General features: G+C 35.9%; 4 protein-coding genes across 5 annotated transcripts in view; 2 read left to right on the forward strand and 2 right to left on the reverse strand.

The window, feature by feature from the left end:
• The window catches only part of LOC142344075 (uncharacterized), a 31,732-nt gene extending 12,629 nt beyond the window's left edge, over window positions 1-19,103 (forward strand). The window contains exon 3 of the mRNA XM_075395557.1: window positions 18,791-19,103. Coding sequence (XP_075251672.1) covers window positions 18,791-18,861 — 71 coding nt within the window. The 3' untranslated portion in view covers window positions 18,862-19,103. The remainder of the gene's footprint in view (window positions 1-18,790) is intronic.
• A 24,608-nt stretch (window positions 19,104-43,711) lies between these two features.
• On the forward strand, window positions 43,712-46,604 carry LOC142344679 (uncharacterized). Its single transcript, XM_075396517.1, has one exon. It carries the CDS (start codon window positions 43,982-43,984, stop codon window positions 46,493-46,495), a length of 2,514 nt encoding a protein of 837 aa, XP_075252632.1. The 5' UTR covers window positions 43,712-43,981; the 3' UTR covers window positions 46,496-46,604.
• A 21,221-nt stretch (window positions 46,605-67,825) lies between these two features.
• LOC142344680 (ATP-dependent translocase ABCB1-like) lies at window positions 67,826-190,662 on the reverse strand. Of its 2 annotated transcripts, XM_075396518.1 has the most exons (13): window positions 190,533-190,662; window positions 178,957-179,117; window positions 175,750-175,914; window positions 175,402-175,540; window positions 174,864-175,126; window positions 80,119-80,676; window positions 79,552-79,686; window positions 78,667-78,783; window positions 78,393-78,592; window positions 77,674-77,867; window positions 72,099-72,230; window positions 68,583-68,713; window positions 67,826-68,396 (listed from the first exon to the last, which is right to left on the reverse strand). In XM_075396518.1, exons 1-13 carry the CDS (start codon window positions 190,646-190,648, stop codon window positions 67,939-67,941), a joined length of 2,769 nt encoding a protein of 922 aa, XP_075252633.1. In that variant the 5' UTR covers window positions 190,649-190,662; the 3' UTR covers window positions 67,826-67,938. The 2 variants fall into 2 exon arrangements, with proteins under 2 accessions (XP_075252633.1, XP_075252634.1); XM_075396519.1 differs by lacking the exon at window positions 79,552-79,686.
• Window positions 190,663-195,157: 4,495 nt separating this feature from the next.
• On the reverse strand, window positions 195,158-201,222 carry LOC142345015 (ATP-dependent translocase ABCB1-like). The gene is made up of 5 exons (XM_075397099.1): window positions 201,090-201,222; window positions 200,648-200,791; window positions 199,563-199,715; window positions 198,942-199,074; window positions 195,158-195,161 (listed from the first exon to the last, which is right to left on the reverse strand). The coding sequence occupies exons 1-5, from the start codon at window positions 201,202-201,204 to the stop codon at window positions 195,158-195,160; spliced, it is 549 nt and encodes a 182-aa protein (XP_075253214.1). The 5' UTR covers window positions 201,205-201,222.
• Window positions 201,223-223,973: the final 22,751 nt, after the last annotated feature.

Genomic DNA, 223,973 nt, shown 5'->3' on the forward strand with positions numbered 1-223,973 from the left:
CTGTTTTGGTCGATTCTGTTTCTTGGTTGTTGTCGGGCTTTTATTCTTTTGTTGTTGTTTACGCTGATTTTGGCTTGCTACTCGACGAACTTTAGCTGGGCTCCAGTTGGTTGGTTCTGCTCTTTGACGTGTGTTCCTGGGCTTTGTTTGTTGTATTCTGTGTTCGCCAGTTGGTGGGGTCATCTTTGTTACTTTCTGTTGTTTTGCTTCTTCTAAACAAAACTTCTTAATTTTTTCTTGGTTTCTTTTGTATTCACCAACTGTCTTACATGCTACCATATGTATTAGTCTTGGTTTTTGTTGTTCTTGTATTGTTTCTCTGATAGGTTTTTGTTCGTTTACTATAGCAAGATGATTTTTTCTTATTACAGTGTTTTTTCTAAGTGGTGTGTCTATGGTTATTGTGTGTGGTGAGTAATTAGTGATGGTGCCGTCCTCTATTATGTTCCATTGTGGTGCCAGTGTATTACGAGGTTCTTTTGTTTTTCTTGCCAGTGATTTTCGTGCGACGTTTTTTCGTGTTTTTATGTATTTTGTAGTTTTATCACCTATCGTGAAGTGGATTTCAGATGGATATATCTTACATGGTGACTTTGTTGTTCTGGAGGTTGATGCTAATGGTACATTTTCTGAGTCGTCGCTTGAAGTTACTTCTACCAGTTGGTGACTGCCTGTTGGTGTTAGGTTTGTGGGTGTAGGCGGTTGAGTCTCTTCGTTGTCATTGTCACTTTTGTATCTGATGTCGAGTTCTTGTTCCGAATCACCATCTCGTCGCCAGATCTCCTCCATGGTGAGGGCATTCTGCTTTAGCACTTTCTTGTCTAAACAGTAGTTTGTTAGATTTTTGTAAGAGAGGTTTTTGTGTGATGCTTTTGTTGTGATGTTCGATATTTCAGTGTTTGGTTTTCTTCCGAAGTGTGCTTCAAACGGTGATAGTTTTTTTGTAGTGTTGGGTATTAATCTGATGTTTTCTATGATATTCGCTAACCTGTTGGTTAGTGTTGTGTTAGACCAGTTTGGGTCTATATCTAATACCGCTAATCTTCTTTTTATTGTTTGGATTAGTCTTTCTACCATACCTGTGCCCCTATGGTCACCAGCTGGAGCTAATATAAGTTTTATGTTTTTATTTTTGCAAAATATGTCGAATTCTTTTGCTTTAAATGCTTGTGCTTGGTCGCATCTAATTGAACGTGGAATTCCGTGCACTTTACAGTAGCTTTCGAGATATTCTATGGCTGTGTTTGTGTCACAATTGTTGAATATTTCTGCATGAGGGTATCTCGATATTCTATCTACTGTTACTAAAATATAGTTATTTTGTGTGTTATTCTTAAATGGAATTGGACCTGCAAATTCCATTTGTATTTCTTCATTGGGTTCTACTAGTGTTGGTAGTGAGCCTAGATTGGTTCTTGCAATTATTGGTTTTAAATTTTTACCTTTTTCAATGCAATGTTTGCAGCTTTGTGCCTGTGCGACGATCTCACTATGAATGTGTGCATACCATATTAATTTCGCAAGGGCCAACATGCCCGCTTGTCCTGGGTGTTTGCTGTGAACTGTTTGCAGGACCATCGGTCGTAACTTGGCTGGAATAACTAAACGGTTGTCATATAAAAGGCAACCCGATGGTGTAACTGAAAGGTCGCGGTGAATTTTGTAAAATATGGGATTTGTTTTCTTCAGTGAAAACCAATCTTGTTTTTCTACGAGGTCGATAATTGGACCTAGGTCCTTTTTTGAGTTTTCTGCTATAAATTCCTCGTTAAATACTTTCATGAGGTTAAATCTATAATCGGGTGTTGGTTTGTCATCTATAGCTTTAAATAATTCTTCGTGTTTATCAGGGATGAGGGGAAGTAGGCCTTTGCCTTTATTAGAATCGATATCGGTTTGTGTGCTGTTGTCACGCACATTTTTGTTAGGAATTTGTATCTCCATTGGAGTTTTAATTTTGTTTGGGCCACGGAATCGTTTGTTTATTGGAATTTCGAATGTGTTTAATTTTGGACGAGCGCGAGTTGTAATTGCGATTAATTTTGGTTTGATTCTTGTTAACAGAGAGTGAGAAAGAAGCGACTTACTTTTGAATTTACTATGGCGAAAAGCGTTTTCTTTTGTGTGTGTGTTTTCTTTAGCATGGTTGACGTCATTTCGTTCATTTTGAATTAAGCTCTCTGATTGGTTTGAATTACCAGTTGGTTTATTTGAACCAATTGAATTTATGCTTTGTTTTAAAATTGCATGCTTCATTTCCTCTATTAGGTTTATTACAAACTTTTCGTCGTCCTCGTTAGTTGATGATGGTGCGCCTGATGGATTTCTACTTAAGTAATCTGCGAAGCCCATATTTTTTCCCGGTATATGTTCTATTGTAAAATTAAACGGAAGTAGTCTGTCTACCCATCTTGATAATCTGCTTTGGTATGTCTTGTTACCTCGATTATTTTTGAGTGCTGACAATAGTGCTTGATGGTCCGTTTGGAGGGTGAATTTATTTCCATATAGGTAGTATTTAAAATGCTCTAATGCCCAAACTATTGCTAACAGTTCGAGTTCATTTGTGCTATATCTTTCTTCTAATCTGTTCAGGAACCTGCTGGCGTATGCAACTGGTTTCCAAATTTGGCCGTGTCTTTGTTCCAGGCATGCGCCTAGGCCTTTTTTGCTTGCGTCGCTTTTTATTCTTGTGTCTTTGGTTATATCAAAGTGTTTATTTTCTGTAATGTTTATTATTTGTTTTTTGATGTTTTCGAATGCTTCTGTGTGTTCATACTTCCAGTCTAGTTTGTTTTGTGCTTTTGTATTGTTCTTTGATAACAGTGGTCTTAAAGGTTCAGATAATTCTGCTAGTCTTGGTGTGAATTTTATTAGGTGATGTATGCATCCCATGAATGATCTGAGTTGTTTTAATGTTTTTGGTGTTTCCAATTGGTTGATTGATTCGCATTTCTTTTTTGTAGGCGTTATACCAGTTGGTGTTATTTCATAGCCTAACCAAGTTATTTGTTTCTGTGCAAATTCACATTTTTGTAATTTTATTGCTAGGTTTTCTTTGTCCAATTGGTGTAATATTTTGTCAAGTTCTTTCTCGTGATCTGTCAATTGTCCTTTTGTTATTACTAGTATGTCATCTAGGAAGGCAAATTTATTATGACAATTTTTAAGTGTTACGTCAATGGTTTTTTGGAATGTTGCTGGCATATCTGTTAATCCGTAGAATCCATTTAGGAATCTGTATGTGCCTGTTGCTTTTCCTCCTAATATGTTGAAATTGCAGTGTTTTTGTAGTTGTGGATCTAATGGTATTTGGCTGTAGGCATATTTCAAATCTATTTTCGAAAAGTAAAATGTTCCTTGTTCTGTGCTTCGTTCAGAGATGTAGCTTGCAACTGCGTCTATTAAGTGATCGATGCTTTGCCTTTGGTATTTGTTTTTGTGTATTGTGTCGTTTAATTCCTTAGAATCGAGTGCAATTTTGACGCTTTTGTCCTTTTTAACAGTGATTACTACGGGGCTTATAAAGTATTCATCTGAGCATTTTTCCAATCTCTTGATTTGTTTATCTTCAATTAGTTTTTCTAGTTCTTGTTCTACCCTTTCTAATAAGTGAATTGGTACTCTTCTACCTTTGTGTTGTGTTGGTATAAAATTTTCTTTGAAATTTGATTTTGCCACATGGTTTTTTGAACGTCCTAGTCTTGTGCATAGATGTGGGTACTTTTTGAATATCCATTTTATTATATTTTGTTCTGTCGCTGTGTCTGATACTAAGTTAATTATCTTACCAGTTGGTTTTGTGGCCGTGAGGACTATTCCCAGTTGTTGTAGAATATCTCTCCCCATAACTGGTTGTGGTAGATGTTTGACCAACAATATTCTACAGTTATTAGCTGTCCATGCCCCCGATTTAAGTGTGATGTGCAGTACTCCTAGGATCTTTATATCCTGGTTGTTGAAACATTTGTATCTTGATTTCTCGTCGAACATTGTTATTTTGCTTTCTTTGTTTCGTTTTGTGATTTCTTTTGCTTTTGTGTATTCCAAAAATGAGCGGGGTGAACCAGTATCTGCTAGCCAATCCACTTCCGTGTTTTTCCCCTTTGTTTTGACCCAGCATTCACCTCCAGTTGTTTTGTTAACTGATATGGTGTTTATTTTCTTCACTTCCACAGGTCTTATTGTGTTGACTGATGACCAGTCTTCCATTAGTTCCTTTATGTATAAAGCAGCTTCTGGATCGACAGTTTCTTCTTCTGTTTCTTGTTCTTCCTCGCAAATGTCTTGTTCTTTCACGTGTCTCACTCTTCTCGTTTGTGGTGTTGATTGTTGTTGTTGTGTATTTTTCCTGAAGTCCTGTCTGAACGTTGTGTTTCTTCGTTCTGGCATTGGGGCTTTGCACATTGTTGTAAAGTGACCGATCTTCTTACAAATTTTGCAAGTGAAATTTTGGGCTTTGCACATGTTTAAGTGATTTTTTATAAATGGATGACCACATTTGTAGCAGGGTTCAATTTTACCAGTTGGTGGGGTTGGTAATATTGGTTGTTGTGGTGGGCGTTGAGTGAAGGATGTTCTTGGTCTATTTCTAATGTAAGATACTTGTGACCAGTTGGTGCTGCTGGAGTGTGCTCGCAAAATTTCCTGCTGGTTTGCCTGACCTCTTTCTCTATTGATTGCAAAGTTGAGTACTTGTTGTGGTGTTCTTACTTCTGATAACAAGTCCATTTGTATTGACGTGTTGTTCATGTTTGAAATAAAGAGGTCCTTTACTAGGTCTTCCTCTAAATCTTTAAATTTGCATAGTGCTCCTGCTTCCCTTATTCTGCTATGGAATGTCTCGAGTGATTCATGTGATTGTTGCATGGATTTGACGAATTTAAATCTGTCAAATGTGGTGTTTCTTGGGATAGTGAATGTGATGTTGAGTTCATGTGCGAGTTCATTTGTGGTGCATTTTTCTATTTGTGTGTGTGGATTTTTCTGGTGGTATGTTCTTCTCGCTTCCGCTCCAAGTGATAGATATATCAGACTTTTTACTTTCGTGTCTGCTTCATCCCACGGTATTCTGTCGACCATTGCTCCTTTTCTCTCTATTGTCTTGCATTCATTTTCAAAATCAACTCCCTTTCTTTCGTTCCTCTGTTCTCTATTTCTTGCCTCATCTTCTGTCTCTCCTTCAAATTCTTCTTCGTATGTTGGTAGTGTGGGGTAGAATAAGTCTGTGGGTTGTGGTTTCAATTTGAGTAACTTATCTACTTCAATACTGTCGCGTGCCAGTATCGCCATTTTTAGTGTTGAGAACCATTGTCTCCATTCTATTGGTGGTGTTGCGCCGGATTCCCAGAATGGGTTTAGTCCTAAAGGAGTTTTGGCTGACTGCGCCATGTCAAGAAGGATGTTTGAGAATGCGAGTTGTCTAGAGATTTGTGGGTTTAGTGTGTTCCTAACTGGGTTCGACCAAACCAGTTGGTTATCTATTTCTGATGTATTGTGTAAAGGTGAAGATGTGGATGATCTGTCTAGTTCCTGACTCATAGGAATAATCTGTTCTTAATGTAATAAAACACTGTAGTGCAATAATACTCAATTGGCCACGATGCCACTGTTTTCTATCGCTATAGTTTATCGTCTGCACTTTCTTAATGTGTGATTAACACGTTTCTATGTTTAACGGAACAGGTTGCTGCAAAAGAGCAACTAACACCAATTGGTATATATTTACAAAGACAGTAATTAAATAACATATGCATAGAGTGTTTATAGGTAAATAATTTAGTACTTGGTTACAAAGTTTCTAGATACTGTAAGCTCCAGTATCACAATAATAATAACAATAATAATAATAATAATAATAATAATAATAATAATAATAATATTAATAATAATAATAATAATAATAATAATAATAATAACAATAATAATAATAATAATAATAACAATAATAGTAATAATAATAATAATAATAATAATAATAATAATAATAATAATATCAATAATAATAATAAAAATAATAATAATAATAAGAGTAATAATAATAATAATAATAATGATAATAACATTCAAAATAATAATAATAATAATAATAATAATAATAATTATAATAATAATAATAATAACAATAATATTAATAATAATAATAATAGTAATAATAATAAGAAAATTAGTAATGATAATAATAATAATATTATTAATAATGATTATAATAATAATAATAATAATAATAATAATAAAAATAATAATAATAATAATAATAATAATAATAATAATAATAATAATAATAATTATAATAATAATAATAATAATAATAATTGTGGTAACCTGTGGTATCCACTAACCACCTAAGCTATCAATAGTGCAGTAAATTCATATTCAGTGAAGTGCAGTACATTTGTAGCCTTCTGTTCTATGCACCTCTCAATCGTACCACGATTGATTATCTCAGTGACTGGTAGTTGTAACCTTGAGCTCAACTATCACGTTGGCAGCGAATTGCCTAATCGCAGTCTGCCTTAACTTTAGTAATTAACAGTTGTCACTTAACGTCTTTTTGGATTACCTTATTCAACATACTAGGCCTATCGAATAGCGCAACACTTTCCGAGCACAAAATGGCGCAGTCAGACAAAATAGGACGCACGGCGCTAGGACTTGAAATCTTCTGGGACAAACCTAGCAGTAGCAGTAACCCACTAATATCATGGTGGAAATGGAGGAGTCATTTCAGAATGGCCCTCGTCGCTAAGACCGAACTAGACGAACTAAACGAACTACTCCAAGAGAGACCGACGACAGTCATTTACCCCCCCCCCCCCCCCCCGAACCGGTAGAGGAACAACCCGTACATAATCCAACACAAACAATGGAAGGAGAACAAATGACGAGGTACCACCAGACAATAGCCAAATGGAAAAACGAATATAATCAAATCGATCGAATAGGGGTCCTATGCAGCGACAAACCATGGGACATGGCAGATCGAAAAGCCAAATCTCTGATCTACCTTAGCCTCGGAATCGGAGGACGAAAGATGCACGCAAGAAAGTTCCCCTACAAAAACGTGGAATCAAAATCAACAATGGAACTATGGGACGAATTAGAGCAAACCTTCATCCGCCCAAGAAATGTAACGTTCGATAGATACCTTCTGTTGACACGCAAACAATACCGAGGGGAAACAATGAAACAATTCCATTCGGCACTCAGATCGCTAGCGGAACATTGTCAACTTGTCGATTTAGAAGATGAATTACTAAGGGATATATTCACCGCAAACATGATAGATCAAGAGATACAAAATTGATAAAAACAACCCTCACCCCAGAAAAGGCCCTCGAACTAGCATCGAGCATCGAATTAGGCATCAGAAGCCAATTAGCCACACAGGCAAGACAACCATTGGATGCTTCGGCAACCCCATTTATTGGACGAGAGGAACCAGTCCTGGAAATCTCAAGCTCACGCTTCCGGGGATCTAGCAGACCACCAACACCGCGAGGTATGGGTAGAGTAAACGGCAGAGGCATGGACAATAACAACAGAGCATCCACTCACAACTGCAGGAACTGTGGACAACCCTGGGATGGCAACCATCGAGCAAGGTGCCAAGCAATCGGCCAAACGTGCCGTCGATGCAACAAACAGAACCACTATGCGAAGGTTTGCAGATCCAACCTAAACAGACCCCAATCCGGAAGATCTGTGAACGAAATTGACAACCAGGGATTGGACCAACAAACACAAGGCATAAACATGATCTCACTAAACCCGGACACCCAATCGATATACAATGACTCAGCAGGCGAATACTCAGTTAACATGATGGAAACACCGGACGACCCCACAACACCATCAAAACCACATATCCAATATGGTCACAGTAAATTCTGAGTAATGGTCGAAGTTCCAATAGCATTGTCAAAGAACAAATGGCGAAAGATATAGAGGCCAGAGATAGCAACACGTGGTTGAGCAGAAAAACAAATCCAGTGGAACTAAAGAATTACACGAACACCCTCATAAAAACCTGGGAACCCTCTACTGCCACATTGAGTGCAACGGTGGAAGGCATGACGCGCGGACACCATAGTGGTCCCAAACAAACACCGAGCGATTGTGGGAAGGGACCTGTTCAAACCACTAGGAATACAACTAAAACAACACGACTCCCCAAGGTCCTAAGGTAAGAATGTCAACTCAATAGACACCCCTCAAACCCCCTCAGTCAAAGAAGAAGTAGCAATTAAATACAAAAACCTAACAACCAGAACAGGACGATACATACATCATATGCTAAAATCACAATTTAAGCCAAAATACACCCCTGTCCATCAAAAAGGAAGACGCGTACCACTACACCTCGAAACAAAAGTAGAAGAAGAACTAAAAAATTTACAGAACAACGGACATATAACCAAAGTAGAAAAATGTAGCGACGAGTTTTTCATATCACCTATCGTAATTACAGTGAAGAAAGACAAATCAATAAAACTATCAATGGACTCGAAAACAATCAACAAATCAATTCACAAAAGCAAATATCAGATGCACAGCGTCGACTGCCTAGTGGACAGCATCGCACAAACCATCACTCAATCGTCCGACGAAGGAGAAGTCAACAATAGACCTACGCTACGCATACAGCCAATTACCACTCGATGACGACACAGCAAAACAATGCAATTTCAACATAATAGGCGGTCGAGCTACAGGAACATATCGATTCAACACCGGATTCTACGGACTAACAGATATGGCGGCAGAAATCCAAAAAGCCATAGACAAAACTTTATACAACCTATCGAATACATTCAGTTTCCTGGACGATATCATTATCGTCACGGGGGTTGGTTTGAGAAATCATAAAGAAAAATTATTCAAATGCCTAGACAGAATAAATGAAGAAAACCTGGCAGTAAACTTTAATAAATGCCACTTCGCAAAATATAAGATAACGTGGCTAGGCTATGAAATAGTCCAAAAAAGTATTAAACATATCGTCTCTAAGACACAGGCAATACTTAATCTGAAGCCACCCTCATCCCATAAACAACTCAAATCATTCTTAGGAAGCGTCCATTTATAATAATAATGGATATAACAATAATAATAATAATAATAATAATAATAATAATAATAATAATAATAATAATAATAATAATAATTATATTAATAATAACATTTATAATAATAGTAATAATAATAATAATTGTTGTACGTGTATCTTGATCGCTAGATGAAACGCTTCAATAAAGATCTTAGCTTTATGTAAAAGAGATTCAGTGACAAACCGTTTATTACTCTTCTTAAGGCAGACTGCGATTAGGCAGTTCACTGCCAGTGTATTGTCCAAGCTCAAGGTTGCTAGGACCTGTCACTGATGTACTCAATCGTGGTACGATTGAATGGAGTATGAACAAAAGGTTATATATATATATATATACTGCGATTGACTGAGTATTAATTCACTGCGCTAATGGTGTTACTAGTGGTGGATGGATACCACAGGGTACCAAATTTCCTCCTCTAGAAAATTTTAGTTTATAACTAAATTTAACATAAATGGAGCGGCATGACGCTTAGAGAAGTTTGGTACTATATATGAAGCAACGATTGATAAATGGATGAAAGGTGATTACTTTAACATGATGGATGAGTAATATAGATGAACACATGTACTATAATATAGCGAGATTGTAAGTAAGTTACGATAAGTGATAACAATGATGAAGTATTATACTGAGTTTTGAACTTTACGCTTACTGTGCGTTGAGTTTTTGAAAGTTTATAGTGAACTTGACTAAAGTTCATGAGGCTGGAGTTGGCATTCGGGCATGTCTTGATCGTAGATTGTCAGTACATCACCGTGTGATGCGTCCTCTTCTTGGGCTTGTGGTGGGTCCTCGATGTTTTCGGCCATTTGGTTTTGGTAGGGGGTGATCGTCGGGATTATGCTGTGTGGCGGTGATACTGTTGTTCCCGTGTTGGGTTGTCTTGGAGGCGAGTATGATGCGATGCTTGTGCCGGCGCGTCGTTTCTTGGGTTGTTTCAAGTCCGGTGATTCGTCCGATGAAGACAATTCTGTCAGATCGCCGTATCGTTTGGGCTTTTTCTTGTCCCGTACACTACGTCTAGTGGATGCTTGCGTTGGATCAATTGGATAGGTGCTTCCGTGATGTTTGGTGGCGGCTTTACTTTCGGGGTTAGAGTCGGTGTCGAGGGGCTCGTTGTCCTGTTCTTCATCAGATGCTTGAGAGGACTCCGTTGAGAGCTTTCTCTTTTTCGGGGACCCTTTCTTGGGTGACGGTTGATAGCATTTTTTGTGAGGGATTTTGATTCTGTTGACTTTGGAGAGATTGGCTTTTGCCTTTTTTGACGTTGTGGTTTCTCTTTTTCGTATGGCTCGTTGGCCGATTAATTTGCTTTTGATGTCTTGTGCATGTGACTCTATACTACTGATGAACTTTGCGTGGTGGTTGCGCACGGTCTTTCTGGCGGCAAAGTTGATCAGGGGAATGTGGCGTTGCTCCGGCGTGCCAAATTTTGCTACGTCGGATTTGTTTAATACCGTATCTTGTTGGCCGGGGACTTTAATGGTCACGGTGCTATCTGTTGTTTTTACTAACGCAGCCCCCTCTGGAATCGCTTCATACAAGCCTTGGAGTTGTTTCTTGTTTCGAGAGGCGGCGAGGGTTTTGCGGGCTAGTTGGAGACGCGGGCTGTTTCTGGCGAGGGGCTGTTCAAAGTTAGCAGATTGAAGTTTTATGATACGCGGTACTTCGCCTTTATCATCTTTGGCTTCCTGCAGTTTACGTTCTTTGGTTGCTCTCACTTCGTTGTCGCTGTCCAAGTCCTCGTCGTACCATTTCTCCTGGCTGATCAATTCCTCCTCTCCTATGAAGTTGTCATCTAAATAATATTTTAAATTATTTGACCAGTTTAGATTTTTTATGTTAGGTTTTGATGTTATATTTGTTATTGTGGTATTTGCTTTTCATCCGTAATGGGCTTCGAACGGGGAGAGTTTAGAATTTTTCTTTCGGCACGTGCGTAGTTCGAAAGATAGGTTTTGGAGGGCACTTTTGATATTGAACGGTTTTTGATTAGGGTCCAGTTTAATGCACCCCAATCTTTGTCCCAATTCTGTCATGCCCCATGCTCCAGGGTGTGTTGAGTGGAGTACGTCGATTACGGAATCTTTTAGGATGTTTGGTTTTGCTAGTTTGTTGTCGATCAGTATGCAGCCGTTGTTGACACTTAAGCTGTTCCATTTTGCGTGTATCTGTCTGCTGAGTTGTTTGCATCGCGTTTGATTGTTGTTGAGAATGCAGTCTCTTATTTCACGTAGTACCGTATCCCTGTTGATCATGGCTGCTATTAGTTGTTTGTTGAAGATGATGTCAAGTTCTTTAGGGAGTTGGTCGTCCGATGAGCTGGTGGGGTGTAGTTCGTCCTTATTTGGGGTGGGGCTCAGATAGTTCCTCATTGAAAATGGTGTTTTCTGTGTTGGTGATTTGATGGTGGCGCTATTTGGTTTGTTTGTTGTGTGTTCCATTTCGTTTGTTTGTTTAAAGTTAGGCTGTTTAAGTATAGCTGTGTTAATTGGCAAATGCGTTTCTGTAATCGTTCGCTGTGTGTCTTGTGTGTTGTTAATGACGTCATTATTCGACATGTTTGTTTGTGGTTGGAATGTCTTGTGACTGCTGCGTAGGTTGTAATTCAAGTTTGTTTGTATTTTGTTAGTATTCGTGCGGCGTTTGTCGGTGTTGTCTCTAAATTGTGTGGATTCGTTCGACGATTCCGCTTTTGTTTTTCTGGGCCGTCCTCTTTGGCGTTTTGTTTGGTAGTTCATAGATTGGTTGGAATCGTGGGGCGATTGCAAGGTATGTGTTTTAATAGCGTTGGAATCGCTGGGTGTTGTTTTAGAATTGGGTTGTGTATTAGTAATGCTTTGTTTCTTTGGTCTTCCTCTTTTGCGTATTATATGAAATGTTTCTTTGATTATGTCTATTTGCGCTATTATAAAATTTTCGTCGTATGTGCTGGGGATTTTGCCGGTTCGGATGGATTGCGCGACATATAATCTGCTAGTCCCATTTTTGTTCCTGGTATGTGTTCTATATTAAAGTTGAATGGGATTAGCCTGTCATACCATCTCGTTAAACGGCTTTGATGAATTTTGCTGGAGCGTTCTTTGAGGATTGATAGTAGTGCCCTATGATCTGTTTGTACTGTAAAATGATGGCCTAATAAATAATGTTTAAAGTGTTCTAATGCCCATACTACGCCTAATAACTCTAGTTCGTTTATGCTGTATTTTTCTTCCGCTTTATTTAAAAATCTTGAAGCGTATGATATTGTCTCCCATCCGTTGCATGTTTCTTGTTCTAGGACTGCTCCTAGGCCTGATCTTGATGCGTCTGTTTTAACTCTGGTTTTTCTTTTTGTGTCGTAGTATGTATTTTCTGTTAAGTTGCGTATGCAATTCTTTATATTTTCAAATTTTGTTTGGTGATGTTTTGTCCAAACATATTTCGTTTCTTTTCGTAATAGATTTCGAAATTCACGGCATAGGGGTGCGAGGTTCGGTATAAATTTCGTTAGGTGATGTACGCTGCCTAAGAATGATTTTAGTTGTTTGTGGGACGTGGGTGGTTTTAGATTTAGTATAGCTTGTGTCTTGGAGACGATTGGTTTGATACCTTTTTTTGTCTATTTCGTAGCCTAGCCACGTTATCTTATCTTTTGCGAAATGACATTTGTTGAGGTTGATTGCTAGGTTTTCTTCGTTTAATCTGTCTAAACATTTGAATAGTTTTTCTTTATGGTTTTGTATGCCGCCTCCACTAACTATGATGATGTCGTCTAGAAAACTGAATGTGTTTGTTAGGTTGTATAGAGTTTTGTCTATTGCTTTTTGGAATTCTGCTGGCATGTCCGTGAGTCCGTAAAATCCATTATTGAATCGATATGCTCCTGTGGTTTTGCCGCCTATGATATTGAAATTGCATTGTTCTGCTGTATCTTCATCTAGTGGTAACTGGCTGTATGCGTATCGTAAGTCTATTGATGAGAATAGGACTTCTCCTTCGTCGGACGATTGAGTGATTGTTTGTGCTATGCTGTCCATAAGACAGTCGATGTTATGCATTTGGTATTTGTTTTTGTGAATTGCTTTGTTGATTGTTTTTGAGTCCATCGCTAATTTTATTGATTTATCCTTCTTCACTGTGATGACTATTGGTGATATAAAAAATTCATCGCTGCATTTGTCTAGTTTTGTTATGTGTCCGTTGTTTTGTAAGTTTTTTAGTTCTTCTTCGACTTGTTTCTCGAGGTGTAGTGGTACGCGTCTTCCCTTCTGGTGGACCGGTGTAAAGTTTGGCTTAAATTGTGATTTTACCTTATGGTGTAGGGAGCGTCCTATCCTTGATGTTAACTTTTTGTATTTTATTGCTATTTCGGCTATGATTGTAGGGGTTTGGGGTGTGTCTATTGAGTTGATGTTCTTACCTGTAGATGTTGGTGATTCGTGTTGTGTTAGTTGGATCCCAAGGGGTTTGAACATGTCCCTTCCTATGATTGCTCGATGTTTGTTTGGTACAACTATGATGTCCGCACGTCCTGCTTTCCATCCGTTGCACTCGATGTCACAGTAAAGTGTCCCTAGATTCTTTATGGGGGTGTCCGTGTAGCTCTTCAATTGTACTGGGTTTGTTGTTCTGCTCCACCATGTGTTGCTGTCTCTGGCCTCTATGTCTTTCGCCATCTGTTCAGTTACGATACTAGTGGAGCTCCCTGAGTCGACCATTACCCAGAATTTGCTGTGCCCGTACTGTATGTGTAGCTTGGATGGTGTCGTGGAATCGTCGGGTGTTTCCATCATGTTTACTGTATATTCATCTGCGGAGTCTTCGTATGTTGATTGGGTGTCCGGGATGTGTGTAATCATATGTATGCCTTGTGATGGTTGGTCTAGGTTTTGGTTGTCTATCTCGTTCACCGATCTACTAGTTTGTTGTCTGTTCAGGTTTGATCTACACACCTTCGCAAAGTGATTTTGCTTATTGCATCGGCGGCATGTTTGGCCTATTGCTTGGCATTTTATTCGATGGTTCGCGTCCCATGGTTGTCCGCAATTTCTGCAGTTGTGTGTTGGTGCTCTGTTGTTGTTGTTGTTGCTCGACACTCTGCCGATCCCTCTGGTTATTCCTCTAGTTGTGCCTCTAAATGTTGACAGGGGTCTATTAGATCCGCGGTAGCGTGAGCTGGAGATTTCCATGACTTGTTCTTCTCGTCCAATGAAGGTGTTTGTCGGTGTATCCGATGGCTGTCTTGCCTGAATGGCTAATTGGCTTCATATGCCTAATTCGATGCTTACTGCTAATTCTAAGGCTTTTTCGGGAGTTAAGGTTGTTTTCAAGAGTTCCTTTTGGATTTCTTGGTCTATCATATTTGCGGTAAATATGTCCCTTAGTAGTTCGTCTTCTAGTTCCCCTAGTTGACAGTGTTCGGCTAGTGATTTGAGTGCAGAGTGAAATTGTTCCATCGTTTCACCTCTTTGTTGTTTACGTGTCAGGAGTAAGTATCTATCAAAGGTCACGTTTCTTGGACGGATGAAAGTTTGTTCCAATTCTTCCCATAGCTCCATTGCGGTCTTTGATTCTACGTTTGTGTGGGGGAATTTTCTTGCGTGCATTTTTCGTCCTTCAATTCCGAGGCTGAGGTAGATTAGTGATTTGGCTTTTCTGTCTGCCATGTCCCATGGCTTATCGCCGCATAAGACTCCTATTCGATCGATGTGGTTGCATTCGTTCTTCCATTTGGCTATCGCCTGGTTGTACTTTGTTAGTCGTTCTCGTTCCATTGTCTGTGTCGGGTTTTGGACGGGTTGTTCCTCCACTGGTTCTGGGGGGTATATGACTGTAGTCGGTCTCTCTTGGAGTAGTTCGTCCAGTTCTATGTTAGTTTTGGCAACGAGGGCCATTTTGAGCTGGCTCCTCCATTTCTCCCATGAGATTGGTGGATTACTACTGGGTTTGTCCCAGAAAGGTTCGAGGCCGAGCGCCGTGCGTCCTATTTCATCTGACTGCGCCATGTTGTACGTGTATCTTGATCGCTAGATGAAACGCTTCAATAAAGGTCTTAGCTTTATGTAAAAGAGATTCAGTGACAAACCGTTTATTACTCTTCTTAAGGCAGACTGCGATTAGGCAGTTCACTGCCAGTGTATTGTCCAAGCTCAAGGTTGCTAGGACCTGTCACTGAGGTACTCAATCGTGGTACGATTGAATGGAGTATGAACAAAAGGTTATATATATATATACTGCGATTGACTGAGTATTAATTCACTGCGCTAATGGTGTTACTAGTGGTGGATGGATACCACAGGGTACCACAATAATAATAATAATAATAATAATAATAATAAAAATAATAATAATAAAAATAATAATAATGATAATAATAATAATAATAATAATAATAATAATAATAATAATAATAATATTAATAATAATAGTGATAATAATAATAATAATGATAATAATAATAATAATAATAATAATAATAATAATAATAATGAATTTAACTAAGCTTGATTTCACCAAGCTTAGTAAGTCCCTAACGGGGCTTGAATTTGATTTCCCTCAAACACTGTCCATCCATATGGGTACGATTTGTAATTAAATTTCTTCTCAGCTAAATCACAGAGATTTTCTTTGACTTCTCTTTTGAATTTGGGAGGACTTGAATATGGATTATAATAGGAAAATCACACGCCAGTGACATCGAGTTGTTGAACTTGGTAACTCGATAGAAAAAAATAGATCGGCAACGCTGGCGATTACATTCTTTTGAGATTGAAAATATTTTCTCGTTTGATCGTGTTTTCGGATGTCCATTCCGACTTGCCGCAATCAGTAGCATAATTGTCAGCAGCACCCAATCAAAGTCTTCTTCGAACTACCACCTCTTGACGAGATTCTTGAGTTTTTCATGCAAAGTTATTGTTTCGGAGTTTCTGAAATTGAGACGCGAATGAGAGACTGTCGGTATTATTAGATAATCATCTGATTTTATATCATGAATCTCGAGATTTGAGCGGATATCATGATCAAAAAGGAGACAGAATACTGTCATTATACGCCGATAAATTTTCTAAACCTGGAAAATTTCATTATCTTATGTGGACCTGTGACCGGCCATCATCTTCATCTCACTAGTGCAATATAGCTTGAACTTAAATGAAGCAGAGATAATTGGCATATTCCGCCGAATTTAAGATCAGGTGATACCAATATATATATATATATATATATATATATATATATATATATATATATGTATGTATGTATATATATATATATATATATATATATATATATAATATATACATATATATATATATATATATATATATATATATATATATATGCATATATATATATATATATATATATATATATATATATATACAAATATAAATAACCTAAGAAACGTAAATTACTTAGTTTATTGCTGACATGGTTCTAATTCCAATCAACAGTCTACTAATTGAGCTTACCACCCCCTCCTGTTCTTTAATTTCTTCGATTGCTTCCGTTTTTTCGTTTATTCGGGCAATTTGTTCAGCTCCCCTCTCATTGGGTGAGTCGAGAGGAGTCAATTAATAAAGTAAGTCCCCTCCCACTTGGTGACACATTAGTCCAACCTCAAAATTGAAGCAAATATTCTGCGATATTATCACTCGATCAGGGAATTGTCGTAGACAAACAAACAGTATGGATACTACGGCCAAAAAGTAGACACCTTGACAACCAGGTCGCTTGTGTTGGCTTCTGAAACTTTTAGAGGGTTCGCGCAGACAGTTTGCAAGACTTTCGAGTGAGTTGTCGTTTTAGACAGCAACAAAAGTTTCCGAAATGATTTTACACAGCTTCCATTTGACTGTCTCAATCATTCTCAGTTATGGCAATTCGCGCCTTATCAATCAAGTTGATACACAAAACGCAAGCGTGTATTTATAAATAATAGCACCTCATAATTGCTCAACAAACTGGGAAGTATTAACTATCCTGTACAACTTGGTGGTCTTTGATTTCCTGGAGGACAAATTATAAAGCATGAAAAATGAGTTTGTATCTCGGAGATCCCGAGTTGCTGGTCAATTGTTATACTGTTTCTGATTTAAACGGAAACTGCAAATACAACTAAATTTTTACACAGTTTTTCGTTTTTTTTTAATTCTGTACACTGTGAAAACGGCGCACAAGTCACATTATGGCAAGGACAGTAAGCTCGCAAAATTGTGATTAGAGTTTAAAATCTGAATTTCTTTTTGTTAGGAGACCCTGATCGAGCTTCTTTATGTGTTTAATATCCAAAGATATCGATCTAAAAATCACTTGGTTCTCATCACAATTCGTATTCTGTGGAGCGCTTTCTGGTCACAAGTCAGTGTTGTTGGGAGCCTACAGTCCGGTCACAAGCTTTACTTTGGTAGTTGGACTGGTAAAATACAGTAAATGTCTAGCATCGCCTGCACAGAGGAAAATGCTCAAAAACGCAGCCCCCTTGTGTCCCCTTATGGCTGCTGGTTTATTAACTCAATGATGTAGATTTTAATCGAAGGGTTTACGTTACGGACTGTTGCTACGGACTGTTGACATTGACACAATTATGGGCAAGGGATTTTACTAAACTGATTTCTGATGAACTAATTGCCTTAATCTGCAATCGGGCGGATTGTTCATTCAGAGTACGTGCAAACATCTTCCTCATTCCTTTGCATGGTTATATTTACACAAAAAAGGCAAAAATACAAGTACGAGAGCTTCGTTTTGAAATAATCTTGCTCATGTGTTAGGACTAGGTACGGATTGCACTTACTAGTTGGAGCAAATCTACTTGAGTCTGTTACTTTGTGGATTACAATTTATTCGGATGAACGCACAAAAGGAATCTTTTCCGTTTGTGCCCCAATACGTTCTTAGCCCACCAGCTCTGAGCTCATACCATTGCATACTAAAAAGCGCTAGTTAAAATGGCGGGCGGACCAAAATATAGAAAGTTTTTGACATGTGAAATTGTAACAATGATTGTTTTATTGCTCAATAATGCACTCCATAAAAAAAAACGTTGCTCTAAGGTTTGATGAAGATATAAACAAAAAAGAAAAAAATATTCCGTTGGAATAAACTGGAAATCATGGTTGTCATAAATTCGTATGAAGTTCCATGGCTCGCTGAGGCATTCCAGTTTGAGGTGCCAGACAGAAGTGACCTCTCATCAGATCAAACTCAGACCATTGTCCAGACTTTTGTGCGCTCCAACTAATTTCCAGACGCTGTAATTTTGGTCTCCAAACACACCGAGTGCGTCCCACTTGGGTCTGATCAGAGGTCACTTCCGTCTCGTACCTCAGCTTGGAATGGTTATGGCCCGCGAGGCATGGCCAAACACGGTAGATTTTGTTATTTAGAATTAGATTCAGTTAAATGTAGGATAACTGAACACAAAAATTTAGTGGTTCAAATTTCGAGGCGATCAAATTTGCTGAATCTAAAGTTTCTATATTTTGGTACTTCTATTTGTTGAGATGTCACCGTAAATGTATTGTGTGAGGCCATTGGGGGTGCAAATAATGTCCGCCTTCGCCCACTGAGCCCGAGGGCAAAAACGAAAAGATTCTAAAAAATTGAATCCTCTCAATCTGTTGAAAAAATGTTAGCGCAAAACTCAATTGTATTGTTTTGTTTGAAAGCCAGATGATACTGTTTCATTTCAGACGCCGACAAGTGTACCCCAGCATTGGCTATTCTTTTGACTACAGCAATTGGGATGGTGTTGATGAACTGAACATAAAAACTGCCAAGTGTCAAAGGGAACTTGAAACAATGCGTAGATATATTATACGTTAATTGACTAAAGTTAAAACGTTAGCGTTATTTTTCAACAAGACATTAACTAAATCTGCTGTTTAAAATTTGTACATTTGAGGAAATACCTCCATACTATGTCACAGCTGTTACTATTGCTTGCTTGTAAAAAATAGTATTATTTGTAGAAACTTGGACGAATTGATGATTTTCAATTGAAAATTTCATTTGAGATGAAAGGGAACTTAAATCCTCAAGGAATTTTTTTATAAACTCACCCATTACTTTCAACCTAAATTGTTGTCTTCTAGAATTCGATGAAGAGTATTACTTATTTCTTTTTGCGGCAGGATTTTTTTCGGCAGGAAACTTTGATCTTTTCGAACACTTCGAAGTTTTAAAATTGTTGGGTCCAATGTAAAATTTTTGTGCTGACCAAAAGTCGTGCATTACATTTGGGTCGGGTTTACGTCAAGGTTCATAAATTGAGTCGAGATAAACTCCATCAGCAAAATAGTGGTTCACACTGAAGTACAGATGACCACTAGAGGCGACGTAAAGTCTTTTTTTAATCTACTATTTGAGCCGAGCAATGACTTTTCACACACTTTTTTGCCCGAGCACGGTCATGTTGGTGTACGGAATTGTTAAAGAACTTTGAGAATTGCTAGGGAACACTAAGTGTTTTAACATCACTCTTAGTCCTCTTGAATCATTGCACCAAAATAAAGGCCCTTTTACTCCTAAGTGCTGCAAAAAACATTCAAGAGGACTGCGGATTTCCTTTTAAGTTACTTAGAGGACATCAGGGGGACAAAAGGAGAGTTTTAATACCCCTCCTAAAAAGTTGTGCGTTTTCACGGGTTTTTGTGTGAGCGAGAAAAAACGCAAAATTACGTAAGAATAACAGTGAAGTTATCACTTTGTAGTTATTGAAGAATTTTGTTCTTTGGTTAGGCTGACAAGCTGGCGACAGACTAACACCAAAAACTCCAAATAAATTGAAAGGTGGTTTGATGACGCTCAGACGTCAATTGGAAGGCGCTGGTGTCCTCACTACTCTCGGCGGCTGTTGGAACTTCAAGTCAAAATATTGAACTGATTCAAGAAATCAAATAGGATCATATGAGTAAGCAAGAAAAACGTAAATGATAGCTGAGAGAAAACAGAATTCGATAAGAGTTTTTTATTATAAAAGATGGTTCAAGTTTTTATATTGGTAACCAAATTCACTCATATGGTTGATACTGTTCTCTATCACAACAAAATCTCTCTACCAAATCTATGAATTCAGCCGCTTGACTAATCGCGGTTCTCAGGTGTCTAATTCTTGCTCGTCAAGTCGGTTCAACTATCTCAAGTCGGTTCAGTTCTTCAAGTCGGTTCAACTATCTCAAAAACGTTTTTCGTTTCACAACTTCAGTGCTGGTTGAAACTTTAGCCATGGATTTGTTGCTACGGCTATGGTGTTGTTGTGGTAATGCAATAATTCTACTCCTTTCTAACTTATCAATCATTAATTCATTAATACACACTAACGGATAAAAACAATAGAATTTGTCAACGTCGCAACTAGCGACGGCTTTATTTAAGCTTTTCTTACAATTTTCTTGACTCTAAATGAACATTCAATTGTCCTGGACGCCTGTCTTAGACCTTGATGATTTCTATTAGGGCTATTAAAATAAAATAAAAGCAAAATCAGACCTCTGACACTACGTTTAATCAATCGGTCAACTTCGGAGCTTGAGCTGTTTCAATCCATTCAGACTATATTAATGAAATAGCTTCTCTGCAGCCTTCACCAAAATTGACATTATCTTAATGAAACTGAGCAGACTGTATCTATATTCAACTCCAAAGAACTTGACTAAAATTGAGAAAATGAATTTTCCACTTTGTCAAGTCTCAGTGGTACAATTACAACTCTAAAAATTGAAAATTAGATTTTCAAAATTCCACGCTCGTCGCTTATAAACTATTATTCACTCGAATAATGACTAAAGAACTGTTCATCTTCCGTTCATTACTACTACTCTAGTCCAATGGTACTTCGCTTGTCTCGTTATCATACAATTGCGACACAAGCACTTTATCACTCTCCAATAAGTCCTCAACAGAATATAATGCGCTGTTTCCTCTAACAATTGGCTCTTTAGACCTTTTTGTGGCACACCGCTAAATACAAATCAAACAACAAACAGCACACTTATCAATTTACAGCAATCAAAAACATATAAAAAAAAACTAAGCACTACATCCAAAACGATTACTCTAAAGATAAATGTGTCCAAGAGGTTTTGGTTTGAAAGGACAAACACACACATAGACAGAGATAACTCAACGCTGCTTCAGGTACCTCGCAACAACAGCAGATTGGTTAGTAATTCAACAAACATTCACTTTGACCACCCCATCAGAAATTTAACTGAAACAACATTTCGATAACTATAAACTCAATTCATTTGGTTCAGCTTACTTTTTCGAGGGTATTTCGAAGACAGTATATGCAAAAGGTTGTCACTATCTTGTTCTGCGCAGCACATGTATAATTACAAAACAAATCCTAGTATATAAGTACTGGCACTCTTTCATATCCACAAGAGCGTCTTTTGAGTCAGATAACAACAATTTTTCGATAAAAATTGTCTACATTAACACCAGCAAGACAAAACATTTCATAAAAATAACTTTATTACTCTATGTGCCAGTGGTTTTAATTAGGAACATGTATAAAACAATTAAAAAAGGCGATACTAGACTGGTTAAAAGAGATGATTAATAACACCGTGAAATCAGCTCGAATCTTAAACCCCCGACGTCTTTTGTCCTCCGTTGCTTGAAAACGTGACCTCCAATATACTGATTGAACTGCTACCGTACATATGGTGGTCCTCTCCTCCAACACTTTCTCATCGTCACATTAAGCTTAACCCATCTCTCCTTCCGACTCGTTCCAAATCACGCTGTGCTAAGCCATAGAATCTCTTCAGAAAAATCGACGCTGTCGTTCGTCAGATAAGTACACTGATGAGTGACTTCATCCTCTTTTCTGCTGCTCATCCTACCCCTAAGTCAACTAGTTAGCACCACATATCCTGATATGAATGTACTTCCTCCCTTCTCTTATCAAAGATGATCCAGGAGTCAAAGCAAAATGCGTCACATCTGGTTCTTGAATGTTGACTCTGATTGGCAAAGTGATATGCCTCGTCCAGGTGAAACCTCGCATCATCTAGGTCCCCTTCCTCTATCCGTACATTGTTGCCGCTGACACCACCCTCGTTGACTCCTCGAAATTTCTCTGACTCAAGAGCCACATCAATCAAGTGAGTGTTTTATTGTCTGTCGTCATCTTTCTCCCCAATTTTGTCATAAAATGATACTGAGTCCTACAAGAAATTCAAAGTTTCACACTCAGAGTCTGATAGAAGTTCCAAATCTTGGGATATGAAGACACAGAACTCATTAGTTATCAAGTCTTGTGATCCTTTTACTTCCCCGAGATCAAACGATTCGTCAAAACTGAACATTTTTGTCTTTTCAGCTAGCTCAGGTTTGACTAATTTCCCCCTGTTCTCTAAGTTTCTGAGCTTCTACAATTACCTGTTTGTATACTCCCCCAAAACTCCCACTTCGCCGTTTAAAAAACTCGGAACATCTTTTTCTTGATGACAAATTTCGCAAAGGACCTTTCTTCGCAATATTACACAATTTCTCCCCTGCTGCAAAGCCAATATCGAGAGAAACCAAGCCACTGAAAACTTCCTGCCAATCGATTTGATTGTTTGAACTCACATTTAAATCTTAGAAACCTTTCAATCCGTAGAAAATCTAGTGTCCCAATCTCTTTCTCCTGGTCATACAGAAAATTTATAGGGTTAGAAACGTAATATTTAACCCTTGGAAATTTCTGCCTCAAACCGGGCTCTTGTTTCAACTGATTTCGTTCTACCAATGAACATCCCGAGTTCTGATCTTGCTTTAGACCGCTTATTTGCTTTTATTGCTACGTTCTGATACTCTGACTTTTTCCATCTTCTGAGAACTCTTCAAGATGCCCTTTATCAGAACTATAAAAATCACTATTTCAAAATTTTTTCGACACAAATCACAGCACCAAACAAGGCGACGGTTGAACGTTGAAAACGGGCTTAGTTCGCATACCGTTACACTCTATACTCCCAAATTCTATACAATAAAATTGACTAGCACTCTTTGCTATCTCATTGTACCTATGAGAGGTGTCTGTGATCGAAAAGTATTGGCGTGTGAACCGACGCCAATATTTTTCTGAAATTTAGGAAATACAAATGTAGCCTCCCAAACCACAGAAGCACCCCAAGCTCTGCCTAACCTTTGGAATTTTTCCCTTGAATCAACCGCCACAAATCTGTTTCAAGCCCTTGTATTATCTTCACTTGTCACAACTGCTGTAACTTGTTCAACACTTGAACTTTCCGTACCCCCGTTAAGGATTCCTCTAACACGTCTTGAAAGAATTTAATTCTAGCTTTTGGTCGCTTTTTTTTATTTTTTTTTGTTTCAAAGCCTCACTTCAACCCTGGACATGCAGTCATTGGAATTGCCTATCCAACGAACACTTTGTATAATTGATTTGGGTCTTTCGAACACTTCAGCCGTGTTCCAAAATACAACCTTTCAAAACTTGTTATAAACACAATGACCGGCTATCGCTCGCTATCAAGATGAAGTCTGGAAGATGAGCTTCTGAATTTCTCGCTTGTTATAGGTTTTAGGGCCCTGTTTTTTTCTTTCTTCTAACAAAAGTTATGTGCCATCTGACGCTCCTGCAATTCAACAGAACAGAGAATAGATCTATCGTGATCCGTGACATCGTGCTCGCTATTCAACTGAACGTGTCAAACAGGTTTACTATTCCAAACGATTTGCGATTCTACAATCCCCGTAGGTTTTGAGCTGATAACTTCAAGGCCAATACAACCCTAAGCTGCTTCAGCCGTTTTGCCTTGTACTTCCAAAGGAATTTCTCCGACCCTATTAGCAATTTTCGTTCTGAACAACATATGGAAATCGTCTTCAATGAAAACGTTCAACCCCTATTCTAGTTTTCAAAATGTGGCTTCTAGGTGGCACTCCCAAAAAGACTATAGGCGTACTTAATCTCTGTTCTATAGGTTTGACAACGCACTAGAGATAGAAAACCAGGATCCCAAAGTTTTAGGTCCTCGCTTTTTGTCTCCTGAGAACACTCAACCAACACACCGTGCCCCGAGGGAAAATCGACAACCTCGCCATTGTCCTCGGAACCTTCATATTTAAAACCACTCATGAAGCAGGAGTCATATTCTTCATCTGCCGCTGATGAGCACTTTTTTTGTCTAAAAGCTTTTTTCTTGCTCATAGTTACTCAAATTCCCATCCATTGTGAAGAAATCAGTCGGGAGTAAGCACTTCCCTCTCTGCTTTATCACCAAACCTGTACTTTTTGCCTATCTTTTTTTCTCCAATTCTCCCTTCTAACATACTTGACATCTGCTTTCTTATTCTTAAGTCCTCTGCTTTCTTATTATTAAATTTTAGTTAGTGTTCAATTTGCTTCAACATCGGCATTTGTGCATCCAGAGTACAACAACTTGCGTTCATTATCTCCACTTCAACAACAATGGTCTCAAAACTCCCGCTTGAGTTTTCATATCCACATTCTCTTATCTTCTCACCTATTCTTTTCTGATGTCTATCAGATGGTTCAACTAAGCCACTTTTGCGCCTCCTACTGTTCTGCTCTCCATAACAGTCCGTTTCGACTACTGAAGATAACCGTTAATCGAAAAAAATAAGGTATGGCTCCATAGCCATTGACGCAGAGCCCGATGCTGATCTCCAGAAACCAGATGGCAAGTCACATGCTATTTCTAACGCCCAACCTCTCAATTAGCGCAGCATCGACCTCATCGCCTGTTCCTCATTCACTTGCAAAATATCTAAATCTCAAGGTATTACTTTTTCCATTCCTCTCAATGGACAGAAAGTGCTCTACGAGTGGCGAAGAACTCCAATCCATACTCCGTAAGTTCATCTAACACTAACTTCAATTCTTCGTGTGTTTCCATTACCCTCACCTACTGCGATTACTCGCCTTTTACGCCTGAGATTTCTCAATGTTTTTTGCTTCTGCTTTGTGTCGCTACTCTTCTTCTTTCAACAACCACTGGCCGTTGAAAATTGCTCCGCCTTTCATGTGAAAACTATCTGTTTGCTGCTATTAAACAATTACTTGCACCATGTGGTGTTGTCTTCTTTTTCCTTCCTGCTTCCTTGCTCAGAGTGAAACCCTCTACCATGTGCGTCTGCAGCTTGAAAGAAAAACAAAACCTGACAAAATTTTTCACTCTCATACACTCTAACGTTTGTTCTCCCTGCCCTTCTTGTCTTACACTCAAACTTACCACTTAACAAGTATCAGCTTACCAACTTTTTTCTTAGCTCTCAATACTCTGAACTGTCATTCCTCCTTCAAAAAAGCATTCCTCTTTCCTTTTCTGACATGCTCTTAGTCAGCTTTTCCATCTAGTTTACCTACCTCTAACTCTCACTTCTCAGTACTCTCTATCTTGCTTCACAATACTTTTGGTCTCCGCCAAGGTACCGGAGCTAATTTTTCTCATCCAGAAAGCTAAGGCACTACACTAACTCTCTATCCTAATTCATCCTCACCTAACAATCCCTCTTGGATAAGTCTTTCCTCGTTCTATATTCTACACTAAGGGCAAGATAAATGACAACAATACCGTCAAACCCCAACTCAACTCGTAATCCTCTTAGCAGACAATCACACTCAGGCACTCTCTCTCTCTCTCACTCTCTCTCTCTCTCTCTCTCTCTCTCTCTCTCTCGACGGAGTCTAAATCGGTCAAACTCGATTTTGAGTCCGTCCTATGATTTTTTCCTTTTTTCTTGTGGTCACACATGCTGAATCGTCGCCTCTTACTTCGTCACTTCTCCTGCAAAATCCAGTGCTCAACAGCAACCACCACAGTCATCGAAAAACTGGTCTTTTGAGCCCACCAGGGATCGCCACTGTAGATTTTTTGGCATAGGCTGACTACCTGGGGACAGAGTTGCCTCCAAATTTCTAACAAATTGAAACTTGGTTTGATGACTCTTAAACTTTTATTGGAGGCCTCTGGTGTCGCTACACACAACTCTGTATTTTATTATCAACTGGTGCAGGTTCCTCCTTTTGCGCGGATTGTGAAACAATGAAATGTTTGCAGTTTTTTTTTCTTTTATCTGTATTCAGAATTTCCGTTCATCTTTGAGTTGGCGTTTTATTCAAAATTCTTGTCAAAAACGCCTGATTTAACAAACAATGGTCTGCTTGTAGTGTCCTGAAATTGTTGGGCCTTTTTTAATCGATACAAAGTGACAGCCTTTTTGAGTAGTCAGGGGTATATTTGGCTACATTGATTTGTTTGTATTTATGAACAAGTTACTCGCTTTAGTTTTACAACTGCCCATCTGCCTTGTTAAAAAATTGTGTACGGATGGTTCACTTAGTGTCCATTTCCAATAAAAATTAACTGATATTCAATTTTAATTTCGCACTCAATTTTTGACTGCTTTGATCTGCAATTTCATTAATCTTATGCTATTGATAAATATGTCGGTGTTCGTTTTTTCGTATGGCAGAGGTATGCCAGTATGATGTGTTTTATAATTTTTGAAATGAAACAAGCCCATTTCACCACCAAAACTCCAAGGTAACATATTGTTGTTACACATTAGTGGAGAAGAACAATAAACTCACATCGGTTTTTTGATCGGTGTATATATATATATATATATATACATATATATATATATATATATATATATATATATATATATATATATATATATATATATCGTAAAGATTTGTGTGGTATCATTAGGAAGCTTGTCAAGCGTAGAATTTCAATTAAAAACTTTTTTTTATATTCCTTGGAGCTACGGAAGTTTAAGGATTCGTAAATTTTAGCTTAACTTCCGTGATTATAAACACAATTTTCGTAATTTTTGTTGAAATTTTGATAAGTTACAGGCCCACAAAAAAATCCTTAAAAACAGCGCTTTGTTTTTGGCTGTTTTTGTCAAAACTCAGTCTTTACCGTTTCATAAAATTTTGCTTCAGAAACGCTTATTTGACCCACTATATCCAATTTAACCGTAATTGCAGACAAAAAACAGCTAACAAAATCTTCGCTTGTTCAAATAATGGCTATTTTCACATTCGGTTCCTGACAAAGTGTTCTGGAACTAAAACTTTAACGATGTTTCGCCCATTAAAATTGATATTTACATTTAAAATGCAATTTCTTGAGATTTTAAAATTTCTGCATGCCAAAAAGCAATTAGGCAATTATACGAATTATCTAAGTTTTTCAACAGCTCAGCACAGATAGCCGGGCCAGTTTTGGTCTAATATTTTGCTTTAATTTTTTTGAAATCAACTACATGCATGTTCGTTTTCTTAAGGGCTTATATAAAAAACAGGTCTACTTCATGTTCAAATGAGGTCCAATGAACAAATATTTTCTGAATGAAGCTCATGGTTTTAATCAAATCAGTTTCTTGCAATTCTATAAAATATCAGGTTTTCGTCAGTATTTGAAAATCTTTTTGCAGTCTTATGAATGAGTCGAATGTCTAAATTGGTATTTATGAACCTAAGTCGACGCTGAATCAATGGCAAGTCACATAGGCTTGCAAATGAAGGCCAATAAGTTGTACATGAATTCTGAATTTTGAGTTCTACTTGTATTTTGATTTCTACTTATATTCGTTGTTGCTTTTGAGTCCAGCTGTAACCTCCTCTGCCGGGTGATTGTGATTAATGTAACTAATTTTGGTTAAAATAACATAGTGACGTGTCAGCATATTCGGTTCTTCATTATATTGCTCAGAACTGTAGTCTTGCAAAGTTGCAAACCATCGCATCAGGCAAGCCAAGAACGTCTTGCCCTTCGTGCTTCTGCAATTCAATTGTAAGCGATTTCGTACATTCAGCGACACGTCATCATCTGAATTTGAACTTCGTGTTCGAATTTTTTATCTTAAATACTCGAGTTTAAGCGCGCACTCTTGATCTTCGATGCATCGGTTTTCAGAAGTGCGATTCTGTAATCTTTCTCCATTAGAGCTCATAAACACGCTGTCCTAGTTCACATTTCTTTATCAACTGGTGTAGGTTCCTCCCTTTGCACGGATTGTGAAACGATGAAATGTTTGCAGTGGTTCTTCTTTTATCTGTATTCAGAATTTCCGTTAATCTTTGAGTTGGGGTTTTATTCAAAATTCTTGTCAAAAACGCCTGATTTAACAAACAATGGTCTGCTTGTAGTGCCCTGAAATTGTTGGGCCTTTTTTAATCGATACAAAGTTACAGCCTTTTTGAGTAGCTCAGGGGTATATTTGGCAACATTGATTTGTTTGAATTTATGAACAAGTTACTCGCTTTTGTTTTACAACTGCCCATCTGCCTTGTTAAAAAATTGTGTACGGATGGTTCACTTAGTGTCCATTTCCAATAAAATTTAACAGAATTCAATTTGAATTTCGCCCTCAATTTTTGACTGCCTTGATCTGCAATTTCATTAATCTTATGCTATTGATAAATATGTCGGTGTTCGTTTTTCCGTATGGCAGAGGTATGCCAGTATGATGTGTTTTATAATTTTTGAAATGAAACAAGCCCATTTCACCACCAAAACTCCAAGGTGACATATTGTTGTTACACATTAGTGGAGAAGAACAATGCACTCAAATCGGTTTTTTGATCGGTATAAATATATATCGTAAAGATTTGTGTGGTATCATTTGGAAGCTTGTCAAGCGTAGAATTTCAAATAAAAACTTTTTTTTAAAATTCCCTGGAGCTACGGAGGTTTAAAGATTCGTAAATTTTAGCTTAACTTCCGTGATTATAAACACAATTTTCGTAATTTTTGTTGAAATTTTGATAAGTTACAGGCCCTCAAAAAACTCATTAAAAACAGCGCTTTGTTTTTGGCTGTTTTTGTCAAAATTCAGCCTTTACCGTTTCATAGAAATTTGCTTCAGATACGCTTATTTGACCCACTATATCCAATTTAACCGTAATTGCAGACAAAAAACAGCTAACAAATTCTTCGCTTGTTCAAATAATGGCTATTTTCACATTCGGTTCCTGACAAAGTGTTCTGGAACCAAAACTTTAACGATGTTTCGCTCATTAAAATTGATATTTACATTTAAAATGCAATTTCTTGAGATTTTAAAAATTCTGCATGCCAAAAAGCAATTAGGCAATTATATGAATTATTTAAGTTTTTCAACAGCTCAGCACAGATAGCAGGGCCAGTTTTGGTCTAATATTTTGATTTAATTTTTTTGAAATCAACTACATGCATGTTCGTTTTCTGAAGGGCTTATATAAAAAACAGGTCTACTTCATGTTCAAATGAGCCCAATAAACAAATATTTTCTGAATGAAGCTCATGGTTTTAATCAAATCAGTTTCTTGCAATTCTATAAAATATCAGGTTTTCGCCAGTATTTGAAAATCTTTTTGCAGTCTTATGAATGAGTCGAATGTCTAAATCGGTATTTATGAACCTAAGTCGACGCTGAATCAATGGCAAGTCACATAGGCTTGCAAATGAAGGCCAATAAGTTGTACATGTATTCTGAATTTTGAGTTCTACTTGTATTTTGATTTCTACTTATATTCGTTGTTGCTTTTGAGTTCTGCCTGTATTCAATTTCTGCATGTATTTGTAGATGATTTGTAGTCTTCCGACCTAGTCTCACTAGTGACATCCCCACACGGCTTGTAAGCATTGAAAAATTACTTTGTTTAATAAATTTTAGTCGAGAGCTTATAGTTTTATGACTTTAAAAAATAGCGTTTTAAATAACGTTTTAAAAAATTATGATCTTTTTAGGTTTGCCGTTTTTAATCAAATTTCCTCCACCTTTTGTTGTAGTCTCAGCAAAGATAGACGTTTCATTATTATTCCAGTGAACTATAATGCAGCTCATATTGCTGTTTTACCATTTTATTAATGGTCTTTTTGCTGTGATACTACTAGCTTTTATGATTGTTTTGGACATTTCCCAGTTTTTGAGGCTTTCTATTGCTATTTTGTCCATTTATCTCATTAAGGGAAAATAATTAACCAAAAATATAACACAATAATTTCATTCAAAGAAGGCGCAGTTATATTTAGTTTCATTATAGGCTCAGTTATATTTAGTTGATTATATTTAGTTTCAGTGAATGATTATGAATTTGGACACCTTTCTTCCCAAAAATTAAGACTTATTGACACATGATTGACGTATTTAATTGACGTAATTTTGCCTGTACTTGTTTTTTTGGTAGTCGTATTACATTCTGGATATCGACAAGCCTCAACGGCATTAGTTGATAGCGAATGGTTTTCATGACTGAAATTTTTTTCAAAATGTACAAACGTGTATTTTTAACTTTGCACCTTTTTGTTGTCTTCATGTTGGTTATTATCAATAAAGACAGGTCTCATATGTTTTTTGGTAAATGCAGGTCAATTGGTTTAGTTTAGGTTTTATCTGAGGAAATTTAATTTTTTTATTTTAAGTTTTGTAAAAGACAGACGTTGATTTTTGGTCGTAGGCAATGTTTTTTTCCTTTGATTTTGTTGTTTGTCTTTTCTCTTACTCTCCTTAATTTCAGGTAAAATAGGCCCTCTAAAGAGTTGTTGTTTAATTTGTATAGTGGTTTGAGCTTAAACCATTTTAAGACGGACGCATCAATTATTTTCGAACAAAAAATGAACTTTTGATGGTTTCCTATCTCGTTCTGATTCGATAGGCAATTAATTGAAAATGGTGGATGAGCGAGGACGGAACATTGTGTGCCATTAGCGAGCCTTCTTGTTGTCATTTATTGGTTCCTTAAGTAATTGCTTTATATGATTTACAAACTGATTAGTTTCAAAGACACAGTTTCTATCTATGACACCAACATTCATTTTGTGTTTTTTTCTATCAAAAACAACAAAGTGACAAGTACTTCTTGTAGACGTATTCTGCACCAAAACAGTCTCAAAATCTCCCTGTCGAAGAGATCTGATAATGAAGTTTGGTTAGGTGAAGTAATAAAACTTGCAAAATTGTTGCCAATACTCGTTAAAGTTTGTACTCAAACAACTCAAACTTGAAGCAGGATACGGATCCTATTCAGAGATCAGAAAATAATTTCAAAACATTTAAACAGCCTGAGATACTGATATACGGAACAAACAGGACAACCATAGATTAATCTGAGGTTCAGTAGATCTTTACTTGATCTTTCTGCCTGACAACTTTCTGTTATTCATGTGTGAATAATATGTCACAATACTCCAATTTTTTGCCCCGAAATTAAATTTACAACTGATGGAGTATGTAAATGTAAGACTGATCAGATTGGTAGCAAAACTAGCTAGAGTTTGTTCAGTTTGTTAGGGTAATTTTTAACTTGGAGCAATCCAAATACTTTTCTGGGACTCGAACTTTATCTCTGTGATACCGATATCGTTATCTTTCAGAAAAAAAATTTCAGATACACCGATTAGTTTTTTTAAAAATCTCATTTAATAAGTTAAATTAAGTCAAATCAAGTTAATTTAATTCTACGATGAACTACAATTTAATGAAACACAACATTTCAGAACGTAAAAAAAAACTATCAGAAAGTGGATAACGAGCAACCTAGAAAACACTCAAAAAGTAGTTTTTAAACAACTGCAAGATTTTGAATACCGATAGTTTATTCACTGTTAAGCTCGACTGCTGTTTGTAAGCTCGAGAAAAATGATTTTAAGCAATGGAGCTTTATATAATTATAACGAATATCAAATTTGTTATACGTAGATAAACAAAAAGGTTTCTGGCCTTCCTCTTGCAAAAGCAAATAAGCAGCTTCATAGTGGCAAATGATCTTTAGAGACCTGATCGATAGCTACCTTGATATAGTAATAACATGCCTTGCGTCGCACATAACAAAGCTGATAAATGAGCTTTTAGCTGGGGACAGATTTTAAAAAAAAAATTCCACTATTTCGTAGTTTATGGTGAAGTTCTTTCAATGTTTAACTAGAACGTAATTTATAACTGGCACTTGTCAAATTGCGCACTTGTTTTGCGTTTTAAATCCAGAAGCGGTCAACATTTTCGACAAAAACAGTTTTTATAAATACCAGGTTTGATTGAGCACGTGTCATAGTTTGATTAGCACATAGTTTTCTGAAGTTGCTGTCTTACATTGTGCAATAACATATATAATTGACGAAAAAATTCTGGAAATTTTGATATCTGTTCAAGAAAAAAACTTTTGGACAAATATAGTTCTCGAATATCTGAGCGTTCACTCCCCCAATAAAAACTAATTCGCAATATTCACTTTATCGCAAGAAACTATAAAATTTTAAACTGCAACTTATTTCAAAGCAAAGAATTAACTTTGTTTTATTTTACTTTTTTTCCAACAAAATATTGAAAACAATGTAAGACAAACCCTGAAGCCTGGTTAACAGTTTATGATCTAACCATAGTCTGATGAAAAAAGCCAAAAATGGCAACAACAAATTTTAAAAAAAGATTTGTAATTTTCCGCTCTTTAATTGTTGCAGTTTTTTTGCAAACATCCCATGCGTCTTCCCGATTTTAGTCCCCCCAGCTTAATGGTCGGACAACTTGTAGCCCTCCAATCGTGGTAATTATGCCATATTGGAGGGGCTAAATTTTCATGGGAGACTACAATGGGAAAGATCCCATCCCATAATCCAACGCCAGGTTGACAAAAATTTTAATTATTAATGTAAAAATTATACTCCTGAAACAGAAAAGAATTGGAGCTCACCAGTTTTCTAAAACAATTGAATTTGAAGCGATCTTCAAGATTGAACTATATACACTATTCAGTTTATTGTGGATACTCCAGGCGGAAGATATCAAAATTTCAAATATTTCTGCCAATTTTGTGAAAAAATTTTTGATGAGTTCTCCAATTAAAAAATCGTTTTCTTTTTTTGTCAACCCACTCTTGGGTATCGTTCAGATTGTTTTTCAACAATCGTTTATCACCGTTACCAAGCAGAAAAAAGGACTGTAACAAAACGGAAAACGTTATTCAGAAATTTTTCAAAAGTTTTTTAAGGGATTCATCTAATGGCAAACAGAGAAGCTTCCCCGTGACAGCATCCAAAACTATTTTAGAGCTTAAATGTCTCGAAATATAAACAGTTTTGCCGCGGACAAACCTTCCGTTGCTATTTCTGAGTATATCTAGCTGTTTTAGTTGCTGCTTCTACGCATTAGAATTTTGTATCTGGATTTTTTCCGTTTGTGCCCCCAGCTTAGTGGGCGCATATTATTTGCATCCCCCCGACGCAAGTGCCATTTTTTATGATGATTTTGTTACAGAGTAAAGCGAGTATTATATCAAAATGCGTCATTTTAATTAGCCAATCAGAATCGAGTATTTAAACACTCATAGAAATCGTTCCAATTTACGTACAAAGCTCAGAAAAAGTGCAAATAACATAATTCTAAGTAAATCTAATCATAAGACCTATCAAATAAGACATGATTCGGCTATATAATTTTCGGTTTTTTGGATTCATCGGCGCTAAATGTTGACCAGCATTGTACCGATCCATGATCAGACAAAATAGCGGCCAAATGTGCATCAAAAAAACCTTGCCGTCTAAAACCAATTGTTGGCTTGAGCGTAAAAAGGCTTATACGTTGCCTTATGATAGCAACACGTTGATGCATACGTATATTGTTTCAATTGACGTTCAAAAGAGTCTTTTACGCCTTTATATTGGTGCCGCTCACTTTATATATTTTACTCAATTGTCGATTTGCAAACTGGGATCGTCCCTTGTTTGGATTTAAAGAATGGTGTGTCTAACTTCGGGAGACAATTTGAATGGAGAAATGTTGATTCAGTATCGTCTGCACGACTAAAAAGCAACTAGCTTTAATTCTTATTCATCTCCAGCGGGGATTGATGTCTCAGTGGTGGACTGCACAAGTACATGTCAGAATTTATCAAGCAAATGTGAATTTTCAGTAGTCAGAGCAGAACAACACAAACTGCCACCAAATTCTTCAAAGCAAGAGAAGAATGTTTGGAAGCAACGGACAGGGCACATATAAGAAGTGGTATATTGGTTCAAGGTAATCACAATTTTGACTCCAAGGTCCAGAGTTTGTTTAAAGGACTTCCCAAACGAGGAAAATTGCCAAACTGAGAGGGACACTGATGAAAGAAAGTAATGACAGAAAAAGTTTCTACATGGGGTACCTACTTGAGTGATTCTATGCAACTGGCATACAAGAAACTGTAAGACAGAACTTTTCGAAAATTCCGTACAGCGATATAATGGTATTTCAATTAGACGGCAAGCGAACCATCCCCAACTGAAATTAGATTTTGGAAAAAATTCAAGTTTAGAGAAAATTATTTGTTTTTTTTTTGTTAACATCGGTCACCATTAATCTCCCACAAATATTTTTTTTGGGGGAAAAAATTAAATTTTTATTTGGGGGACAAAATTAATTGTTCGATTTTGAAACTTTTTGATGCAATTCATAAAACATAGAAAATCAATATCGCATATTGATAAACCGAACTTACAAGCATAAATCCGTCCAATTTACTGGATTACCGTTCCGTATTCAAGAGTTTGCAAAAAAATTGACCAAAAATAGAAAAAATGGACAAAAGTATAAACTTTTAACAAATTTGTCAAAAAACCAGTTCTCCCGACTTGAACTTTCGTCAATTGAGTGAAGCTCAATACAGAAAAGCTGTTAAAATTTTCCCAACCACCGGCCTACAAAAAATTGCATTGCTATATTTTTCTCGTTCACGACTCGATATTGTACCATCCGCGTATTTTTCGTTCTTTGACATTTCAATTATCCGCGTTCCGTTTATTTTTCAGTAACGTCGCTGTCCCAAATTTCTATTTTATTTTCGTATCGGATTGTTCTAAACAAATTGCATTCAACGTAATTCTCCGCTTCATTTGTTCCTTCTATGTAGTATGTTGTCTTATGTGATGAAGTATGTTTCTTTTTTTTTGTTGCAGTATGTTGATTATGATAGTATGCTGGTCTGTTGTTTTGGTCTTGTAGCTGTCTGGGGTCTGACTCAATTGATTCACGAGTTACGGCTCGAGTGTCTTTTGACTTTTTCAACATTACTAATTTACTAGCTCCCCTGTTGTATTATATTAATTTTTGCTGCTGTATGTTCCTGTGTATCTGTTTGATTTTTAATTTGTTTGGTCTTGTTGCATTCTAGGGTCCTATTGTTCCTTGACTTTTCCAGCTATCGTAGTCTACAAGTACACTATTGTAGTTTATATCACACTTGCTGTAGTTTGTTGAATTTTTATTAGTATGCTGATTAATTCTTAAGGTTTGGGTATTGCTAGGGTGTGACTGAAAATTATTCTGGAGTTACGGCTGGTAAATTTCTTGCTCTTTTCATCCACTTAGTATACCACTGCTTTACCTTAAATTAGTTTGCTATTTGTATATATTAAACCCCATAGTGACCTCAGCTAATTTGTCTTGCAGAAGCATCTCTCCTCCTTCCTAGGGTGTGACTAAAGTTTGTTCTTGACGTACGGCTAGTTTGTTTGGTTGCGTTTGTTACTGTGGCCTGCTAGCATAGTACTTGCCGACCTCCCCGCTTGTTGCTTAATTGTATCAAGCCCGTTCCTTCTCGTCTTTCCGTTTCGTTGCGCGCTACTCGGTGAACGTTTCCGTTCTAACCCTCCGCCTTTCCGCAGCGCCGTAAGCCCGTCGCCCTAAATTTCCGTTCTATCCGTCTAATTACCCGTTTCTTCGTGCGTCGCTCGTTCAACGTTTCCGTCCCGTCCGTTGCGTTGGCCGTTTTCTACCCGCGTTTTCGCCAGCTTCGTTCCGTTTTCTGTTTTGTTGAGCGCTGTTCGCCCGTCCTTTCAACCCCGTCCGTTTCGTTTCCCGTTTTGTCGTGCTCCGTGCAACCGGTCTTTTTTTGCCGGTTGCCTGTCTTCCTGTTTAGTCTCGCGTTGCCTAAAAGCACGCTAGACGCCCTCTCCACTTTGTTACTCATTTTCGCCGATCAATTCGTTGGGTAACTTCTCTCCTGCTCTTCGACGTCTTGATTATCAATTCGTTGACATTTGGGTTCGGTATAACCCTCGTTCCACGCGTTTGGTTCCAAATGTTTCTCTAAAATGATAAATTAGCCATTTCAATAACATGGCCGAACAGCAAGAGAAATTGAAAAAGCTCTTTAATGCAAGATCCAACCTAGAATCTGAGTTACGTAACATCCAAAAGGACATCACAGATGCCATTGATAGTCATGACACGAGGTTTAAAGTTGAACGCTTGGTTCCTAAGTTGAAGCATGTTTTCAGTAAACTGGTGAAGAAGATTGAAGAACTATTTGACTTGGCTAGTAAAGCGGAGAACCCACATTCAGTTTACCCTGTCCTTAAGCAATGGTTGGATGATGTAACTAAGAACAATGATAAATTGTTGCTTGCGGCTAGAAGCTATATTGACTCCGTTGCTGACCAAGAAACCGTATGCGAGGGCGTTAATCCTCAAATGCTGTCTACGATAAGCTCACGCCGAACAGCATCATCAAGGTCTAGGCAGCGTAAACATGACTCTCATAGCAAAACTAAAACGTGAAGAAGCTGAAAAACAAGAACACACTGCCACCCGCCTTGCTAAGCAGAAACACAAAATTGCTATAATAGAAACGGAGCTTGAAGTACAAATGGAACAGATGGCATTTCAAGAATTGGAGGAAGATCACCTCCAGCGTGTTGCAGCAGCTAAATTAGATGAGGCCGAATTAATGGATAACCGTTGTTTGTTTAGTCACCCTTCAAGTGAACTGAATTTGCTTAAAGATAGGATCAGATAGAAGTCAGAAACTTGTTCAGCATTGGGTTAATTCGTTTCCACCTGGTAATTCATTGAGTGCTACAAGTGAGTTAAACTTTTCTCGTCCTGTTTCATTAACCGCTGACCATCCCGTTCAAGATACTTCCCTTATTAATCGTCCAGAAAACTCGAGTTATGTTGCCATTTTCTTAAATCACCTGGAAATGTTATCTCAGTACACACGGCCAGGAGTTGCCATTTCTGTTGCTCAGCAAGAAGCGCTGTATCGGGAAAACCTCCAAGCTCAACTGCAGCCAGCTCTCAGTGATCGAAGGTTGGAGCAGGCACATAGTCCTTCAGGTAGTGTTGTGGTGAACCCGGCGAACCAAATACCAGTCAACGTACAAAATGTCGCAAGCCCGACACTTCCTCCACCTATGCAACCTCCCCGGCAAACGACACTTGTAATGGCATCATCAAACTCCAACATTTTCGTACTTGATTTTCAAGCAAACCCAAAGGCAAATCAAAACATCGATCAGCCTGCTGTACACGTGGGACCAAAAAGGTGCTGGTGTGCCTGGTCAGTTGCATCTGCCTAACCCTCCTTTTGCACAACAAGAGATTCTAACACACGAGATTTAAAATTCCACAAGAAACTTAGCTCTCCATTACTCATCAAATGCATAATGCCCTCCACCTCCGAACCCACGCGTGAGCCCGCCACCCATTTTTCCACCTCACCATTTAGTTCATCCTCAACTCCCCGTGGTTCCGTCCTCTATCCCACCGAGCACAGCAACAAACCTTCCCGTCACCTATAATGCACAGCAAAACACTGTCTATTCATCCCAAGCCCGCCTGGTACCGTGTCCTGTCGCGCCTAAACCTCCCCTGAACTGTAACCTTTCCAAAATTGCGGCGTTTTTCTCAAAATAACCCCCCAAAAGTAAATCAGCTAACAAATAATGCAGCAGTTTTAAACAATTTTCAACCAAACCTACCCCCGAACACTGTTTACTTCGCCATTAGTCATCCAATCCCGCAATTGGTTGCACCGCAAAACGTTAACAGCAACCACGTAGCAACCTGTAGCATCCCTGTTATCCCCTTTAGTACAAGTACTAACATCTCGCCACCTTTTGTCACGCCCGTTATACATCCAACATACGGGCATATCGCTGCGATACCATTGTGCTGGGGTGGCCCACAGCATCCCACGCCTCCAGCGCCTGCAGCCAAAAATGCTAATTTTATTAAATCATTGGCTGACGACATAACTAGCAAGAGGAATGACCCGCTGGCCAAATGGAAGTTGTCCCAATGCAATGGGGATCCCCTACAGTGGCAAGAATGGTATGGTCAATTTAAAAGCACAATTGCTCTCTCAGTCTCTAACTGATGACGTAAAATTGACATACCTTAAGACCCTCGTAACTGGTAAAACTTAAACAGCTATAACTGAGTTCGCCTACTCCGGCGCAATGTACAAAGACGCACTGAGTACCTTAGATCGTAAATTTGACCAAACACAGGCGGTCGTAAGTGCACATTTGGACAAACTCAACAACTTTCCACCATTGAAGATGTACAATAGCGATAACATCCTTAACTATCAAGGGTGCATTTCAAGTCTTGTCGGGATGTTTAAATCGCTCTCATATGATTCAGACTTAAACGAGTGCTGCGCTTCTCAACACTGCCGTACAGAAGCTACTACCTAATATGAAAGAGTCTTGGTTACTCTTTACGGTCAAAAGGCATTGGGTGAAACCTACTCTTCCACATTTCAACGACTGGTTAAAGGAGAAGGCCGAAGAGCACGATTTAATGAAGAATACTGCAATTAAAACATAAATTGAGGTAATCATCAACCCAGTAACCTAGTCAAAAATTGCATCAAATGAATTTGCTGCAAATATGCAACAAAATGTTTTGAAAAACCGCAACAGAGCGCTTCATAAACATCTATCCCACGCTGCATCGTATACAAGGGCAGTCATCGGCTACGGGAGTGTCGTGTATTTCAGGAAAAGACTCCGACGCAGCTAGCTAAAGTTGTGGCTGAAGCAAAGCTCTGCTTCGCTTGTTTGGGTGATAAACACATGTTTAGGCAATGCCCAAGTCCGTAAGTGTAGGAAAGATGGCTGCAACAGTTCCCATAACACCTTACTTCACGGAGCTGTTAGAGTTTTTCCAGCTAAATCCTCAAGACACAACATCAAAATTTCCAAGTCGAATACAGGTACTAGTAGGCCAACTACCGGTTAACAGCAACCAAGCAAAACGGCCACTTTGACTTCTGTCACTGATGTCGAATGACTCCTGCAGGTGACGGAACTGAAACTCACTAATTCTTCTGGTACTAGTACTACGGCGTTGGTTTTATGTGATACCGCTTGCAGTAAATCTTGGGTGTCTGTTAGTTTCGCAACTGGACTCGGTTTGCAAGGTACCGTATTAAAACTTACCGTCAAGGGTATAAACACAGAAGAAATCATCGACACAAAGATGGTTTAATTGACCCTGACATATAGAGATCAAGACTTCGAAGCATTTACTGTACGTCCCTATGTGAGGGTAACATTAAACGTAGGTTCCGACATCATTTGACTTTAAGTCCATGCAAGAAACTTACCCACATCTGGCAGTTATAGATCTATTAAGATATAGCTATGAAGACATTGAGACGACACTTGGACAGGATTTCTACCATGTCATCCGCCTATTAGAGTACATTTCAGCCGACAAAAAGTGCTCACCGTTTGCTGTTCGCCTGCCCATAGATTGGGTTCTAAGTGGCCCACTCCCGCAAAGTTCAAATTTAGGCTCGACGTGTTTCAAAGCCAATTTTGGACAGGATTATAAACTGGCTTGTCAAGTTAAGTCATGGTACGATATGAAATCGTATTGCGCGTACAAGCAGGTTGACCCACGATCCGCAGGACATACTTGAAACAACGAATTTTCATAACAACCAAATATACGATATTGGTATGTTATGGGCTGATGACAACATCCAGCTCCCAAATAACTAATTTCCATCACTGGTGCAACTTAAATCTCTCGGGAAGCGGCTCTCGAGAGACACAACGTTGAAAGAAAATTTCGCTAAGACTATCAGTGAAGACCTGGAAAAAGGTTACTTAATTCAAATCCCTGATGCTCACATGGTTGAACAGCGGTCGGAAAAAGAATGGTACCAACCACATCAGCCCGTAATCAAACCGGCCCAAGACAATGTTAGTCAGTACTCGGAAGCAACCAAAGCCGTCCTAGAAACCTTCTACATGGACGATACTTGGATTCGAAGGAAGCGCCGGAGAGGGTTCTCAATAGATTGAAGGAGCTGGTGCATTTTCTCCATTTAGGTGGGTTCAAGCTTACTAAGTTTTTAAGCAATGTACCAAATCTGGCTGATCAAATTGATGGGTCACCTCAGTCCACTGAACCAAAAGTAATCGCCACATCTAAGGAGGATTCATCGCATGTTTGGCTTGAAATGGGATCACAACAATGATACTCTAGTTGTGAGTCGGGGTACCTCCAGTACAGTACCTAAGTCTTTAACACAACGCTTGGTATTGAGCCTAGTGTCTAAGTTATTTGATCCCATCGGCCTAGTGTCATCATTTACCGTTGGTGCTCGATTATTACTAAAGGACATCTGGCGGCGTGTCAGCGGGTCAGACTGAGATGACGAATTTTCGAAAAACAATGTTTAAAGGTTCCTCGAATGGAGTGTAGAACTACCCAAGCTTGCCGAAATCACTATACCAAGCATCTACTTTTCCGGAAACTTTGAACACCTGGAGCTACACAATTTTGGCGATAGTTTGTAAGAAGTTTTCAGTGCCTCTGCACTTCTCCGAGCTCGAGTAACTACTTCACGTGGGCCAAAAGAGCTTGCATTTGTTTTGGGTAAAAGTCACGTAGCACCTATGAAAGTAATGACAATTCCACACCTAGAGCTGCAAGCTGCCCTAATGGCCGCTCGGTAGAAACGAAAAATAAAACATCTGTCGAGCCCTTACTGTGCATGTAAACAAAGTTTTTATGTGGAACGATCGCACTACTGTCTTGCAGTGGCTTAACTCCACAAGCAAGCAGCCAATTTTTATTGCAAACCGTGTAGAACACACTTGCGTTGACGAATGGAACCACGTTGCCTCAAGCCTGTACTCGTGGTATGTCCGCTGAGGCTTTGCAATCAAGTAGCTGGGCGAGGGCTCCAGATTTCTTAAGAACCAAGGACTTCCCGTTCGGTCCAAGCACCGAAGTAGTTAAAAAAATCTAACTTGGTATAGTAACTAAGGAAACTAATAAAACCAATACACCATTGACCGCATCCGTAACCAAGTCTAAGGAGCCGGCCAATCATGCATTTAGTTCCCTTTGATAAGTACAGTTCTTACCAAAAGTTGCTATGGATAACAGCGTACGCAATCCGCCTGTTACCTTCTCACGAACGTTACCGTAATGCCGATGGTAGCATCGTAGACCCCACTGAGCTTGACGAAGCCGAGCGTCATGTCCAGTACCTTCGTCAAGGAGAGTCATTCAATGGGGAGAGAAAAGATCTCCTCGAAAGCAAATCCAATAAACGGAGTTGCCTTTTTGCTCCATTTTCTCCCTTTATTGGATCAAGTCGTCTACTCCGATCGGCCGGCCCTATCAAACGGTTGGGCAAAACTGACTTTGATGTAAAACATTCTATCCTTCTTGACGCATGCCGTGCACTAGTAGAGCTGTTCCTTGGGCACACCCACGTTAAATATCATCATGAAGGTATTGACTACCTGCGGGCTAAAGTACAAGAACGTTATGACATAATGACATGCTTAAATTGCGTTCCTCACTACGTTCCATCAAATATAACTGCGTTAACTGCCGAATGTTCCGGGCTGCTACTATTCAACCCATCATGGCTGACCTCCCGGTTGAAAGACTCGCATACCAGTCTCCTCCCATTAAGAATACCGGGGTCGACTACTTCGGCCGGTTTTACGTTACTGTATGTAGAACTACCGAGAAGAGGTGGGGTTTCCTCTTCACATGCCTAACTACTCGTGCCGTTCATTTTGAAATTGTTCCGTTCATGAAAGCCAGTTCATGTGTAAAGGGAGTGGACCGCTTCTTCTCCCGTTGGGGTACATCTGCCAATATTTGGTCATCAATGGCACTAACTTTGTTGGCGCGGAAAAAGAACGCGAGAATATCGAAAATTGGAACACCATCATCATCGCCGTCGAACTTGCCCACAAAGGCATTAAGTGGAGATTCAATCCGCCCAGCGCGCCACACCAAGGTGGCATCGGCATCTGGGGGAGGCTGGTACGTAATTTTAAGGGAATACTTTACCCCATCCTCGGTACTCGTCGCCTCACATGACAAAGTTTTGAACACTTCTTCTTGTCTCATCGAATACGCACTTAACTCATGCCCGTTGACGCCCGTAAGCGCCGACCTCTCTGATCTAGGTGCAATAACACCTAATTATTTCCTGATCGGTAACCAAACAACAGCAATTCCGTCAATCGTTGGCGTAGACGAGTTCGATCATTGTAAACGGTACGCCCGCGCACAGTCGTATGCTAACACTATTTGGTCAACTTGGATAAAAGAGTACATACTGGCGCTGAATCGAAATTCCAAGTGGCAGACGGCGGCCGAGCAACAGCTTAAGACCGGTGATTTGGTTTGGGTAGTTGAAGAGACCAACCCAAGATGTTACTACCCCACTGCTTGGATCACTGAACTCCATTACTGTTCCGACAGCGTCGCGCACTCCGCCGTCCTGTGCACGTCTACCGGATCGCTCCTACGCCCGCTTGTGAAATTAATACCGATTCTCCCAACATCTTCTTCGGGGCCGGAGGATGTTACTGAGTAAAAAGATTAATATTTCAAAATGCGTTATTTTTATTATCCAATCAGAATCGAGTATTTAAATACGCATAGAAATTGTTCCAATTTACGTACAAAGCTCTGAAAAAGTGCAAATAACATAATTTTAAGTAAATCTGATCATAAGACCTATCAAATAAGACATGATTCGGCTATATAATTTTCGGTTTTTTGGATTCATCGGCGCTAAATGGTGACCGTCATCGAACTTATCCATGATCAGACAAAATACTTGCCAAATTAGCATCAAAAAAACCTTGCCGTCTAAAACCAATTGTTGGCTGGAGCGTAAAAAGGCCTAATCGTTGCTTTATGATAATAACACTTTGATGCATTTGTATATTGTTTCAATTGACGCTCGAAAGAGTGTTTTACACCTTTATATTGTGGTGCCGCGACCCGTATTTTTACATAATGATTTACTATGTAATGGCACGTGCTCTGTAACGGGGGCACAAACGGAAAAAAATCCTTTAATCTTTTGTTGTTACACATCATTATGCCCAAATTACGTGCGACTTTCAAATAGAAAGTATTGGCCATAAAGTAACAGCAAGTCATACATACCTTTGTATGATACATGTCATTTATTACATGTCTTTGCATATCTAAATTGTTCTTGGAGTTGGAATATGCAGTGGATATAATCTTGTCCCTTCTCCCCCTGTTTTATGTTTGTGTTCTTATCTAGAACTTTAGGGACAGCCGCGCGTTACCATGCAAAAAAGGCACATGCAATGGAGGGGGGGGGGAGTAAGTTACATGCCCACTATGCTGGGTGACAGAATAGGGGTCTTTCATATTGTACCCCCCTTATGGTATGTTTTCCGTGATGGGGCGGGGGGGGGGGTATACGTTACATGATCTCTATGCCGGGGGGAAAGATCGCCCATGGAACAATGAAGCTGGGAGAGGGGGTCACAAATGGATAAGATCACAAAATGATACCTCTCACTTCCGTTTTCATTTGTTCTTTTGTCAACCTTTTCAGAGCATAATAAATGCTGATTATTTTTGCACTGAGTTTTCTGTGTGATCAATCAAAATACAAATTAATCAAATTCGTTCACGTGCGTTTTTAAAGCAATTCAGATTTATCAATGCAGTATACTATGCATACAATTAAAATATGCATTAGCAATTCAATGCACGCGCATGCAGCTAAACCATTTCAAGTACAGCAAAAACCACTTAATTTTAAAAACAAGACAATCTTTATTCGTTATATCCGAACTTATTAACCACGCGTCAAGCAGTTATCAAAAATGAGTAACAACAACAACCGTGTATTACCTACTTTTGACACCAGCACCAAATCCGCATCCATGATGCTCAAAAATCAAAACAAATCCCTGAAAGAAACCCGTAAACAAACAAATAAATTAGAACAGGAGAGCAAAAACATGGAAGAACGACTGAACGACTTGAAAGTTCTGCTTAGTCGTGACAGAATGGAACGAAGCAGCAATGCATCTTCAGCTAGTAGCGCCAACATTTGGGGAAGTAGTGGTGGAGGAACATCATCGAATTCAGCCACCTCCCGGAACCCGCATCCCGGAAGCTCGTCAACATCTGGCACCTCGGGTGTTTCAACAATGAGTTCTGCTCCTGTTTCTAAAAGTAAACAAAATCAGCAGAAAGAAAATCAGTTTCCAAAACGGATTAAAGTTCTCAAAGATATTCCAATAGACGAACCACCGAAAGGTCCAGACCAGATAATGGCTTACGCTAAAATGATGGATCGGAAACCATTAACTGGAACTTACGTCCCTAGACAAATAGAAAGCAACCCTTTATGCCCTAGCTGTTCTAAAAAACGCGTCACCGTTATTTGTCCGGATTGCCAAGATTACTTTTGCAGTATGTGTTTCGCCAAAACGCATCTAAAAGGAGAAGCCAAAAAGCACAAGTCCATTCCTTATGATCCTGATAAAGTTCCAGAAACCGTCAGACAGTCCTTAGACGCATATGGCGACGTTTCAAATTTCACCAAAGACGGGATCAAGTTTAGGAACGTCGAGAAATCAGAGCCCAAGGCTGCCGTGATCCCAAATAATGGAATAGCTACTGAAATATACGACGAGGCGGCTTCGGCAGCATCATTTCAAGAAGCTTTGATGGAGTGGCGAAACTCTGGATCAGCCAATCAGAAAGCACCAAGTGTAACCGCATTTTCAACCAATCAAAAATCGGCAGCGACAACCAACACTCAAAGTGTGAAGAAAAGTGTTCCAAAGCAGAGCAAAGCGATTGGAGCGGACAACACTCTCGAAATGAAAACCTCAGATGACGTAATAGCCGAATTCAAATTCAAAGAAGATTCGTCCTTAAGTTACGCTGAAAAACTATTACTCAAGAAGTCGTACAGTGAAAGCAGTCGACCTGCAAGTTATCAGGTCTCCCGTGCAACCAGTAGGAAAGACGATGGTGCGGACATAATTGACGCGGCAACTCCTAGAAATGAGGAAGTGACGATTGAAATGACCGAAGTTCGGGAGAACATAAACCGGTTTTTTTCACCCAAAAATTCCGATCGCCAATTGAGTTTAAAAGGTGAAATTGAGATAACCGAACTGTCTGACAACGAAAGTTTTAGCGATCATAATGAAACTACATTATGCAGCGTTGTAGAACCTGATTTCATTTTCGAGCCACCAGAGGTAAAGAAGGTAGCAACTTTAGACTTAGACAAACCCAAGGAGAATATATCAAATGGAAAATCAGATGATAAGAATAATACCAGTAGTACCAGGACACAAAAGCCTTTTCAGACGAAAAATGCCAATTCAAAACTCAACAATATCCAACCAAAAGTATCTAGTACCCCAATTTCCAGCAAAACACCAGCCAAGAGATCAGACAAGCCTAAAACTCCGAAAACCTCCGCCCGAACATCAACCAGAAAGTCAAAGAATTCGAAACAAGAGATTTTAGGACAATCCGGTTCGAGGCCAATTTCGGCGATGAGCTTAACTCGAGAACCGACAATGAAATTAGCCGAAATAGCCAAGCTGCCGAAAAGTGGAACTGCAGCTCCAAATTCAGACTTAGGTAATTTGTTCACACTAGGAACGGAAAATTCCAACTTTGGTAGAACTGAAGATCACTTCATAAGGGGTAATAGTAGCAACAATATCAGCACATCTAATTTGATCACCATTAAGAAATCAAAAGCTCCTTGGCGTCCAAAATCTAGTTTGCAAGATACCCGAGATTCCCAGCATTTGGATCCCAGCAATGAGAAACACGAATTAGCGAAAACCGAGTTACAGAATCCAGAGGAAGATTTTCTAGAGTTTGAAAATGAAATCCGTCTGCTGGAAAATATGGGTCGCGAATCAACTCGCAATAACACGAAAAGTCATTTAACCTCGCTTTCCAATACTTACCTGGTGACGGAAAAGCCACCAAATTTTGGTGTTGAAACCTCATTAGACTTGAACAAACTTTCAGACAACGAAGACGATAATGACGACGATGCGGCTGATGAAAAGACTTTGGATGACCTTGAATACGAGCTAGCATGCAATACTGGTCGGCTAAATGAAGACGGTAGCCGAATGAACCGCATAACGGAAGACTTACAAGGCATTCTGAACGATATGGAAATGTCTTTTAACGGACAGATGGAAGAAAGTGAACTTGACCGAACACTTATTAACGATAACAACGAGGATGAGGCAAACGAGGAGTTTTCGCTGTCAATAAACGCAGAAATGGAACAAGATTATTTTAGTAATGACGAAGACGATGATTTGGAATCAGTTCGAAATTTATGAAAAATTGATTATATCCTTTTATATCTGTATTGTATTAAGTCTTTTATATCTGTTTATTGTGGTTGCTATGTTAATTATTGCAATTTATCTGAATAAAAAATAACGTGAATTATTTGGTTTTTTTGTAGGTTCATTTGCGAAATACCAAATTTTTGTTCAGAAAAAACAAACTGCAGTTTTAAATTCCAAATATGGAAAACAATCAAAATAAAGGGAAAATCGGGACCGAGGTTGTTTCAAGATCGATTTATAGATAATATTATTTACAAGCTTTATTTTGTGAACAGGAAAACTTTTTCCGTAGATGATTACCTGCACAAAAGTTCAAAGTAAAGAAAGTGTATATATGAACAGACCAGGTAAACTAACGTAAACTTTTTATGAGTATCCCCGTTAAAAGTTGAGGCAAGTATACCTGGTCTGTTCAGGTATACACTTTCTTCACTTGAAGTTTTTCAGATGTATTAACCCGAAAAATTAGTTTCCACTAACTTGTTAAACGACTCCTGTATAATCAGTTGCAACGAAGAGACGGATTTCTTGGTTTAAAAAATGCTGCTAGATATATCAACTTGAATTTTGAACACATGACCACTTGATAGGTTCTAGAGCAGTTGATCAATCAATCAATGTTTAATCTAAAAAAATGGCACGCAAAGTTATACTTGCAGGAGCCAAAGCTCGAAAATCAACCAAATAGAACTGCAAAACAAAAATATCAAAAAATTTGTATTCTGTAACAAGCGTTAAGATTGAAAGTCTTTAATGTCTTAACAAAATAGATAGAAACAGGGTACTTATTCGAAGAATTCGAAAAAAAAAATTTGTTTCAATTTGCTCGCAATGATTAATTATTATCACAATTCATTATACAGGAATCTTTTACACAGACTACGAATAATTTCTGTAAGAGACGCCTGTACAATCAGTTGCAACGAAGAGACTTCATGGTAAAAAAAATAATGCGAGATATATCAAACTGAATTTTGAATACATGCTCATTTGATAACTTCCAGTGCAGCTGATCAATCAATCAATGTTTATTTAGAAAATAGCACGTAACGTTAAACTTGAACGAGCCAAAGCTCGCAAATCAGTCAAATAGTACTGCAAAACAAAAATTTGAAAAAAAAATTTGTAGTCTGTAACGAGCATTAAGATTGAAAGTCTTTAATGTCTAAACAATATAGACAAAAACAGATTACATATTCCAAGAATTAGAATATAAAAAACTTGTTTCAATTTGCTCGCAAGGATTGATTATTATTACCATTCATTATACAGGACACTTTTACAGAGATTACGACTAACCTCTGTAAAATACTCCTGTATAATCAGTTGCAACGAACCGACGAATTTCTTGGTTAAAAAATAATGCTAGATATATCAACTTGGGTTTTGAATACATGATCATTTGATAAAGCAGTTGATCAATCAATCAATGTTTATTTTTAAAAAAAATAGCACGCAAAGTTATACTTGTAGGAGCCACAGCTCGAAAATCAATCCAAAAATACTGCAAAACAAAAAAAATAAAGTCTCTAACGAGCGTTAAGATTGAAAGCCTTTAATGTCTTAACAAAATAGACAAAAACAGTACTTATTCCAAGAATTCGAATATAAAAAATTTGTTTCAAGATTCAATTTGCTCGCAATTATTTGATTATTATCACCATTCATTATACAGGACCCTTTACAGAGATTACGAGTAACCTCTGTAAAATACTCCTGTATAATCAGTTGCAATGAAGCGACAAATTTCTTGGTTAAAAAATAATGCTAGATATATCGACTTGAGTTCGGAATATATGATCATTTGATAAAGCAGTTGCTCAATCAATCAAGGTTTATTTTAAAAAAAAAATCACGCGAAGTTATACTTGTAGTAGCCACAGCTCAAAAATCAACCAAAAAGTACTGCAAAACAAAAATATCAAAAAAATAAAGTCTGTAACGAGCGTTAAGATTGAACGTCTTTAATGCCTTAACAGTATAGATAAAAAACAGTACTTATTCCAAGAAATCTAATATAATTTTTTTTTTCAATTTACTCGCAATGACTATTTGTTATCACAATTGTTGTTGCTGCTCAAGAATCTCAGCGGAACTGATATATCATAAACTGGTTCTCGAGTTTTACGCCGGCCCGGTTCGTCACAGGGTTCGATTGAATAAAAATCTCGTCCAAACAATTAGTCGGTCGGACGTATAAAAAGACTGTAACTTTAATTTTGTTGATTGAATTTCAAAAAATCCTCTGTGATAATCTATGTTCAATCTCGTGCTGAAATTTGTAAGGCTTTAACCAGTAGCTAGTACTGTTGCTTACTTCTCGTCAAGTAAACTCAACTAACTTAAAACTCGCAAGATCTTGAAAGATCTAGCAAACTTAGCAAAAAGGACTAAAGTTGTTAAAGAATCAAATTTTAGTCTAATCTGAGAGCCAACTGCTCTTGATAACAGTTTCTAGTGGTTCTGAATACACTATAGTTTCACTATTCAATCATCTCGGCTAATATAAATAATCAGGTAAACAAAATTTATAACATCATCCCTAATTGTTTCTGATTGGTTAATCAAGAAAGTGATTTAGGTCATTGTTTACATACTAAATGTCAAATTACTGCAATTACTTTATTGACAAAAACACGGATGGTTATTACGTAGCTCTAAATACCTAAAATGTACGATATTTGACCTTTAATGGTCACTTAAAGTATCATAAAATAAACAACTTAAGAAATGACAAAATATCGAAGAATGCCTATTTTGCACCATATAAGTGCTAATAGCCATATAGGTGGGACTTATGCAATAAAGGTCGTTGAATCCATGAGTAGCTTAGAGGTTACCCTAACCGTGTGCTATAACCTCGGGTTGCTCAGGTTTTCCCTTCCAAAAATCAGGGGGTCCAGTACAATATTTCGGTCCCAACTTATAAAAATTTTCAGTTTTGACCATTTTTGAGTTGACAAAATCTAGGTTTTTTTCAGTTTCAAACAATATTTCTTGCAGTCTGATGGCTTCTGTAGCTGATTTGAAGTGGCGCCAAAAATGAACCATTATACAGGAGTCTTTTACAGAGATTACCAGTAATCTCTGTTTTCGACTCCTGTATAATCAGTTGCAACGAAGAGACGAAATTCTTGGTTAAAGAACACTGCTAGATAAACCAACTTGAATTGTGAATACTTGACCATTTGATAGCTTCCTGAGCAATTGACCAATCAATCAATGTTTACTCTAAATAAAAGAACGCAAAGTTATACTTGTACGAGCCTGTGGTACGGTTGTACCTTAATTTAGTTCTCATTTATTAAAATGTACTTAATTAATTTATACTTGTCCTTGTAAAATTAAAAGTCAGTATTCACATAACTAAAAATTACCGCCGACTAAAAAGTCATTATTTCATACCGTTCACACCTCCCACTTTTACTCAACTATTCATTCTTTTGAATCTCCTTACTGAATTCAGTTGTTCGCAATCTAATCTATTTTCCACTAGACAAAATCCTAGCGGATTTGAAGGAGAAATCCAACCTGATTTAGTTTGCCTACATTCGCACCGCGATTGTGGCTAATTCTAAAAGTAACAATTCATTTAACTTTGGAAGCTTGGATTCGCACCTCGAATCCATACATCTAAATCTACGTGGATTCACAGCACGATTGTACCCTATAGTCAGGGTTATCACATGGCGCAGTCAGCTACAAAAGAACGCGCAATCTTGGGAATCCAGCCCTTTTGGGAAAAACCGACGTTGGAACCTCCATTGCAATGGGACAGATGGCAGGTCATGCTAAAGTTAGCCATCATGGCTAAAGAAGGAATATCAATCGATACTCTTCTTGACGACCCCCCAGACAAAGTTACCCTACCTCCAGAACCCATCTACGAGGAGGACGTTCAAAACAACACAGCTCAAAGCGAAAGAGACAGACGTACTAGGAATGAACAGCTAAAAAACTCATGGCTCAACCGATGTCAGAAAGCAGAACTTGTTGGCATACTATGTGGGGAAAAGCCTTGGAAATACTGCGATAGTAAAGCAGTATCCCTAACGTATCTCAGCCTGGGAGTTGAAGGGAGACGAATTTTTGGTTCGCAAGAACCAAGTATTCAAATTGACAGAGTGACCACGAAAGTTCTTTGGGAATGCCTTGATAAAGTGTTCACCAAACAAAGGAATAATACATTTGACAGATATACACTCTTAACTCGAAAACAAATGAAAGGAGAACCAGTGGAAAGTTCTACGGGTGCCTTCGAGAACTCTCCCTAAATTGTGATTTAGGAAGCCACGAGGAATCGATAATACGGGATGTGTTTATCGCTAACATGCAAGATGGAGAAATTCAAAGAGAATTGCTAAAAGAAACACGAGAAGCTAAAAAAGCTCTCGAAGTTGCGATCAATATCGAAATGGGCATACAAACGCAACTAAAAATCTCTGGAACCCCAACAACCAATTCAACTAATGAAGTCCATTCGATAAACAGTGTCCAAGGATCGTGGAATAGAAACCGACAATCTACAAATCAGTTCGTAAAACCGACGATCTGTCCAAATTGTGGGTATGGTTGGAATCCCCCTCATAGACAAAATTGTCCCGCCCGTGGGAAATTATGTAAAAATTGTGGAATCTCTAACCATTTCGCTAAGGTTTGTCGAAAACCAAAACAAGCTAGCAAACCTAGATCTCGAGTAAATTATGTAGATGACTCAATATCGGAAGCGGCTACAGTAGGCACCTCGACATCAGTAACCGAACAAGTAAATAATATTAGCAAACTCCTACAACAAAAGAGCATATACGATGCCAATTATGACTCAGACTACGACGATTACGATGATAATTGTGTAGCGGCAATTTCATATAAAACTGACACCCGTGAGGTAGAGCCCGTAAATTTGGACATTCGAGTTGGAAATACAAGCACGAAAGCATTGGTGGATTCAGGAAGTGTTTGTGCGATCGTTAACAAAAGTCATGCGGACAAAGTGGTATCGGAATGTAAAGATAGCTATTGGATACAGTCTCCTGAAATACACGATTTAAAAACTTTCTCCAATGATATAATCAAAATAGTAGGTATAATCAAGACATCAATAAAGTGTAATGACTGGATAGCCACAGACGTTGATGTAACTGTCGTTGAAGATGGTCACCGACCGATCATTGGACGAGACCTTTTCCCAAAGCTAGGTTTCTCAGTAATCCAATCAAAGCAAGTGGCAAACATTGATCAAAATCAATGCCCAATTAAGAGGCAGATCTCTTTTGACTTTCCTGAACTCATCACCCGTGTCGGTAAATCTTTAAAACATTCAGTAAAGTCAACATTTCATAGTGAATTTACACCTACTCATCAAAAAGGAAGACGAGTACCTATTAATTTACAACCACTAGTTAATATAGAACTTAAATTACTTGATGAAAAACACATCATAAAATTAAACACTTGTTCTGACAAAAATTTCATCTCACCCATAGTCATTACAGTTAAAAGAGATAAAACAGTTAAATTAGCTCTAGATTCAAAAATTTTAAATAAGTCTATTCACAAAAACAAATATCAAATGCCAAATATTGATAATTTAATTGACACAATTCAACAAAACTTGAATACATCCGCATCACAAGAAACAGCGTATCATTCCACACTGGATTTGAAGTGCGCATACAGTCAACTTAAATTAGACCCGGAAACGGCCAGACATTGTAACTTTAATATTATTAGCGGTGAGAGAACGGGAACATATCGTTTCATTACAGGTTTCTACGGTTTAACTGATATGCCAGCAGCTTTCCAAAAAGTAATGGACTATACTTTAGTCGGACTAAAAAATACTTACTGTTTTCTAGATGACATTATTGTAGTTAGCCGTGGGTCCAAAGAAGACCACTTAAAACTTGTCTATCAGTGCTTACAGAAACTAGATGAGGATAATCTACGAATCAACTTACCTAAATGTCATTTTGCAAAAACCGAAATAGAATGGTTGGGACATAAATTCAGTCAATCTGGAATAGCTCCACTTGTGTCAAAAACAGCGGCAATCGCATCACTAACAGCACCTAAAAATTTAAAACAACTCCGATCATTTTTAGGTTCTGTACACTACCTTGGAAAATTTATTCCTAACTTATCCCAATTATGTCATCCTCTTCGTCCATTATTAAAAAAGAACACAAAATTCATTTGGAACACTGAACATGACACACATTTCCAAGCAATTAAAAATAGAGTAGCAAACGCCACAGAAAACACACTACAATCCTCACTTGGAAACGCGGATCAAATGCGATGCTTCTAGAGCAGGGTTAGGAGCAGCATTAGAACAACGTTCACCTACAGGTTGGCATACAGTTGCATTTGCATCTCGATTCCTTAACTCTAATGAGGAACGTTATAGCATTAATGAACTTGAATTACTAGGTGTTGAGTGGTCCGTCGAATATTTCAAATATTATTTATTTGGCAAATCATTTACAATCATCACAGATCATCGAGCATTACTTTCAATTATGAAAGAACATAGATCAAATAAATCTTATAATAGTAGATTAACGCGCTGGATTGATCGTCTTTTACCCTTTGACTTTAACATTGAACATATTCCTGGTGCAAAAATGGGGCTGGTAGATTATATTTCTCGCCAACCAAATCAAAAAGCAAAAGTTACAAACAAATATGACGAGGAATTTGCGGTAGCAACAATTACCCGCATGCGTGACGCAATTGCAGCAATTTATGTAAATACCACACCACAAACCTGCCAATCACAACATTTTAACAGCGTCATTAACACACATTCCACACGTGCCTCACATCCTCGCTCAACAAACTATTCCAATTTGCTTTCTGCCATTAATAGAAATACAAATCAGTTGCTTCTTAAATACTCTGCACACGCAGCACAATTGCAAACTCATTCTAATACCAGTACAAATCCAACTCAAATCCAGCCACAATTAAATACTAAATCAAACCAAATTCATATCCACGTAATCGAAAACCACAAAATGAGTAGCTCTCCTTCACACAGCCGAAACCCGCAAACTCCCCCTACTCACAGCCGAGTGACATTTCAATCTACTCCAAATTCAGGAACGACTCGATCCTCAAATGACGGACACCCTTCCCCTAGTGTAGATTTGTCCAAAGAAGAGGTGTTTGAGAACAACTTGACACAGTTGTTCACAAAAGGCTTCCTGGCAGTACTGACAAGCAAAGATGCAGTTCTGAAGGAGGTACGGGATTGCATACTTCAAGATGACCCCCAGAGATGCAAGGAAGTCAACCCGTCTCTATTCTCGTACTGGCGATACTTGCACGTCCGGTCAGGATGCGTCTGTGTAGACGAACGTGTGGCGATTCCCCATGCCATACAAGACGCGGTACTGGAAAGCCTCCATCTAACCCACCCGGGAAGTTGGGGGATGATCACGCTTGGCCAATACGCGTTCTGGCCGTACATGCACCGCGAAATCTTAAATAAAGCGGCCACGTGCAAGCCTTGCACTGATATAGGTAAGAATCTTAAACCTGTTATTCCAGCGTCTAAATGGAAACCTTTATTGCCATGTACAGAACCGAATGAAGAAATACAAATTGACTTTGGAGGTCCCATCACCAATGAAAAAGATCAAGATATCTATTTTCTTGCATGTATTGATCGTTTTTCCAAATATCCTTCTGTAGAAGTATTTGATGAAGCAAATGGACCAAATGTACTAAAGTTTTTAGATGATTACATTCAAATCCACGGTGTTCCCCGAAATATTAGACTAGATCAAGCACGATGTTTAATAGGTTATAAAGTTAAAAACTTTTGCAAACAACATAATATTAACATACTACCTGCCCCTGTAAACGATCATAGAGCCATAGGTTTAGTGGAGCGTTTGATACAAACAATTAAAAGACGCTTAGGCTGCATGAAATTAGACAATAGAAATAAAACATTCACAATTAAAGAAGCAATAAAGTCAATTGTATATCAATTACGTATATGTAAACAAAAGACTACAAGGGTAACACCTTTCCAAGCACATTTAAGAAGAAAGCCAAACACACCACTAAGTAATAAAAGTACAACACCTAAATCATCTAATCTGTCATATGAAAACATTCTTCACCACTATTTAGACGCCGATACTGTCCCTGTTGAGGACTACCTAGACGACAATGGATGGGTGACGAGAGACAGAAGCGACATTCTGATTGAAGAGGCTATGCAAAGAGCCCAAGTTGACGCCGGACGCCGCTACAACGGCGAACACAACAAATCTGTCTCTCGCTTCGTATTACACCCAAAATTAAATAACCCCATCCCCAGATCGGAACAGTCACTGGATTTGAAGCTCGCCCGCAAGGTGACTAAACGGTCAAAAAGAGACCTCCGCGGTCTTTGGGAAACACTGGCTCCAGGAAGTACGGTTGTTCGTACATTGGATACGACAACCGTCATCAAAGAACCAGGAGTACCCGAAGTTAGTGTTCGCAATAGCGATATTGCTAAATTCGGTACTCGCGCCGAACGGAACAGCAATTTATGGCAATACGCGCAACGTCGACCCCTACCATACGAAAAAACAACGGAAGAAAAAATTGCACAGTACACGAAGGATTTAAAGAAAAAGTTTCGCGGGGAGATCAAAATTCGCCACCGCCCGACACAGTCAGATGCAGCATCGGGCGTGTCATCTGCAAATAGCAATATATCGAAAGCAATGTCGGCAAGAAAACCACGAAAGCCCCAAGCCGGAGGAAAACGGTCACGTCACACATCGGTGAGCCTGAATACATCGAATGCATCGTCTGTTGCTGCCCCTTCAGTAACGTCTTCAATCACATCCCCATCAACTACCAGCACCAAACGAAACCGACGAGCCCCAGAGTATTACGGATTTGAAAATTCGGTCAATTCGGTCAGTGACGACTCAACAGCTCCGGTTTCCAAGAAACCGAAACGAACAAATCCGGTGATTGAGACAATTCTTCAGGAAGAAGCTACACAGCCGCCAGTTCCTGATACAGATTATGAATTGACAATTGCAAGCCCCTCTGCACCACCACCAGTGGGAACTTGGTCTCCTGAAGAGTACAATTATGAAGATTACGCTCGGGAAGTTAGCATGAGTGTATTTGATGCGGAGAACCAAATTTAAACTAAATCTGTTTCAAACTTTCATTGTTAAATTATTGAATTGTTTCCAATCTGTAATTGTTAAAATAATTTCGGAATTGCCCTGCTTTTCCATTAATTTTGTGTTTATGTTCAATTTTAATTCTACATGTGTGTTAATTCTACATTCCTTCAATTTGATGTTGCATTTGTAACGATAATTCGCGTATTATAAGGTGGATGGATTCGCATCGCGTTTGTGCATTAATTTATATCGCGTGCATAAAATTTACTGCATATGTTGTCAGTTTCCGTTATGTTAATTTTCTCTTACATTCGAGACTCAATTACATTAATTCTTCGGTACTCATTTGTTGCTACTCACTATGTATACTACCTATAATAACCAGTACATATTTTAATATTATTCCAAATTTTATACTGATACAGTTTAAAATTTTCGCTCAGCGCAGGATATGTGGTACGGTTGTACCTTAATTTAGTTCTCATTTATTAAAATGTGATTAATTAATTTATACTTGTCCTTGTAAAACTAAAAATCAGTATTCACATAACTATAAATTACCGCCGACTAAAAAGTCATTATTTCATACCGTTCACACCTCCCACTTTTACTCAACTATTCATTCTTTTGAATCTCCTTACTGAATTCAGTTGTTCGCAATCTAATCTATTTTCCACTAGACAAAATCCTAGCGGATTTGAAGGAGAAATCCAACCTCATTTAGTTTGCCTACATTCGCACCGCGATTGTGGCTAATTCTAAAAGTAACAATTCATTTAACTTTGGAAGCTTGGATTCGCACCTCGAATCCATACATCTAAATCTACGTGGATTCACAGCACGATTGTACCCTATAGTCAGGGTTATCACAGAGCCGAAGCTCTAACATCAATCAAATAGTACTGCAAAACAAAAATATCAAAAAATTGTTATCTGTAACGAGCGTTAAGATTGAAAGTCTTTGAAGTCTTAACAATATAGATAAAAGCATTATTTATTCAAGGAATTCGAATATAAAAAATTTGTTTCATTTTGCTCGCAATGATTAATTATTATCACCATTTATTATACAGGAGTATTTTACAGAGATTACGAGTGAACTTAATATTACTGGAGCGACAAAGGCCTTTATGATTAGAGAACTTTCCACGCAATTCAGCCTAAAACTAAATGCAGATAAGTTTACAGGCATTATTTGTTAGAAATGGTCTTGAAAAGCAGACGCAAAGATACACGACTAAAAACTCGAATGAGCAAAGCGAAAATAACCGGCGCAAAAAAATTGTTGCACATTTAGAAAAGATCTCTCTCAAAACCCAAACAATTCAAGCTCTATTTCTCACTCTACTCCGCTTTTGTAACACCTCAAAGAAACGCGCTTTTCAATCCACTTTTTGTATTGGAATAATCAAAATTGCATCTCGAAAAAAATTCAAACAAATTTTTAAATAATAAGTCAAGTGGGAAGTGAATCAACATCCAGAGAAGTGAGTTATCTTAAGACCTAGCTATCAAGCTGAGCTTTTTCATGCCTTTAATTCGTGTTATTGCATAGAGCAAAAATAGAGCAAAAAAGATCTCGCTAAGAAAACTGGTTAAATAAACAAAATAAGGAAGTCAAGGTAATCAAACCCAATATCTCTACGTTAATTTAAAGTTTAAACTAGGCGCTTTTTGATAAAGTACACTACTTTCAAGAAGTCCATTGAGCAAGTGAGACAAAAAACATTTAGCGATAAACTACTAAAGCTTTTTGAAATTCATAGCGCAGAAGTTTTTCTTTGGTGACCTTTATTACACATATGAGTTCTTTTGACCTTAAACTAATTCAAATTCAACCTTTAAAAGTTTTAAAGTTCAAATGTCATTTTATTGAGTGAGTTAAGTCACGTATGATCAAAATCTAATCACGCAAATGACCTGAAAGTTTTTGCTAGAGAGAGTGAGAAATGACGTCAGGCGCTCAAATGCCGTTAGTGAGAGGAAGAAGTCATTCAGAAAATTTCACTTTATCATCTTGGCTGTGTGAACAAATGTAAAATAAAAAAAAAGCGGCAGAAAACAAACAAAAACACATAGCAGGACTACACCTGATCTACAATTCAAAGAATTTTCATTGAGTAAACAAAGAACTAGACCTAAAATGGATTATGACTGGAATGGGAAAGCCATTTAGAAAAGTAATTTATTTTAAAAAAATTAAAAAACAGTAAAAATTGAGGGAAAAATGGTGAAATTGAGGCAAAAATGGTGAAATTGAGGCAAAAATGGTGAATGGTGAACAAAAAAATCACTAGCGAGGACGCGAATTTTTATTCAAAAACACCTTTCTCATTCTAGTTAAAAATTAGAATGAAATCTCACGCCGCAAAACCACTGGCTTTTTCGCTCCAGTTCCTGATCCGGCGTGACCAATATCATCGCTTTAATTCGACTTTAAAATTCATGAAAAAGTGTGAACAGATCTTTAAAAAAAGATAGCGCCCCAAAACAATTCAAATTATTTGAAGTGCAAAAAACCAAGACCACCGCAATATAACTCCGCTCAACTTAAAGCTCTGCAGCTACAAACAAAATGATTATATAAACAGTGACATCGAGGTCAAGATAAAATTGTTACTGTATAATAAAAAATTAAGGCGGTTAAGCTTTTCATCTTGACAAAATTATTATCAGTTATTATTGCCAATGAAGGACAAAATAGCAGACAAAAAATGTCAACTTAGATTAAACCAATTACTTTTGCTGGAAACGAATGGTATCGATTTCTTTTTTATCCAAATTAGTTAAATAATTAAATAAGTTATCAGAAGCTCTGAATAATCAGAAGGGACAAAATGAACTCACAACAGATGTGGTCGAACTCAAAATTCAGAAAACTATTTAGCTACATAATAAAATGATCAAAATGATCGAAAAATAAACTAAGAAAGTAGATGAGACAATTCATTATTTAGTCTCAGTTAAAAAACAGCTAAAAACAACATGAACGGGCAACAAAAACAGTCACCACTGTTTTCTGAAAACAACTGACTTGAAGTGGAGAAAACTATTTGACGTCTATTACCACATTGACTTAGAAAGGATAAAAATGCATCTTTAGATTCAATCATGACCTTTTATAGGAGATGCAAAGCCAATCGTGAGAATAAACCAACAGAAATCAAAGCGCAATGCAAATCGTGCTATAAAATATTAATCAACACCTGTTGCGATAATAGCAGTTAAAAAAACTGCCAGTGTAATAAATTTTAATGCCCGATCGACACTGGAGAAACACTTCAGCATTAGACTACGAGTTTAACACACTCTTTTATCGCCATTGTTACTAAGTAAACAGTGGCGATAAAAGAGTGATGATAAACTCGTAGTCTAATGATGGAAACAGTTTGATAAACTTGTAGTCTAAAAAAAACAAATATAATCGCAACAGGTGTTGATTAATGAATATTACCACACGGTTGTTATCGCAACCGAGAAGTTTCCAAACTCCGAGGCGAAGCCGAGGTGTTATGATAACTTCGAGGGCAATAACAACCGTGTGATAATTTTTTTAATCAACACCTGCTACGATCATTTCAAAATTGAACAAAGTTTCATTGGTTTCTCATTTTTATTTTTGTGGACAATTACACTTTCAAAAGTAAGTGATATTTCTTTGGATCTGTTATTCGTTTTGCCCTCATGCACCCCACCCCCCCCCCCCTCCCCTCTCCCACACACATACATACACACACACACACACACACACACACACACAAACACACACAGAGAGACACACAGGCACGCACACACGTACACATGCAATAAAGTACACACACACACACTTATACACACACACACAAACACACACACTTACACACACAGAGACACACGCGCACGTTCACGCACGCACAGACATACATGCACACACACACACACACACACACACTTACACACACACACACAAACACACAGAGAGAGACACACACGCACGTTCACGCACGAACACACGTACACAAACAGACATACACACGCGCACACACACACACACACACACACACACACACACAAACACACACACACACACACGCACGCACGCACACACACACACAATCACGCACACACACACACACACCCAAACACACACACTTACACACCACAGATAACACACCACACACTCACCAGCACACCACACCCACTTACACACTTACACGCACGCATACACACACACACGCACGCACACACACACACACACACACACACAAAAACACACACAGAGAGACACACACGCACGTTCACGCACACACACACACACACACAGACATACACACACACACATAAGCACGCACACACACCCAAACACACACGCACACACACATACACAACACAGATAACACACCACACACTCACCAGCACACAACACTCACACAAACACACCCACTTACACGCACGCATACACACACACACCACAGATAACACACTCACCAGCACACCACACACACACACACACCGCACTCACACAGACCACACAAACACCACACACACAACCACACACACACACCGCACATACGCCACCCACACAACACGCACCACATACACCACACACGTTTTTTTTAGACTACAAGTTTATCAAACTGTTTCCATCATTAGACTACGAGTTTCTCACACTCGTCCCCAAAATAGCTCACAAGTTTAGTGCGCACATATCGCATCTCCCTCGAAAAAAGAATAAATGGGGTAGAGGACCATAATGGATAAGACCCGAAAGATGCTAACATATGAAAACCTTTTCCAAACCTATGCAAATAATAACCAGCTAATTCCACATTGTTGTGGTTAACAACCTTTTGACCTTCATATTGCGAGAGCTTCAAAACTTCAATTCAAGATGACTTCTTCAACAAACGCAACAATAAATTACCACGTGATTTGAACTAAGAAATCATAATTTCATCTGATTTTATCAACAACACTTGTTTCCTTTTGAGCTTGAGTTCTTCTTAAGCATAAAGCATTTAAGTCTTTAAAGCGTTTAAAGCAAGTCTAATCAACAAAAATAAGTGTTGCAACGCAACATTTAATGGTCCGCCGAAAAATAGGTTAAGGATAAAATAGTCGAAGCATTAAGCACCCAAAGCATTCACTCTCTCAAAAATTTGTTGATAACCTTAAAAGGGGAAACTTAAAGGGAAATTGAAAAGCGGACCTCCCACTAGATACCATCATTCCCCCACGTGTTATTCAAGTTGATTAACTTGTATAACTAGGTTGATTAACCTAACCAAGAGACCCGGTAGAGGATATCTAGTGGGGTAACTGTATACTCAAGATTCTGCATATTTTTTTTGAAAAACTTCAGGGGAAGTCAATCTCTCTCTCTCTCTATTTCTCACCGAGAACTCGGTTTTTGTTAGCTTACTTTGCCCCCTGAAGTACTAAGACTAAGTTCGCGCGTAAACATTGGCCGCACTTTTGCGGGGGGATAGATACAACCCTATATTTACAACTTTCACGCTGTTTTAACTTTTTTCCGAGCTTTTAGCCACAAAAGATTTACAACAACAGAAAAAGACAAAGAATACAGCCAAAGAATACAACTAAAGAACAGCATCAAGAACAAAGCAAGGAACAGTAAGACAACAGCATATCAGAAACAAGCCAGAAAATCTAGAACTTCTTCGAAAGTCGCGTGGGGCTCACAGAGGAGTTGCAACGAAACTCTACAATGAAGCAGACGGCATAAAGAACAAACCGTTCACACTTATCAATGAAGACGACCTTATCCGACTGCAGCAGATAGTTGAACTACTGAAGAAGGAGCAAGCCTTCCTATCTGAGCAGAACCAAAAGATTCAGTCTCTTTTTGATGATCCTGACAACTTGGACGATGAAATTGTTGAGACAGAGTAGTATGATGACAAGATATGCCAAAACATCGACTATGTCCATCGGTTTGTTCAGCGAAAGACAAGACACTCGTCACAAGAGAGCTCATTTGCAGCCGGAAGCACCACGATTTCGAGGAATATACAGAATATCAATCTACCAAAGCTCGACTTGCCCAGTTTTTCCGGAAATTACTTGGACTGGATCTCTTTTTATGATCGCTTCAAGGGAGCAGTAATAGATAACGATCAGTTGACAAACAGTTTGAGATTACAGTACCTGAAGTCAGCAGTGAAGGGAGAAGCTTCGAAGATGTTAACTTCAATCACAGTCACCGACGACAACTTCGATGTTGCAATGGAAATTTTGCAGAACCGATACGACAACAGGAGATTGATACTTCGAGCCCACATCCATGGAATTGTCTCATATCGACCAGTTTCACACGAAAACACACGGGAATTACGAAAACTTGTCGACACAATGGAGGAGCACAGACTTTCTCTTCGGAACATGGGACAACCAGTTGAGCATCAGGACCCCTTTTTTGTCTACTTGATTGCAGAAAAACTGCCCACCGAAACACGAAAGTTCTGGGAGCTTTCTTCAAAGGGGAAAGAACTACAGACCTATCAGGAACTAAAGACATTCCTGGAGGAACGTGTTCAAGCGTTGGAGTCAGCAGCACCAAGCAACAGTTCATCAAATACCGAAAAACGATCGCATACGCAACAAAATCAGCCACAGAGACAACTTCACACTCATGTTACGACAACGAATCAGCAATGCGAATGTTGTGAAGAGGAACACAGAATTTTCAAATGTGGTAAGTTCAAAGGTTTAGGTGTCAAGGAGCGAGCCCAGCTGATCAAAGTCAAAGGACTTTGTTTCAATTGTCTAAGACCAGCACACCGAGCAGAGAGTTGCGATGGTTCTTCGTGCCGCCAATGTGGACTAAAGCATCACACGTTGTTGCATCGAGAAGATGCGCATCAAGTAAATCAATTGAAAAACTCGTTTGGAAACAACCGCAAAGCCAACGCAAGAGATCAGGAGAAGGTTTCATCTGGAGCCTCCAGCAGTAATGCAGAACAAATAACTATCGATCAAAAGATAACAGCAGCCCTCACCCATGAAGACAAGACACAGGAAATTTTTCTTCAGACAGCAATTGTTCCTGTTAATGTTCAAGGAGAAATAGTATATCTGCGAGCAATTCTGGACTCTGCATCTCAGAATAATCTTGTAACTGAAGCTGCAGTACAAAGACTTCAGCTAAAGAGAAAGAGGAACAATACTCGTGTTTTTGGACTCGGAGGAAATGAAGTCTCAACTAATCGCGGATTTGTTGACCTCTGCCTTCAACCAAAAAACAAAGCACCAATTATCATTGACGCGTCAGTTTTAACGAAAATGACAAACGATTTACCCTCTCGGTACATCAACACAGACAATTGGGAGACAGTAAAGGAACTACAGTTGGCTGATCCCGACTTTAACAAGCCCGCCCAAGTTGATCTAATCATTGGAGCTGGACACTACGAGGACTTGATGGTTGGGAACAACAGACTGAAAGAACCAAACATCCCCGTTACTTATCGGCTCTCAGTATTCGGTTGGTTAGTAATTGGACGCGAAAACGTGCAAACTTCCAATTCTTCCAGTTTGCAAACCTACTTTGTGTCATCATTTGAAGACAGTTTGCAGCGTTTTTGGGAAATCGAGGAAGTGCCTGCAACTAAACATCTGACCGACGAAGAAAGAAGATGTGAAGAACACTTCAAGTCAACAACACGAAGAAGCCCTGAAGGAAGGTTCATAGTAAAACTGCCGTTTAAGAACGAAATTCGAGAACTGGTGGATTCCCAGCAGCAAGCACAACGAAGACTTAGAAGTCTCCTTCAAAGACTTCAAAAACAGCCTGATCTGTACAGAAGATACAACGAGTTCATCAAAGAGTTCATTAAACTAGGACACATGGAAGAAGTACCAGCAAAGGAGATGCTACTGCCAATAGAGAAAAGCTATTATCTCAGCCATCACTGTGTTCAAGGACTCAAGTACAACTACGAAGCTGCGTGTAGTCTTTGATGGTTCAGCAAAGACTACCAGTGGAATTTCTTTGAACGATAGACTGATGGTGGGACCCAAGATCCAGAAAGATCTATTCAGCATCCTGATCCGTTTCCGTATGTATCCTGTAGCCCTTTCAGCAGGCATTGCAAAAATGTACAGACAAGTGCAACTGGATACCGAAGATAAGGACTATCATCGACTACTTTGGAAGGAACCGAACTCAACAGATATAAAGACATTTAGGATGACACGCGTCACGTACGGAATAGCATCATCAGCGTTCCATTCTATTCGCCCATTACAAGTTTTAGCGGAAGATGTTACGGACAAAAATGTACAGCTAGGAATCACGACAGACATGTACGTCGACGACTTGTTGACAGGAGCACCCGATCTGGAAAGCGCAATGAAACTGCAGGACTCAATCATAGCAGTTCTTTCAAAGGCAGGGTTTGAGATTCGCAAGTGGACTTCAAGTAACCCAGAACTTGTTGAAAGGCTACCTGCAAACTTTCGAGAAACTACCGACGAGATGACGATTAAAAGCGACGACTACAGTATAAAAACTTTAGGCGTCAAGTGGAACCCAAATCCAGACCACTTCAGTTTCATAGCAAAACTAGACGAAAAGACACCATCTACAAAACGCGAAATACTGTCAGAAGTTACACGGCTCTTTGATCCGTTGGGATGGCTTTCACCTACAACAATTCAGTTCAAATCTTTTGTTCAACTGCTTTGGATGGACCGACTTGGATGGGACGAAGCTTTGTCGAAATGCCTTCAGCAACAGTACAGCCGACTCAGAGTTCAACTGAAGGAATTGGAAACTATTACACTGCCCAGAAAGGTAGTTTCAATCTCGCCAGCATCATCGGACATTGAACTTCATGTCTTGTGTGATGCATCAACTACAGCCTACGCCGCAGTTGTGTATATACGACAGTCTTTCGACGGAACAGTTCACACAAGGATGTTGACAGCAAAGACCAGAGTTGCACCAATAAGGAGTTTGTGCGTTCCCCGGTTGGAACTTTGTGCAGCACTTCTTGGAGCAAATTTGGTGGAAGCGATATCATCATCTTTGAACGATCAACGTTTCACGACACCAAAAGTGTACGCTTGGACAGATTCAACGGTAACACTGGCTTGACTGCAAGACTTTCCAAGAAAGTGGAAGACATTCGTTGCCAACCATGTTGCAAAAATTCAGAACCTCATTCCATCCAGCAATTGGAATTTCGTGCCGACGGAGGACAATCCTGCCGATTGCGCATCACGAGGAATCTCAGCCGCAAACCTAGCCAAACACAGCCTTTGGTGGAATGGACCCAGCTGGCTAGAAAAAAGCGAAGATTATTGGCCGAAGTCGGAATCAATTGAAGAACATCAGCATGCAGTGAACAACGAAGTGCAAGGAGAAACACTGAAGCAAACAACAATGGTTGTTACTCAGGAGAACAACTCAATAGTTCAGCCAATTCATCGAACATCCTCGTTTGGAAAACTGGTTCGAATTTTTTGTTATGTCAAGAAATTCATTCAGAAGGCCAAACAACAAAGCCAGAAAACCATTTCCAGCAGAACAGATCCAACAAAATCCGATACCAAATGCTACTCACAGAAGAGGAACCTATCATCAAAAAGATGTCAACAGAAAAAGTCGGAAGCTGCAAGAGCATCTGAATTTCAGTCACTTCAACTCAGCTCTTCAGATCTTTACCTTGGACGGATTGCCATATACAGCCTGATTCAAAAACTTTACTTGCAAGAGTTTGATGCCATTGTTAGTCAATCATCTTCATCAATGACAGAAGGGAAAGGTAACAACATTCCGGAGAATGTGTATTGTCTTAAACCCCTTGTTAAGGTTGAGGTAGGTAAAGTTGGTGAGGTTGAGGTAGGTAAGGTTGAGGTTGGTAAGGTTAGGGTAGGTAAGGTTGGTCAAGGTGAGGTAAGTAAGGTTGCTAAGGTTGAGGTAGGTAAGGCTGGTAGGGTTGAGGTAGACAAGATTGGTAAGGTTCAGGTAGGTAAGCTTTGTACAGCTCAATTAGGTATTTTAGATAAACCAACAAGATTCAACGATTTGGAGCAACATGTAGGTACAAGTGAAGAAGAATTGACCAACATTACCACAAAACGAAGAATAAAGCTTTTGCCAAAAAGAGGACGACTTTTCGAACTTTCTCCTTTCTACGACCCAGACAATAAAGTTGTTCGCGTGGGCGGACGACTAGCAAATTCGCCATACAACATAGACAAGAAGTTTCCTGTCCTTATTCCCAAAGATTCTCCAATCACAGTGCTCCTGATTCGGGAAGCTCATGCAAGGAACTTATATGGAGGCCCACAGTTACCATTGTTTTATCTTCGACAAACAATTTGGATACCCGGAGGACTATCAGCTGTTAAAAAAATTATTTACAACTGTAAGCCCTGCCACGACGCCAGGATTCTTCAGCCTCAAATGGTAGATCTGCCAACAGAACGAGTTGTTTCATCATTTGCTTTCACCCACACTGGTTTGGACTACTGTGGACCTTTCAGCATAAAAGACAGCAGCGGAAAATTGCAGAAAATGTATGTTGCCCTTTTTGTATGTTTCAGCACAAAGGCCGTCCATATGGAAACAGTGACAACGTTGACCAAGGAGGACTGTCTGCACGCCATAAAACGTTTTACAGCACGACGTGGACTGCCCGAAAATATTTATAGTGACAACTCAAGGACTTTCATTGGAACTCGGGGAGAAATTGAGTTTCGTAAATTATTATTGGACAGAGAATTCAAGGAACTGGTAGATGCCTTCACTACAGGACATCAGATAAACTGGTTGACAATTCCTCCACGGACGCCTCATTTTGGAGGTCTCTGGGAAGCCGCAATAAAATCCATGAAGAGACATTTTTACAGGACTGTGGGGACAACAAAGATGTCTTTTGAGAATTTCACAACCCTGATCACTCAAATTGAGGCCATCCTCAATTCTCGCCCACTTACAGCCCTCTAGCGATGCCAATGACCCCTCAGCACTAACACCCGCTCATTTTCTTATTGGACGCCCACTGACAGCTTTGCCGGAGCCATCTCAAGAAGACAACCGGACACTAAACAGAAGGTTCAAAAGCATCAACAACATTGTCAGACAATTTTGGAAAGTGGTCCGTGGACTACTTGACAACACTTCAACATCGACCAAAATGGCAGGATAACAAACAACAGCACGCCGTTAATGACATTGTTATCATCAAGGAAGACAACACGCCTCCAATGCTATGGCCACTGGCAAGGATTACAAAAATATTCGACGGAAATGACAAGATAGTACGAGTAGTCCAAGTTAGAACGCAAACAGGACTCTACATACGACCAGTAAGCAGACTGGTTCCATTGGAGAAGGAGAGACCAGAATCTCAGTTACCCAAATGGAAGACAGCGGATGACTCAATGGATGAGGATTGACAAGTCAGCAGCACAACCCAATTCAATACAACAAGACCGGAAGATAAGCGTTCCTTAGACAATGAGCAATTAATATTCAAGTCAATATCATCAGCATTCAATATTTGCAATATTTTGAAGTCTGTCAAGCTAATTGTAAATCATTCACCTGCATGACATCAACGATAATGACGACAACAATGATGATGACGTTGATAATGACCACGAGCATGATGATGATGACAACGACAAAGACGACAACGATGACGACTACGACGACGAAGATGACAACAAGGCAAACAACAATCAATTTTCAGAAAACAATTTCCTCGTCAAAAATTTTCTGTGAAATGTCTTGTCAAAGGTCTCAAGTGACTTCAAAATTACTTTTCAATTGGACTCGTTCAAGGAGGCCGGGTTATGTTGTGGTTAACAACCTTTTGACCTTCATATTGCGAGAGCTTCAAAACTTCAATTCAAGATGACTTCTTCAACAAACGCAACAATAAATTACCACGTGATTTGAACTAAGAAATCATAATTTCATCTGATTTTATCAACAACACTTGTTTCCTTTTGAGCTTGAGTTCTTCTTAAGCATAAAGCATTTAAGTCTTTAAAGCGTTTAAAGCAAGTCTAATCAACAAAAATAAGTGTTGCAACGCAACACACATCAATGATAGACGGCATCGCGCAAAAGTAGTTATCTATTCATTCGAAATGCGGCGGAATATCGTTTAAAATCTCAAACATTAGCTTTTATCACTACACAAGAAATCGCAGGTTCTAGAAAATTATAAATTAAATGCATCAAAACCAACAAATTAAAATTGTACAATTTTCACAGAAAATTAAAATTCAGTTGTATAATAAAAATTGTGAAAATTCATTGTACATTTATTTCTTGTGCAGGTTCTGTTGTCGACACAAGGTAGCATAGATTCCTCCCTTCGCTAGAAGCTCGCTGTGGGTTCCCAATTCCTGCACTTTTCCATAATCTACAACTGCTATTTTGTCACATTCCTGTATAGTTGACAACCTATGGGCTATAACTAAACATGTCCTGCCTTCCTGTGCTTTATCTAGAGCTTCCTGTACAATCTTTTCACTCTGGGTATCCAGAGCCGAAGTTGCCTCATCCAGAAGTAGAATCTTTGGTTGGCGAATGAGCGCCCTCGCAATTGCAATCCTCTGTTTCTGCCCGCCAGAAAGTTGCACACCCTTCTCGCCAACTTGAGTGTCGTAACCTTCAGGTAAAGAGTCAATGAAACTCGACACGTTGGCTAAATCGGCCGCTTTTTGCACTTGTGAATAGGTCACTGGTTGAGCCAGGTCCAAGCCATACGCAATGTTCTCTAAAAACACATACCAAAGTTTGAACGTGAGAAAAAACTAATTCTCAAAAGCATCCAAGAAATAACTGATTTCCGTTCGAGGATAATTTTATGAACCATTTCAATAGGCCTTCATTGAATAGTTGCAAAGTGTGGGGGACCCAAGATAACTGCAACTAAAAACAAAAGAGGAAAGGGTATAAATACCAAATATGGTTCCCTGGAACAGGACTGGCTCCTGACTGACAATGGCCATATTAGACCTCAAACTGCCTAGGTCAAACTGTCGCACATCCTCTCCGTCCACTGTAACTCTGCCCTCTTCTGGGTCATAGAATCTATTAAGACAAAGAAAGATACAGCATCAAGGTTGAACAAGGCCTCTAATCTTGCCCCTTTTGGTTTGTCAAGTCGGAGGAGTTTTCTCCATAAAGGATGTTCAATTAACATAACATAGCTGGCAGATTGCCAGAAAATAGCCGCAATAGAGTCGTAGATCTGCAGTCTCAAAAAAACAGTAAAAAAAAAACAGACCAAAAAATTTCGTCTTTTCATTGAAGGCTGATATTTTATATTTGTACAAGTTGCTGCTGCCTCTATTAGCTGATCTCAAACAACCTTCATTTAGAGTGACACACACCCATTTGACCTTATCTCTTTGAATTAAAGTAAATAAAAGTCAATTTCAAATTGAGGAAGTCATTTTTGAGAGTGAGGTAAGTCAAGTGTGACCAAAAATTTAATCACGCGCATGAACAAAAAAACTCACTCCACTAAGAGCGAAAAATGACGTCACACATGCACTTCAGTTGAAATTGCATGAACGAATGAACAAAAAGTGGCTGTGACGTCATATGGTCGTAACAAAAATCATGACGACGAAATAAAAAAACATAGCAGGACAAGTCCTGACGTACAATTCAAAGAATTTTCATTGATTAAACAGAAAAACTAGACCTAGAATGGACTATGAGTGAAATGAGAAAACCATTTCAAAAAAAATCAGATCAAAAAATAAGAAAAAAAAACAAAAAAATCAATGTCAAAATGCCGCATGGGAACAAAAAACCACTAGCGAGTAATGAAAATTTAATTCAAACAAAAAACTAGGCCTAAAATGAGCTGTGAATGGATTGGGAAAACCATTTAGAAAAAAATCCTATCCAAAAAATCGAAAAAAAAAACAGTAAAAATCAGAGTGAAATTGCCGCATGTGAACAAAAAACCACTACCGAGAAACCGAATTTTTGTTCAAACACCACTTTCGCACTCTACTTTAAAATTAGAGCGAAAAAAATTCACGCCGCAAAACCACTCGCTTTTTCGCTCCATTTCCTGTTTCGGCGTGACCAAAATCACCACTCCAAATTGACTTCGAAGTTCATGAAAACGTGTGAACAGATCTTAAAAAAAAGACAGCGCCCGAATACAATTCAAATTCTTTGAATTGTAAAAAAAACCAAGAGAAGGCCAATAATAGCCCCAGCTATCGCTGTGCGGCTATTAAACATACCTGGCAGATTGCGACAATAGCAGCGGAACAGATTTTCGTGACGTAGAATATATATATATATATATATATATATATATATATATAATATATTTATATATATATATATATATATATATATATATATATAATATATTTATATATATATATATATATATATAGCAACAGATGGAGGAGTGATCCGATGCTGTTGCCAACGTTTTCAATGACTAAACCGTTTTCATACTAAAAATTTCGGTCCAAAAAATGCAAAATTGTAATTTCATTTTGGCCACAATGCTTTATTATGAAAATTGAGCAATATACAGGAGTCCAACACTGACCTTGAAAGGGATAGCGTATTTGCAAGTGACCTTAATAAAGTTAGAAGTCATTAAGAGAGTGAGGTAAGTTAGTTATGATAAAAAATATCGGGCAGATTGCCGGAAAAGAGCCGCCGTAATTCCGATAAACACGATTGGGATTGAAAGAATAAAAGATTGATTTTGCTAAGAAATAAAAATGTGAACTATTTTGACGTCATTTTGCAGTTAGACATACCCCTGTTTCTTAGTGAGTTGATACAGGGGCTAGTATCAATGCCAATAAGCATAAGAGATACTTACTAAGACTAAAAAGAACAAAATTCAAGAAACGCTCATGTAAAATAAGGCCTTATAGGTTTATCCAATTCCAATTTCTGATTTCTTTTTCTTTAAACTGACTCATTTCACTTTGAATTGCTTTGCTGAGCAATTGGTGTTTAAAATCAATTTGAGCAGAATGATCGAAGAATGACACTAGTCTAAAGAAGCCAAAACAATTTCACGCAAACTGTTGAATTTTTATTTGCCGAAGTGAACAAAACATAGCGAGACATGTCCTGACCTACAATGCATACAATTTTCATTGACTTAACAAAAACGAGACACAGAATGAACTTTGAATGGGTTGGGAAAGCTGATTAGAAAAAAAAACCTGCTAAAAATAAAAAAAAACAGAAAAAATCAAGGTCAAAATTCTGCATGTCAACAAAGAGCAACTAGCGAGAAAGTGAAAGTCCTGACCTACAATGCATACAATTTTCATTGACTTAACAAAAACGAGACACAGAATGAACTTTGAATGGGTTGGGAAAGCTGATTAGAAAAAAAACCTGCTAAAAATAAAAAAAACAGAAAAAATCAAGGTCAAAATTCTGCATGTCAACAAAGAGCAACTAGCGAGAAAGTGAATGTCCTGACCTACAATGCATACAATTTTCATTGACTTAACAAAAACGAGACACAGAATGAACTTTGAATGGGTTGGGAAAGCTGATTAAAAAAAACCTGCTAAAAATAAAAAAACAGAAAAAATCAAGGTCAAAATTCTGCATGTCAACAAAGAGCAACTAGCGAGAAAGTGAATGTCCTGACCTACAATGCATACAATTTTCATTGACTTAACAAAAACGAGACACAGAATGAACTTTGAATGGGTTGGGAAAGCTGATTAGAAAAAAAAAACCTGCTAAAAATAAAAAAAACAGAAAAAATCAAGGTCAAAATTCTGCATGTCAACAAAGAGCAACTAGCGAGAAAGTGAATTTATGGTAAAACATTAGAGCAAAAAAATTTCACGCCGCAAACCAGTCGCTTTTTCACTCCACTTCCTGTTTCGTCGCAACCAAAATTACTACTCCAATTTGACTTCAAAAATCGTCAAAAAATCGACAAAAACAAAGATCACTGCAATATAGCTACGCTCAACTTACAGCTTTGCAGCTATAATAAAAACGCTGCAATGGACACATTATTACCTCCAATTTTGACCTTCTAGTTATATTGTAAGAAATAAAAATTTTGTTAACCGGGCAGAATACATCTCTATGTTTAAGAACATACCTCGATGCGACGGCTGCCAGCTGAATCTTGAAAAATTTCGAGAAATTTTCTTGCGAAATTTTGCTTGCAGAAGACAACCCGATATATAGATGAGCATGTACCAAACGCATAACCCGTTATTGAGCAGCGTAGAAAATGCTTTGTCACTGACAATACCATCTAGATCAGGAACCATGAACATTGCAACTGGAATCACTTCGAAAATAAGGTATTAAGGTTAACTAAGGACGCTTGTATTAATATATGAAGTTGATTTCGATTACAAAATCGATCAAATTTACTCGAAATTGACATGTTTATGGGGTCTGCTCTCGCTGGTAATGAAAAATTGAAGCAAGAGTAGGGCACCTTAGAAGGAGTTGCATAAGTGTGCTCTTTCCACATCCACTGAATCCGACAAGAGCCACTTTGTGTCCACTGGGAATGGTGAGTGACAGTCCATTCAACACCCTCTGTCCCTTTCTCTCGGGATAGGTGAAGCTGAAAACACAGTTGAAAAAATGGGCGTTCAATTAAAGCCTGCTTAAGAGGTATGGTCTATAATCGCAATAAGGGATATAAATGATCTTAGATTTTTTATAGACCAAATCAAAACAAATAATTATAGCCCGCAGAATACCAAAAATAGCCGCGATTAACTATATTGAAACAGGCAAAGACGAGATAAAAAGAAAGGTGGATTGTCTATTATACTAAATATTAAGAAATGCTCTTGTGTGCTATTCCAGTTAATTAAATATGTTGAATGCAACCATTAAAATGCAGTTTATTAAACTTAATAATGACAATTATCAATTGTCTAAGAAAGAGCTTTATCGCTTGATCCGGTTTCTTTTGACTTCGCTGCTTCGGCCTTGAACGTATTCAATACATTGCGTATATGTAGAACTATAGCCGACAGATTGCTGAAGTAGCGGAAAAACAGATCCACGTGCTGCAGAAAATAGACGAGAGAGGCAAAACTGAGATGGTGGAGTTGCTGATACAACATAATTTGCGACCTATTTACAAAATTAAATGGTTTTTAATTTTTTTTTTTGAAAAAAAGCTAACTTAATTTTGGTCACCTTGCTTTATCGTTGAAAATATACAATATAAAAGTCTTTCATTGACCACAAAAAGCTCAAAGTATAATTAAATGATATTGGCAATAAAAATTCATTTAGAGAGTGAGGTAAATCATTTATGATAAAAAACTTTTTAACTCACTGCCAATTATTTGGTGAAAATGGCTTCACACATACTACAGCAGTACAAGGGCATTGAGAAGATGAAAAAGCGACGTGAAGAGGTCCCCAAAATAAATCTTCTCTGAGGTTTGCAGAGCCCATTTTGACTGACAGTGACTTCCTTTGACTGTTAGTACTGAACTACAGCTGATTGATTTCATCTCTTAAATATTTTGAATACGTCACAATCTAGAGAAAGTCAAATCCGTCGAGTGAAAAAATAACGCGTTCCAACTTAAAATTACAACTTAAACTTAAAACACCACCGGAAATAAAACAGTTATCAGAATTTTTATGAGAACTAATTGAACCAATTCATAATGCGCAACTTTTGCAGAAAATCATGTGAACCAAAAAAAAATTACGAAACAGTTATAAAACGGCTGGACAATCTTTGGATATGCATGTCTGCTGTTCTAGATTAGCATAATTTTTTGCGGCCATATATTTTCGTCTATGCTTAAGTCTATGTATTAATTACGGACATAAATGTTTGTCAAAAATGTAACTGTTACTAAAAAAGTTCTTTTGTTTCATAATGTCCAGCACTCGAAAGAGGAGACGCGGAATAAAAAAATAAAGTAATCTATTTTGTCAACGTGTACAAAAACATTTCAGCAGAATGTTCTAAAAAATTTTACAGTACTATCTAAAATCGGTCAGTTATAACAGAAAAGGGAGAAATTTGATTTTAAAAAATATTTTGCAGAATCAGTCATTTTTAGCAGAGGGGGAAAACAATTATAGATATATGTATCACAAGATATACTGCATCATATACTGTATCTATTCTGCGTATAGATATACTGCATCAAAACAGGAATACATAGCCGGCAGATAGCCGAAATAGCTTCGAAATAGACTTGCGTACCGCATAATACAGATAGAAACAAATACAGATATAAGTCGAAAAAAGACGCCACTCAAAAAGCTATGTGAAAACATTCAGCGATAAATTAATAAAGCTTGTTGAAATTAATTCTCTAGAAGCATTTTTATTTTTAATACAGATAGAAACCGACAAAGATATATAAGTTGAAAAAGTTATCAACGCCGCTCAAAAAACTATGTTGAAAAATTCAGCGCTAAACTAATAAGGCTTGTTGAATTTCACTTCGCGAAAACCTCTTTATTAGGAGCCTTTATTGCACATATGAGTTCCTTTGACCTTTAAGTATTTAAAGTACAAAAGTCGTTTTATTGACTGAGATAAGTCACTTATGATCAAAATCTAATCACGCAAACGAGCTTAAAACCTTTGCTAAAGAGAGCGAGAAACGACACGCGCAAACGTATTTAATAAAAAAAAGTCATTTAGAAAACTTGACTTCAACTTTGTTGTCTGAATAATGTAAGGCAAAAAAAGATCGTCAGGCGACGAAACAAAAAACGTAGCAGGACAAGTCCTGACAGAAATCAAAGAACTTTTATTGACTAAACAAAAAATAGACCTGAAATGGACAAGAAATGGATTGGGAAAACAATTTAGAAACAAATCCGTTCAAACAAATTGAGAATAGCGCTAACATAAACAACATAGCTGGCAGATTGCCAGAGAATAGCCGCAATAGCTTTGTAGATCTGCAGTCTCAAAAAAACAGTAAAAAAAAACAGACCAAAAAATTTCGTCTTTTCATTGAAGGCTGATATTTTATATTTGTACAAGTTGCTGCTGCCTCTATCAGCTGCTCTCAAATAACCTTCATTAAAAGTGACACATGCCCATTTGACCTTATCTCTGAGTTAAAGTAAATAAAAGTCAATTTCAAAGTGAGGAAGTCATTTTTGAGAGTGAGGTAAGTCAAGTGACCAAAATTTTAATCACGCAAATGAACAAAACAACTCACTTCACTAAGAGCGAAAAATGACGTCACGCACGCACTTCAGTTGAAATTGCATGAACGAATCAACAAAAAGCAGATTTGAAGTGGTTGTGACGTCATATGTCCGCAACAAAAATCGCCACGACGAAATAAAAAAACCAAGAGCAGGCCAATAATAGCCCCAGCTATCGCTGTGCGGCTATTAAAAAAATCGAGAAGTTGAAATTCTGTAGGAAAGAAACTTTGCTCACTGCGTTTCAAAATAAGATTGAAAAAAAATCACGCCGCAAAACCGCTCGCCTTTTCCCTCCGCTTCATTTTTCGACATGAGCAAAGTTATCACTAAAATCGTCAAAATTTGTAAACAGATCTTAAAAAAACATAGCCGGCAGATTGCCGGAATAGCTGCGAAAGAATAGACCTGCGTGTCATATAATAGAGATAGAAACAGATACAGATCTAAATTGAAAAAAAATCGACGCCGCGCAAAAAACTAAGTAAAAAATCATTCAGCGATAAATTAGTAAATCTTGTTAAAATTCATTCCGCAGAAGCCTCCTATTAAGGAACTTTACTGCACAAATGAGTTCCTTTGACCATAAACAAATTCAGATTAAACTTAAGTTTTAAAGTGCAAAAGTCATTTTATTGAGTGAGGTAAGTCACGTATGATCAAAATCTAATCATGCAAATAACCTAAAAACTTTTGCTAAAGCGAGTGAGAAATGACGTCACGCGCGCAATTGCCGTTAGTGAGAGGAAGAAGTGATTCAGAAAATTTGACTTCTTCAGCTTTGCTGTGTGAACATATGTAAAACGAAAAAAGAGCGTCAGACGACGAAACAAAAAAACATAGTCGGAAAAATTCCGGAAGCGACTCGAAGCATCAAAACTTCACAAAAAACAGTAATTGCAGCTGAAGCCATCACCTTTTGTATTAAACCATTAGCTAGCTACTTCCCCGGGTCTGATCTAAAATTTGATGAAATTGAAACCGCTTTTACCAAGAGAAACAAAACGCCGCAAAATTTTATATTATGGAAAGCGTTTGTTCAAGTTAAAATTCCGAAATAAATTGGATGACCAAAACCTGATAGGCTGAAAAAATGACAGGGCTAATAATTTCCCTCAAAAAAATTCTTGATTCCAATCTCAAAAAAATCGCGAAAGAAAACGGCAGATAATCATCTTAGAAACTGAGTTAAATTTTTCAAAACATAATGCTCAAAATTAAGAACCAGAAAACCACTACAATTAGATTGCTAATCACTTCAATTCAGACAAAACAACAAATAATTCTTCCTTGTTGTATATATTCTATACATGATTTCATACTAATTCAAAAAGAAAATTAATAATAGAGAAGAAATAAGCAACAGAATAAAATTCAAAGGCAAAAAATTGTTTAAAAACAATACCAGGGCCGGAAGAAGATTGCACTAAATAGTAATAAGTTAAAACTGTGAAAAAGGCTATCCAAAAAACTCTCAGTACTGCCTTATATTGAATGAAATCAATTGCAAACCAAAGAAATGACGAAAATCTTGAAAAAAAGTTTAAAAAAATCTTGAGAAAAAGTTGAAATCATTCAATTTTTTATCAACTAAAAAAATCAATATAACGAATATAAACGTGACGGTCAAGACGAAGCTATAATGGTAAACTAGAATGAAAAGAATATGAGCACAATGTAAGCAACATCGTAACAAAAAGATCAATTCTTGATTTTTGAATCTTAAATTACAAATTTAAAAAATCAAGGAACACGAAAACAATTCAGTCTTCAGCATTCGAGACAGAGAAAAGAAAACGAATCATCCGAGACAACGATGCATCCTCCTAAACAGAAAAAAAAGAGATAGCAGAATTCAAACATATGAAATATTGAACCATTTAGCAAAAAATGGTCAAAATGGTCAAAAAATGGACTGCAGTTATGAAAAAAAATTTTCTTTTCAAAAACTTAACGCCGAAAGTGGTTGATTTTTATTGAAACGAAAATAAAGTCCCTCAAGTTGCACAAAAAGACTTTCTAGTAGTTAAAACCAAAATTCGAACAAAAAACTGAGGAAAATTTAAAAAAAAACTACCAAAATCGGATTAGCATATGTACAATTTTATAAAGAAAAGTTACATCGAGGTAGAAAGAGGCGTGGATTATATGAATTAGCAAAAGAAAGTTGCCATATTAACTGATTTGTGACAAAAAGACGGCCGAAAGATACAAACATGAAGAAATTAATAGAAAAAAAAATCCAAAAATCAACTAAAAATCAAGAAATAGCTGCCAATTTTGAATTTCAACCGCATTTTCAGGCTCTGCAAAACAATGTGTTATCAATTTACGAGGTTTACATTTCAATATATCATCGACTAAAAATTATTTCCACAAAAAACCAAATTACAAGCAAAAAAACTTGGCCATTTAGACGAAAAAACGGCTAAAAACGGTTATCTATATGTGCCATTCAGTCAAAAATTACTTTTCAAAGTCAAAAAGTCATTCACTAAACACAGCGCATGATCAAAAAACTTCTCTCGTTCAGAAAAAATGAGTTCACACGGCAATTTTAATCACTTTCGCTTTTAGGTCAAAACATCGTCTGAACGAATAGTACTTCCGGTAAAAAAAAACCTTAAGAAAACCAATACTCCTCTTCGAGTCGTAAAAAACCAAGAGCACCGCAATATAGCTTCGCTCAGCTTACAGCTTCGCAGCTATAAAAAGACAGCGCCCCAATACAATTCAAATTCTTTGAGTTGTAAAAATTCTTTGAATTTTTTTAAAAAAAACACGAACACCGCTTTATAGCTCCACTCAGCTTACAGCTTCGCAGCTATAAAAACTCAGTGGTCTAATCTTTGACTTACTGTATGTCTTCGAATGTGATGGTTCCCTTGATTCCTCTTGCATCTTTAGTACTCCTTGAATCCTCATTGATCGTAGGCTCACACTCCAGCTGTTTCAACACATGATCTGCTGCAACTTGTGCCTTTGCGTAGTCAGGCAGGAACGCAGTGCTCTGTCCAACACCAAATGCCGCGAACATCAACGCAAAAATTACCTGAAATTTATTACACCTCAAATAAGTAAATCTTAAATATCGATAGTACTAACACTAACTATTGCATTCAGATAGCTATCTTAGGTCTATCTTTCGTGAATAGGTTATTAGCTTCGTTCATGTGATGCTTCCTGTTTTTAAAGAAAGCAACATTCATTTTAATAATTATTGAAGTTGTAGGTCTGTTTGTTTGCACTTGGTCAGAATCGTATATCGTCAATGAATTTTTCTGATCAATGCATATTTAGATTATCATTATATATTTTTAGGGACAGTAATTTATAAGATATTATCAATTATTAAATATGTTGTTAAATAAACATTATTATATAGAATATTTATATTATCATTCTGGTCACTGTATCAAATATGTATCCGGTCGGTGTATGCTTCGACTACTTTGGAAAGATGGTGGAAAAAAAGTTCATTTGTAAAGCAACAGAGACAATTAAATGGCAGGTGACCAAAAGTGGACCCTATCTCATTGATGCGATGAATAGATATAACTTTGAAGACATGCCTGACCTTGAAACAGTCTTCTGGATTGTCAATTTTCTGCTCAACAATCAGCTCCGTGGCCAGTCTGAATGCAGCCGCGTATATGTAGAACTGTAAGCTGAAACCAAGTCCATTTGCAAAGCCAAACACGTGAGCAGTCTTTAGATTCTTCCTATGCAGTGGCTCAATGATGGAATTGTAGTCAGTCACAAAACGGTGCTCGAGACCTAAAACAAATTCGAGACGTCATTAACAGCACTTTTACCCCATTACAGCGGCGAGTAAGAGATAGAATACTGACCGAATGCGTGTACAGTCCTGATATTTGATATGGACTCTGAAACTAGCTTGCCTCCCTTCTGAGTGTTGCTGCTGTCCTGCACCTGGTATCCTGTAGCTATCTTAGCCTGGATCCCACCTACAACATACAATCTCACAGTAACTTAGCCATCACAATTTCTAAACTTGCACTTTATTGTGAAAAATTGCTTGCCTGTAAATTTCAGTAACCAGTGCATTTATTCGACAGATAACGCTGACAGAATTGAGTGCCAACTTACTACCCTTAAAGGGTATCAGGACAATTTACCCAATTCAATTCTACCCAATGCCATTATACCCAATGATATTTTACCCAATGCCATTATACCCAATGATATTTTACCCAATGCCATTATACCCAATGACAACTTGGTAAATTGTCATGCAACCCCCTTAAAGCTTTCTGTATTATTGCTATCCTTTTGACTCAAAATTTCTCGAGTTGAAGAGACGCCTTTGTAATAAGAAGTCAAATCAACGTACATAGACCGTCAAAAATTACTATTTGATTTGGGCTTGGTTGATTGAATTTGTTAGCTACATATATATTGGTGGGATACTTAAGTAATACGTTAAGTATCTCAGCAATATCTGAGAAGCAAACAAACCCAAATCACTTTTTAATTAGTTTAACAAATTTGGTAATTTTGAAGATCCATTCAAGATGTGTGGAATCATAACCTTGAAGATATCAAAGAATACATTTTCCAGGACTACGACGGATGCTCGCAGTACCTATCACTACCGGAGACAAGATTTCGCTAAACCGGAGAATCGGGAACGTCATAAAAATCCCTCAAAATTGACAGACATGAATGACAAAACTTCATTGGCAGACATGGTCACAAAAAAACATGAATGAAACCTGAGAATACGATGAGAGGGACAGTAGCTAGAATGAGAAGTGCCAGTTGCCATCCATAGTAGAAAGCGATCACCAGTCCCACAGCCATGCCAGCTATCGCCTCGAACACACTTTTGAAGCGCACACCCGTCGCACCTACACGCAACCAATAAACCTATCCTCACAAAAGAAGAGTTATTCGCCATATGTGATCAATTTCTCCTGCTGTGGCATCTATTTCTATCCGCCTACTGGTAATTTCTCAAGGCTTGCTATAGTTTCGTTTATTGGTAATTTTGTGCAATTTTCAAGTGCGGTGTACGGGAGAAAACTCTAATTTCTTCTAACTTAATTTATTTAATGGTTCTATATTTATAGCCATCTAAAGGGTAGTGCCGAGGAAGCAAAAGGTGATTTACTGCGTGCAGTATTTTTCATTTTCTACATTTATCAACCAATCAAACGCTGCCAGCTCGATACCAGGCCTAATGCGTACACGATAATTACACAATTTTAAACACTCCGAGCGAGTTTGGTAATGCCACAAGAACTGTCTCAATTTTTATACAAATCCAAAAATGTCATTACCCTGAATTAGTGACGCATCTTTTGCCAGTTTTGCCGTCAGTGCTCCAGTTGAATTTGCAGACTTGTCAAAAAATTCAATATCTTGCTTCAAAATTGATTCGAAGCATTGCGTTCTAAGTCTCTCCGTCAAACACTCCCCAGACACCGACAGAAACAGCATTTCCAACATGAAACCAACCCCAATGGTTCCTCCTAGAACCAGGAACATCAAGCTCCAGAACACGGAATCATCCAACATTTGATCTGGCGGCTCCCTCAAAACTCCAATCATCTCACCAAAATAGATGGAGAAGGTCGGAAACGAACCACTGACCATTGTTGCCGCAATGCTGCCTAGCAGAATCCAAAACCATTCTGGGCTGTTCAACTTCAAAAGAGTTCCAAATCCCGGAAGCGTTTCTTCGGTTTTGAGTGCAATTTCATCGTCTTCATCATCGGCAGTTAATGATTCTTCATCTTGCGACATTTTTGCATATTTTTTGTTCTTCTTGGAAGTTTTGTCTGAGTCCTGACTAGCGTTACGTGACATCTTTCGATGCTCATCTCCGTCCAAGGATTCTAAAATATAGAATCATACAACAGCTGCAAATATTTCTGCTTAAGTTACACCATAAGCTGTTAAAGTAATGATCTCGAACATTTAGGATCTACTGTAGGAGATACTACCGCCGGTTGATAATCTATATCTATATTTTAATCGCGTGAACACATAAGGAGGCATGTTTTAGAGGCATCACTGAGCAGCATATTTTAACAGTACTACCGAAGAGCACGGTTAAGCGGTTGCTTAATTGGGGTTAGTGACCGATTAAGTGTGCTTTAAGGTCATTGACCGATTAATGTTTCTAAAAGGTCAATTGCCGAAAAATGTTACAGAAGGTCATTGACCGAAAAGTGTTGTCAATACGTCATTGAACCAAAATGTTGCTAAGAGGTCTTGTCATATACCGAAAAATGATTTGCCAAAAAGCCTGTGTCCAAAATTTCAAAAAAAGAATGATCGGTGTTTCAATAAACAAAAACAATAGTATTAAAAAAATCACTGGCCGATTATTTGTTCAGTAAAGGGTCTGTGAATTCAGAAAACGGTCTTTGCTTTTGATACTGAAAAGGTAATTAATCAAAATAATTTTAATATAATAAATTATTGCATACAAAACATGATAGGTATATAATTTTCCTTCAGTTTTTTCGAGGAGAATTTTGGTTGGTTGCATTAGCCAGCCTTTTAACTCAGTTCTGAGTTTGTTGACGTCTTAAAGGCATTCACAAATGCTTGAAAACGGTTCCTTTTTATCAGCACATTCCTCGTCTTGGGCACATCCATCGTCGTGTTCTCATTTGCTCATTCATCCTTTTTATGAGACCCGGAATTCATTGTCTCACAGTGGATCATTTTTCTCTTCTCTTTTGAACTGTTATATCTCTCCCTCTTTTCAGTGTCATTCTCTATCTTTCTTTCTGTTGTGCGATTTCCTATTTCTGCTCTTCAAGTGTTTTCTCTAACTGTGTGCATTTTGCACTCAAATTTTTGCTTTTGCTTTTTGCACTTGCTCACTATCTCGCTGTTCTTGTACTTTCTTTCTCTCATGATTTCGGCTTCTTTCTTTTTGCTGACCCGTTTTCCTTCATTCTTCGCTTTTGTTTTTTTGCGTTCTTTCCCTCCCTCACCTTCCTTTTTCCTCCTTTCTCTTTTTCCTGATGGTTGTTTTCCTGATTCCTCCATTTTCCGGTTGTTTACTAATTTTTCTTTTTTATCTATTTTTGATTCAATTTTTTGTTATCTATTGTTTTTTTACGGTGGGTTTCTGATGTTCTTGTGGTTTTTGTTGCATTGTTTTCTGTCTGTTCTTTCCTCTCTCATCAATTGCGATTTTTTCTTTTTCTAGTTAATTCCGTTTTTTCACTTTTCGCTCCCGTTGGCTTTCTCCCAGACTCTTGTTTTTTTTGTTTTCCTTCTCTGCTTTCAAGCTTCTTTTGTTCTCTTTCCTTTGTGGTTTTTCTTGCTTTGTTAAGTCTATTTGCTCTCCGACTCATTATTTTTTTGTTATCGATCTCTCTCTCTCCCTCTTTATACCTCATTTTTTGTTTTGAGTTTTTTATGCTCTGTGAGATCGTCTATTAGTCTTAACTCGCATAAAACCTTTGTTTGACATGTTTGTACTCGAAACCAGTTATCACGAATAATTCTTCAATGTGAATATCAATTACTAAAGTTTCAGGCTACGATGCATTCAAATAGCCTTTAGGGACCTGCTAGTATTAATTCAACGTCGACAGAATGACGCTGAACACCATGTTTAAGCGCCTATCTTTGCACGTTTTAACAACTCTTAAACACGGTCTTCGTAGAAAAGAAATGACTGACAACAGTCGGGTTTAAACCTGAGTCTATGGGTTAACAGCCCAAAACATAATGAGCTGGACCATGGCGAAGGATTGTAACGGCAAATCAAGAATCATACCCTACTATTAGATAACTGCTTTGCTTTCTGCTTCTTTTTGATCTTTGCAAATTAAGTACATGTGTTGTGTTCTGTGTGTTCATGCCTTTAATCATTTATGTTGATCTTTTAGACTGTTCTCTATTGGTAATGTATTCTGTGACTTTCTCTTTAAACAGCCTGTGTTAGCTGCATTGCTCATTTGAATTGCCTTTTTCTATTTAAACAGCCTGTGTTAGCTGCATTGCTGATTGGAATTGCCGTTTTCTCTTTGAACAGCCTGTGTTAGCTGCATTGCTCATTTGAATTGCCTTTTAAATGCTCTTTTTTTAATTATGTTTATTGCTCAATTGAACTGCGCTCTATTGACCGAATCTATAGCGTGTCCCATAATTCCATAAACGTGTTAAGAGGTCAAAGTCAATTGTGCTCTTATTGAGTTGTGTTCATTGCTCATTTGAACTGCGTTCTAAATGCCCAATGCGCTCTTTTTGAAACGCTCTTTTTGAATTGCGTATTTTCCATCTATGCATTTAATTGCTTCACACGTGCGTTTAAGCTCTCTCACTATATTTTGTGGCTGATTGCGCAGAATACGAATAGGCAGAAACCGAATTCACCTTTTTATAACGTGGATTCATAATTCAAGATCTGCTCCACCCTTATCCCATTTCACCATGTGGTAAAGTATTCCATAATCCCCCGCCCCAGTACAATTCGAAGCTGGTGCTGGTGCTTTTGTAACCCAATATTGAGGTTCGGGCTCTGTGCACACGTGTTTTGTCTTTCTGATTTATTTGGGGGGGGGTATGTGTTAAGGAGTGTGGGGAAGCGGGGCGGAGGGGGTAGGGCAGGGGAGGGTTTAAAAGAAGGCTTGTAGTCAGTCCCATCAAGTTGCAACGCTATAGAACGTTTCAAACGTTTTCGAACGCACGCCCCGAGCTTTTCAAACGCATGCCTCGAGCTTTTCAAATGCATGCCCTGAGTTTTTCGAACGCATGCCCCGAGCTTTTCGAACGTTCGCTTGCGTTGCAACTGTATGGGACTTACTATAATCTCTGCATGCATTAATCTTGAGCTTTGACCTTTGAAACCTTCCATTGCGTTGCAACTTTATGGGACTGCTCTAGCTACTGCTAAGCTTTTATAGCGTATCCCATAAAGTTGAAATAAGCGAACGTTTCAAAAGCCACAGGTTTGTTCAAAGGTCAAAGTTCATTGATGAATGAAAACTTAATGGATAATGAAAACTTATCAGATTCAGGGAGCTTATGAACGCTCCCCTTCAGTGCATTCGAGCTGTAAATGGGGCAGGTCCGAGATTTGATTTAGACGGGTCAGGAGTTTTCTTCACTTCTGATTCTGTATTGGCCGTTATAAGTTGGCTTTCGTTTTCGAAACAAAATTTCTCGCTCCCTTGGATGTTGCAAAATGTTTCTCTATGTGTTAACGTGATTTCAGATTATAATGTTGAACACAGCCTCAGCAGCCGCAACTATGCAGAACAGCTTTAAGAAGGTATTCGAAAACGCAGAGAAGGAAGTGGATGTTGCTATCAATCATTTTGTTCGCGCAGCAGGAAGTGATGTGAACAATGTGGAAGTTGAGGAGCTTAGAAAGAGGGTTGGTGAGTCCTTTAACGATATCAAGAAGTTGGTTTTGAAGTTTAACGCATCCGCCTTGTTCTTCATTGGACTTAATGTAGACCCGCTCAATCCGAATCTACATAACTTGATAACGGGTTCACGGCTGAAGCGAAAGAAGGGAAGCGGTAATCAGAAAGATGTCGCGCAGCCGCTGGAAACGAAAAAGAGCGTTCCTGAGGGAAAATGTCAGGAAAAACCGATGAATGTTTCAGTGAAAGATTCAGCATGTGTTCAGAAACCAGTGAAAAAGAGGAGTTGCATTAGCGAGGATAAAGCTGTTGTAAGTTTGAATTGAAAGCTCATTTTGGAAGGTCCTTTTGGAGGATCTTCATATTTCATTGCTTTTCTTGATTAGGTGAAAAAGAAAAAGAGTGAGGAGATGCCGCCTAAAAGGCAGCCCAAAAGTAAATTGGAGGTAAAGTACAGCGCCGAAGAAATGAAGGAGATCGTGGCAAATATGTCATCGGATTGTGCGGAGGACTTCTTTTTAACTGGAGCTTCAACTGTGTATAGTCAGCCAGGCGGCCAAAATAATCAGACAAAATCTGTTGAGACTTCGGTGAAAAGTGAGTCAGTTGAAGATGTGAGAATCAATGCCAACAACGAGATTCCACTTTCAACTTTGGAAGATGGTGAGATCTTGGATTGATATAGTGAGAAAGATAGTAATGCTAGCTCAGATATTTTAAAGCTTGCGAGAACCTGTAAAGTTTTTGTTTATATGCTGATGGGTCAAGTATTGAACTGTGAATAACTTATTGATCCCTTATCATAATTGATGTAGAAACCTACCTAATGGGAACACTTTTCGAGAGCATGCTTTCATTCTCAAACCATAGTTTTCAAGCAAGTTTGTTCGATCTTCAACTACGTAATATCTGAAAAGAACTTCACTGAAATTTACCTAATTTTCATTGACCTTTCAAAAACTGATGGTTCTTCAGAAAATTCAACATATGCCTCTCATTGAAGTTGAAAAGTGTTTTATGGATATTCTCTTTTATAGTTTGACTTAGTTACTACTTATTAAAACTTCTGATAACAATTGTGTTAGAGCAAGTGCCCTACCTCCGAAAATAATTAATTCAAGGTTCCACAACTTTGAAAATCTTTTTCGGTTAGAGAAATACAAAGCTTTGTTAGGACAATTGTCCTCATGGAAGTGCTCCAAAGGTCTTCGAAAAGATTTCAGCCTGAACTCGAGTGTTCTCAGGCAAAGTCATCTGAGGAATCATCTCGCGTTCAACAGAGTTCGAACTTTGAAATTAAGAGAATTCTAGCTTACTCTTTATTGCCTTTGGCTGAAAACATTGCGTGACAATTATGATTTGTTGTACAATTTTGTATCTTATTCAACTCTTCCCTGAAATTTAAAGAGCGCAGTTCTTCTTTTAGACAGTACAACTAAGAACTCCGATTGATCAAGTGCTCTCAGGCAGAGCCATCTGAGGACTTTGACAAAAAACTGCTCTATTCAAATTCCATTTTGTCTATTATGGATCTTGACAAATGTGAAAGCCGCTCAATAGAGTTCAAACTTCGAAAATAAAACAATTCCAGCGTACTCTTTACTGCCTTTGGCTGAAAACATTGCGTGTCACTTATGATTTGTTGTACAATTTTGTTTCTTATTCAACTCTTCCCTGAAAATTAAGAGCTCAATTTTAGACAGTACAACTAAGAACTGTGATTGATCAAGTGCTCACAGGCAGAGCCATCTGAGGACTTTGAAAAAAACTGCTCTATTCAATTTCCAATTTGTCTATTATGGATCTTGACAAATGTGCAAGCCGCTCAATAGTTCAAACTTCGAAAATAAAAAGTTCCAGCGTACTCTTTATTGCCTCATGCTGAAAACATTGCGTGACAACTATGATTTGTTGTACAATTTTGTTTCTTATGCAATTCTTCCCTGAAAATTAAGAGCCCCATTTCTCTTTTAGACAGTACAATTAAGAAGTCTTGATTGATAAAGTGCTCTCAGGCAAAGTCATCTGAGGACTTTGAAAAGAATGCTCTATTCAAATTCCAATTTTTCTATTATGGATCTTGACAAATATGAAAGCCGCTCAATAGAGTTCAAACTTCGAAAATAAAAAAATTCCAGCGTACTCTTTACTGCCTTTGGCTGAAAACATTACGTGACAATTATGATTTGTTGTAAAATTTTGTTTCTCATTCAACTCTTCCCTGAAGTTTAAGAGCCCCATTTCTCTTTTAGACAGTACAATTAAGAAGTCTTGATTGATAAAGTGCTCTCAGGCAAAGTCATCTGAGGACTTTCAAAAAAATGCTCTATTCAAATTCCAAATTTTATATTATGGATCTTGACAAATATGAAAGCCGCTCAATAGAGTTCAAACTTCGAAAATAAAAAAATTCCAGCGTACTCTTTATTGCCTTATGCTGAAAACATTGCGTGACAATTATGATTTGTTGTACAATTTTGTTTCTTATTCAACTCTTTCCTGAAAATAAGAGCTCAATTTCTATTTTAGACAGTACAACTAAGAACTCTGATTGATCAAGTGCTCACAGGCAGAGCCATCTGAGGACTTTGAAAAAAAACTGCTCTATTCAAGTTCCAATTTGTCTATTATGGATCTTGACAAATGTGCAAGCCGCTCATTAGTTCAAACTTCGAAAATAAAAAAAATTCCAGCGTACTCTTTATTGCCTTATTCTGAAAACATTGCATGACAACTACGATTTGTTGTACAATTTTGTTTCTTATTCAACTCTTCCCTGAAATTTAAGAGCCCCATTTCTTTTAGACAGTACAATTAAGAAGTCTTGATTGATAAAGTGCTCACAGGCAAAGTCATCTGAGAACTTTGAAAAAAATGCCCTATTCAAATTCCAATTTTTCTATTATGGATCTTGACAAATATGAAAGCCGCTCAATAGAGTTCAAACTTCGAAAATAAAAAAATTCCAGCGTACTCTTTACTGCCTTTGACTGAAAACATTGCGTGACAATTATGATTTGTTGTACAATTTTGTTTCTTATTCAACTCTTCCCTGAAATGTAAGAGCCCCATTTCTCTTTTAGACAGTACAATTAAGAAGTCTTGATTGATAAAGTGCTCTCAAGCAAAGCCATCTGATGACTTTGAAAAAAATGCTCTATTCAAATTCCAATTTTTCTATTATGGATCTTGACAAATATGAAAGCCGCTCAATAGAGTTCAAACTTCGAAAATAAAAAAATTCCAGCGTACTCTTTACTGCCTTTAACTGAAAACATTGCGTGACAATTATGATTTGTTGTACAATTTTGTTTCTTATTCAACTCTTCCCTGAAATTTAAGAGCCCCATTTCTCTTTTAGACAGTACAATTAAGAAGTCTTGATTGATAAAGTGCTCGCAGGCAAAGTCATCTGAGGACTTTGAAGAAAATGCTCTATCCAAATTCCAATTTGTCTATTATGGATCTTGACAAATATAAAAGCCGCTCAATAGAGTTCAAACTTCGAAAATAAAAAAATTCCAGCGTACTCTTTACTGCCTTTGACTGAAAACATTGCGTGACATTTATGATTTGTTGTAATTTTGGTTCTCATTCAACTCTTTCCTGAAAATTAAGAGCTCAATTTCTATTTTAGACAGTACAACTAAGAACTCTGATTGATCAAGTGCTTTCAGGCAGAGCCATCTGTGGACTTTGAAAAAAATTGCTCAATTTAATTTCAAATTTGTCTATTATGGATCTTGACAAATATGAAAGCCGCTCAATAGAGTTCAAACTTCGAAAATAAAAAAAATTCCAGCGTACTCTTTACTGCCTTTGACTGAAAACATTGCGTGACAATTACGATTTGTTTTACAATTTTGTTTCTTATTCAACTCTTTCCTGAAAATTAAGAGCTCAATTTCTATTTTAGACAGTACAACTAAGAACTCTGATTGATCAAGTGCTCTCAGGCAGAGCCATCAGTGGACTTTGAAAAAAATTGCTCAATTTAATTTCCAATTTGTCTATTATGGATCTTGACAAATATGAAAGCCGCTCATTAAAGTTTAAACTTCGAAAATAAAAAAATTCCAGCGTACTCTCTACTGCCTTTGACTGAAAACATTGCGTGACAATTATGATTTGTTGTATATTTAGTTTCTTATTCAACTCTTCCCTGAAATTTAAGAGCTCATTTTTAGACAGTACAACTAAGAACTCTGATTGATCAAGTGCTCTCAGGCAGAGCCATCTGAGGACTTTGAAAAAAAACTGCTCTATTCAAATTCCATTTTGTCTATAATGGATTTTGACAAATATGAAAGCCGCTCAATAGAGTGCAAACTTCGAAAATAAAAAAAATTTCAGCGTACTCTTTATTGCCTTATGCTGAAAACATTGCGTGACAACTATGATTTTTTGTACAATTTTGTTTCTTATTCAACTCTTCTCTGAAATTTAAGAGCCCCATTTCTCTTTTAGACAGTACCATTAAGAAGTCTGATTGATAATGTGCTATCAGGCAAATTCATCTGAGGACTTTAAAAAAATGCTCTATTCAAATTCCAATTTGTCTATTATGAATCTTGACAAATATGAAAGCCGCTCAAAAGAGTTCAAACTTCGAAAATAAAAAAATTCCAGCGTACTCTTTACTGCCTTTAGCTGAAAATATTGCGTGACAATTATGATTTGTTGTACAATTTTGTTTCTGATTCAACTCTTTCCTGAAAATTAAGAGCTCAATTTCTATTTTAGACAGTACAACTAAGAACTCTGATTGATCAAGTGCTCTCAGGCAGAGCCATCTGTGGACTTTGAAAAAAAACTGCTCTATTCAAATTCCATTTTGTCTATTATGGATTTTGACAAATATGAAAGCCGCTCAATAGAGTTCAAACTTCGAAAATAAAAAAATTCCAGCGTACTCTTTACTGCCTTTAGCTGAAAATATTGCGTGACAATTATGATTTGTTGTACAATTTTGTTTCTGATTCAACTCTTTCCTGAAAATTAAGAGCTCAATTTCTATTTTAGACAGTACAACTAAGAACTCTGATTGATCAAGTGCTCTCAGGCAGAGCCATCTGTGGACTTTGAAAAAATTGCTCAATTTAATTTTCAATTTGTCTATTATGGATCTTGACAAATATGAAAGCCGCTCAATAGAGTTCAAACTTCGAAAATAAAAAAATTCCAGCGTACTCTTTACTGCCTTTGACTGCAAACATTGCGTGACAATTACGATTTGTTGTACAATTTTGTTTCTTATTCAACTCTTTCCTGAAAATTAAGAGCTCAATTTCTATTTTAGACAGTACAATTAAGAACTCTGATTGATCAAGTGCTTTCAGGCAGAGCCATCTGAGGACTTTGTAAAAAAAATGCTCTATTCAAATTCCAATTTGTCTATTATGGATCTTGACAAATATGAAAGCCGCTCAATAGAGTCCAAACTTCGAAAATAAAAAAATTCCAGCGTACTCTTTACTGCCTTTGGCTGAAAACATTGCGTGACAATTATGATTTGTTGTATATTTAATTTCTTATTCAACTCTTCCCTGAAATTTAAGAGCTCAATTTTAGACAGTACAACTAAGAACTCTGATTGATCAAGTGCTCTCAGGCAGAGCCATCTGAGAACTTTGAAAAAAAAACTGCTCTATTCAAATCCCAATTTGTCTATTATGGATCTTGACAATTATGAAAGCCGCTCAATAGAGTTCAAACTTCGAAAATAAAAAAATTCCAGCGTACTCTTTATTGCCTTATGCTGAAAACATTGCGTGACAATAATGATTTGTACAATTTTTTTTTCTTATTCAACTCTTTCCTGAAAATTAAGAGCTCAATTTCTATTTTAGACATTACAACTAAGAACTCTGATTGATCAAGTGCTCACAGGCAGAGCCATTTGTGGACTTTGAAAAAAATTGCTCAATTTAATTTCCATTTTGTCTATTATGGATCTTGACAAATATGAAAGCCGCTCAATAGAGTTCAAACTTCGAAAATAAAAAAATTCCAGCGTACTCTTTACTGCTTTTGAGTGAAAACATTGCGTGACAATTATGATTTGTACAATTTTGTTTCTTATTCAACTCTTTCCTGAAAATTAAGAGCTCAATTTCTATTTTAGACTGTACAACTAAGAACTCTGATTGATTAAGTGCATTCAGGCAGAGCCATCTGAGGACTTTGAAAAAAACTGCTCTATTCAAATTCCAATTTGTCTATTATGGATCTTGACAATTATGAAATCCGCTCAATAGAGTCCAAACTTCGAAAATAAAAAAATTCCAGCGTACTCTTTACTGCCTTATGCTGAAAACATTGCGTGACAATTATGATTTGTTGTATATTTAGTTTCTTGTTCAACTCTTCCCTGAAATTTAAGAGCTCAATTTTAGACAGTACAACTAAGAACTCTGATTGATTAAGTGCTTTCAGGCAGAGCCATCTGAGGACTTTGAAAAAAACTGCTCTATTCAAATTCCAATTTGTCTATTATGGATCTTGACAATTATGAAAGCCGCTCAATAGAGTCCAAACTTCGAAAATAAAAAAATTCCAGCGTACTCTTTACTGCCTTTGGCTGAAAACATTGCGTGACAATTATGATTTGTTGTATATTTAGTTTCTTGTTCAACTCTTCCCTGAAATTTAAGAGCTCAATTTTAGACAGTACAACTAAGAACTCTGATTGATTAAGTGCTTTCAGGCAGAGCCATCTGAGGACTTTGAAAAAAACTGCTCTATTCAAATTCCAATTTGTCTATTATGGATCTTGACAAATATGAAAGCCGCTCAATATAGTTCAAACTTCGAAAATAAAAAAATTCCAGCGTACTCTTTACTGCCTTTAGCTGAAAATATTGCGTGACAATTATGATTTGTTGTACAATTTTGTTTCTGATTCAACTCTTTCCTGAAAATCAAGGGCTCAATTTATTTTAGACAGTACAACTAAGAACTCTGATTGATCGAGTGCTCTCAGGCAGAGCCATCTGTGGACTTTGAAAAAATTGCTCTATTTTAATTCCAATTTGTCTATAATGGATCTTGAAAAATATGAAAGCCGCTCAATAGAGTTCAAACTTCGAATATAAAAAAATTCCAGCGTACTCTTTATTGCCTTATGTTGAAAACATTGCGTGACAACTATGATTTGTTGTACAATTTTGTTTCTTATTCAACTCTTCCCTGAAATTTAAGAGCCCCATTTCTCTTTTAGACAGTACAATTGAGAAGTCTGATTGATAAAGTGCTCTCAGGCAAATTCATCTGAGGACTTTAAAAAAATGCTCTATTCAAATTCCAATTTGTCTATTATGGATCTTGACAATTATGAAAGCCGCTCAAAAGAGTTCAAACTTCGAAAATAAAAAAAATTCGGCGTACTCTTTACTGCCTTTAGCCAAAAATATTGCGTGACAATTATGATTTGTTGTACAATTTGGTTTCTTATTCAACTCTTTCCTGAAAATTAAGAGCTCAATTTCTATTTTAGACATTACAACTAAGAACTCTGATTGATCAAGTGCTCACAGGCAGTGCCATCTGTGGACTTTGAAAAAAATTGCTCAATTTAATTTCCAATTTGTCTATTATGGATCTTGACAAATATGAAAGCCGCTCAATAGAGTTCAAACTTCGAAAATAAAAAAATTCCAGCGTACTCTTTATTGCCTTATGCTGAAAACATTGCGTGACAACTATGATTTGTTGTACAATTTTGTTTCTTATTCAACTCTTCCCTGAAATTTAAGAGCCCCATTTCTCTTTTAGACAGTACAATTAAGAAGTCTGATTGATAAAGTGCTCTCAGGCAAATTCATTTGAGGACTTTAAAAAAATGCTCTATTCAAATTCCAATTTGTCTATTATGGATCTTGACAATTATGAAAGCCGCTCAATAGAGTTTAAACTTCAAAAATAAAAAATTCCAGCGTACTCTTTAATGCCTTTAGCTGAAAATATTGCGTGACAATTATGATTTGTTGTACAATTTCGTTTCTTATTCAACTCTTTCCTGAAAATTAAGAGCTCAATTTCTATTTTAGACATTACAACTAAGAACTCTGATTGATCAAGTGCTCACAGGCAGAGCCATCTGTGGACTTTGAAAAAAATAGCTCAATTTAATTTCCAATTTGTCTATTATGGATCTTGACAAATATGAAAGCCGCTCAATAGAGTTCAAACTTCGAAAAAAAAAAATAACAGCGTACTCTTTACTGCCTTTAACTGAAAACATTGCATGACAACTATGATTTGTTGTACAATTTTGTTTCTTATTCAACTCTTCCCTCAAGTTTAAGAGCTCCATTTCTCTTTTAGACAGTACAATTAAGAAGTCTTGATTGATAAAGTGCTCTCAGGCAAAGTCATCTGAGACTTTGAAAAAAATGCTCTATTCAAATTCCAATTTTTCTATTATGGATCTTGACAAATATGAAAGCCGCTCAATAGAGTTCAAACTTCGAAAATAAAAAAATTCCAGCGTACTCTTTATTGCCTTATGCTGAAAACATTGCGTGACAACTATGATTTGTTGTACAATTTTGTTTCTTATTCAACTCTTCCCTGAAATTTAAGAGCCCCATTTCTCTTTTAGACAGTACAATTAAGAAGTCTGATTGATAAAGTGCTCTCAGGCAAATTCATCTGAGGACTTTAAAAAAATGCTCTATTCAAATTCCAATTTGTCTATTATGGATCTTGACAATTATGAAAGCCGCTCAATAGAGTTTAAACTTCAAAAATAAAAAATTCCAGCGTACTCTTTAATGCCTTTAGCTGAAAATATTGCGTGACAATTATGATTTGTTGTACAATTTCGTTTCTTATTCAACTCTTTCCTGAAAATTAAGAGCTCAATTTCTATTTTAGACATTACAACTAAGAACTCTGATTGATCAAGTGCTCACAGGCAGAGCCATCTGTGGACTTTAAAAAAAATAGCTCAATTTAATTTCCAATTTGTCTATTATGGATCTTGACAAATATGAAAGCCGCTCAATAGAGTTCAAACTTCGAAAATAAAAAAATAACAGCGTACTCTTTACTGCCTTTGACTGAAAACATTGCATGACAACTATGATTTGTACAATTTTGTTTCTTATTCAACTCTTCCCTCAAGTTTAAGAGCCCCATTTCTCTTTTAGACAGTACAATTAAGAAGTCTTGATTGATAAAGTGCTCTCAGGCAAAGTCATCTGAGACTTTGAAAAAAATGCTCTATTCAAATTCCAATTTTTCTATTATGGATCTTGACAAATATGAAAGCCGCTCAATCGAGTTCAAACTTCGAAAATAAAAAAATTCCAGCTTACTCTTTATTGCCTTATGCTGAAAACATTGCATGACAACTATGATTTGTTGTACAATTTTGTTTCTTGTTAAACTCTTCCCTGAAATTTCAGAGCCCCATTTCTCTTTTAGACAGTACAATTAAGAAGTCTTGATTGATAAAGTGCTCTCAGGCAAAGTCATCTGAGGACTTTGAAAAAAATGCTCTATTCAAATTCCAATGTTTCTATTATGGATCTTGACAAATATGAAAGCCGCTCAATAGAGTTCAAACTTCAAAAATAAAAAATTCCAGCGTACTCTTTACTGCCTTTAGCTGAAAATATTGCGTGACAATTATGATTTGTTGTAGAATTTCGTTTCTTATTCAACTCTTTCCTGAAAATTAAGAGCTCAATTTCTATTTTAGACATTACAACTAAGAACTCTGATTGATCAAGTGCTCACAGGCAGAGCCATCTGTGGACTTTGAAAAAAATTGCTATTTAATTTCCAATTTGTCTATTATGGATCTTGACAAATATGAAAGCCGCTCAGCTCAATAGAGTTCAAACTTCGAAAATAAAAAAAAAATTACAGCGTACTCTTTACTGCCTTTGACTGAAAACATTGCATGACAACTATGATTTGTTGTACAATTTTGTTTCTTATTCAACTCTTCCCTGAAGTTTAAGAGCCCCATTTCTCTTTTAGACAGTACAATTAAGAAGTCTTGATTGATAAAGTGCTCTCAGGCAAAGTTATCTGAGACTTTGAAAAAAATGCTCTATTCAAATTCCAATTTTTCTATTATGGATCTTGACAAATATGAAAGCCGCTCAATCGAGTTCAAACTTCGAAAATAAAAAAATTCCAGCGTACTCTTTATTGCCTTATGCTGAAAACATTGCATGACAACTATGATTTGTTGTACAATTTTGTTTCTTGTTAAACTCTTCCCTGAAATTTAAGAGCCCCATTTCTCTTTTAGACAGTACAATTAAGAAGTCTTGATTGATAAAGTGCTCTCAGGCAAAGTCATCTGAGGACTTTGAAAAAAATGCTCTATTCAAATTCCAATGTTTCTATTATGGATCTTGACAAATATGAAAGCCGCTCAATAGAGTTCAAACTTCAAAAATAAAAAATTCCAGCGTACTCTTTACTGCCTTTAGCTGAAAATATTGCGTGACAATTATGATTTGTTGTAGAATTTCGTTTCTTATTCAACTCTTTCCTGAAAATTAAGAGCTCAATTTCTATTTTAGACATTACAACTAAGAACTCTGATTGATCAAGTGCTCACAGGCAGAGCCATCTGTGGACTTTGAAAAAAATTGCTATTTAATTTCCAATTTGTCTATTATGGATCTTGACAAATATGAAAGCCGCTCAGCTCAATAGAGTTCAAACTTCGAAAATAAAAAAAAAATTACAGCGTACTCTTTACTGCCTTTGACTGAAAACATTGCATGACAACTATGATTTGTTGTACAATTTTGTTTCTTATTCAACTCTTCCCTGAAGTTTAAGAGCCCCATTTCTCTTTTAGACAGTACAATTAAGAAGTCTTGATTGATAAAGTGCTCTCAGGCAAAGTTATCTGAGACTTTGAAAAAAATGCTCTATTCAAATTCCAATTTTTCTATTATGGATCTTGACAAATATGAAAGCCGCTCAATCGAGTTCAAACTTCGAAAATAAAAAAATTCCAGCGTACTCTTTATTGCCTTATGCTGAAAACATTGCATGACAACTATGATTTGTTGTACAATTTTGTTTCTTATTCAACTCTTCCCTGAAGTTTAAGAGCCCCATTTCTCTTTTAGACAGTACAATTAAGAAGTCTTGATTGATAAAGTGCTCTCAGGCAAAGTTATCTGAGACTTTGAAAAAAATGCTCTATTCAAATTCCAATTTTTCTATTATGGATCTTGACAAATATGAAAGCCGCTCAATCGAGTTCAAACTTCGAAAATAAAAAAATTCCAGCGTACTCTTTATTGCCTTATGCTGAAAACATTGCATGACAACTATGATTTGTTGTACAATTTTGTTTCTTGTTAAACTCTTCCCTGAAATTTAAGAGCCCCATTTCTCTTTTAGACAGTACAATTAAGAAGTCTTGATTGATAAAGTGCTCTCAGGCAAAGTTATCTGAGACTTTGAAAAAAATGCTCTATTCAAATTCCAATTTTTCTATTATGGATCTTGACAAATATGAAAGCCGCTCAATCGAGTTCAAACTTCGAAAATAAAAAAAAAATTACAGCGTACTCTTTACTGCCTTTGACTGAAAACATTGCATGACAACTATGATTTGTTGTACAATTTTGTTTCTTATTCAACTCTTCCCTGAAGTTTAAGAGCCCCATTTCTCTTTTAGACAGTACAATTAAGAAGTCTTGATTGATAAAGTGCTCTCAGGCAAAGTTATCTGAGACTTTGAAAAAAATGCTCTATTCAAATTCCAATTTTTCTATTATGGATCTTGACAAATATGAAAGCCGCTCAATCGAGTTCAAACTTCGAAAATAAAAAAATTCCAGCGTACTCTTTATTGCCTTATGCTGAAAACATTGCATGACAACTATGATTTGTTGTACAATTTTGTTTCTTGTTAAACTCTTCCCTGAAATTTAAGAGCCCCATTTCTCTTTTAGACAGTACAATTAAGAAGTCTTGATTGATAAAGTGCTCTCAGGCAAAGTCATCTGAGGACTTTGAAAAAAATGCTCTATTCAAATTCCAATGTTTCTATTATGGATCTTGACAAATATGAAAGCCGCTCAATAGAGTTCAAACTTCAAAAATAAAAAATTCCAGCGTACTCTTTACTGCCTTTAGCTGAAAATATTGCGTGACAATTATGATTTGTTGTAGAATTTCGTTTCTTATTCAACTCTTTCCTGAAAATTAAGAGCTCAATTTCTATTTTAGACATTACAACTAAGAACTCTGATTGATCAAGTGCTCACAGGCAGAGCCATCTGTGGACTTTGAAAAAAATTGCTATTTAATTTCCAATTTGTCTATTATGGATCTTGACAAATATGAAAGCCGCTCAGCTCAATAGAGTTCAAACTTCGAAAATAAAAAAAAAATTACAGCGTACTCTTTACTGCCTTTGACTGAAAACATTGCATGACAACTATGATTTGTTGTACAATTTTGTTTCTTATTCAACTCTTCCCTGAAGTTTAAGAGCCCCATTTCTCTTTTAGACAGTACAATTAAGAAGTCTTGATTGATAAAGTGCTCTCAGGCAAAGTTATCTGAGACTTTGAAAAAAATGCTCTATTCAAATTCCAATTTTTCTATTATGGATCTTGACAAATATGAAAGCCGCTCAATCGAGTTCAAACTTCGAAAATAAAAAAATTCCAGCGTACTCTTTATTGCCTTATGCTGAAAACATTGCATGACAACTATGATTTGCTGTACAATTTTGTTTCTTGTTCAACTCTTCCCTGAAATTTAAGAGCCCCATTTCTCTTTTAGACAGTACAATTAAGAAGTCTTGATTGATAAAGTGCTCTCAGGCAAAGTCATCTGAGGACTTTGAAAAAAATGCTCTATTCAAATTCCAATTTTTCTATTATGGATCTTGACAAATATGAAAGCCGCTCAATAGAGTTCAAACTTCAAAAATAAAAAAATTCAAGCGTACTCTTTACTGCCTTTGGCTGAAAACATTGCGTGACAATTATGATTTGTTGTACAATTTTGTTTCTTATTCAACTCTTTCCTGAAAATTAAGAGCTCAATTTCTATTTTAGACAGTACAACTAAGAACTCTGTTTGATCAAGTGCTCACAGGCAGAGCCATCTGAGAACTTTGAAAAAAACTGCTCTATTCAAATTCCAATTTGTCTATTATGGATCTTGACAAATGTGCAAGCTGCTCATTAGTTCAAACTTCGAAAATATAAAAAATTCCAGCGGACTCTTGCCTTATGCTGAAAACATTGCATGACAACTATGATTTGTATTACAATTTTGTTTCTTATTCAACTCTTCACTGAAATTTAAGAGCCCCATTTCTCTTTTAGACAGTACAATTAAGAAGTCTTGATTGATAAAGTGCTCTCAGGCAAAGTCATCTGAGGACTTTAAAAAAAATGCTCTATTCAAATTCCAATTTTTCTATTATGGATCTTGACAAATATGAAAGCCGCTTAACAGAGTTCAAACTTCGAAAATAAAATAATTCCAGCGTACTCTTTACTGCCTTTGACTGAAAACATTGCGTGACAATTATGATTTGTTGTACAATTTTGTTTCTTATTCAACTCTTCCCTGAAATTTAAGAGCCCCATTTCTCTTTTAGACAGTACAATTAAGAAGTCTTGATTGATAAAGTGCTCTCAGGCAAAGTTATCTGAGACTTTGAAAAAAATGCTCTATTCAAATTCCAATTTTTCTATTATGGATCTTGACAAATATGAAAGCCGCTCAATCGAGTTCAAACTTCGAAAATAAAAAAATTCCAGCGTACTCTTTATTGCCTTATGCTGAAAACATTGCATGACAACTATGATTTGTTGTACAATTTTGTTTCTTGTTCAACTCTTCCCTGAAATTTAAGAGCCCCATTTCTCTTTTAGACAGTACAATTAAGAAGTCTTGATTGATAAAGTGCTCTCAGGCAAAGTCATCTGAGGACTTTGAAAAAAATGCTCTATTCAAATTCCAATTTTTCTATTATGGATCTTGACAAATATGAAAGCCGCTCAATAGAGTTCAAACTTCAAAAATAAAAAAATTCCAGCGTACTCTTTACTGCCTTTGGCTGAAAACATTGCGTGACAATTATGATTTGTTGTACAATTTTGTTTCTTATTCAACTCTTTCCTGAAAATTAAGAGCTCAATTTCTATTTTAGACAGTACAACTAAGAACTCTGATTGATCAAGTGCTCACAGGCAGAGCCATCTGAGAACTTTGAAAAAAACTGCTCTATTCAAATTCCAATTTGTCTATTATGGATCTTGACAAATGTGCAAGCTGCTCATTAGTTCAAACTTCGAAAATATAAAAAATTCCAGCGGACTCTTGCCTTATGCTGAAAACATTGCATGACAACTATGATTTGTATTACAATTTTGTTTCTTATTCAACTCTTCCCTGAAATTTAAGAGCCCCATTTCTCTTTTAGACAGTACAATTAAGAAGTCTTGATTGATAAAGTGCTCTCAGGCAAAGTCATCTGAGGACTTTAAAAAAAATGCTCTATTCAAATTCCAATTTTTCTATTATGGATCTTGACAAATATGAAAGCCGCTTAATAGAGTTCAAACTTCGAAAATAAAATAATTCCAGCGTACTCTTTACTGCCTTTGACTGAAAACATTGCGTGACAATTATGATTTGTTGTACAATTTTGTTTCTTATTCAACTCTTCCCTGAAATTTAAGAGCCCCATTTCTCTTTTAGACAGTACAATTAAGAAGTCTTGATTGATAAAGTGCTCTCAGGCAAAGTCATTTGAGGACTTTGAAAAAAAATGCTCTATTCAAATTCCAATTTGTCTATTATGGATCTCGACAAATATGAAAGCCGCTCAATAGAGTTCAAACTTCGAAAATAAAAAAAATTCCAGCGTACTCTTTACTGCCTTTGACTGAAAACATTGCGTGACAATTATGATTTGTTGTACAATTTTGTTTCTTATTCAACTCTTCCCTGAAATTTAAGAGCCCCATTTCTCTTTTAGACAGTACAATTAAGAAGTCTTGATTGATAAAGTGCTCTCAGGCAAAGTTATCTGAGACTTTGAAAAAAATGCTCTATTCAAATTCCAATTTTTCTATTATGGATCTTGACAAATATGAAAGCCGCTCAATCGAGTTCAAACTTCGAAAATAAAAAAATTCCAGCGTACTCTTTATTGCCTTATGCTGAAAACATTGCATGACAACTATGATTTGTTGTACAATTTTGTTTCTTGTTCAACTCTTCCCTGAAATTTAAGAGCCCCATTTCTCTTTTAGACAGTACAATTAAGAAGTCTTGATTGATAAAGTGCTCTCAGGCAAAGTCATCTGAGGACTTTGAAAAAAATGCTCTATTCAAATTCCAATTTTTCTATTATGGATCTTGACAAATATGAAAGCCGCTCAATAGAGTTCAAACTTCAAAAATAAAAAAATTCCAGCCTACTCTTTACTGCCTTTGGCTGAAAACATTGCGTGACAATTATGATTTGTTGTACAATTGTTTCTTATTCAACTCTTTCCTGAAAATTAAGAGCTCAATTTCTATTTTAGACAGTACAACTAAGAACTCTGATTGATCAAGTGCTCACAGGCAGAGCCATCTGAGGACTTTGAAAAAAATTGCTCTATTCAAATTCCAATTTGTCTATTATGGATCTTGACAAATGTGCAAGCTGCTCAATAGTTCAAACTTCGAAAATATAAAAAATTCCAGCGGACTCTTGCCTTATGCTGAAAACATTGCATGACAAATATGATTTGTATTACAATTTTGTTTCTTATTCAACTCTTCCCTGAAATTTAAGAGCCCCGTTTCTCTTTTAGACAGTACAATTAAGAAGTCTTGATTGATAAAGTGCTCTCAGGCAAAGTCATCTGAGGACTTTGAAAAAAATGCTTTATTAAAATTCCAATTTTTCTATTATGGATCTTGACAAATATGAAAGCCGCTTAATAGAGTTCAAACTTCGAAAATAAAAAAATTCCAGCGTACTCTTTACTGCCTTTGACTGAAAACATTGCGTGACAATTATGATTTGTTGTACAATTTTGTTTCTTATTCAACTCTTCCCTGAAATTTAAGAGCCCCATTTCTCTTTTAGACAGTACAATTAAGAAGTCTTGATTGATAAAGTGCTCTCAGGCAAAGTCATTTGAGGACTTTGAAAAAAAATGCTCTATTCAAATTCCAATTTGTCTATTATGGATCTTGACAAATATGAAAGCCGCTCAATAGAGTTCAAACTTCGAAAATAAAAAAATTCCAGCGTACTCTTTACTGCCTTTGACTGAAAACATTGCGTGACAATTATGATTTGTTGTACAATTTTGTTGCTTATTCAACTCTTTCCTGAAAATTTAGAGCTCAATTTCTATTTTAGACAGTACAACTAAGAACTCTGATTGATCAAGTGCTCTCAGGCAGAGCCATCTGTGGACTTTGAAAAAATTGCTCAATTTAATTTTAAATTTGTCTATTATGGATCTTGACAAATATGAAAGCCGCTCAATAGAGTTCAAACTTCGAAAAGAAAAAAATTCCAGCGTACTCTTTACTGCCTTTGATTGAAAATATTGCGTGACAATTATGATTTGTTGTACAATTTTGTTTCTTATTCAACTCTTTCCTGAAAATTAAGAGCTCAATTTCTATTTTAGACAGTACAACTAAGAACTCTGATTGATCAAGTGCTTTCAGGCAGAGCCATCTGAGGACTTTGAAAAAAAGTGCTCTATTCAAATTCCAATTTGTCTATTATAGATCTTGACAAATATGAAAGCCGCTCAATAGTGTCCAACCTTCGAAAATAAAAAAATTCCAGCGTACTCTTTACTGCCTTCGGCTGAAAACATTGCGTGACAATTATGATTTGTTGTACATTTAGTTCCTTATTCAACTCTTCCCTGGAATTTAAGAGCTCATTTTTAGACAGTACAACTAAGAACTCTGATTGATCAAGTGCTCTCAGGCAGAGCCATCTGAGGACTTTGAAAAAAAACTGCTCTATTCAAATCCCAATTTGTCTATTATGGATCTTGAAAAATATGCAAGCCGCTCAAACGAGTTCAAACTTCGAAAATAAAAAAACTCCAGCGTACTCTTTATTGCCTTATGCTGAAAACATTGCGTGACAACTATGATTTGTTGTCCAATTTTGTTTCTTATTCAACTCTTCCCTGAAATTTCAGAGCCCCATTTCTCTTTTAGACAGTACAATTAAGAACTCTGATTGATCAAGTGCTTTCAGGCAGAGCCATCTGAGGACTTTGAAAAATAGTGCTCTATTCAAATTCCAATTTGTCTATTATAGATCTTGACAAATATGAAAGCCGCTCAATAGTGTCCAAACTTCGAAAATAAAAAAAATTCCAGCGTACTCTTTACTGCCTTCGGCTGAAAACATTGCGTGACAATTATGATTTGTTGTATATTTAGTTCCTTATTCAACTCTTCCCTGGAATTTAAGAGCTCATTTTTAGACAGTACAACTAAGAACTCTGATTGATCAAGTGCTCTCAGGCAGAGCCATCTGAGGACTTTGAAAAAAACTGCTCTATTCAAATCCCAATTTGTCTATTATGGATCTTGAAAAATATGCAAGCCGCTCAAACGAGTTCAAACTTCGAAAATAAAAAAACTCCAGCGTACTCTTTATTGCCTTATGCTGAAAACATTAAGTGACAACTATGATTTGTTGTCCAATTTTGTTTCTTATTCAACTCTTCCCTGAAATTTCAGAGCCCCATTTCTCTTTTAGACAGTACAATTAAGAACTCTGATTGATCAAGTGCTTTCAGGCAGAGCCATCTGAGGACTTTGAAAAAAAGTGCTCTATTCAAATTCCAATTTGTCTATTATAGATCTTGACAAATATGAAAGCCGCTCAATAGTGTCCAAACTTCGAAAATAAAAAAAATTCCAGCGTACTCTTTACTGCCTTCGGCTGAAAACATTGCGTGACAATTATGATTTGTTGTATATTTAGTTCCTTATTCAACTCTTTCCTGAAAATTAAGAGCTCAATTTCTATTTTAGACAGTACAACTAAGAACTCTGATTGATCAAGTGCTTTCAGGCAGAGCCATCTGAGGACTTTTAAAAAAAGTGCTCTATTCAAATTCCAATTTGTCTATTATGGATCTTGACAAATATGAAAGCCACTCAAAAGAGTTCAAACTTCGAAAATAAAAAAAATTCCAGCGTACTCTTTACTGCCTTCGGCTGAAAACATTGCGTGACAATTATGATTTGTTGTATATTTAGTTCCTTATTCAACTCTTTCCTGAAAATTAAGAGCTCAATTTCTATTTTAGACAGTACAACTAAGAACTCTGATTGATCAAGTGCTTTCAGGCAGAGCCATCTGAGGACTTTTAAAAAAAGTGCTCTATTCAAATTCCAATTTGTCTATTATGGATCTTGACAAATATGAAAGCCGCTCAAAAGAGTTCAAACTTCGAAAATAAAAAAAATCCAGCGTACTCTTTACTGCCTTTAGCTGAAAATATTGCGTGACAATTATGATTTGTTGTACAATTTTGTTTCTTATTCAACTCTTTCCTGAAAATTAAGAGCTCAATTTCTATTTTAGACAGTACAACTAAGAACTCTGATTGATCAAGTGCTTTCAGGCAGAGCCATCTGAGGACTTTGAAAAAAAGTGCTCTATTCAAATTCCAATTTGTCTATTATGGATCTTGACAAATATGAAAGCCGCTCAAAAGAGTTCAAACTTCGAAAATAAAAAAATTCCAGCGTACTCTTTACTGCCTTTAGCTGAAAATATTGCGTGACAATTATGATTTGTTGTACAATTTTGTTTCTTATTCAACTCTTTCCTGAAAATTAAGAGCTCAATTTCTATTTTAGACAGTACAACTAAGAACTCTGATTGATCAAGTGCTTTCAGGCAGAGCCATCTGAGGACTTTGAAAAAAAGTGCTCTATTCAAATTCCAATTTGTCTATTATGGATCTTGACAAATATGAAAGCCGCTCAAAAGAGTTCAAACTTCGAAAATAAAAAAAAATCCAGCGTACTCTTTACTGCCTTTAGCTGAAAATATTGCGTGACAATTATGATTTGTTGTACAATATTGTTTCTTATTCAACTCTTTCCTGAAAATTAAGAGCTCAATTTCTATTTTAGACAGTACAACTAAGAACTCTGATTGATCAAGTGCTTTCAGGCAGAGCCATCTGAGGACTTTGAAAAAAAGTGCTCTATTCAAATTCCAATTTGTCTATTATGGATCTTGACAAATATGAAAGCCGCACAAAAGAGTTCAAACTTCGAAAATAAAAAAATTCCAGCGTACTCTTTACTGCCTTTAGCTGAAAATATTGCGTGACAATTATGATTTGTCGTACAATTTTGTTTCTTATTCAACTCTTTCCTGAAAATTAAGAGCTCAATTTCTATTTTAGACAGTACAACTAAGAACTCTGATTGATCAAGTGCTTTCAGGCAGAGCCATCTGAGGACTTTGAAAAAAAGTGCTCTATTCAAATTCCAATTTGTCTATTATGGATCTTGACAAATATGAAAGCCGCTCAAAAGAGTTCAAACTTTGAAAATAAAAAAATTCCAGCGTACTCTTTACTGCCTTTAGCTGAAAATATTGCGTGAAAATTATGATTTGTTGTACAATTTTGTTTCTTATTCAACTCTTTCCTGAAAATTAAGAGCTCAATTTCTATTTTAGACAGTACAACTAAGAACTCTGATTGATCAAGTGCTCACAGGCAGAGCCATCTGAGGACTTTGAAAAAAAACTGCTCTATTCAAATCCCAGTTTGTCTATTATGGATCTTGACAAATATGCAAGCCGCTCAAACGAGTTCAAACTTCGAAAATATAAAAAATTCCAGCGTACTCTTTATTGCCCTATGCTGAAAACATTGCATGACAACTATGATTTGTTGTACAATTTTGGTTCTTATTCAACTCTTCCCTGAAATTTAAGAGCCCCATTTCTCTTTTAGACAGTACAATTAAGAAGTCTTGATTGATAAAATGCTCTCAGGCAAAGTCATCTGAGGACTTTGAAAAAAATGCTCTATTCAAATTCCAATTTTTCTATTATGGATCTTGACAAATATGAAAGCCGCTCAATAGAGTTCAAACTTCGAAAATAAAAAAATTCCAGCGTACTCTTTACTGCCTTTGACTGAAAACATTGCGTGACAATTATGATTTGTTGTACAATTTTGTTTCCTATTCAACTCTTTCCTGAAAATTAAGAGCTCAATTTCTATTTTAGACAGTACAACTGAGAACTCTGATTGATCAAGTGCTTTCAGGCAGAGCCATCTGAGGACTTTGAAAAAAAGTGCTCTATTCAAATTCCAATTTGTCTATTATGGATCTTGACAAATATGAAAGCCGCTCAAAAGAGTTCAAACTTCGAAAATAAAAAAAAATCCAGCGTACTCTTTACTGCCTTTAGCTGAAAATATTGCGTGACAATTATGATTTGTTGTACAATATTGTTTCTTATTCAACTCTTTCCTGAAAATTAAGAGCTCAATTTCTATTTTAGACAGTACAACTAAGAACTCTGATTGATCAAGTGCTTTCAGGCAGAGCCATCTGAGGACTTTGAAAAAAAGTGCTCTATTCAAATTCCAATTTGTCTATTATGGATCTTGACAAATATGAAAGCCGCACAAAAGAGTTCAAACTTCGAAAATAAAAAAATTCCAGCGTACTCTTTACTGCCTTTAGCTGAAAATATTGCGTGACAATTATGATTTGTTGTACAATTTTGTTTCTTATTCAACTCTTTCCTGAAAATTAAGAGCTCAATTTCTATTTTAGACAGTACAACTAAGAACTCTGATTGATCAAGTGCTTTCAGGCAGAGCCATCTGAGGACTTTGAAAAAAAGTGCTCTATTCAAATTCCAATTTGTCTATTATGGATCTTGACAAATATGAAAGCCGCTCAAAAGAGTTCAAACTTTGAAAATAAAAAAATTCCAGCGTACTCTTTACTGCCTTTAGCTGAAAATATTGCGTGAAAATTATGATTTGTTGTACAATTTTGTTTCTTATTCAACTCTTTCCTGAAAATTAAGAGCTCAATTTCTATTTTAGACAGTACAACTAAGAACTCTGATTGATCAAGTGCTCACAGGCAGAGCCATCTGAGGACTTTGAAAAAAAACTGCTCTATTGAAATCCCAGTTTGTCTATTATGGATCTTGACAAATATGCAAGCCGCTCAAACGAGTTCAAACTTCGAAAATATAAAAAATTCCAGCGTACTCTTTATTGCCCTATGCTGAAAACATTGCATGACAACTATGATTTGTTGTACAATTTTGGTTCTTATTCAACTCTTCCCTGAAATTTAAGAGCCCCATTTCTCTTTTAGACAGTACAATTAAGAAGTCTTGATTGATAAAATGCTCTCAGGCAAAGTCATCTGAGGACTTTGAAAAAAATGCTCTATTCAAATTCCAATTTTTCTATTATGGATCTTGACAAATATGAAAGCCGCTCAATAGAGTTCAAACTTCGAAAATAAAAAAATTCCAGCGTACTCTTTACTGCCTTTGACTGAAAACATTGCGTGACAATTATGATTTGTTGTACAATTTTGTTTCCTATTCAACTCTTTCCTGAAAATTAAGAGCTCAATTTCTATTTTAGACAGTACAACTGAGAACTCTGATTGATCAAGAGCTCTCAGGCAGAGCCATCCGAGGACTTTGAAAAAAAATGCTCTATTCAAATTCCAATTTTTCTATTATGGATCTTGACAAATATGAAAGCCGCTCAATAGAGTTCAAACTTCGAAAATAAAAAAATTCCAGCGTACTCTTTACTGCCTTTGACTGAAAACATTGCGTGACAATTATGATTTGTTGTACAATTTTGTTTCTTATTCAACTCTTTCCTGAAAATTAAGAGCTCAATTTCTATTTTAGACAGTACAACTAAGAACTCTGATTGATCAAGTGCTTTCAGGCAGAGCCATCTGAGGACTTTGAAAAAAAGTGCTCTATTCAAATTCCAATTTGTCTATTATGGATCTTGACAAATATGAAAGCCGCTCAAAAGAGTTCAAACTTCGAAAATAAAAAAATTCCAGCGTACTCTTTACTGCCTTTAGCTGAAAATATTGCGTGACAATTATGATTTGTTGTACAATTTTGTTTCTTATTCAACTCTTTCCTGAAAATTAAGAGCTCAATTTCTATTTTAGACAGTACAACTAAGAACTCTGATTGATCAAGTGCTTTCAGGCAGAGCCATCTGAGGACTTTGAAAAAAAGTGCTCTATTCAAATTCCAATTTGTCTATTATGGATCTTGACAAATATGAAAGCCGCTCAAAAGAGTTCAAACTTCGAAAATAAAAAAAATCCAGCGTACTCTTTACTGCCTTTAGCTGAAAATATTGCGTGACAATTATGATTTGTTGTACAATTTTGTTTCTTATTCAACTCTTTCCTGAAAATTAAGAGCTCAATTTCTATTTTAGACAGTACAACTAAGAACTCTGATTGATCAAGTGCTTTCAGGCAGAGCCATCTGAGGACTTTGAAAAAAAGTGCTCTATTCAAATTCCAATTTGTCTATTATTGATCTTGACAAATATGAAAGCCGCTCAAAAGAGTTCAAACTTCGAAAATAAAAAAAATCCAGCGTACTCTTTACTGCCTTTAGCTGAAAATATTGCGTGACAATTATGATTTGTTGTACAATTTTGTTTCTTATTCAACTCTTTCCTGAAAATTAAGAGCTCAATTTCTATTTTAGACAGTACAACTAAGAACTCTGATTGATCAAGTGCTTTCAGGCAGAGCCATCTGAGGACTTTGAAAAAAAGTGCTCTATTCAAATTCCAATTTGTCTATTATGAATCTTGACAAATATGAAAGCCGCTCAAAAGAGTTCAAACTTTGAAAATAAAAAAATTCCAGCGTACTCTTTACTGCCTTTAGCTGAAAATATTGCGTGAAAATTATGATTTGTTGTACAATTTTGTTTCTTATTCAACTCTTTCCTGAAAATTAAGAGCTCAATTTCTATTTTAGACAGTACAACTAAGAACTCTGATTGATCAAGTGCTCACAGGCAGAGCCATCTGAGGACTTTGAAAAAAAACTGCTCTATTCAAATCCCAATTTGTCTATTATGGATCTTGACAAATATGCAAGCCACTCAAACGAGTTCAAACTTCGAAAATATAAAAAATTCCAGCGTACTCTTTATTGCCCTATGCTGAAAACATTGCATGACAACTATGATTTGTTGTACAATTTTGGTTCTTATTCAACTCTTCCCTGAAATTTAAGAGCCCCATTTCTCTTTTAGACAGTACAATTAAGAAGTCTTGATTGATAAAATGCTCTCAGGCAAAGTCATCTGAGGACTTTGAAAAAAATGCTCTATTCAAATTCCAATTTTTCTATTATGGATCTTGACAAATATGAAAGCCGCTCAATAGAGTTCAAACTTCGAAAATAAAAAAATTCCAGCGTACTCTTTACTGCCTTTGACTGAAAACATTGCGTGACAATTATGATTTGTTGTACAATTTTGTTTCCTATTCAACTCTTTCCTGAAAATTAAGAGCTCAATTTCTATTTTAGACAGTACAACTGAGAACTCTGATTGATCAAGAGCTCTCAGGCAGAGCCATCCGAGGACTTTGAAAAAAATGCTCTATTCAAATTCCAATTTTTCTATTATGGATCTTGACAAATATGAAAGCCGCTCAATAGAGTTCAAACTTCGAAAATAAAAAAATTCCAGCGTACTCTTTACTGCCTTTGACTGAAAACATTGCGTGACAATTATGATTTGTTGTACAATTTTGTTTCTTATTCAACTCTTCCCTGAAATTTAAGAGCCCCATTTCTCTTTTAGACAGTACAATTAAGAAGTCTTGATTGATAAAGTGCTCTCAGGCAAATTCATCTGAGGTCTTTGAAAAAAAAATGCTCTATTCAAATTCCAATTTGTCTATTATGGATCTTGACAAATACGAAAGCCGCTCCATAGAGTTCAAACTTCAAAAATAAAAAAAAATCCAGCGCACTTTTTATTGCCTTTGGCTGATAACCTTGCGTGACAATTATGATTTGTTGTACAATTTTGTTTCTTATTCAGCTCTTCCCTGAAAATTAAGAGCTCCATTTCTCTTTAAAAACGTACAACTAAGAACTCTGATTGATCAAGTGCTCTCAGGCAGAGCAGAGCCATCGAGGACTTTGAAAAACAATTGCTCTATTCAAATTCCAATTTGTCTATTATGGATCTTGACAAATATGAAAGCCGCTCAATAGAGTTCAAACTTCAAAAATAAAAAAAAAATCCAGCGTACTTTTTATTGCCTTTGGCTGAAAACCTTGCGTGACAATTATGATTTGTTGTACAATTTTGTTTCTTATTCAACTCTTCCCTGAAATTTAAGAGCTCAATTTCTATTTTAGGCAGTACAACTATGAACTCTGATTGATCAAGTGCAATCAGGCAGAGCCATCTGAGGGCTTTGAAAAAAACTGCTCTATTCAAATTCCAATTTGTCTATTATGGATCTTGACAAATGTGCAAGCTGCTCATTAGTGCATTAGTTCAAAACTTCGAAAAAAAAATTCCAGCGTACTCTTTATTGCCCTATGCTGAAAACATTGCATGACAACTATGATTTGTTGTACAATTTTGTTTCTTATTCAACTCTTCCCTGAAATTTAAGAGCCCCATTTCTCTTTTAGACAGTACAATTAAGAAGTCTTGATTGATAAAGTGCTCTCAGGCAAAGTCATCTGAGGACTTTGAAAAAAATGCGCTATTCAAATTCCAATTTTTCTATTATGGATCTTGACAAATATGAAAGCCGCTCAATAGAGTTCAAACTTCGAAAATAGAAAAATTACAGCGTACTCTTTACTGCCTTTGACTGAAAACATTGCGTGACAATTATGATTTGTTGTACAATTTTGTTTCTTATTCAACTCTTCCCTGAAATTTAGAGCCCCATTTCTCTTTTAGACAGTACAATTAAGAAGTCTTGATTGATAAAGTGCTCTCAGGCAAAGTCATCTGAAGACTTTGAAAAAAAATGCTCTATTCAAACTCCAATTTGTCTATTATGGATCTTGACAAATATGAAAGCCGCTCAATAGAGTTCAAACTTCGAAAATAAAAAAAATTCCAGCGTACTCTTTACTGCCTTTGACTGAAAACATTGCGTGACAATTATGATTTGTTGTACAATTTTGTTTCTTATTCAACTCTTTCCTGAAAATTAAGAGCTCAATTTCTATTTCAGACAGTACAACTAAGAACTCTGATTGATCAAGTGCTCTCAGGCAGAGCCATCTGTGGACTTTGAAAACAATTGCTCAATTTAATTTCCAATTTGTGTATTATGGATCTTGACAAATATGAAAGCCGCTCAATAGAGTTCATACTTCGAAAATAAAAAAATTCCAGCGTACTCTTTACTGCCTTTGACTGAAAACGTTGCGTGACAATTATGATTTGTTGTACAATTTTGTTTCTTATTCAACTCTTTCCTGAAAGTTAAGAGCTCAGTTTCTATTTTAGACAGTACAACTAAGAACTCTGATTGATCAAGTGCTTTCAGGCAGAGCCATCTGAGTACTTTGAAAAAAAGTGCTGTATTCAAATTCCAATTTGTCTATTATGGATCTTGAGAAATATGAAAGCCGCTCAATAGTGTCCAAACTTCAAAAATAAAAAAAAATCCAGCGTACTCTTTACTGCCCTCGGCTGAAAACATTGCGTGACAATTATGATTTGTTGTATATTTAGTTTCTTATTCAACTCTTCCCTGAAATTTAAGAGCTCATTTTTAGACAGTACAACTAAGAACTCTGATTGATCGAGTGCTCTCAGGCAGAGCCATCTGAGGATTTTAAAAAAAATGCTCTATTCAAATTCCAATTTGTCTATTATGGATCTTGACAAATATGAAAGCCGCTCAAAAGAGTTCAAACTTCGAAAATAAAAAAATTCCAGCGTACTCTTTACTGCCTTTAGCTGAAAATATTGCGTGACAATTATGATTTGTTGTACAATTTTGTTTCTGATTCAACTCTTTCCTGAAAATTAAGAGCTCAATTTCTATTTTAGACAGTACAACTAAGAACTCTGATTGATCAAGTGCTCTCAGGCAGAGCCATCTGTGGACTTTGAAAAAAATTGCTCAATTTAATTTTCAGTTTGTCTATTATGGATCTTGACAAATATGAAAGCCGCTCAATAGAGTTCATACTTCGAAAATAAAAAAATTCCAGCGTACTCTTTACTGCCTTTGACTGAAAACATTGCGTGACAATTATGATTTGTTGTACAATTTTGTTTCTTATTCAACTCTTTCCTGAAAGTTAAGAGCTCAATTTCTATTTTAGACAGTACAACTAAGAACTCTGATTGATCAAGTGCTTTCAGGCAGAGCCATCTGAGTACTTTGAAAAAAAGTGCTGTATTCAAATTCCAATTTGTCTATTATGGATCTTGAGAAATATGAAAGCCGCTCAATAGTGTCCAAACTTCAAAAATAAAAAAAATTCCAGCGTACTCTTTACTGCCCTCGGCTGAAAAAATTGCGTGACAATTATGATTTGTTGTATATTTAGTTTCTTATTCAACTCTTCCCTGAAATTTAAGAGCTCATTTTTAGACAGTACAACTAAGAACTCTGATTGATCGAGTGCTCTCAGGCAGAGCCATCTGAGGATTTTAAAAAAATGCTCTATTCAAATTCCAATTTGTCTATTATGGATCTTGACAAATATGAAAGCCGCTCAAAAGAGTTCAAACTTCGAAAATAAAAAAATTCCAGCGTACTCTTTACTGCCTTTAGCTGAAAATATTGCGTGACAATTATGATTTGTTGTACAATTTTGTTTCTGATTCAACTCTTTCCTGAAAATTAAGAGCTCAATTTCTATTTTAGACAGTACAAATAAGAACTCTGATTGATCAAGTGCTCTCAGGCAGAGCCATCTGTGGACTTTGAAAAAAATTGCTCAATTTAATTTTCAGATTGTCTATTATGGATCTTGACAAATATGAAAGCCGCTCAATAGAGTTCAAACTTCGAAAATAAAAAAATCCCAGCGTACTCCTTACTGCCTTTGACTGAAAACATTGCGTGACAATTATGATTTGTTGAACAATTTTGTTTCTGATTCAACTCTTTCCTGAAAATTAAGAGCTCAATTTCTATTTTAGACAGTACAACTAAGAACTCTGATTGATCAAGTGCTTTCAGGCAGAGCCATCTGAGGACTTTGAAAAAAACTGCTCTATTCAAATTCCAATTTGTCTATTATAGATCTTGAGAAATATGAAAGCCGCTCAAAAGAGTTCAAACTTCGAAAATAAAAAAATTCCAGCGTGCTCTTTACTGCCTTTAGCTGAAAATATTGAGTGACAATGATGATTTGTTGTACAATTTTGTTTCTTATTCAACTCTTTCCTGAAAATTAAGAGCTCAATTTCTATTTTAGACAGTACAACTAAGAACTCTGATTGATCAAGTGCTCTCAGGCAGAGCCATCTGTGGACTTTGAAAAAAATTGCTCAATTTAATTTTCAATTTGTCTATTATGGATCTTGACAAATATGAAAGCCGCTCAATAGAGTTCAAACTTCGAAAATAAAAAAATTCCAGCGTACTCCTTACTGCCTTTGACTGAAAACATTGCGTGACAATTATGATTTGTTGAACAATTTTGTTTCTGATTCAACTCTTTCCTGAAAATTAAGAGCTCAATTTCTATTTTAGACAGTACAACTAAGAACTCTGATTGATCAAGTGCTTTCAGGCAGAGCCATCTGAGGACTTTGAAAAAAAACTGCTCTATTCAAATTCCAATTTGTCTATTATGGATCTTGACAAATATGAAAGCCGCTCAATAGAGTCCAAACTTCGAAAATAAAAAAAAATTCCAACGTACTCTTTACTGCCTTATGCTGAAAACATTGCGTGACAATTATGATTTGTTGTATATTTAGTTTCTTATTCAACTCTTCCCTGAAATTTAAGAGCTCAATTTTAGACAGTACAACTAAGAACTCTGATTGATCAAGTGCTCTCAGGCAGAGCCATCTGAGGACTTTGAAAAAAAACTGCTCTGTTCAAGTCCCAATTTCTCTATTATGGATCTTGACAAATGTGCAAGCCGCTCAATAGAGTTCAAACTTCGAAAATAAAAAACTTCCAGCGTACTCTTTACTGCCTTTAGCTGAAAATATTGCGTGACAATTATGATTTGTTGTACAATTTTGTTTCTTATTCAACTCTTCCCTAAAAATTAAGAGCTCAATTTCTAATTTAGACAGTACAACTATAAAATCTGATTGATCAAGTGCTATCAGGCAGAGCCATCTGAGGACTTTGAAAAAAATTGCTCTATTCAAATTCCCATTTGTCTTTTATGGATCTTGACAAATATGAAAGCCGCTCAATAGAGTTCAAACTTCGAAAATAAAAAAATTCCAGCGTACTCTTTATTGCCTTATGCTGAAAACATTGCGTGACAACTATGATTTGTTGTACAATTTTCTTTCTTATTCAACTCTTTCCTGAAAATTAAGAGCTCAATTTCTATATTAGACATTACAACTAAGAACTCTGATTGATCAAGTGCTCACAGGCAGAGCCATCTGTGGACTTTGAAAAAAAATTGCTCAATTTAATTTCCAATTTGTCTATTATGGATCTTGACAAATATGAAAGCCGCTCAATAGAGTTCAAACGTCGAAAATAAAAAAAATTCCAGCGTACTCTTTACTGCCTTTGACTGAAAACATTGCGTGACAATTATGATTTGTTGTACAATTTTGTTTCTTATTCAATTCTTCCCTGAAATTTAAGAGCCCCATTTCTCTTTTAGACAGTACAATTAAGAAGTCTTGATTGATAAAGTGCTCTCAGGCAAAGTCATCTGAGGTCTTTGAAAAAAAATGCTCTATTCAAATTCCAATTTGTCTATTATAGATCTTGACAAATATGAAAGCCGCTCAAAAGAGTTCAAACTTCGAAAATAAAAAAATTCCAGCGTACTCTTTGCTGCCTTTAGCTGAAAATACTGCGTGACAATTATGATTTGTTGTACAATTTTGTTTCTTATTCAACTCTTTCCTGAAAATTAAGAGCTCAATTTCTATTTTAGACAGTACAACTAAGAACTCTGATTGATCAAGTGCTCTCAGGCAGAGCCATCTGTGGACTCAAAAAACAATTGCTCAATTTAATTTCCAATTTGTGTATTATGGATCTTGACAAATATGAAAGCCGCTCAATAGAGTTCATACTTCGAAAAAAAAAAAATTCCAGCGTACTCTTTACTGCCTTTGACTGAAAACATTGCGTGACAATTATGATTTGTTGTACAATTTTGTTTCTTATTCAACTCTTTCCTGAAAATAAGAGCTCAATTTCTATTTTAGACAGTACAACTAAGAACTCTGATTGATCAAGTGCTTTCAGGCAGAGCCATCTGAGTACTTTGAAAAAAAGTGCTCTATTCAAATTCCAATTTGTCTATTATGGATCTTGACAAATATGAAAGCCGCTCAATAGTGTCCAAACTTCGAAAATAAAAAAAATTCCAGCGTACTCTTTACTGCCCTCGGCTGAAAACATTGCGTGACAATTATGATTTGCTGTATATTTAGCTTCTTATTCAACTCTTCCCTGAAATTTAAGAGCTCATTTTTAGACAGTACAACTAAGAACTCTGATTGATCGAGTGCTCTCAGGCAGAGCCATCTGAAGACTTTAAAAAAAATGCTCTATTCAAATTCCAATTTGTCTATTATGGATCTTGACAAATATGAAAGCCGCTCAAAAGAGTTCAAACTTCGAAAATAAAAAAAAATCCAGCGTACTCTTTACTGCCTTTAGCTGAAAATATTGCGTGACAATTATGATTTGTTGTACAATATTGTTTCTTATTCAACTCTTTCCTGAAAATTTAGAGCTCAATTTCTATTTTAGACAGTACAACTAAGAACTCTGATTGATCAAGTGCTCTCAGGCAGAGCCATCTGTGGACTTTGAAAAAAATTGCTCAATTTAATTTTCAATTTGTCTATTATGGATCTTGACAAATATGAAAGCCGCTCAATAGAGTTCAAATTTCGAAAATAAAAAAATTCCAGCGTACTCCTTACTGCCTTTGACTGAGAACATTGCGTGACAATTATGATTTGTTGAACAATTTTGTTTCTGATTCAACTCTTTCCTGAAAATTTAGAGCTCAATTTCTATTTTAGACAGTACAACTATAAAATCTGATTGATCAAGTGCTATCAGGCAGAGCCATCTGAGGACTTTGAAAAAAATTGCTCTATTCAAATTCCCATTTGTCTTTTATGGATCTTGACAAATATGAAAGCCGCTCAATAGAGTTCAAACTTCGAAAATAAAAAAATTCCAGCGTACTCTTTATTGCCTTATGCTGAAAACATTGCGTGACAACTACGATTTGTTGTACAATTTTCTTTCTTATTCAACTCTTTCCTGAAAATTAAGAGCTCAATTTCTATATTAGACATTACAACTAAGAACTCTGATTGATCAAGTGCTCACAGGCAGAGCCATCTGTGGACTTTGAAAAAAATTGCTCAATTTAATTTCCAATTTGTCTATTATGGATCTTGACAAATATGAAAGCCGCTCAATAGAGTTCAAACGTCGAAAATAAAAAAAAATTCCAGCGTACTCTTTACTGCTTTTGACTGAAAACATTGCGTGACAATTATGATTTGTTGTACAATTTTGTTTCTTATTCAACTCTTTCCTGAAAATTAAGAGCTCGATTTCTATTTTAGACAGTACAACTAAGAACTCTGATTGATCAAGTGCATTCAGGCAGAGCCATCTGAGTACTTAGAAAAAAAGTGCTCTATTCAAATTCCATTTGTCTATTATGCATCTTGACAAATATGAAAGCCGCTCAATAGTGTCCAAACTTCGAAAATAAAAAAAATTCCAGCGTACTCTTTATTGCCTTATGCTGAAAACATTGCGTGACAACTACAATTTGTTGTACAATTTTCTTTCTTATTCAACTCTTTCCTGAAAATTAAGAGCTCAATTTCTATATTAGACATTACAACTAAGAACTCTGATTGATCAAGTGCTCACAGGCAGAGCCATCTGTGGACTTTGAAAAAAATTGCTCAATTTAATTTCCAATTTGTCTATTATGGATCTTGACAAATATGAAAGCCGCTCAATAGAGTTCAAACGTCGAAAATAAAAAAAATTCCAGCGTACTCTTTACTGCCTTTGACTGAAAACATTGCGTGACAATTATGATTTGTTGTACAATTTTGTTTCTTATTCAACTCTTTCCTGAAAATTAAGAGCTCGATTTCTATTTTAGACAGTACAACTAAGAACTCTGATTGATCAAGTGCTTTCAGGCAGAGCCATCTGAGTACTTAGAAAAAAAGTGCTCTATTCAAATTCCAATTTGTCTATTATGCATCTTGACAAATATGAAAGCCGCTCAATAGTGTCCAAACTTCGAAAATAAAAAAAATTCCAGCGTACTCTTTACTGCCCTCGGCTGAAAACATTGCGTGACAATTATGATTTGTTGTATATTTAGCTTCTTATTCAACTCTTCCCTGAAATTTAAGAGCTCATTTTTAGACAGTACAACTAAGAACTCTGATTGATCGAGTCCTCTCAGGCAGAGCCATCTGAGGACTTTGAAAAAAAACTGCTCTGCTCAAGTCCCAATTTCTCTATTATGGATCTTGACAAATGTGCAAGCCGCTCAATAGAGTTCAAACTTCGAAAATAAAAAACTTCCAGCGTACTCTTTACTGCCTTTAGCTGAAAATATTGCGTGACAATTATGATTTGTACAATTTTGTTTCTGATTCAACTCTTTCCTGAAAATTAAGAGCTATATTTCTATTTTAGACAGTACAACTAAGAACTCTGACTGATCAAGTGCTCTCAGGCAAAGCCATCTGTGGACTTTGAAAAAAATTGCACAATTTAATTTTCAATTTGTCTATTATGGATCTTGACAAATATGAAAGCCGCTCGAAAGAGTTCAAACTTCGAAAATAAAAAAATTCCAGCGTACTCTTTACTGCCTTTAGCTGAAAATATTGCGTGACAATTATGATTTGTACAATTTTGCTTCTGATTCAACTCTTTCCTGAAAATTAAGAGCTATATTTCTATTTTAGACAGTACAACTAAGAACTCTGACTGATCAAGTGCTCTCAGGCAAAGCCATCTGTGGACTTTGAAAAAAATTGCTCAATTTAATTTTCAATTTGTCTATTATGGATCTTGACAAATATGAAAGCCGCTCAATAGAGTTCAAACTTCGAAAATAAAAAAATTCCAGCGTACTCCTTACTGCGTTTGACTGAGAACATTGCGTGACAATTATGATTTGTTGAACAATTTTGTTTCTGATTCAACTCTTTCCTGAAAATTAAGAGCTCAATTTCTATTTTAGACAGTACAATTAAGAAGTCTTGATTGATAAAGTGCTCTCAGGCAAAGTCATCTGAGGACTTTGAAAAAAATGCTCTATTCAAATTCCAATTTGTCTATTATGGATCTTGACAAATATGAAAGCCGCTCAAAAGAGTTCAAACTTCGAAAATAAAAAAATTCCAGCGTACTCTTTACTGCCTTTAGCTGAAAATATTGCGTGACAATTATGATTTGTACAATTTTGTTTCTGATTCAACTCTTTCCTGAAAATTAAGAGCTCAATTTCTATTTTAGACAGTACAACTAAGAACTCTGATTGATCAAGTGCTCTCAGGCAGAGCCATCTGTGGACTTTGAAAAAAATTGCTCAATTTAATTTTCAATTTGTCTATTATGGATCTTGACAAATATGAAAGCCGCTCAATAGAGTTCAAACTTCGAAAATAAAAAAATTCCAGCGTACTCCTTACTGCCTTTGACTGAGAACATTGCGTGACAATTATGATTTGTTGAACAATTTTGTTTCTGATTCAACTCTTTCCTGAAAATTAAGAGCTCAATTTCTGTTTTAGACAGTACAACTAAGAACTCTGATTGATCAAGTGCTTTCAGGCAGAGCCATCTGAGGACTTTGAAAAAAACTGCTCTATTTAAATTCCAATTTGTCTATTATAGATCTTGACAAATATGAAAGCCGCTCAAAAGAGTTCAAACTTCGAAAATAAAAAAATTCCAGCGTACTCTTTACTGCCTTTAGCTGAAAATATTGAGTGACAATTATGATTTGTTGTACAATTTTGTTTCTTATTCAACTCTTTCCTGAAAATTAAGAGCTCAATTTCTATTTTAGACAGTACAACTAAGAACTCTGATTGATCAAGTGCTCTCAGGCAGAGCCATCTGTGGACTTTGAAAAAAATTGCTCAATTTAATTTTCAATTTGTCTATTATGGATCTTGACAAATATGAAAGCCGCTCAATAGAGTTCAAACTTCGAAAATAAAAAAATTCCAGCGTACTCTTTACTGCCTTTGACTGAAAACATTGCATGACAATTATGATTTGTTGTACAATTTGGTTTCTTATTCAACTCTTTCCTGAAAATTAAGAGCTCAATTTCTATTTTAGACAGTACAACTAAGAACTGTGATTGATCAAGTGCTCTCAGGCAGAGCCATCTGAGGACTTTGAAAAAAACTGCTCTATTTAATTTTCAATTTGTCTATTATGGATCTTGACAAATATGAAAGCCGCTCAATAGAGTCCAAACTTCGAAAATAAAAAAAATTCCAGCGTACTCTTTACTGCCTTATGCTGAAAACATTGCGTGACAATTATGATTTGTTGTATATTTAGTTTCTTATTCAACTCTTCCCTGAAATTTAAGAGCTCAATTTTAGACAGCACAACTAAGAACTCTGATTGATCAAGTGCTCTCAGGCAGAGCCATCTGAGGACTTTGAAAAAAAACTGCTCTGTTCAAGTCCCAATTTGTCTATTATGGATCTTGACAAATGTGCAAGCCGCTCAATAGAGTTCAAACTTCGAAAATAAAAAAATTCCAGCGTAATCTTTACTGCCTTTAGCTGAAAATATTGCGTGACAATTAGTATTTGTTGTACAATTTTGTTTCTTATTCAACTCTTCCCTGAAAATTAAGAGCTCAATTTCTAATTTAGACAGTACAACTATAAAATCTGATTGATCAAGTGCTATCAGGCAGAGCCATCTGAGGACTTTGAAACAAATTGCTCTATTCAAATTCCCATTTGTCTTTTATGGATCTTAACAAATATGAAAGCCGCTCAATAGAGTTCATACTTCGAAAATAAAAAAATTCCAGCGTACTCTTTATTGCCTTATGCTGAAAACATTGCGTGACAACTATGATTTGTTGTACAATTTTCTTTCTTATTCAACTCTTTCCTGAAAATTAAGAGCTCAATTTCTATATTAGACATTACAACTAAGAACTCTGATTGATCAAGTGCTCACAGGCAGAGCCATCTGTGGACTTTGAAAAAAATTGCTCAATTTAATTTCCAATTTGTCTATTATGGATCTTGACAAATATGAAAGCCGCTCAATAGAGTTCAAACTTCGAAAATAAAAAAAATCCAGCGTACTCTTTACTGCCTTTGACTGAAAACATTGCGTGACAATTATGATTTGTTGTACAATTTTGTTTCTTATTCAACTCTTTCCTGAAAATTAAGAGCTCAATTTCTAATTTAGACAGTACAACTATAAAATCTGATTGATCAAGTGCTATCAGGCAGAGCCATCTGAGGACTTTGATAAAAATTGCTCTATTCAAATTCCCATTTGTCTTTTATGGATCTTGACAAATATGAAAGCCGCTCAATAGAGTTCAAACTTCGAAAATAAAAAAATTCCAGCGTACTCTTTATTGCCTTATGCTGAAAACATTGCGTGACAACTATGATTTGTTGTACAATTTTCTTTCTTATTCAACTCTTTCCTGAAAATTAAGAGCTCAATTTCTATATTAGACATTACAACTAAGAACTCTGATTGATCAAGTGCTCACAGGCAGAGCCATCTGTGGACTTTGAAAAAAATTGCTCAATTTAATTTCCAATTTGTCTATTATGGATCTTGACAAATATGAAAACCGCTCAATAGAGTTCAAACTTCGAAAATAAAAAAATTCCAGCGTACTCTTTACTGCCTTTGACTGAAAACATTGCGTGACAATTATGATTTGTTGTACAATTTTGTTTCTTATTCAACTCTTTCCTGAAAATAAGAGCTCAATTTCTATTTTAGACAGTACAACTAAGAACTCTGATTGATCAAGTGCTTTCAGGCAGAGCCATCTGAGGACTTTGATAAAAATTGCTCTATTCAAATTCCCATTTGTCTTTTATGGATCTTGACAAATATGAAAGCCGCTCAATAGAGTTCAAACTTCGAAAATAAAAAAATTCCAGCGTACTCTTTATTGCCTTATGCTGAAAACATTGCGTGACAACTATGATTTGTTGTACAATTTTCTTTCTTATTCAACTCTTTCCTGAAAATTAAGAGCTCAATTTCTATATTAGACATTACAACTAAGAACTCTGATTGATCAAGTGCTCACAGGCAGAGCCATCTGTGGACTTTGAAAAAAATTGCTCAATTTAATTTCCAATTTGTCTATTATGGATCTTGACAAATATGAAAACCGCTCAATAGAGTTCAAACTTCGAAAATAAAAAAATTCCAGCGTACTCTTTACTGCCTTTGACTGAAAACATTGCGTGACAATTATGATTTGTTGTACAATTTTGTTTCTTATTCAACTCTTTCCTGAAAATAAGAGCTCAATTTCTATTTTAGACAGTACAACTAAGAACTCTGATTGATCAAGTGCTTTCAGGCAGAGCCATCTGAGGACTTTGAAAAAAAGTGCTCTATTCAAATTCCAATTTGTCTATTATGGATCTTGACAAATATGAAAGCCGCTCAATAGTGTCCAAACTTCGAAAATAAAAAAAATTCCAGCGTACTCTTTACTGCCCTCGGCTGAAAACATTGCGTGACAATTATGATTTGTTGTATATTTAGCTTCTTATTCAACTCTTCCCTGAAATTTAAGAGCTCATTTTTAGACAGTACAACTAAGAACTCTGATTGATCGAGTGCTCTCAGGCAGAGCCATCTGTGGACTTTGAAAAAAATTGCTCAATTTAATTTCCAATTTGTCTATTATGGATCTTGACAAATATGAAAGCCGCTCAATAGAGTCCAAACTTCGAAAATAAAAAAAATTCCAGCGTACTCTTTACTGCCTTATGCTGAAAACATTGCGTGACAATTATGATTTGTTGTATATTTAGCTTCTTATTCAACTCTTCCCTGAAATTTAAGAGCTCATTTTTAGACAGTACAACTAAGAACTCTGATTGATCGAGTGCTCTCAGGCAGAGCCATCTGTGGACTTTGAAAAAAATTGCTCAATTTAATTTCCAATTTGTCTATTATGGATCTTGACAAATATGAAAGCCGCTCAATAGAGTTCAAACTTCGAAAATAAAAAAATTCCAGCGTACTCCTTACTGCCTTTGACTGAGAACATTGCGTGACAATTATGATTTGTTGAACAATTTTGTTTCTGATTCAACTCTTTCCTGAAAATTTAGAGCTCAATTTCTATTTTAGACAGTACAACTATAAAATCTGATTGATCAAGTGCTATCAGGCAGAGCCATCTGAGGACTTTGAAAAAAATTGCTCTATTCAAATTCCCATTTGTCTTTTATGGATCTTGACAAATATGAAAGCCGCTCAATAGAGTTCAAACTTCGAAAATAAAAAAATTCCAGCGTACTCTTTATTGCCTTATGCTGAAAACATTGCGTGACAACTACGATTTGTTGTCAATTTTCTTTCTTATTCAACTCTTTCCTGAAAATTAAGAGCTCAATTTCTATATTAGACATTACAACTAAGAACTCTGATTGATCAAGTGCTCACAGGCAGAGCCATCTGTGGACTTTGAAAAAAATTGCTCAATTTAATTTCCAATTTGTCTATTATGGATCTTGACAAATATGAAAGCCGCTCAATAGAGTTCAAACGTCGAAAATAAAAAAAATTCCAGCGTACTCTTTACTGCCTTTGACTGAAAACATTGCGTGACAATTATGATTTGTTGTACAATTTTGTTTCTTATTCAACTCTTTCCTGAAAATTAAGAGCTCGATTTCTATTTTAGACAGTACAACTAAGAACTCTGATTGATCAAGTGCTTTCAGGCAGAGCCATCTGAGTACTTAGAAAAAAAGTGCTCTATTCAAATTCCAATTTGTCTATTATGCATCTTGACAAATATGAAAGCCGCTCAATAGTGTCCAAACTTCGAAAATAAAAAAAATTCCAGCGTACTCTTTATTGCCTTATGCTGAAAACATTGCGTGACAACTACGATTTGTTGTACAATTTTCTTTCTTATTCAACTCTTTCCTGAAAATTAAGAGCTCAATTTCTATATTAGACATTACAACTAAGAACTCTGATTGATCAAGTGCTCACAGGCAGAGCCATCTGTGGACTTTGAAAAAAATTGCTCAATTTAATTTCCAATTTGTCTATTATGGATCTTGACAAATATGAAAGCCGCTCAATAGAGTTCAAACGTCGAAAATAAAAAAAATTCCAGCGTACTCTTTACTGCCTTTGACTGAAAACATTGCGTGACAATTATGATTTGTTGTACAATTTTGTTTCTTATTCAACTCTTTCCTGAAAATTAAGAGCTCGATTTCTATTTTAGACAGTACAACTAAGAACTCTGATTGATCAAGTGCTTTCAGGCAGAGCCATCTGAGTACTTAGAAAAAAAGTGCTCTATTCAAATTCCAATTTGTCTATTATGCATCTTGACAAATATGAAAGCCGCTCAATAGTGTCCAAACTTCGAAAATAAAAAAAATTCCAGCGTACTCTTTACTGCCCTCGGCTGAAAACATTGCGTGACAATTATGATTTGTTGTATATTTAGCTTCTTATTCAACTCTTCCCTGAAATTTAAGAGCTCATTTTTAGACAGTACAACTAAGAACTCTGATTGATCGAGTCCTCTCAGGCAGAGCCATCTGAGGACTTTAAAAAAAATGCTCTATTCAAATTCCAATTTGTCTATTATGGATCTTGACAAATATGAAAGCCGCTCAAAAGAGTTCAAACTTCGAAAATAAAAAAATTCCAGCGTACTCTTTACTGCCTTTAGCTGAAAATATTGCGTGACAATTATGATTTGTACAATTTTGTTTCTGATTCAACTCTTTCCTGAAAATTAAGAGCTCAATTTCTATTTTAGACAGTACAACTAAGAACTCTGACTGATCAAGTGCTCTCAGGCAAAGCCATCTGTGGACTTTGAAAAAAATTGCTCAATTTAATTTCCAATTTGTCTATTATGGATCTTGACAAATATGAAAGCCGCTCAATAGAGTTCAAACGTCGAAAATAAAAAAAATTCCAGCGTACTCTTTACTGCCTTTGACTGAAAACATTGCGTGACAATTATGATTTGTTGTACAATTTTGTTTCTTATTCAACTCTTTCCTGAAAATTAAGAGCTCGATTTCTATTTTAGACAGTACAACTAAGAACTCTGATTGATCAAGTGCTTTCAGGCAGAGCCATCTGAGTACTTAGAAAAAAAGTGCTCTATTCAAATTCCAATTTGTCTATTATGCATCTTGACAAATATGAAAGCCGCTCAATAGTGTCCAAACTTCGAAAATAAAAAAAATTCCAGCGTACTCTTTACTGCCCTCGGCTGAAAACATTGCGTGACAATTATGATTTGTTGTATATTTAGCTTCTTATTCAACTCTTCCCTGAAATTTAAGAGCTCATTTTTAGACAGTACAACTAAGAACTCTGATTGATCGAGTCCTCTCAGGCAGAGCCATCTGAGGACTTTAAAAAATGCTCTATTCAAATTCCAATTTGTCTATTATGGATCTTGACAAATATGAAAGCCGCTCAAAAGAGTTCAAACTTCGAAAATAAAAAAATTCCAGCGTACTCTTTACTGCCTTTAGCTGAAAATATTGCGTGACAATTATGATTTGTACAATTTTGTTTCTGATTCAACTCTTTCCTGAAAATTAAGAGCTCAATTTCTATTTTAGACAGTACAACTAAGAACTCTGACTGATCAAGTGCTCTCAGGCAAAGCCATCTGTGGACTTTGAAAAAAATTGCTCAATTTAATTTTCAATTTGTCTATTATGGATCTTGACAAATATGAAAGCCGCTCAATAGAGTTCAAACTTCGAAAATAAAAAAATTCCAGCGTACTCCTTACTGCGTTTGACTGAGAACATTGCGTGACAATTATGATTTGTTGAACAATTTTGTTTCTGATTCAACTCTTTCCTGAAAATTAAGAGCTCAATTTCTATTTTAGACAGTACAATTAAAAAGTCTTGATTGATAAAGTGCTCTCAGGCAAAGTCATCTGAGGACTTTGAAAAAAATGCTCTATTCAAATTCCAATTTGTCTATTATGGATCTTGACAAATATGAAAGCCGCTCAAAAGAGTTCAAACTTCGAAAATAAAAAAATTCCAGCGTACTCTTTACTGCCTTTAGCTGAAAATATTGCGTGACAATTATGATTTGTACAATTTTGTTTCTGATTCAACTCTTTCCTGAAAATTAAGAGCTCAATTTCTATTTTAGACAGTACAACTAAGAACTCTGATTGATCAAGTGCTCTCAGGCAGAGCCATCTGTGGACTTTGAAAAAAATTGCTCAATTTAATTTTCAATTTGTCTATTATGGATCTTGAAAAATATGAAAGCCGCTCAATAGAGTTCAAACTTCGAAAATAAAAAAATTCCAGCGTACTCCTTACTGCCTTTGACTGAGAACATTGCGTGACAATTATGATTTGTTGAACAATTTTGTTTCTGATTCAACTCTTTCCTGAAAATTAAGAGCTCAATTTCTGTTTTAGACAGTAAAACTAAGAACTCTGATTGATCAAGTGCTTTCAGGCAGAGCCATCTGAGGACTTTGAAAAAAACTGCTCTATTCAAATTCCAAATTGTCTATTATAGATCTTGACAAATATGAAAGCCGCTCAAAAGAGTTCAAACTTCGAAAATAAAAAAATTCCATCGTACTCTTTACTGCCTTTAGCTGAAAATATTGAGTGACAATTATGATTTGTTGTACAATTTTGTTTCTTATTCAACTCTTTCCTGAAAATTAAGAGCTCAATTTCTATTTTAGACAGTACAATTAAGAACTCTGATTGATCAAGTAATCTCAGGCAGAGCCATCTGTGGACTTTGAAAAAAATTGCTCAATTTAATTTTCAATTTGTCTATTATGGATCTTGACAAATATGAAAGCCGCTCAATAGAGTTCAAACTTCGAAAATAAAAAAATTCCAGCGTACTCTTTACTGCCTTTGACTGAAAACATTGCATGACAATTATGATTTGTTGTACAATTTGGTTTCTTATTCAACTCTTTCCTGAAAATTAAGAGCTCAATTTCTATTTTAGACAGTACAACTAAGAACTGTGATTGATCAAGTGCTCTCAGGCAGAGCCATCTGAGGACTTTGAAAAAAACTGCTCTATTCAAATTCCAATTTGTCTATTATGGATCTTGACAAATATGAAAGCCGCTCAATAGAGTCCAAACTTCGAAAATAAAAAAAATTCCAGCGTACTCTTTACTGCCTTATGCTGAAAACATTGCGTGACAATTATGATTTGTTGTATATTTAGTTTCTTATTCAACTCTTCCCTGAAATTTAAGAGCTCAATTTTAGACAGCACAACTAAGAACTCTGATTGATCAAGTGCTCTCAGGCAGAGCCAACTGAGGACTTTGAAAAAAACTGCTCTGTTCAAGTCCCAATTTGTCTATTATGGATCTTGACAAATGTGCAAGCCGCTCAATAGAGTTCAAACTTCGAAAATAAAAAAATTCCAGCGTAATCTTTACTGCCTTTAGCTGAAAATATTGCGTGACAATTAGTATTTGTTGTACAATTTTGTTTCTTATTCAACTCTTCCCTGAAAATTAAGAGCTCAATTTCTAATTTAGACAGTACAACTATAAAATCTGATTGATCAAGTGCTATCAGGCAGAGCCATCTGAGGACTTTGAAAAAAATTGCTCTATTCAAATTCCCATTTGTCTTTTATGGATCTTGACAAATATGAAAGCCGCTCAACAGAGTTCAAACTTCGAAAATAAAAAAATTCCAGCGTACTCTTTATTGCCTTATGGTGAAAACATTGCGTGACAACTATGATTTGTTGTACAATTTTCTTTCTTATTCAACTCTTTCCTGAAAATTAAGAGCTCAATTTCTATATTAGACATTACAACTAAGAACTCTGATTGATCAAGTGCTCACAGGCAGAGCCATCTGTGGACTTTGAAAAAACTTGCTCAATTTAATTTCCAATTTGTCTATTATGGATCTTGACAAATATGAAAGCCGCTCAATAGAGTTCAAACTTCGAAAATAAAAAAAATCCAGCGTACTCTTTACTGCCTTTGACTGAAAACATTGCGTGACAATTATGATTTGTTGTACAATTTTGTTTCTTATTCAACTCTTTCCTGAAAATTAAGAGCTCAATTTCTAATTTAGACAGTGCAACTATAAAATCTGATTGATCAAGTGCTATCAGGCAGAGCCATCTGAGGACTTTGATAAAAATTGCTCTATTCAAATTCCCATTTGTCTTTTATGGATCTTGACAAATATGAAAGCCGCTCAATAGAGTTCAAACTTCGAAAATAAAAAAATTCCAGCGTACTCTTTATTGCCTTATGCTGAAAACATTGCGTGACAACTATGATTTGTTGTACAATTTTCTTTCTTATTCAACTCTTTCCTGAAAATTAAGAGCTCAATTTCTATATTAGACATTACAACTAAGAACTCTGATTGATCAAGTGCTCACAGGCAGAGCCATCTGTGGACTTTGAAAAAAATTGCTCAATTTAATTTCCAATTTGTCTATTATGGATCTTGACAAATATGAAAACCGCTCAATAGAGTTCAAACTTCGAAAATAAAAAAATTCCAGCGTACTCTTTACTGCCTTTGACTGAAAACATTGCGTGACAATTATGATTTGTTGTACAATTTTGTTTCTTATTCAACTCTTCCCTGAAATTTAAGAGCCCCATTTCTCTTTTAGACAGTACAATTAAGAAGTCTGATTGATAATGTGCTCTCAGGCAAATTCATCTGAGGACTTTAAAAAAATGCTCTATTCAAATTCCAATTTGTCTATTATGGATCTTGACAATTATGAAAGCCGCTCAATAGAGTTCAAACTTCGAAAATAAAAAAAATCCAGCGTACTCTTCACTGCCTTTAGCTGAAAATATTGCGTGACAATTATGATTTGTTGTACAATTTTGTTTCTTATTCAACTCTTTCCTGAAAATTAAGAGCTCAATTTCTATATTAGACATTACAACTAAGAACTCTGATTGATCAAGTGCTCACAGGCAGAGCCATCTGTGGACTTTGAAAAAAATTGCTCAATTTAATTTCCAATTTGTCTATTATGGATCTTGACAAATATGAAAGCCGCTCAATAGAGTTCAAACTTCGAAAATAAAAAAATTCCAGCGTACTCTTTACTGCCTTTGACTGAAAACATTGCGTGACAATTATGATTTGTTGTACAATTTTGTTTCTTATTCAACTCTTCCCTGAAATTTAAGAGCCCCATTTCTCTTTTAGACAGTACAATTAAGAAGTCTGATTGATAATGTGCTCTCAGGCAAATTCATCTGAGGACTTTAAAAAAATGCTCTATTCAAATTCCAATTTGTCTATTATGATTCTTGACAATTATGAAAGCCGCTCAATAGAGTTCAAACTTCGAAAATAAAAAAATTCCAGCGTACTCTTCACTGCCGTTAGCTGAAAATATTGCGTGACAATTATGATTTGTTGTACAATTTTGTTTCTTATTCAACTCTTCCCTGAAAATTAAGAGCTCAATTTTTAATTTAGACAGTACAACTATGAACTCTGATTGATCAAGTGCTATCAGGCAGAGCCATCTGAGGACTTTGAAAAAAATTGCTCTATTTAAATTCCCATTTGTCTTTTATGGACCTTGACAAATATGAAAGCCGCTGAATGGAGTTCAAACTTCGAAAATAATAAAATTCCAGCGTACTCTTTATTGCCTTATGCTGAAAACATTGCGTGACAACTATGATTTGTTGTACAATTTTCTTTCTCATTCAACTCTTTCCTGAAAATTAAGAGCTCAATTTCTATATTAGACATTACAACTAAGAACTCTGATTGATCAAGTACTCACAGGCAGAGCCATCTGTGGACTTTGAAAAAAACTGCTCAATTTAATTTCCAATTGGTCTATTATGGATCTTGACAAATATGAAAGCCACTCAATAGAGTTCAAACTTCGAAAATAAAAAAATTCCAGCGTACTCTTTACTGCCTCTGACTGAAAACATTGCGTGACAATTATGATTTGTTGTACAATTTTCTTTCTTATTCAACTCTATCCTGAAAATTAAGAGCTCAATTTCTATTTTAGACAGTACTACTAAGAACTCTGATTGATCAAGTGCTTTCAGGCAGAGCCATCTGAGGACTTTGAAAAAAATGCTCAATTTAATTTCCAATTTGTCTATTATGGATCTTGACAAATATGAAAGTCGCTCAATAGAGTTCAAACTTCGAAAATAAAAAAATTCCAGCGTACTCATTACTGCCTTTGACTGAAAACATTGCGTGACAGTTATGATTTGTTGTACAATTTTGTTTCATATTCAACTCTTTCCTGAAAATTAAGAGCTCAATTTCTATTTTAGACAGTACAACTAAGAACTCTGATTGATCAAGTGCTTTCAGGCAGAGCCATCTGAGGACTTTGAAAAAAATTGCTCAATTTAATTTCCAATTTGTCTATTATGGATCTTGACAAATATGAAAGCCGCTCAATAGAGTTCAAACTTCGAAAATAAAAAAATTCCAGCGTACTCTTTATTGCCTTATGCTGAAAACATTGCGTGACAACTATGATTTGTTGTACAATTTTCTTTCTCATTCAACTCTTTCCTGAAAATTAAGAGCTCAATTTCTATATTAGACATTACAACTAAGAACTCTGATTGATCAAGTACTCACAGGCAGAGCCATCTGTGGACTTTGAAAAAAACTGCTCAATTTAATTTCCAATTGGTCTATTATGGATCTTGACAAATATGAAAGCCACTCAATAGAGTTCAAACTTCGAAAATAAAAAAATTCCAGCGTACTCTTTACTGCCTTTGACTGAAAACATTGCGTGACAATTAGGATTTGTTGTACAATTTTGTTTCTTATTCAACTCTATCCTGAAAATTAAGAGCTCAATTTCTATTTTAGACAGTACAACTAAGAACTCTGATTGATCAAGTGCTTTCAGGCAGAGCCATCTGAGGACTTTGAAAAAAAATGCTCAATTTAATTTCCAATTTGTCTATTATGGATCTTGACAAATATGAAAGTCGCTCAATAGAGTTCAAACTTCGAAAATAAAAAAATTCCAGCGTACTCATTACTGCCTTTGACTGAAAACATTGCGTGACAATTATGATTTGTTGTACAATTTTGTTTCATATTCAACTCTTTCCTGAAAATTAAGAGCTCAATTTCTATTTTAGACAGTACAACTAAGAACTCTGATTGATCAAGTGCTTTCAGGCAGAGCCATCTGAGGACTTTGAAAAACATTGCTCAATTTAATTTCCAATTTGTCTATTATGGATCTTGACAAATATGAAAGCCGCTCAATAGAGTTCAAACTTCGAAAATAAAAAAATTCCAGCGTACTCTTTATTGCCTTATGCTGAAAACATTGCGTGACAACTATGATTTGTTGTACAATTTTCTTTCTTATTCAACTCTTTCCTGAAAATTAAGAGCTCAATTTCTATATTAGACATTACAACTAAGAACTCTGATTGATCAAGTGCTCACAGGCAAAGCCATCTGTGGACTTTGAAAAAAATTGCTCAATTTAATTTCCAATTTGTCTATTATGGATCTTGACAAATATGAAAGCCGCTCAATAGAGTTCAAACTTCGAAAATAAAAAAATTCCAGCGTACTCTTTACTGCCTTTGACTGAAAACATTGCGTGACAATTATGATTTGTTGTACAATTTTGTTTCTTATTCAACTCTTTCCTGAAAATTAAGAGCTCAATTTCTATTTTAGACAGTACAACTAAGAACTCTGATTGATCAAGTGCTTTCAGGCAGAGCCATCTGAGGACTTTGAAAAAAACTGCTCTATTCAAATTCCAATTTGTCTATTATAGATCTTGACAAATATGAAAGCCGCTCAATAGAGTCCAAACTTCGAAAATAAAAAAAATTCCAGCGTACTCTTTACTGCCTTTAGCTGAAAATATTGCGTGACAATTATGATTTGTTGTACAATTTTGTTTCTTATTCAACTCTTTCCTGAAAATTAAGAGCTCAATTTCTATATTAGACATTACAACTAAGAACTCTGATTGATCAAGTGCTCACAGCAAGAGCCATCTGTGGACTTTGAAAAAAATTGCTCAATTTAATTTCCAATTTGTCTATTATGGATCTTGACAAATATGAAAGCCGCTCAATAGAGTTCAAACTTCGAAAATAAAAAAATTCCAGCGTACTCTTTACTGCCTTTGACTGAAAACATTGCGTGACAATTATGATTTGTTGTACAATTTTGTTTCTTATTCAACACTTTCCTGAAAATTAAGAGCTCAATTTCTATTTTAGACAGTACAACTAAGAAGTCTGATTGATAATGTGCTCTCAGGTAAATTCATCTGAGGACTTTAAAAAATGCTCTATACAAATTCCAATTAGTCTATTATGGATCTTGGCAATTATGAAAGCCGCTCAATAGAGTTCAAACTTCGAAAATAAAAAAATTCCAGCGTACTCTTTACTGCCTTATGCTGAAAACATTGCGTGACAACTATGATTTGAACAATTTTGTTTCTTATTCAACTCTTCCCTGAAATTTAAGAGCCCCATTTCTCTTTTAGACAGTACAATTAAGAAGTCTGATTGATAATGTGCTCTCAGGCAAATTCATCTGAGGACTTTAAAAATGCTCTATACAAATTCCAATTAGTCTATTATGGATCTTGACAAATATGAAAGCCGCTCAATAGAGTTCAAACTTCGAAAATAAAAAAATTCCAGCGTACTCTTTACTGCCTTTGACTGAAAACATTGCGTGACAATTATGATTTGTTGTACAGTTTTGGTTCGTATTCAACTCTTCCCTGAAATTTAAGAGCTCAATTTCTATTTTAGACAGTACAACTATGAACTCTGATTGATCAAGTGCTATCAGGCAGAGCCATCTGAGGACTTTGAAAAAAATTGCTCTATTTAAATTCCCATTTGTCTTTTATGGATCTTGACAAATATGAAAGCCGCTCAATAGAGTTCAAACTTCGAAAATAAAAAACTTCCAGCGTACTCTTTACTGCCTTTAGTTGAAAATATTGCGTGACAATAATGATTTGTTGTACAATTTTGTTTCTTATTCAACTCTTCCCTGAAAATTAAGAGCTCAATTTCTAATTTAGACAGTACAACTATAAAATCTGATTGATCAAGTGCTATCAGGCAGAGCCGTCTGAGGACTTTGAAAAAAATTGCTCTATTCAAATTCCCATTTGTCTTTTAAGGATCTTGACAAATATGAAAGCCGCTCAATAGAGTTCAAACTTCGAAAATAAAAAAATTCCAGCGTACTCTTTATTGCCTTATGCTGAAAACATTGCGTGACAACTATGATTTGTTGTACAATTTTCTTTCTTATTCAACTCTTCCCTGAAATTTAAGAGCTCAATTTCTATTTTAGACAGTACAACTATGAACTCTGATTGATCAAGTGCTATCAGGCAGAGCCATCTGAGGACTTTGAAAAAAATTGCTCTATTTAAATTCCCATTTGTCTTTTATGGATCTTGACAAATATGAAAGCCGCTCAATAGAGTTCAAACTTCGAAAATAAAAAACTTCCAGCGTACTCTTTACTGCCTTTAGTTGAAAATATTGCGTGACAATAATGATTTGTTGTACAATTTTGTTTCTTATTCAACTCTTCCCTGAAAATTAAGAGCTCAATTTCTAATTTAGACAGTACAACTATAAAATCTGATTGATCAAGTGCTATCAGGCAGAGCCGTCTGAGGACTTTGAAAAAAATTGCTCTATTCAAATTCCCATTTGTCTTTTAAGGATCTTGACAAATATGAAAGCCGCTCAATAGAGTTCAAACTTCGAAAATAAAAAAATTCCAGCGTACTCTTTATTGCCTTATGCTGAAAACATTGCGTGACAACTATGATTTGTTGTACAATTTTCTTTCTTATTCAACTCTTCCCTGAAATTTAAGAGCTCAATTTCTATTTTAGACAGTACAACTATGAACTCTGATTGATCAAGTGCTATCAGGCAGAGCCGTCTGAGGACTTTGAAAAAAATTGCTCTATTCAAATTCCCATTTGTCTTTTAAGGATCTTGACAAATATGAAAGCCGCTCAATAGAGTTCAAACTTCGAAAATAAAAAAATTCCAGCGTACTCTTTATTGCCTTATGCTGAAAACATTGCGTGACAACTATGATTTGTTGTACAATTTTCTTTCTTATTCAACTCTTCCCTGAAATTTAAGAGCCCCATTTCTCTTTTAGACAGTACAATTAAGAAGTCTGATTGATAATGTGCTCTCAGGCAAATTCATCTGAGGACTTTAAAAATGCTCTATACAAATTCCAATTAGTCTATTATGGATCTTGACAAATATGAAAGCCGCTCAATAGAGTTCAAACTTCGAAAATAAAAAAATTCCAGCGTACTCTTTACTGCCTTTGACTGAAAACATTGCGTGACAATTATGATTTGTTGTACAGTTTTGTTTCGTATTCAACTCTTCCCTGAAATTTAAGAGCTCAATTTCTATTTTAGACAGTACAACTATGAACTCTGATTGATCAAGTGCTATCAGGCAGAGCCATCTGAGGACTTTGAAAAAAATTGCTCTATTTAAATTCCCATTTGTCTTTTATGGATCTTGACAAATATGAAAGCCGCTCAATAGAGTTCAAACTTCGAAAATAAAAAACTTCCAGCGTACTCTTTACTGCCTTTAGTTGAAAATATTGCGTGACAATAATGATTTGTTGTACAATTTTGTTTCTTATTCAACTCTTCCCTGAAAATTAAGAGCTCAATTTCTAATTTAGACAGTACAACTATAAAATCTGATTGATCAAGTGCTATCAGGCAGAGCCGTCTGAGGACTTTGAAAAAAATTGCTCTATTCAAATTCCCATTTGTCTTTTAAGGATCTTGACAAATATGAAAGCCGCTCAATAGAGTTCAAACTTCGAAAATAAAAAAATTCCAGCGTACTCTTTATTGCCTTATGCTGAAAACATTGCGTGACAACTATGATTTGTTGTACAATTTTCTTTCTTATTCAACTCTTCCCTGAAATTTAAGAGCTCAATTTCTATTTTAGACAGTACAACTATGAACTCTGATTGATCAAGTGCTATCAGGCAGAGCCATCTGAGGACTTTGAAAAAAATTGCTCTATTTAAATTCCCATTTGTCTTTTATGGATCTTGACAAATATGAAAGCCGCTCAATAGAGTTCAAACTTCGAAAATAAAAAACTTCCAGCGTACTCTTTACTGCCTTTAGTTGAAAATATTGCGTGACAATAATGATTTGTTGTACAATTTTGTTTCTTATTCAACTCTTCCCTGAAAATTAAGAGCTCAATTTCTAATTTAGACAGTACAACTATAAAATCTGATTGATCAAGTGCTATCAGGCAGAGCCGTCTGAGGACTTTGAAAAAAATTGCTCTATTCAAATTCCCATTTGTCTTTTAAGGATCTTGACAAATATGAAAGCCGCTCAATAGAGTTCAAACTTCGAAAATAAAAAAATTCCAGCGTACTCTTTATTGCCTTATGCTGAAAACATTGCGTGACAACTATGATTTGTTGTACAATTTTCTTTCTTATTCAACTCTTCCCTGAAATTTAAGAGCTCAATTTCTATTTTAGACAGTACAACTATGAACTCTGATTGATCAAGTGCTATCAGGCAGAGCCATCTGAGGACTTTGAAAAAAATTGCTCTATTTAAATTCCCATTTGTCTTTTATGGATCTTGACAAATATGAAAGCCGCTCAATAGAGTTCAAACTTCGAAAATAAAAAACTTCCAGCATACTCTTTACTGCCTTTAGTTGAAAATATTGCGTGACAATAATGATTTGTTGTACAGTTTTCTTTCTTATTCAACTCTTCCCTGAAATTTAAGAGCTCAATTTCTATTTTAGACAGTACAACTATGAACTCTGATTGATCAAGTGCTATCAGGCAGAGCCATCTGAGGACTTTGAAAAAAATTGCTCTATTTAAATTCCCATTTGTCTTTTATGGATCTTGACAAATATGAAAGCCGCTCAATAGAGTTCAAACTTCGAAAATAAAAAACTTCCAGCGTACTCTTTACTGCCTTTAGTTGAAAATATTGCGTGACAATAATGATTTGTTGTACAATTTTGTTTCTTATTCAACTCTTCCCTGAAAATTAAGAGCTCAACTTCTAATTTAGACAGTACAACTATAAAATCTGATTGATCAAGTGCTATCAGGCAGAGCCGTCTGAGGACTTTGAAAAAAATTGCTCTATTCAAATTCCCATTTGTCTTTTAAGGATCTTGACAAATATGAAAGCCGCTCAATAGAGTTCAAACTTCGAAAATAAAAAAATTCCAGCGTACTCTTTATTGCCTTATGCTGAAAACATTGCGTGACAACTATGATTTGTTGTACAATTTTCTTTCTTATTCAACTCTTCCCTGAAATTTAAGAGCTCAATTTCTATTTTAGACAGTACAACAATGAACTCTGATTGATCAAGTGCTATCAGGCAGAGCCATCTGAGGACTTTGAAAAAAATTGCTCTATTTAAATTCCCATTTGTCTTTTATGGATCTTGACAAATATGAAAGCCGCTCAATAGAGTTCAAACTTCGAAAATAAAAAACTTCCAGCATACTCTTTACTGCCTTTAGTTGAAAATATTGCGTGACAATAATGATTTGTTGTACAGTTTTCTTTCTTATTCAACTCTTCCCTGAAATTTAAGAGCTCAATTTCTATTTTAGACAGTACAACTATGAACTCTGATTGATCAAGTGCTATCAGGCAGAGCCATCTGAGGACTTTGAAAAAAATTGCTCTATTTAAATTCCCATTTGTCTTTTATGGATCTTGACAAATATGAAAGCCGCTCAATAGAGTTCAAACTTCGAAAATAAAAAACTTCCAGCATACTCTTTACTGCCTTTAGTTGAAAATATTGCGTGACAATAATGATTTGTTGTACAGTTTTGTTTCTTATTCAACTCTTCCCTCAAATTTAAGAGCTCAATTTCTATTTTAGACAGTACAACTATGAACTCTGATTGATCAAGTGCTATCAGGCAGAGCCATCTGAGGACTTTGAAAAAAATTGCTCTATTTAAATTCCCATTTGTCTTTTATGGATCTTGACAAATATGAAAGCCGCTCAATAGAGTTTAAACTTCGAAAATAAAAAACTTCCAGCGTACTCTTTACTGCCTTTAGTTGAAAATATTGCGTGACAATAATGATTTGTTGTACAATTTTGTTTCTTATTCAACTCTTCCCTGAAAATTAAGAGCTCAATTTCTAATTTAGACAGTACAACTATAAAATCTGATTGATCAAGTGCTATCAGGCAGAGCAATCTGAGGACTTTGAAAAAAATTGCTCTATTCAAATTCCCATTTGTCTTTTAAGGATCTTGACAAATATGAAAGCCGCTCAATAGAGTTCAAACTTCGAAAATAAAAAAATTCCAGCGTACTCTTTATTGCCTTATGCTGAAAACATTGCGTGACAACTATGATTTGTTGTACAATTTTCTTTCTTATTCAACTCTTCCCTGAAATTTATGAGCTCAATTTCTATTTTAGACAGTACAACTATGAACTCTGATTGATCAAGTGCTATCAGGCAGAGCAATCTGAGGACTTTGAAAAAAATTGCTCTATTCAAATTCCCATTTGTCTTTTAAGGATCTTGACAAATATGAAAGCCGCTCAATAGAGTTCAAACTTCGAAAATAAAAAAATTCCAGCGTACTCTTTATTGCCTTATGCTGAAAACATTGCGTGACAACTATGATTTGTTGTACAATTTTCTTTCTTATTCAACTCTTCCCTGAAATTTATGAGCTCAATTTCTATTTTAGACAGTACAACTATGAACTCTGATTGATCAAGTGCTATCAGGCAGAGCCATCTGAGGACTTTGAAAAAAATTGCTCTATTTAAATTCCCATTTGTCTTTTATGGATCTTGACAAATATGAAAGCCGCTCAATAGAGTTCAAACTTCGAAAATAAAAAACTTCCAGCATACTCTTTACTGCCTTTAGTTGAAAATATTGCGTGACAATAATGATTTGTTGTACAGTTTTGTTTCTTATTCAACTCTTCCCTCAAATTTAAGAGCTCAATTTCTATTTTAGACAGTACAACTATGAACTCTGATTGATCAAGTGCTATCAGGCAGAGCCATCTGAGGACTTTGAAAAAAATTGCTCTATTTAAATTCCCATTTGTCTTTTATGGATCTTGACAAATATGAAAGCCGCTCAATAGAGTTTAAACTTCGAAAATAAAAAACTTCCAGCGTACTCTTTACTGCCTTTAGTTGAAAATATTGCGTGACAATAATGATTTGTTGTACAATTTTGTTTCTTATTCAACTCTTCCCTGAAAATTAAGAGCTCAATTTCTAATTTAGACAGTACAACTATAAAATCTGATTGATCAAGTGCTATCAGGCAGAGCAATCTGAGGACTTTGAAAAAAATTGCTCTATTCAAATTCCCATTTGTCTTTTAAGGATCTTGACAAATATGAAAGCCGCTCAATAGAGTTCAAACTTCGAAAATAAAAAAATTCCAGCGTACTCTTTATTGCCTTATGCTGAAAACATTGCGTGACAACTATGATTTGTTGTACAATTTTCTTTCTTATTCAACTCTTCCCTGAAATTTATGAGCTCAATTTCTATTTTAGACAGTACAACTATGAACTCTGATTGATCAAGTGCTATCAGGCAAAGCCATCTGAGGACTTTGAAAAAAATTGCTCTATTTAAATTCCCATTTGTCTTTTATGGATCTTGACAAATATGAAAGCCGCTCAATAGAGTTCAAACTTCGAAGATAAAAAACTTCCAGCGTACTCTTTACTGCCTTTAGTTGAAAATATTGCGTGACTATAATGATTTGTTGTACAATTTTGTTTCTTATTCAACTCTTCCCTGAAAATTAAGAGCTCAATTTCTAATTTAGACAGCACAACTATAAAATCTGATTGATCAAGTGCTATCAGGCAGAGCCATCTGAGGACTTTGAAAAAAATTGCTCTATTCAAATTCCCATTTGTCTTTTAAGGATCTTGACAAATATGAAAGCCGCTCAATAGAGTTCAAACTTCGAAAATAAAAAAATTCCAGCGTACTCTTTATTGCCTTATGCTGAAAACATTGCGTGACAACTATGATTTGTTGTATAATTTTCTTTCTTATTCAACTCTTTCCTGAAAATTAAGAGCTCAATTTCTATATTAGACATTACAACTAAGAACTCTGATTGATCAAGTGCTCACAGGCAGAGCCATCTGTGGACTTTGAAAAAAATTGCTCAATTTAATTTCCAATTTGTCTATTATGGATCTTGACAAATATGAAAGCCGCTCAATAGAGTTCAAACTTCGAAAATAAAAAAAATCCAGCGTACTCTTTACTGCCTATGACTGAAAACATTGCGTGACAATTATGATTTGTTGTACAATTTTGTTTCTTATTCAACTCTTCCCTGAAATTTAAGAGCCCCATTTCTCTTTTAGACAGTACAATTAGGAAGTCTGATTGATAATGTGCTCTCAGGCAAATTCATCTGAGGACTTTAAAAAATGCTCTATTCAAATTCCAATTTGTCTATTATGGATCTTGACAATTATGAAAGCCGCTCAATAGAGTTCAAACTTCGAAAATAAAAAAATTCCAGCGTACTCTTCACTGCCTTTAGCTGAAAATATTGCGTGACAATTATGATTTGTTGTACAATTTTGTTTCTTATTCAACTCTGTCCTGAAAATTAAGAGCCCCATTTCTCTTTTAGACAGTACAATTAAGAAGTCTGATTGATAATGTGCTCTCAGGCAAATTCATCTGAGGACTTTAAAAAAATGCTCTATTCAAATTCCAATTTGTCTATTATGATTCTTGACAATTATGAAAGCCGCTCAATAGAGTTCAAACTTCGAAAATAAAAAATTCCAGCGTACTCTTCACTGCCGTTAGCTGAAAATATTGCGTGACAATTATGATTTGTTGTACAATTTTGTTTCTTATTCAACTCTTCCCTGAAAATTAAGAGCTCAATTTCTATTTTAGACAGTACAATTAAGAAGTCTTGATTGATAAAGTGCTATCAGGCAGAGCCATCTGAGGACTTTGAAAAAAATTGCTCTATTCAAATTCCCATTTGTCTTTTAAGGATCTTGACAAATATGAAAGCCGCTCAATAGAGTTCAAACTTCGAAAATAAAAAAATTCCAGCGTACTCTTTATTGCCTTATGCTGAAAACATTGCGTGACAACTATGATTTGTTGTACAATTTTCTTTCTTATTCAACTCTTTCCTGAAAATTAAGAGCTCAATTTCTATATTAGACATTACAACTAAGAACTCTGATTGATCAAGTGCTCACAGGCAGAGCCATCTGTGGACTTTGAAAAAAATTGCTCAATTTAATTTCCAATTTGTCTATTATGGATCTTGACAAATATGAAAGCCGCTCAATAGAGTTCAAACTTCGAAAATAAAAAAATTCCAGCGTACTCTTTACTGCCTTTGACTGAAAACATTGCGTGACAATTATGATTTGTTGTACAATTTTGTTTCTTATTCAACTCTTCCCGGAAATTTAAGAGCCCCATTTCTCTTTTAGACAGTACAATTAGGAAGTCTGATTGATAATGTGCTCTCAGGCAAATTCATCTGAGGACTTTAAAAAAATGCTCTATTCAAATTCCAATTTGTCTATTATGGATCTTGACAATTATGAAAGCCGCTCAATAGAGTTCAAACTTCGAAAATAAAAAAATTCCAGCGTACTCTTCACTGCCTTTAGCTGAAAATATTGCGTGACAATTATGATTTGTTGTACAATTTTGTTTCTTATTCAACTCTTTCCTGAAAATTAAGAGCTCAATTTCTATATTAGACATTACAACTAAGAACTCTGATTGATCAAGTGCTCACAGGCAGAGCCATCTGTGGACTTTGAAAAAAATTGCTCAATTTAATTTCCAATTTGTCTATTATGGATCTTGACAAATATGAAAGCCGCTCAATAGAGTTCAAACTTCGAAAATAGAAAAATTCCAGCGTACTCTTTACTGCCTTTGACTGAAAACATTGCGTGACAATTATGATTTGTTGTACAATTTTGTTTCTTATTCAACTCTTCCCTGAAAATTAAGAGCTCAATTTTTAATTTAGACAGTACAACTATGAACTCTGATCGATCAAGTGCTATCAGGCAGAGCCATCTGAGGACTTTGAAAAAAATTGCTCTATTTAAATTCCCATTTGTCTTTTATGGACCTTGACAAATATGAAAGCCGCTGAATAGAGTTCAAACTTCGAAAATAAAAAATTCCAGCGTACTCTTTATTGAATTATGCTGAAAACATTGCGTGACAACTATAATTTGTTGTACAATTTTCTTTCTTATTCAACTCTTTCCTGAAAATTAAGAGCTCAATTTCTATATTAGACATTACAACTAAGAACTCTGATTGATCAAGTGCTCACAGGCAGAGCCATCTGTGGACTTTGAAAAAAATTGCTCAATTTAATTTCCAATTGGTCTATTATGGATCTTGACAAATATGAAAGCCGCTCAATAGAGTTTTAAACTTCGAAAATAAAAAAATTCCAGCGTACTCTTTACTGCCTTTGACTGAAAACACTGCGTGACAATTATGATTTGTTGTACAATTTTGTTTCTTATTCAACACTTTCCTGAAAATTAAGAGCTCAATTTCTATTTTAGACAGTACAACTAAGAACTCTGATTGATCAAGTGCTTTCAGGCAGAGCCATCTGAGGACTTTGAAAAAAACTGCTCTATTCAAATTCCAATTTGTCTATTATAGATCTTGACAAATATGAAAGCCGCTCAATAGAGTCCAAACTTCGAAAATAAAAAAAATTCCAGCGTACTCTTTACTGCCTTTAGCTGAAAATATTGCTTGACAATTATGATTTGTTGTACAATTTTGTTTCTTATTCAACTCTTTCCTGAAAATTAAGAGCTCAATTTCTATATTAGACATTACAACTAAGAACTCTGATTGATCAAGTGCTCACAGCAAGAGCCATCTGTGGACTTTGAAAAAAATTGCTCAATTTAATTTCCAATTTGTCTATTATGGATCTTGACAAATATGAAAGCCGCTCAATAGAGTTCAAACTTCGAAAATAAAAAAAATCCAGCGTACTCTTTACTGCCTTTGACTGAAAACATTGCGTGACAATTATGATTTGTTGTGCAAATTTGTTTCTTATTCAACTCTTTCCTGAAAATTAAGAGCTCAATTTCTATTTTAGACAGTACAACTAAGAACTCTGATTGATCAAGTGCTTTCAGGCAGAGCCATCTGAGGACTTTGAAAAAAACTGCTCTATTCAAATTCCAATTTGTCTATTATAGATCTTGACAAATATGAAAGCCGCTCAATAGAGTCCAAACTTCGAAAATAAAAAAATTCCAGCGTACTCTTTATTGCCTTATGCTGAAAACATTGCGTGACATCTATGATTTGTACAATTTTGTTTCTTATTCAACTCTTCCCTGAAATTTAAGAGCCCCATTTCTCTTTTAGACAGTACAATTAAGAAGTCTGATTGATAATGTGCTCTCAGGCAAATTCATCTGAGGACTTTAAAAAATGCTCTATACAAATTCCAATTTGTCTATTATGGATCTTGACAATTATGAAAGCCGCTCAATAGAGTTCAAACTTCGAAAATAAAAAAATTCCAGCGTACTCTTTACTGCCTTTAGCTGAAAAAATTGCGTGACAATTATGATTTGTTGTACAGTTTTGTTTCTTATTCAACTCTTCCCTGAAATTTAAGAGCTCAATTTCTATTTTAGACAGTACAACTATGAACTCTGATTGATCAAGTGCTATCAGGCAGAGCCATATGAGGACTTTGAAAAAAATTGCTCTATTTAAATTCCCATTTGTCTTTTATGGATCTTGACAAATATGAAAGCCGCTCAATAGAGTTCAAACTTCGAAAATAAAAAAATTCCAGCGTACTCTTCATTGCCTTATGCTGAAAACATTGCGTGACAACTATGATTTGTTGTACAATTTTGTTTCTTATTCAACTCTTCCCTGAAATTTAAGAGCCCCATTTCTCTTTTAGACAGTACAATTAAGGTCTGATTGATAATGTGCTCTCAGGCAAATTCATCTAAGGACTTTAAAAAAATGCTCTATTCAAACTTCAATTTGTCTATTATGGATCTTGACAAATATGAATGTCGCTCAATTGAGTTCAAACTTCAAAAATAAAAAAAATAATTCCAGCGTTCTTTTTATTGCCTTTGGCTGAAAACATTGCGTGACAATTATGATTTGTTGTACAATTTTGTTTCCTATTCAACTCTTCCCTGAAAATTAAGAGCGCCATTTCTCTTTTAGACAGTACAACTAAGAACTCTGATTGATCAAGTGCTCCCAGGCAGATCCATCTGCGGACTTTGAAAAATTTGCTCTATTCAAATTCTGATTTGTCTATTATGGATCTTGACAAATATGAATGTCGCTCAATTGAGTTCAAACTTCAAAAAAAAATTCCAGCGTACTCTTTACTGCCTTTGGCTGAAAACATTGCGTGACAATTATGATTTGTTGTACATTTTTGTTTCTTATTCAACTCTTCCCTGAAAATTAAGAGCTCCATTTCTTTTAGACAGTACAACTAAGAACTCTGATTGATCAAGTGCTCTCAGGCAGAGCCATCTGCGGACTTTAAAAAAAGCTCTATTCAATTTCCAATTTGTCTATTATGGATATTGACAAATATGAAAGCCGCTCAGTAAAGTTCAAACTTCAAAAATAAAAAAAATTAAATCCAGCGTACTTTTTATTGCCTTTGGCTGAAAACATTGCGTGACAAATATGATTTGTTGTACAATTTTGTTTCCTATTCAACTCTTCCCTGAAAATTAAGAGCTCTATTTCTCTTCTAAACAGTATAACTAAGAACTCTGATTGATCAAGTTCTCTCAGGAAGAGCCCTCTGAGGACTTTAAAAAAAACTCTATTCAATTTCCAATTTCTCTATTATGGATATTGACAAATATGAAAGCCGCTCAGTAAAATTGAAACTTCAAAAATAAAAAAAATAATTCCAGTGTACTTTTTATTGCCCTTGGCTGAAAACATTGCGTGACAAGTATGATTGGTTGTACAATTTTGTTTCCTATTCAACTCTTCCCTGAAAATTAAGAGATTTATTTCTCTTCTAAACAGTATAACTAAGAACGCTGATCGATCAAGTGCTCTCAGGAAGAGCCATCTGAGGACTTTTAGAAAAGCTCTATTCAATTTCCAATTTGTCTATTATGGATATTGACAAATATGAAAGCCGCTCAATAAAGTTCAAACTTCAGAAATAAAAAAAAATAATTCCAGCGTACTTTTTATTGCCCATGGCTGAAAACATTGCGTGACAAGTATGATTTGTTGTACAATTTTGTTTCCTATTCAACTCTTCCCTGAAAATTAAGAGCTCTTTCTCTTCTAAACAGTATAACTAAGAACTCTGATTGATCAAGTGCTCTCAGGAAGAGCCATCTGAGGACTTTAAAAAAAGCTCTATTCAATTTCCAATTTGTCTATTATGGATCTTGACAAATATGAATGTCGCTCAATTGAGTTCAAACTTCAAAAATAAAAAAAATAATTCCAGCGTACTTTTTATTGCCTTTGGCTGAAAACATTGCGTGACAATTATGATTTGTTGTACAATTTTGTTTCCTATTCAACTCTTCCCTGAAAATTAAGAGCTCTATTTCTCTTCTAAACAGTATAACTAAGAACTCTGATTGATCAAGTGCTCTCAGGAAGAGCCATCTGAGGACTTTAAAAAAAGCTCTATTCAATTTCCAATTTGTCTATTATGGATCTTGACAAATATGAATGTCGCTCAATTGAGTTCAAACTTCAAAAATAAAAAAAATAATTCCAGCGTACTCTTTACTGCCTTTGACTGAAAACATTGCGTGACAATTATGATTTGTTGTACAATTTTGTTTCTTATTCAACTCTTTCCTGAAAATTAAGAGCTCAATTTCTATTTTAGACAGTACAACTAAGAACTCTGATTGATCAAGTGCTTTCAGGCAGAGCCATCTGAGGACTTTGAAAAAACTGCTCTATTCAAATTCCAATTTGTCTATTATAGATCTTGACAAATATGAAAGCCGCTCAATAGAGTCCAAACTTCGAAAATAAAAAAAAATTCCAGCGTACTCTTTATTGCCTTATGCTGAAAACATTGCGTGACAACTATGATTTGTACAATTTTGTTTTTTATTCAACTCTTCCCTGAAATTTAAGAGCCCCATTTCTCTTTTAGACAGTACAATTAAGAAGTCTGATTGATAATGTGCTCTCAGGCAAATTCATCTGAGGACTTTAAAAAATGCTCTATACAAATTCCAATTTGTCTATTATGGATCTTGACAATTATGAAAGCCGCTCAATAGAGTTCAAACTTCGAAAATAAAAAAATTCCAGCGTACTCTTTACTGCCTTTAGCTGAAAATATTGCGTGACAATTATGATTTGTTGTACAGTTTTGTTTCTTATTCAACTCTTCCCTGAAATTTAAGAGCTCAATTTCTATTTTAGACAGTACAACTATGAACTCTGATTGATCAAGTGCTATCAGGCAGAGCCATCTGAGGACTTTGAAAAAAATTGCTCTATTTAAATTCCCATTTGTCTTTTATGGATCTTGACAAATATGAAAGCCGCTCAATAGAGTTCAAACTTCGAAAATAAAAAAATTCCAGCGTACTCTTTATTGCCTTATGCTGAAAACATTGCGTGACAACTATGATTTGTTGTACAATTTTGTTTCTTATTCAACTCTTCCCTGAAATTTAAGAGCCCCATTTCTCTTTTAGACAGTACAATTAAGGTCTGATTGATAATGTGCTCTCAGGCAAATTCATCTGAGGACTTTAAAAAAATGCTCTATTCAAATTTCAATTTGTCTATTATGGATCTTGACAAATATGAATGTCGCTCAATTGAGTTCAAACTTCAAAAATAAAAAAAATAATTCCAGCGTACTTTTTATTGCCTTTGGCTGAAAACATTGCGTGACAATTATGATTTGTTGTACAATTTTGTTTCCTATTCAACTCTTCCCTGAAAATTAAGAGCTCCATTTCTCTTTTAGACAGTACAACTAAGAACTCTGATTGATCAAGTGCTCCCAGGCAGATCCATCTGCGGACTTTGAAAAAATTTGCTCTATTCAAATTCTGATTTGTCTATTATGGATCTTGACAAATATGAATGTCGCTCAATTGAGTTCAAACTTCAAAAAAAATTCCAGCGTACTCTTTACTGCCTTTGGCTGAAAACATTGCGTGACAATTATGATTTGTTGTACATTTTTGTTTCTTATTCAACTCTTCCCTGAAAATTAAGAGCTCCATTTCTTTTAGACAGTACAACTAAGAACTCTGATTGATCAAGTGCTCTCAGGCAGAGCCATCTGCGGACTTTAAAAAAAGCTCTATTCAATTTCCAATTTGTCTATTATGGATATTGACAAATATGAAAGCCGCTCAGTAAAATTGAAACTTCAAAAATAAAAAAAATAATTCCAGCGTACTTTTTATTGCCCATGGCTGAAAACATTGCGTGACAAGTATGATTTGTTGTACAATTTTGTTTCCTATTCAACTCTTCCCTGAAAATTAAGAGCTCTATTTCTCTTCTAAACAGTATAACTAAGAACTCTGATTGATCAAGTGCTCTCAGGAAGAGCCATCTGAGGACTTTAAAAAAAGCTCTATTCAATTTCCAATTTGTCTATTATGGATCTTGACAAATATGAATGTCGCTCAATTGAGTTCAAACTTCAAAAATAAAAAAAAATTCCAGCGTACTTTTTATTGCCTTTGGCTGAAAACATTGCGTGACAATTATGATTTGTTGTACAATTTTGTTTCCTATTCAACTCTTCCCTGAAAATTAAGAGCTCTATTTCTCTTCTAAACAGTATAACTAAGAACTCTGATTGATCAAGTGCTCTCAGGAAGAGCCATCTGAGGACTTTAAAAAAAGCTCTATTCAATTTCCAATTTGTCTATTATGGATATTGACAAATATGAAAGCCGCTCAATAAAGTTCAAACTTCAAATATAAAAAAAATAATTCCAGCGTACTTTTTATTGCCCTTGGCTGAAAACATTGCGTGACAAGTATGATTGGTTGTACAATTTTGTTTCTTATTCAACTCTTCCCTGAATAGTAAGAGCCCCATTTCTCTTTTAGACAGTACAATTGAGAACTCTGATTGATCAAGTGCTCTCAGGCAGAGCCATCTGCGGACTTTGAAAAAAATTGCTCTATTCAAATTCCAATTTGTCTATTATGGATATTGACAAATATGAAAGCCGCTCAATAAAGTTCAAACTTCAAAAATAAAAAAAATAAATCCAGCGTACTTTTTATTGCCTTTGGCTGAAAACATTGCGTGACAAATATGATTTGTTGTACAGTTTTGTTTCCTATTCAACTCTTCCCTGAATAGTAAGAGCTCTATTTCTCTTCTAAACAGTATAACTAAGAATTCTGATTGATCACGTGCTCTCAGGCAGAGCCATCTGAGGACTTTTAGAAAAGCTCTATTCAATTTCCAATTTGTCTATTATGGATATTGACAAATATGAAAGCCGCTCAATAAAGTTCAAACTTCAAAAATAAAAAAAATAATTCCAGCGTACTTTTTATTGCCTTTGGCTGAAAACATTGCGTGACAATTATGATTTGTACAGTTTTGTTTCCTATTCAACTCTTCCCTGAATAGTAAGAGCTCTATTTCTCTTCTAAACAGTATAACTAAGAATTCTGATTGATCACGTGCTCTCAGGCAGAGCCATCTGAGGACTTTTAGAAAAGCTCTATTCAATTTCCAATTTGTCTATTATGGATATTGACAAATATGAAAGCCGCTCAATAAAGTTCAAACTTCAAATATAAAAAAAATAATTCCAGCGTACTTTTTATTGCCCTTGGCTGAAAACATTGCGTGACAAGTATGATTGGTTGTACAATTTTGTTTCTTATTCAACTCTTCCCTGAATAGTAAGAGCCCCATTTCTCTTTTAGACAGTACAATTGAGAACTCTGATTGATCAAGTGCTCTCAGGCAGAGCCATCTGCGGACTTTGAAAAAAATTGCTCTATTCAAATTCCAATTTGTCTATTATGGATATTGACAAATATGAAAGCCGCTCAATAAAGTTCAAACTTCAAAAATAAAAAAAATAAATCCAGCGTACTTTTTATTGCCTTTGGCTGAAAACATTGCGTGACAAATATGATTTGTTGTACAGTTTTGTTTCCTATTCAACTCTTCCCTGAATAGTAAGAGCTCTATTTCTCTTCTAAACAGTATAACTAAGAATTCTGATTGATCACGTGCTCTCAGGCAGAGCCATCTGAGGACTTTTAGAAAAGCTCTATTCAATTTCCAATTTGTCTATTATGGATATTGACAAATATGAAAGCCGCTCAATAAAGTTCAAACTTCAAAAATAAAAAAAATAATTCCAGCGTACTTTTTATTGCCTTTGGCTGAAAACATTGCGTGACAATTATGATTTGTACAATTTTGTTTCCTATTCAACTCTTCCCTGAAAATTAAGAGCTCTATTTCTCTTCTAAACAGTATAACTAAGAACTCTGATTGATCAAGTGCTCTCAAGCAGAGCCATCTGAGGACTTTTAGAAAAGCTCTATTCAATTTCCAATTTGTCTATTATGGATATTGACAAATATGAAAGCCGCTCAATAAAGTTCAAACTTCAAAAATAAAAAAAATAATTCCAGCGTACTTTTTATTGCCTTTGGCTGAAAACATTGCGTGACAATTATGATTTGTTGTACAATTTTGTTTCCTATTCAACTCTTCCCTGAAAATTAAGAGCTCTATTTCTCTTCTAAACAGTATAACTAAGAACTCTGATTGATCAAGTGCTCTCAGGAAGAGCCATCTGAGGACTTTAAAAAAAGCTCTATTCAATTTCCAATTTGTCTATTATGGATCTTGACAAATATGAATGTCGCTCAATTGAGTTCAAACTTCAAAAATAAAAAAAATAATTCCAGCGTACTTTTTATTGCCTTTGGCTGAAAACATTGCGTGACAATTATGATTTGTTGTACAATTTTGTTTCCTATTCAACTCTTCCCTGAAAATTAAGAGCTCCATTTCTCTTTTAGACAGTACAACTAAGAACTCTGATTGATCAAGTGCACCCAGGCAGATCCATCTGCGGACTTTGAAAAAATTTGCTCTATTCAAATTCTGATTTGTCTATTATGGATCTTGACAAATATGAATGTCGCTCAATTGAGTTCAAACTTCAAAAAAAAATTCCAGCGTACTCTTTACTGCCTTTGGCTGAAAACATTGCGTGACAATTATGATTTGTTGTACATTTTTGTTTCTTATTCAACTCTTCCCTGAAAATTAAGAGCTCCATTTCTTTTAGACAGTACAACTAAGAACTCTGATTGATCAAGTGCTCTCAGGCAGAGCCATCTGCGGACTTTAAAAAAAGCTCTATTCAATTTCCAATTTGTCTATTATGGATATTGACAAATATGAAAGCCGCTCGGTAAAATTGAAACTTCAAAAATAAAAAAAATAATTCCAGCGTACTTTTTATTGCCCTCGGCTGAAAACATTGCGTGACAAATATGATTTGTTGTACAATTTTGTTTCCTATTCAACTCTTTCCTGAAAATTAAGAGCTCTATTTCTCTTCTAAACAGTATAACTAAGAACTCTGATTGATCAAGTTCTCTCAGGAAGAGCCCTCTGAGGACTTTAAAAAAAAGCTCCATTCAATTTCCAATTTCTCTATTATGGATATTGACAAATATGAAAGCCGCTCAGTAAAATTGAAACTTCAAAAATAAAAAAAATAATTCCAGCGTACTTTTTATTGCCCTTGGCTGAAAACAATGCGTGACAAGTATGATTGGTTGTACAATTTTGTTTCCTATTCAACTCTTCCCTGAAAATTAAGAGCTCTATTTCTATTCTAAACAGTATAACTAAGAACTCTGATCGATCAAGTGCTCTCAGGAAGAGCCATCTGAGGAACTTTAGAAAAGCTCTATTCAATTTCCAATTTGTCTATTATGGATATTGACAAATATGAAAGCCGCTCAATAAAGTTCAAACTTCAGAAATAAAAAAAAAATAATTCCAGCGTACTTTTTATTGCCCATAGCTGAAAACATTGCGTGACAAGTATGATTTGTTGTACAATTTTGTTTCCTATTCAACTCTTCCCTGAAAATTAAGAGCTCTATTTCTCTTCTAAACAGTATAACTAAGAACTCTGATTGATCAAGTGCTCTCAGGAAGAGCTATCTGAGGACTTTAAAAAAAGCTCTATTCAATTTCCAATTTGTCTATTATGGATCTTGACAAATATGAATGTCGCTCAATTGAGTTCAAACTTCAAAAATAAAAAAAAATTCCAGCGTACTTTTTATTGCCTTTGGCTGAAAACATTGCGTGACAATTATGATTTGTTGTACAATTTTGTTTCCTATTCAACTCTTCCCTGAAAATTAAGAGCTCTATTTCTCTTCTAAACAGTATAACTAAGAACTCTGATTGATCAAGTGCTCTCAGGAAGAGCCATCTGAGGACTTTAAAAAAAGCTCTATTCAATTTCCAATTTGTCTATTATGGATATTGACAAATATGAAAGCCGCTCAATAAAGTTCAAACTTCAAATATAAAAAAAATAATTCCAGCGTACTTTTTATTGCCCTTGGCTGAAAACATTGCGTGACAAGTATGATTGGTTGTACAATTTTGTTTCTTATTCAACTCTTCCCTGAATAGTAAGAGCCCCATTTCTCTTTTAGACAGTACAATTGAGAACTCTGATTGATCAAGTGCTCTCAGGCAGAGCCATCTGCGGACTTTGAAAAAAATTGCTCTATTCAAATTCCAATTTGTCTATTATGGATATTGACAAATATGAAAGCCGCTCAATAAAGTTCAAACTTCAAAAATAAAAAAAATAAATCCAGCGTACTTTTTATTGCCTTTGGCTGAAAACATTGCGTGACAAATAGGATTTGTTGTACAGTTTTGTTTCCTATTCAACTCTTCCCTGAATAGTAAGAGCTCTATTTCTCTTCTAAACAGTATAACTAAGAATTCTGATTGATCAAGTGCTCTCAGGCAGAGCCATCTGAGGACTTTTAGAAAAGCTCTATTCAATTTCCAATTTGTCTATTATGGATATTGACAAATATGAAAGCCGCTCAAAAAAGTTCAAACTTCAAAAATAAAAAAAATAATTCCAGCGTACTTTTTATTGCCTTTGGCTGAAAACATTGCGTGACAATTATGATTTGTTGTACAATTTTGTTTCCTATTCAACTCTTCCCTGAAAATTAAGAGCTCTATTTCTCTTCTAAACAGTATAACTAAGAACTCTGATTGATCAAGTGCTCTCAGGAAGAGCCATCTGAGGACTTTAAAAAAAGCTCTATTCAATTTCCAATTTGTCTATTATGGATCTTGACAAATATGAAAGCCGCTCAATAGAGTCCAAACTTCGAAAATAAAAAAAATTCCAGCGTACTCTTTATTGCCTTATGCTGAAAACATTGCGTGACAACTATGATTTGTACAATTTTGTTTCTTATTCAACTCTTCCCTGAAATTTAAGAGCCCCATTTCTCTTTTAGACAGTACAATTAAGAAGTCTGATTGATAATGTGCTCTCAGGCAAATTCATCTGAGGACTTTAAAAAATGCTCTATACAAATTCCAATTTGTCTATTATGGATCTTGACAATTATGAAAGCCGCTCAATAGAGTTCAAACTTCGAAAATAAAAAAATTCCAGCGTACTCTTTACTGCCTTTAGCTGAAAATATTGCGTGACAATTATGATTTGTTGTACAGTTTTGTTTCTTATTCAACTCTTCCCTGAAATTTAAGAGCTCAATTTCTATTTTAGACAGTACAACTATGAACTCTGATTGATCAAGTGCTATCAGGCAGAGCCATCTGAGGACTTTGAAAAAAATTGCTCTATTTAAATTCCCATTTGTCTTTTATGGATCTTGACAAATATGAAAGCCGCTCAATAGAGTTCAAACTTCGAAAATAAAAAAATTCCAGCGTACTCTTTATTGCCTTATGCTGAAAACATTGCGTGACAACTATGATTTGTTGTACAATTTTGTTTCTTATTCAACTCTTCCCTGAAATTTAAGAGCCCCATTTCTCTTTTAGACAGTACAATTAAGGTCTGATTGATAATGTGCTCTCAGGCAAATTCATCTGAGGACTTTAAAAAAAATGCTCTATTCAAATTTCAATTTGTCTATTATGGATCTTGACAAATATGAATGTCGCTCAATTGAGTTCAAACTTCAAAAATAAAAAAAAAATTACAGCGTACTTTATATTGCCTTTGGCTGAAAACATTGCGTGATAATTATGATTTGTTGTACAATTTTGTTTCCTATTCAACTCTTCCCTGAAAATTAAGAGCTCCATTTCTCTTTTAGACAGTACAACTAAGAACTCTGATTGATCAAGTGCTCCCAGGCAGATCCATCTGCGGACTTTGAAAAAATTTGCTCTATTCAAATTCTGATTTGTCTATTATGGATCTTGACAAATATGAATGTCGCTCAATTGAGTTCAAACTTCAAAAATAAAAAAAAATTAAATCCAGCGTACTTTTTATTGCCTTTGGCTGAAAACATTGCGTGACAAATATGATTTGTTGTACAATTTTGTTTCTTATTCAACTCTTCCCTGAAATTTAAGAGCCCCATTTCTCTTTTAGACAGTACAATTAAGGTCTGATTGATAATGTGCTCTCAGGCAAATTCATCTGAGGACTTTAAAAAAATGCTCTATTCAAATTTCAATTTGTCTATTATGGATCTTGACAAATATGAATGTCGCTCAATTGAGTTCAAACTTCGAAAATAAAAAAATTCCAGCGTACTCTTTATTGCCTTATGCTGAAAACATTGCGTGACAACTATGATTTGTTGTACAATTTTCTTTCTTATTCAACTCTTTCCTGAAAATTAAGAGCTCAATTTCTATATTAGACATTACAACTAAGAACTCTGATTGATCAAGTGCTCCCAGGCAGATCCATCTGCGGACTTTGAAAAAATTTGCTCTATTCAAATTCTGATTTGTCTATTATGGATCTTGACAAATATGAATGTCGCTCAATTGAGTTCAAACTTCAAAAATAAAAAAAAATTAAATCCAGCGTACTTTTTATTGCCTTTGGCTGAAAACATTGCGTGACAAATATGATTTGTTGTACAATTTTGTTTCTTATTCAACTCTTCCCTGAAATTTAAGAGCCCCATTTCTCTTTTAGACAGTACAATTAAGGTCTGATTGATAATGTGCTCTCAGGCAAATTCATCTGAGGACTTTAAAAAAATGCTCTATTCAAATTTCAATTTGTCTATTATGGATCTTGACAAATATGAATGTCGCTCAATTGAGTTCAAACTTCAAAAATAAAAAAAATAATTCCAGCGTACTCTTTACTGCCTTTGGCTGAAAACATTGCGTGACAATTATGATTTGTTGAACATTTTTGTTTCTTATTCAACTCTTCCCTGAAAATTAAGAGCTCCATTTCTTTTAGACAGTACAACTAAGAACTCTGATTGATCAAGTGCTCTCAGGCAGAGCCATCTGCGGACTTTAAAAAAAGCTCTATTCAATTTCCAATTTGTCTATTATGGATATTGACAAATATGAAAGCCGCTCAGTAAAGTTCAAACTTCAAAAATAAAAAAAAATTAAATCCAGCGTACTTTTTATTGCCTTTGGCTGAAAACATTGCGTGACAAATATGATTTGTTGTACAATTTTGTTTCCTATTCAACTCTTCCCTGAAAATTAAGAGCTCTATTTCTCTTCTAAACAGTATAACTAAGAACTCTGATTGATCAAGTTCTCTCAGGAAGAGCCCTCTGAGGACTTTTAGAAAAGCTCTATTCAATTTCCAATTTGTCTATTATGGATATTGACAAATATGAAAGCCGCTCAATAAAGTTCAAACTTCAGAAATAAAAAAAAATAATTCCAGCGTACTTTTTATTGCCCATGGCTGAAAACATTGCGTGACAAGTATGATTTGTTGTACAATTTTGTTTCCTATTCAACTCTTCCCTGAAAATTAAGAGCTCTATTTCTCTTCTAAACAGTATAACTAAGAACTCTGATTGATCAAGTGCTCTCAGGAAGAGCCATCTGAGGACTTTAAAAAAAGCTCTATTCAATTTCCAATTTGTCTATTATGGATCTTGACAAATATGAATGTCGCTCAATTGAGTTCAAACTTCAAAAATGAAAAAAAAATTCCAGCGTACTTTTTATTGCCTTTGGCTGAAAACATTGCGTGACAAATATGATTTGTTGTACAGTTTTGTTTCCTATTCAACTCTTCCCTGAATAGTAAGAGCTCTATTTCTCTTCTAAACAGTATAACTAAGGATTCTGATTGATCAAGTGCTCTCAGGCAGAGCCATCTGCGGACTTTGAAAATAATTGCTCTATTCAAATTTCAATTTGTCTATGGATATTGACAAATATGAAAGCCGCTCAATAAAGTTCAAACTTCAAAAATAAAAAAATAAATCCAGCGTACTTTTTATTGCCTTTGGCTGAAAACATTGCGTGACAATTATGAGTTGTTGTACAATTTTGTTTCCTATTCAACTCTTCCCTGAAAATTAAGAGCTCTATTTCTTTTCTAAACAGTATAACTAAGAACTCTGATTGATCAAGTGCTCTCAGGCAGAGCCATCTGCGGACTTTGAAAAAAAATTGCTCTATTCAAATTTCAATTTGTCTATTATGGATATTGACAAATATGAAAGCCGCTCAATAAAGTTCAAACTTCAAAAATAAAAAAAATAAATCTAGCGTACTTTTTATTGCCTTTGGTGGAAAACATTGCGTGACAAATATGATTTGTTGTACAGTTTTGTTTCCTATTCAACTCCTCCCTGAATAGTAAGAGCTCCATTTCTCTTTTAGACAGTACAACTAAGAACTCTGATTGATCAAGTGCTCTCAGGCAGAGCCATCTGCGGACTTTAAAAAAAGCTCTATTCAATTTCCAATTTGTCTATTATGGATATTGACAAATATGAAAGCCGCTCAGTAAAGTTCAAACTTCAAAAATAAAAAAAAATTAAATCCAGCGTACTTTTTATTGCCTTTGGCTGAAAACATTGCGTGACAAATATGATTTGTTGTACAATTTTGTTTCCTATTCAACTCTTCCCTGAAAATTAAGAGCTCTATTTCTCTTCTAAACAGTATAACTAAGAACTCTGATTGATCAAGTTCTCTCAGGAAGAGCCCTCTGAGGACTTTTAAAAAAAGCTCTATTCAATTTCCAATTTCTCTATTATGGATATTGACAAATATGAAAGCCGCTCAGAAAAATTGAAACTTCAAAAATAAAAAAAATAATTCCAGCGTACTTTTTATTGCCCCTGGCTGAAAACATTGCGTGACAAGTATGATTGGTTGTACAATTTTGTTTCCTATTCAACTCTTCCCTGAAAATTAAGAGCTCTATTTCTCTTCTAAACAGTATAACTAAGAACTCTGATCGATCAAGTGCTCTCAGGAAGAGCCATCTGAGGACTTTTAGAAAAGCTCTATTCAATTTCCAATTTGTCTATTATGGATATTGACAAATATGAAAGCCGCTCAATAAAGTTCAAACTTCAGAAATAAAAAAAAATAATTCCAGCGTACTTTTTATTGCCCATGGCTGAAAACATTGCGTGACAAGTATGATTTGTTGTACAATTTTGTTTCCTATTCAACTCTTCCCTGAAAATTAAGAGCTCTATTTCTCTTCTAAACAGTATAACTAAGAACTCTGATTGATCAAGTGCTCTCAGGAAGAGCCATCTGAGGACTTTAAAAAAAGCTCTATTCAATTTCCAATTTGTCTATTATGGATCTTGACAAATATGAATGTCGCTCAATTGAGTTGAAACTTCAAAAATGAAAAAAAAATTCCAGCGTACTTTTTATTGCCTTTAGCTGAAAACATTGCGTGACAAATATGATTTGTTGTACAGTTTTGTTTCCTATTCAACTCTTCCCTGAATAGTAAGAGCTCTATTTCTCTTCTAAACAGTATAACTAAGGATTCTGATTGATCAAGTGCTCCCAGGCAGAGCCATCTGCGGACTTTGAAAATAATTGCTCTATTCAAATTTCAATTTGTCTATGGATATTGACAAATATGAAAGCCGCTCAATAAAGTTCAAACTTCAAAAATAAAAAAATAAATCCAGCGTACTTTTTATTGCCTTTGGCTGAAAACATTGCGTGACAATTATGAGTTGTTGTACAATTTTGTTTCCTATTCAACTCTTCCCTGAAAATTAAGAGCTCTATTTCTTTTCTAAACAGTATAACTAAGAACTCTGATTGATCAAGTGCTCTCAGGCAGAGCCATCTGCGGACTTTGAAAAAAATTGCTCTATTCAAATTTCAATTTGTCTATTATGGATATTGACAAATATGAAAGCCGCTCAATAAAGTTCAAACTTCAAAAATAAAAAAAATAAATCTAGCGTACTTTTTATTGCCCATGGCTGAAAACATTGCGTGACAAATATGATTTGTTGTACAGTTTTGTTTCCTATTCAACTCCTCCCTGAATAGTAAGAGCTCCATTTCTCTTTTAGACACTACAACTAGGAACTCTGATTGATCAAGTGCTCTCAGGCAGAGCCATCTGCGGACTTTGAAAAAAAATTGCTCTATTCAAATTCCAATTTGTCTTTTATGGATCTTGACAAATATGAAAGCCGCTCAATAAAGTTCAAACTTCAAAAATAAAAAAAATAAATCCAGCGTACTTTTTATTGCCTTTGGCTGAAAACATTGCGTGACAATTATGAGTTGTTGTACAATTTTGTTTCCTATTCAACTCTTCCCTGAAAATTAAGAGCTCTATTTCTTTTCTAAACAGTATAACTAAGAACTCTGATTGATCAAGTGCTCTCAGGCAGAGCCATCTGCGGACTTTGAAAAAAAATTGCTCTATTCAAATTTCAATTTGTCTATTATGGATATTGACAAATATGAAAGCCGCTCAATAAAGTTCAAACTTCAAAAATAAAAAAAATAAATCTAGCGTACTTTTTATTGCCCATGGCTGAAAACATTGCGTGACAAATATGATTTGTTGTACAGTTTTGTTTCCTATTCAACTCCTCCCTGAATAGTAAGAGCTCCATTTCTCTTTTAGACACTACAACTAGGAACTCTGATTGATCAAGTGCTCTCAGGCAGAGCCATCTGCGGACTTTGAAAAAAAATTGCTCTATTCAAATTCCAATTTGTCTTTTATGGATCTTGACAAATATGAAAGCCGCTCAATAGAAATCAATCTTCGAAAATAAAAAAAAATCCAGCGTACTCTTTACTGCCTTTGGCTGAAAACATTGCGTGACAATTATGATTTGTTGTACAATTTTGTTTCTTATGCAACTCTTCCCTGAATAGTAAGAGCTCTATTTCTCTTCTAAACAGTATAACTAAGGATTCTGATTGATCAAGTGCTCTCAGGCAGAGCCATCTGCGGACTTTGAAAATAATTGCTCTATTCAAATTTCAATTTGTCTATGGATATTGACAAATATGAAAGCCGCTCAATAAAGTTCAAACTTCAAAAATAAAAAAATAAATCCAGCGTACTTTTTATTGCCTTTGGCTGAAAACATTGCGTGACAAATATGATTTGTTGTACAGTTTTGTTTCCTATTCAACTCTTCCCTGAATAGTAAGAGCTCTATTTCTCTTCTAAACAGTATAACTAAGGATTCTGATTGATCAAGTGCTCTCAGGCAGAGCCATCTGCGGACTTTGAAAATAATTGCTCTATTCAAATTTCAATTTGTCTATGGATATTGACAAATATGAAAGCCGCTCAATTAAGTTCAAACTTCAAAAATAAAAAAATAAATCCAGCGTACTTTTTATTGCCTTTGGCTGAAAACATTGCGTGACAATTATGAGTTGTTGTACAATTTTGTTTCCTATTCAACTCTTCCCTGAAAATTAAGAGCTCTATTTCTTTTCTAAACAGTATAACTAAGAACTCTGATTGATCAAGTGCTCTCAGGCAGAGCCATCTGCGGACTTTGAAAAAAAATTGCTCTATTCAAATTTCAATTTGTCTATTATGGATATTGACAAATTTGAAAGCCGCTCAATAAAGTTCAAACTTCAAAAATAAAAAAAAAAAATCTAGCGTACTTTTTATTGCCCATGGCTGAAAACATTGCGTGACAAATATGATTTGTTGTACAGTTTTGTTTCCTATTCAACTCCTCCCTGAATAGTAAGAGCTCCATTTCTCTTTTAGACACTACAACTAGGAACTCTGATTGATCAAGTGCTCTCAGGCAGAGCCATCTGCGGACTTTGAAAAAAAATTGCTCTATTCAAATTCCAATTTGTCTTTTATGGATCTTGACAAATATGAAAGCCGCTCAATAGAAATCAATCTTCGAAAATAAAAAAAATTCCAGCGTACTCTTTACTGCCTTTGGCTGAAAACATTGCGTGACAATTATGATTTGTTGTACAATTTTGTTTCTTATGCAACTCTTCCCTGAATAGTAAGAGCTCTATTTCTCTTCTAAACAGTATAACTAAGAACTCTGATTGATCAAGTGCTCTCAGGCAGAGCCATCTGCGGACTTTGAAAAAAATTGCTCTATTCAAATTTCAATTTGTCTATTATGGATATTGACAAATATGAAAGCCGCTCAATAAAGTTCAAACTTCAGAAATAAAAAAAAATAATTCCAGCGTACTTTTTATTGCCCATGGCTGAAAACATTGCGTGACAAGTATGATTTGTTGTACAATTTTGTTTCCTATTCAACTCTTCCCTGAAAATTAAGAGCTCTATTTCTCTTCTAAACAGTATAACTAAGAACTCTGATTGATCAAGTGCTCTCAGGAAGAGCCATCTGAGGACTTTAAAAAAAGCTCTATTCAATTTCCAATTTGTCTATTATGGATCTTGACAAATATGAATGTCGCTCAATTGAGTTCAAACTTCAAAAATAAAAAAAATAATTCCAGCGTACTTTTTATTGCCTTTGGCTGAAAACATTGCGTGACAATTATGATTTGTTGTAAAATTTTGTTTCCTATTCAACTCTTCCCTGAAAATTAAGAGCTCTATTTCTCTTCTAAACAGTATAACTAAGAACTCTGATTGATCAAGTGCTCTCAGGAAGAGCCATCTGAGGACTTTAAAAAAAGCTCTATTCAATTTCCAATTTGTCTATTATGGATATTGACAAATATGAAAGCCGCTCAATAAAGTTCAAACTTCAAATATAAAAAAAATAATTCCAGCGTACTTTTTATTGCCCTTGGCTGAAAACATTGCGTGACAAGTATGATTGGTTGTACAATTTTGTTTCTTATTCAACTCTTCCCTGAATAGTAAGAGCCCCATTTCTCTTTTAGACAGTACAATTGAGAACTCTGATTGATCAAGTGCTCTCAGGCAGAGCCATCTGCGGACTTTGAAAAAAATTGCTCTATTCAAACTCCAATTTGTCTATTATGGATATTGACAAATATGAAAGCCGCTCAATAAAGTTCAAACTTCAAAAATAAAAAAAATAAATCCAGCGTACTTTTTATTGCCTTTGGCTGAAAACATTGCGTGACAAATATGATTTGTTGTACAGTTTTGTTTCCTATTCAACTCTTCCCTGAATAGTAAGAGCTCTATTTCTCTTCTAAACAGTATAACTAAGAATTCTGATTGATCAAGTGCTCTCAGGCAGAGCCATCTGCGGACTTTGAAAATAATTGCTCTATTCAAATTTCAATTTGTCTATGGATATTGACAAATATGAAAGCCGCTCAATAAAGTTCAAACTTCAAAAATAAAAAAATAAATCCAACGTACTTTTTATTGCCTTTGGCTGAAAACATTGCGTGACAATTATGAGTTGTTGTACAATTTTGTTTCCTATTCAACTCTTCCCTGAAAATTAAGAGCTCTATTTCTTTTCTAAGCAGTATAACTAAGAACTCTGATTGATCAAGTGCTTTCAGGCAGAGCCATCTGCGGACTTTGAAAAAAATTGCTCTATTCAAATTTCAATTTGTCTATTATGGATATTGACAAATATGAAAGCCGCTCAATAAAGTTCAAACTTCAAAAATAAAAAAAAATAAATATAGCGTACTTTTTATTGCCTTTGGTGGAAAACATTGCGTGACAAATATGATTTGTTGTACAGTTTTGTTTCCTATTCAACTCCTCCCTGAATATTAAGAGCTCCATTTCTCTTTTAGACAGTACAACTAGGAACTCTGATTGATCAAGTGCTCTCAGGCAGAGCCATCTGCGGACTTTGAAAAAAAATTGCTCTATTCAAATTCCAATTTGTCTTTTATGGATCTTGACAAATATGAAAGCCGCTCAATAGAAATCAATCTTCGAAAATAAAAAAAATTCCAGCGTACTCTTTACTGCCTTTGGCTGAAAACATTGCGTGACAATTATGATTTGTTGTACAATTTTGTTTCTTATGCAACTCTTCCTTGAATAGTAAGAGCTCTATTTCTCTTCTAAAGAGTATAACTAAGAACTCTGATTGATCAAGTGCTCTCAGGCAGAGCCATCTGCGGACTTTGAAAAAAATTGCTCTATTCAAATTTCAATTTGTCTATTATGGATATTGACAAATATGAAAGCCGCTCAATAAAGTTCAAACTTCAAAAATAAAAAAAATAAATCCAGCGTACTTTTTATTGCCTTTGGCTGAAAACATTGCGTGATAATTATGATTTGTTGTACAATTTTGTTTCCTATTCAACTCTTCCCTGAAAATTAAGAGCTCTATTTCTTTTCTAAACAGTATAACTAAGAGCTCTGATTGATCAAGTGCTCTCAGGCAGAGCCATCTGCGGACTTTGAAAAAAATTGCTCTATTCAAATTTCAATTTGTCTATTATGGATATTGACAAATATGAAAGCCGCTCAATAAAGTTCAAACTTCAAAAATAAAAAAAAATAAATCTAGTGTACTTTTTATTGCCTTTGGTGGAAAACATTGCGTGACAAATATGATTTGTTGTACAGTTTTGTTTCCTATTCAACTCCTCCCTGAATAGTAAGAGCTCCATTTCTCTTTTAGACAGTACAATTAAGAAGTCTTGATTGATAAAGTGCTCTCAGGCAAAGTTATCTGAGACTTTGAAAAAAAATTGCTCTATTCAAATTCCAATTTGTCTTCTATGGATCTTGACAAATATGAAAGCCGCTCAATAGAAATCAATCTTCGAAAATAAAAAAAATTCCAGCGTACTCTTTACTGCCTTTGGCTGAAAACATTGCGTGACAATTATGATTTGTTGTACAATTTTGTTTCTTATGCAACTCTTCCCTGAATAGTAAGAGCTCTATTTCTCTTCTAAAGAGTATAACTAAGAACTCTGATTGATCAAGTGCTCTCAGGCAGAGCCATCTGCGGACTTTGAAAAAAATTGCTCTATTCAAATTTCAATTTGTCTATTATGGATATTGACAAATATGAAAGCCGCTCAATAAAGTTCAAACTTCAAAAATAAAAAAAATAAATCCAGCGTACTTTTTATTGCCTTTGGCTGAAAACATTGCGTGATAATTATGATTTGTTGTACAATTTTGTTTCCTATTCAACTCTTCACTGAAAATTAAGAGCTCTATTTCTTTTCTAAACAGTATGACTAAGAACTCTGATTGATCAAGTGCTCTCAGGCAGAGCCATCTGCGGACTTTGAAAAAAATTGCTCTATTAAAATTCCAATTTGTCTATTATGGATCGTGACAAATATGAATGTCGCTCAATTGAGTTCAAACTTCAAAAAAAAAAATAATTCCAGCGTACTTTTTATTGCCTTTGGCTGAAAACATTGCGTGACAATTATGATTTGTTGTACAATTTTGTTTCCTATTCAACTCTTTCCTGAAAATTAAGAGCTCTATTTCTCTTCTAAACAGTATAACTCAGAACTCTGATTGATCAAGTGCTCTCAGGCAGAGCCATCTGCGGACTTTGAAAAAAAATTGCTCTATTCAAATTTCAATTTGTCTATTATGGATATTGACAAATATGAAAGCCGCTCAATAAAGTTCAAACTTCAAAAATAAAAAAAATAAATACAGCGTACTTTTTATTGCCTTTGGTTGAAAACATTGCGTGACAAATATGATTTGTTGTACAGTTTTGTTTCCTATTCAACTCCTCCCTGAATAGTAAGAGCTCCATTTCTATTTTAGACAGTACAACTAAGAACTCTGATTGATCAAGTGCTCAGGCAGAGCCATCTGCGGACTTTGAAAAAAAAATGCTCTATTCCAATTTGTCTTTTATGGATCTTGACAAATACGAAAGCCGCTCAATAAAGTTCAAACTTCAAAAATAAAAAAAATAATTCCAGCGTACTTTTTATTGCCTTTGGCTGAAAACATTGCGTGATAATTATGATTTGTTGTACAATTTTGTTTCCTATTCAACTCTTCCCTGAAAATTAAGAGCTCTATTTCTCTTCTAAACAGTATAACTAAGAACTCTGATTGATCAAGTGCTCTCAGGCAGAGCCATCTGCGGTCTTTGAAAAAAAAATTGCTCTATTCAAATTTCAATTTGTCTATTATGGATATTGACAAATATGAAAGCCGCTCAATAAAGTTCAAACTTCAAAATTAAAAAAAAATAAATCCAGCGTACTTTTTATTGCCTTTGGTTGAAAACATTGCGTGACAAATATGATTTGTTGTACAGTTTTGTTTCATATTCAACTCCTCCCTGAATAGTAAGAGCTCCATTTCTCTTTTAGACAGTACAACTAAGAAGTCTGATTGATCAAGTGCTCAGGCAGAGCCATCTGCGGACTTTGAAAAAAAATGCTCTATTCCAATTTGTCTTTTATGGATCTTGACAAATACGAAAGCCGCTCAATAGAAATCAATCTTCCAAAATAAAAAAAAATCCAGCGTACTCTTTACTGCCTTCGGCTGAAAACATTGCGTGACAATTATGATTTGTTGTACAATTTTGTTTCCTATGCAACTCTTCCCTGGAAATTAAGAGCTCCATTTCTCTTTTAGACAGTACAACTAAGAACTCTGATTGATCAAGTGCTCCCAGGCAGATCCATCTGCGGACTTTGAAAAAATTTGCTCTATTCAAATTCTGATTTGTCTATTATGGATCTTGACAAATATGAATGTCGCTCAATTGTGTTCAAACTTCAAAAAAAAATTCCAGCGTACTCTTTACTGGCTTTTGCTGAAAACATTGCGTGGCAATTATGATTTGTTGTACAATTTTGTTTCTTATGCAACTCTTCGCTGAAAATTAAGAGCTCCATTTCTCTTTTAGACAGTACAACTAAGAACTCTGATTGATCAAGTGCTCTCAGGCAGAGCCATCTGAGGACTTTGAAAACAATTGGTCTATTCAAATTCCAATTTGTCAATTATGGATCTTGACAAATATGAAAGCCGCTCAATAGAGTTCAACCTTCGAAAATAAAAAAATTCCAGCGTACTCTTTACTGCTTTTGGCTGAAAACATTGCGTGACAATTATGATTTGTTGTACATTTTTGTTTCTTATTCAACTCTTCCCTGAAAATTATCATTTGTTGTACAGTTTTCTTTCTCATTCAACTTTTCCTTGAATCTTAAGAGGTCCATTTCTCTTTGACAGTACAATTATGAGCTCTGAATGATCAAGTGCTCTCAGTCAGTCATTTGAGGACTTGTCTGAAGAACTGGTCTGTTCGAATTCCAATATGTCTGTTATGGATGCTGACAAATATGAAAGAAGCTCAAAAGAGCTCAAACATTGCCTCTAGCGGAAATACGTCATTGAAAATTAGCGCGTTTTGTTATTGTCTTTTCAGATTTTTTTGAATGGCCCGTCAACAGCCAAAGAGTCTTGTTGATAAATTTGTGGCAGCTGAAAATGATATAGATAGTGCGTTGAAGCGGTACGAAAACCACGTGGGAAATCAAATAGCGAATGTCGCATCATCTTCGTTGTCGGCGGAGCTGAAATTAGAGGCGTTCATTGTTGCTGTAAGAGAGTGTAAGGAATGGAAAGATTTGAGAAAACAGATCTTTATGTCCTTGAAAGCCTGCAAGGTGGAAGTTTGGAATGTAAACTCTGGATTTCTGAAGTTTATACACCTGAATGTTGGGTCGGATAACAAAGAGCTGGCTCGTCTCCTTGGACTTGAAATAGATGTTAAAAAGGGGTGCCCAGATGAAGCCGTTAAAGTCAAAACGACACAAAAAATCAAACCAAAAGTGTGTACGATTTAAGTTACTTTTATCATAACTTTTTTTAAGCCATGAAATCTTTACAGGTGCAGAGATTCAGCAGTTTTTTCCACGAAAGAAAGCAGTGGTGTCAGCAGTTCGAGACCTTGAAGATGAGGTTGTGGTGATTTCACCTGAAGAATGGGAAGGTGATGAGGCGAATGGAAAACAGAAAGGTACCTAATTATGTTAATTGTTAGAAAAGATTTGAAAAAAATCAACGTGAGAAGCAATGACTCATTTTTCAGTTTATTTTGAGTCCTTCAGAAAAATTTTCTAACTCATACATTCCGATCGTTGTTGTTGGCTTTGATTTCTTTCGTCCCGTAAGCCTCGGAACTCTGGCCTTGTTGCAAACCACTGCAAAGATGACGCGCTGCTTTTTTCTTGGCCAATATAGAACTTTCATTGAAGAATCACCCCCAGAGCTCCTGGTTAAAGCCGTTAAATTCATAAATTTTTTATGCGGAGTTTTTGTTGAATTCTTCCGGAAGGTCTTTGCGTGGCGCTTGAATGATTTTAATGAGGTTGTCTCGGGTAATTTTTTTTCGGGTAAGTTATCGTGGCTAATCTTGTGGCCTTTTTAATTTAGGTACTGTGTGCTTAATTTTTTCTGGCAATTAGGCGCTGATTTCCTCTGTCAGGTAGTAAAATGAAGAATTGGAAGAGCCTTTACACCAATTATCATTATCAGGGTTTTAAAATTGCCATCCTTCATAAGAAATTAATTCTAAGCTGGATTGAGTCATTTGAGGATCCGTTGTTATTTCTCAAATTGGTTTCTGATTGTTTTTGCTACAGAATTTTTTTTGCGGAGCGCTGTGTTTAAAGCTTCCCATTGCCTTTTTTGGAGAACCGAAAGAGCTAAGGGAACGCTCTTGAAAAGCGTGTTATCGGAGTTGAGTTGAGTTTCAGGCGTAACTGATTCAAAACATATTACATCACTTGGTGGCATGATGTCTGAGCATGAGCTGTCTGACGTCTCCCGGTATCAGAAGCCGATTGCTTCCAGTACACCAGTAAAAAGCACTTCTCAAAATGGTTTGAATTTAACTGCGTTTTATCAAGTTGTGATTTTTTTGTACCGTGTTACTTTTTAGTCGCTCTTTCGAGACATCAGTTTGTTTTGAAAAACAAGTCTCGCAATTGTCTCTCCAGGTCTACCTTTTCAAACGGTAAAGGTAGACAAATCTGTTCGTGCTGTTCTGATAGCTCTGAGGCGCTACATATCGATACGGAGAGTGAGAGAGAGCTTTCGGATTCTGAAGATGCAGAGATGTCAGGCCATTGTGTTACAACGACTGTACAACGGAAATTCGGTGGTACTATCAATAAAGCTGGCAATTCCATTGTTGGCAATTTTTTGTCAACTAGATCAAACTCTAGTAACATGCAGCCTAGTGGTAGTCTCAGTATGTTAAACAAAGCGTACTCCGTAAGCGACAAGGTGGCTGGGGTTCCTGTTGGCCGCTCCAGGAAGGGACGTAAACCTCGTCAAATTAGTCATGGAATATATGGTATGTTGTTTGCGTTTTCTGTGACTGTATTTTGAGTTTTCTGCCTTCGTTCGTTTTTTGTGCTAATTTTAGTGCTTCTTTTTCAGAAAAGTTGCAGAAATGTTGTGGTCCGCAGATGTGTCACCGAATCTCCGAACAATCAGACAGCAATTAGATTTTTCTCTTACGGCAGTCAGGAAAACCTTGCGTGGTCACCTCAGAAGAAACGGCTTTTTCCGTCAACCTGAAAACTACATCTCTAGGCTTAAATCTATTTTTAGATATCACCAATAAAAAAAGTTCGCAATGCCTTTCATAACTTCTGATGTGAGAAGTAAAAATTTTGATGCTTCTGTTGAATGGTGAAGTAATTTTTGGGTATTTCATTTGTTCTCCTAATCACCATAAAATGTTCAGCCGGGGTTTTGAAGTAGCAGATTAAATTATTCTTGCTTATATTAATTGGATTAGCCAAAACCTCTTATTTGACTGTTCTCATAAACCGTGATTAATGTAATCGCTTTTCGTTAACTAACTTTGAGATTCACAATAAGGAATGAAAACTTGGTGTTGTAAGTTAACGTTAGTTTTCTGTTTTGCTTGAAGCTGTCTCCCTATAAATTGTGTTCAGTATTTTTTTTACATGAAGGTTTTAATGTTGATCCTGGTCTGCACTCACTGTTTGTAAAACTTGAATTAATTAGGTTTGCTGAATTTCTGATGATGCTCAGGAAAACAAAACGAAGACAATAAAAACGCAGATTAACGTCAGTTCAGCTATTTTTTTCAGTGTAAATGGATAATCCCAAACTAGTGATTGAACAGCAGAGAAATCTAATTGACATCTTGTTTGATTTTCTCCGAGGTGAAATACGCGGAGAATTGAGGTGCTCGCCGTTTGCTCGTCGTGCTCTTCTCAAAACTGTTAATGACTGGCAAACTGATTTGAAGAGGTGTTTGGCTTTGTTGTTGAGAACACTGATCTCGCAGCATAGAGCTGCGGGAGCCGCTGAAAACTCTGAACTTGGTAAGTTTTGACGTTGATATCCAAGCTTCTTTTGAACTGTGTCTGTTCTACCGGTTGGTTGTATTCGATAGCCATTGATTGCGTAATTTGTGGGTGTATTGTTAACTACACCTTTTCAGCGTTACTATTTTGCGGTTTATTCGTTTTGTTTCATGATAGCCTGACTGCATATAAAAGCAGTTTGGTTTCTGTTGATATCCTTCACAAGGAGTGTAAAGACTTCGTGCCAGAAAGTGAAGATAAGACAGGAAAAGATAGTGTTGATCGTTCGTCCGCGATTGTCGAGGGCAGCCCGGGTTTCCGGAAGTTCATCAAGAAAGTACAAACGCAGCCAACTGCTGCTCAGAAATAATGACTATTAAATGAGTTGGATGTTTAATCTATGGTTTGTGAGGTATACATCCTAATCCTAAACAATAATTGATAAAGCATCTATTCTTGAAGATCATTCGTTTTGCCTCTTTGTCCAGCTCAAAATACGGAAGTTTTGTCTACCTTTGAACAGATACCTATGAAAGATGTTTTGTTTTTTTGTGTGTTGTTAAAGTAGAGCGCACTTTAACTGCTTATCTAAGTATTATTGAGCCCTCCAGTTTCATCATAAAGATGAATTCCTTTCAATCTTTTTGGAAATTGGCCTTTGGTTGAATTATCTGCTTTGCGATCTGCACATACACTTTGAGTGGTTTAAAAATTTATCCGAATCCTGCGCTCAAACTGCTTTTGCTTTCAAATCGACTTGTCTGATTTGTTCAAATTGACAGTTTTTAGATTTGTTATGTCCGAAGACACTCCTGAAGAGAGTCGCACGGAATCAAAGTCAATAAACTTACCCGAAGGATTTTTGTCTTTGTCGGCCTTAGTGAACAGCCTATTTTCGGTTTGGCTTCTTTCACTTTGCATAAATGTAGCGCTGATTTACTTTTGAGTTAAACTAATGTTTTTAGGCGCCTTTCTCCCGACATCGAAGTTGTCTGGTTGTGGATAAAAAAAGGGACTGTCTTGATCTCAACCTTTCGTGCCTTGCTGACTTCAAAGGTAACAGTGTATCAGAACAACAAAGCCGATTTTCCAAAAATTTATCTTTTTCAGGCATCGAGTTAGTGTGTGCTGGTTTTCGGTTTTGTTTCGAAGTGACACCGGGAAAGAAGTTATACCCTTTTCGATTCACTGATGGTTACGTAGGAAACCAGGCAGTGGTGAAATTTGGAACACCTGTTCTGTTGGCAAGAGACTTGGACCCCAAAATGCGGTCTGGTGCATTCTGCTTGATCATTGGCGTTGAATTCGATAGAATGAAGTTGTTCTGTGGAAAAACTGGTATTGAGTTCTACATACCAATTTCGGAGACGGCGGAGAAGACTGAAGGATGGAAGAGAAAGTCTTTTTTCCTGTGATCTTATCGTTTGCCGCTACCAGACATGTTTTGCAAGGGATTGTATCCAATTTGAGTACTGTTGTTGACTGCATATCTCAATAAAGCTCCGATTTGCTATTTTGAAGGTTCAGTTTTAAATTTTCTGTGGGAGGTATTTTTAGTGTTTCACTGCTTTTAGATGCTATGGATCTGAAAGGTGCGTTTGACTTATCCCTAGTAGCCGTTAATCGGAATATAGAAGTCTTGAGAGTTGCGGTTCAACAAATGACAACCGATAAAAATGCACACGAGACACGACACTTGTTTGAAGCCGTGAACACTAGGCAAATTAAAGTGAAGCGGAGGCTTTCCAGGATATTGAGCGTGTGTCGTTCATACAATGATTGTCGATGCTGCTGGAAATTTAGCCTGAGTAATCTGGATACCAGTAGGCACCTTTCCGTAGAAGATGTGCGTTGTTATGAAGACGAAGTCGATTCTCTGTTCTTGTCCACCAGCCAGCGTGAGTCATTCTAATTCTTCTATTTTCAACCTCAATGTGCAAATCATTTAATTTGCAGAGCTGGAAGAAACCTTTCTGGATGACAGTTTGTTCGAGGCTTTCATCGATTGTGACTGACCGGCTTTGTTCAGAGTTGGGACAAGGTTACAGTGGTATAGCTTTTTTCTTTTGTTTCCATAATTGTGTTGAAGATAATTTAATGCATATTTAGAAAACAAGTCACCGATGTTGGAGGAATTGCAATCATCGGCAAAACCTTCTCGATGCAGCTATCCAGACTTTGGAATTTAGAGCTCGATTTCTTCGATTCCTAAGTCAATTTATTTTTTGAAATATTTTTTTTGAGCGACCAGGAATCTAGACATGCTGTTTTTTATTCGATGTAAGCTTTGAATCGACAAATTCAAATTGAGCTTTTAGAATTTGATAAAAAGATTTCTACTGCAAGTCAATTGGTCATCGAAATGAGTTATTTCTGTATATTTCATTAATTTTTTTGGCTATTGTAAAATTGTTTGTCTGTCATCCTCTTACTTTTTTCAGTGTTGGAATGATTCTTTGGCTTACCTAAATGTTCTTACCGGGTGTATCCTGTCGACCTTTGTATTGAACTTTGGAATTTCTTCGAAAAACAGTATCATAATGGTAACTATCAACCTGGACGATGAGCTGGCTCAAATGACTTCTGAGAGCTCTCAATGTCAGCTTGAATTTGAAAAACTGGTTGATCAGATTGCTAATATGTCAATTGACGAAAAAGATCTGTTGAAACTAAAGTCGCTAGCGTGCAAAGTTAATTTAAATAAAATGAACTCTGAACTCAAAAAGAATTTGAGCACACATATTGCAGCCGTATTCAGTCGACAGACAAAGTCTGCGCGTCACATAGTGTTTGATTTTTGGTTTCATTACAGATTTTCTGTTGACTTTGGATTGTACTTGCTTGAGCTTGAGCGTTTAATTTGTACTGCCTACAGTTTCTTTTCAATAACATTGGGGAATGTAGGTGTATGCTCGAAAGTGTTTTTTTTTCAGAATGAGCACGCAGTTGAAGAAAAGTTTCGATGAATTCTTTGCTTCAAGTCATGCTGGTCATAAAAGATTCCAAGACATCGTTGGCGCCACAGTTGGCGAAAGTTGCAAGTTCAAAAGCCATCTTTTGGCTAGCGCACTGAGCTGCAAGCTCAAAATTCATCAAGAAGCGGCAAAAATGAAGCGTAACATCATTCGGTCAAGAAAGACACAGTATTATCTGCCGTATGGTAAGTCATGTGATTTCTTGTTGTTGCGGCGAGTGACTCGACAGACTATTCAGCTCTTTTCACAATTTCTTTATCTTAACGTTCTGTTGTGTCTCATGTTCTGGTAAGGTGTGTGAAGAGAAAGGCGACCCAGGTTGAACTCCGAACCATGAACTCCGAACTCCGCTGCATACAAAAATGTTACAAATTATTGAAATTGTGTCTGATTTGTTTCACTAGAGATTCTTATGGAGTTGAAAGCAAATTTCAGTAATGAGTTTTTCCGACGGTAGCGTCAGTTGCTGCTAGATTATTTCTTAAGTAGTAGATCACAACCAAAAGTTTCAGCTTTGACTTTTTTTCAGACACAAATGTCAGTTAAATCTTCTTCGTCTAGCTCGGAGTCGCGAATGGATCTCATTCGGCAGGCTTTTCCTCTCTTAGACAATAATGAGCTGTCGAATTTGTTAGCTATGCAGTCGACTATTTTGCAACAGCAAAGCAGAAGGTCATCGAGAAGTCTACCAAAGCGTTGTGGAAGGCCCGAAGCTCCTCTATCTTCTCTGTTGCATAGTTCTCCAGGGTCTTTAGTTTCACCGTCAACTTCACAGCAGCTAGAGGTCTGTTTGTGTATTTGATTACTTTAGCATTTGCTCATTCATTGTACAAGCCGTTCATTATAGCATCGGAGTTAACATTGTGTCACAGATGACGTGTTATTTGTCGTGGAGGCCCTGAACCAAATGGTCAATCATAAGAAGGAGACCCACAAGGTTGATTGACGCTACTAATAAGTGGTATCTTTGCATCAAAATTTTAATTATCTGTCGACAGAGCGCCATTCCTTTTTTCGATTTTTCAAATGATTTTAGGCCAGCAATACATCTCGTGAATGTGTTGAAGATGTCGTCCAGCTAATCAACCAGCGCTATATCTTACAGACAATAAATACCGAAAATTCAATGTCGGCGTCGTCGAATCAGGTGCTCTGCATTCATTGTAGCTTCTGTAAATTTTGCCAAATTTTCAATTAATTTCAATTAATTTTTTTACTGTTTTACTGTTTTAGCGGGCTTTCGAACAAGTTGCCGCCATTGGTGACAGGGCTTATGTCAAGAAAAGAGTTATTCCGCGAAAGTCATCACGTCGCAGTTGCTTGGCCAAGAATGCATATGGAATTCTCAATTGTTCGGTGACCATTGCTAATCATTTTTGCGGTTTTAGAGAATTACCGTGCAACTTCTGCGGAGCTTTGAGGTGGACTGAAGAGACAAGTTCTATTTGCTGCTACTCCGGGAAAATTGGTTTGCGACCAATTCCGGAACCACCTTGTTTGTTAAAGAGTTTGTTCACCATGGATACCGAGAGGGCTGTCATTTTCCGCAAATACATTCGACAGTTGAATAATGCTTTGGCAATGGCTTCAATTAAAATGGGTGGCACCAACGCAGATAATAATGGATTTCAACCCACCGTTTTCATTCAGGTAACTGCTGATTAGTTCAAGATTACAATCTTTTTGAGGTTATTTTGATTTTTAGGGAAAATCTTATAAATTGTTTGGACCTCTCAAGGCATCCGATGACCAGCCGAAGTTTGTGCAACTGTACGTTCACGATCCTCGGGCAGAGGAGCAGTCAGTGCGCCTGCGTTTGGAGAGTTTGAAGTTGCCGTCTAATGTTACGCCTCTAGAATTTCAAACTTTATATGGGTTGTTGCGTGATCTCCAAGTTAGTGACCTCTTCCTCTGTTTCCAGACTAATCTGTAGATATAACTTGTAATATAACTCATTTAGGCAATGCTGCGGGAAGTGAATCCTTTTGTCAGCGATTTTGTTCAGATAGCAGAACTGGATGAACATAGTTCAAGTTTGAAGTTTGTTATTAACCCCTCTGCCCGGCCACAAAATGAGCATCCGAGAGTCCATAATGTCAATCTTCATGAAGTTGCAGTTCTGTACAATGAAACTCCTCAGCCAAGTGATATAGTTGTTCACCGAAAGTGCGGTGGACTTTCTATAGTATCTGATACTCACAGGGCATTTGACCCTCTCCACTTTGTTCTTCTTTTTCCCCTCGGCACAGAAGGCTGGCATCTGAAAATTCCTCAAAAGTAATTTTTTTGCTTGACATTATTTCAAAAACGGATTCTATAGAATTTCTGTTTTAGGGGACAAGGTGACAGAACAGTAACGAAGTTACAGTTCCACGCTTTTTATCTGCATGAGCGAATAGGCTCGTCCAATTATCTTTTAAGAGCAGAACGTCTTCTACAAGAGTATCTCTGCGTTTCTTTTGCAACCATTGAAAATTTGCGTTTGCAGTTTGCTAAATTTAATCAAGAAAGTTTGCGATCAGAAATCTTTGCTAATTTGGAAGATGCAATTACTTCCGATGACTGTAATATACGGCTTGGAAAACGTGTCATTTGTCCTAAGTCGATCTACAACAGCCAAAGGAGTCGGTTCTGTAGGTAAGAGTAAAATCATGTTTGACAGGTTTGGCAATGATTTAGTAGTGAGTTTGATTTAAGATACCAAGATGCTATTGCCGTCTGCCGAAAATATCACAAGCCTGATTTCATTATCACTCTCACCTGTAACCCTATGTGGGCTGAAATTCAACAGCACTTGGCACCAAGACAGACAGCAATGTCGCGACCGGATCTCGTGTTCCGCGTTTTTCGGTTGAAACTCCGATCTCTAATTGACGATCTGCGATACAATGGTTAGCTGTTTGCCAAAAATCTCTGCAATTTTTACTTTAAAATTACGATGAATAATGTTGATGACTTTGAAAGAAAATGTTTTGATGTTATTTTTGACCTATTCTCCGCTCAGTAATTTGTAATCAGCTGTCTGAAAAATTTTTCAGGAGTTCGGCAGGATGCTTGCGTTTACTTACGTGGTTGAGTATCAGAAGCGTGGTTTGCCGCATGCGCACATCCTGCTAATTGTTGCGGAAAATGATCGGCTTCGAAATCCTGAAGATGTCAACGCGATTATTTGTGCTGAGCTTCCACCAAAGCCTTCAGCTTTTGGTTGCAAGAAAAAGAACGTGCAAGCTGGTCGATTGCACGCAACAGTGCTAAAGTGTATGATTCATGGACCGTGTGGTGTACGAAATCCACGTTCGCCCTGCATGGTTGACGGTAAATGTTCTAAAGGGTATCCTAAGACCTTTTGCAAGCAAACATCCTGGACACAATGGTCAAGTTATCCGTCGTACAGGAGGAGAAGCACAGACGACGGAGGTTCTACTGCAATTGTCGGTGACTTTGTTGTGGACAATAGCTGGGTGGTCCCATACAGCCCTTTTTGTCTCTGAAGTATGATGCCCATATTAATGTGGAAGCTTGTGTTTCACCATTTGCCGCAAAGTATCTGTTCTTGTACATCAATAAGGTATTTTGGACTGCTATCGCAGTTTTTTGCTGTAGCACTGATTGCTATTGCACATGGTACTAAGTATTTAACATGCTTTCTTTTTTGTAGGGTAGCGACCGAGCTATGGTCAAACTAACATGTGATATAACAGATGAAATTGAGCACTTCGAGAATATGCGTTGCATTGGTGCCTTGGAAGCTTGTGCTAGAATTTTTTCGCTTCCGCAATCTGAACGGTATCCCTCTGTCCAACAGTTGCCAGTTCATCTTCCTAGGAAGCAAAATATAGTCTTCGAAGAAGGACGTGAGCGAGATGTTATCACGGACGTGGCTCGCTGTAAAACTGAGCTGACCGAGTTTTTTAACTTCAACATGAATAATCTGGGGAGCATGGTAAAGTACTGTGATTTCCCCGAGTTTTTCTTCTGGAACAAGAAAGCAAAGTGTTGGATAAAGAGAAGAATTAATACTGGAACAATTGGTCGTGTATATACAGTTCATCCGTCTGCTGGTGATCGGTACTATTTACGACTGTTGCTGCATCACAATTTTTGCAAAGGTGGTAGGCTTCTGTTACTGTATTGCTTATTGTTTTTGTGTCTTTTATGTTGTTTCTGTTACAGGAAAAACCACGTTTGATGAAATGCTCCATGTCGGTATGGTGAAATTTAATTCTTTTAAAGAAGTGTGCTGTGCAATTGGAATACTGGATGACAATGAAGAGTGGGAAAAAGTGCTTAATGAATCACTGTCTTCTATGTCAAGTCGACAGGCACGTGAACTTTTTGCTCTTATGTTGCTTTTCTGTGAAATTCCGAATCCTCTCGAACTGTTCTTCAAGTTTTTTGATTTCTGGGTCGACGATCTGAGACGCGAAGATCCGAACCTGTCAAGGAGGATTCTTCAATTTCATGCCTTAAGAGAGTTGGTGGGAGAGCTTCAGCTACGAGCTAGGTGTTTGGAAGATTTCAATTTGCCAAATGTCACGGAACACGAGCTTGAGGAACTGAACATAGCTACAGACCAAGTGATTGCTTCAAGGTCGGCTATATTTCGTGAAGAAACGGACTTCAATCATGAGGAATTGAGGAGTTTCGTATCACAGTGTCAGAGTTCACATCCAGGAGGCCTTTACTACTCTCAACGTGTTTTTTTTCAGAAAGCAGCAGGTTCTATATCGTGTGGTACCCAGTTTTTGGCCTTCATTGATGCTCGTGGTGGTACTGGGAAAACTTATCTTTTAAATGCAATTCTCGCTTTTGCACGGTCCTCAAAGAATTTTATAACTCCTGCAATTGGTGTTGCTACCAGTGGGATTGCTGCTACACAATTATCTAATGGCCGCACTTTCCATTCGCGCTTCAGAGCGCCCCTGGATGTGATGAAGCATTCAATTTTGGATATTTCGGTGCAAACCCAGCTGGCTGAGTTAATTCGCGAAAGCGTTGTGATAGTCTGGGATGAAGCTCCAATGGCAAACCGTTTCCTCTTGGAGGCTTTGGATAGAAGTTTAAGAGACATAATGCTCTGTGAAAAACCTTTCGGTGGAAAAAGCCTCGTTCTTGCTGAAGATTTCAGGCATTGCTGGAAAGAAACTTTCATCTTTTCAGTAAATGATTTTGGAACTTAAATTCTGTTTAGGCAGATTCTTCCTGTTGTGAAAGGAGGGAACAGGGCTGATATAGTAAAGGCTTCTTTGAAGCGCTCTTCTTTGTGGAAAAGCTTCCAGAAATTTTCGCTCGATGAGAATCTTCGTCTCATGAACTCTTCGCCTGCTGCTGGCGAATATGATGAATGATTCTTGAAAGTTGGAAACGGCTTAGCTCCAAACTCAATGTTTGCGCTCCTGCCGGCTGACAAAGTAGAATTAATTAATTCAAAGGAACGACTAAACAGCATTCGAAGTATGGTTTATTGGGTTTTCAAAGAGAATCTGCAAGTAAGTTCAGAATTTTCTATTTTGCTAACTGTTGTTTTATTTTGTCATATTTCAGCAAGCTAAAGTACCTACCGGTAGCTGTGTGTTGGCTGTTACAAATTCTTCCACAGCAGAAATTAATCGAATATGTACAAATCAGTTTCTTGGAAGCAGCTTTGTGTGCTATAGCGCTGATAGAGTTTACGATCCTGAGGATGATTGTCGGTACCCTGTTGAGTTTCTGAACAGTTTGAGCGTACCGGGTGTCCCTGGCCATTGTCTTGTTTTAAAACGGGGAATGCCAGTTATCTTGTTACGAAACTTGAGTCCAAAATCTGGTCTCTGCAATGGAGTTCGTTTGATCGTTAAAGAGGTTATCGAAAATCGACTTATAGCTGTGCATTTTGCAGATGGAGGTTGCACTGAAACACTCTTTATTCCTCGAATCAATCTTATTATTGATGAAACATCTAGCGTGCCTCTCAAGTGGCGCAGACGGCAATTTCCACTCGAACAGGCGTTTTCACTCACCATAAATAAAGTGCAAGGCCAAACTCTCTCACGCGTTGCTGTATGGCTTGAAGTACCAGTGTTTACCCACGGTCAGTTCTATACAGCAGCTTCTAGGATAAACAATCCGAATAATATCATGTTTTTCATTTCCAAAGACGAACAGTTGCCAGACTTCAGCACTCAAAATATTGTTTTTGAAGAAGTGCTTAAATAAAATTGAGTTGTCATAATAATAAATGTTTTACCTTAAGCTAAAGTGGTGCTGTCGGCGGAGTTTGTTCTTTTGTCCACTTTATTGTTAATTTTAAAAAAATTGAAACAGTCCGTTTTTCTTCCTGTTTCGGGGGGGGGGTAGAGCAACTTACTGGGACTAATGAGAATAAACAAATCATTACTTCGAGTCAATGTAACCATTTTTCAGACTTTGAATGAAAAGCAAAGACTTTGAGATATTAGACCTCCAGAGAATCAACATCGACTACCAGCAGTGTCACTTCTTTTTGGCTCTATTAAATCACTCATAAAAACTTCTTTGAGACACGTGGATATCTTTAGTATTCCTTTGAGGCAACAATCTACCTCTAATTCAATTTAATCCTGCAGTTGATTTACTTAAGTTTCTGTTCCCAAATAGGAGATCTGGTCTACTTTTCGTTTTCCCAAACATAACTGCAGACACCTATGTCTCTTTCCTGAGTTGTTATAAACGCCTAGCGGTCAAATTGTCTTCCGAAAATTGTTTCAAATTTTTTCCGCAGTTTGTCTTTGAGTACATGCTTTAGTTTTAAGATGTCGATGAATGATTGAGTAATGAATTGCGGAGCTGAATACTCGGTGAATCCGGTCATTTCTGTTCTTATGGTTTGAATATTTGTTAATCTTTTGCTTTTTGTAATTATTAGTTATACGTGGTCTCTGTTAGAACAACCATCTGCCTAAATGCACTAGCGGTACCATGCGACTTTTGTTTTTGCCCCCTTTTTTAACTCTTTTAGTTGAGTTTTGCCTTGTTTTTTTAATTTTGGTAAACTCTTAAAAACATAAATTTTTATGTTGGAGAAAATTTGTTTTCTGTAAGAATTTGCCCCAACGGGTCTGCTAGTAATTATTAAAACATCGTCTTGTTCAACTAATCTTCATGCTTTTCAAATTTTCACTTACGCATAATTCAGGACGTATTTAGACAGGTGATCATCGTAAAATTGATGACTTACGCTACATGCGTTACAGCCATTACCGTGAGCGTGTGAAAAGTCAAAGTATATTTATGACCTTTTATTACTGCAAAATTAACCCAATAGGAACACAAAATGAACCCAACAGCAATCAACCTACCCATTGCTCTGAGATTCTGCTTCCTCACCAGATTGGCATAAACCCCGTCCAAGTTCATCAACTCCTGATGAGTACCTTGCTCTCTTATCTCACCCTCTTCAAATGCAATAATTTTGGTGGAATTCTTGATGGTTGACAGTCGATGTGCAATGACGATGGTAGTTCTTCCTCTGCTTGCTTTGTTCAATGCATCCTGCACAACTTTCTCACTTCCTGTGTCCAAAGCCGAAGTGGCCTCATCCAACAACAGAATGGAAGGATCTCTGGACCGAACAAAAAAACTAAAGGTGACTTTCGTATCCTACCAAAGCGACATACTTTTGAAATGCCATATTCAAATTAATCTTAAAAACAACAACACTTATAAATGACTAGAATTTTAAAAAATGCTTTAAACATGACAACTCATCTGTACAGGGAAATTTACATCGAAACCGCCTAGATTAGACTCTGTACATTCATCCCGATGGGATGCCAAAACAAAAATAAGAGACAAACTTTTGACAACTGTTAATCTTAATAGAGATAATGTTCTCACCTGATGAGTGCCCTGGCAATGGCTATGCGCTGTTTCTGTCCCCCTGACAATTGAGCCCCTCTCTCGCCCACATCAGTGTCGTATCCTTTCTCAAATGCCATTATGAAGTCATGCGCATTCGCCATCTTGGCCGCATGTTCTGAACAGGCAATAAAAACCAATAAATATCTGCTGTAGAAAAGTACTAAAACAATTTTAATGGTACAATATATAATTCTACGTATATGTAAAATGTTCTCTGAATAATTGGCAATGAAGGTAGTGAAAACTTGAAAACTAATCACGCGTACCTTTGATTACGAGTCTATAAACATTAGGAGAAACTATGTGATCAAGTAACTGTACTACCTATTTCTTGTTGAGTGGGAGCTTGGGATCCTTCTTTGCCGAAAGCAATGTTCTCCCCAATGGTATAGCCAAACAACACTGGCTCCTGACTCACCACTCCTATTTGGCGTCTCAACCATCCCACATTCAGATCCCTCACATTCACATCATCCAACGTTATTTCACCTTCAAACCGAAAATCAATTAAGTGTATTTCCACACAAAAATCAAATCGTTACCTAAACAATCATGTTTTTGCAGCGGTGCAATAGATTTTCAGATTTTTCTTTACCAGAAAAGGAACGCAAAAATAATGACGTTGTTTTGTGTGTTACAAAATGCCACAAAGATTTCAATTTTCACGCTAAAAATAATTGTTTTTTTTTTTAATTTCAAAGAGCAGCGTGCCAAAAAAGCCACAGTTTTGCCCAGGATAAACATGGCACGCAGATTGCCGAGTAGAGCTGCAAGATAGATTTTGACGCGTTGCGTGAAACTTAGATAGTAAAAAATTAGTTAAAGTTATTGATTCAGCTCAATTAAAACTTGATATTGATAAATTGATATTGATTGTTGAATTTCATTCGACAGAAACCTTTCAATTAGGATTCTTTATGATGAAAATGTCTTTGACTTATACTTATTTAAACAAGATAAGATGGCTCGTGCGAGTCTGTGCGTATCACAGTATGTTCCAACATAACTTTCATACTTGCAAAATTCATTCATGTCTGTCAGAGAAACCGTTGGGAGTATCTGAAAGCAACTTCTATTCATTGGAGAAAATAACTTGTAATGATTGAACAAAAAAATGTGCAGTCTTTTTTCATCGGACAAAAAGAAAAACTCTTTAGCACAATCTATAAACATAACCGACTAACGTCGGGCGAATTGCTCTCAAACGACCGGCGAGCGGTTGGCTTCGTCAGTAGCTAGCCACGGGGGGGGGGCTGCACTGGGGGCTGATGGGGGCAACACTGGGTTGGGGGGGGGGCAACAGCGCGGTGGGGATGGGGGTCAACGGGGGGGGGGTTTCTCAACCTCTCAGAACCTCGCTTTACACCATAAGTATAAGTATAAGTCTCCAAAACAGTTTGAGCTGAAACAGAGCTGAAAGGCTCTAAGAGCACTTAATGCCCGCTGGGCGCTACCTGTTTATCCCGTTTTTGAGGACGAAAAGTCAAAAGCGTCAGACAAAAAATCGGTCAAGCGAAAAATCGCATAAAAAAAAGACCAACAGGACTAATATAATTGCTACAAACTTCGTTTGAGAGCAATTAAAAATAAGTGTAGTACAATTTTAAGGACCCGCACACAGACAAGCCATAAAAGCACACACACACACACACACACCACACATGTGTTACCAGAGAGATTTGAAAACCTCAGTTTTGCTTTTGGAACCGCAATTTGTCAGGAATAAAACCTAATTTTTCTAATTGTTTATGATTTCTGACAGTTTTGGCACTCTGCCTCTACTCTGCCTCTACATGTAAGAAAACGCTGAAGGCTGACGTTTAAGACTCTTATTTAGTAGTATTGAGGAAAATTGCTTATCAATTAATTTTATGTTTCGGCTTTCCCACTCTTCGTAGTATTCTTAAAGAACGGAAAATTTTAATATTTTCAAGAAGTGAAAGAAAAACAATTTAGTTTTTCAATTTACAGGCACCCAGCAGTTTTAAACCGATCAAAATGAAGTGCGATTTCAAATTACAGAGAAATGAATAATAATTTTGTTTTAATTGACAAAAAACATATAAACATTTTCAAAGGTTTCCAAGCTGGCGATCAAAAAACACTCAAAATCTTCTGTATTGCATTATAATAGATAAGGTTATTTTGAACGATCTGCTATGACATACAGAATACAAATAAAAAAGATAAAAAAAGATTTCCATATTTACTGTTAAGTACTAAATTTGGTTGATTTGTTGTTCATTCCAAGAAAAAGATTTTTTGACGTCTCCGTGGCTTTTAGTTTTACATTTTAAAAGCTGATTTTTGCTATTTTGAGAGCCCTAAACTGCCAAAAGTCTTCTATTTTCCAAAAACTCTTTTCGATACAGAAAAACATTGGTTCTGACAATAGTTTTACATTAACAGAAAGAAACAGAGAGAGAGAGAGAGAGAGATGGAAGAAAAATTTTAAAAAGTTGAAATTCTTTAGTTTTACGTTTGAAATATTACAGAATTCGTCCTAATAATCAAAACTCCCTTTAACGTAACTAATTTTACTACAAATTTCTCCATTTGTTTTATCTGAAATTTCAACGCGATCTGTCACCCAGCGAAAATTTGACTGAAGCAAAAAAAACCATACATTATCCTCCAATTAAAATAAAATGTTGGAACAATTAAAGGTAAGGTAAAACCTTGAAGATAGGAAGAAGTCAATGAATGAAATTGAACACAAATATGAACGACGAAACAAAACAAACGTCACCTGAAGAGTCCCGAAACGAATCAATGCCTCGTACTAACTAAAAATATATCATAAAAACGTATCATAAAAACAAATTGTGTGGGGAGGGAAGGGTTGAGATGTTAGTCGGGGTGTTAGAGGTGTAGATGTAGTTAGGGGGAATTAGTCAGCTATGGGATCAAAATGACTCAAAAATACCTTCGATTCGTAAATCAAAGAGTAGCGCAATGCAGCTATGCTCAGCTTGGCAGCAATAAAAAGCATTTAAAGTTAATTAAGCAGCTGGTATTTTGAAAAGTAACGACAAAAATTTTTTAAATTCTTTTTCGAAATTGCACTTTGAAAAATTGCGAAAGTTAAGCTAAAAAAATAGAAAAATATATTAGAGCAAAGAAAAATAAATTACTTCCAAAAACTGCTGTAGCTCGAGGTTTTTCCAATTACTCGTGTCTGTTTCCTTTTTCTGATTTTCCATAATTTTCTCAGCAAGAGCAAATTCATCCAGTTAGAGGAAAAAAATCACTTAATCGACCATTTTTCATGAATAAAACAAGAATTTAAGAGACAACAACTATAAATAACTCTTGATGGAAATTTATAAGAGATACCTCCTATTTATTTTTTCGACACGCTGTTTCTAAGCCGTCTCTAAGGAGCTCAAGAAGGATAATTTACGGTAAATTATGCTATTCCCTTGTCCCTTCGGAACTTCTTTATCACTGTTATTTACTTCACAATGATCATGCGCATAACATTTGAGGTAGCAAAGACATGAAAGCGTCAATCTTTGATATGCTACATACCAGATGTGGGGTTGTAAAACCTCTGAATTAGTGATACACATGTGCTCTTGCCACAACCAGAGTGCCCCACAAGAGCAACTGTCTCTCCTTGATTCACCTTAAAGGTCACCTCCTTCAACACTTTCACTTCACGCCGAGTAGGGTAGGAAAAGTTGATATTCCTAAAAAGTAATTTTTGCTAAAGCAATGGAATTAAAGTATATATTCAACCCAGTGAATTTTCTCAACTGTACCAACACAAAGCTCAATTTGGAAGAAACACGTAACTGCAAGACGAGTTGCTGTATTTACAGTTCAAAGTAACATTTCATAAATAAGTTTTATTCAAACTGTTTCAAAAAAACTTTGAAAAAGATTTGAAATTTGCTACTAAGTTTTCACTGTAAAACAAGACGGATCATTGTCAGCTTAATAATTGAGGCAAACTTGAGTTGTTTTCATTTTTTGATCTCAATTTTGGCAAATGCGATTACATTGGTTATTTGTGTAAAAAGAAATGGTTCAGAACATTCAGAACAACAACTAAAATTCATCGGTTGAAGGGCTGATTCTTGTCAGCAAAAAATGAAATCCCATTTCAGCTCATTATTTAATATCAGAATGTTGCCACTTATTTCTCGTGTTTTTCAAATTATATTCATTCGGAGAATTTTGTTTGCTTCATCAAAACAACTTTCCGTTTCTCTTGAAAGTAGAACAATTCAGAACCGCACAATTAACATAAATGTTATCACATTTGGTTAATTATTTAATGTTATTTTCTTATGGTCGAAAATAACTTTTCAGCATGGGACGAAGTTCATTAGGATAATTTCCAATCCGTAAACAGCCTTAAAGTGGAGAAAAGCATTAAAAACCGACTAACATCTGACAAATTGCTATCAACCAACAGACATTAATGTAGCCTAGATAAGTTCATATAGGTGCAAAAAAATTCGGCAACAGCCTCAAGCATTGACCACTTGGTAATCAGGCCCGTGTTAGCTTGTCCACAATGCCTTTAGTTTCAACAACAGAAACATAACCGACTAAAGCCGGGCGAATTGCTCTCAAACAACCGGCGAGCGGTTGGCTTCGTCAGTAGCTAGCCAAGATTTAGTGAGGCTAGCTTTAGCTTGATTGAAGGGTCATGAGATGAAGGTAATAGGTGATGATATCACGCCATATCACAGGAGCTGAAGTGCGGCATAAATAAAATAGTTAAGGAAAGAGAGAGAGAGAGAGAGAGAGAGAGAGAGATAAAACGTGAACGAGAAAGAGAAGGAAATAAACCCTTACCGAGATCGAGAAAGAGAGATATAAAACATTTCCATGATGAGATTCACCTCCGCAATTTCTCGTTTTCTAGCACTGTTATTAATTAAATCATATAGAAAAAACTAAAAGCGCAAAATTCAAAAAAAAGTTTACACAGCGCATTGAAAAAAATGTTAAAAACAATTCTTTGTCACTGGAGTTCTGTTATTTGACCCATCTGAACGACTTAAATAGTTTCGTTGGCCAATAATGATCGTTAAACACAGGAAAAGACAAAAAATATTCAGAAATTTTTTAAAATAATTGCAAATTTTAACAAAATCTAGCTGGAATTCGTGATATTAAAATTTTCAGACCTATTTCAACGTCGATACACACTATCCAAAATACCTATTTCAAGCCTTAAACAGTTTCACTGGCTCATAAAGATCAAAAAACTTGAAACATGGCAAATTCTCAAAAATTTGAAAAAAAATCAATTTTATAAAAAAAATTGCTAAAACTCGAGTCATTAAATATTGATAACCATTCCATTAGCTCTCAAAAATATTCAGCCGATTATTATCAAAACTCGGCGGAGGTCCCAAGGCCCTTGGTGCCAGCAAAAAAAAATAAATCAAAAAACATGAAAAAAGCAAACAATTTTTAAAATTGCTTATTGCTTAATGGTGATATTAAAACCTTGCAAAAATTCTATTACATCTAAAAACATTGCAAGACCTGTTATCAAACGCTGGAAGAGGCTCCTAGGCTCTTAAGACTGGAAAAACCAAAAAAAAATTCAAAACAATTCCAAAAACTCGAAAACAATTGCAAGTTTTATCATAAAATTGATAAAAATTGTGATATTCAAAAGTGAGAAATATATCATGGCCAATAAAAAATTTGCAGCAACTTATTATCAAACTCCTAAGGAAGTTTTCTCAACCCTAGGACTGGAAAAACTTGAACAATGACAAAAAGCGTCAAAAAACGAAAAAATGCTCTCAGCAACTTATTATCAAACCCTTAAGGAAGTTTTCTGGCCCCTAGGTCTGGAAAAACTTGAACAATGACAAAATGTCAAAAAAATGAAAATCGCAAGTTTTGTCAAAAAATGCTAAAATTCGTAAAATTAAAATCTTAAAAACAATCCATTACATCTAGAAACTATGCAGTAAACTATTATCAAACCCTATAGGAGGCTCCTTGGCTCCTGAAGCTGAAGAAACCTAAAATCTGACAAAAAATTCGAAAAACTTAAAAATTGCAATTTGTATGAAAAAATTGCTAAAATCTGTAATATTGAAAACCATTCCATGGCCAATAAAAGAATTTCATCAACTTATTATCAAAGCCTCAAGGAAGTTTTCTTGCCACTAAGTCTGGAAAAACTTGAACAATGACAATAAATGTCACACAAAATGAAAAAAAGTGAAAGGTTTGTCCAAAAAATGCTAAAATTCGTCATGTTAAAATGTTTAAAACATTTCGATTACCACAAAAAACTGTGCAGTTATCTATTACCAAACACTAGATGAGATTTCTTGACACCTAGGGCTGAAAAAACTCAAAAACTGACAAAATTTTCAAAAAGCTTGAAAATTGTATAAAATTAGTATAAATTTGCGTGTTTTTGTTTGGATCACCAAACAAAACACATAGCTCTTTCAAAAAGGTAAAAAGTACTTATTTCTTGACCTCAAGACCTTTACCGACTTTAACTGGCCTCAATTTTAGACTGCTCCAAGAAAAAAATTCGAAAAATGACGAAAAAAACACAAAAAATTGCAACATTTTGGGCTCAAAAACTCCTACAAATGACCTTTTAACCTCAAACTACGGCCTTACAGGTAGGTTCATCACACTAAGCACTTGACGGACTACTAAACACGGCTAAGGGCCTCTAATGAAACTTGATGCCCGCTGGGCGCTACCTGTTTATCCCGTTTTTAAGGACGAGAAGTCAAGGGTCAGACAAAAAATTCAGATCACGAAAATCAATGCAAGCGTGAAAGTCACTCAAGAAGTGACATCGAACGACGAACGAATGATCTAGAACAAAAACGTCAAGCAAAAATTTGGCATAAAAAAGACACGCGTTTACAAAAAAGACATCAGAGCGTGAGACAGATAGACACCATATTAAAATAAACTTTGCACCGATAGGTTCCTCAGGTAAGTGTTGAAAAGTTATATTCGCGAAAAAAGTAAAAAAGAGGGTAGAAATTTGAAAGAAGTTTAAAAACTCAAGAAAAGACTTTCAAATAATCATATTAAAATAATTATTATATGACAATTGGAAATTCTTCGAAACCGAGGTAAAATTGCAAAATGTGTTGAGTGAAAAAACTTTTTGCCTTGCAGCTTAAAATTTGACTAAATGGCCAACTTCAGGGGTTGGTATCAAATTCATTGTTTCTGGTCTGTTATCACGACTCATGGATGAAAAAAGTTATTTAAAAATCCTAAAAAGGACTTTCAAATATTATAATTACATCACATGTATAACTGGTCCCAGATCTGCATTAGTTGCATCTCATAATTGGCGTAGAAACTTTGTTTTGAGGTTTTTATCTCGAAAAACTTTTAGATACCTTTCTTGTATAGTTTTAGATGTCCCAATATGAAACTTAAAAAACAGATTCAGTTAATTGTTCCGTTTTTCGAACCTGCCATTTGCCCTGTTTCAAAGGTAAACACTTGCAACTCTACACAAAACACAGGTCAATCAGCTCAACTGCTCCAGGTTGCAAACTCACAATCTAAAAAATCTGATTGTGAAATACGGGACATCGCTGAACTTATACTTCAAAAACGAAAAATCGCTTAGTTGATGACAAGTCGAAAAATTTAGTGCCACGTCTGCCCCTCACAACATTCTTCGCAACTGAAATTAAAAATATTTAGCTTTCGAAAAGAAGTCGGAAAATCACTGTCTACCGCTTAACACTCTAAGATTCTAGCCTGTAAGAGATGACGGCGATTTGCGGGAGTACGGGGGCCTCTGACTCAATTGACGCGAATTGAGATTGAAACAGAAAAAAAGAGAAAAAAATGACAGAATTGGTTTCTAGGTGTCAAAAAGTGTTCTCATTTCGTGTGCAGTTTCAGTTAGATTAAGAAAGTCTATTTAAACTAGCTCCGAAACTAAAGGCTATCAAGCTTAAAAGCTTAATACTGATACCAGCTAGCAATCACCCTAATGACCTTCAATAACCGAAAGCACAATGACTGGGCTTTATGGGTTTATCCCAGCGTTCGATTTTCCTCTTTTGATCTTTAACCGCATTCACTAACTTGCGTAACTTGATGAACGAAAGAACTGAAAATCAAATTGGTTGAATAAGTGATTCAGTTAAATCAGGAGACAAAGTCAATTCATGGCTTATGGAAAACCAAAATTGCGATCGAAAGGTACAGCGAATTAAATGAAACATATCAGGACAGAACCTGAATAAAAAACAAGAGTTAATTTACAAATGACTGACAAACAATAACTTTCCATCAGCATCAAATTTACAGTAAACAGATCCCAAAATACTATTTGCACAAATACAAAAAAAATATTTAAGAACAAAAAATTTCATCAACCAAAGACTAGAGTTCTAAAAGCAACGAAAAATGTATAAATAATTGACACAAAGAGACCTTAGAATGATTACCTAAAAGACCAAAAATGCGGGAATCAATACAGGACAAAGCAAAAATTGGCAAAAGATGAGATACATGGCAAAACCAGAATTTTTAAGTATATTAGTGGCGACAACGTAGAAAAATGCAAAACTATATACTGAAATCCTTAATCACAGCTGGCAGACAACTTTGGAAGTCATAAGACGGCCATTAGTGGTTTCGTTATGTGTCATCAGGTCAAAACAAATGAAGGCAGAATGAACAAAAATCACCAAAAAACTTTCCGAAACAAATGGTACCTAAGTCAATGGAAACCATAGCTGATAACTGCATCCGATAAAAACTGACAATTACACCCCACTAGGAGGCAAATGAAAACTAATTTAAGCACAAGCCACAAGACCACAATATTTCTTTGAAAAAGTTGTATACGTACAAAAGCGCGTTTTAAATACCTCAAGTTGTTAATTAAATTCATTTGGCGTCTCATTTGTAATTGATAGCTGTATTCAAAGTTAACTATTGATATTAAAATATAATACACCAAGACAAGCAAAACAAACGGGCAAAACAAACGGGCAAAACAAACGGGCAAAATGTCCTACACCTTTGGAAACAATTTGTTGCAAATAAAGTATTACCTATTAACTGAAACGAAACAATTAATTATTGAAGCTTCATTAGCAACCAACAATCGATCTGATGATTAATCACATTAAGTGACATAACAACAAAATTGCGAAATTAACGGAAAAACACAAAAAACTTTTTTAAAAAAACCGCAAACTGTTGCCGAAAACATATAATGACAAAGTGATGAAAAAACACTAACGCAACCCAAACCATTAATAAGAATCAGATATGACCCATTATAAAAAAAGAAAACTGCTGTCGTTAAAAATACTAAGTGATAAGACAACCAGAACAACAAAACGAGGTAATACTAAAAAAATTTTTTTGAAAAGTAGTTAAAATTGTTAGTTATCAATTGCAACTATTACACAGCAACTTATACGCCTCATTAGAGAGCCATTGAGAATTGTCATTAATGATACTAAAAAACAGGACAACATAAGGAACAAAAAAACAAGCAAAACAAAAAATCACCTTGTGTGTGTTTTGCCTTGAAAAATTAGGAGAAAAACCTAACGCCGTAAGTAAAAACAATTGCTTTTAAAAACCTAAAATGTGTTCAAGAACCAATTTCTCACTCCACTTTGAAGGTCATTTGAAAAAAAATCACATTTAAAAACTACTAGCTTTTCCTCTCCCTTTATTAATCAGACCTGATTAATATCATCGCTCCAGTTTGACCTCTCATTGACGTGAAAAAGTTGAAACAAAATTAAAACGGTCTGAAAAAAGACAGCGCCCCAATACAATGAAAATCATGTGTATTGTTAAAAAGGAGAGCGCCTAAATAATAGCCGTTGAGAGGGGCTATTAAGAATTATATTCATATCTGGGTTTCTAACAAACACGGTTTCACAAATTATATTAACCCACTTTCGCCACTTTTCAACTTTTTAAGATGATTTAAGATTAATTATAATAGTTCAAGATTGAGTAATTTTGTTTTTATTGGAAATCTCCAAATTAAATTCTTAAAGTTAATCATTTTTTCCGCACGTAAAACCGTATTACCAAAATACGGTTCCGCAAGTAAAGAAAAAAGAATCAAAAACTCTATGTGAAAAATGTAATGTAACGTGAACTACTATGAAAGATGGGCAACAACTAGAGGCAGGGGAAAAGAACGTCAGAAAAATGACATAATGAAAACGCGCAAATTTAAAATGCTTGACCTCCGTTTAATTACTAATGTAACAAGGCGGCTCGTTAATGTGCGTTCGCACATGATGTTCCGACCCGAGCTCATCTACATTTTTGACTAAATTGTCAACCAAATGAAGAGATAACAAAAATAGATGTTTCAGTTAAAAACAATCGTTACACAACCTATCTACTAATTGAATTACATATGTTATGACTCATTACAGCGCTAACGTGATCTGACATCAAAGAGACTAAGAGACGAAAAAAACAAACAACAAAATTAGCACAAACAAAAATTTCAGGGCAAAAAAATCAATATCTAAATTTCAAAGCACCTAGTGACAACGTCAAAAAGCAGTCAGATAAAACCTTACCTGCACAAGTTTTCCTTCCTAACTATACAGCAGATGGAGACTTTTCTTAATGGGACTAGGTGAAAAGCCGACAAAAAGAACGAACAGTGAGGCGAAACTTATAAATTAATCAACATATTTTACACCAAGAAATTTCAAAAATCTTAAAAGTCATTAGCTTTTACTAAATAATCCTTGATAAATTACTAAAGTTATTACAAAACCATAAGGACCTGTCTTTGGTTAGACTAAGCCATAGAAACGAACAAAAGAAAATCAAAAAATTACAAACGATTTGCGAAAACACAAACTATTGCTACCATTTAAATCATTAGCTAACATCTGAATACTATGTATTTTTATTTCAATTGTTATTTCTATTAATTCAGCTAAAGGATTTACACTGAGAGATTAAATAAATTTACTTGGGCCACATTTGAAAACCGTTTGGATCTGTTATTACGCGATTGTTCTGAAAGAAGAGAAAAAGAAACACAAAAATGGGCCACTCAATATACGTTCAGAAAAACGCAAATTGTCCAACAAACAAAAAATTAGTGAAAGATAATATCAACAGATAAGTTATTTCTTGAAAAACAAGAAATTGGATGGGATCTCTCATTGATGAAAATAAGTTACAATTTAACGAAAAGAACAACAAAAACTGAAAAAAAGGAAAAATATTTCAAAATGTTTATCATAATCTTTAAGACTATTCGCTATAAACTGACTGCTTCGGGTAACATCAATCATTCAATCCTGAAATACAAGCCTATGAGACCTGTCATCAGTTTATGGCTACCTGAAGAACAAAAACAGCAAATTCAAGAAAAAATTGAGCGAGAAGTGTCGAAGGCATTAAAAAAAATGAAAAACTCGTCATTTCCTATTACTTTTAAGAGCATTGGGATTTCTCTTTTATCAATAAAATTTCAAAAAATCAACAAATATGAAAAAATACATTAGAACCACGAAATTTTCGAGAAAACACGTATTATCAAGGACATTAAATTCATTAGCTTTCAACGGAAGCCAGTAAATACATTAAATTATGCCTCGATGTGACAAAAAAGTTTGTTTGCCAACATGTTTCATCAATAAGACCTTACAACAAGTTATTGACTATGAAAACAACAACAGAGACAGGCAAAATCAGTAGAAGAAAGCCAGAAGAAAATGTCGAAGCAATTCAAATCGTGAGCTTTTCACTGAAAACTTTATCTATGATCCGCTGAACTTCTTCCCTAAACCAATGGGGACTATCAGCAGTAGGATGACAGGATAAGATTTCAAAAGGATCCAAAAATAAAATAAAGTGCCCGAAAATTAAAAAAAATTAAAAAATCTCGTGGCATTGAAGTTTTAAAACTAATAGGTAGAAGATAAAACCGCTAACCAGATTAATTTTGGCTGCAGTAGAACGGAAAGGGGTTCTGTTAGTACTGACATTGAGCAAGACTTCACGAAAAAAATTAGGATTGGTTAAAGTTCAAAAAAAATTCGAAAAATTATTTTTAACTCTTAACAACCATTAAACTCAAAATCTTTCAACGTGGCTCAATAACTACACTAAGATATAACCCGATGGGAGACAAAACTTGTGATGCATAGATAAATATGAAGACATCACAATAAATCTTATGACTGTGAAAACAACAACAAAATAGGCAAAAACTAAAACTCAGTAGAAAAGTGCGGTACGAAAGTGTCGAAGACAATTAAACCATTAGCTTTTCCCTGAAAGATTTATCTGTGATCCACTGACCGTCCTCTCCAAGCCACTGGGGCTAGAGTTTTTTTTGATAATGCGCAAAATGTCTGGATAATGTGATAAGAGTTCGAAAGTAACCAATAATACAAAAAATTCCAAAAAAAAATTCAAAAAAAAGAATTGAAATCTTGTGTCATAGAAGTCATATAAGCAATAGTTAGAAGATGAAACCGCTAGCCAGATTAATTTTAGTTGCAATAAAAAAAGCAAGTGGGTCCGGTCAATACTGACACTGACTAACACTTCACGAAAAAGTTTAAGATATTTTAAGGTTCAACAAAAATTTTCGAAAAACTATTTTTAAATTCTTAACAGCTATTAATTTCAATAGCTTTCAACGGAAGTCAATAATTACGCTCAAAGATGCCCCATGGGAGTACATTTATGATGGTCATGCATAGCTAATCAACAAGATATCACAATAAGTCTTATGACTATTAAAACAACAAGAAAAACAGGCAACAACCAAAAAATCAATAGAAAAGTGCGAGAAGAACGTGTCGAAGCCATTTAAACCATAAATTTGTCTATGAAAAGTTTATCTGTGATCCACTGAACATCTTCTTTAAGCCAATGGGAGATATCAATATTTGGATAATGTGATAAGATTTCAAAAGTAACCAATAAAACGAAAATATCCAAATTTTTTTAAATTTTTTGAAATCTTGTGCCATTGAAGTCATATAAACAATGGTTAGAAGATAAAACCGCTAACCAGGTTCAATTTGGTTGCAGTAGGAAGGAGGAGGGTGCTGTCACGCCTGTACTTACTTACAGTTCACGATAATAAGTTTACGATTATTTAATGTTCAAAGAAAATTCGAAAAATTATTTTTTAAGTCTTAACAGCCATTAGCTGTCTCCTCAAAGCCTTAGATATGTTCACTTAATGCTCATTATGGAACATATTGCACTATTAGTCAATGAATCCATGCCATAGGACTCCAAAAAGTTAGTAAAACCTCAATGAAATTAAAAACTTCATTTAAAATTACGAAAACTCAGAATCGAAGCCAAAAACACATGAGCAATTCCTTGAAAACGATGTTTTTTTGTTCATTGGGCTTCAATCGAATCTAAAAAAGGTTTGTCATTAATAGAAACTCGATATAAAAAGTGACTTGTCTCTAGGTAACTTAAGAAAAAGAGAAAATTATAAAAAAAAGAGCTCTCAAATAGAATTCTAACTTTTTTTGATAGTGAACTTCCCTATGAGACTAGAACTAGTATTTTTTATCGCCTTTAGTCTATTAGGAACACAAAATTGGTCCAATTTTTGGCGTGAAGTTCAATTTTGAAATACTATTTTTTTTAGAAAATATTTTAATTTTGATAAAAATTACACTAAAAGAACAAATATCCCGAGTTCACACAAAACTTCAATCCTCGATAACTCCTCGAAGAAAACGAAAATAAAAAAAAACTTTTAAATTTTGAACTCTACGCTGGACCAGCTTTTTAATGATACCACTCACATTTCTCTACGACGAATATATCGATCGGCCAAAATTGACTGAACAAAAAATAACCCGTTTGAGTATATAGTTCCTCCCCCCCACAAGTGGGGTCGGAACAACAAGGATGCTGATTTACAGAAACCTGAACTTAAACCCTGCTCGCAAAAATTTCTTTAAAACGTTACATTTAAAACCATTATTATCAGCGTAGGATTTAGGATCTTAAGCATCAACTCGTGCGTTTCCCTCTCGTTTGTTTCCATCTTAAAGATTAAATTATCAAGCAATTTTGAGCCTTACTGTTTAGGCTGCAATAATTAAGCCAATTGCAAAATATTCCATATTCTTGCAAATTGCTGGTCAAAATAAATTTGTTCGGTTGACGTAGATCTCCGCAGTACCACCTTCAAACATTTCTTGATAATCTGCCAATAATTTTGACTGATTGAAGGTAATTCGTCACAGCAATCTCACAAGAGTCGTTTACAATCATTTTGGCATAATACTGAATTCTGGAGAACACCGAGACCCACTGAAAATTATATAGGTTAATCGACACTGAGTTTATAGATGAAGTGGCATGATTGCTTTTGCACTTTTAAAGTATGGGTAAATTATTTTTTACTCCACTACGTAAGGCACTACAGAATTCAATGCCGCACAAGTGCAACTCTTCTCTTGTGAGTAATAGTCTCGATCGAGTTGAACTCAGTCCGATTCAGAAGCAATTTAAGTCGATATTAGATAAGTATTTCACAACCTTTAGCTTGAAAAGTTGTAAAATTGAGGAACGCATTTATCATCTAAGAACTCCCAGGAATTTCAAAAAGCCAGCACGGAATTTTGTTTGAAGAGGATCCCACTTAGAGACGCTTTTCTCTCATGGGTATACGATAGACGGTGAAAAGTAGAGATCATAGGAAGCAACCTTGCAGATAAGTAATCATTTTTCCAACAGTTTTCTCATTTCAACTGCAGTCCTGATTTGTGCAGTTTCTGAGGGAACAAATGATCAATATGCTAATTTTTCTCCATCGAGGTCATTGAAATAAACGCTCAGTGGATTGAGCACAATAACGGGATGCAAAAAAATCATTTAGATAAAAATTAAATTTATATAAAACAAACGCTGTTAACTTGTTTCTTAAAGAGGACAGAAAAAATTCGAAATTTATTCTGAATCAAAAGAAAATCGCGAATAACAACAAACTGCAATGGTAGGGGTCAAATATAAAGTTTGCTCAAAATTGAATGAACAAATCATAATTGCCCCTATTATATAGCTTCTAACTCTCTCATTACGTCTACAAGCAATGCAGGCAAAAAATTCCGGCAATATTTGCTAACCTGAAGGAAATACTTCCTTTAACACTTTCTGGTTTCTGCCCCGACTCGTCAAAACAATCAATAGGAGGTTTCCTGTTCACGACTGCAATTAGGAATCCTGCAGCTCCCCTGCACATTGCAATATCATTCAATCCTGCAAACACACATTCAGTCACTCAGTGCAATACGCTCATCTTTAATTCTAAGAACAAATAAGTAGTCACTGCAAGTGATCGAACTTTTTTTTATTCTTCCTTTTATATTAAATTGATTTTTTTTGTTATTGAAATACAGCTCATAAACTTTTCCACCTTGTTAAAACCTAGCTTCTATTCATATTACACTTTCCCAATAAATGACACCATATATCAACTATAAGTTCAGGAACAAAAGGACACAATTTTCAATGTCAGAAAATTGGTAGAAGTATTTATAATTTTTTCATGAATGACTATTGTTCTGTTGACTTCTAAGAATTACATATGTTATGACTCATTACAGCGCCAACGTGATCTGACATCAAAGAGACTAAGAGACGAAAAAAACAAACAACAAAATTAGCACAAACAAAAATTTCACGGCAAAAAGTCAATATCTAAATTTCAAAGCACCTAGTGACAACGTCAAAAAGCAGTCAGATAAAACCTTACCTGCACAAGTTTTCCTTCCTAACTATACAGCAGATGGAGAGTTTTCTTAATGGGACTAGGTGAAAAGCCGACAAAAAGAACGAACAGTGAGGCGAAACTTATAAATTAATCAACATATTTTACACCAAGGAATTTCAAAAATCTTAAAAGTCATTAGCTTTTACTAAATAATCCTTGATAAATTACTAAAGTAATTACAAAACCATAAGGACCTGTCTTTGGTTAGACTAAGCCATAGAAACGAACACAAAAGAAAATCAAAAAATTACAAACGATTTGCGAAAACAAACTATTGCTACAATTAAAATCATTAGCTAACATCTGAATACTATGTATTTTTAATTCAATTGTTATTTCTACTAATTCAGCTAAAGGATTTACACTGAGAGATTAAATAAATTTACTTGGGCCACATTTGAAAACCGTTTGGATCTGTTATTACGCGATTGTTCTGAAAGAAGAGAAAAAGAAACACAAAAATGGGCCACTCAATATACGTTCAGAAAAACGCAAATTGTCCAACAAACAAACAATTAGTGAAAGATAACATCAACAGATAAGTTATTTCTTGAAAAACAAGAAATTGGATGGGATCTCTCATTGATGAAAATAAGTTACAATTTAACGAAAAGAACAACAAAAACTGAAAAAATGAAATATTTCAAAATGTTTATCATAAACTTTAAGACTATTCGCTATAAAATGACTGCTTCGGGTAACATCAATCATTCAATCCTGAAATACAAGCCTATGAGACCTGTCATCAATTTATGGCTACCTGAAGAACAAAAACAGCAAATTCAAGAAAAAATTGAGCGAGAAGTGTCGAAGGCATTAAAAAAATGAACTTTTCATTAAAAACTCGTCATTTCCTATTATTTTTAAGAGCATTAGGATTTCTCTTTTATCAATAAAATTTCAAAAAATCAACAAATATGAACAAATACATTAGAACCACGAAATTTTCGAGAAAACATGTATTATCAAGGACATTAAATTCATTAGCTTTCAACGGAAGCCAGTAAATACATTAAATTATGCCTCGACGGGACAAAAAAGTTTGTTTGCCAACATGTTTCATCAATAAGACCTTACAACAAGTTATTGACTATGAAAACAACAACAGAGACAGGCAAAATCAGTAGAAGAAAGCCAGAAGAAAATGTCGAAGCAATTCAAACCGTGAGCTTTTCACTGAAAACTTTATCTATGATCCGCTGAACTTCTTCCCTAAACCAATGGGGACTATCAGCAGTAGGATGACGAGATAAGATTTCAAAAGGATCCAAAAATGAAATAAAGTGCCCGAAAATTTAAAAAAATTAAGAAATCTCGTGGCATTGAAGTTTTAAAACTAATAGGTAGAAGATAAAACCGCTAACCAGATTAATTTTGGCTGCAGTAGAACGGAAAAGGGTTCTGTTAGTACTGACATTGACCAAGACTTCACGAAAAAAAATTAGGATTGGTTAAAGTTCAAAAAAAATTCGAAAAATTATTTTTAACTCTTAACAACCATTAAACTCAAAATCTTTCAACGTGGCTCAATAACTACCCTAAGATATAACCCGATGGGAGACAAAACTTGTGATGCATAGATAAATATGAAGACATCACAATAAATCTTATGACTGAAAACAACAACAAAATAGGCAAAAACTAAAACTCAGTAGAAAAGTGCGGTAGGAAAGTGTCGAAGACAATTAAACCATTAGCTTTTCCCTGAAAGATTTATCTGTGATCCACTGACCGTCCTCTCCAAGCCATTGGGGCTAGAGTTTTTTTTGATAATGCGCAAAATGTCTGGATAATGTGATAAGAGTTCGAAAGTAACCAATAATACAAAAACTTCCAAAAAAATTTCAAAAAAAGAATTGAAATCTTGTGTCATTGAAGTCATATAAGCAATAGTTAGAAGATGAAACCGCTAGCCAGATCAATTTTAGTTGCAATAAAAAAAGCAAGTGGGTCCGGTCAATAGTGACACTGACTAACACTTCACGAAAAAGTTTAAGATATTTTAATGTTCAAAAAAATTTTTCGAAAAACTATTTTTAAATTCTTAACAGCTATTAATTTCAATAGCTTTCAACGGAAGTGAATAAATACGCTCAAAGATGCCCCATGGGAGCACATTTATGATGGTCATGCATAGCTAATCAACAAGATATCACAATAAATCTTATGACTATTAAAACAACAAGAAAAACAGGCAACAACCAAAAATTCAATAGAGAAGTGCGAGAACGTGTCGAAGCCATTTAAACCATAAATTTTTCTATGAAAAGTTTATCTGTGATCCACTGAACATCTTCTTTAAGCCAATGGGAGATATCAATATTTGGATAATGTGATAAGATTTCAAAAGTAACCAATAAAACGAAAATATCCAAATTTTTTTAAATTTTTTGAAATCTTGTGCCATTGAAGTCATATAAACAATGGTTAGAAGATAAAACCGCTAACCAGGTTCAATTTGGTTGCAGTAGGAAGGAGGAGGGTGCTGTCACGCCTGTACTTACTTACAGTTCACGATAATAAGTTTACGATTATTTAATGTTCAAAGAAAATTCGAAAAATTATTTTTTAAGTCTTAACAGCCATTAGCTGTCTCCTCAAAGCCTTAGATATGTTCACTTAATGCTCATTATGGAACATATTGCACTATTAGTCAATGAATCCATGCCATAGGACTCCAAAAAGTTAGTAAAACCTCAATGAAATTAAAAACTTCATTTAAAATTACGAAAACTCAGAATCGAAGCCAAAAACACATGAGCAATTCCTTGAAAACGATGTTTTTTTGTTCATTGGGCTTCAATCGAATCTAAAAAAGGTTTGTCATTAATAGAAACTCGATATAAAAAGTGACTTGTCTCTAGGTAACTTAAGAAAAAGAGAAAATTATAAAAAAAAGAGCTCTCAAATAGATGAAGTGGCATGATTGCTAAGTTCAGGAACAAAAGGACACAATTTTCAATGTCAGAAAATTGGTAGAAGTATTTATAATTTTTTCATGAATGACTATTGTTCTGTTGACTTCTAAGAATTACATATGTTATGACTCATTACAGCGCCAACGTGATCTGACATCAAAGAGACTGAGAGACGAAAAAAACAAACAACAAAATTAGCACAAACAAAATTTCACGGCAAAAAGTCAATATCTAAATTTCAAAGCACCTAGTGACAACGTCAAAAAGCAGTCAGATAAAACCTTACCTGCACAAGTTTTTCTTCCTAACTATACAGCAGATGGAGAGTTTTCTTGATGGGACTAGGTGAAAAGCCGACAAAAAGAACGAACAGTGAGGCGAAACTTATAAATTAATCAACATATTTTACACCAAGAAATTTCAAAAATCTTAAAAGTCATTAGCTTTTACTAAATAATCCTTGATAAATTACTAAAGTTATTACAAAACCATAAGGACCTGTCTTTGGTTAGACTAAGCCATAGAAACGAACACAAAAGAAAATCAAAAAATTACAAACGATTTGCGAAAACAAACTATTGCTACCATTAAAATCATTAGCTAACATCTGAATACTATGTATTTTTAATTCAATTGTTATTTCTACTAATTCAGCTAAAGGATTTACACTGAGAGATTAAATAAATTTACTTGGGCCACATTTGAAAACCGTTTGGATCTGTTATTACGCGATTGTTCTGAAAGAAGAGAAAAAGAAACACAAAAATGGGCCACTCAATATACGTTCAGAAAAACGCAAACTGTCCAACAAACAAAAAATTAGTGAAAGATAATATCAACAGATAAGTTATTTCTTGAAAAACAAGAAATTGGATGGGATCTCTCATTGATGAAAATAAGTTACAATTTAACGAAAAGAACAACAAAAACTGAAAAAATGAAATATTTCAGAATGTTTATCATAAACTTTATGACTATTCGCTATAAACTGACTGCTTCGGGTAACATCAATCATTCAATCCTGAAATACAAGCCTATGAGACCTGTCATCAATTTATGGCTACCTGAAGAACAAAAACAGCAAATTCAAAAAAAAATTGAGCGAGAAGTGTCGAAGGCATTAAAAAAAATGAACTTTTCACTAAAAACTCGTCATTTCCTATTATTTTTAAGAGCATTAGGATTTCTCTTTTATCAATAAAATTTCAAAAAATCAACAAATATGAACAAATACATTAGAACCACGAAATTTTCGAGAAAACATGTATTATCAAGGACATTAAATTCATTAGCTTTCAACGGAAGCCAGTAAATACATTAAATTATGCCTCGACGGGACAAAAAAGTTTGTTTGCCAACATGTTTCATCAATAAGACCTTACAACAAGTTATTGACTATGAAAACAACAACAGAGACAGGCAAAATCAGTAGAAGAAAGCCAGAAGAAAATGTCGAAGCAATTCAAATCGTGAGCTTTTCACTGAAAACTTTATCTATGATCCGCTGAACTTCTTCCCTAAACCAATGGGGACTATCAGCAGTAGGATGACAGGATAAGATTTCAAAAGGATCCAAAAATAAAATAAAGTGCCCGAAAATTAAAAAAAAATTAAAAAATCTCGTGGCATTGAAGTTTTAAAACTAATAGGTAGAAGATAAAACCGCTAACCAGATTAATTTTGGCTGCAGTAGAACGGAAAGGGGTTCTGTTAGTACTGACATTGAGCAAGACTTCACGAAAAAAATTAGGATTGGTTAAAGTTCAAAAAAAATTCGAAAAATTATTTTTAACTCTTAACAACCATTAAACTCAAAATCTTTCAACGTGGCTCAATAACTACCCTAAGATATAACCCGATGGGAGACAAAACTTGTGATGCATAGATAAATATGAAGACATCACAATAAATCTTATGACTCAAAACAACAACAAAATAGGCAAAAACTAAAACTCAGTAGAAAAGTGCGGTAGGAAAGTGTCGAAGACAATTAAACCATTAGCTTTTCCCTGAAAGATTTATCTGTGATCCACTGACCGTCCTCTCCAAGCCATTGGGGCTAGAGTTTTTTTGATAATGCGCAAAATGTCTGGATAATGTGATAAGAGTTCGAAAGTAACCAATAATACAAAAACTTCCAAAAAAATTTCAAAAAAAAGAATTGAAATCTTGTGTCATTGAAGTCATATAAGCAATAGTTAGAAGATGAAACCGCTAGCCAGATCAATTTTAGTTGCAATAAAAAAAGCAAGTGGGTCCGGTCAATAGTGACACTGACTAACACTTCACGAAAAAGTTTAAGATATTTTAATGTTCAAAAAAATTTTTCGAAAAACTATTTTTAAATTCTTAACAGCTATTAATTTCAATAGCTTTCAACGGAAGTGAATAAATACGCTCAAAGACGCCCCATGGGAGCACATTTATGATGGTCATGCATAGCTAATCAACAAGATATCACAATAAATCTTATGACTATTAAAACAACAAGAAAAACAGGCAACAACCAAAAATTCAATAGAAAAGTGCGAGAACGTGTCGAAGCCATTTAAACCATAAATTTTTCTATGAAAATTTTATCTGTGATCCACTGAACATCTTCTTTAAGCCAATGGGAGATATCAATATTTGGATAATGTGATAAGATTTCAAAAGTAACCAATAATACGAAAAAATCCAAAAATTTTTTTAATTTTTTGAAATCTTGTGCCATTGAAGTCATATAAACAGTGGTTAGAAGATGAAACCGCTAACCAGGTTAAATTTGGTTGCAGTAGGAAGGAGGCGGGTGCTGTCACGCCTGTACTTACTTACAGTTCACGATAATAAGTTTATGATTCTTTAATGTTCAAAAAAAATTCGAAAACTTATTTTTTAAGTCTTAACAGCCATTAGCTGTCTCCTCAAAGCCTTAGATATGTTCACTTAATGCTCATTATGGAACATATTGCACTATTAGTCAATGAATCCATGCCATAGGACTCCAAAAAGTTAGTAAAACCTCAAAATGAAATTAAAAAATTCATTTAAAATTACAAAAACTCAGAATCGAAGCCAAAAAAACATGAGCAATTCCTTGAAAACGATGTTTTTTGTTCATTGGGCTTCAATCGAATCTAAAGAAGTTTTGTCATTAATAGAAACTCGATATAAAAAGTGACTTGTCTCTAGGTAACTTAAGAAAAAGAGAAAATTATAAAAAAAGAGCTCTCAAATAGAATTCGAACTTTTTTGATAGTGAACTTCCCTATGAGACTAGAACTAGTATTTTTTATCGCCTTTAGTCTATTAGGAACACAAAATTGGTCCATTTTTTGGCGTGAAGTTTAATTTTGAAATACTATTTTTATAGAAAATATTTTAATTTTTATAAAAATTACACTAAAAGTGAACAAATATCCCGAGTTCACACAAAACTTCAATCCTCGATAACTCCTCGAAGAAAACGAAAATCAAAAAAAAACTTTTTAATTTTGAACTCTACGCTGGACCAGCTTTTTAATGATACCACTCACATTTCTCTACGACGAATATATCGATCGGCCAAAACTGACTGAACAAAAAATAACCCGTTTGAGTATATAGTTCCTCCCCCCCACAAGTGGGGTCGGAACAACAAGGATGCTGATTTACAGAAACCTGAACTTAAACCCTGCTCGCAAAAATTTCTTTAAAACGTTACATTTAAAACCATTATTATCAGCGTAGGATTTAGGATCTTAAGCATCAACTCGTGCGTTTCCCTCTCGTTTGTTTCCATCTTAAAGATTAAATTATCAAGCAATTTTGAGCCTTACTGTTTAGGCTGCAATAATTAAGCCAATTGCAAAATATTCCATATTCTTGCAAATTGCTGGTCAAAATAAATTTGTTCGGTTGACGTAGATCTCCGCAGTACCACCTTCAAACATTTCTTGATAATCTGCCAATAATTTTGACTGATTGAAGGTAATTCGTCACAGCAATCTCACAAGAGTCGTTTACAATCATTTTGGCATAATACTGAATTCTGGAGAACACCGAGACCCACTGAAAATTATATAGGTTAATCGACACTGAGTTTATAGATGAAGTGGCATGATTGCTTTTGCACTTTTAAAGTATGGGTAAATTATTTTTTACTCCACTACGTAAGGCACTACAGAATTCAATGCCGCACAAGTGCAACTCTTCTCTTGTGAGTAATAGTCTCGATCGAGTTGAACTCAGTCCGATTCAGAAGCAATTTAAGTCGACATTAGATAAGTATTTCACAACCTTTAGCTTGAAAAGTTGTAAAATTGAGGAACGCATTTATCATCTAAGAACTCCCAGGAATTTCAAAAAGCCAGCACGGAATTTTGTTTGAAGAGGATCCCACTTAGAGACGCTTTTCTCTCATGGGTATACGATAGACGGTGAAAAGTAGAGATCATAGGAAGCAACCTTGCAGATAAGTAATCATTTTTCCAACAGTTTTCTCATTTCAACTGCAGTCCTGATTTGTGCAGTTTCTGTGGGAACAAATGATCAATATGCTAATTTTTCTCCATCGAGATCATTGAAATAAACGCTCAGTGGATTGAGCACAATAACGGGATGCAAAAAAATCATTTAGATAAAAATTAAATTTATATAAAACAAACGCTGTTAACTTGTTTCTTAAAGAGGACAGAAAAAATTCGAAATTTATTCTGAATCAAAAGAAAATCGCGAATAACAACAAACTGCAATGGTAGGGGTCAAATATAAAGTTTGCTCAAAATTGAATGAACAAATCATAATTGCCCCTATTATATAGCTTCTAACTCTCTCATTACGTCTACAAGCAATGCAGGCAAAAAATTCCGGCAATATTTGCTAACCTGAAGGAAATACTTCCTTTAACACTTTCTGGTTTCTGCCCCGACTCGTCAAAACAATCAATAGGAGGTTTCCTGTTCACGACTGCAATTAGGAATCCTGCAGCTCCCCTGCACATTGCAATATCATTCAATCCTGCAAACACACATTCAGTCACTCAGTGCAATACGCTCATCTTTAATTCTAAGAACAAATAAGTAGTCACTGCAAGTGATCGAACTTTTTTTTATTCTTCCTATTATATTAAATTGATTTTTTTTGTTATTGAAATACAGCTCATAAACTTTTCCACCTTGTTAAAACCTAGCTTCTATTCATATTACACTTTCCCAATAAATGACACCATATATCAACTATAAGTTCAGGAACAAAAGGACACAATTTTCAATGTCAGAAAATTGGTAGAAGTATTTATAATTTTTTCATGAATGACTATTGTTCTGTTGACTTCTAAGAATACCTGAAACTTAATCATCAATCATCAGTAACCTTATCATGTTTCTTTTCAACACAAGGCGTATGTTTTATTTGAATGAATTTCTTCTTATCAAAATGCCAATTAACAGTTTTTTGGAAAACATTTGATCAAAGTGAGCGAAGAGTACTCCAGTGTAGGCTGCTACCTGGGAATGCATTTCCGATAGCCATGGCGCCCACAAGCACACTAAAGAATGACGTCATCATATCTTCAACAGTCAGCTCTCTATTAGCTATCAGTCGTGGTCCATACCAGAAGGCCAATGCGTACGAACCAAACATCACCACAAACACAGAGCCTGAAAGATTGGTTCAACAAATGATCACACACAGTCCGTTTTCATTTCTGAATGACACCATCCAAAAAATTAAACAAAACTAATGTAACTATTGCTGCCGGCTGGATCTACTACAATAAATCACATCCTTCATCTAGAAAACAGAGGAGATCCGCCGATCACCGACAAACGTCTTAAACTTTTAGCCTTAAATCAGGATCTTAGTCTTTAATGTACACGACAACAGAGGTGGAAGAACACCACTTTCTGTTAATAAAAACTCCAATAGCTTGATACGAAAACTGAGCTGTCGAATAGAGAGACTCCTAATTGAATATGGATAGTGGGAAATTCGTAAAAAAAATACAGCGAAGCTAAATTTGAATCTCGAAATAGTTTCACTGCACTCTTACCAATTCGGAATCTCTTATCGTAAACTTCTTGTGGTTCTCCAACAGCACAATCCAGAGATTTGATTTAAAAAACACAACAAATTTTTAGAGTAGTTTATCAACGCAAAAAAAACAAGACAGCATCAATAATGCTACGCTCAGCCGACAGCCTTGCTGCTATGATCAGAGTAGTAAAATCGCAATGTCATTGACACTAGATTTGAATTTGAAAATACACTTATACCTTTGAACAACTGTCAAGTTACGTAAAAAAAGAAAATAGTCGAAGCAGCCTCCAGACATCTGCTATAAAATTTTTTCTGACATGTCTCGGAAAAACTGAGCCAAATATTGATCGGAAAAATGTGCTCATGAAACTCAAGATTGTGTTAAATTACATCATTGATCGCAAGACTCTTTCATTATATGTTGCCGACTTTTGCCTAATTTCACGCATTCTCAACCACAAACTACATACGGAATGTTTTAAAATATTTACCACATTGTAGGTGTTACCATAAAACCTATTATCTAAACTGCATTAACATTTGTTTAACTTACCGAGTGAAATTCCAAAAAGAACAGCCTTTCGGATGCCAGTTCTCTTGGTGATCTTGAGCTGCTCCACATATTTGGCTAGATGGTATGGCTGTCTACAGAAAGCAGCCACTGTACGCATGGAGGAGATGGCCTCTTGAGCAATACCTGGTGAATAACACATTTAACGGTTGCAAATTGATTTAAATTCAAATTAGAGACCTTAAGTAACAGAAAAATTTAGGCATGATCAATTTCAGCGCCATCGACTTGATGACTTAGTAGAAGCACAAACATTAAAAACTTTTACATTTTAGGGTTTGAATTGAGTTAAGAATTTGGCGTAACTAGTGGAACAACTGTGTAACGCGAGCTCGTTTACCAAAAGAATTAGTCAATTGGCAGCTCAGTATTATATGCGCGTTGTGCAGTGTTATGAAGTGTAGGGCGATTGCGGTTAATATACCTGATGCCTTAGCGTAGTGCTTCTGTTCTTGTGATTGAAGTCCACTGACAAAGTAGCCAGTAGCTCCTCCCGCCAGAGCCATGAGAGGCAACAGACTGCAGATCACAGCTGCCATCTTCCAACTGTAGTAGAACCCTATACAAAGACAACAAACACCTTACAATACGCAAGCACATATTCACCTTAAAAAAACTGCTTTTTGTATCCGTTAATAGAGCAAAATATACTACCAAAAAACTGTTCATTATTAGCATGAATTTCCTCAATTTACTATTGGCACGTCCATTAATTGTTGTGAGCCTAATTGTTGTGATAAACTTATTAAATAGATACTGCTTGAGACCTGTGCTCCTACACCATGGTTAACCTTCAAAGCGCTATTGATCAACTGAGTATTGACAACCCCAGCATCGCAAATATATTGTATATTGTGAACAGTGAGATGACTGCCCTCAAGAAGGACATTCAGAGAAAAGATGAAGACATCGTGTATCTCACCAACTGTATAGAGGACCTTTCCGAAAGAGTGCTACAACTAGAGCGCTACAGTAGAAAAGACTGTCTTATATTCAACAATTTTCCCTATGATCCGATATCTAACAAGACGCTGCAGGACCAAGCCATCGATTTCATCAAGGACATCTTCAACTCAAATATCCCGCCGGAAAATCTGAAAGTCTGTCATTTCCTCAAGAGTGGAATAGAAGGGCAGTGCTCGGTGATTGTTAAATTTGTTTATTTCGCTGACAAAAACTTTTCGTGGAGATCCCAATCAATTCTCTATGGATTTAAGATTAGACGAAACCAACAGTTTATAAGCATGAAAGAGTGCCTCCCTGAAAAAGACAGGGAAATTCTAAAGTAGGCTGTAACCGAGAAACATCTCAAAATTTCTACTAATAAATGTGCTGTGAAAGTTGAAGTCACGAACAACGAAGGAAGACGAGAGTTTGTGGAGGTACGAACAAAAAATGACGTCGATAGATTTGCGTGGCAACTAAGAAGAGGACTCGAAAACAAGTAAACTCTGTGCCGTCACAACCAAGGGAAGTAAATGCTTTGGGCAATCCGAATGTGCAGTCAAACAGCTTCACTGCTTCAAGCCTTCAACTACCATCATTGGCCTACCATCCCATTGCCAACTATCATCAACCAATAATCGGTAGTAAGAGAGCAAGAGACCCTACTCCGGCAGAGGACCGGTATGAGCAGCTACTCTAGGACCTGAGGGAAAAAGTATAAGACCCCGAAACATTGAAAGACTTTGTGCTGGGTATGGTAGGAAACTCTCCAAATCCTAAAAGTTGCGCTGTAGATAATGAACATATCTCATTGAAAGATACTTTTCCTGCTGAAATCTCTTAAGGTGCTACATATTAACACGCGTTCTCTCAGAAAACACTATAATGAACTAGAGGCACTTATACTAAGTCAGCAACAATCGCCAGAAATCTTAGCTCTTACTGAAACATGGTTAAATCCTAATGATGAAACTAACTGCTTCGCTCTTCCAAATTACAAAGTGTTTAACAAAGCTAGAGACACTCGTGGGGGAGGCGTAATGATACAGTGTTTGAACTGTGTCTCTGTTATTGATGAACTTGACTCTCCGTTTGAAGAATGCCTTTTCCTAAAGGTCAAATACCATGGTAATATATTTTTGATAGCTGTGGTTTATAATCCACCGAGCATAAATAAACTGCTTTTGATCGATAAACTTGATCAATTTTTGGAAAGTTTATTGAACAGTTTGCCTGTCTTGATTATGGGAGACATCAACATAGACGTACTAAAGCAAAACGATGCAACTCTAAGATATCTAGCAACTACAGAAGCAAACGGATGCAACTTTTTAAACAACAAGATAACTCGTCCTGCCTCAAACGGAGGGTCATGCTTAGATCATGCTATCTGCAAATATTTTGAAATAGGGATGATCTCTGTAGAAGTTCTAATGCATGAAAATTATAGTGATCATTTCCCTGTGCTTTTCCAAGCGGATCTCAAATCACATTTCATTCCACTTTCATCGACGTTTTAAACAAAAATGCGCCGATAAAACGCGTAGCTCCATCAAAGGTTTTCTCCCGACCAAAATACTTAACTAACAGGATAATTAATTTAATAAACAAGCGAAACCAAGTGCACCGTAAATGGAAAAGTAGCAAAAACCCACAGTATCTCCAAACCTTTAAAGAATTAAGAGTACGTGTAGAAAATGAACTTAAAAAATCGAAGAAAAATCTTTATTTTTCTAAATTCAAGAAATGTATTGGTGATACAAAACAAATATATAAACTCTTGAATGACTTGAGAGGTAAGTGTACTGATGCTCGTCGAATTGATCATCTCTGCTTAAAGACAGGCAGTATAATCTATTAAGACATCACGATTGCTGCAAAATTCAATGAGCATTTCTCTAATATTGCGGAGACATTGCATGGCACTATAAAAGAATCAAATGTCAGTCCTACACAGTTGTTAGAGTGTAATGGATTTTCAATTTGGCTGAGACCCACAACTATTTCGGAAATAGAAAACATCATTCAAGATAACATTTCTCGATAACAAAACCTCATCTGGTGCTGATCACGTAAGCAATATAATCGTTAAACGCTGTTACCGGCAAATAGCGCCTGTTTTGTCTGGTGTTATCAACAGTTCATTCAAAACAGACATTTTCCCATCAGAGTTGAAGCAATCAATTATAATACCACTTCACAAAGGTGATTGCAAAAGCGATCTGAATAATTATCGTCCCATTTCTCTTCTAATGGTTTTCACCAAAGTGTTTGAAAGAGCAATGTACAACAGAGTATACTCATTTGTCGAAAGTTTTAATCTTTTGCATAAAAAGCAGTTTTGATTTCGAAAAAAGCATTCGACAGTCGACGCTATTGCAGAAATCACGGAAAAACTAAGAGAAACTATCAATCAAATCACATGATTTATTTATTTTTGGATTTATCAAAAGCCTTCGATTGCATCGATCACGCCATTTGGTTGAAGAAGCTAGATTTCATTGGTATCAGAGGACCATGCAAAGAATGGATGAGCAGTTACTTAAAAGATAGAATGCAATTTGTTTCCTGCAATGGCGTTTATTCTGACCAGAAACCAATTAATTGTGGGATACCCCAAGGGTCAGTATTAGGTCCTCTTCTTTTTCTGCTCTACATAAATGATTTAACCGCTTCTTTGTAAGACCAATGAAGTTCTTCAGTTTGCTGATGACACAAACGTAACTGCCATCAAGTGCTCCCATGAAGAACTAACGGCAGACATCAAATCTGTGTCCAATTGGCTCGATAGCAACAAGCTTAAACTAAATATCAAAAAAAAAAAACAACACAGGTAAACATATCATTAGGAAGTGCCTCTAGTTCACCCCTTGTTCTAAACGGTGTTGAAGTGAAAATAGAAAACTCTTGTCGTTATTTAGGCGTAATCATTGACAATAAACATTCATTCAAGCAGCATGTAAATTGCATTATCAATAAACTCAGTAGACAATGTGGAATACTGTGTAAGTTAAGACACTACGTTCCCCGAATGCTTTTTACTACAGTACTATCAAATGAATATAACGCCAATAATTCAATATGGCCTTTTAGTATATGGCTGTACATCTTATACAGCCCTTGTTCCTATTGAAGATACGCAAAGAAAAATTATGCGTATAATTCATTTTAAATCTTTCAAAGAGAGCGTTAACAAGATAATGCTGGAAACTAACACCCTGACAGTTCATGAACTTTATGTTTACGAGTTAGTTAAGTTTTTCCTGATCTATCCTCAAGATGCATGCAGAAAGTTTTCTTAATAATTTATTTTCTTTTGAAAAGACAGGCATTTATTCAACCAGAATATCAACTAAAAACTATCTAAGTGTTCCAATGACAAAAAACAAACTACAGCGCTGCTCTATAAAGTATCGTGGAAGTAAACTGTATAACCTTTTGCATGAAAATTCCATCATCGACGGTGAAGACCTTACAAATCAAAACTTTTCGTCGACTGTTCATAGGATTAAAGATTATATTTTAGGAAATCAAGAGCTGTCAAGGGGAGTCTTCGGTCTGTAGTCGTAGAAATAATCATTAGCCATTATTCAGTTATCTATCATAGTTTCTAAGACCCTTTCTTCCTTAAAATATAATTATTCGAAAAGTTTTTGGGCTAATTGTTGGGAACCCTGTTATCCTTGATGCGTGCTTTGCAAAATAAGATGATCTTAACAACAAATAGTTGCGGTGCCTTCCTAGAAGGCACCACGGTTCGATTTCTGCAATCAAAATTTGATTTCTAAGTTCAAAAATTGTTTTTTAGGACTTTTTGTCTTCTAATATGCAATTTAATCAACAATTCCCTTTTTTCTCTCTTTATTACTGAACGAAGTTTGTGTGTTCTCTTAAGTCAGCTCTTAAATACCATAGAAGCCGGAAAACAGAAATCAGTTGTTATAATATTTTTAAATTTTTAATGAATCACATTTTGCTTTGGAAAATCCAGTTTTTATTTAAAAAAATGAATAATGTTTTAATAACGTTTCTCGTCAATGATGAAATTAAAAAAGTTTCTCGTTCTTCTGGGCACGCTGTGAGGTAGGTTGAACGACCTCGTTGCGTGTCCTGTCCTTGCTTTAAGTTCAATATAATCTGCTGATTGTGCTATTTTATTTAATATTTGTTATTTTGTATATATTTTATTTATTTATAATTTGCAAGCGAGGATAAATTAACTCTCTCTCTCTCTCTCTCTCTCTCTCTCTCTCTCTCATTAAGTAATCGAAATAAAAAAGAAACCAAAAATGGGAACTCGCATGTTAAAAAGATGTGGTGGAACACTTCCTCACTAGGCCTTCGCAAAAATTTAACTAACCCAGGTTTTGGTCCAGACCCAAATTGAGCTATGATCAGACTATCCAGACTGAAATGACCTCTGATCAGACTTTCCAGACCGAAGTTACCCCTGATCAGACTTTCCAGACCAAAATGATCTCTGATCAGACTTTCCAGACCAAAATGTCCTCTGATCAGACCGAAACCAGACCATTGTCCAGACTATAGTGCGCTTATGATCAGACCCAAATTCAGACCATTGTCCAGACTATACACAGACTATGATCAGACTTTCCAGACCAAAGTGACCGCTTTTCAGACCAAACCGGATCTTTGTCCAGACTATAGTGCGCCTATGATCAGACCCAAATTCAGACCACTGTCCAGATTATAAAAAGACAATGATCAGATTTTTTTTTGTTTTCCAATACTTTCTTGAAAATTTGGTGCAAGGTTTTCTGTGGTAATACAAAAAAAAACTCGATACGTTGTCAAATTTCGCGCTCAAAACTCGCTATTTTGATGTTTCAAAATAAATCGCTTTTCAACCCAGTCAAGGACTCGTTCAAATGAACTGAGGGTCTAGTGAGGAGTTTCACTGTCCAAGTACAGTCTGATAGAGAAAGAATTTTTGACCTAGGTGATAAACAAAAATAGTACTTGATACGTTGTCAAATTTCGCAATCAAAAACTGGCTAAATAGCGTTTCAAAATAAATCGCTTTTCAACCTAGTCAAGGACTCATTCAAATGAGTTGAGGCTCTAGGCAGGAGTGTCACTGTCCGAGTACAGTCTGAGATGGAAAAAAATTTTGACCCAAGTGGCATAGGAAAAAAATATACGATACGTTGTTAATTTTCGCGCTCAAAAACTCACTATATACTGTTTCAACATAAATTGCTTTTTAACCTAGTCAAGGACTTATTCAAATGAATTGAGGGTCTAGGGAGGAGTGTCCCTGTCTGAGTACAGTCTGAGAGGGAAAGAAATTTTGACCTAGGTGGTATACGAAAAAAGTACTCTATACGTTGTCAAAATTCGCGCTCTTATATCGCTATATAGTGTTTCAACACAAATTGCTTTTCAACCTGGTCAAGGACTTATTCAAATGAACTGAGGGTCTAGAGTGGAGTCTTACTGTCTGAGTACAGTCTAAGAGCGGAAGAATGAGCTATGTCTCGTTTTGATTCGTTTAGTATTGCAGAAGTTTTTAACAATTTTGGAACTCGAACCTTCGGAAATGACCACATGCTCACTGCTCGATCTTCAATTTTCCTTCAATCAGAGTGTTTATGTTAATAATTGGTTAATATGATTTACAATATCATCGTATCAAATTGTTAAGACTATGTTGAACGTTTTCGGTTTGCTCTTCGGGAAACTATAACAGAACGAGCGTTCGGTACCAATTGAAAAAAGGGCATGGAGACTGAATGCTCGGTGGCTGTGGTTTCCTTAGTTTTAGCAGGACTTAATCAAATCACTTGAGGGTCTAGGGAGGAGTGTCGCTGTCCGAGTACAGTCTGAGAGGGAAAGAATTTTTGACCTAGGTGGTACACGAAAAAAGTACTCGATACGTTGTCAAAATTCGCGCTCTAATATCGCTATATAGTGTTTCAACATAAATTGCTTTTCAACCTAGTCAAGGACTTATTCAAATGAACTGAGGCTCTAGAGTGGAGTGTTACTGTCTGAGTACAGTTTGAGAGGGAACGAATTTTTGACCTAGGTGGCATACCAAAAAAGTACCCGATACGTTGTCAAATTTCGCGCTCAAAAAACTCGCTATTTAGTGTTTCAACATAAATTGCTTTTCAACCTAGTCAAGAACTTTTCAAATGAACTGAGGGTCAGGGGAGGAGTTTCACTGTCCAAGTACAGTCTGATAGAGAAAGATTTTTTGACCTAGTTGGTATACAAAAAAAGTACTCGATACGTTGTCAAAGTTCGCGCTCAAAAAAAGGCTATATAGTGTTTCAACATAAATTGCTTTTCAACCTAGTCAAGGACTCGTTCAAATGAACTGAGGGTCTAGTGAGGAGTTTCACTGTCCAAATACAGTCTGATAGAGAAAGAATTTTTGACCTAGGTGGTAAAGAAGAAAAGTACTCGACACGTTGTCAAACTTCGCGCTAAAAAACTCGCTATATAGTGTTTCAACATAAATTGCTTTTCAACCTAGTCAAGAACTTTTCAAATGAACTGAGGGTCTGGAGAGGAGTTTCACTGTCCAAGTACAGTCTGATAGAGAAAGATTTTTTGACCTAGGGGGTATCCGAAAAAAGTACTCGATACGTTGTCAAAGTTCGCGCTCAAAAAAAGGCTATATAGTGTTTCAACATAAATTGCTTTTCAACCTAGTCAAGGACTCGTTCAAATGAACTGAGGGACTAGTGAGGAGTTTCACTGTCCAAATACAGTCTGATAGAGAAAGAATTTTTGACCTAGGTGGTAAAGAAAAAAAGTACTCGACACGTTGTCAAACTTCGCGCTAAAAAACTTGCTATATAGTGTTTCAACATAAATTGGTTTTCAACCTAGTCAAGGACTTATTCAATTGAATTCATGGTCTAAGGAGGAATTTCACTGTCCAATTACAGTCTGATGGAGAAAGAATTTTTGACCTAGGGAGTATCCGAAAAAATTACTCGATACGTTGTCAAAGTTCGCGCTCAAAAAACGGCTATATAGTGTTTCAACATAAATTGCTTTTCAACCTAGTCAAGGACTCGTTCAATTGAACTGAAGTTCTTGTAAGGAGTTTCACTGTCCGAGTACAGTCTGATAGAGAAAGAATTTTTGACCTAAGTGGTAAACAAAAAAAGGACTCGACACGTTGTCAAACTTCGCGCTAAAAAACTCGCTAAATAGTGTTTCAACATAAATTGGTTTTCAACCTAGTCAAGGACTTATTCAATTGAATTGATGATCTAAGGAGGAGTGTCACGCTCTGAGTACAGTCTGGGATTGAAAGAATGAGCTATGTTTCGTTTTGATTGGTTTAGTATTGCAGAAGTTGTCAACATTTTTCGACCTCGAACCTCCGGAATTGACCACATGATCACTGTTCGATCTTCAATTTTTCTTCAATCAGAGTGTTTATGTTAATAACCGGTTTATATGAGTTACAACATCACCGAATTAAACTTTTAAGACTAAGTTGAACGTTTTCAGTGAGCTCTTCGGGAAACTATAACTGAACGACCGTTTGGTACCAATTGAAAAAAGGGCATAGTGACTGAATGCTCGGTGGCTTTGGTTTCATAAGTACTTAATAGAAACAGGTTGTGATATTAATTATTTTGAAGCTCGTTTCATGTTCAATGTAATGCGCTACCTTTGGTTTTGATGGGTTTAGTATTGCAGAAGTTATTTACAGTTTTCGACCTCGAACCTCCGAAAATGACCACATGCTCACTGCTTTAACTTAAATTTTTCTTTAATCAGAGTGTTTATGTTGATAATCGGTTAATATGAGTCACCATTTCATTGTACCAAACTCTTAAAACTATGGTGAACGGTTGCATTAAAACAGTTGTAAGGCATGATCAGGCAGATTTTTAAATTAGTGACTAAAAGTTTAAACGATCGCAAAAAAACAGGATCTGAATGTTTTGCAGTTTTTCACTATTTTCTTTAAATTGGGAACCAAAATTAGTGACCAATAGCGCATTCTCTCTCGTGCATGCCAGTCTTCTTTCAAAGTGTTAGTGTAAGTCCTGAAAATTTTTTTTGGAACGTTTTTCAAGATTGAATGCTGAAAATCTTAGCTTTTCTCAAATATTAATGGCTGAGTGGTGTTTTGAGCAATAGAACAAGTTTTTCGGCAATCGTTTTGTGTTTCGTAGACACTATTCAGGTTTTGGAAGCTAATTGTATCAAACAATGGGATTAATTCAACTATTTTTCTTTTTTCACGATTTCATCAAATTTCTGTGGATGTTGTTTTATGTCAAAACACACAAAACACCATAACCTTCATGGTGAGGTGGGAAATTTTTTCCCACCTCACCATGAAGGTTTGCCGCGCCCTAGAACGTGGAAGTGGACCAGAATTACACCCACAAATACGCCGGGAACGCTGTTTCACGTTGATTTACGTCGCTTCCGGAGATCTTGGGCTTCGATTTTAGCCCAAAAAATGGGGTACAGAACAGTATTTTGCTAATATCTTCTAAAGTACTGGACCAAATCAAACGGGAGTGGTCGCATTTTGTTAGCACTGAACCCCTCTTGCTTGCAGTGTTTAGTTGGTTTCCCAAATCGGCCTAATCAAAAAGTTATTAATGTTCAAAGTTGAAATAGGTCCATTTTTTGGGCTGTTCTGGGTGACCCAAATTTCGGTACAACAAAGCACGCGATTTACCCTACAAATGTTAGTGTTTTAGAATCCTCAGTTAGTGGGGAGTATCCCCATATATATTTCTCATACCGTTTTAGCAAGTCCAGATGCCGAATTTTGGCTCTGCAGCCGGAGTACTCTGCTTTTTTGGTCATTTGGTACGGTACCTTTACTTTGGAATAACTCGTTGTAGAGTGAATCGATTTTGATGAAACTTTGTGGTTATACCCAGCTTGAGCTAAGCTTTGTTTTGATATAGGTTTCGTTTTGTTTCGATCAGCAGTTTTTGAGAAATTGGCCAGGACATGTGCCCCAATTTTGAACCGGTGAAGCAGGGTACCTGTACCTGCATAGCTATGCCAAACCACCTGTAGTGCGATTTAAGGCTTGATTAATGGCTTGTTAGCTTCCTTATATTATGTCAAAGCTTTCTAGCTATTGTCTGTAATTTGTTGGACAGATTGTGATGTCAAATTTTAGCTCTGCATGTGGCGTATCTCTCTTCTGGGGTCATTTGGTACGGTACCTTATTTTCGCTATAACTCCTCGAAGAGTGCACCGATTGAGCTCATTTTTTAATATGATGCGTATCTCAAGCAGTGCTACAAACTGTACCAAGGGCGTTTTTTTTTTGTTCAGCCGTTTTGGAGAAATTGGCCAAAACACTTGGCCCCATTTTGACCTCCTGAGGAGAGGAACACCAAATTGACCGACAGTAAAGACAGCATTTCTTCTTCTTTCAGATTGTTGTTTGTTCAAAAACTGTTTGTATACTTTCTTTGGGGCATCTGGAGCGTGCCTGGATTGATTAATGTAAGTTGCTTAATGAAGTTTAGAGTTGTAAATTAGAGATCGAGCACATGAGTCCTTGAAAAAGTGGTCATACTGAGCGAATGCTCATCGGCTTTGATTTGAGTACTTAACAGAAACACGTTGTAGTATATATAGTTTTAAAGCCTATTTTAGCACCGATCTAATGAGCTATGTCTCGTTTCGTTTGGTTCAGTACTTTAAAAGTTATTAACGATTTCCGACCTCGAACCTCCGGAAATGACCACATGCTCACTGCTCGATCTCTAATTTTTCTTTGATCAGACGTTTAATGTTGATAACCGGTTAATATGAGTTACAATATCATCGTATCAGACTTTTAAGACTATGTAGAACGTTTTCGGTCTGGTCTTCGGGAAACTATAACTGAACGAGCTTTCGGTACTAATTGAAAAAAGGGCATGGTGACTGAATGCTCGGTGGCTTTGATTTCATAAGTACTTAACAGAAACAGGTCGTGATATATATGATTTTAAAGCTCGTTTCATGCTCAGTCTAATGAGCTAGGTCTCGTTTTGATTAGTTTAGTATTGCAGGAGTTATTAACAATTTTCGACCTCGAACCTCCGGAAATGACCACATGCTCGCTGCTCGATCTTCATTTTTTTTTCAATCAGAGTGGTTATGTCGATAACTTGTTAATATGAGTTACAATAGCATCGTGTAAAACTTTTAAGACTATGGTGAACGTTTTTGGTGCGCTTTTCGGGAAACTATAATCGAACGAGCGTTTGGTACCAATTGAAAAAAAGGACATGATGACTGAATGCTCTGTGGCTTTGATTTCCTAAGTACTTAGCAGGACTTAATCAAATCAATTGAGGGTCTAGGGAGGAGTGTCACTGTCCGAGTACAGTCTGATAGAGAAAGAATTTTTGACCTAGTTGGTATACAAAAAAAGTACTCGATACGTTGTCAAATTTCGCGCTCAAAAAATCGCTATATAGTGTTTCAACATAAATTGCTTTTCAACCTAGTCAAGGACTTATTCAAATGAATTGAGGGTCTAGAGAGGAGTGTCAAGGTCTGAGTACAGTCTGTCAGTGAAAGAATTTTTGACCTAGGTGGTATACGAAAAAAGTACTCGATACGTTGTCAAATTTCGCGCTCAAAAAATCGCTATATAGTGTTTCAACATAAATTGCTTTTCAACCTAGTCAAGGACTTATTCAAATGAATTGAGGGTCTAGAGAGGAGTGTCAAGGTCCGAGTACAGTCTGGCAGTGAAAGAATTTTTGACCTAGGTGCTATACAAAAAAAGTACTCGATACGTTGTCAAATTTCGCGCTCAAAAAATCTCTATATAGTGTTTCAACATAAATTGCTTTTCAACCTAGTCAAGGACTTATTCAAATGAATTGAGGGTCTAGTGAGGAGTGTCAAGGTCCGAGTACAGTCTGTCAGTGAAAGAATTTTTGACCTAGGTAGTATACGAAAAAAGTACTCGATACGTTGTCAAATTTCGCGCTCAAAAAATCGCTATAAAGTGTTTCAACATAAATTGCTTTTCAACCTAGTCAAGGACTTATTCAAATGAATTGAGGGTCTAGAGAGGAGTGTCAAGGTCCGAGTACAGTCTGGCAGTGAAAGAATTTTTGACCTAGGTGGTATACAAAAAAAGTACTCGATACGTTGTCAGATTTCGCGCTCAAAAAATCGCTATATAGTGTTTCAACATAAATTGCTTTTCAACCTAGTCAAGGACTTATTCAAATGAATTGAGGGTCTAGAGAGGAGTGTCAAGGTCCGAGTACAGTCTGGCAGTGAAAGAATTTTTGACCTAGGTGGTATACATAAAAAGTACTCGATACGTTGTCAAATTTCGCGCTCAAAAAATCGCTATATAGTGTTTCAACATAAATTGCTTTTCAACCTAGTCAAGGACTTACTCAAATGAATTGAGGGTCTAGAGAGGAGTGTCAAGGTCCGAGTACAGTCTGGGAGCGAAAGAATTTTTGACCTAGGTGGTATACGAAAAAAATACTCGGTACGTTGTCAAATTTCGCGCTGAAAAACTCACTATATAGTGTTCCAACATAAATTGCTTTTCAACCTAGTCAAGGACTTATTCAAATGAATTGAGGGTCTAGAGAGGAGTGTCAAGGTCCGAGTACAGTCTGGGAGTGAAAGAATTTTTGACCTAGGTGGTATACGAAAAAAGTACTCGGTACGTTGTCAAATTTCGCGCTGAAAAACTCACTATATAGTGTTCCAACATAAATTGCTTTTCAACCTAGTCAAGGACTTATTCAAATGAATTGAGATTCTAGAGAGGAGTGTCAAGGTCCGAGTACAATCTGGGAGTGAAAGAATTTTTGACCTAGTTGGTATACAAAAAAAGTACTCGATACGTTGTCAAATTTCGCGCAAAAAAACTCGCTATTTAGTGTTTCAACATAAATTGGTTTTCAACCTAGTCAAGGACTTATTAAAATGAATTGAGGGTCTAGAGAGGAGTGTCAAGGTCCGAGTACAGTCTGGCAGTGAAAGAATTTTTGACCTAGGTGGTATACAAAAAAAGTACTCGATACGTTGTCAAATTTCGCGCTCAAAAAATCGCTATATAGTGTTTCAACATAAATTGCTTTTCAACCTAGTCAAGGACTTACTCAAATGAATTGAGGGTCTAGAGAGGAGTGTCAAGGTCCGAGTACAGTGTAGGAGCGAAAGAATTTTTGACCTAGGTTGTATACGAAAAAAATACTCGGTACGTTGTCAAATTTCGCGCTGAAAAACTCACTATATAGTGTTCCAACATAAATTGCTTTTCAACCTAGTCAAGGACTTATTCAAATGAATTGAGGGTCTAGAGAGGAGTGTCAAGGTCCGAGTACAGTCTGGGAGTGAAAGAATTTTTGACCTAGGTGGTATACGAAAAAAGTACTCGGTACGTTGTCAAATTTCGCGCTGAAAAACTCACTATTTAGTGTTTCAACATAAATTGGTTTTCAACCTAGTCAAGGACTTATTAAAATGAATTGAGGGTATAGGAAGGAGTGTCACTGTCTGAGTACAGTATGAGAGGGAAAATTTTTTTGACCTAGGTGGTATACGAAAAAAGTACTCGATACGTTGTCAAATTTCGCGCTCAAAAAATCGCTATATAGTGTTGCAACATAAATTGCTTTTCAACCTAGTCAAGGACTTATTCAAACGAATTGAGGGTCTAGGGAGGAGTGTCACTGGCCGAGTACAGTCTGATAGAGAAAGAATTTTTGACCTAGTTGGTATACAAAAAAGTACTCGATACGTTGTCAAATTTCGCGCTAAAAAACTCGCTATTTAGTGTTTCAACATAAATTGGTTTTCAACCTAGTCAAGGACTTATTAAAATGAATTGAGGGTCTAGGGAGGAGTGTCACTGTCTGAGTACAGTCTGAGAGGGAAATTTTTTTTGACCTAGGTGGTATACGAAAAAAGTACTCGATACGTTGTCAAATTTCGCGCTCAAAAAATCGCTATATAGTGTTGCAACATAAATTGCTTTTCAACCTAGTCAAGGACTTATTCAAATGAATTGAAGGTCTAGGGAGGAGTGTCACTGTCCGAGTACAGTCTGATAGAGAAAGAATTTTTGACCTAGTTGGTATACAAAAAAAGTACTCGATACGTTGTCAAATTTCGCGCTCAAAAAATCGCTATATAGTGTTTCAACATAAATTGCTTTTCAGCCTAGTCAAGGACTTATTCAAATGAATTAAGGGTCTAGAGAGGAGTGTCAAGGTCCGAGTACAGTCGTGCAGTTAAAGAATTTTTGACCTAGGTGGTATACAAAAAAGTACTCGATACGTTGTCAAATTTCGCGCTCAAAAAATCGCTATATAGTGTTTCAACATAAATTGCTTTTCAACCTAGTCAAGGACTTATTCAAATGAATTGAGGGTCTAGAGAGGAGTGTCAAGGTCCGAGTACAGTCTGGCAGTGAAAGAATTTTTGACCTAGGTGGTATACAAAAAAAGTACTCGATACGTTGTCAAATTTCGCGCTCAAAAAATCGCTATATAGTGTTTCAACATAAATTGCTTTTCAACCTAGTCAAGGACTTATTCAAATGAATTGAGGGTCTAGAGAGGAGTGTCAAGGTCCGAGTACAGTCTGGCAGTGAAAGAATTTTTGACCTAGGTGGTATACAAAAAAAGTACTCGATACGTTGTCAAATTTCGCGCTCAAAAAATCGCTATATAGTGTTTCAACATAAATTGCTTTTGAACCTAGTCAAGGACTTATTCAAATGAATTGAGGGTCTAGAGAGGAGTGTCAAGGTCCAAGTACAGTCTGGGAGTGAAAGAATTTCTGACCTAGGTGGTATACGAAAAAAGTACTCGGTACGTTGTCAAATTTCGCGCTGAAAAACTCACTATATAGTGTTCCAACATAAATTGCTTTTCAACCTAGTCAAGGACTTATTCAAATGAATTGAGGGTCTAGAGAGGAGTGTCAAGGTCCGAGTACAGTCTGGCAGTGAAAGAATTTTTGACCTAGGTGGTATACAAAAAAAAGTACTCGATACGTTGTCAAATTTCGCGCTCAAAAAATCGCTATATATTGTTTCAACATAAATTGCTTTTCAACCTAGTCAAGGACTTATTCAAATGAATTGAGGGTATAGAGAGGAGTGTAAAGGTCCGAGTACAGTCTGGCAGTGAAAGAATTTTTGACCTAGGTGGTATACAAAAAAAGTACTCGATATGTTGTCAAATTTCGCGCTCAAAAAATCGCTATATAGTGTTTCAACATAAATTGCTTTTCAACCTAGTCCAGGACTTATTCAAATGAATTGAGGGTCTAGAGAGGAGTGTCAAGGACCGAGTACAGTCTGGGATTGAAAGAATTTTTGACCTAGTTGGTATACAAAAAAAGTACTCGATACGTTGTCAAATTTCGCGCTAAAAAACTCGCTATTTAGTGTTTCAACATAAATTGGTTTTCAACCTAGTCAAGGACTTATTCAAATGAATTGAGGGTCTAGAGAGGAGTGTCAAGGTCCGAGTACAGTCTGGCAGTAAAAGAATTTTTGACCTAGGTGGTATACAAAAAAAAGTACTCGATACGTTGTCAAATTTCGCGCTCAAAAAATCGCTATATAGTGTTTCAACATAAATTGCTTTTCAACCTAGTCCAGGACTTATTCAAATGAATTGAGGGTCTAGAGAGGAGTGTCAAGGTCCGAGTACAGTCTGGCAGTGAAAGAATTTTTGACCTAGGTGGTATACAAAAAAAGTACTCGATACGTTGTCAAATTTCGCGCTCAAAAAATCGCTATATAGTGTTTCAACATAAATTGCTTTTCAACCTAGTCAAGGACTTATTCAAATGAATTGAGGGTCTAGAGAGGAGTGTCAAGGTCCGAGTACAGTCTGGGAGTGAAAGAATTTTTGACCTAGGTGGTATACGAAAAAAGTACTCGGTACGTTGTCAAATTTCGCGCTGAAAAACTCACTATATAGTGTTCCAACTTAAATTGCTTTTCAACCTAGTCAAGGACTTATTCAAATGAATTGAGGGTCTAGAGAGGAGTGTCAAGGTCCGAGTGCAGTCTGGGAGTGAAAGAATTTTTGACCTAGTTGGTATACAAAAAAAGTACTCGATACGTTGTGAAATTTCGCGCTAAAAAACTCGCTATTTAGTGTTTCAACATAAATTGGTTTTCAACCTAGTCAAGGTTTTATTCACATGAATTGAGGGTCTAGAGAGGAGTGTCAACGTCCGAGTACAGTCTGGCAGTGAAAGAATTTTTGACCTAGGTGGTATGCAAAAAAAGTACTCGATACGTTGTCGAATTTCGCGCTCAAAAAATCGCTATATAGTGTTTCAACATAAATTGCTTTTCAACCTAGTCAAGGACTTATTCAAATGAATTGAGGGTCTAGAGAGGAGTGTCAAGGTTCGAGTACAGTCTGGCAGTGAAAGAATTTTTGACCTAGGTGGTATACAAAAAAAGTACTCGATATGTTGTCAAATTTCGCGCTCAAAAAATCGCTATATGTGTTTCAACATAAATTGCTTTTCAACCTAGTCAAGGACTTATTCAAATGAATTGAGGGTCTAGAGAGGAGTGTCAAGGTCCGAGTACAGTCTGGCAGTGAAAGAATTTTTGACCTAGGTGGTATACAAAAAAAGTACTCGATACGTTGTCAAGTTTCGCGCTCAAAAAATCGCTATATAGTGTTTCAACATAAATTGCTTTTCAACCTAGTCAAGGACTTATTCAAATAAATTGAGGGTCTAGAGAGGAGTGTCAAGGTCCGAGTACAGTCTGTGAGTGAAAGAATTTTTGACCTAGGTGGTATACGAAAAAAGTACTCGGTACGTTGTCAAATTTCGCGCTGAAAAACTCACTATATAGTGTTCCAACATAAATTGCTTTTCAACCTAGTCAAGGACTTATTCAAATGAATTGAGGGTCTAGAGAGGAGTGTCAAGGTCCGAGTACAGTCTGGGAGTGAAAGAATTTTTGACCTAGTTGGTATACAAAAAAAGTACTCGATACGTTGTCAAATTTCGCGCTAAAAAACTCGCTATTTAGTGTTTCAACATAAATTGGTTTTCAACCTAGTCAAGGACTTATTAAAATGAATTGAGGGTCTAGGGAGGAGTGTCACTGTCTGAGTGCAGTCTGAGAGGGAAAATTTTTTTGACCTAGGTGGTATACGAAAAAAGTACTCGATACGTTGTCAAATTTCGCGCTAAAAAACTCGCTATTTAGTGTTTCAACATAAATTAGTTTTCAACCTAGTCAGGGACTTATTAAAATGAATTGAGTGTCTAGAGAGGAGTGTCAAGGTCCGAGTACAGTCTGGCAGTGAAAGAATTTTTGACCTAGGTGGTATACAAAAAAAGTACTCGATACGTTGTCAAATTTCGCGCTCAAAAAATCGCTATATAGTGTTTCAACATATATTGCTTTTCAACCTAGTCAAGGACTTATTCAAATGAATTGAGGGTCTAGAGAGGAGTGTCAAGGTCCGAGTACAGTCTGGCAGTGAAAGAATTTTTGACCTAGGTGGTATACAAAAAAAGTACTCGATACGTTGTCAAATTTTGCGCTCAAAAATTGCTATATAGTGTTTCAACATAAATTGCTTTTCAACCTAGTCAAGGACTTATTCAAATGATTTGAGGGTCTAGAGAGAAGTATCAAGGTCCGAGTACAGTCTGGGAGTGAAAGAATTTTTGACCTAGTTGGTATACAAAAAAAGTACTCGATACGTTGTCAAATTTCGCGCTAAAAAACTCGCTATTTAGTGTTCCAACATAAATTGCTTTTCAACCTAGTCAAGGACTTATTCAAATGAATTGAGGGTCTAGAGAGAAGTATCAAGGTCCGAGTACAGTCTGGGAGTGAAAGAATTTTTGACCTAGTTGGTATACAAAAAAAGTACTCGATACGTTGTCAAATTTCGCGCTAAAAAACTCGCTATTTAGTGTTCCAACATAAATTGCTTTTCAACCTAGTCAAGGACTTATTCAAATGAATTGAGGGTCTAGAGAGGAGTGTCAAGGTCCGAGTACAGTCTGGGAGTGAAAGAATTTTTGACCTAGTTGGTATACAAAAAAAGTACTCGATACGTTGTCAAAATTCGCGCTAAAAAACTCGCTATTTAGTGTTTCAACATAAATTGGTTTTCAACCTAGTCAAGGACTTATTAAAATGAATTGAGGGTCTAGGGAGGAGTGTCACTGTCTGAGTGCAGTCTGAGAGGGAAAATTTTTTTGACCTAGGTGGTATACGAAAAAAGTACTCGATACGTTGTCAAATTTCGCGCTAAAAAACTCGCTATTTAGTGTTTCAACATAAATTAGTTTTCAACCTAGTCAGGGACTTATTAAAATGAATTGAGTGTCTAGAGAGGAGTGTCAAGGTCCGAGTACAGTCTGGCAGTGAAAGAATTTTTGACCTAGGTGGTATACAAAAAAAGTACTCGATACGTTGTCAAATTTCGCGCTCAAAAAATCGCTATATAGTGTTTCAACATATATTGCTTTTCAACCTAGTCAAGGACTTATTCAAATGAATTGAGGGTCTAGAGAGGAGTGTCAAGGTCCGAGTACAGTCTGGCAGTGAAAGAATTTTTGACCTAGGTGGTATACAAAAAAAGTACTCGATACGTTGTCAAATTTTGCGCTCAAAAATTGCTATATAGTGTTTCAACATAAATTGCTTTTCAACCTAGTCAAGGACTTATTCAAATGATTTGAGGGTCTAGAGAGGAGTGTCAAGGTCCGAGTACAGTCTGGCAGTGAAAGAATTTTTGACCTAGGTGGTATACGAAAAAAGTACTCGATACGTTGTCAAATTTCGCGCTCAAAAAATCGCTATATAGTGTTTCAACATAAATTGCTTTTCAACCTAGTCAAGGACTTATTCAAATGAATTGAGGGTCTAGAGAGGAGTGTCAAGGTCCGAGTACAGTCTGGCAGTGAAAGAATTTTTGACCTAGGTGGTATACAAAAAAAGTACTCGATACGTTGTCAAATTTCGCGCTCAAAAAATCGCTATATAGTGTTTCAACATAAATTGCTTTTCAACCTAGTCAAGGACTTATTCAAATGAATTGAGGGTCTAGAGAGGAGTGTCAAGGTCCGAGTACAGTCTGGGAGTGAAAGAATTTTTGACCTAGGTGGTATACGAAAAAAGTACTCGGTACGTTGTCAAATTTCGCGCTGAAAAACTCACTATATAGTGTTCCAACTTAAATTGCTTTTCAACCTAGTCAAGGACTTATTCAAATGAATTGAGGGTCTAGAGAGGAGTGTCAAGGTCCGAGTACAGTCTGGCAGTCAAAGAATTTTTGACCTAGGTGGTATACAAAAAAAGTACTCGATACGTTGTCAAATTTCGCGCTCAAAAAATCGCTATATAGTGTTTCAACATAAATTGCTTTTCAACCTAGTCAAGGACTTATTCAAATGAATTGAGGTTCTAGAGAGGAGTGTCAAGGTCCGAGTACAGTCTGGGAGTGAAAGAATTTTTGACCTAGGTGGTATACGAAAAAAGTACTCGGTACGTTGTCAAATTTCGCGCTGAAAAACTCACTATATAATGTTCCAACATAAATTGCTTTTCAACCTAGTCAAGGACTTATTCAAATAAATTGAGGGTCTAGAGAGAAGTATCAAGGTCCGAGTACAGTCTGGGAGTGAAAGAATTTTTGACCTAGTTGGTATACAAAAAAAGTACTCGATACGTTGTTAAATTTCGCGCTAAAAAACTCGCTATTTAGTGTTTCAACATAAATTGGTTTTCAACCTAGTCAAGGACTTATTAAAATGAATTGAGGGTCTTGGGAGGAGTGTCACTGTCTGAGTACAGTCTGATATTGAAAAAATTTTTGACCTAGATGGTATACAAAAAAAGTACTCGATACGTTGTCAAATTTCGCGCTAAAAAACTCGCTATTTAGTGTTTCAACATAAATTAGTTTTCAACCTAGTCAGGGACTTATTAAAATGAATTGAGGGTCTAGGGAGGAGTGTCACTGTCTGAGTACAGTCTGAGAGGGAAATTTTTTTTACCTAGGTGGTATACGAAAAAAGTACTCGATATGTTGTCAAATTTCGCGCTCAAAAAATCGCTATGTAGTGTTTCAACATAAATTGCTTTTCAACCTAGTCAAGGACTTATTCAAATGAATTGAGGGTCTAGAGAGAAGTATCAAGGTCCGAGTACAGTCTGGGAGTGAAAGAATTTTTGACCTAGTTGGTATACAAAAAAAGTACTCGATACGTTGTTAAATTTCGCGCTAAAAAACTCGCTATTTAGTGTTTCAACATAAATTGGTTTTCAACCTAGTCAAGGACTTATTAAAATGAATTGAGGGTCTTGGGAGGAGTGTCACTGTCTGAGTACAGTCTGATATTGAAAGAATTTTTGACCTAGATGGTATACAAAAAAAGTACTCGATACGTTGTCAAATTTCGCGCTAAAAAACTCGCTATTTAGTGTTTCAACATAAATTAGTTTTCAACCTAGTCAGGGACTTATTAAAATGAATTGAGGGTCTAGGGAGGAGTGTCACTGTCTGAGTACAGTCTGAGAGGGAAATTTTTTTTGACCTAGGTGGTATACGAAAAAAGTACTCGATATGTTGTCAAATTTCGCGCTCAAAAAATCGCTATGTAGTGTTTCAACATAAATTGCTTTTCAACCTAGTCAAGGACTTATTCAAATTAAGTGAGGGTCTAGGGAGGAGTGTCCAAAAAAATTTTTTCAGCAAATTTTTCCTTGATTCTTGCGATTTTTGTACTTCAGCGGTTTTTGTACTTTCCTGGATCGTACCAGTGATATCAACTGCAATATGTATAAAAATGCTTTAAGAATGTGAAAAATATTTTAGAAAAATTTTAGCAATTTTAGCGAAAAACAATTTAAAACAAATCAAATTTTATTGGATTATGTTGGAAATTTTATTATCTCAGACAACGACTAGTATGTGAACTCTCAAATACCAAAAGTTTTGTTTATGTTTTTAAAAACGTTTGTGTTTAGCTGTTATGGAACCAATGCGACTTGGCGTTCCTTTTGCCACTGATACTGAAGCTACACCCCGGAAGACATTCAAACCGGCGTTCTCACCCGCACAAGTCCAGGGGCGAATTATCAAGCAACCAACAACTGGACGACAACTTGAATTTCTCTTTTCCAATTTTGCCAACGAAGAAAAAGTTCATACAGCAATTATTGGTGACTCTATTGTTGACAACTTGTGCGTCAACAATTGCATTGTTTATTCTCTTTCCGGTGGAGTGGTCTCAGAATTTCATGCACTTCTGGACACTCTAACAAGCTATCGGAATGTCATTCTCCTATTAGGCGGCAATAATTTGTCCAAATTCGATGCAGCCGGACAAGAGCCTGAAGAAGTCTTCAAAGAAATTCAACAACTTTTCTTTGAAATCCGCAATTTGTCTCAAAAGCCAAAGGCTGTTGTATGTACAGTCCTGAAGAGACTGAATGCAAAACATACAAACATAGATCGGTTCAATGCCATTCTGACGAACTCTTCGCTGCCGTCTTTCAAAATGCATCAAGAGGTCCACAAAAAGAAGTGTTTTCTTGAATCTGATGGCGTTCATCTTACTCTGCAAGGTCGCCAAAATTTAGCGTGCGGCATGAACAAAGTCCTGCGCGAAAAATTGTTTATGTGATGTTTGATGTCCTTGTTGCTCAATTGTCTTGGCCTTGCGATTGATTGTTTTAATGCTGTTTTATAGTATTTGTTTACTAAATGTTGAAATTTTCATTGAACGAATTGAATCAAGTTAGTTTTATCCGATCAGAGTTTTACCTGCTTCGGCTAAAAAAAATTGCGTGGTTCTAGCAGGTGCTTTACCTGCTTCGGCAAAATATTTCGCGTGTTTTTAGCAGGTGCGTTAACTGCTTGGAGTAAAAATAAGTTTGCGTGTTTTTAGCGGGTGCTTTACCCGCTTCGGCTAAAATGTTTGCGTGTTTCGAGCAGGTGCTTTATCTGCTTCGGCCAGAATCAAAATGAAGTGTTCCTAAAACGTGCTTTAACTGCTTCGGCTAAAATTTTTGCGTGTGCTTTACCTGCTTCGGCTTAATTTTTCGCGTGATTTTAGCGGGTGCTTTACCTGCTTCGGCTTAATTTTTCGCGTGTTTCTAGCAGGTGTTTTACCTGCTTCGGCCAGAATGAAAAATAAATGTTCCTAAAATGTGCTTTACCTGCTTCGATTTAAAAAAAATGCGTGATTCTAGCAGGTGCTTTATCTGCTTCGGCTAAATATTCTGCGTGATTTTAGCAGGTGCTTTACCTGCTTCGGCTTAAAAAAATTGCGTGATTCTAGCAGGTGTTTTATCTGCTTCGGCTAAATATTCTGCGTAATTTTTAGCAGGTGTTTTACCTGCTTCGACTAAATTTTTCGCGTATTTCTAGCAGGTGCTTTACCTGCTTCGGCCAGAATGAAAAAAAAAATGTTCCTAAAATGTGCTTTACCTGCTTCGATTTAAAAAAAATGCGTGATTCTAGCAGGTGCTTTATCTGCTTCGGCTAAATATTCTGCCTGATTTTAGCAGGTGCTTTACCTGCTTCGGCTTAAAAAAATTGCGTGATTCTAGCAGGTGTTTTATCTGCTTCGGCTAAATATTTTGCGTAATTTTTAGCAGGTGTTTTACCTGCTTCGACTAAATTTTTCGCGTATTTCTAGCAGGTGCTTTACCTGCTTCGGCCAGAATGAAAAATAAATGTTCCTAAAAGGTGCTTTACCTGCTTCGGTTTAAAAAAATGTGTGATTCTAGCAGGTGTTTTATCTGATTCGGCTAAATATTCTGCGTGATTTTAGCAGGTGCTTTACCTGCTTCGGCTTGAAAAAATTGCGTGATCCTAGCAGGTGTTTTATCTGCTTCGGCCAGAATGAAAAATAAATGTTCCTAAAAGGTGCTTTACCTGCTTCAGTTTAAAAAAAATGCGTGGTTCTACCAGGTGATTTATCTGTTTCGGCTAAATATTCTGCGTGATTTTAGCAGGTGCTTTACCTGCTTCGACTAAATTTTTCGCGTGTTTCTAGCAGGTGCTTTACCTGCTTCGGCCAGAATGAAAAATAAATGTTCCCAAAAGGTGCTTTACCTGCTTCGGTTTAAAAAAATGCGTGATTCTAGCAGGTGCTTTATCTGCTTCGGCTAAATATTCTGCGTGATTTTGGCAGGTGCTTTACCTGCTTCGGCTTAAAAAAATTGCGTGATTCTAGCAGGTGTTTTATCTGCTTCGGCTAAATATTTTGCGTAATTTTTGACTGGTGCTTTACCTGCTTCGACTAAATTTTTTGCGTGTTTCTAGCAGGTGCTTTACCTGCTTCGGCCAGAATTAAAATTAAATGTTCCTAAATGAATAATATTTTGCGTGTTTTCTAGCA

This window comes from Convolutriloba macropyga, chromosome 8 (assembly GCF_964194025.1).
Source record: "Convolutriloba macropyga chromosome 8, txConMacr16.3, whole genome shotgun sequence".
NCBI lineage: Eukaryota > Metazoa > Xenacoelomorpha > Acoela > Convolutidae > Convolutriloba > Convolutriloba macropyga.

Bases quoted from the DNA above. Each gene is read 5' to 3' on its own strand.
- LOC142344679 (XM_075396517.1), top strand. From the start codon at position 43,982: ATGAGTAACAACAACAACCGTGTATTACCTACTTTTGACACCAGCACC.
- LOC142344680 (XM_075396518.1), bottom strand. From the start codon at position 190,648: ATGTGCAGGGGAGCTGCAGGATTCCTAATTGCAGTCGTGAACAGGAAA. The intron at 175,127-175,401 runs GTGAGAACATTA...TGTTCGGTCCAG, and splicing joins ATTGCCAGGGCACTCATCAG to AGATCCTTCCATTCTGTTGT. The intron at 78,784-79,551 runs GTTTCATTCATG...TGTATGTTGTAG, and splicing joins CCCTCTCATCGTATTCTCAG to GTGGGATCCAGGCTAAGATA.
- LOC142345015 (XM_075397099.1), bottom strand. From the start codon at position 201,204: ATGGCAGCTGTGATCTGCAGTCTGTTGCCTCTCATGGCTCTGGCGGGA. The intron at 199,716-200,647 runs GTAAGTTAAACA...CCAATCTTTCAG, and splicing joins TCTTTTTGGAATTTCACTCG to GCTCTGTGTTTGTGGTGATG. The intron at 199,075-199,562 runs GTAGCAGCCTAC...GTGTGTTTGCAG, and splicing joins TATCGGAAATGCATTCCCAG to GATTGAATGATATTGCAATG.